The 288358-nt window shown below is 44.9% G+C and overlaps 2 protein-coding genes and 1 long non-coding RNA gene across 8 annotated transcripts; 1 reads left to right on the top strand and 2 right to left on the bottom strand.

Annotated features, from left to right (window-relative positions):
• Window positions 1-14375: 14375 nt before the first annotated feature.
• On the bottom strand, window positions 14376-15525 carry LOC310698955. Its single transcript, XR_014521855.1, has 2 exons — window positions 15303-15525; window positions 14376-14595 (listed from the first exon to the last, which is right to left on the bottom strand). It is a non-coding gene; the product is annotated as an uncharacterized lncRNA (long non-coding RNA).
• Window positions 15526-57826: 42301 nt separating this feature from the next.
• LMX1B (LIM homeobox transcription factor 1 beta) lies at window positions 57827-222230 on the bottom strand. 2 transcript variants are annotated; one of them, XM_083485928.1, is made up of 8 exons: window positions 221755-222230; window positions 218949-219135; window positions 80580-80812; window positions 78729-78907; window positions 77724-77801; window positions 75456-75522; window positions 71717-71878; window positions 57827-68302 (listed from the first exon to the last, which is right to left on the bottom strand). In XM_083485928.1, exons 1-8 carry the CDS (start codon window positions 221891-221893, stop codon window positions 68145-68147), a joined length of 1203 nt encoding a protein of 400 aa, XP_083342054.1. In that variant the 5' UTR covers window positions 221894-222230; the 3' UTR covers window positions 57827-68144. The 2 variants fall into 2 exon arrangements, with proteins under 2 accessions (XP_083342054.1, XP_083342053.1); XM_083485927.1 differs by having other exon boundaries at window positions 71738-71878; window positions 221755-221907.
• Window positions 222231-222484: 254 nt separating this feature from the next.
• On the top strand, window positions 222485-260587 carry LOC310698621 (uncharacterized protein). Of its 5 annotated transcripts, none has more exons than XR_014521626.1 (4): window positions 222485-223048; window positions 254577-254727; window positions 256289-256633; window positions 259801-260587. XR_014521626.1 is itself a non-coding variant. In XM_083486053.1 (4 exons), exons 1-4 carry the CDS (start codon window positions 222957-222959, stop codon window positions 259826-259828), a joined length of 549 nt encoding a protein of 182 aa, XP_083342179.1. In that variant the 5' UTR covers window positions 222485-222956; the 3' UTR covers window positions 259829-260587. The 5 variants fall into 5 exon arrangements, 1 of the variants encoding a protein (XP_083342179.1); XM_083486053.1 differs by having other exon boundaries at window positions 222485-223044; window positions 254640-254727; XR_014521627.1 differs by having other exon boundaries at window positions 222486-223044; window positions 254571-254727.
• The last annotated feature ends 27771 nt before the right edge of the window (window positions 260588-288358 follow it).

Below are 288358 nucleotides of genomic sequence, written 5' to 3'. Positions count from 1 at the left end.
AACTGCAGTGCCCAGAATTCTTTGAGGGAAAGAATGTGTTTCCATTGTGCTTTAAAAAGTGATGTGTGCACATAGCCTTACTGTGTGCACTCTGCCTTAGCCAGTGTGGCGTAGTGGTTAAAAAGTATTAAACTTGGACCATGGAGACCCAGGTTCAAATCCTCACTGGTTGACCAGAAGTTTCTAATATTCCAAATTCTTGGGGGAAAAGAATTTGGATGAACTTGAATTGAATTGTGAATTGAATGTGTTTGTGAAGTGATGAGCATGAGCTAGAACTAGGTTCTATCCCAGGCATGTATGATTCCCCTTTTTATTAGAACCAACCACAGAGTGATGTAATGTTTAGCATTTTGGCTTGAGAAACTTGGGTTCACATCCCTGATGTTCACTTGGTGAGCTGAGACCAGACATTGTCTGAGCCTAGTCTGCTCAACAAAGTTTGCCTCCAGCCTGCTGGTATTTTGCAGGCAGCATTTAAGTGCATCCCAGGAATTTAGGTTTGTGCAATTAAAGCAGATTAAAGTGCTCTGTCTCCGTAGCATAACAAAACCAGTAAACAAGAACCAAAATGATCTAGGGGAATGGAGCAACTGCTCTACGAGGAAATATTGCAGCGTTTGCAGCCTTTTAGTTTAGAGAAAAGGGGCAATGTGACAGAAGTGTATAAAATTATGAATGGCATGCAGAAAGTGGATTGAGAAAAGTTTTTCTCCCTCTCCCATAATACTAGAACTTGTGGAGGGGGAATGTTGGATTCAGATAAAGGAAAGTACTTCTTCATACAGCAGAGAGTTAAATTATGCCACTGCCACAGGAGGCAGTGATGGCCGGTGTTATGTACTGAAGTTCTCACCCTGGGCCAGCAGGGGGATACTGTAGATAGTTATGCAAATGAAGGATCGAAAGTGACATTCAGTGATTGGATAGTTTTAGAAAGTTGTTACAGTAACGTGGTACTGGAGCTCTATATAAGCAGGCTGACTGAGCCCTTCAGTTCAGTTCTGTCCTGGCCTGTGAATAAGCAAGAGCTGTTTGAAGAATTGCTGTGTTGTCTGATATGTTCACCCACAACTTAACAGCCACCCACCTAGATGATTTGAAAAAGAAGACTAGACAAGTTCATGGAGGTAAACGCTATCATTGACTACTAGCCATGCTTTTCCTCGACGGTTGGAGGCAGGAGTGCTTCTGAATACCAGTCTCTAGAAAACAGAGAAGAGAGTCCTCTTGTCTTCTGGTTTTGCTAGTGGGCTTCCCATAGGCATCCAGTTGGCCTGATCCTGCAGGGTTGTTCTTAACTGCTTATGTGACCCCTTTTTTTTAAATGGACTTTTTGTTGTTAGGAAGGTTATTGGGGAAAGTGTGTGGTTAACAGGAAAGTGAATCAACATGAATACTCATGATATAACCTCCCCCCCACCAACCCCCCCCCTGAATCGATGCTCAGTAAAGACCAGACTTAGCCTCTGTTTAAACTTTTTGCAAGCAGATCAGGGCTGATGCTCAATAAGCAAGTCAGCTGGAGGAACCCAAAGAGATCAAGAGCCTGGTTGGGCCTGTCCTCCAACTCTTTTAAGCTTCAGAAGGACTGGAAAATATCGCCTCAGCAGTTGACAACATCACAAATACTGTAATGCCACCAGGCTGCGTCATTGGGAGAGGGGAAGCAAGGCTAGGTCCATCAGCTCTGCCAACTTCAGTTCTGATGACTCACCACATGGGGCAGTCATGCACACAGACAAGGTGTCCTTCTTGGTTCTAGGCCCAGTGGCTTCTGATAACAGTTCAATACCAGGGCAGATCTACTATGAAACTAATGATTCCTTAAGCTTCAGGGCCCCTGATCCCAGAGGGCCCCCAGAAACAACTTTAGTCCACATTGCTTAAAAATATTGAGTCGCGGGGCTCAAATTGATTATTATTTTTTGTATATATTTCAACAAAGTTTGAGAGTCAGTAGCACAGATGTTGTAAAGGTGTGGTGATCTGTCATGGAACAGCCCTGCTGAAGAGGTTAACAGTGGTTACCCAGACCTTGTTGCTGATTGTGAAAGGGCTCCCATGACAGTTCAAGCTTCAGGGCTCCCAAAATTTAGGTCTGCCCTACACATCTGCGATTTTAACCTGTTTTAACTGTCAGAGCTACCGAGGGGGGCATAGTTGGGGTTTTGCCCTGGCTGAAGCCTCCAGAGGGGTGTCATTAAGGGTCCCAGTGTGTGTGTGTGTGTGTGTTTGTGTCTCTCTGTGTGTAAATGTGCATGGGTGTGTCTGTGTGTGTCTTTGACCCGAGTGCAATAAAGCCTAGTTTCACCTCTGTTAACTGTTGTAAATTTAAAATGTTCATAACTCACTCAGAGATCTGCTGGTAAATACTAATAAATTTTATTTTCTCTCTCCATTTCAGGACCTTTTTTTAGTGTAACTTTTTAAAGAAAAAGTTAGAATTATTGCTTTAGCAATTATATCTTTAGCATTTCATTGGTTTTATCAGGACTCCCATCACCCTCTGTTCTTGGAATTCCTCAGCTATTTTACCTGAGGGAGAGCCATGCCACTTTGACATGTTTTTACCCATAACTCCTTTCTGATCTGTTTCTATGTTAATCTGCTTTTCTTTCTTTTTTCAAAGCACATTTAGGCATTTTGCAGAGCTACAATTCCCAGCACCCTTAATGAACTGCAGCTCTCAGTCAGGATTATTAAAGTGCTATCATAGTGCTTTAAATGCAGGGTGTGAGTGTGACTTGCACCAGGGATAGTCAATGGGATTCCAACTCTCATCAGCCTCAAGTCAGCAGAGGCAATAGTCAGGCATGTTAGGTGCATACCCTCCAACATTTCTCTGGTGAAAATAGGGACATTCTATTCTACATTAGGAAGCTTCTCCTGCGTTTGATGTTGCCAAATGTATAGGTGTCATATACCTATTGGTCACCTTGAGCCAATTACAACCTCTCCAGCAAACCCACCTCACAGGATGGTTGTGAAGAAAAAATGTGCACGGGAAGGGACCGAGTACAACAAATTCCACCAATAAATGGAATGAAATAAAATTTTAGCTGTAAGCTTCCTTGAGTCCCTGTCAGGGAAAAAGGTGGGATATCACAACAACAACAACAACAACAACAACAACAACAACAACAGAGAATGCTTGGGAACATACCAGAGAGTAAATTCTATTGAAATCAGTGGGACTTACTTCTGAGTAAAAATGCTTAGAATTGCAGTGTAAAGCTGTCCAGTCTTTACCCAGTTACCTGGGAAAAAGCTCCATTGAATTCCATGGGACTTACTTCTGAGTACACAGTGTAACAGTTCATTTACAATAAAGGAATCAACACTCCCTGGGCTTCCTAAGAAATGACTGGCTGCTGAAGCATTGCAATTTAAGAATTATGGGAAGGGCTTCATATCTCAGCACCACCATTGCCTTCATTTGGTGCAAGAATTTTATTTTCAGGATAAACAGGGCTCTGTTTTTGCACCCACCGTCCCACCCACAGCATTTTTAACTTTTCTCTGAAATGTGGAGGGGAGAAAAAAGAAAAACTGGGACATTCGGGGCTTGAATCAGAAACCAGAGCAGCTTCTGTAATTCCAGGACTGTCCGTGGAAAATGGATACTTGGTGGATGTAGCAACATATGGTGGGACAACCATGTTTCATGTCCCTCTGGGGGGCCTTAGGAGAGGGAGAAAATGGCAGCTTCTGGGAGGAGCTCAAGCAGTGGTGAACTTTTTTACCACTCACAAAACTCTCCCCACCCCTCCCCCCAAAGATGACAATTCTCTCTTGAGAGCTTCCTTCAAACACCAATCTTTATTTTTAGTAATTGGTTTTTATTATGTTTTAGAAAGCATACAATAAACATAGAACAATGTAGACACATTAGAGTAATTTCTGCAACCACCTTTGGAGTGGTATTACAAAAGTTCACATCACAGAATATCTGAGGAAGCATGCAGTGAGTCATAAATAAATTTAAAGCGTATGTCCAATAAAAGCAAAAGTTCTTAAGTGAAATGTAGGCTATTAAAATATGCCCTCCACAATGTAACCTGACTCATTGGGAGTTGAGGTAAATATCCAACCTGGTTCACATAAGAAATGAAAGGCCACCATTATTGCATCAAATCTGTATTTTTTATTTGAAGCACCTGATTCTGGTAAGAAGATCTTTCTGATAATGCTGCACACTATATTTTGTCCAACCAGCCTTTCATAGAAAATCCAACTGGTTTCTAGTGGCTGGTTATCTCTGCTCGTGCCGCTGCCAGCAGAAGAGCCACCAAGTCATGGTGGTTTAGCTGGGAGTCATCAGCAGAAATGAGTCATTAAAGGCACTGGTGCTAGATTGCATGGGATAATCTCTCATCTGATATTTGAGGGTTGGTTTCTCCCCCCCCCCTCCAAATTCTGCCACACAGAAGTCCTTCACAGAGCAACACTGGTAATAGTTGGTAAAAACTACGTTCTTCCTTGCACCTTTCTCCAGCACTCCCTTGGAATGTTAGGATTTTGAAGAAATGTTGGTGTCAACTCCGGATGAAACAGACATGAGGTTAATGTGAGGAACACATACACACACCCCTACCCACCTAAGGGATTCTTGCTTTCGTCCTCTTCCAAAGTAATAAATACATTACAGCTGTCTCTTTCCTTGCTACCAGAATTTGCTTTGAGTTCTTTTATGGAGGACATTAGTATTCTTAATGCAAGTCTTCTCCAGTATCATAAATTGCCAGGTTTAATGCATTAACAATATAGAGATAAGTATCTCATTCCACTCTCCCCCCCTTTTCTTTTAGCAGCTGTCAACCAACAAACAGCATTGAGGAGTATTTATGAATTCCAAAGCCCTGGAGGAGCAACATGAACCTTTAAATTACTTGTACATCTGACAAGGCCCTTTACTTAAAATATTTTCACTCCTGCCTTCGTGTATCTAATTTATTTACATTTTCTACCTGTCGCCGCCCTGCCTGATTATTGGGCATCCTAGGCAGTGGACAACAAACTGCAGTGGTATCATATATCCAGTGGAGGCTGATCTAATTGGGCAAATGGGATGCTGCCCCACCAAACTCAGTCTGCACTCTGACACTGCTCACCTGCCTCTCTTCTTACTTACAACCAGTCTAGGGGGTGGCACTGCCTGTCAGTTTTCTTCTCCTCAGTTTCACTGTTTCCCAAGTAAAATTCTTCAGGGAGGAAGATGGGGGACAAAACTAGAATTAGTGGGCTCAGCCTTTGATTGGCCATGGCTTGGTTCGCCATAGGCTGTAGCTCCACCTATTGTTGGGCTCATGGTCTTCCATCCCACCATTCCCAATAGGCACCAGTTCCTGCTGAATGTATCACAATTCAATAGACCACAGAATCAACACGTCCAGAGGAGCCAACTTCTCAAGAAAACACACCAAGATGCCACAAAGGAATGTCTCTTCTTCTTGAGCTCAGGGACAGCAGATGAAGGTGAACTGAGGAAGGGCTCTGTGGTAAGAGCATAAGAAGAGCCCTGCTGGATCAGTGTAAACCAGTGGTCTTCAACAGGTGGGTTGGGCCCCACTACTGGGTCACAGCCTGATGTAAGGCAGGTCACAACAGCAGCCCCTACCACCATGCAAATATATGGCAAAGTGTAGAGAAAAGGGTCCCCAGGTACTCATTTGGACTAATGGTGGGTTTGAAAAGGTTGAAGGCAACTGGTGTAGATGATGCTGAGCTAGATGGACCAATGAGCTTCTCTTGACATCCCTTTTTATTATGCATTCATGATGATTTGTGCTCACAATGGCATCAGGGCAGTTTTTTCAGAAAACATTTTGGTGTACAGTGGTACCTCGGGATGCGAACAGGATCCGTTCCGGAGCCCCATTCGCATCCCAAATGGAATGCAAGACGCAATGGTGCGTCTGCGTCTGCGCGTGTGCGGGTCGTGTTTCGCCACTACTGTGCATGCATGTGACGTCATTTTGAGTGTCTGCGCATGCGTGAGCGGTGAAACCCGGAAGTAACGCACTCTGTTACTTCCAGGTTACTGCGGATCATAACTTGAACGAGCTCAACCCGAAGTGCATTCAGCTAGAGGTATGACTGTATAAGCAGTTTGTTTGTTTAGCTAACAAACAAACAAAAGCTTAGGGGTGGTTATGCTGCTTAATTTCCAGTTAGTGTACATCCTGTAACTTCCTGAAGAAATCCTGTTGTGTTTTTTTTAATACAGTCATACCTTGGATTAAAGACGCTTCAGGTTGCATCCCGCAACGACCCGGAAGTAACGGAACAGGTTAGTTCTGGATTTTGCCGCTCACACATGCGCAGATGTCACACGCATGCGCAGACGCGGCAAATCACGACCCGCACGCACGCAGACGCAGGTTGCGTTCTGCTCATGATGCGAACAGGGCTCTGCAACGGATCCCGTTCGCATCCAGAGGTACCACTTTACCACAAATGTTCCAGTTTCTTTTCTCTCATGCTTTTGTTGTGCTATAGCACAAAGAGTTGCTTCACCATATGGCAACAGGGTGCTAACATTGCAGAAGCACTGCGGAGCAACCAATAAAGTGGGAATGATGTGTGAGCAGTCTAGTATGAATCCAGCACAAAGTCTCTATGATTGCATCAATGATGTCTTTGTCCAAGGAAGCTTCTTGTGTTTCTCTGAAATGCCCCTTCCTAATTCACCATCCATGAAGGGGTAGGACACCCCCCATGCCCCTACCCCCCCATACAGTCCTAAAAAAACCCTCTCTTCTCTTTCTCTCCTTCCCCCCAACTCCTCTCCCCACCCCAGCTGCTGTTTTCTTCCTTGGGGTAGATTGCACAACCTCACACTTGAATGGGATGCCTTCCAACAGCAATTGTCTATTTTTCTCCTCCAAGATTCTCAGGTGCAGCAGGAAATGGCAGTGTACTGCACAGCTTGTTTTTCCTATCCTTTGCTTTTGGAATGTGCGTTCCAAATCAGCACATGGTTGGAATATACTGGAGAATATACTGCTACCAAGGAGAGAGGAGAAGGAGGGAGAGGGAGGGAGTGGAGACACTTGCCAAAGAGACTGTTAAGGGGTGATGAAACAGGAAAGCTTTCAACAAAGCCTTCTGCGGCCAGAACTTCAGCCCTAATCAGGTGTTTGGGCGAATGCATGAACGTGCTTAGAAGCCTGCTGCAATTGAAAACCATTGATCACTGGGAGGCTTCTAACCATGTTAGAATCTGTCAATTATAATTTCTGGGCAAAGCTGTCAATTTTAATACCTCTAGGCTTCTCATATTTTCCAATCTTAAATTCAGTTCTCCACATTTCTACATAGGTTTGTGATTATTATTATTTAATTCCTGATGAAAAATTATCAGCATTTTAGTGTGGATTTCTTTTAATATACAGATGTTTGTATGCACTGTTGCCTAATACAGACATTTTTGCATAGCAATTTCACAATAATACCATGTATTTGGTATGTTATTTTTGCACACACATGCATTTTTGTGCACTCTGGTATATAAGCAACCTTCCATGCCTCCAATCAGTAGAGGACAGAGTTGAACTTATAGACCAACGGCTCGTCTGCTCCAGCATCCAGTAGCCACCAGGGTTCCCCAATAGGGAGCCCTCAAGCAGGACATGAATGCAACAGCAACTCTCCCTTCCTGAAGCTTCCAGCAACTGGAATTCAGAAGCATTTCTGCCTCCAACTGTTGGGTTAATTTTTGTATTTGCAAAAGTGTTTTTGATATCCTCCATGAATTTGCTAAATCCTCTTCTGAAGTCATCACAAATTAGTAGCCATGACTGCCTCCTTTGAAAACAAGTCCCATAGTTTAACTATGTGCTGCATGAAGAAGTCCTTTCTTTTAGCTGTCCTGAATCTTCCAAAATTGGATATCCACAAATTCTAGTGTTGGGGGGGCACCATGCATAATTGTAGACTTTTATCATATCATCTCTTACTCTCCCCCCCCCCTAAACTTTGAAGTCCCAAATGCTGCAACCTTCATACAGTAGTTGCTCCAGCCCTTGCTCATTTTGGCTGAACATTTTCTGGACCTTTTCCAACTCTGCAATATTCTATTTGATGTGAGGTAGCCAGAACAGCACACAATAGTCCAAAGGTGGCCACAACAATATATGTCTCAGCCTCCCTCAATTTGTCAAGTCCCCTTGTAAAGCCATCACTTCCCTGCGTCTTTATTCTTGCTCTTTATTTTTAGGGTAATACCTTTGGTGGGAGACATGTGCTCCTTCCGGGGTAGTCTGCTCCCCTTTGGTCCCCACCATGTGCTCAGTTCTCACCTGTGGCTCCTAGAAGCTGTCAGCATGCAACAGCAGCCACATGCTGGGAAATGGCTTTGATTGGTCGCCTAAACCAGATTAGGGTAGCCGGTGGGTCTGAAATCCTTCCCCTGCATATGAAGACAGGCTCTGGTTCATTGAATGGATGAGAACAATAATGGGTCCATTGGGAAGTGAGGGGCAGATGAGGCTCATCAACCTAGGAAGGCAGCTCATCCTGGAGAAAGACAACTCTATTCCTAAATCTCTGCTGCCTTGCAGGATCATAGCTGTCAACTTTCAGATTTGAAAATAAGGGATCAGCAGCCTCGAAAATAAGGGATCAGCAGCATACCGTAACTGTCAATTTTCGGATTTGAAAATAAGGGATCAACAGCCTCACCTATCACGGAGACAGTCTACAGGATATCTAACAATCTAGGATAGCAGTGGGAAACGGTGCTGAAATAAGGGAATTTCGTGCAAAAAAAGGGAAGGTTGACAGCTATGTGCAGGATATCTTCAGGAGAAGAAAAGGCTAAAGAGTCCCTAAGATGATTGAGTGGCACTTGGACACCTCCTCTTGGCAACTCCTGCAGCTAAGCGGGTGCCAAAGTATTTCTCTGCTTTCCTTTGGACCACATCAATGAGACTGAGGGGCGTGTGTGTCTTTTTGCATGGGCAGCCCAGAACCTCAATACACACTACCTAGGTTTGCACCCCAGGTAGGTCACTTTGGTGCTGCTAACACAGCGATTTGACTTTACTCCAATCACTAGTGGCCCCGCGGGTTGCTTTTAAGTGGAGTTTTGTTTTTTTAATCCCAATATCTGTGTGTATGTGTATACAAACACACACACATACACACACCTTCATTGTTAAATCACATCTGGATGTTTCATGGGAGGCAATTCATAAATGAAATGGAAAGACATGCAACAAACTGGCACTTGTAATTCAGGGTCCAAAGACCTGTATGCAAATAATATGTCCTACCATTGAGATATGGCAGCACTGTGGCCTTCAGATGTTGCTGGGCTCAAACTCCCATCAGCCCCAGCGAGCACTGCCAAGGGTCATGGATGCTGGAAATTGTAGTCAAGAAACATCTGGAGGGCCACAGGCTTCTCTGCCTAGAGCTTTGGACTCTCCACCCCCACAAGTGGGCACCCCCTTTCCAGAAATGTGTGGGATAACCAGCCTCATATAACCAACACACATTAGTCTAATTAATGCACGAAAGGGTTAATAACATATTTTGTGATTTTAAATCTCTGGTGGGGTTCTCTCACCAAACAGTTTTGGTTTCAAATCTGGATCTTGGCATCCTGGAAATTTTCTTTTTCAACATCTATCTTTCCCTTGCACCAGCAAGATGGCCTTTAGGCCCTGCTCTAGCATAAGAGTGGGGAATCTCAGGCCTGCAGGCCAAATGTGGCCCTCCAGGTCTGTCTATGTGGCCCTCAGGACTCTTCCACGACTATACCTCCTACCCAGGCCACACAGCCACACCCTTCACTGATCTTGCTTTGCACCTTGGATGTTTTTTGCCTGTCTGGAATATGCATTTGAGCTCTGGTAATGGCTTTTGCTTGTCTGGATCAGGGGCTCAAACTTGAATAAAATATTGAATCACATGATGTGATTTGAATAGCAATGCTTATTAACTTTGGGGGGGGGGGCCGGGCCCCTCATATACTTCATTGGGGGCCAAAGGGACCTCAGCCCCTCGGAGTTGGCTCCTATGGCCTGGATGAAGGATAGGGAGAAGCTAGCTTACTGCACAAAGGTAAAACTGTTCACTTGCTCTGTTCACTCTTGACTCTAGCCCTGTCTGCCACCATGTGACCCCCCCCCCATGAGTGGCTTTGATCTGAGTGGCTTTTTTTTTTTTTAGGAAACGACCAAAATTGTTGAGTCCACCCCCCAAAAAAGGAATGCCCAAAACCCCTGCAATAATGCAGTAATGCCCTACCCCAGGTCTAGCACAAGCTGAAGGGCCTGGAGATCAAATCCTATGAGGACATTTTAAAGAAGTTTTGTATGTTCAGCCTAGAGAGATGAAGATTAAGAGATGATATTATAGCCGTCTTCAAATATCTGAAGGATTGTTATATAGACAATGGAGCTAATTTGTTTCCTGTTGCTCCAAAGGGTAAGGACCTAAAGCAATGGGTTCAAATGATGAGGAAAAGGACTCCAATGAAACATTTGGAAGAACTTCCTGATGGCACGAGCTTTTTGTCAGGTGGAACTGAGTGCTTCAGGAGGTGGTGGGCTCTCCTTTGCCTAGGTACTTTTAAGTAGAGGCCTTTCAGAGATCCTGTAGCAGCAGATTTCTTGCATCAGCAGCAGGGTTGGACTAGATGAGCTTTGAGTTCCCTTCTAACTTTTGCAGCCCTCCTTTTTGCACAGTCAGCTGTAGCATTTTGGCGGTTCCCCATTCTTTCTTAAAGTAAAAGGGCTCCCAGTACGTTTCCGAGCACAATTCCAAATGTTGGTGCTGACCTTTAAAGCCCTAAATGGCCTCAGTCCTGTATACCTGAAGGAGCGTCTCCACCCCCATCATCCAGCCCGGACACAGAGGGCCTTCTCAGTGGGGCCTTCTGGCAGTTCCCTCGCTGCAAGAAGCCAAGTTACAGGGAACCAGGCAGAGGGCCTTCTCAATGGTGTCACCACCCTGTGGAATGCCCTCCCACCAGATGTCAAAGAGAAAAACAACTACCAGACTTTTAGAAGACATCTGAAGGCAGCCCTGTTTAGGGAAGCTTTTAATGTTTGACACACTATTGTATTTTAATATTTTGTTGGAAGCTGCCCAGAGTGGCTGGGGAAACCCAGCCAGATGGGCGGGGTATAAATAATAAATTATCATCATCATCATCATCATCATCATCAACATTGGCAAGGGAGGTCCTGAAGAACCAAAGGGTTGTCACCAGTGCTAGATCTCCTCTGAGCAGATCCATAGAAGTTTAATTGACATGAGGCAAACTCAGTTGGCTGCAACCCAGATGAATGGAAAAAGTAGGCCTGACATGTGGTTTCCAATGCAAATGTTGATGGTTAACTGTCAAACACAAAGGGAAGACATTCAGGGCAGCCATTCTGGGGGTTTGATCCTGCTGATTGGAGTGGCTCTTGATCCCACACAGGTGCCTGGAAAATGACAGGCTCTTCAGGTTCAGAAAGAAAGAAAAAGCATTAGCAATCTTTTGTAGGCAACTTAGATGACTTCTGCCGATAGGATGGGGCCCTTGAGGCTTCCCACGCCCACTGCTGGCAAGCCCAAAACACTGACTCATGACGGCGAGCCCTCTGGAAGCAGGAGGCGGCAGCTCACAAGATGAGAGGGGAGCTTTCTTCTCCGTGACCCAGTTTACTACCTGTTGTAGAGTCTTCATCTGTCCTAGTGGTGTGCAGTGGTGGGTTGGTGTCCATGGGGGCAGTAGCATGGAAGGCAGGGAGCCCAACATTAGGTGGTGCCAGAGGTAATAACATGTGAACTCATCCCAGTTTTCTCCCTACCAAGTTCTACAAGGGTAGCTCTGAGATGGAGAAGGAGGAAGCTGATAGTCAGAGCCAGTTCCTGGACTGGTTGTAAGAAAGAAGGCAGACAGGTGGGCAGTGGCTGAGGGCAGACAGAGGTTGGTGGGGCATTTGCCTGAATGAACCAGCCTCCACTGGTTAGTGGTATGCAGCAGTGGCTGGTCCATGAGGATTGGTGGGACAGGAGGCAGAGAGATTAACATAAAGTTAGCAGACATCCCTGTTTCCCAGGGACAGCCCCCGGATTTACAGATCTGTCCCCATCAAAATCCATTGAAGTTGAAAAGTGTCCCTGGATTCATTGAAAAAAATATGGCAACCTTAGACTAACAGTAGATGGAACCAGAGCCAATGACAGGAGGAGCCACCTCCAGATTGGTTGTAACTAACAAAGCAGGCTATGGGCAGAATGAAGTTGGTGGGGGCTTCTTCCATTAGCCGTAATGGACCAGGCTCCCCTACTGTGTGTGTCACATGATTCAAAAAGGTCTGTGGAATGAAACTGGGAACAACTAAGAGATAACATGGTTGAGTCAGTTCATCCTTGGACTCTGAAATCTTCTGCCACTGTAAACCTGGTAGTCATGTTTGTGCTATGAGGCTCTTTTTAAAATAAATGTTGACTATGTCAAATATGATGGCCACTCCCCCACTTTACCTGGCCCTACACCTGTGCATGTACAAGAGTTTGTGCTGCTCTGAGATGACTACAAGAGGCAGGTAGCTCAAGAAGGTGATGCAGTGAAGTTCTCACTGTTCCATAACCAGATCAGGGCTTCAACAGGATCATCAGCTTTCTTCACTGGAAAATCCCCAGAGCATTCATGAACACATCAGGTTCCACCTGTCTATTCCAGGGGGTCCACCACCCAAACAGAGGGAATTGCTTCTGCCTGTCCAAAATTTACCAGATAATGGTCTGAACATGTCAAGGGAGTGTATTGCGTGTCCCCATCCTCCATCTATCCCTCATATCATTGGGGCAAAGACTACATCAAAGGTGCATCCTGGCTGATATATTGGACAGCTTCTGCATGGCTACTGAAGTCATCCAAGGATACCTTAACATGGAGCCCATCCTGCCTCCCTCCCTTGCTCTTGTTAAGTTTTTTGATGGTGTGAGAACCGTCTTTAATGTCCTGAGAACATTGGGAAGAGGTGAAGCCCCACGCGCAGCTGCCTTAATAAGTTGTGGAGGATAGTGCTGCGTACCTTCTTTGATGCTGAACATTGTTTTGAGAAAGTGAGGCATTTGGAGGGGGTGGCTAATGGATGATATGCATGTTGTCTTGGAAGCCACATAGGCTATCTATAAAATTGGACAGTTTGGGCAGAGTTTCTTTGAAGCTTGTGCACAGACTAATCAGCCACAGGGCTGTGCAAATTGAGAGCCATCCAAGTTGATGCCCATCACTGCCTCTTGTTGGAGTGATTTCCATAGCTAAACTCACCTGTCACAAGATAAAGATGTTTTCTAGTAAAGGAGATGGTGCTTTTGTGAACAATAACAGCACCTGACTTCAAAACTCCAGTGTATGGGAAATGCAGCCAGAAGATAAAATTTTATCAAGGAGGTAGTGATCTAACATGGAGCCCTTCCTGCCTCTGTTCCTTCCCCCTCCCTTGCTCTTGTTAAGTCTTTTGATGGTGTGAGAACCGTCTTTAATGTCCTGAGAAAATTGGGAGGATGTGAAGCCTCAGGTGCAGCTGCCTTAATCAGTTGGGGAGGATAGTGCTGGGTACCTTCTTTGATGCTGGACATTGTTTTGAGAAAGTGAGGCATTTGGAGGGGGTGGCTAATGGATGATATGCATGTTGTCTTGGAATCCACAAAGGCTATCTATAAAATTGGACAGTTTGGGCAGAGTTTCTTTGAAGCTCATGCACAGGCTAATCAGCAGCAAGGCTGTGCAAATTGAGCCTACCTGGGGGAGTCACTTTGCTGCTTCCTGAGGGCTTCCAAGTGGCAGGTTGAAGTGCATGCTTGATATGTATACATTGTTTGCTGTTTTGGAATAAAATCTTTGATCTTCTCACTCACTTGTGTATTTTGCATTACTTCTCAAGCTCATTTTAAAAGAACCACTTTGCCTTTTTCAAGACACCCAGTCTAGCCTGGTGCTGTACCAAGTACCCAGGTAGGAACAGCTGGGTAAGCTCAGGCTCACCTGGCCAGGTATTGGTAATGGGAGCCAGATCAGCCCTTTGGTCTTGATAATAAAGAAGGATGGCTGTATTATGGACTGATCTGGCATTCAGTTACAGCTCCACCAAACCAGAATTGGTTGATGCTCATCACTGCCTCTTGTTGGAGTCATTTCCATAGCTTAACTATGTGCTGCATGGATACATTATTTATTTTATCTGTCCGGAATCGTCCAATACTCAACTTCCATAGATGCACCTGAGTTATATGGGGGGGGGATTCTCTGTGTTCTGCACACTGTACATAATTTTATGCATACTTTTAGATTTAGGTCAGCTTCCGGACACTTTCCAATAAAACCGCTCAGGTATTTTGGTATTCCAAAAATCAAAGAGAACTTCAAAATGTGGAAGCATCTATTGAAAGCAAAGACAGATTTTTCCAGCGAACCCAACTCCTCTGCTCAGTGTTCACGAATCAGACCAGGAAGCCAGGGATTCCAATGGTGAATTTTTCGCATGTCACTTGCTTTGATGCTGGTGGGATGGGGTAGCATGCCTGGAAATCTGTTTCATTACTGACAAGCTTAATTCATTTCTCTCAGTTCCTTTCTTTTCCCTAAAAAAGAAGAAAGGAAAAAAAAGAGGGCGGGGGAATTACATTTCTACAAAACCAATGTCTGCCATGCTGCCTGTAATCCGCATTAGCGCAAATCCAAATTAAAAGGCTTCCGAAAACTATGACTAATCCGATCCAGGCTCTGCAGAGTGATGGGCTACTGCTAGTTGTCACTGCGCTGGGAGGAAGGTGGACAGGTTTATTCGCACCACACTGATGGATAAATACAGGACAGAAGTGAGGTGTTTGTGTTGGGGGGGGGCGAGGGGGCGGATGGGGTCAGATGGGTTGCCCAGAATTGTCAATTGCAGTATAAGGAATTACAGTAGAACCTCTGTACTCCTGGCAGCTTCCAGCCTTGGCTGATTTTTTGTAACACGGGTGGGCGCTCTTTTCCCTCTCCCTCTCCCTTTATCTCATCTCTCCTCACTCACAGTTGCTGAGGCACCATGTAATCGGGTGAAATTGAAACACATGTCTAGACGCTTAAAAAAAAACACACCGCACGCACGCACGCGCGTACACACACACACAGCACACACAACCCCAGCCATAGCCCACTCTCGAAGTGATTTGCATCCGTGAACAATGAAAAATGTTTTTTTTTTCCTCGTCAGCAAAACTCCCTCCCTCGACCGGCTCCGCGGAGCCGGGAGGTGGTAAGTTTACACATAATTAGCAGGGGGAAAAAGCACCGCCCCACTTACCCGTTGTGATGAGTCTTCCCTTGGCAAGGCGACAGGTGATATGCCTGAGAGAAGACACAGCTGGGCAAACGACGCACAAACAAGCCGCAGCTTTGCCTAGGTTGCTGAAGGGGCTTCCCGCTCCAGATGTTGTTTCTTTTTACACATCCAGATTCCCGTCCTCCCGTAAAAATAATGCTGGCACCAGGCCTGATCCGACGCCGGTAGCGCAGTTTCTCATTCACATAACATCACGGGGGGGAGGGGGGGAGAAGGGCGGGGGAGAAGTTCGATTCAGTTCACATTTAAAGGTGACTGTCAAATCCACGCTTTCCAAAGCAACGTGAGAAAAAAAGCCGTTCTTCGAAATTTCCACTTTTCTGAATTGGCGATACAGTTCTCCAGCCAAACAATGTTTACAAAAATGAATCTGTTAGGGGAAGGTGTGCGTAAAAATAAATTCCGCTATAGAAATAACACAAAAATGCTTTACATTAGGGGGAAATGGGCTTGCAAAAAACGGGTGCATTAGTCAAAACTGCATGGATGTAAGCACTGATTTGGAGAAAACTTTCACTAAAATGCTGGTGAAATTTTATGAGGACTTTCATTTAAAAATAAATGTGGAGACCTGAATTTAAATTTCAAAAAAAAAATGAAATTGAAGGAAAGAAAATGGATAGATTTGTAAAATGCGTATATACTTCCATTCCTAGCAAAAGAAGAGGTCTTGATTTATTTCTGTTTGATTTATTGGTTTACTGAATTTATATCACACCTTTCCTCCCCAAGGAGTGCAGGAAGGCAAACAGATATACAATATTAAAACAAAAACAAAAGCATTCCAAAGATTGACCATGGAATCATGCAGGATGCAACAAGGTTATCTGGGGTGAGCAAATATGCCGGTTTCTACTGATTTCCCATTTTCCTATTCTTAAGTTTAGTTCTCCACATTTCCACAAAAGTTCATTTTTCAAAGGTGAAAAAATAATCAGTATTTTAGTGCAAATTTCTCCAAATAAATCCATTTTTATATGCAATTTTGCCTAATATACACACTTTATCAGAGCTTGCCCACAGTGCTGTGTGCAATTCTGTTTCTCACATATGAACATAGCAAGCTGCCTTAAACCACTGGTCCATCTAGCTCAGTATTGTCTACACTGTCTGGCAGCAGCTCTCCAGGAATTCAGGTGGGCCCCCACCTGGATATACCAGAGATTGAACCTGGGGCCTTCTGCATGCATGGCAAGCTTCTTCACTTCCCAAACAGGAACAGAGGAAGTTGCCTTATATGGAATCAGGACGTTGATCCATCTAGTTCAGTATATACACCACACCCCCTCAACAGTATTTATAGGAACTCAAACACTGAGATCCTGCTCTGTTCCAGTAACAAGAAGCCGAAAGCACCAGCCTGAAGATGACGAGTGAGACCTCGTCGAAACGTCGCCTAGACACCCCAACTCTTACACGGGAAGACACCCGAAGACACCAAAACCTGCATCTAGTTCAGTATTATCTACACAGGGTGGGTTAACAATCAATCTCTCTCCCCAGAGAACTCTGGGAACTGTAGCTCTGAAAAGGGGAATAGGCCCAACTCTATGGGGCCCTGGTCCCTCTCTGGTAGCCACCTCCACCGTAACCAGACACTGCCCTCTTTTCCAGGCTTGCCTCCTGAATTTCAGCGCCATTTCCAAGTGCAACTGGGGAGAGGTAGGCAAGCAGGCAGGAAGGCTGGTGGGAGAGGCAAGTGAGTTGAATAAGAAGAAAAGGAGTTTGGATTTGATATCCCGCTTTATCACTACCTGAAGGAGTCTCAAAGCGGCTAACATTCTCCTTTCCCTTCCTCCCCCACAACAAACACTCTGTGAGGTGAGTGGGGCTGAGAGACTTCAAAGAAGTGTGACTAGCCCAGAGTCACCCAGCAGCTGCATGTGGAGGAGCGGGGAAGCGAACCCAGTTCACCAGATTACAAGTCCACTGCTCTTAACCACTACACCACACTGGGTGGGCTGGGGTGAGAGTTGGGCAAGCGGGCAGAAACTTCTTGTGGGTGGGAGGCAAGTGGGCGGGGGAGGAAGGGGAGGCCCTCAACTAGTTGCATGCAGCAGACGAAGGTGCACTCTGCAGAAGTGCAGGGAGGTAAGGAGAAATATGGACAGGTGGGTCTCCCCCCCCCAATATTTTGTTCAAGTTGGCACCTATATCTACTACCAAATTTCAGCACCAGAATTTTTTTGGGGGGGGTTGCGGGGGGGGGAGTGTTATGATACTACTGCTTTAAATGTATAGTGCAGATGGGTCCATAAGTTTACCACTTATGAGAATGAAGACAATATGTAACAGTGGAAATGTGTGTGTGTGTGTGTGTGTGTGTGTGTGTGTGTGTGTCCTCCTGCAGTGATCTCCAGTGCAACCAGAAGTGTGTTCCAAGTAAACAAAAGTTCCTTTTTTCTAATCTATAACACACTGGAGGAACCACAAATGTATTTCCCACTCCTGAATTCCCCTGGGCTACTGATAATCATGTAATGTATTTACAACAAAGGGGTGGGGGGTGGGGAAAGACAAATGTTTCCAAAAAAAAATAAAAGAGGCACTGGGTGTCTGACGAATCTACTTTAAGAGAACTGCTGGGGCAGCTTTTGGATAATTTTAAGGGCGGGGAAGATCCGGGGGAGGGGAGCTTGCATAACTTGCACATTGGGGGGGGGGAATCACACTTTTTTGGTGGGAGGCTGGCCGAATGCTTCACATGCTCACAGCAAGTGCCGTGGGGTAACTGATCTTATCTGGCTGGAGCAGGATGGGTGAAAAATGAGCTCCCCCCTCCCCCCGCAGGTGTCCCAGTGAGTCATGGGTAATCTTGGGAGAGAACCTAGGCACCTTGCTTCTTGTTTCTTTGACTCAGGAGAGCTGAGCTACCTCCTTCACCTGAGAATGTGCCCTGGAGCATCCTTGCCTTGAAATCTATCTCAGCAACAATTGTTCACACAGAGAGCAAAACTCTCAAAGCTGGCCGTCCCACAGATAACCTCTTTCTCTTCCTGCTTCCTCCCACCCCCACCCCACCCCCGCCGGCTGCAGCAGTCACATGTTGGCATCACTACACAGGTACACCCACAGCGTATCTTTAAAGCACTCTTCTACCACCCTAATAGTCATTGAGAATTCTGGAGCTGTAGTCCATAGAATCATAGAATTGGAAGAGAGAATTGGAAGGCTCATCTTGTTCAACCCCTGCAAGGCAGGAATAACACCTAAAGCATCCCTGGCAGATGCCCATCCAAGCTCTCTTGAAAACCTCCAGTGAAGGAGAGTCCACCACCTTCCAAGGGAGTCCGTTCCACTGTTGAGCAGATACAGTGGTACCTCAGGATGCGAACAGGATGCATTCCAGAGCACTGTCCGCATCCTGAAGAGAACGCAACCTGCATCCATGCGTCTGCATGGGTCGCAATTCGCCGCTTCCGCGCATGTGCGTGGCGTCATTTTGACCATCTGCGCATGCGTGAGTGGCGAAACCAGGAAGTAACGTGCTCCGTTACTTCCGGGTCACCGAGGAGCGCAACCCGAAAGCGCTCAACCTGAAGCGTATTCAACCCAAGGTATGACTGTATTGCCATCAGAAAGTTATTCCTGTTGTTTAGTTGGAATCTCCCTTTTTTGTAATTTGAATCAATTGGTAGGGTCTTACCCTCTGAAGCAGCCAAAAACAAGCTTTCGCCATCTTCCATTTAACAGCCCTTCATATATTTTAAAATTGCTGTCATATCACCTCTCAGCCTTCTCTTCTCTAAGCTAAACATACCCAGCTCCCTCAACTGTTCCTCATAAAGTTTGGTTTGCAGACCCTTTTTCATCTTGGTTTTTGTCTTCTGCACATAGTATAGCTTGTCAATATCCTTCATAAACTGTCATGCCAGAACCAGACACAGTACTCAAGGTGAGGTCTGACCAAGGCAGAATAGGGTAGCACTATTATTTCTCTAGGGGACGCAGGTGGCGCTGTGGGTAAAACCTCAGCACCTAGGACTTGCCGATCGCATGGTCGGCGGTTTGTATCCCCGCGGGGGGGGGGGTGTGTGTTCCCGTCGTTCGGTCCCAGCGCCTGCCAACCTAGCAGTTCGAAAGCACCGCTGGGTGCAAGTAGATAAATAGGGACCGCTTACCAGCGGGAAGGTAAACGGCGTTCCGTGTGCTGCGCTGGCTCGCCAGATGCAGCTTGTCATGCTGGCCACGTGACCCGGAAGTGTCTGCGGACAGCGCTGGCTCCGGCCTATAGAGTGAGATGAGCGCACAACCCCAGAGTCTGTCAAGACTGGCCTGTACGGGCAGGGGTACCTTTACCTTTACCTATTATTTCCCTTTGTCTGGACACTATACTTTTGTTGATGCAACCTAGAATAGCATTCTTTTTTTGTTTTTTTATGCTGCTGCATCACACTGCTGACTCATGTCAGGGGTGCCAACATGAATAAAATCGTAATTGATCACATGATGTGGTGCACACATACCATTTGAATGGCAATGCCCATCAACCTGGGGTGTGTGACCACCTCAAATATTTTATTGGGGGGCAAAGACCCCTCAGCCCCTAGGAGTTGGCTCCTATGACTTATGTTAAGCTTGTGGTTCATTAAGACCCTCCCCCAATTCTTTTCACATGTACTGATGCCAAGCCAGGTGTCCCCCATCCTATATTTGTGCATCTGATTATTCCTGCCTAGGTGTATAACTTTACATTTGACCTTAATGAAATTTATTTTGTTAGTTAGGGCCCAGTTCTCCAATCTGTTAAGGTCATCTTGAAAGTTAATTAAGGATGATGAAGGTCAGGACCCTTAACAAACTATAATTTAAAGGATTATTTTTTTTGTGGGTGGAGGGAAGAAATAACTGTTAAACCTCTATACTATGCTGCCCAGTTTGCATCACTGCCTGGACCCTGGCATAATATGGATGTGCTTTCTCTAAGATAAGCCTCCTCCCCTGCTTGAGCAATGTTGCTCCTTTGAATGTTTGAATGTGAACCTGCCAATATGCCACAAGTGTCTCTGAGGCAGGAAAGAATTCATAGAATCATAGAACTGTAGAGTTGGAAGGGACCCCAGGGGTCATCTATCCCAACCCCTGCAATGCAGGAATCTCAACAAAAGCATCCATGACAGATGGCCATCCAACCTCTGCTTAAAAACCTGCAAAGGAGAGGCCACCACTACTTGTGGGAGTCCGATCCACTGTTGAATGACTATTACCATCAGAAAGTTACCGTATGTAGAAATCCTACCCCTCCAGAGCAGAGGAAAAACAGCTTGCTCCATCATCCATGTGACAGCCCTTTAGATATTTGAAGATAATATAATAATAATAATAATTTATTATTTATACCCCGCCCATCTGGCTGAGTTTCCCCAGCCACTCTGGGCGGCTCCCAATCAAGTGTTAAAAACAGTACAGCATTAAATATTAAAAACTTCCCTGAACAGGGCTGCCTTCAGATGTCTTTTAAAGATAGGATAGCTGCTTATTTCCTTCACATTTGAAGGGAGGGCATTCCACAGGGTGGGCGCCAATACCGAGAAGGCCCTCTGCCTGGTTCCCTGTAACCTCACTTCTCGCAATGAGGGAACTGCCAGAAAGCCCTTGGCGTTGGACCTCAGTGTCTGGGCTGAATGATGGGGGTAGAGACGCTCCTTCAGGTATACAGGACCTAGATCTTCCCAGTCTCCTTTTTTCCAGGCTAAACATACCCAACTCTGAACAAAATTTAAAAATTCCTTCCAGTAGCACCTATACCCAACTCCCTCAGCCATTCCTCATAAGGCTTGGTTTCCAGACTCTTGTTCATCTTGGTCATTCTCCTCTGCACATGTTCCAGCTTGTCAACATCCTTCTTAAATTGTGGCACCCAGAACTGGACACAGCATTCCAGGTGTGGTCTGACCAAGGCAGAACAGAGCTGTACTATTACTTCCCTTGATTAGAACACACTACTTTTGTTGAAGTAACGTAGAATAGCATTCACTTTTTTTTTTTTGCTGCTGCTTGTTAAGCTTGAGGGTCTAATAAGACCCCTAGACCCCTTTCACATGCTTTTCAAAAGGGCATTAAAGTGACAAGAATGCCAAGTTTCTGAGCTTTTTTCTTGCAACAGAGCGGTCTTGCTAGATGTACATTTCTGTGATCCCCTAGAGCAAAGTTGCATCATTCAGCAACAGCAGAAATGCAAACATCCCCAACACATTTTGTGTTTGTCTTGAAGGAACACCTAGTGGCCCCACCTAATCTCACCTCCCCATCGTGTCAGAAGATGCAGATAGTGCTGGAGACTGTCTCTGCCTACGAGGCCTTGCAAGCTACACTGATCAGAGCACGGATAATGACAGAGAAAGTGCTCGCTTTATGCTTTTCCACCCTGTAGCTCCCTGCTTCTTTTGCAAACCACCCTTTCCCCAAAAGAAGGGTGATTCTTTTCAAACTATGTAAATCAGTGCATAATTAATGTGATGGTTTTGATGATCCTGCATAAGGTTATCTTTCCACTCGTTTGTCTGGAGTTACCTTTTGTATGCGGCATTCCTGGACCAGCTGCAGTTGCAGAGCAGGCAACTGTGTGTTTGTTTGTGTGTACAGCTGAACTGAACATGCTTTTTGCTCATCAAGTGCTGCTAGATGCATAGTTATTGAGGAGAATGCTCTGGAGACAGAGAACAGTCATGTACCTATTCTGGCAGAAGTCGAGACAGCCATGGTTTCTCTTGTCTATTGTGTCTCCTGTCTCCAGCTCATTCTTCTGCTTCCTTTGTGGTGCATCTCTTGCCCTGATGAGTTATGGAGCCAGTGTGGTGTAGTGGTTAAGAGCGGTAGTCTCGTAATCTGGGGAACCAGGTTCGCGTCTCCGCTCCTCCACATGCAGCTGCTGGGTGACCTTGGGCTAGTCACACTTCTTTGAAGTCTCTCAGCCCCACTCACCTCACAGAGTGTTTGTTGTGGGGGAGGAAGGGAAAGGAGATTGTTAGCTGCTTTGAGACACCTTTGGGTAGTGATAAAGCGGGATATCAAATCCAAACTCTTCTTCTTCTTCTTATGGCAGGCTAGGATGCTGCCTACCGGAACATAACTTGCTCTTTGCTACTGATTTCTGGATTGTTTCTGACATCTTTCAGTCTTGACTGCTCTTCAGTCTAGATTTCTGCCTTTGCTCTTGCCTTCTCCCTTATCCTTGAGTGCTGACTTGACCTTCAGTCCAGACTTCTAGTTTTCTTCTTTCTTCTGCCTTGCAGATTAATGTGCAAATGGGATAGATTTATTAATGGATGCCTGTGAAACTGACATGGGGTAGAAAAGAACTGATCTGTCAGTATCTACCAATGATTGAGGCACATCCCCAGAGGGTGAGACTTTTAGGTTTTCAGAGTTCAGAGGGCACCTGCCTTGGGTCATCAGTTAAACAATCCACAAATTTTACAAACAGTTCATCTTTTTGTAAAGCTGGTAACACTGACAAGTTGCATGTAAAGTCAATGAATGCCTGTCTAATATCAAGGGGCAGGGAGTTTCAAAGTTCAGAGACTACCACCCTAAAGGCATGGCTCCTGACAAATGCAGAATAGCCATTGTGTGGCAAGCTCTGCAGGCTGAAGTGATTGAATCTGCACATATGGGGTTAGACAATAATAAATATGTAATTCCTGTACACCTCTATGCCCACCCTTGTGAACCAAAATCATTTCTTTGGAGGGAGGGTATTATTTTGTTGTTTTTTAAAACAACAACAACAACAACAAAGCCTCCCTGCACTTACTAAACAAGTGTTGCACAAGAAATGTCAAAAACCAATTGCTTGTGCCTCCCAGCAGTAGGCTCTAATTAACTTGCTTTCATGTCTTGGAGCAGAGTGTACCATTTACCTCCAAAAGAACACCAAATCTCTTCCATCGCCAGTTGCTCCTCTGTCTCAATGTGTGACATGCCTCTGCAGTTGATGAAGGGGGGATGTGGGGTGGAGGGAAGGTGTTGTTGATGATGGCAATGGCTGATATAGAACATACATCAAAGCAGCTAAGGGTTGCCTCCAGAATGTCAGCATTTTGCAGGAGGGATCCAGGCTGACAGCATAAATTCAGATTGGCACCAATCAAAGCCCACTGGCATCTTGGCACAACAATACCATCTCTATGCTCCAGGCACTGGCAGGGGTTGCTACGCTGGTGGGTTAGGACCAGGGTTCAAATTCCCATTCAGGAAGCTCACTTGGTGACCTTGGGCCAGCCACTCACACTCTCAGCCTAACCTACCTCGAAGAGTTGTTGTGGCACTAAATTGGGAAACAGAACTGTATAAGCCAGCTTGAGCTCCATGAAAGCTATAATGCACAACAGAATTTGCAATATAATAAAAACAAATAGGTCATCAGGGGAGGTTCTAAGATTGGCACATGGTGAGCATAAGAACAAAAGAGCCTGCTGGATCAGGCCAATGGCCTATCAGATCCAGCATCCTGTTCTCACAGTGGCTAACCAGATGCCTGTGGGAAACACACAAGCAGGATTTGATCACAAGAACACCCTCCCCGCTATGATTTCCATCAGCTGGTATTCAGAAGCATTGCTGCTTCCAACTGTGGAGGCAGAGAATAGCCCTCATGGCTTTGCTGTTGTTGTTTAGTCGTTTAGTCGTGTCCGACTCTTTGTGACCCCATGGACCAGAGCACGCCAGGCACTCCTGTCTTCCACTGCCTCCCGCAGTTTGGTCAAACTCATGCTGATAGCTTCAAGAACACTGTCCAACCATCTCGTCCTCTGTCGTCCCCTTCTCCTTGTGCCCTCCATCTTTCCCAACATCAGGGTCTTTTCCAGGGAGTCTTCTCTTCTCATGAGGTGGCCAAAGTATTGGAGCCTCACGATCTGTCCTTCCAGTGAGCACTCAGGGCTGATTTCCTTCAGAATGGAGAGGTGTGATCTTTTTGCAGTCCACGGGACTCTCAAGAGTCTCCTCCAGCACAAGAATTCAAAAGCATCAATTCTTCGGTGATCAGCCTTCTTTATGGTCCAGCTTTCACTTCCATACATCACTACTGGGAAAACCATAGCTTGAACTATACGGACCTTCATTGGCAAGGTGATGTCTCTGCTTTTTAAGATGCTGTCTAGGTTTGTCATTGCTTTTCTCCCAAGAAGCAGGCGTCTTTTAATTTCGTGGCTGCTGTCACCATTTGCAGTGATCATGGAGCCCAAGAAAGTAAAATCTCTCACTGCCTAGTAGCCATTAATAGCCTGCTTCTTCATGAATTTGTCTAATTCTCTTTCAAAGTCATCTAGGTTGGTAGCCATCACTACCCCCCTTGGGAGCAAGTTCCATAGTTTAACTATGTGCTGCGTTAAGAAGTCATTTCTTTTCTCTTTCCTGGATCTCCCAACCCTCAGCTTCATTGGATGTCCATAAAATCTAGTGTTACATATGGAAGAGGAGAAAAGCTTTTCTCTCTCCACTTTCTCCATGCCATACAGTTAATTTTATAAACTTCTATCCTTTTACTTGCCTTTTCTCTAAACTAAAAAGTCCCTTTCTTCATAGGGAGTCATCCTTTATCATTTTGTTTGACCTTTTCTGAACCTTTTCCAACTCTACAATATTGTTTTTGAGGTGGGGTTACAGGAAGTGTACACAACAGTTGGAAAGGAAAACTCCACTATTGTTACCCCCTATAGAGACTATAGACCCCCTATAGGGACGCGGGTGGTGCTGTGGTCTAAACCACAGAGCCTAGGGCTTGCCGATCGGAAGGTCAGCGATTCGAATCCCCACAACAGGCTGAGCTCCCATTGCTCGGTCCCTGCTCCTGCCAACCTAGCAGTTCGAAAGCACGTCAAAGTGCAAGTAGATAAATAGGTGCTGCTCCGGCGGGAAGGTAAACGGCTGCTCTGTTTCGCCAGAAGCGGCTTAGTCATGCTGGCCACATGACCCAGAAGCTGTGCACTGGCTCCCTCGCCCAGTAAAGCGAGATGAGCGCCGCAACCCCGGAGTCGACCGCGACTGGACCTAACGGTCAGGGGACCTATAGAGACTTATGCCCCCAAAGAAATTAATATGATGGTGGGATGGGGCACATACGGAGATATATTAACTTGTTTGGGAACATTTGGGAACATTATACATTTCTAAAATGTATAAATTGTTATTAGATTGGGGAGCAAAAGATGAATTGGTTAAGACACTGATGATACAATGGGCCAAAGACTTTAAATGATGTTAAGATGGAGTTAGGGGGTTTAGTAACAAGTATGATGCAGCAGTTAAGGATAAGAATAAAAACATCAGCATGGTAGGGGTGGGAAGTAAAAAAATGAAAATATAAGTGAATGATATATTGTATGTGAAGAAAATTTGTAATTTTTTTGTATTAAAAAAACACTAATAGAATATTTTTTTTTAAAAAAAGGAACTGTACACAACATTTCAATGTGGTCACACCATAGATTTGTATAATGGTGTTATAATATTAGCAGTATCATTTTGGTTCAGTATCTGTTTTCGTTTTCAAAAGAAGCAATGCACTCAAACCCCAGATAAGAGAGGTGGTACTTAGCAAAGGAAAAGGATGAGCACGAGAAAGCAACCATATAGTAGTAGCTCAGATTGAAATGCTGACAGGAAAGCATTCTTTACACACACTGCAAAGCCCAGAGCATGAGGTACACCTTTGCAGCTCTCATTTTGAACATCTGGTTAGCCATGTGCTTAGTGGAACAGGGCGTCCTCTTTTGCAAGAAATTCAGAATGTTGTGGAACATTTTGCCTCCAGGACAGAAGTTGGTGCCATGCTTGGAGGATTATGGAAAGGAGCCTGTGTGTAGGACAGCCTTTGAAGCCAGCTTGGAAGCTCTGCTTTTGGAATGTAGTTCCCTGAGTACAAAGTGTTGAGAGCTAATGGGATCAACCTACTTCGGTTAGGAAAGAGCTTTCTTAGTTGGATCCTGGTGAGTTCCTGAGCATACCTGAGGGTGCTGGTGCTTACTTTTTTAAAGGTCTAAACTAGGCCAGCACTACTTGACGGACTTGCCTGGATCAGGCCAATGGCTCATGTAGCCGAGCATCCTTTTATCATGGTGGCCAAGCCAGGGACACAGCAGGGCTGAAGGCTGCTGCCCCAGGCACATGATTCTGAGGAGGCACAAACAAGGGCCCCCCATGCAGGGATCCCCAACCCACCCTGCCTGCCACCAGGAGTCTCTGGGCCTTGGAGCCCAGCTTGATATCGTTGCCATGTCCCTGTGCCATGTTCACCCACCAAGGGCCATATTGGCCGACTGGGCTCCCCACTGCGCAGGTGGCCAGGTGCTGCTGTACGGCTCCACTTGGCTCCAGTGGCAAGAGCTCGGCTGGCATGGTGGGTGCTGTGAACCCTCTGCACCCCAGGAACTAACAAATGCCACAACGCTGCTGGGCCAACTGGATGTCTCTGGGACCTGGGTGCAACAGATAGCCCATGTTTATTCCAGTGGTATATTTGGTGGCAGCAACTCTCCAGGATTTCTGATGTAGAGGACTGAACCAGGGTCCTTCTGCATGCAAAGCATTTGCATGAAGAGAAAGCAAGATTCTGGACCCCAGCATTCTGAATACAGGAGCTGGATTAAACAGAAACATTGGAAGCTGCCTTACACCGACTTAGATCTTTGGCCCGTCCAACTCTGCATTGTCTACACTGACTGGCAGCAGCTCTCCAGGATTTTATCCAGGGGTTTCCCCCCACTGGTCCTACCTGGAGATGCAGGGGATTGAAGCTGGCACGTTTTGCCTGCAAACCATGTGCTCTGTCACTGCTAAAATGAAAAAAAAATGGTTCTAGTCCTCGTGGTTCTGAATACAAGAGCTTGGTTAAACAGGAAAACTGGAAGCTGCCTTTGAGCTGTGCCTTTTTGTGTCAGATCTTTGGACCCTCTAGCACAGTATAGCAGAGACTTTCCATGTCTCCCCCTCTCCACACAAGCCTAGAGATCTCGGGGATCTTCTACAAGCCAAGCATGCACTGTGCCCCACTGGGTTACAGCCCTTCCCTGGCTCATAAAATCGCCTCCCCCTGCCAAATACCCAGCTCCCTATTGTGTCGTGTGGAGCACACGCGAGCTACCTTCCCTTTCCAAGCACACCCCTTGTGTTTTGTATCTTCCTTATTGCTTTGCTGTGCTCCCTTCAGAAGATCCCGTCCTGGCAGCTGGCTCCCTTCTCCCTCCGGGCCGCAAGGTCTCTATTGCCGGAGGGACAAAGCCAGCCCGAGAGAACCGAGTCAGAATGAAAGCGCGATGCCACCCATTCCTTTTAGCACCGCAGCGCTCAAGAGGCGGCTGGCTGCTCCCGGGATGCTGGGATCAGGGTGGGGGGAGCTTTGAGGAAGGCGGGTGATGCCCCCACCCCTGACATCTCCCAATGCCAAAGCCTCAATGAATCCCCATCCGGTTAATTGTACCTGCTGTTACCCAGCCAAAGGCAGGTCGCCCGCTCTTGCCGTGTCGCAAGACAAAAGTTCTTTCTTTGCTCTTTTGTTGAGACTTTTCAAAAAGGCGGTTGGAAAAGATACAGCTGGGATCAGGCCCAGGGGCTGATCGCTCCATGGCCCCCCCTTCCTCCCACGCCTCCTTTGCACCCCCCCTCCCTCCGGCTCCATTCAGCTCAGCTGGTGTGTGCAACTCAAAACAATAGCTGAACAAGGTTTCGTTACAATGGGGCGCGATTTGGTCGAAGCACGCCCCCCCCCCGCCCCCCACTTGGGGCCGGGATGTTGTTTCTTGCTTTGCATGAAAAGGAGGGAGAATCTGCCCCAGGTCTTTTGTGTTACAAAACACAGAGAGGGCACATGTGATGTATGGGCCCGGTTAAAGGTCCAGGCTGCACTCCAGTAGATCATTAGGCTATCTGTCTGTCTATCTATCTATCTATCTATCTGTCTGTCTGTCTGTCTGTCTGTCTATCTATCTATCTATCTAATCTCTATATTTTTAAAAAATGGCTTCAAAAGGGGTGAATATTAAAGCAATGGAAGAGAAATCCAATTTTCACCAGTCATTTTTCCTGTGCATGTGTAGAGGGTAGGGAGGAAAGGGGATAGAAAGCTAGAAAGTTATAGCTGAAATGATACCACACAACCAATTGTAATTAGGTGGGATTTGGGGATTCAAAAAAGCCCATCTAAGTTTGTATAGTCAACATATTACCTTACTTGGCAATTTGGGCAGGGCAGGACTCTGCATATCGCCACATAATTCTGTAAGTCTGAAATAATAAATCATAATCATAATTTATACCCCGCCCATCTGGCTGGATTTCCCCAGCCACTCTGGACTGCTCGCAACAGAATAATAATAATAATAATAATAATAAGCGATAAAATATCAAACATTAAAAACTTCCCTAGACTTCCCTGAAATTGGCATTGGACTGAGGATTCAGCAGCCAGAGAATATCAGCCTTTAAAAAAAATGTAAGTTTCTAGTCCATATGGCTTTGACCAATGGCCAGCATTCTCACAGAATCTGAATTTGGAGATGTGGCAGGTATTTTTATTGGTCAGCATATTGGTCCCCTCTTCCCGGCTGCCAGGATACATTATGCAGAAGAAGAACATAAGAAGAGCTTGCTGGATCAGGCCAGTGCCCATCTTGTTGGGCATCCTGTTCTCACAGTAGCCTTCCAGATGCCTGAGGCAAACCCTAAAACGGGACATGAGCAGAACAGCAACATTCTCACCTCCTATAGCTTCCATCAACTGGTATTGAGAAGTGTTACTTTCTCCAACCATGGACAAAGAGCATAGCCATTGTGACTAGTAGCCCTTTATAGCCCTCTCCTCTATGAATTTGTCCAACCCTCTTTTAAAGATTTCCACGTTGGTGGCTATCGCTGCCTCCTGTACGAATGAGTTCCATAATTCCATAAAATAAGTGAATGTGTGCAGGGCTACCACAACAGACATTTTGGCACCTGAGGCCACTGGCGGCGGAGGAGGAGTGCATGGGGAGCGCACCGCCCCTGGCAGCGCGATCCTGGCAGGGTGTCATCACGGCTGCCCCCCTGCCCACACTGGGACCCCACCCCTACAGGCGGCATGCACCATGCCCCTGTGGGCGGTGCGCCACACCTCTAAGATAAATGCCAGCCTCGCCCCCGCCTGCTCTCCGTTCCCCGGTGCTGGAGCATGAAGCTCCACCACTGCCTGAGGCACAACACAAATTGTTCTTCCCCCTGCCATTAGCATTGCACTTTACAATACTGTCTCAGGTCACTGCTGTGTCCCTGCACAGGTAAAATTGTACAGGCAGCACCCCACTTACATGGGGGTTATGTTCTGAAGCACTGCAAGCATAAGTGAAATTGTGTATAATTGAAGCACCCATTGGAAAAGCCTGTGAACACCCTCTAAACTCTGGAAAGCCTTGGAAACCCCCTTTAAAAACGAGCCCTACCAGACGGGCAGGAATGGTGGCAATGGTGGCAGTCTTCCTCATCTATGGAGGATGAGTTGCAAACAACAAGTGGGGTAGACCGGTACCCTGAAATACTTGGTTGTGGGTCACATGTACTTAGTAGTGCTGATGGTGTCTTCCTGAGGAACATGGTGATGGACAGCTGGTACTTTTGTCTCTTCAGCTGGTCAGGGCGTGCTTGGGCAGCCTCCTGGTCCATGGATGCAGCATCAAAATGGGTGCCTATGTTCTTCAAATTAAAGTGTTGTTGCAAGTGGGTCAGCTAACCAGCTGGCTCAGAACTCCTTTGCAGGCTGTTTGAATTGTGCATACAGCCTGAGAGCCTTCTTGGGCAAGGTGCTGCCATTGATGGGGAGACGCTGGCTGTTCATGTCCTCTAGCTGCCTCATGTGTCTTCAGCAGGGCCTTGTCCTGCATCTGGCAGGGGACCTTGGCAGTTGTAGGTGTACAGGTAACCGTAAAGGTACCCCTGACCATTAGGTCCAGTTGTGACCGACTCTGGGGTTGCGGCGCTCATCTCGCTTTATTTGGCCGAGGGAGCCAGTGTACAGCTTCCGGGTCATGTGGCCAGCATGACTAAGCTGCTTCTGGAGAACCAGAGCAGCGCACGGAAATGCCGTTTACCTTCCTGCTGGAGCGGTACCTATTTATCTACTTGCACTTTGACGTGCTTTCAAACTGCTAGGTTGGCAGGAGTAGGGACCGAGCAATGGGAGCTCACCCTGTTGCGGGGATTCGAACCATTGACCTTCTGATTGGCAAGTCCTAGGCTCTGTGGTTTAACCCACATTTTAGTGATTTTTAAATTCACTTCCAGGTTCGGCATGATGCATGCATATTGAACACACGTAAATGGGGGGGGATGTTTGTAACAGCTCGATTGTCACAATGGAGATGCACAAGGAAGGATGTGCATGCATAGTGGAGAAGAAGGTACTCTTCCTGTGCACCAGGACTCCTGGTGAGAAGGGGCATTCTGCAAGGATTTGCTGCTGGTTTCTCTTTGCTGTTAGGGGTGGTGGAGGCCAGCTAGCAATGCTGCTCAGCAGAACGCCACCTCCCTTACTTGGTTTGCTTATCTGTAGGAGGCAGAAGCAGTGGGGCAGGTGGGGCTTCTGCAAGGGTGCCACCTCTTGTGATTCTGCTATGTGAAGCAGCTGCTTCACCCATCCTCACAGGTCGGCCAGCTCTAAACATGGACAATTGTACTTAATTGGTGTAATGGAAATCAACTTCCAGCTGCCAATGTGCGGGCTACCTGGATGTAGATGATGATGATGATTAAAATTGGAAGTAACAGGAATGGCTCACCCAGTGGGGTAAAGCCACAGCAATTGCCTTCCAGGAGCAGTGCTGCTGGAAGGTAGTACTGGTGAGGTAGCAGTGAGGTCAGGGCTGTACCAGCGCACACTGGCAGAGTCAACCTGATGCTTCAGCCAGTTCCTTCACACAACCTTGGCCTTGCAGCTACCTTGGCCCTTCCTGTTTTGGTAGTGACATCACTTCCAAGAGGCTAATGTTGTTGCCCCACCCCACTGAGTGAGCCCCTCCTTAATAGTAGCCTTCTCTAGCAGAATATCTGTAGACCTGTGGTTATCTTTATGGAATGGAATATCTGAGGTAGCTGCTCCTCACCTGTATATCATTTCCAGGCCCAGGAAGCTTCCCACCCTTTGTCTTCTTCCCCTTGTGTGAGATGAGAAGGCAGCTAGCTATGTAGGAGAAGAAGGCGAGGATTGGTTTAATGCCTATAACTGTCATAAGATGTTCTTAAGCAGGGGGAGCTGCCTCCCCCCACTTCGGTGCCATTCCATGGGGGAAGGGACAATTTGAGGTAGGGGGTTCTTCCCCAGATGAAAGACTGCAGGACCTCCAAATTTGGAGGAGATTACATTTCCCTCCCTCTTAGCACACAGACGGCACCTCATCTTCCCACATAAGCTGCAGATTGATCTTTGAAAGGGGAAAGGGAACTAATAGTTATACAAAATTAGTATATAAGATCCTGATTAATGATCAGTTCTTGTCATTAAGCTCTGCCCAATGACCTGGTCCAAATCAATACAATGCATTCATTTCCCAAGTTTTCTAAAGTGGATTATTTTCTGTTAGTACCCTTTGCTGAGAGTCAGTCTGCATTTCAGGACCTATAAAATAAATTCCAGCAATTTCGAGCATTGAGGAGGGGAGATCTTGCAGCCCTCTGCTGGGTACCTGGACTCCTTTGTTCTCAGATGCACAACCTCAACCTCTTCCAGTGATTTTGCAAACAACAAAGGCTCCCATTGAGACTCGCTTTGGTCCCCCGCCTCTCACCAGCGTCTGAACAAATACCTTTCCTGCCCATGGAAATACTAGAAGAAAGGAAAATATTTTCACCACATGAGTGAAAATTTATTTCAGGAGTTGGGTTTCCTGGTGACCTCCATGATGCACCACATTTGAGAGAAAGCTTCCTTTGGCTGATTAAAGTGAACATTATACATTGAGGTTGCAGGCATTTCTGTGGCATGATCCTTCTTCCTTTGCCTTGACTCCTGTCTCTTTCTTTGTTAGCCATGTGCCAAGCAGCTAGGGATGAAGGAGAAAATTGATTTTGTTTCCATTTGAGTTGGAAGGGGCCTCACCCACACTTTTTTGAACCAATATTCGAAACTGAAACGCGATTACCCTTCGTGGTTCACAAGTCTTTGGATTTTGCAGTGCAGTTCTTCATCCAAACCGTGTGTGCAAAAATGCATACATTAGGGGAAAGGTTGCATTTGTGAAAACAGAAATGCATTATATTGGGTGAAATAGTCTGCAAGAATGAATACATTAAATTGCATACATAAGTGGAGAAATTTGTACTAAAACGCTGACTAATTTGCAAATTCACATTTGCAAAAATGTGTCTTTTGGGAAAAGTTCACACCAAAACAGTTCCAAATTTACATGTGAACTTTTAATTTTATGTTATGACAAACGGATGCAGAAATGTGGAGAACTGAGTTTAAGATTGGGGAAAATGAGAAACTAAGGAAAAGCGATGTGGACATATTCACCCATCTCTGATCTGAATTGTTACATGCAAGCCCTTTTTGCACCAGAAACTAACAAAACATTTGTGCATCTCTCTGATCTATTTTCAACTGGTTTAGAAGCAGTGGCTGGCTGGCTGGAGATTAGAACCCAGAATCTCTGGAATTTCCTGCCCCTGCTAGCTAAGACTTCCTTTTGGAGTTTAGCTGTGAAGGAAGATATGCCTTATCAAAATCAGCCCTGTCCAGTCTATCTCTTTCATTTGAGCACCTGGCATCGCATCCAGCAGAACACAACACCTGGAGCAGCAAAACCAGTTTTTTTTTGTTTTTTTTTTTTTTAAAAAACCTTTATGAGATAATGATAATAAATACACCCAGCGGGAGGTTTCTTTCTAATCCTCATCAGTCAGCAACTCGTTTATGTGTAGGAAAGGGAGGATTTACATTGTATACATTGAAGAAGGAGGGGAAAGAGACTTACACATAAGTCATGCTATGCTTAAACATGAACATTTAGTTAAATGGGAGGAAACAGAATATGCAAAAATTCATACATACACAGACACGCATACATACGTACATACATACAGTGATAGCAGGAGAGAGCTGGCTTTCAAGTAGAAATTTATAAACCTTTTTTAGCGTTTCAGAATTGCTGACATTTCTGGCATTTATTTACTTTTGGAAGGACTGTGCAGAAGCATTCCAATCTTTTAAATTTTATTTCATGATGGAAGAGAAGATGTGATGCTTTACATGCATGTAGCCCTCACAACGGCCTTGTAAAGCAAAGCAATATAATACTCTAGGAGCAGGTCAAAGGTCCATTAGCCAAATATTCTGTCCTCACCGTGGCCAACTGGATATCTCTTCTGGGAACTACATAAGGGCAATGGCACTCTCCAGCTGCTGATCATCCTTAGCAATTAACCATAATGGCTATGTTCTTCCTCTACTGGAAGAGGCAACATGCCTCTAGAGTACCAGTCGCTGTGAATTGCAGTCCTCCTCTGAGTAGGACTAATCCTGGCTGCAACTCTTAAATTCCCCTTGGTCACTGGGTTCTTTTGGAGACTTACTGTTCATGGTCCCCTGTGGCTTGGGTGCATGGCGTCTGTTGACCAGGAGCTGCTCATTCAGTATTGTGAGCCCAATTTTGTAGAGTTCCCTTCCAGCTGAGATCTTCACTCCATTTTGAACTTCTGGCACTTAATGAAGATTCTTTTTAAAACTGCAGAAGGCTTTTTAATTGAACTTTGATTGTATATTTCAAACTCATTTTTTTCCTTACTGTATTGGGTCTCTCATACCTTGCTTAGAGACGATTGTGAATAAGCAGTATACAAAATGTTAAACTAAATAAACATTTAAAAAAATGAAAACCCACAGTCTCTAAGTGGCTTATAGAAAGATAACCAATAAAATATACATATAACAAAACATTAAACCAAAAAACTACAATACCAGAAGAAAAAATGAAATTCTGCTGCAAGAAAACCATAAGAACATATTTTGAGGACATCTCGGGTGTCAGAGGAAATAGTACTTTGGTCACCAGTAATGTGAATTACCGTATTTTTTGCTCTATAAGACTCACTTTTCCCCTCCTAAAAAGTAAGGGGAAATGTGTGTGTGTCTTATGGAGTGAATGCAGGCTGTGCAGCTATCCCAGAATCCAGAATAGCAAGAGGGATCGCTGCTTTCACTGTGCAGCAATCCCACTTGTTGTTCTGGCTTCTGAGATTCAGAATATTTTTTTCTTGTTTTCCTCCTCCAAAAACTAGGTGCGTCTTATGGTCTGGTGCGTCTTATAGAGCGAAAAATATGGTAACTAAATTAGATCAGTGTTCTTCAACCTTGGGTCTTCAGATGTGGATGGGCTACAGCTCCCATCATCCTTGACCACTAGGCTAAACTGACTGTGGATGATGGGATTTGTAGTGCACACATTTGAGGACCCAAGTTTGAAGAACACATAGGAGCCAACTCCTAGGGGACGTGGGGGCTTTGGCCAACACAATAAAATATTTGAAGGAGCTGGGCACCCCCAAAGTTGATGGGCATTCCCATTCAAATGGTGTGTGTGCACTGCATCATGTGATCGATTATGCAGGGTGGTGCTTACCTGGGCCTCCACAATATGTTATTCCAGTTGGCACCCTGCTGGACTAGATGATCTTCAAACTATTTTTCTTAAATCCGTGGGAAAAACCAAATGAGGGAGTGCTGCAGCACATAGCCCAGGGCTCAACTTCGTTAACTTCATGACCAGTGGTGCAGTTGAACCCAAGTATCTCCAAGCAAAAGACTTCCCCACTCTCAGCTACACCAAGCTGAAGGGAACATACTGGGAACAGTTTTGCCCAAGACAAAGAGAGCCCTAAATAAACACAATTCCACCTGTTACTCCCTCTCAGCTAGAACTTTGCTGACAATGCTCAAAAATAGAAAGAAGAACTTTGCCGCCTGGCTGAACGTGCTTTTCCATGACACTAAGCGTTCTGGCTCCCTTCTTCCCTATCGCTACATCTTGTGGTTTTGTGACTCTGTGCTTAATAACCCCTGATTTACTCGCTACAGAAGCTCCAGCTTTCCTGGCCTGAAATTCCCAAGAACACCCCGAGCACCGTCCCATTCAAAGGCTCTTTTGCTGATCCACTCCTCCCCAGTGATCGTAAGATCAGTCTCCACACCCAAAATCAGGTTTTAACCTTGCGGTTCTGCAATTAGGCAAATGCTCTCACCACCGAAACAAAGGGAAGCTTCTTCTTCTGATGCCTTCTTTTCTTTTCCTTTCTTTTCTGTAGGCGTTGCTTTCTTTCTTGAAAGCACCTCAGGATGTCAGGCCAGCCTTGGCCCTGCCCACAGTACGTAAATCACCACGCTGTGGGGCCCTGTAGAAACCGGCAGGTTTGGGATAGCTTTGGCAGGGCGCATAAGTCCTCCCAGCCAAAAGGAAGTGGTAAACAAAAATTACAGTCAAAATGATTTTAGAGATTTCTTTTAAAATGCTTTGAAGCAGGACTCCTCCAGAGTAGGGATGGGCAACGCTGTCAGCTTTGGTTTCTCTCAGGTTCTTGGCACTCTCAAACTCAGCTCTCCCCATTTCCACATAAATTTGTGAATTAAGTCCTCATGAAAACGCACCAGCATTTTAGTGTGAATTTCTCCTGATATTTGCATGCAAATCTGCCTAATATTTTTGCATGTTGTTTTCACTCATGTATGCATTTTAAATACATGCTTTAGCCTTGCAAAAGTAGGTGTGAATTTTGAAGGGTATTTAGAAAGTGCAAATTTACATAGGTTTGCCTTTAAATATAAAACAAATTGGACATCCCTCTTAATAATACTAATACTAATACTAATAATAATGATGATGATTTGGGAAAGATTGAGGGCACAAGGAGAAGGGGACGACAGAGGACGAGATGGCTGGACCTCAAAGCTGCCAGCATGAGTTTGACCAAACTGCGGGAGGCAGTGGAAGACAGGAGTGCCTGGCGTGCTCTGGTCCATGGGGTCATGAAGAGTCGGACACGACTAAACGACAAGAAAGAAATAACAACAACAACAACAATAATAATAATCCCTGCTCCAGGTGACCTGTTTTTCGAGAATCCATCCTTATTTGCTTGCACAAAGCTTATGCGGAAGTTAGATTACATCCAGCCTTTATCATGTTCATTCTGATTTCTTTATTGGGTGGCTATACAACAATGAACATTTACCCCATATTAATCCCTGCCAGGTCCAGTGATTGGATGGTCCTGAATGCTAGCGTTATGAGAGGCTACATGAGCAAATGGTACCTGCAGCCCTGAACACTGGAACCAGAGGGAATGACTGAAAAGTGAAAACTGCACATGTGTTTATTTACATACGACTCCTCTTGTGTGTCTGGAATAATCGGCCCTTGCATATCCCAGTGCTTGGTGCTGTGAACCTGTGCTCCATCCGCCCCTTTGGAAAAACAAGTGTGGGAGAGGTCAGGTGAAGGGAAGGTTAATATAACCAGAGCAGCAAATGGTTTGCCTCTTTCCTTTGGCTGCAGTGTTTGTACAAGAGAGCCAAGGGCTGAGAGAGAAGCCTGGAGAGGTCTGAATTGGAAAGAAAAGAATATTTGTGCTGGGTGCATGAGGGCAAATGGTTAAAAGAACGCTTAATCCTTGTGAAAACCTTGCCCTGTGGAGCCTGCCAGCATCTATGACAGTGTGGATTGTGTGCCGGACCCCAACTCAGGTGATGAGTTAAAGCACCCACTTATAAAGGAGTGGATGGCAGGAGTATCCAGTGGCAAAACAAGTCATGGGGGTCGTGCCTTGTCTGTACCATCAACCTTTTCATACCCAGGACCCACTTCTAACCCAAACATGCATCTAGGAACTCACTTCTTAACCTTTTATCAAATATATTTGCATGGAGGAAGTGCTTCTGTTGCAGCTCGCTTTGGTTCAGGCCATGACCCACTAGTGGGTTCTGATCCACCAGCTGAAGACCAGTGAAGCAGACATTCCATTCGCTTCCAAAAGCCTCAGAACAGTCAGCGTGCAAAGCCCGGGGGCAAATAGCACTGCCGTGCATGTAACCCCACCACCAAATAAGCGCTACATAAAAGGAATATCTGGAGGAAGTGCTGGGGTGTACACAGGCTCCAAAATTCATCTTGTACCTGTGCTTGTTTCTGAGTTGCTCTGCTTTGATCTGCAATGTGGATTCTCAGCTGCTTTGTATCTAATGCAGTTTTGTGTTCCCCAGTCACTCTTATGGGAGCAGCAATAACTTTTACCCTTTTCGACCAAAGTGGACACAATTTGCAGGCACAGGGAACCCTCCCAGAGTATGTTAGGTTTACCTAAGAGCAAATCCAGGCATTTTTTGTTAAAAGGGATTCACTTTCCCCCGTAGTCCATATTTGGGGAAAACTTTTATTCAGTCAACTAAAACTCCGAAATCCACATAAGCTTCATAGTTTTGGGGTTCCATGAGAGGAGTGGAGTTTGTCTCTTGATATTTGTTACCTTAAAAGGCGCCCAAGTAGCATGCATTCTTGCTTGCACTTAAAAATAAAATAAAAAATAAACAGGTTCATACTGGCCAGTTAGCTTTGATGATGCTTGTTTATGTTTAGAGGGAATGTTCTCCAATAAGTGTTGCAGGGTGTAGGCTGTCCTTAATGCTGTCTGTAAACTACTGAAGAGCCCTGGATATCCCCCCCCCAGCAGAGCAGTCCCCCCTAATTATTTAAGTTAAATGAAACCCCAAAGCTTTAAAAGCTTTGTGATTGGATGGTCCTGAATGCTCTCGCTTCCCTGCTTTAACCACGACATATTACAAACAAACAAACAAACAAACAAACAAAATGTTTTATTGCTGTAATTTTATGAAAGTGTGGCCTATTAGAAAATAACAAAATATCAGAGACACAAATAAAACAAAGAGAAATATATTTCATGTTATTTAAAACTGAAGGACCTAATAAGATGCTCCCACAACCATCAGTACAAGAAAAACGTATTTATAGTGCTGGGGAACCTTCAGAAATAGTTCGTTGTTTTGATTCCTCTGAAAACAGTGGCATAGTAGGGAGAAGGCTTTCCGAAGACAAGATGTCAAGCAAAGAGTGGGAACAGATCCAGACCAATAAACAAAGCATCCAATATCTGACAAGTCTAGGGAATCCAAAGGTGTCAATGTCTTGGATGTTAACACTGAGATTTGGGCCCCTTATTGCATAAACCCAAAATAATTCCATAAGGAGTAAGATGTTTACATCAGTCTGCACATGTTTCTGGAGAAACTGTTAAGGAACAAGAGCTGAAGGAAATGAGAAACACATAGCTAGGTCAGAAATGCAGTTTTGCTACTAAGACAATATCTTTCTCCCTGGTCAGCAACTCCTGTATAGCTGGCAAAATCTGGCCTATGCATAGCTAGCAGCCAAATAAAGGCTCTAAAACATAGTGGAAGGGGCTCTTTGCCATCCAACATGGTCTGATGCTGTCACATGTGCTGGAAGATGCCACCTTGTCTGTGGTGGTCGTGTAAGATAGCAAAAGCATTCTGGGAAATTATTTATAATGGGTTGAAAAAAATGTTAAAAATAACTTTTGTTATAAAACCAGAAGCTTTTCTTTTAGGTATAACTGGGGAAGAGGTACCCAAAGATAAAAAAACAACAACTATTTATGTATACCACCATGGCTGCCCGAATTGTATATGCCCAAAGATGGAAAGAAGCAGTTCCAATGAAAGACAATTGGCAATTAAAACTGATGGAATACGCAGAGATGGCGAAACTTACCAGAAGAATAAGACATCAAGATGAGAGACTCTGTTTAATAGAATGGGGGGAAATTACTGAATACATGAAGACAAATTGTAAACAATTAAAAACATTAACAGGATTGACATTAACATGAGCAGTAAAAAATAACTTAAAGGGAGTAAAAAGGTTAAATTTGCAAAGGTTGGAGTTGGCTATGAAGCAAGATTATGATATAAAATATGGAGCTAACTGCAGAGAGGGGGGAAAGTCAAAGAAAATGTAGGTCAAAAATTTTTCGATTTAATTTTTGTTGTTGAAATGTAAAATGGAACGATAATTTTTTTTAAAAAAGAAGGTGCCACCTTGTCATTGATGTTGAAGTAAAAGATTCAACTTCCAATCCACTTGACTTCTATACATGATGTGGGGGGGGGCAGGGGGTTATGTGGGCCATTCTGTCCCTCACCTCAGAAAGAGAAAGCTCATCTTGTGATGTCCCTGAACATAACAAATAATGCATGGCATATAATGCAATAGTATGCGTCATTTCTCTTTGGCACCTGAATGGAGTTCTTCTGCACACGATTATCTCTCCCTCAAACCATAGAACAGTAGAGTTGGAAGAGACCCTGAGGGTCTTCTGGTCCAACCTCCTGCAATGTGGCAATCACAAGTAGATCATACATGACAGATGACCATCCAACCTCTGCTTTAAAAACCTCCAAGGAAGGAGTGTCCACCAGCTCTCATAGGAATCCATTCAACCATCAAACAGCTCTTACAGCTAGTAGTTCTTTGTGATGTTCAGTCGAAATCTTCTTTCTTCTAACTTGAATCCATTGGCTTGGGTCCTAGCCTCTGGAGCAGGAGAACATAGTGTGTTCTATCTTCTAAATGACAGCTCTTTAGATATTTGAAAATGGCTATCATATTTCCTCTCAGTCTCCTCTTTTCCAGGTTCAACTCCCTCAGCCTTTTCTCATATGCCTTTTTTCCCACACCCTCAATCATCTTGGTCTCAACACTGATCACAGTAACAATAAAATTGGAATAAATTAGTGGTGCAACCAGAGTAAAATGGTTATGATAGGTAACCAGTCTCACTGAGTTGTTGTTGTTGTTGTAGTAAAAAAAACTACCAAGAATTGAAATCTGCCAGGCAGCCAACTCCTCATTTAGCTGGCACCTGCACCCTGGGCTTTTTACAAATTTAGCCCTGGATCTGTTTCTGACTCTGAAATATTGGCTTCCATTTTAACTCTAGCAGTGAGAGAATCTTTCAGGTTGTCCCACAACCTGCTTGCAGTGACCTCATGGTACCTTATGACACTCTGCCAATAAAAATAGGGGCATGTTTTGAGAACACTCTAAACCTCACACCAAGGAACACACAGACATTCACACATTATTGCCCATGACTCTATGCTTCACTCCATGAATGGGAGATCTGTGGCCCTCCAGATGCTACTGAACTCTGACCCACATGGCCAAGGATCAAGCATGGGGTGATGGAAGTTGTGATCAGGCAACATCTAAGTGGGCACATATCATTGGCTAGCAGGGCTCTGAAGAGTGTGTGGCACAGGCAGAGGACAAGGGGAGTGATTCAGAAGAGGGAATGAGTGCTTTTTTAAAAGTACTGTAATTTTGGGTTTTAATGCATCTTTGATCAGATAAGTTCTTGTACACCCTCCTGAGGTGTTTTGGTTTTTTAAATGAACGGTTGCAGCTAAATGTTTTAAATAAAGTACCGTAAATAACCACTGGTTCAAAATCATTACAACAGGTGCACAGAGTAGGGGAAATATCTATCTCCTTAAGAAGAGAATTCCAGAGAACACCACGAAAAAAGCCCTGCCTCTGTTGCCCACCATTCTAAGAGATCACAATAAACTCTAATTAGGACCCTAATTGTGGACTCTAATTCTGTGCATGCTTGCCGTGTATTCCTTACTTGTATTTCTAAGGGAGATACAGTGGTACCTCGGGTTACATATGCTTCAGGTTACATACGCTTCAGGTTACAGACTCTGCTAACCCAGAAATAGTATCTCGGGTTAAGAACTTTGCTTCAGGATGAGAACAGAAATTGTGCTCCGCCGGCAAGGCATCAGCAATGGGAGGCCCCATTAGCTAAAGTGGTGCTTCAGGCTAAGAACAGTTTCAGGTTAAGAACAGACCTCCAGAACGAATTAAGTACTTAACCCGAGGTACCACTGTACAAAGAAAATCCACCCAGCTCACCCACACTTTCTGTGCAACAAACCTGTACCAGTTTTATTTTTTTTACCACTTCAATAGACATGGCTTTCCACTTGAACCCTGGGGATTTAGGATTTGATGTGGTTGTTGTTGTTTGTTAGTCACTTTTCTTACCAAGTAACTCAAAGTGATTACATTGAAATCAATTTAAAACAACAATAGAAAACTAAAAACACATCAATACAAGGGTAAAAACAGCTATGCCAAAAGGCAGGAATACACTACAGATCCTTAGCCACCCCCCTTGAACTACAATTCTCAGAACTCCCTAGGGAAAAGGGATGCCTTGTGAAACCCATTTAAGTGTGGGGAATTGCTAAGCCACCTCTGTCCCAGCAACTAGCTTGCAAAAGGTGTATGTTAATCTGGGCCAGCCCACAACATTTTGGTACCTGAGGTAGACCCCAAAATGGTGTCCCCCTTCCTGTCAGGGAAGAAGGGGCCAGTGAAGATCTACATCAGGAGCAAGGTGGGGGAGAAAGATCAATGTCAGGGTCTGCTGCCTGAGGTAATTGCCTCACCTTGTCTGGAGGGCAGGGCAGCCATGACGGTATTTTTTTTGGGGGGGGGGTCCCAAGTATGCATGGAAACCTAAGATCCCCCCCTCGTGCACACGTACATGCATGCACACACACACACACACACACACACACACACACTTTGATACTGATGATCTTTCAAACCCAGAGTGGCTGGGGAAACTCAGCCAGATGGCCAGAGTATAACTACTACTACTAGTAGTAGTCGTAGTAGTAATCAGCTACACACAGTTTTGTCTGTTTCTTTCCAAATGGATAGCTTCCCAGTAATATGTTTGGGATCAGAAATCATAGCCAAGTCTGTTGAAAGGAAGGAGAAGGAAGGGCCAGGATAGAATGCTGTGATCTAGGGGGTTGAGAAACCTGGGGCTGGAGGGGGCCGGAGCTGGGGGGAAAGCCCCAGATGGGATCCAAGCAAACAACATCCTCCAAAGCCACATAAGAACTGGGTGTGAAAAGTGAAAGTTGCCTGGGGCAGCTTTGCCGAACGCTACCAGTGCAGTCGATCACCCATGGTTTCACTTGGCAGCATGACAGAAATGTGTTTCCCGCAGGGACGGATGGTGTGCTGAAAGCATCTGACTTGTTGCCACAAAGGATTTCTCTCTTTCTTTTGCTCTGCCTTTGACAATCAAAGAGCCGCCACAGATACATATCACAGGAGTGGACACCTCTTTATGTGGGACACTGTGATGTGAGCCTGTGGCAGCGAGGAGGGATAACTCCACTCTGCCTTACAGAAACATCACAAAGTTTTGAGTGATGGAAGTATACAGCTGGGAGGGACCTTGGTGGTCATCTTGTCCACCCCTCCTGTTCAACTAAGCACAAGAGGCCTCTCACGTTCTGTGGTTTCCAGCAGGCATTCAGAAGCAGCCTTTGACCATGGATGCAGACCATAGCCACCATGGCTGGTAGTCACTGATAGCAGTATTCTCAATAAATTTGTCTAATCCTCTTTTAAACCCATCCAAGTTGGTGGCCATCACTGTCTCCTGTGTCTCAATGATGGTAAGACCCTGTATTCAGAGATAGGCCATCCCACAGTTCTTCACACTAGGCAATGCCTTGAAATGTTCGGCCCAAATATGCTTCCTTGCTCTTTTCACCCACTGATTCTCTCTGGAGCAATAACGAATCTGTTCTGGGTTTATGCCTTCACATCTGCAGGTGCTGTTGACTCGGTCCAATCTGGGCCAATCTAGGGTTGTCCTCAGCCAGCTCAGCCAAAGCCCAGATCCCAGATCCCAGATCCCACCCACCCAAATCAGCCTGATTCAGTTATGGCTGTGGCCAAATCTGGTGCACAGCTTTAGATGAAACTCCTGAATGTGGTATGCCCTCCCAGGAGAGACTTGGTTGGAACCCTCTCTTATGATCATCATACGCAGCATTAAGACATTCCTTTCAGGCTTTTGGTCTGTGCTGGATTGTTGCTCCTGCTTATTTGAAGGTGGTGCCTCTTGTTTTTAATGACTCTGCTCTATGCTTTTAGATTTTTATGATGTTAATTGGGTTAATTGCCATTTTCAGTAGAAGTTATCTCAGGGGCCCTTGTTTGAGCTAAAAACGAAAAGCTAGGTGCAAGTGGTTTCATCACAAACGAAATGATACACATGAAAAAGGGATTCCAGGAACATAGTCATGAACTGTTCATGAGTCAGCAATGTGAAGTGGGTAGCAAAAAAGGCTAGTGTGATTAAATTTTTTTACAGTTGTTGAGTTCTACTCAGAATAGGCCTATTAAAATTATTAGCACTAAGTTAGGTGCATATATTTCAACAAGCCTGCTCTGAGCATTGCTAACACTCTTAGTGGGGTAGGAGAGCTGAAAAGAACTTCACATCTGGCACCCAATACACCCTTTGGTTTCAGATAGTACATGGGAAGATGAGTCTAAAAAGCATGGGACACAAATTTTCACGGCCCTCTAGCGACTATGGTGGCATATTTACCAGAAGTAATGTATTTAGTGTTAACTCTGGAAGTGTATACATGATTCTCCTAGGAAGCTTAGTTTGATCAGAATCAAGATTCTATCCGGATTCCTGTGTCCAGTTCTGGGTGCTGCAGCAAAGAAGGATGTGGTCAACTTGCAACAGGTTCAGAGGAGGGACAATGAAGATCATCAGTGGTATGGAGAGCAAGTCCTATGAGGAAAGGATGACAGAAGTAGGTAGGTAGGAAGATGATAGATGATAGATAGATAGATAGATAGATAGATAGATAGATAGATAGATAGATGATAGATAGATGATAGATAGATAATAGGTAGATGATACATAGATGAATGATAGACAGATATAGATATCTACCTACTTCTTTCCTCCTTTCCTCCTTCATGCATATCTATGGTGTGACAAAGTTGAAGTTTGTAGAGGTTTTTTGAACCATGCTATAAGGAAACCACTTTATGAGGTTTGGACAAGATACAAAGATCTATTAGAACTGAAAACACCATGGTGGATATCACCAATGGAAGCAATATCAGTTAAACATGAAAGGTAATTGGCCTACATATAGGGAGTTGCTAACAGAAATGGATAATGAGTTAAAAATGAAGCCACATGATGAAACGAGTGATAAGTTAACAGCTTGTTTGCAATATCATCAAATAAATGATATATTTTAAAAAGATAAGAGGAAGAATGGCTTTGAGACTTCTAGATCAAAGCTAGAAACTGATCTGTTGGAAGGTAAAACAAAAATCTTATCGAAAATGTATGATTTACTTTTGGAATGGTATACAAAAGATGAAGAGGTTAAGAAAGTAATGATAAAATGGGCAAAAGATATTGGGCATAATGTTCAATTTGAAAACTGGTCAAAATTATGGAATGTTGGAATGAAATTCACCACATGTATGGCATTAAAGAAAATATAATGAAAATGATGTATAGATGGTATTTGACACCAGCTAAATTAGCGAAAATGTGCAGAATGAGAAATAAGAATTGTTGGAAATGTAATATTTTTATCATATGTGGTGGACCTGTGATAAAGTTAAAGTATTTTGGGAAAGTATTTACAATGAATTAAAAATAATGTTTAGGTACACCTTCCCTAAAAAACCAGAAGTGTTCTTGCTGGGAATGATGGGAGTGGAAATATCAAAAGTAGATCAAAAACTGTTTATGTATGCCATAATGGCAGCTAGAACCTTAATAGGTCAAAAATGGAAACAGCAGGAGTTACCAATGGTTGAAGAATGGCAGACGAAGATGATGGACTATGCAGAACTGGCAAAGCTGACTGGCTAAATCCGAAACCAGAGCGACCAAGCATTCCAGAGAGAGTGGAGTAAATTTATACAATACATTGAGAATCATTGTACACATATAGAGACACTAGCAGGACTGAGATAAAACTCATAACATTTAAAAGAAGAAAGATTCTATTTGTGATTAAGGTTGGTTAACAAGTTAAGATATATATAGAATCAAGATGTTATAAATGTGTGGAGATAATACCGTGGTACTTCAGGTTACAGATGCTTCCAGTTACAGACTCCGCTAACCCAGAAATAGTACCTCGGGTGAAGAACTTTGCTTCAGGATGAGAACAGAAATCGTGCTCCGGTGGCGCAGCAGCAGCGGGAGGCCCCATTAGCTAAAGTGGTGCTTCAGGTTAAGAACAGTTTCAGGTTAAGAACGGACCTCCGGAACGAATTAAGTACTTAATCCGAGGTACCACCGTAATGTGTTATAAGAAAACCAGAAGACGGGTGGAGGGAAGTTGAGAGCTCGGCAAAGCAAAAGATTTTATAAAAAGTGTTATGATGTTATAAAATTGTTAAAAATTGAAAATCAATAAAAATACTTTAAAAAAAAAGATAAAGGAAGTAGGTATGTTCAGCATGGAGAAGAGAATACTATTGGGGGTGGGGTTGGGGACATAATAGCACTTTTTGAATTCCCGAAGAGCTGTTACATAAAAGAGGGCAAATATTTGTTCTCTGCTGCCCCCAGAGGGTAGATCTAATGGACCCAAGTTACAGGATGGTAGATTTCAGTTTAGCATTAGGAGAAACGCCATACAGGTGGAAACAGTTAAAAAAATGGAACCAATGACAGAGGGTAGTGGTGGCTTCTTGCTTACTGGAAACCTTAAGCCAAACCTTCTGCTGGAGGGTGCTGTAATTATACATTTCCTGCATCAAGCCATGGGGTTGGACTACCTTACAATGGCCAATAAAGGTAAAGGTAAAGGGACCCCTCTCTTATACAACTCTCTTATTCTATGGAGCATATCCTACTCAATAAACACCAGTCTTTTTTCTTAAACAATAATGCCTCAGTCCAACTCCAGTTGAACTCCTAAATCAACTAATGGGTTGTAGCTAGTAAGTCCTAATCAGAGAAGACCCGCTGAAATGGATAGACCTATGTTAGTCTCATGGGCATTCATGAAGGTGCAAAAGGAGTGTTAACTTAAGAAAAGCTCTCCTGAACCAGGAACTTCATGTTGATCAGGAACATTGAACACTTGCCATCATTGCTCTTCTTACAATACAACTGCTTCTTACAATTACAACCATTCTTGCTAATAAACCATTTCCCTTTTGTGTGTGTTGTGGGTGAGAGGGAGGGGTGTGACAGTGTAGGCAGCCTTGGCCACACAGAGACCAATTTATTTATGCATTCCTTTGGCACACTCAAGAAGTCACCCAGAACACAGACTTATTCTTCCCGGTTAATTAGAACATACAACAAGCTTACAAATGTGCCTAAGATTGAGAACGCAGGGCATAATCTAATGAAAATATTGTCACTGAATTAATTTCCTATGTGGTGCCAGAGCTGTGGAATTTAAAAAAGTACACTGGAAATCTTCAGGGACTTGCGGTCAACAGTGCACCATTGCATGTTTGGAGGAAGGCGAGATGGGATTTCAAAAGTCTGCACTTCTTTGGGAAAGGATCTTAAAAGTCTGTGTGTGTGTGTGTGTGTGTGTGTGTGTGTGTGAGAGAGAGAGAGAGAGAGAGAGAGAGAGAGAGAGAGAGAGAATGGGGTCCTTTTAGATCTAAGTTAATACAATCTCCAATCTCTCTCAGAATGTAAGGGCTATGACTCAATGGTAGACCACCTGTTTTGCATGAAGAAGGTCCCAGGTTTAACTTCTTTGTGCAGTGCACAGTTAAACTTTGGAACTCACTTCCACAGGAGGCAGTTATGGCCACCAACTTGGATGGCTTTAAAAGATGATTGGACAAATTCATAGGCTGCTAGCCACAATGACTACGCTCTGGCTCCACACTTTGGAGTCATTAATACTTCTGAATACTCATTGCTGGAATTCATGGGAATAGAGAGTGCTCATGCGCTCAGGTCCTAGAGCAGGGGTGGAGAATCCTTTTTCAGCCTAAGGGCCACTTTCCCTGCCAGTCAACCCTTTGGGGGCCACATGCCAGTGATGGGTAGAGTGGGACCAAGGAGCAAGGTGGACGAAGCAACAAGTGCAAATTTTAACTTCATACATTAGGCTGATTTCTACACCCACACACCCCTCTCCACCAGAAAGTAGCAAGCTGACCCCATTTCTGTGAATTTAAAGTGTCCTTGGGAGCACATGAGAACTACCCCTTAATTCTCACACACCTGCCTCTGAGCTTTTTCACTTTGTAAGAAAACCAATTAGCCTAGCAAGGTCTTTTTTAAAAACAACAACAAAAAACGAAAACGCAACCTAGAGATTAAAAGGTTATAATTGGGAGAAAACTCTCATTAGTGTCATTAGGAGGAGGAGGCTGGGGGGTGGGGCATTTGGGCCTCATCTCTGCTGGCTTCCCATCATCTGGTCTATCTGTGCCTGAGGATCCCCTAGCAATCCTGTAATTTCCCCTTTTCTCAGTACACAGTATCTCATGGTGTTCAAGCAGGAATTCTGGTTATGCTTTTAAACCTCAACCCTATAAAGCAGATCTCTGTGTGCGTGTATAGAAAGGGTAAGAACAAGAAAGCAGGCCATAGTCCTGATGAGTTTGCAATCTAAAACCTGACACAGGGAAAGCCTGTGGAACTCCCTTCCTCAAGAAATCATGATGATGACCACTAACGTGGATGGTTTTTAAAGAGGATTAGACAATTTCATGGACAATAAGGCTAATAATGGCTACTAGCCACAATGGCTAGGTTCTACCTCCATTGTTGGAGAATGTACTTATTTGAATACCAGCTGCTGGGAGTCAGAAGTAGAGAGGAAGGGCTATTGGTGCTCAATTCTTGCTTGCAGGCTTCCCATTGGGGCATCTGGTTGGCCATTGTGAGAACCAGGTGCACCAACTCTAGGGGGGGTCAAAGTGTCTTCAGCCCCCTGAATATTTGTTGGAAGGGTGCCAGACCCCCTCAATGTTGAAGGGGCCTGGTGCATGGCTTCAGTGGCTGGCTCCTCCAGAGCATTCGGCCTTCTCCAGTCTTGGGGTCAACTTGGCACCTCTGGTGAGAACAGGACTAGATGGACCACTAGCCTGATCCAGAAGTCATTGTCCATCAGAGAAGACAATACATGACTTTGTGCGCCAATGTTGTCTTTCAGGTCAAGGCTCAGGTCATATGCTCCCTGTAGCCACTATTAATTCTATAATGCAGGTATGGGGGGGGATGTGTGACCCTCCAGTTGATGCTGGACTACAAGTCCTATCATCCATGACCATGAATTGTGCTTGCTGGGGCTGAAAGGAGTTGGAGTCCAACAACATCAAGAGGGCCATAGCTTCCCCATTCCTGGTCTGGAATGAACACAAGATGCAGGGCATGTTTTCAACTGTGACATGAAGAAGGGATTTCAAATCTTTGACATTCCTCTTCTGAACATGGGGAGCAGGGACTTCTGAAGTTCAACAAAATCTGGAGGGACACTGATTTCACCAACCTGCTCTAATAAGTCACTCAGGCTACTAAACACTTTTGTCTGTAGGCAAACATATAAGACGAGCCTCCCGGATCAGGCCAAAAGCTCATCAAGTCCAGCATCCTGTTCTCCCATCTGGAAAGCAGCAAGCAGGATTTGAGCACAAGAGCTCTCTTCCCTCCTGTGGTTTCCAGCAACTGATATTCAGAAGCATGGCTGCCTCTGAACTTGGAAGCAGAGCGAAGCCAATGTGGCTACTAGCCATTAATAACCTTGCCTTCATGAACTTGCCCAATCCTTTTTTAAAGCCATCCATCTGATGTCCATTACTGCATCCTGTGGTGGTGAGTTCCATAGTTTAACAATGCGCTATGTGAATAAGTCCTTTCTTATATCCACCCTTTATGAAAGCATTTTAACATGCTATTTATTGATCTCTGTCATTATGTTTCATGTATATTGCATGTTGTAAGCCCCCTTGATATACTTTATTAAAAGTGCAGATAATAAATCTTTAAAGAAACAAATAAATAAATAAAAGCCAGGTGACGGGCACATGCGTTTGTGTGCAAGGCAGCACTTGTTGTGAGGCCCTAATCTTCTCCTTTATTGATAGGGATCTGACAACACAGGTGTGAAAGAAGGTGTCAGAACCAGCACGTATCACCGAAGTAATCAGATTAACCGTAAGTCATACCTTGACAAATCAGGCAGCCGCTGGCTCGGCTGGTGACCACGGAGCCAAGTTAGCCCAGGCTTACTGAGTCTCATTGGTTCAGCACTGCGGATATCAAAGGGCCAAGCACTGGTGTCTGGCTTCTCAATATGTGCAGGGGAATGATAATCATTACCTGACTTGTACAGACACATAACCTAGAGGGATGGGAGAGGAGGGTGTATTGCAAACAGGAGGGTGTATTGCATGCACACATCATGTTCCTCATGGTAATTACCCATGAATGCTGGGAACCTCTTCTTTTGGGAATCAAGGCTCTTGGATGATGCCCAGGTGTTGATCCTGCTTGCCCTAGAGGAAAAAGCAAACCCAGGTTGGGGGTTTGTACATTGGCAAAAGCATGTGGCAACAGTGTGCTCTGGCTGCTGCACTGTGGCATTCTGGCAAGATTGCACATGCCAGTGGGCAGAGAGCAAATTAAGTGTGCAAAAGTGTGGAAACCAGGCTGAAGTTTCAGGCTGAGTCGTGCATGCATTCAAATCTCTAGAAGAACTTTGGTCAGTTTTGCCAGGGGTTTTTACAGGCCAGAGATGGGGGAACCTCAGAACTTGAGGACGAATGAGGGCTTGCTATTTGGCTTTTGGGCCTCTCTCCAGGCCAAACCCCATCCCCCTGACCACACCCTCACTGAGTGCTTTCGCCTGGCTGCAATACGGCCTTGAACTGTGATGATGCCTCTGGTCGCCTGGAGTTGTGTGTGTGTCACAAACAATAATAATAATAATAATAATAATAATTTACTATTTGTACCCCGCCCATCTGGCTGGGTTTCCCCAGCCACTCTGGGCGGCTTCCACAGAAACCAAAAAACACTAAAATATCATACATTAAAAGCTTCCCTGAATAGGGCCGCCTTAAGATGTTTTCTGAATGTCAGGTAGTTGTCCATCACCTTGACATCCGATGGGAGGGCATTCCACAGGGCGGGCGCCACCACCGAAAAGGCCCTCTGCCTGGTTCCCTGTAGCTTCGCTTCTCGCAATGAGGGAACCGCCAGAAGGCCCTCGGCGCTGGACCTCAGCGTCCGGGCAGAACGATGGGGGTGGAGACGCTCCTTCAGGTATACTGGGCCGAAGCCGTTTAGGGCTTTAAAGGTCAGCACCAACACTTTGAATTGTGCTCGGAAACGTACTGGGAGCCAATGTAGGTCTTTCAAGACCGGTGTTATGTGGTCTGATTTTTGCATGGCTGGAATTGGAATGTAAGCACCTGCCTTATACTGAGGCAGACTCATGGATCAATATAGCTTAATATTGTTTACTCTGACTGGCAATTTAGGAAGATGTCTTTCTCAGCTCTATCTGGAAACACCAGGGGTGTAACCTGGGACCTTTTGCATGCTATGTCCCTTTGTAATAGTCCCATCCATTTCTTCCACTTACTTTTGTATCTAGTCCCACCCACTATTGGTATCTGTCCCTCATGGGGTTGCCCACAAGGGAATGTGGCCCTTGGGCTGTTAAGGTTCCCCATTCCTGTCAAAGACCATCAAAGAAAGACCTTTTCATAATAGGGTTGCGATACGCCTGAGGAAACCCAGACATGTTCTCTTTTGGGGGGCCAACATGCCCATCTGCGTGGATTTTTACATTTTTAATGAAAATGTCTGGGGTTTTCTTTGCTTGGGAGCAGCTGGGGCTTGGGCTGCTCTGCATACCATTGCTGCTGCCAGCCTGAGCTGGGGAAAGAGGCGTGTGGGCACAGCAGCAGCACCCGTGCCCATGCACCTCTTTCCCTTGCTTGGGCTGTCAGTGGCTCAGGTTGTCCTCTTCAAGATATGGCAACCCTATTTTATAATAATACAAAGGGAATACCAGATGAAGCTTTAGGAGCCAGTCTAAGTAGGGCTTTTTCCCAGCTGGAACTCACTGGAACTCAGTTCCAGCACCTCTCACGTGGGTGCCATTGCCATTCAAAGAGAATGAGGGAGGTGTGAGTTCTGGCACCTCTTTTTTAAGAAAAATAGCACTGATTCTAAGTAAAATTATCTCTGTTTTCAGGTGTAGAATTTAGTCTTCAACACACGCTGCAAATTGTTTCATTAAAGAACAAGTTACTTTTTCAAAAGGCTGTAAAAACATGTGAACCATACTAGGAAAATGCTCAGAAGACAGGACATTCTAAATCAAGATGTTGCACCTTTTTGGCTCCTACTCTGGCAGGTCAAATTTGACAAGTGGACACAACTGCCCAGCTGTCAACCACCTGATGCCACTTCCCATTGCCAATGCCTATTGGGATCTCACCTTAAGGCTCACAAAGGTGCATTGGAAACATGTTTCTACCTGCCCTGCAACTGAAGCAGATGGGGGTGTGGTTTGGGAATAATGGTCTCATGGGCCCAATTTGAACCCCCTCACAGGCTAGATTTGGCCCAGAGGCTGGATATTTTCTCACACATGGTCAAAATAAATCTATCTGCATTCTGAAATAGTACTGCACATTCAAGATTGGTCTCAGTACATTGCATGATGTGCTGAAAACCTTCACTTTTTTTTATTACAAAGAAGAGCCCTTTGTCCTTAAGGCTGTGAAGATTGGCCTGAAGGTATATGAGTTATGCTAGGTAAAACTTCTGAAGACAGAGCACCCTAAGTTAGGTTTGGTACCTGGCACAGAATTCAATATGCAGAGGACCTTAGTTGTTCATTACAACTGCCCCACACCCCAGCTAGATCTCTAGGCATGAAAAGGGGCTTGGGAGCATGCAAACAATCCAATGAGAGATCAGATATGAGCAAAGAAGTGGGGGAAGTTTGTAAGGGATTTCTAGCAGTCAGGTGGGGAGACCTCACCCTACACCCTCCCACCCAATGAACAGAGCTAATAATGCAAAATAAATGCCTTTTGAGTTGCATTATTTATACAGACCTAATTTTAATTCTTAAGGAAATTCCATTCTGAAGGAAATCAGCCCTGAGTGCTCACTGGAAGGACAGATCCTGATGCTGAGGCTCCAATACTTTGGCCACCTCATGAGAAGAGAAGACTCCCTGGAAAAGACCCTGATGTTGGGAAAGATGGAGGGCACAAGGAGAAGGGGACGACAGAGGACGAGATGGTTGGACAGTGTTCTCGAAGCTACCAGCATGAGTTTGACCAAACTGCGGGAGGCAGTGGAAGACAGGAGTGCCTGGCGTGCTCTGGTTCATGGGGTCACGAAGAGTCGGACACGACTAAACGACTAAACAACAACAATTTTAATTCTCTTTCATTCAGCTCATCCCTGGCTACAATGCTATTTATTTAGTACATCGATCTCCCGCCTTAGTTCTGTCATGGAGCTTGAGATGGAGAGAGAAATAGTTCAATTCACATTTAAAAGCATACCTAACATGTGCTTTATGAAACCAGTTTTGAATCAAAAGATGGCTGTCTTTTTTGAAATTTTCATTTTCTGAAATTTGCAGTGCAGTTCTCCAGGCAAGTAATGTGTTCCAAAATGTACATGCTATGGTCAAGTGTGCATAAAAAATGCACAGATTGATGCACTTAACATAGACTTATGCATTACATTAGTGAAAATGGTTTAGTGTACATTAGGCTAAATTGCATGCAAAAATGGTATATATTCGGTTATTATTTGCAGCAAAATGATGACTTTTTAAAATAAAAACATTCCAAGTTGAGGTGGGAATGTGGAGAACTGAACTGAAGAATGGTAAAATGGAGAGAAACTGAAATTAACATTTCCATGCAGCCCTGCATGAAATTCATGTAGATTTCCAACTGGTCTCTCATACGTCCAGGCACTGGGCAGACCCAGACCAACTTAACTGCAGCAAATATGTCATTCAGACATGTTTCCAGGACAAGTAAGGCTTGTGTGTTTTCTGCTCAGTACAATCCATGCCAAATCTTGAAGAATGCAGTTTTGCAAACAGGGACAATGGAGAAATGTGATTCAATTCACATTTAAAGATGACCCAACTTTGTTTGCACTTTCCAGAATGAGACACTAAATACAGCATAGCCATATTTCAAAATTTGCTTTGCTCCAAATGTAGCAATGCAGTTCTCCAGCCAAGGATCATGTACAAAAAACATACAGATGTGTACAGAAATGTCTGTATATGGGTAAAATATTATATTGTAATGTAGTAACCTATCCTGGAACCTTAGAGTGAGGAATTTAAAATAATAATAATAGGCACGAGATTAGGGGAAAGCACTGTGGGGGGGTTGTATATTAGGAAAATATTGCAATTAAATGCAGATTAATTTTCAAGAAGACTGTTTCTTTTTGTAAACTGATATGGAAAAGTGAACTGACCTCAAGATTGGGGAAATGTAATGAAATTGTCAGATTTCACCATCCCTAGTTGCAAATTTACACTGGGCTCACATGCCTTTATATTAAGCTTGTGGGTGATGGGGTACCTAGCTCCCTTTCAGACCTCTCACTCATGAAGATAGGGATTAAACAGACAATCAGGCTCACTGATCAAGTCTCTCCCTCACCCCCCCCCCTTTCATTGCAGTGGGTCTAGCTTTGTTTTGTTTTTTGCTTAACCTTCCAGATGAACAGAATTGATTTTTCATCGTTATTTGGGGTGACAGCCCTTTTTGCCTCGGGCTGGTGCACCTCTGAGCAGCAGCCTGGCTGATAAAAGGGGTGGAGGAAAATGAGTGGGCATCCTAGGAATTAAGATAAGGCACTAGCAATTAAGACAGATCTTCTGAAAGGGTGATTCGACTCTGCATTCAAGGATAATCTGATTTCCCAAGATGCTCCCAGTGAGGAAGGGGAATAGAATACTCAGGTGCACTACCTCAGCCAGGGTATTTTTCCTCATCTCCAGACATTTTCTCCCATGTGTTTTGCTTTCAAACTACCCGTCCGTTTGTGCACTACAGCTGTAGGGTGTGAATCAGTCTTCATTCCCAGCAAGTTGACACCGAAGAAATAAACACAACACCAACAACAGGATGCTGCTGATTAATCATTGTTGGAGCTCAGTCTCATTTATGTCTTCTCCTTCCCCTTTTTTCATACCATTAAGGTTGCCAACTGACCCAAGAAATAACCATCCTGGCCTGGTCTTGTGCCTTTCATAGAAACTAGTGGAGCTTCTCATGATGTGGAGAATGGATCTATGATCTCCTCCTAGGGCACGATATGATACATTCAATAAGTATATCATGCTTGTTGATCAATACGCAGGAGCAGAGGTCTGCCATCCAGGTGGCAGCCTTGACATCAATGGAGCTGGGTATATTTATCCTGGAGAAGTCTGAAAGGTGATATGACAGCCATCGTCAAATATCTGAGAAGCTGCTACACAGGTGATGAAGCAAGCTTGTTTTCTGCTGCTTCAGAGTGTAATACATACCAATGGAATCAAATTACAAGAATGGAAATTCTGACTAAAAGCTAGGAAAAGGTTGGATGGTCACATGCTAGAGGTCCGTTGGCTGTGATTCGTGAATTGCAGGGGTTTGGACGAGATGACACTTGAGGTCCCTTCCAACTCTATAGTTCTTCATAAGTTCTTCAAGGTTCTCAATTGACCACCAAAAATGAGGCTCAGGCTCCCTGAGGCTCCCCAGATTTTGCACTATTGGCCTGATCTCAGCTTCTCCAACTATCTGCCCAAACAATTTGAGGATTCTACCTTCCACCAAGTCAGTAGTCTGGGGAGAGGGCTGTGTATCAGGAGCTGCCTGGTTCTTCTGACCTGGATGTTTCCAGTTGCTTTGTTCCTGGTTCTGACTGGGGTGGGGCGTGCTTCCCAGAAAGAGTATGTTAACTGGCACAGGGCTGATGCTCAGCAGCCATTTCTGATATTTTGAAACATAATGCCTTTGTATTAATTGTGTGATGAATTATATAATTATATAAATATTTAATTATATAAATTATATAAATTACCGGTATATAAATTTAATTATATAAATTTAATTATATAAAATAAATTATATATAAAATTATATAAATAAAGCCTTATTTATAGGTTGTTGGGCTTTTGATCTGATTGTTTGCTAATCTGCATTGCTTTTGCTATGCTTGTGTGCTGCTTTGAGCTCAGCATTATTGCTGGAAAAGCAGAATGCAAATATTGCTGTAAATCAAATCTAGAGCAAGGCAGCCAAAACTGCCACTGACATTGACTATCAATGTGAAGAACTGTTAAGCTGAATAACTTGTGCTTGAGCATGCCTTTTCCCTCCTCCCTCATGCCAGGCCTTTCTAGATCCTCAGCCTTAGGACTAGAATCATGGATTTCTGTAAGTTTCTCTGTGAGACTACTCCATCCAAAGGGCAAGGTATAAATTCTGTCTGTAAGCCTTGTTCTGGGCTCAGCTCCTCTTGGGACACCTTTGCCTGGGGTGTGTAGCCTAGATGAGCTGCAATAGAGGGTACAGTTCTGCCCACATCATAGCGAATACAAGCATTTATAAGGCTCACCCCCCCCCCCCGAGTTTGGGGCCATTTGACCGCACAAGCTTCTGCTCACCCACCCTCAAGTTAGGGCCTTTACCATGAAATTTGGGTCACTGGTTGAAAATACAGTGGTACCTCTGGTTACGAACTTAATTAGTTCCAGAGGTCCGTTCTTAACCTGAAACCATTCTGAACCTGAGGTACCACTTTAGCTAATAGGGCCTCCCGCTGCCGTCGCACCACTGGTCTGCGATTTCTGTTCTCACCCTGAGGTAAAGTTCTTAACCCGAGGTACTACTTCCGGGTTAGCGGAGTCTGTAACCCGAAATGTTTGTAACCTGAGGTACCACTGTACCAGAAAGGATATTTTTCCTCCTCACCTGATTTGCAGTTGGTTGGGGTCCCCCCCCCCTTTTCCTACAGTGAAAATTATGACTTTCTGTTGTTAGGCAGAAGAATGTTGTCTTTGTATACTGGTCAAAATGGCACTGGGCAGGATCAACATGGTAAAGAAGGGCTCCCCATAAGGGACCTGAGGTGTGTGTGGGGGGATTGACCATGGCACCCTCAAGCTCAGGTTGGTCTCTGCCAGGCTGGCATCCTCACCCCAGTCACCCAGCAAGAATTTGCCAGCTTGATGTGTTATTTGACAAAGTTCATCTCTGGCCAACCCCAGCAGATCCCATTCCACCAGCACTGGGCGAGTGGAACGATGAACTGTTCCTGGCCCTACTGCCATGCCAACCATTACCCTCCCTGCTGCCTGCTCTTTTTCATTTAAATACCTGGTGCTCTATATGCCTGCCATAAGCAAGTAAAAGCCCTCGAAGCCATCTCAACTCATATGAGCATGTACCTGGTCAAACAACCTGTTGCTTTAAACATGCGCCCAAATCAGCAGGTAAAAATGGTCATGGCATGTAGGCAAATTTGATCATCTACTACAGGGGTCAGGAAACTTTTTCAGCAGGGGGGCGGTCCACTGTCCCTCAGACCTTGTGGGGGGCTGGACTATAATTTTTTTGGGGGGGAGGGGATGAATGAATTCCTATGCCCCACAAATAACCCAGAGATGTATTTTAAATAAAAGGACACATTCTACTCATGTAAAAACACCAGGCAGGCTCCACAAATAACCCAGAGATGTATTTTAAATAAAAGGATACATTCTACACATGTAAAAACACGCTGATTCCTGGACCATCCACAGGCCAGATTGAGAAGGTGATTTGGGCTGGATCCGGCCCCCAGGCCTTAGGTTGCCTACTCATGATCTACTAGCTATTTTGACTCAAACTGGTGGTAAAGGCATAAGAGCTGGCATTGGAGTGGGAAGGGGTTTACGGGGGAGCTGACAACTTCAGATGGGGAAAAACCCAAGATCCTTCAAAATTTGCTCTTCCCAAAATTTTGCAGTAATGTGTACCAAAAAAGTGCATATACTTGTGTAAATAAATCCATATATTTGTGAAAATAATATATCAAATGCATTATATATGGGGAAATGGCTTTGCATGTTAGGGAAAATTGCATACAAAAAAAGTGTAAACTAGGAGAAAATCACACTGAAATGCTGGTGAAATTTCCTGAAGACTTCAATTTTTTATTTTTCGCAAACTGATGTGGCAGTGTGGAGAACAAAGGCAAGGGATATGAGAATCTGAAATCAACAAGTTTACTCATTCATAGAGAAAACCTTAAATATAATATTTAAGAATGATTTTTTGTAGAACTTAGTGCCCCAATGGTTCAAATTCTACATGGAGGTGGTGGGGATGAGCCAACCTACACCCACTTACCTGCTTTGACTGGCTTACTGTTCTGTAAGGACTCATGCAGATCCATAGCCCAAGCTGGGGTCCATTGTCACTAGAAATGTCAGGAATTGAACAGAGAACTTCCTGCACACCAGTGAGTGCTAAGTGTCTTTTTCATTGTGAAACGCAGTGAGTGGGTGGAGGGGAATTCACTCCAAAAGCAACATCCCATTTCATTTACAGGTAGCTTTTATTTACAAATATACTGAAGTGTTTCGTTCTCTTTCTCTCTTGTAGGAAAAACAAACACAAGGTCTAGTAATCACATCATTTAACTGCCAGTTGACAGCGGCAGAGATGGGGGTGGAGTGTGAAAGTTGGAAGGGGGGGGGGACCAAAAAACCAAAATGAAGCCCAACAAAAACACTAATAAATAATTTAAGAAAGGGTAAATCATTAAATAAAAAACAAAATGTCCAATCTGCAACCTTGATGTTGGTGGGAGAGAACCAACAGAGCTTGGAAGGGGTGCGGGTGGGGTTAGGAACTATGTCTGAAAGGGGAAGTGGCCTACGGATGGGAGACCATATTAAGAATCATTAGCATCAGCATCATTATCTTACAAGTTAAACAAACTGGAACAGCTACAAAATACTACATTTTGGTAACATAAATACAGAATATATAAATATACAAGTAATGCAGCCATATGAGCTAAAGAAAATGTGTGGTGATGGTAGGGAGGTGTCCCCCCCTTTTCTAAATTATTATTTATGATTCAAAGTTTGCTGTTAAAACTATTGATGAAAGGTGGAAACCCAGTTGGATCTCTGAGCTTGGTGGAGTCATAGCCTGTCAAGGTTTCTCAGCAAATGCTTTCATTCTGTTAAAATTACAGAATCCTTGCAGAGATGGAAGAAACCCCCAGGGTTGTCTGATCAAGTCCCCATGCAATGGAGAACCACAGCCAAAGTCCAGCAGAAAGGTGAGACTACTAGACTCCAGCCTAAACTGTTTTGGTGCTTCTCCCATCCTGTTAATTCATATGGGTTCTACATAGGCTCCATTGAAATGATGGGGAGCTGCAAAGCAGTATGCACATATGTGTCCATTCATTTCAATGGGACTTCTGTAGAAGAAAGCTTTAAGTGAATAATGTCCATGGATCAGAGTTGTCTGATGCCCTTAATAGCACCTAGGCAACTGCCTGACTTCGAACCATTTCTGGTTCAACAAAGCAATTTCTATACAGGAATACCTCTGACAGTCTTCTTGTTTAAATTCATCCATGGATTTTTGGAGTTCTGGGATTCCCTGGTCCTATTTCTAAAATGGAATGGATGCATTAGGAAACCTCCACTGATTCCTGTTTTCTTTTTGTTTCTGAATTTTGTACTTTGCATAAACCTGTTTCTGCAGCTTTCTAGGTCTTTCATCACCTTTCCCCATTCCCATACTTCCAAATTACATATTCACACTGATAAAACACTGCAAAAAAGCGCAATCTTTTTGTGATTCAATACATGGATGCATCAAGGTGACTTTTGCACAGTTTTACTTCTGTGCATTGATAAAAGATTGCAAAAAGGGTAGAGACTGAGATGTGACTGTATGTATGCTTATATTCAGATCGTTTTCATGTAGTGTTTTACCAGTGCTCCATATTAGAGGGCTACATATACACAGTGATAAAACACTGCAAAACAAAAACAAAACACCCAACACTTATCAAATAAAACATGCAATCAAATCCAGGTTGCTTTTTTGTATTTTTATCAATGCATACATGTGCATTGTTACACGGGCAGCGGAGACAGTGGTGCAGGACTTTCTGGCAGAATCCTATGGATCCACTCAGCAGGATGAACAGGAGGGTCCCCAGGGCTGGCTTACCACATTTTGAAATGTGTGAAGTCGTGCACATTGCAGTCTAGAAGGATGCTCCTTGTAAGACCATTAAGGTTGCATCTACCCCATGCATTTAAAGCATGTTTATAGCACATGGCTTACCCTTAAGAATCCTGGGAATGATGAGTTTGTTAACAGTGCTGGGAATTGTACTTCTTTGAGGGGTAAACTACAATTCCCATTTGGGGGTCATGTAGTTTATGGAGTGGGTGTCACCTATGTCCAGAGGTTAAAATTACCCTAACTCTCCCACTGAAGAAAAGGAAGCAAATTAACTGGACACAGCAGTAGAATGCACATTCTAATTCAGGATATATAATTCTGAGTTAAGGCAGAATTTGGCTGAAGGAAGAACAACAGAAACCCACAGAATGATAAAGGAACCAGGGGTTGCAGGTGAGGGAGAGCACTCTCTCTCTCCTATTTCTGAAGGCGGATACATTTTGGGAAGCAGTTATGTATATATTGAAATAAAGGTCTCCAAAGGCTAATAAGGGGCTCCACACACCTAGTCTTTAAACAAATTCTTGGAGACTGAAGACTATGTCAGGGTGGTGGTCTCAGAGGGACACATAAGACATCATTCTATTCTATTCTATTCTATTCTATTCTATTCTATTCTATTCTATTCTATTCTATTCTATACATTGCTTCTTTGTGCTTCAGGGAGAGGGAACTTCAAAGGGTGGAACTTACCCCTTTTTTAAAAAAAAGAGAAAGAGAGAAGATATTTGTTTGTTGGGATTGAAAACATGAGGATTGGGTGTAGAGAACCCCAAGAGATTACAACATCTAGGAACTCTTGGAAGGTTCTTGAGGTGGTTTCAGTGCCTGAATGCCTTCTGACCTGCCACTATCCCTCCTCTTTGACTGCTCAGATTTTCTGCTTGGAGAGGGATCCCTTTTGGTCTTAGCCCATGAACCAACCAGAGCTCCCTGCTATTATGGCAATGCTCAAAAATAAAAAGACACCTTGCTTTGCCGCAACAATGACAAGCAAAGTCTGCACCACAGAAAAACATTTTAGGCTGGTCAGGTGTCCTAATCCACAGAGAACATATATCCATTTGCAGTGGCTCCCTGTTTGTGGAATGTTCTCCCCAGGGAGGCTTCCCTGCTGCCCTCATTATACATATTTAGGCGCCAGACAATAATGCTCCTCTTCAACCAGGTCTTTGGATGATTAATATTCTATGTCTTTTTTAATGTGTTTGTGGGATGTGTTTGTTTGCTTTATTTTTGTCCTTGCTTTTATTATATATTTTGTCTTTTTATTTTGTCTTTTTATGCTGTGAGCCACCCTGAGAACTTCAGATGAAGAGCAGTGTGAAGATTTAATTAATAATCATCATTATAATATTTAAAGGTCTCCTTTATTTGAAGGGATTCTCTGTCTAAATCAGATGGGAGAGCATCAGGGGGCCATCAACAATGAACACCTAGACAGCTGACCAAGCAAGCACACAGATCACCTGCTCACAGTTTCTCCTGCTAGGGTGAGAGGTACCACATTTCCATTTAAATTATAGCCCTTGTTTCTAAATTTGGTTTATGCATACAAATTATGCATATACAAATACTATGCAAATCTGTGTCCTCTTTTATCCTTTTGAGGTGTGAGTGATTCCTCTTTTTTGGAAATACATAAAGGGACACTTTATTTGCCCTGCACAGGAGAGGCGCTCTCATTTTACAGGATTTCCATCTGTATACTAACCATGGGTTGTACACCAAACTAATTTCTACTCAAGTAGAGTAGAGCTATAGAAATTAATAAACCTAAATTAGTCATGCCCATTAACTTCAATGGATCTACTCTATGTAGGACTAGCATTGGATATAACACTAGAAGCCTGGTATGGGGAACCTGTGGCCTTCCAGGTGCTTTTGAACTACAACTCCCATTAGCCCCGGCAAGCATGGCCAGTGGTAATGGGATCTGTAGTGCAGCCACATCTGGAGGGCCTGCTTATAACTTAAGGACTTTGCTAGGGGTTTTCAATTCCAGTATTTAGGATGCCTCCAGCATCCTAAGTATAAGCTGCTTAAAACATTTCAACAAAGTGTACAACTGGATCTGTTTCAGAGAGTTCAAGTTTTTAGAAACAATATATATCTCAGAAATGTAAGCAAATCAAGATTCTTAGCCTCAAATTAAACATGGCGTCAGTGTCGCAAATGTAACTAGTGTGCATGTTTTTTTAAATGTAAGTAGCAGCCATTGCAATGCCTGGGAAACAATGGCACTTCGGGGAAATATCTTCCTATCCTTCCCACAATTCTGATAAAAACCATGTCTCTGAAGCTGCTGCTTGCATTTCAAGGCAAGTCTCCATTGGCACCTTGTAAAGCAACTAGCAGTTACAGAGGGCAGGTTTTTGTGGGAGATGGTGCAGGGAGAGAAAGATTTAAACTCCCCTTCACCACAGACCCACAGCGGCTGCTGAATACTTAACAAAGGATATCTTTAACCTTATATAAACTTTAGACCTTAGTTATGGTACTCACATTCTCTATGCTTCAGGATAAAGAGGGGAATTTAGCTGTATCATCAGAAGTAGTGGCAATGAGACTTTTCTGTGCCAGATCAGAAAACTGCATATGTGTTGGGGGGCGTGTGTGTGCATGCACATTCATGCACACACACGCAAAAAAGCCTCCTCGCCATTTGGTATACTGTTAAAACTGTCAGTGTATCAAGCCCATGCCATAGGAAGTTACTATGTGCCAGATGGTGTCCTCTGATAACCCTTTAGATCAGCCTTTCTCAACCTATGGGTCCCCAGATGTTGTTGAACTACAAATCCCATCACTCCTAGCTAGCAAGGCCAGAGCTCAGGGATGATGGGAGTTGTAGTCCACCAACACAGGTTGAGAACCGCTGCTTTAGATGAATATTTGGCAAACAATGAATTCATTTTTGGCATAGTAGACTCAAATGTTTGGGGGGAAACACCTAGAATATGGCTCCTAACATACCCTCAGACACAGGTGAGGAGAATGTGACCTTACAGATATTGTCAGTGAACAACTCCCTGACCACTGGCCATGCTGGCTAGGGGGTGATGAGAGTTGAAGACGAACAGCAACCGTGAAGCCACTGGTTCCCTATCCCTGGTCTAGAATGAACACAAGAGGAAGAGCATTTTTTAGACATGACACTAAGAATGGCTTTTGCATCCCTGCTGCATTACTTGTGCTCTAGAACAGAGTGTTCTTTTAAAAAGGAAAACTCAAATATACAATCCAATGGATGTGGCTCATTCCTTCCATTTACAAATGCAGGAAATTCAAAGTTCTCCACAAATAGAAATAGTGAGGGAGGTCCACATGGAAGAACATCTGTTCAGTTGTGGACCAATCAAGCGACCGGATGCTGTTTACATAGGGCAAAACCGGGGACCTGCTGCCCTCCAGATGTTGTTGGATGCCAACTCCCGTTAGCCCCAGCCACAATGGGCAGTGGTCAGAATGGATAGTGCCTAGGGGGCAACATATTAGTCCCCACTGACATGTGGGAATACTGCATGTCAAATTTGTTTATCTGGCCTAATAGGTATGGCTCCCTACAAAATCCTGGGGTAGGTCTTCTGGATCTGTGGCCTCTCTGACAAAATACAATTTCCAGAGTTCTCTCAGGACGCGGAATGACTATTAAGCTACTTGATGTATTATTAAACTAGTCAGTGGCAGAACATCTGCTCTGCATTCATATGGTCCCTGGTTCAATCCCCAGCATCTCCAGGGTATGCTGGGCATGTAACCCTGCCTGAAACCCTGCAGAGCTGCTACCAATCAGTGTAGACAATACTGAGCTAGATGGACCAGTCGTCTGACTCAGTATGAAGCACTTTCTGTTGAACCTGTAGGTACCAACTCTCAACAGTAGTGGAGAAGTTGACATAACTTTATGCTAATAAGCAACTTTCCTCCATTCCTCATTCTGAGTCCCAAGTGTCTGAGGACCAGGACATTTGCAAGAAAACCAGAATGCTTCTTTACAAAGCCATTGTACTACCAACCTTACTATATGCTTGTGAAACCTGGACCACTTACAAACGCCATCTCCAACTCCTGGAAAGATCCCATCAATGGTGTCTCCGAAAATATTTACATATCACTTGGGAAGACAGATGAACTAATGCCAGTGTACAGTGTCGAAGCAATGATTCTTCAACATCAACTTCGTTGGACTGGTCATGTTGTGCAGATGCCTGGTTATCGTCTTCGAAAGCAACTATTCTATTCCAAACTCAAAAATGGAAATCGTAATGCTGGTAGTCAACAAAAGAGGTTGAAATACTCTCTCAAGGCAAATCTTAAAAAATGTAGTATAAACACCAACAATTGGGAAACACTGGCCTGCAAGTGCTCCAATTGGACAACAGCCTTTACCAAAGGTGCTGTGGACTTTGAAGATGCTTGAACTCAGGACGAAAGGGAGAAACGTGCTAAGAGAAAGACATGCTTGGCAAACCCTCACTGTGATCAACTCCCACCTGGAAACCTATGTCCCCACTGTGGAAGGACGTGTGGATCCAGAATTGGCCTCCACAGTCACTTATGGACTCACTGTTAAGACTGTGTTCATGGAAGGCAATCTTACTCGGCTATGAGTGATCATCGAAGAAGAAAGAAGAAGCATCCAATTTGTCAAGAATTTTGAGGGAAATCATGTTTTGATTCATTTTAAACGAATCTTCCTCAGGAACAACAAATCTCCCTTTCTCTCTCTTTCTTTTTTAAGTGGACATTGAAACCCCATATTTTCAGTGGGGGAAATTGCCAGTATGAATGGAGCTCAAATGGCTGACATGAGCCTTCTGCCCTTGGCACAGTATGTAAAGGTGAACAACCATTTTTTGTGCTTTCCCTTGGTCATGCAGAATGTTTTTCTTTTTATCTACTTCAGTGTGTTGTCAGACAGTCCTACCTGCTTCCTTCTTTTCTTTTCTTTTCTTTTCTTTTTTATTTGATGATCAGCATTTTGCTTTGATGCTACAATAATAAACCCCAATCAAGAAGAGGTCAAAGGTCTACTTTAGAACCTTTGACCACAAGGTCCCCATATTAAAACCACACAATGATCACATTCCTGGGGAAAATAACTCGTGCCTCAAAATAAAAGGGGAAATGATTTTTGCCCATAAATACTGTAGGTGTGGAAGGGCAATACAGAACTGGTTTGGCTCCAGTTGGAAGGACAGTGTCTCCCTTCATAGAAAAGTCAGTTACATTCCATGTTCTCTGTGATATTTTTGTGTTACCAAGAGACAGAACTCAGGGCTGCTTCATTCTCAGTGACTTCCATAGAAAGCTTAGGAGGGCAGAGGGCAGGACAATGTTTGGATGAAGTGCAGGCTGGAATGGGATGGGACACTGCCACACCCACCTCTGTCTGCCCTTAGCCCGCCCCTCTACCTGCCTGCCCTCCATTGGCACTGCTTGTCAATTTCCTCCTCTTCCTTTGTCTCAGGGTTGCCCTTGTGGAACTCACCAGGGAGTTTTGTGGCAACAAAACTAGAATTAATTGGCTCCGCCTGCCATTGGTTCTTCCTTGTTATTGGCTCTGCTGTTCATGTGTTCTGCCTTCACCTAAAGAATTCTGGGAGCTCTAGTTTGTCCAGGATGCTGACAGTTAGGAGACCTGCCCCCACTGCCCTCACAGAATGACAGTGCCCAGAGTGGTTTACGAGTCAATCTCTCTTCGGGCAAAACTGGGAATTGGAGCTTTGGGAGGGGAATAGTGGCCAGCACTTTTAATGAGCTACAGCTCTCAGAATTCATTCTGGGAAGCTGTGACTGTTTAAAATTGTGTCATAGTGTTTTAAATGTATGGTGCGAATGCAGCCTTTGTAGGACTTCTGTCCATTTGCATGTAGGGATAGCTAACATGAGGGCTCCTATATTGTTGGTTCTTGGATGAATAAGAGGTGTGTGTGGAAGTCCCTGTAACTTCCCTCTCCCTTGACACCTGCCCATGCTCATGACATTTTCATGCCACAATACAATAAGGTGTGGCAAGGTTTTTTTGCTGCAAGATACCAACAGAGCCGCTCTCTGAGCATGTATGTCCATGGATAACCTGGTCCCACCATCCACTGTCCATTTTAAATTCCCATTCGTGATGCAACATTGCACTGGTGGCATTGTGGTAAAATGTAAATGGTTGTCTTGCCACCACCAGATAATGCAACAGCTTGGGGCCCAGTAGAGGCTGGTTTATTTGGGCAAAAGGGGTGCTGCCCCATTAACCTGAGTCTGCCCTTGGCGAGTCCCCACTGGCCTGATTCCTGACTTACAGCCTGTCAGGAGGCGATTCTCTTTGCCATTGGTTCTAGATCTACCTCCTGTTGGGTGTCCCGCTTTCCACAACACTGCTGGAAAACACTAACTGGTCTTCATCAGTGAGCCCATTCTCATGTTCTTTCTCATTATAGCAACAACTAAAGGATAGCTTTCATTGCTGTTTTCAGATTCATTTAAAAGTGCTATGATTAAAGGGGAATCAGTCGAGACCACAGTAACATTTGGGACCCTTCCTCCATTCTGTGTAGGGTTTGAATTGGTTCATTTGCTTTTGGCTCTACCAAGTCCTCTTTCAGTAGGCAGCATTCAACTAGGGCTGTAGTCCAGTAAGAGAAATATTAGTCAATGAATGGCAGCAGCTAAAGAATCAATTAATAAATAAAATATGCAGAAATCCACATATGAGGAAAAACATTGATTGGTTCAAGAAGGAAAACCCTTTGGTGGTTTTTTTCATAACTCACACATCCAGCAAAGCAGGCACCACATCTGAGAAGAAGCATTCTTTCCTCTCTGATATACATGGAAGGAATGCTTCCAATAAGATATCACATTACCTGCTGGGTGGTTGTTTTTTTTTTGTTAACTTATTAAAAATAATTTAGCAAATTAAAGACCTGCTACCTGCAACCTGATTAATCAAGGGTGCATTTTTCATTGATCCAACCAGTTTTAATAGATCCAGGGATGGGGGACCTGTGGTCCTCCAGATGTTGTTGGACTCCAACTCTCATCAGCCCCTAGCTCACAGGGCCAGTGCTCAGGGATGATGGGAACTGTAGTCCAACAAACAGAGGGCCATAGGTTTCCCCATCCCTGATCTAACCAATGAATCAAATATAGTAGTGGGACTGATTTCTGAACGAACATGCATAAGATTGTATTGCAGATGCGGAAGCCTGAGTTTCAGCTATCTACTGGTCCATGTGAATCTGGAGTAACTGAACGACTGGAGTTCATTAAGGCTGAGTAAGGGCTTGGGGAAAAGCCATAGGAACAAAGATGAGGACATAGGAAGCTGCTATTGGCCCATCTAACTCAGTACCATCCAGTCTGATTGGTCACTGATCTCCAGGATTTCACACAGGAGCTTTTCCCAGCTGTCTAGAGATGCCAGGGAACCTGAGACCTTCTGCATGCAAAGCAGATGCTCTGCCACTGAACTACAGACCCCCCCCCAGCATTGCTTTTTCTACAGTGACTCGACTGACATTTCAGGAGGGTCCCAAGGGACATGACAGATTTCTCTCTCTCTCAAAGACCTTCCTAATTAACCCAGATTGGGACAACGGAGCGCTGCATATATCTGTCAAGTAGATATAAACATAAGGAACACCCAACAGATGCCTGCCAATCACATGAGTGGGGGGGGGGGAGGAGGAGGAAAGTGGAGAATTTGAGAATGAGTTATATTACATTTTTTAAAAACAAAGAACACCCACCCTAATGTTTTGTCCTCATATCAGTAAATGAAGTTAAATGAAACTGTGTGTCTTGTAAGAACCTTTTGCTCATTTTTGTTAAAAACAAAATGTTACTACTAATCTAAATGAAACCCTCCCCACTAACTCATGCATCTACTTCGTCATTTATTTAAAATACTATCATTATGACATGAGCCTTCGCTCTTTGTCTCTCTCCACAGTCTTACTTCTCACCAGCTACTCATCTCCCCCCTGCCCCTTCTCTCGCCCAGTTTCATACAGTACAAAGGCTATAAACTAATGTACCAGTCTATGGGCTTTTATGGGGCGGGGAAGGAAAGGGGGGCATGGAACGCAGGAAAGAGGAACTATTTGCTTGGGAGCCACTGTTACAGGAAAAGTTCTCACAGTCCGGTTGGCTGTTGGTCCACAACTAACATGTTTCTCCGACCTTTTTTGCTGCATGGGTCAATACCCCCCCTCAAAATGGCGGTGATGTTGGTGGCTTCAGGCATCTGAGAGAGGCTCCAAAAGGTTAATAGGTTCCATGGTGTTCATCTTGCTTTCCTTTGCGATGGCGGAATCAAAATGGAGGACTGTTGATGCCATGTGGTTGGGCGTTGCCACGTTCCTCCTGAGCTCAATGCTAGTGCCATGATATTTATTTATTTTTTCTGTGGATGATCTGGCAGCAGCCTTGAAATTTCATTTTTTTTTAAAAAAATGAAAGTCTCTCTTAATTTAACACTCCTGTTGTCACAGAGCCTTAAGTCAGCATGAAGGTAGAGCTGAGGAAAATATGGCTGTAAGAGTCTGAGCTGAGAAATCAGGGGGCACGTGAGGGTTTGGGGAGTCATCTGTGAAGATGGGCATTCTTTTCAGGGTTCCCCCTTGCTTTCCCTTGAATTTCATGAGGCAAAATAAGAACTCTGCATAGAGTACAGCCTGTCAATGGGGTTTCCAACCCTGGCCTGCATGGAGTTTACTTCTGAGGAGGCCAGAAAACAGTCGCTCAAGCTAGTTAGAGAGGTATCACTGTCGATGTCGTGGAAAATCGAGTCATTCCCTGTGAGGCACAAAAAACAGCAACACAAGCACATTAGTACACGCTGAATTGCTCACTCAGAGAAAGAGACCTGGGGTTCCCTTAACACCTTATGCAATGGAAGGCCATCTGCACACACAGCAGAATAACGTGGTATGGATTTTCTTGAGCCATGCCACATCGCACTGTATTTGGAGGGAAATCTCATGCTTGATTGCTGCCCCTACATTTTGCAGAAAATGAGTATGCCAAGGGCAGCCTGACATACTAATTCCCCTTCTCTCTCCCTTTCTCCTTCTCATTGCTATTTTCCCATGGGCATGGTTGGGGGCATCTGCAGGAATTTTTGGTGGACAGGGAGAGTAAAAGTTCTAAAAATGATAGAAACTTTGGCTGAATTCACAGGGCAGTTTAATCTGACATTCCCCTAACAGTTTCCCACCTTGGATTTGAGCTTTCATGAAATGTAAGAAGTACTTCTGGCGCTGTCATGTAATATGGCAAGTTTAGCACTCATTCCCCGTATTATTTGCAAATAACATGGAAATGAATGCTAAACTTATGCTACGTTCCACTGTATTTTGAGAAGTGTCTTTTATGTTGTACGAAAGCTCAAATACCATATTTACTCAAATCTAGTGCTCACCTTTTTTGGCCAAATTAATTTTTTTGCGAAAATTAAGGTGTGCATTAGATTCGATGGCACATTTACATTCGCCAGAAAATACCTTTTTTGTTTGTTTCAAGGTTCTGAAAACTGAACTGTGCATTAGATTCGATGGCACATTAGACTCGAGTAAATACGGTATAATGTGGAAATTGACAATTATTGAAACATCCGGGAAACAGAATAAACTGCTATGTGAATTCAGTCTAACTCATTAAAAACAAAATGAAAGGCAGGTGTCTGGAGATTATGGTTCATCCACCGTCAAGGGGAGGCAGCTGCCCCTCTTGTGGAAACCAGTGTAAGCAGTGTTATTTTTCATGTGCTATATCACTGTAGGTGGAGGAAATCTTATGTTTGAGCAAACACAGTGAAAATTCTCCCTGTATGCAGCAATGGAGCCCATTAGGGAGAAAGCTAGCCTAAAACCCTGCTCCCTCTCAGGCTAATTTTCTACAGCATTCCAGACAAGCAGTCTGGAGTGGTACAGTCCTGGCAAAGGATTTAGGGGAGGTGCGGGGGTACACGGTGGGAAAGGTGGGGAAAGGGATATTGCCCTAGTGTGAGTACTTGCACTGGTTTCCGCTAGTGTACTGGATTAATTAAACCCAGCCCGGTGAGTCTAAGTTAGTCCCATCCATTATTTTCAATGGGTTGGCTCTGAGTGGGACTAACATTGGCTGCAACTCCAAAGCTTTATTTCTCTGGGCTCCTAATCACTGCAGAGTTTAGTGACTGCATAGTGAGGGTGGAGAAGAGGTGAGGATTTGCCAAGGACTTGTTTGCATTGCAGTCTGCAGCATTTAGGAAGAGCTTTAAAAAGAAAAGAAAAATCAAAAAGAGAAAGTTCCTTTTCTAACTGACATGAGTAAACAATCTGTGGGAAGCTGTTTGGCCACAGAGAAGAGATTCTTCATTCCATCCCAGGAAACTGTGGCTCCCAGGAATGGCGGTATCAAACGGTGTCAATGGCAAATATGGAACTGGGAGAAGAGCAAAGCTTTTGCTCACTCTCTCCATTAACGGAAGCTGCCCACTCTTCAGTCCACCCTGTGACCTCCCCTACCAGTTTAACACACAGTTCCTCCACTGTGGCAGGAGATAGCTTTCTGGACTAGATGAGCCTTTGGTCTGATCCATCAAGGCAAGAGTCATTATTTTACCAGTGGCCTGGTGGACTCAGTGTGGAATATAGAACAGCAGGTGCCTGCTCAGTCCCACAGACTGACTAGGTGGCTTCGGATCTGTCGCGATCTTCCAACCACAAATCCTTCATCTCCTGATTTGGAATCTTAAATGTTACACCCCACACACTGTTGTTGTGTGACGATTGAGGAGATAAGGTCTGCACATCAATTTGCATTGCTAAGGAATTGTATACGCTAGGTGATAACTCAGCCTTCTGCCAAAACCACATCTGACTTTGCATTCCTCATGATAAGGTAGTGGAGAGACAGGTTATTGAGGGTGCTGGGTTCTTTTCTGCCTCCTTAGAATATGAAGCAAGCATCTAGACTACATACTTTGGTTGGCTTCATACCAGTTTAGCTGCGATGGCTCCATTGTCTCCTTCCCATGAACAGAGGCAGATTTAGGGAAGTGCGACCGGTTCGGTTGCACTGGGTGAGGAGCCTTGTGGGTGCCACCAGGGATACCTCAACTAATATTTAGAAGAAAGCATGAGAAGTGGGGAGGGCTGAATTCTGACATCACACAGGGCACCACGGAATTTGAGACCCCAAAGTCTGCCACTGCCATGAATCCTGGGAAGCAGAGTTTGGTGAAGGTGAAAAGAATTCTCTGGAGAATATCCCATGGTCCCCTCCCTCACAGAGCTGAAGATCCCAAGGCCTCCATCAGAGAGTTACAGTTTAAGCAATTATTATAGGCATGCCCCAAATCCCCATGAGACCTACTAGGAATGCTGGATTGACAATGTATCACATAAGTAGGGCATTGTGATGTCAAAGGTAAAACAGCTAATAATGTTCAAGTCTGGACCATCTCCAGAAGCAAATGGTCAGCTTTTGAACCATTTTGCAAGCTGCTGGGCTAGTTTAAAAACCAGTTAATACAGGCACAAGGGCTGTGGTGACAGCAGTGACAGCAGGAAGATTCCTCCTGCCTCCCTTGGTTTTTTGTTTTCCTTCCAGAAGAAAATATATTTCCCAAGATCCCTGACATTTAGATCACTATCATAGTGGAAACCCAAAAACCTGAGCTAGAGGGTTAACGAGGGCCCTGGTATCTTTGTGTGGCTTCTGCCAGCCAGCTAAGAAGATTTAGGGAGGTTTTGGGTGAGGAGGGTGAGGGCGGATGGGAAGTTAAGGGAAGAATTCAGAGCCTGCTACATTTCCAGTGGCGTTACTAGAAGTATGATGGAGCGTGAAAGGGCTCATAATTCTTCATTCAGAAATGCCATTGCTTTGAAATACTATATAATGGAGCAGAAGTCTTTCTGGTAAAGTCCAGCACAAGCAGAACAGAAAGGAGAGGCTTCCAGAGGCTCAATGGAGACTCATCTTCCCTCTTTGCTTGTTTTGGACCCTGGTGGAAGGAACTGTATTTCCTCCAGAAGAAGACCAAAATGATGCCTTGGATACAAACGATATCTAATCTTAACATCTGGATCAAGTTGCTCCCAGGGCTTTCCACCCTGTAAAATGACAGGGAGACCTCTCAAGAGTGTGGGCTTGGGAATCCTAGACCGAAGCTTCCATGTTCTACCTTGGACATGCCAACAGCAGCTGGTTCCCAGTGAGTCTTACCATAGGGGTTCATGTGGTCACCTGGCATTTGTGGTGGTGTGAGACCTTGCTGGAAGGGGTCAGTGGCATAGCTGCTCTGATCCATCGCTACAATCTGCTGCTGTGGCGGTGCTAGCGGCGTATAAGAGGTCATCATCCCCTCCATTCGGTTGGACATCACTTCTGTAAAGAAAGACAATTGACTTCATCTAAAGCTCCTCCTGTGAGATTGATGAAATTACAGTGCTCTCGGCCTTTGAAGTTGCCCCTGTTTTCTTTCCATTTGGGGGTGAGTTTAAAAAGGGGGAGGGGGCAAGCACCACAAACATTTTCATCACCATGAAGCACCACCCTCCACAGTCCAGTGATTGGAAGGGACTGACTGCAGGGAAAGGGGATAACAGTGTTCACATTTTCAGGAAGTACCGTATTTCTCGCTCTATAGGACACACTTTTCCCCCTCCAAAAATTAAGGGGAAATGTGTGTGCGTCCTATGGAGCGAATGCAGGCTCCTTGGCTTCAGCGATAGCAACGCAAAGCCTCCGAAGCGCAGAGGGAGCGCTCCCTCTGTGCTCCGGAGGCTTTGCGTTGTTTTGCTGAAGCCTGGAGAGCGAGAGTGGTCGGTGCGCACCGACTGCTCTTGCTCTCCAGGCTTCAGGGATAGCTGCCAGAAGCCTTCAGAGCACAGTGCGAGTTCCCGCTGCACTCCGCAGGCTTCGGGTTCCCGCAGCGCCCCTTCAGCCAAGTGGGAGGAGAAATGGAAGGGGCTCTGTTTCTCCTGCCGCTTCACTGAAGGGGCACTGAGCAGAGAGGGGGAGTTTTTTTTTCTTGTTCTCCCCCTCTAAAACAAGGTGCGTCCTATGGTCCAGTGCGTCCTATAGGGCGAAAAATACGGTACACTGCCATCTAGTTCAGCACCCTGTTCTCACAGGGCCCATCCAGATTCCTGGGGGGAACCAACATGTAGGACCCAAAGGCAAGACCACTTTCTCCTCCTGTGGCTTCATGAAACTGGCATTAATGCCTCTGATCATGGAGGCACAGAACTAGCCTTGTCCTCCATGAATGTATCCAATCATTTTAAAGCCATCCAAGGTAGTGGCTATTACTGCCTCCTGTGGGAGTGAGTTCCATAGTTTAACTATGTACTGCTGGATCTTCCAACACTCAGCTTCATTAGATGCCCATGATGAGTTCTAACACTGTGTGTGTGGGGGGGGGGGGTTCTCTCTCTCTCTTATTTTTTCCATGCCATGCATAATCTACAAACTTCTGTCATTTCATCTTTGTTGCAACCTTTCCTTCTCCACCCACTTGATCATTGATCCACCCACTTGATCATTTTGGTTGCCCTTTTCTGAACTTTTCCTACTTTGCAGTACACTATCCTATTTGAGCTGGGGCGACCAAACAAATCACACCCTTTTCCAATTGCGATCACACCATAGAGTTGCAATACAATTCTCAGCATCTTTTTCAAACTCCAGCTACTAAGATTCTTTGGGGGAAGCTATCCCTATTAAATTGGTATCAAACCAATGTGCAGCATAGGTGAACCCTAAGTCTTTTGCGGCTGCATTCCACACACACACACACACACACACACAATTTATTTTCGAACAGTCTAGGATCTGGATTTGATTTGACACCTGCTGCAGAATAGTCCTGACTCACAGCCCCTTCTCCTCATCCTCCCCAACCACAAGCCCAGAGTTCCTTCACTTCCATCAGATATTGTTTGAAAGGAGCTATTTGTTTCTGCCAGGGTGGAACGAGAAGTAGCTAATTGTTTCCTTGAAATTCACTCCCACGATCCCAGGCTGTCTATTCCGACATGATGCAATGCCAGACAGGTGATGAAGACTGTTGCATCGCTCATCCATATGCAGTGCTTTGGGGTTGCACATCCTATCCTGAGTGTTGCAAGTGGTTTGGGGTGGAGACTCCTGTTTTGTCCAGTCCTTGCCACAGCAGTGTGCCAGCCCGAACTGGCGCCACTGGGTGCCAGAGCGGCAAGAACAGATAAGAACACCATGCTAATGGGATGGTGAAGCAGCAACAATGTGGGGGTGTAATTGCCAAGAGGTCTAGCCGGTTGGGGCCCTTCTTCTCCTCATTTCAAAGTCCAGCTTGGAAACTAGCCATCATTGCTTTGAGTTGTTGTTGGGTTTTCTTCTGGTCGTTGTTTGTTTGTTTGATAATCAAGCAATGTATAAATTTATGGCTGTGCTCTGCCTCCATAGTCAGAGGCTGTATGCTTCTAAATATCAATTGCTGGAAGCCACAGGAGAGGAGAGTGCTCTTGTGATATGGTCCTGCTTGCTGATTTCCCGCAGGAGTCTGGTGGGCCACTGGGAGAACAGGAAGCAGGACTAGATGAACTATTGGCTTGATACAGCAGGGTTCTCCTTATGTTCTTAACTAGCTTCTAACAAGAGCCATATTTTGAACATTGGAAGAGCCTGGCTGCTGTTTCAGGCCAGAGGCCCAATCTAGTTGGGTGTCCTGTTCTCCCAGTGGCCAACCACATGCCAATGGCCAGCTCAAGAGTTCTCTCCCCAAATAATTCCCAGCAACTGATATTCCTATTGCCTCTGACAGTGGAGGCAGGAGATAGTCGTGGTGGCTAGAAGGTTTATCTTCCATGAGGATAAATAAATACCTATAAACGTGAGGTTCAAGTCTGATTCAAATCTTGTCTCTGCTAGGAACTTACTATTTTATTTTATTTCACTTAGAAGCACGCTTAATATTTCAAAAAGTGGTGTCAATCAGTAGGGAGCATCAGACATGTATCAGCCATCCCCTGCCTCCAGTATTCAATATGGGGCTAAGGTGCAGAGGACTACGTTACATGGGTGGTAGAAGGATTAAAACAATGTATATGGGATGCTTTTAACATGCACATATGTGAAGCATGATTAGTAATCCAAGGGAAGGGTGAGAAAGGTGCTTCTTTCACCTGCCAGTTATTCCTCGGAAATATCCTCCAGGCTGTTTTTAACCTGGGTCCCCCTGCCAAGCTGGGCTCCAAGCCCAATGATCAGCCTGACTTTGGGAAACTATGGGTGGAGGAAACATTCACAGGGGAGAATCAACTCAGCAGGGCAGGGCAGGGGTGGGGAGTGGGGCACAGGCAAAATCCTCTTATGCTCACCAGTGCTTTCTTTTTTAAGAAAAAAGGTGCCAGTACTCACCATGAAGTTGTTACAGTAAGTGCCACACTTTTAACATGTGGGGGGGAGGTGCCGGTACTGCGTACCCTTGGGTACCCCCAGAAAAAACAGTGCTGATGCTCACTGAGTCTTTTCTGTAAATGTATCCCCCTCTTTCCCTATGTTTAGAGGGTTTAAAAACAAGACACAACATGGCAGAGCATTCAGCTTAGGTAATCCTCCCTCTGCATTCCAGAATGGTATAGTCCTCCTAGGAATAGTACAATTATTCTACCTATGCCTGTCTCTTTCTTTCTTTCTTTCTTTCTTTCTTTCTTTCTTTCTTTCTTTCTTTCTTTCTTTCTTTCTTTCTTTCTATGTTTGGCAGCAACTTGCAGGGTATATACCCAATACTCCCGTGGTTAAAAGCCTTTCACTCTTTTTGTTTGTGTGTAAGCATATCCTGGGTTCACACCTTGATTATTCTGCATTGGGCTGGCCACCCAAATCAGAAATGATGCAATGGAACTGGAAAAAAGGCCATAACCCCCAAATGCCATCATCAACCCCAAAGGTCCCATCCACGTCACCACTGTGGTTTCACCTTGACCTAGTCGCTGTGAATTCTGCTGCTCCTGCTGCTGTTGATGCCTTCGGGCCAATTTCTTCATCTGAGGAAGAAAGGAAAATCAGGACTAAACAGGGGCACATCAATCAAATTCTCACACTGGCTGACTAGATGCCTGTGGGAAGCCTGCAAGAAGGATGGAGTGCAACAACACTCTCCCCTCCTGCTGTTTCCAGCAACGGGCATACAGAGGCATACTACTCTGACAGTGAAGGTAGAACATAAGAAGAGCCCTGCTAGGTCAGGCCAATGGCCTTTTAGTCCATCACCCTGTTCTCATAGTGGCTGACCAGGTGCCTGTGGGAAGCCTGAAAGAAGGACATGAGCGCAACTGCACTCTGCTCACTTGCAATTCCCAGCTACTGGTATTCAGAGGCATGATGCCTCTGACAGTGGAGGTAGAACATAGCCACCATCTCCAGTAGTGCAAGAGTGTCCTTCTAGCAGTAATGCAGTGACATTGGGGAAGCATTGCACAACGACAAATAAAGTGGAATTGTGTGTGGACTAATGTAAAATTGTGGTGTCAATTGCATTTTGCAGAATTCCCCCTTAAAAAAAAAACCAGCACACCAGTCTGGGGCGGTCCTAGGAGAGGCAATAGATGTGATTCACTGTTCCCCTCTTCCTATGTATCCACTGTTACTCCTACCCATAGTAGACCAATTAAAATAAATAAATATGGCCAATGTAGCATCTTGACTTGAATTCACATATTTCCCTACCTCCCCACTCTGACTACCAACCCCGGAACTATTTCTGCTTATGGAGCTTTTGCTTCTCGCTTTGGGAAAAGTTAAGCAGGGATTGCTCAGGGTACGACACAGGAAGTACAACAAAGAAGGATGCACAAGTCACTTGTACTTCCTGTCCTCCACTTCTCCCCCCCCCCATCCTGTAATATCTATTATGCTTGATCGCCATATTCCATACCCCTCAACCGTCCCGATTTTCTCGGGACATCCTGAAATTACAGAAGCTATCTCAGCTTCTGATTGGATTCTGGAATGTCCCATTTTTTGGTGCCATGGCTCCTGCGAGAGCACAGCACCAAAAGAGACAGTGAAGGACCTTGTGATGATGACAAGAAGGAAGGGTGGAAAGAGCATGTGTGTGAACTTGCATTTCTCAAGGTGTGAGGGGAGAGGGAGAGGGGAGGGGGAGAGAAATCCGGGCGATGGTCACGTGGTTGCACAGTAGAGTCGTGCATCTCTGGGCGGAAGGAGGAGGTGGCAGCAACAGCAGCAGCAGCAGCAGCAGCAGCAACAACAACAACAGCAGAATTAGTAGTCGAGCCAGCTTGCTGAGGTCACATATGGCAGTGTTACCCACTACCGTGAGTGCTTCCTTCCTCACACGCCGCTGTGTCGGCCCCTCCCTCCCCCCCTGCATGGGAGGGGAAGGTGGTGAGTTAGAAAGCGGCTGAGGCATCAAGAAGGGAGAGGAGCACGGCGGAAAGAATCCCAGCGTCGCTCCAGAAAGGCGGCCATTTTGAGTCCCTCCTGCCCTGCGCCTCCTGTTGTGGTTTTGTTTTCTTTCGGGGGGTGTCTTCTGCCGCGGCCCCCCATTCTCTCTCTCTCTCTCGTAAGTTTGCTGTAGGAAAGGAAGAAGCGTCCCCCCCCTCCTTCCCCACATGTACCTTCACTCTTGGACCCCCTAGCTGTAACCCACACAGGGGAATGTTTTTTTGTCCTCCCCTCCCCTCAGCATGCTGCAGCCTGGCTTAATAACAACACCATGCAGAGTGCTTAAGTTCTCTGTTGCGGGGGGGGGCCTCTTTTCTCATCCCTTCAGGTTGTGGCTAAGAATAATTTGCCCCACATAACATAACAACCCCCCTGATTTTATTTGGCAGAATGCTGGAGGGTTTGCGTAGTCTGTGTGCTCCCCTCCTTCTGATGAAAAGCCAAATCTCTTCACCACAGTTAGGGTTGTCAACAAACCATGACCCCGAATGAAATTAGATGCAAATGTGTGACAGATCTTCAGAGGGATCCATGGGAAAACTAAAGTGGTTGGATAAGATTGGCAAAATGTTCCATCTTGAATAAAAAATAAATTAAAGAGCATTTCTGAGCTCCATTTCAGCTCCTGGGTTGTAGCCAATATTAATCCTAGTCAGAGCAGGCCCACTTAAGTTAATAGATATGATCAGGGTAGGTCCATTAATTTTAAGTGGGTCTACACTGAGTTGGACTTGGTTGGTTAGAACCCGTTCTGTCTTATTGGTAGGCAGGACCTTACCTTTGCTCTTTGATTCTGAAACCACACCTGGACAACTCTGACACTGAGGCCTGTTTCAGCTGCTAGTGTCTCCCTAACCTGCAACAAAGGTAAAAAGGTGAAATAAGTTGTGGAGCTGAAATGGAAAGTTGCTGCAATCAAACAAAATGCCTAAATTCTCTGAGCCCTACATTTCCAAGAAACTGCAGGGACATCCAGAAGAATAAATAACAGGTTCAATGCTAAGATTGTAGAGATGGTGAAGTTAATGAGACAGAAGAGGAGATGAGAGTTCAATGAGTCAAATAATGCAGAATCAATTTTATTTTTCTCAGTGTGTGTCTTTGGACCTACAAAGAATTGGCAGTGCTAACTTCGCCATGTCAATGTCTATATTGTATTGTGCTTTTTGGTAGAGAGGTCCCTGGCACGGATTGGCTGAGTGAGTGTGATGTAATGGAATGTTCACAAACATTCTTCCTGGAAATTGATTTCTTAAAAAAATGAACTGTCAAAAAGTTTGGCTTCTCCAGAAAATGGGGAAGTTGTCCATTTGGAAGCTATCCAAAGTCACAAAGGACCTAGAGGCAGGAATAGTTTTATATTTGCAGACTTCGAAGTGGAAACACCACAAATTTAAAGCACACAGTTTCCCTCAAATAATCCTGGGAACTGTGGTTTGATATGGGTGCTGGCAATTGTAGCTCTGTGAGTGGTAAACTACAGCTTTTTTGTAGCGTAGAGTCATATGCTTTGTATGTGCTTTCAATGCATGGTGTGTAAGCAGCCATAATCACTGCCAATGGGCAGCATCCTGCCCTGTATCAGAGGGCAGCAAGCTCAGTTAGGGAACACTTGCACATGCTGCCTTACACAGCATTATCCGCCTCATTCTACCTAATGGTTGGGCTGACCCTAAACGTATGATTCTTTTAGCTGAAGATGCCAGTTGAGGTGTATGCTTTTGCCACAACCATGATACAGAATCAGATTGTGAATGGTGGTGTTTGAACAATGACAGCCTACCTTCCTACAAGGCTTGGAAGATACTTCAAATGAAGCTTTGAAAGCTCTCCTCTGCTGTGTTGTGAGTATCGTCCGCGGCCGCTTTGGTCTCCTTGGGTCCTTCCCGTCGTCTCCACCCTTCCCTGGGTTTGCTTGTCCTTTGGTCGGTTTCACATCCCCATCCTCATCATCACTTTTAACTATTGGTCAATTGCAAATGGAACAAATTAAAATACATGACTGCTCACACAGGACCACCACAGGTCCATCCAGTTAGCATCAGGTTTCTCCTAGAGACCAGCCAGGTGCTCCAAGGCAATGGTGAAGAACCTCAGGACCAGGGATCAAATGCAGCCCTCTACCTGGCCCTCAGAACTCTCCTTACACTATGCCACTCACTTGCCCTCCATCACATCCTCAATACTTTTGCCTGGCTTGAATGTTGTCTATGAACTCTGATAATTCCTCCTGCTTGTAAAGAAAGGGGATTGTGAAGAAACTAGCATGACATAGCATCTACATTTGTTGCTCCACCCACTTTTGTCTCTGTCTCCTCCCACCATTGGAATGTGGCCCTGGTAAGGGGAATGTGGCCCTCAGGCCGGGAAAAAACACCTCCACCCATACCCCAAGGGAAGACTAGGCTTGCAGGCAATGGGAACTTTAGCTGGTTGTTTCTTACCCTGTTCTGAAGGAGAGTTGTACATATGTCTCATATGTCTCCCTTTCAGATTTAACTATTAATAACCTAGTGATAACTTTTGGCTCCAGGTGCCATATTCCAGCTTTCTGATGGCAGGAAAGTACATCAGCTATTGTGTGACACACTTCATTTACCCACTGAGGAACAGTTATAATCTGTGGCACCATTAACATAGAACTTTGGGGCAGTTGTCTGGAACCCTATTCAGCAGCATAAACAGGAGGGCTCCCCAAGTTAATCATTTCTAACTCATCAAATTTTGAAGTAATACACATTGCCACAGGGGAACCTTTTTTAGCCTGGGGCCGCATTCTCTCATGAGCAACATTCGGGGAGGGGGGTCATACCAATGGTGGGTGTGGCCAGAGGGGGGAAGTGGGCAGAGAGAGAGATGTGCCTCTGACTTTTGTACAGCAGACTACGGTCAAGAGAGTCCACGTGGTGTAGTGGTTAAGAGCAGTAGACTCATAATCTGGTGAACCGGGTTCGCTTCCCTGCTCCTCCACATGCAGCTGCTGGGTCACCTTGGGCCAGTCACACTTCTCTGAAGTCTCTCAGCCTCACTCACCTCACAGAGTGTTTGTTGTGGGGGAGGAAGGGAAAGGAGAATGTTAGCTGCTTTGAGACTCCTTTGGATAGTGATAAAGCGGGATATCAAATCCAAACTCTTCTTTCAAAGGTACATCAATCTAGCTGGTCATTTAAGATACATAATCACAGTTCAAAGGACATATTCCAGCCAAGTCAAAGCACTCAAGTATGGGGTGGAGAAAATCTAGTGAGGTGGCTGGGGAAAGGTCTTGGCCTGGGGAGACTCCCAGAGACACTTGTCTCTCTGGCTTAAGGTTCCCAAACTCTACATTATTTATTTCTTTCATTTATATACCACTTTTTCCTCCAAGGAGCTCAAGGTGGTGGGCATTGCTTCTCCTCCTGCCTCACCACAATATGGTGAGGTAAATCAGGCCGAGATATAGGTATTGGCCCCGAATCATCAAGTGAGCTTCCTGGTAGCATGGGGATTCAAACCCAGGCCTAGCACTCTATCAGTTACACTACACTGGCTCTCATTATCATCCAAAGGGAAAGAAAGGTAGGAGCTTTGCTTGTTCGTTCCAGAGATTGAAATTACCTAGCCACGTGACTGATCACCATTTGAGAAGACTCACCTGAATCTGAGTCATCAGGGCTGACAGAGCTGAGCAAATCTTTCTCCTTTTCATAGTCACTCTTGCAGAGCAGCTGCCCCTCCTTCAGCACAAATTCATCTCCCTTCCTCAGCTGCCGCTCACAGACACAGCAGCAGAAGCAGCTCAAGTGGTAGACACACTCCAGCGCCCTCATCACAAACTCCGTTGGGGCAATCTTCTCCATGCACCCACTGCATTTTGCAGCAAACAACCTATCGGAGGAAGAAGGGGAGAATACTCAGGTCACGAGGCCGAGGCTCCTAGCAGGATCCCAAGCTGGAATTCCAGAACATAAGAAGAGCCCTGCTGGATTGGGCCAAGCATCTTGTTTCTCCCAATCAGACGACTGTGTGAAACCCAGAAACAGGACCCGAGCACAAGAACCCCTCTCCCTTCCTGTAGGTTCCAGCAATTGGTATTCAGAAATGTTTCTGCCTCTGACCATGGAAGAAGAGCACAGCCATTGCTGCTAGTAGCCACTGACAGCCTTACCCTCCAAGAGAGGAGAAGACCTGGAATGAAAATCTCCCGGCATGAATTTCCTGGTAGAAGATTATATGACACCCTGCATGTGCATTCTGCAGTGCTCACATGCATTTTATACATTGCAATTATTTTTGCTGAGAACAGAACCCCCAAAGCTGCAATCTAAGTCATGTGTAAGATTCGAAATACATTTTTTTTAAAAAAAATGTATTGCATTTATGCCTTGCTCTTCCTCCAAAGAGGTCATCAAAACATATGGAGGGTACTCAGCAAAATCAAGGGAAAACCAGGAGTAGAATGGCTTGGAACCTCAATTCCAAGAGACAAGCCTAAGACACTTTGTTGGATACACAGCACTGGATTACTCAAGAGGCTTCAGGCAGCAGCAAAGCAAGGGCACAAAAAATGATTAATATATATATATATATATATATATATATTGATTTTTAATTTTTTTAAAAAAAACATCATCTACTAACGTAGATTGGAATAATGCAAGGAAATCAGATTCTGTTATGCGCTGCAATGAATCTATGCTTTATTAATTATATGTTCTTCTGAGTTATATGAACTTTTTTTTTCTTATCTACATATGCATATAAACATAAAAAACATTGTGCATTGCATAATTTGTTTTTCTGTTTTTATTTCTGATCACTGAGATAAGAGACAGGATGAAATGTAACCAATAAAATGTTATTTTGTGGCTTTGTGTTGTTTTTATTTTGAATTACACAATCTTTTCAGGGCATAGGGCCTCTAAAGGTCTTAATCTGGCCCTGTGCATACAGTTTGTGTTTAGTTTTCTGCCCCTGTATAGGAACTCCTTGGTGAAGCCCCTCATAAAACTATCTTGATGCAACTAAAGAATCAGCAGTGTCTGGTGCCCACTGAGGCTATTGGAGTGGAATGAAATGACAGGTAAAATGATAGGCGGAGTCTGAGCCAATGAGAGGCAGAGCCAACAAATTATACTTTTGCTTCCATCCTCCCTCCCCAATGAATTCTACAAGGGCAACCGTGAGACCAAGCATGAGGAAGAAGCTGACAGGTAGCGCCGCCACCCCCCGGACTGGTTTTCAAGAAGAAGGCATACAGCTGTGGGCTGTCTGAGGGCAGATTGAGATTGGGGTGGGGCTAGTAACCCTCTTGCCCTAGTGGACCAGCCTCCATTGCTTGCCCCAGCACATACTGAGGGGGAGAGGAAGCATCTTCCAGCTTTTGGTAGCATCCAAGCATGCTGGGACCCCATTCTTTTCTCTTTTCCTTGCATATGCAACCAAGGAAGTACTTAAAAGGATTAAAAGCGTGCACAGATCTCCCCTGCCCTGGCTCCCTAAACCGATTGGGCTCTGTTTAATGAAGCTTGCCCCTTGAACTCAAAAGGGGCGTGGGGAAGACAGGATGCCTTCAAAGGGTTCCAAGAGGATCAGCGCTAATGTAAAGGCATCTGCAGATGGGCAGCCCATTCAGACCGTTGCAAAACCGATTGCGCTTCAGTAACATTCAATGGGGTGAAGGTAATGAGGGGTGGAAGCAGGCTGATGTTTGGCAAAAGCATTTGGGGAGGGGAGAGAAGCTTTCAGGTGGGGTGGGGGATTCATCACGCTGCGGGGAGGGGGAGGAAGGGGGAACATTGTTGCTCCAATAAGCTTTCTGTTGTTTTTATGGCATTTTGTCCTTTCCACGGATGATCGTCCAAATGTAAAGTAAGAATGCTTTCAGGCAAAAGGCATTTATTTAACCCCTACTCCCCAATGTAGGACCCAGGGACATGACCCAGCCAAATCTGAGTGCTTTCACTGTCCCAGTGAGTCCTTGACATCACAGAGCAAAGGAGGAAGTCCACAGAGGGATGGAACAAACAGTCTATATCCAGGCTGTTTTGCACATGTTCATAAATGTGTTCCAGTACATTTAAAATCATCATCATCATCATCATCTGCATGAAAATTCATATTTGCATACCTCTTCATGTTTAACTTTACATTTAAACACAAAATGTTCATCTCTAAATGTATTTTATCCTTAAAAATAAGCTTTTTACACACACTTGAATACTTTTTAAAGCAAAACAACTGCTTGACAAATTTCAGTGATGTGTGAATTCTGAAAGATAAGAGTGTTCTAATGTAAGTATTCATTTGTAAGGGGTGGATCTGGTCTGTTCCATACTGGAATTTGCAAAGAATTAATTTCTCAGGCATCCATTCAGAAAACAAATTTCATTTCAGCCTGAACAGGTGCAAAGAGGAATAGGGTTGTATCCAACTAACTTCAACTCAAGAGTAGGCCCATTAAAATTAATAAATCCATCATGCCCCTCTGCTTCAACACTAACCCTGTTGAAGGCTAGTCCTAGTCTAGACTAACACTTGATGCTCCCTATACTTGCCACAAAGACAAAGGATTGTAGCCAATGCTAGTCCTCCTCAGAGTAGACCCACTGTACTCAATGGACATGAGTAACTTATGTACATTCATTCCAATGGGTCCTCTCTGAATAGGACATGCATTGGATAAAACTAGAGAAGGAAAAACCTGTCAATTTTGATTTCTCTCATTCTTCCAACCCTTGATTCTCCATATTTCCACATGAGTTTGCAATTAAGATATAATAAAAGTCCTCACGAAAATTCACATTTTTTATTAGTATTTTTCCTAATATTAAACACTTTTTAATGCAGTTTTAACTGGTATACTCTTTCTTTGCAGAGCAGTCTTGATGCTACTTTAATAAATGAATGCATATTTATACACACTTCACTCTAGACTATGATTTTTTGCACCTATTTGTCTGGAGAACTGCATTGCAAAATTCAGAGATGTGCGAATTTTGAAGGACTTTTGTATTTCAGTTCATGTATTGTTTTGGAAAGTGCAAATTACATCTGTTCACCTAGAAAGATGAACTGAATTGACTCTCTCCCTCCTCCTGAGGTACAACCCATTACACTCAACTTTTGGTTTCTTGTGGATATAGAAAACAAGGGTCTGTGATAGTCTAGGAAACCTCCCGCTTTTAAAAATACAAGCAGATCACCAGGAGCATCTTTCAGCCCACCCACATCTGCTCCCTTGTTGAAAAAGAGTGGGGCAGCCCTACATAAGGAAAGGGATATTTAATTCAGTTCAGCCAGAGGAAAATACTTTTGGGGGGCCTTTTCTAGGACATCAAAAACACACACAACAGGAAACTGAGCTTGACAAATGACCTGACTTTGATATCTCTTGATCAAACCCACAGCTCATTAGATGGCTTAGCATTATAAACACAAGGCAGTAAACCTGTTGAAGGCTTAGGATGGAAGTTGAGCAGATGACCCATGTACAGTTTTTGAATCAAAGCAATAAATCTGAGAGCAGCAGAGCAAATGGTCTGATCAGACACAACAGTGTTCTCCCTACCCCACTCTGCTTGCAGATTCCTCCCCCCGTAAGAAGTGTCTGACTGGATCAGATCAATGTTTTAGTGTCAAGAGTTGAAAAATGAATTGCTTCATTGCGTCTTGATTATGAGAAGTAATGTTCCTTATCGTAGGCTTTGCAGATAAGCTAGCATCTTGACTACTGCATCTGGTTCTGGGTGCCAAATTTTTAGAAAGATGATAAGCTTCTGGGCAACCTTCTGGGGATCACACAACTGGTGGGGCAAAAGGCAAATGTAGGCAGGGCAACACATGCAAATTTAATGTTTGTACAGCTGCAAGGTGTCTGTCTCAGGTTCTGGGCACTCAAAATGTGGAGCTTCCATTTAGTTTTCATGCCTAATGGTCACTGGCTGATAAAATTGGACCCACCCCTTTTACAAGGTATAGAAATGCAAAAGTGAGTTTGGGGTGGTGCAGAGCACTCAAGAGCTGCAGTGGAATCTGTGCATTAGACTGACTCACCAACCTCACACTGCCCTTAGCTAACCCCTACCTGCCTGCATTCTTACTTTCATCCTGTCCAGGGGATGGCCCTGACTGTCACACTCCTCTTTAGTGCCAGTGTTGCCCTTGCAGAACTCAGCAAAGAGGAGGAGAAGCAATAAAATTAGTTAGCTCTGCTTATCATTGGCTCAGGCTCCATCAATGGTTGGTCTCTCTGCCTTCTGCCCTAGCCAGCTTACTAAGCAACAGTCATGGCTGGTAAAGAGTAAAGGGAGATCAGTGGAGGATGCTACAGAAATATGATGTGCTTTTGAATGTTCCTAGGATGCCTGGCAGCATGAAAAGGAAGCCTCTGCAGTCTGTGTGGCTACAGGTGGATTGAGGCCACTACACCTTCCTGCACCAGGGTACAGCCATCTGGCATTTTGTACAGGACAGCTGATTTATTGCCTCCCTAGCTTGTTATCTCACATTTAAATTCGACCCCGTTCTGCTTCCCTCAAATCACCGTTCTGCACTGTTTACTCTTACAATAATGTCCAAACAACCTAACTTTTACCTTTTCAATCACCTCGCCTGGGTCTTTAATTTCCTCCTGTTTGTGGGGCAAATAGATTGTAATGGTTTTCTTATAACTCATTTACTATGCAGAGAGAGATAACCAGCCGTACTGTGTCAGGTTTGCTGTTCACATTAAGTGCGGTTCAAGAGGTTCACCAAACATCGCAGAGCCGTAACAAGGAAACAATTCAATGCATCGTTTGGCCATTTCTGCAGGCAATATTACAGAAACTATGATGAAACTAGATTTCATTCCTGCTTGGCCCACCGATTGCAACCTGTCAAATTACCGAGGATTTTAAATCATGTTTCCTTGATTTAATTTTTTTGAGTTTCTTTTTATATCACTGGTCAAATGCTAACTAAACAAATCTAGCTTTACAAACACATACTATACCCAGGGCAGAAGTTGATAATGCGCAAAGCTCAATGCTTTTAAAACATCACAGAGCCAGCGTTTCTCAACCTTGGGTTCCCAGACGTTGTTGGACTACAACTCCCATCAGTCCTAGCCAGCATGACCAGTGGGCAGGGATGATGGGAGTTGTAGTTCAATAACACCTGGGTAAAAAGGTAAAGGTAAAGGGACCCCTGACCATTAGGTCCAGTCGTGGCCGACTCTGGGGTTGCGGCGCTCATCTCGCTTTATTGGCCGAGGGAGCCGGCACACAGCTTCCGGGTCATGTGGCCAGCATGACTAAGCCGCTTCTGGAGAACAGCGCACGGAAACGCCATTTACCTTCCCGCTGGAGTGGTACCTATTTATCTACTTGCACTTTTGATGTGCTTTCGAACTGCTAGGTTGGCAGGAGCAGGGACCAAGCAACGGGAGCTCACCCAATCGTGGGGATTCGAACCACCAACCTTCTGATCGGCAAGTCCAAGGCTCTGTGGTTTAACCCACAGTGCCACCTGCACATCAAAGGTTAAAAATAGTTGGGTTAGAGTATTGGACTAGGACAGGCAAGACCAGAATTCAAATCCCCACTCTGCCATGAAGCTCTTGGGCCAGTTGCTGCCTCTCAGGCTAGCCCTACCGCACAGGGTTGTTGTGAGTATAAAATGGGGAGGCGAACTGTGTACACAATCTTGAGCTCCTTAGAGAAAACCGTGTGATATTCATGCAATAAATAATAACAACTTTTTGAAGTTATAATTGGAGGCCCACGGTCATTCTTACCCCTCAAAAAAAGGGGGATTAGGGTTGTATAAGAGTAAGATGGAGATGAAATTTAATTGAGTTCACCTTTAAAGGCAAACTTATCTAATTCTCATGCAAACTGCCCTCCTTTGAAATTCACACCTCTGTGAATTTTTCAATGCAGTTGTCTGTATACTAGGGTGAATAACACACACAAATGCATTATATATGGGGAAATCATTTAGCAATGATGTGTATATTAGGCAAAACAGCATCCCGAAATGTGTACATTCAGATAAATCTGCAGTAAAATGCTGGTTAATTTTCATGAGGATTTTTTTAAAAAATAATCACACAATGATGTGTAAATGTGGAGAACTAAACTTAAAAGTGGAAATATGAGAAATGGAGAAAAATCAAGACTGACAGATTCTCCTACCCTTAATAAGGGTACATACAGAGCATCACCAAGTTCTGCTGCATGTGATCAGAAGCGTCTTCTTTCTCAGTGTGCCTATAAGCAAAGCCTGAAGACTATTGCTCTCTCCTGCTGTTGCTCCCATGTCACTGGTATTTTGTGGTATACTGCCTATGAAACTGCCTATGATCGCCATAAATAAAGATCTACATTGGGATGTGCTGCCCCTGTGGATCCTGCTGCCTGAGGCAGTTGCCTCACTTTGCTTCACATGTTGGCCGGCCCTGCAGCTGGTGATGGGAAGGATCCCATATTTGCCTGAAACCCCAGAAAGTTGCCACCAGAACTGAGAGAACTGGATTAGATGGACAAATCATTAGATGGTACATTTAGAGTCCCATCCACCTGGTGGTTGGGGAAACCAGCCCATGTACCCCCAAGGTGAAAATGGAAATCCAAAGGGCTGTGTGTGTGCAGTCAGCTGCTGTCTTATGGCAGAGGATGAAGAACCTCAAAGTCCAGTACAGGCCCCTGCGTCTGGCCCTCATAACTTTCTCCAGGCCACACACCCCTCACTGGCCAAGCATCCTCCCAGGTGTTTCTGCATCCCTGAACTCTCAGAATGCCTCTTGTTTTGTGGATGGGGGATAGGGAGCAGGGTGCTGGTGTGAGTCTGTGTTCGAATCCCTCCAACTATAGAAAGGTAATATTTACATTCATTCAGGGCCAGATTAAGATACACTGAGAGCCTAAATGAGGTCAGGTTTAAGAGGCTCCAAAGCATTAACTCCCCCAAATGTGCATCATTCTATTATTTTTTACCCAATTAAGTAAATCTTGAAGTATTTAGAGCTCCACTCATTATCTGAGGTTGTAAATTGTACCATAGCTTGTGTGTAAATCCTGCACTGCGTTCATTGCCCCATCCAGATTTGCCTCTGGCTCTGCCCACCACTGGGCATGTGAGACATAAATGTGATAATAAACAAAGAAACATATCCTCAAGGATGAAACCTTCCTCATCTTGCTACCCTTCCACGAGCTGGTATTTTCTCCTAACATCAAATGTTCCTTTAATACAAAAGAAAAGGTTGTATTTAGGACCAGTCCAGACCACTGGTTTCTCTTCCCTCAAGATTGTCTAATCTGACACTTGGAGGCTTTTCAGGGCCTCTCAGAGAGAGAAGGGTTTTCCTCATCACTTCCAACTTAGTTTTGTTTTAAATGAAGATGCTAAGGCCCAGCCTGGAGCTCTTGAAGCCATGTGTTCTACCACTGACTGAGCTGTGCTTTGAATAATATCTTTTTCTTGCCATACCTGTTCACATTTACAGGTAGAATTTACATTCATTGCTCTGCCCACTTTTGCCTCTGGCTCCACCTGCTACTGGACATGTGGCCCTCAGAAGGTTTCTCAGAAGGCAATGTGGCCCCCAGTCTGAAAACGTTCCCCACCTCTGCTCTATAGAGCAAAATGGCCTGTAGCCTTACAGTAGGAAAACCCTGGCAGGACTCAGTAGCTGGTTCACAGCCTGGCTTTAAAGGGGCGGTGTGATGCGGGAAGAATGTTTTCCAAAGGATCCAGAGTTTCTTGCAAGTGAAGGAAACATTGACTGAAGGGATGCGTCCTCTGCTTAATAATCACCCTGTAATTGACAGTGGCCCGTTCCATCACTGTCGCCCGCACAGATTCAACGGCATTGCTCCCTCCCAGCGATTTGATGGCAGAATTTATGGGGAATCAAATTATTGCCGCAAGAAGAGAATTAAAACGATCCTTCATTTGCAAAAAGTCCCTGAGATTGCCTCAGCGTTGCTCCACCTTTGGGAGTCTAAATGCGTCTCCCCCTCCCGCAACACCCATTGCTCTTTACAAGCTCGGCAATTGCACGCTACAGATTATAGCTGCAATTTTCTTCTAATCTGCTCTGGAGCCGAGAAACTATTTTATATAGAGAGATTAAAAATAAAAAATAAAGTTCAGGGCGCCGGTTGAACTCATTAAAAAAAAGAGAGAGAGAGAGAGCAGCACAGGCAATTAAAAAAAGCTGAATGGATTAACGAGCGGCAATTATTTGGGGGAGAACTGTAGTTTCAGGCTATATGCTGCAAAGGGTTGTGGGGAAAGGCTAAGCTGGAGTTATGTGTGTGGCGTTTGGCTCTGCATCCATAGGAAACATGCCACAACAGCCACAAGAACATCAAATGGTATTAGGTGCATAGAGATTCATCCACACACACCTGTAGGAACTTAGCAGACTCAGCAAGATTGATTCCACCTCAACAGGTGAATCAAACCTAAATATTGTTACACACCACCCCAATCCCTGAGCGATGTGGAATTCCAGAAGTTCCGGGGGCTTACTCAGGGTTCATGTTTCCTTCGGGAATGAGGCACAGTAGAGACTGCAGTGTTCACTCTCTCACACAGATTTTAATGGTAGTTTAAGGCATTTTTGTATTTTGAATCTTTATGGAAATTCAGCAAGTGCGCTTTTTATTTTTTTTAAAGCGAGTTACAGTACTAACTAGCACTCATGGTGGCAGTGACAGAAATAAATGTGGACAATGTAGATTGAATAGGGAGGCTCATGGGCTTTAAGTACATCACACACACACACAACTTTCTGCTGCAGAGTCAGAATGGTGGTGGCATAATTAGGAAGATTTGAAGTGGAAGAGGAAGAGGAAGGGAAGATTTTGTAAGGTTTAAAGGCTCACACTTAGGATTACATAGCAAAAGTAGCCCATACATGTCAATAGCATTTGCTCCTCTTTTTATTAATGTTGCTATGGCAGGTTCCTTGCGAAAGGGTTATTGTCTGTGTATCAGAATGATGGGCCTCTTTATGAAATAAAAATACCTTTTGCATTCTACTGCACAAAACTATCAGTTATTGTTTTAGCACTGGTTCTTTTAGGTAACTAGCTTGTGACAAACAAGTCTTAAGAACATGGGTAGGCAAACTAAGGCCCAGGGCCCGGATCCGGCCCAATCGCCTTCTAAATCTAGCCAGTGGATGGTAATTTGTGGGGCCTGCCTGGTGTTTTTACATGAGTAGAATGTGTGCTTTTATTTAAAATGCATCTCTGGGTTATTTGTGCAGCATAGAAATTTGTTCATTTATTTATTTTTTCAAAATATAGTCTGGCCCCCCCACAAGGTCTGAGGGACAGTGGACCGGCCCCCCTCTGAAAAAGTTTGCTGACCCCTGCTTAAGAACATGAGGAGATTATATTATTACTAATTGAATGTTATCTATCACCTACCCACCCTTCACCATGAGGTCCCATGGTATGTTACAACATTGTATTGTCTAGATAGGTTATGTTCTCTCTGGGTGACACTACTGTTGCCCTGTCTAGTCATTTGCTATACAGACTAAGGAGAATGATTGTGGCAGCAGGGTGGTTTGCAAAAGAAGGGTGTCAAATAAGAGAATACTCAGTATTCATAACTACTCAGTAACGGTCAGTGTCTCTGCTCTTCTACTCTGTGATTAGCTACTGCTATTTCCTATTCTGTTTCAACTTTTAAACGCCTGCTGAAAACTTTTATATTCCATCAGGCTTATGCAGGCAATTTATAATACATCTTTCCATAATGCTTAGCCGATTTCTGATTTTAATGTTTTGAAAACATTTAATATTTTGCATTGTATGATTCTAAGTATAATTGTTGTGAAGCACTTTTTATATGAAAAGTGGCGTATAAATGTTTTTATAAATAAAGTAAATAAAATTTATTTACTTTGGAAGATTTGTATACTACTGCTTAATAGTAACAATGATTTTTTTTCAACCCCCCCCCCACAACTGTAAGCAGCTTACATAAAATAAGATGAACCATTCGTAAGGAAATACCATTAAAATCAACAGATGTTATAAGACAAGTAGGCATAATACAATTCTAAACATATAGATAAAAACAACAGTTATATAAAAAACAGTTTCGATAAAACTAACAGAATTAGTACAAGCCCCTTCTAAAAAACCCATCAGGGTTGGTTTGCCATGTTTTAAAGGAACTGAAGCAATAAGCATTATCAAGAAATCGATTAAACAACAACACTGACTTCACAGAACTACAGTTCCCAGCACCATTGACAAATTATAGTTCTCCGCAACTGTTAAAGGTGTGGAATTGTGCTATTAGATATAGTGCTTTAAATATCTTGTGTGGGTGTTAATGGTTAATGCCAGGGGTGGGGGTGGGGGGAGGGGAGAAGATAAGAGAACCAACCATTACCATTCTTTAGAATTCAAAATTCTCCAGATGTTGCAAGGATGTTCTCCAGCAGAGAAATGTGCACTAAAACACTGGTGAATTTTCTTGAGGTTAACATTTGTCCATTCCATTCCAGGAGGAGTTATTTATTAGTCTTTCCCCACAAATGTGAACTAAAAGAAACTCATGGACTTAAACAAAAAAGAAAAAACAACAGAGTAGGGGAGCAGCTCAAAAGTGACACACACGCACCCCTGCCATGCAGTAAGACATGGCACAGTCCATTCTATCACTCTACCACAGGGATGGGGAGCTGGTAGCCTTTCAAATGTTGTTGTATTCCAACTCCCAAAGCCAATGGTCAGGGATAACAGGAGTCCAGCCACATCTGGAGGGCCACACAGATTCCCTCCCCATCCCTTTTCTGGTTTTATTGCCTTCCACCACATGTTCTCATGCGGGTCACATGACTTGCACAGGAGCGCAGCCAGGAACATGTGCATCCCTGTTTTCGGCCTCAACATGTTGGAGGATATGCTCTGTCTTGTGCATCCATAGGGCTATGAATGCTTCCTAAGCAACAGCACTCACAGCCTGATCATGAGAGATAGAAGGAACTACATTCTCTTTCTGAAATCTGGGGCAAAACTCCCCCTAACCCAAAATGCACTTTTTCACTTCCGTTACACTCTATACCTTAAATATTTTCCCGTTTACTATAACTGCACTCTTTCCAGCTACACTCATCTTCCTTCTGCTTAGCCAGTTCCACACTGCCACCTCCTCCTGTATCTGACAGCCTCCTGCAACCATCCTTAGCTTGTTTCTCCACCACACACAACAACAACAACAACAACAACAACAACAAATTTTATTTGTATCCCACCCTCCCCGACCAAAGCCAGGCTCAGAGCAGCTAACATATAAATAAGACGATATGCATAATACAAGCGATCAATCAATTAAGATACATCCCACAATTAATTCCAACAATTAATATTAAAACTGGACAAGTGGCAATTTTCAGGTTAAAATTGGAAGTGGTTAATACTTGCCAAGACCAACTGTTTCCACTGATATTATAAGGACCTATGAGCAGGCTGGGAACCTCCTTCGTGCTTGTTCTTAGACAAAGAGAAAATGAGTCAGGCTGAACCCTGACCAAAGGCCTGGTGGAACAGCTCCGTCTTACAGGCCCTGAGGAAAGATGTCAAATCTCACAGGGCCCTAGTCTCTTATGAGAGAGTGTTGAACCAGTCCAGGGCCACGGCCGAAAAGGCCCTGGCTCTGGTCAAGGCCAGTCTGATCTCCCTGGGGCTCAGAATCTTCAGGGTGTTACAGACTGTAAGGTCCTCCATGGGACATACCAGGAGAGGCAGTCCCATAGGTATGATGGTTCTAGGCCATATAGGGCTTTAAAGGTTAAAACCAGCACCTTAAACCTGACCCACCGGGAGCCAGTGCAGCTGGTATAGCACTGGATGAATGTGGCAAGGACTCCGTAAGCAGCCTCACAGTGGCATTCTGTACCTGCTGGAGTTTCTGGGTCAGTTTCAAGGGCAGCCCCATGTGGAGTGAGTTACAATAATCAAGCCTGGAAGTGACCATCGCATGGATCACAGTGGCGAGGTCGGGATGAGAGAGGTAGAGGACCAACTGCTTAGCTCGGCGGAGATGAAAAAATGCCACCTTTGTTATAGCTGTAACCTGCGCATCCATAGAAAGGGAGGAATCGAAGATTACACCCAAACTCCTGACGGAAGGCGCCAGCACTAATTGCACCCCTGCAAGGGATGGGAGTTGGCCCCCCAACCCCATATCATCTCGACCCAGCCCAAGGACCTCTGTCTTCGAAGGATTTAACTTCAACCAGCTCACATGTAGCCATCCAGCCACAGTTTCACCTTGCTCTTTGGTTAGATGCCTGGGCTCAACCCTGCTAGGATTCTAAGCCTCCCGTCTCTTTCCTCTGAGCAGAACTGAGTATTCCAGAGTATGGTGTCAGACCCCACCAATGCATATAATCTACAAAGTTTCTACATGAAGGCACTTACATGCAGGAGAGAAGGCAACGCTTTGCTCAGTGCATTCTCCAACAATCACATGCAGGGAGGTTTCTTAAAAAATATTATACCGTATTTTTTGCACCATAACACTCACTTTTTTCCTCCTAGAAAGTAAGAGGAAATGTCTGTGCGTGTTATGGAGGGAATGCCTACGGGTGGCATGCCTACGGATTGTCCTCCTCTAAAAACTACGTGCGTGTTATGGTCGGGTGCGTGTTATAGAGCGAAAAATACGGTAATCATGCAATTGTTTCTGTTGATAACATAATCCTCAAAAAGCTGCAGTCAAATTAAAGTGTGAGGTTAGGGGTGCAGTATTCTATTTATGACTCCTTCTTCTTTCAGAGAAGCCACAGAAGTTTATGGAGGTTTCTCAGCTAAATCAAGGCAAAACCAGTAGTTGAATTGCTTGGGACTCAATTCCATGGCTGGCCTAAAACATTTTGCTCTATACAACGGGAGCTCACCCCGTTGCGGGGATTCGAACTGCCGACCTTCTGATTGGCAAGCCCTAGGCTCTGTGGTTTTAGACCACAGCGCCACCCACGTCCCTTGGTAATCTAAAGCTGTAATCTTGTGCCCACCTACCTGGGAGTAAATCCCATTGAACTCAATGGGACTTACTTCTGATTTCAATGAATAGGGTTGCACTGTAGGTGAGTTGCACTTAGTCCCTGTGGGAATCAGTTAGACTTAATTCATCCCTAACTTATGAGACCTAACTGCAACTGTCTTAGTCTGGATCTAACTCCCTGCACATACAATAAAAAGATCACCATGAGCGTCAGATGCTATTTCCAACCTACGCAGGGGGAATCACCAGTGTGATGCAGGCCTTGGAAGCGTGACCCTGCCCACAATAGCCTACTTTGCCTTACACCAAAATAACCTCACTGCAATTCTAACAGAATTAATAACTCCTTAATGTTTTTGTTTTGTCTTGGAGGATGGTGGGGGTGGCGGGAATGACTTATGGACAGGATTTATAATAGCCCTTTCTTCTCAAATGGGAACATTAAAAAGAGGAGTGTGAGAGAGGGAGAGGGGAGAGTTGGAGCTTGAATAAAACAAAATAACTTCATATGTTGATTTTCAGAGACACAGTACAGGAGTTTCTCATGCCCAGAGCCCATCAAGGAAGCCATTTAGTTGCTGATTTGCAAGGGAGGGACTCCTTAGTCCTGCGGTGTTAATGTCTTTCCAGTGGGGGGTCTATTGCCAAATTCCAAACTCATCAACACAATCTATTATTAATAACCCCTCGAAAGGCTGTTGTGGCAGCATTATTGCGGAAGGCACTGAAAGCTTGGTGGTGTCATCCGTTATCTAGATTGCGGGTGGGGGGTATGGAGGGAGGGGGGAAACATAGGGAAATAAAACACAAGCGTCGACATTTTATAAACAAAATGTTTCATGTGCTACATCTCCTCGCCTTCCCTCCATATAAAAACAGTGGGGTGCAGGAAGAAGATACTGGCAGAGATTTGCTATTGTGGGGCGGGGAGAGGAGCTGACATTTGGCTGCAAACTTTGCTTCCTTGATTTGTTGCTTGGGAGAGCGAAGAAGCATTTTTCTATTCCTCCCGCCCCCAACCCTGCAAAATAATGAGTTCCCACTTCATGATAACATTAGAAGATAAGAAGAGTCTGCTAGATCACATCAAAGGCCCATCTAGTCCAGCTTCCCATTCTCATCATGGCCAACCAGATGCCTTCTTGGAAAGCTCACAAGCAGGACCCAATCCTTGCAAAAGCACTCTCCCTTCCTGCAGTCTCCAGCAACTGGTATTTGAAGGCATGTTATCTCCAGCTGTGGAACTATAGCATGGCCTCCATCATGCATAACATCTGTTGATAGCCTTGTCCTCCATAAACTTGTCTGATCCTCTTTTAAAGCCATCCAAGTCAGTCGCCATCACTGCCTCCAGTGAGAGCAAGTTCCATAGTCTAACAACTATGTGGAGTCCTTTCTTTTATCTTTCCTGAATTTTCCAACATTCAGCTTCATAAGATGTCCACAAGTTCTAGTGTTAAGAGAGAGCGAGAAAAACTTTTCTCTACTCACTTTCTTGCGAAGATTTGTATCATCTCACATCTTACTCGCCTTTTCTTTCAACTAAGTAGTTCCAAATGCTGCAATATGTCTGGAATTGTTGAAGTGGGCAGGAGTTCTGGGGTCCAGAAAAATGGCTTTTACCTGGGAGACGTGGGCTGAAATCCCTTACTTCTGATGCCCATTGGTTGTACTCGACCAATTTTTGTTGAGAGTAAACCCATGCAAATTAACGGGCCTAAAGTACTCTCCAGCTTATGAATCTATGCCTCATGGCAGATATGAATGCAGAACGTATTGGTGTAGGCTCTGTGTGGACCCCTATCCAAATCAGATGTGTGACCAGCATGCACATCCTCCCATCCTGGGGCACCTCAAGCCTGAGAGCCAATATGGCCCTCCATCCCAATCTGTCCTCAGGACTCTCCATGGGACATATACCCTTCTGAGCCACATTGCTCACCCGCCCTGATTTGTACCCTCAATGCGTGTTCTTGTCTGCCTGGAATATGCCCTTGTATAAAGGGCATAAATCTTGTATTAGGTTCTTCTTTGCCACTGACTAGTCTAGAGACAAGAACTACAGAAGGGGAAGGGCCCTGGCTCAGTGGTAGAGCATCCACTTTGCATGCAGAAATCCCAGGTTCAATCCCCAGCATATCCAGGTAGGGCTGGGAATTAATGACCCCTGCCTGCCAGTAGAGACCAGCCCTTCTCAACATTGGGTCCCCAGATGTTGTTGGACTACACCTCCCATCATCCTTACCTAGCTTATTGTTTATTTTAGTGTTTTCCCCCCCATAGGTTTTTAATTTGTTGGTTTTAACTGTTTTTCACTGAAAATTTCATTGTTTTTGTAAACAGTTTCGAGGGGACTTCTTTTTTGTTACAGTCAAGTGGCCTATAAATTTGAAGAAAGAAATAAATAAAACAATGCCCTTTGTTACCAGCGAGTTCGCTCTGAGTAGGAGTAGCACTGGATCCAACTCCCTGTAGATGTGGGCGTTTTTAAAATCCTTTTTATATGCCCAGATGGAAATTCATGGGTTAAATTGCTCTCTTTCCGAACCCTCAGCTCAGAAAGATATTAAAGTGGAATTAAAGCTTTTCACACTCCCCTTCCTTGGGTCTCACAGGAGTTTTTATTTTATTTTATCCGCTGTGTTTAATTGTACATAGCAGCAGGGTTCTGAGTGACAGGTACACCAAAGAAACATGGGGGTAGAGTTAAGTCGGCAACCTCCCGGTCCTTGCTAATCCGCCTTGTTCCTTCAAGGCAGATTTGATTTTGCAACCAGCTTGTGAAAAGATTGCTCACCCCTCCTTCCCTTCGCTCCCTTCCAAAGAGATTGTTGTGGCTTTCTCTTTTCTTTTCTGGAAAAACTGGGGTTGCTCTAGCAGAGTCACTCCACACTCACAAACCCTTAGAGAGAATGGGATGCAGGGGTGTGTAGCAAGGGCCCCCCCCTCAAATTTGGGATTAGCTAAAGGGGGGAACAAAAGTCAACAGGAAGACAGGAGTCAGAACAAATAGGAATTACCACCCCCTAAATAATGCAATGTGACAAGGTGGGGTGGGGGAGGAAATAAGATGTGGGGAAGAAGGAGGAAACTGAGCAGCAAAATTGTGGGCAATTTATTTTCTGGGGGTGGGGAGAACACCAGAAGCTTCTTTATACTGAACCAGACCCTGGCTGGCAGCAGCTCTCCAAGGTTTCAGATTGGTCAGTCTCCAAGCCCTACCTGGATTGAACTTGCACATGCAAAGTGTGTGCTATACCACTCAGCTATCATCCTTCCCCTAACGATAAAGTAAGATTCTAGTCCTTTGAGGAAACTGCCTTACACTAAGAGGACCATTGGTCCACCTAGCTCAGTATTGATCCCTCCCAGCCACACCTGGAGATAGCAGCAGGGATTGAACCTGGAACCTTCTGAATGCAAAATCAGATGCACTGCCGCTAAGCTATGGTCCTTCGCTATCCTGTGTTGGACAATTCTAATACAGGTGCAGACTTGGAAAGATTTCAACTTAAAAAGCTTTTGGAAGAGGAAGATCTTCAGCAGGTGCCAAAAAGGCAGCAGAGATGGTGCCTAACATGTAAGGGAAGGGCATTCCAAAGAGTTGGTTCCACCACACTAAAGGCCTGATTTCTAAATTGTGCAGAATAGACTTCTGGGTAAGATGGTATCTACAGGAGACCCTCACCTGTAGACTGCAGTCATGAACTGGGTAAATATAGGGATGAGATAATCTTTCAGGCATCCTGTTCCCAAGGTGTTGGGTTTTATGCACCAAAACCAGCACCTTTAACCTGGAAGGAATGTCAGAGGTCATTTAGTCTTCCTGCCTCATGCAGGTTCTGCAATGCTGGATGTAACTCCAGCATCCAAGACAAATGTCCATCCAACTTATTTTTAAAGAGGTCTGGTGAAGGAGATCTGATCTCCTCCCATGGAAGGCTGTTCCACAGTCAAGCAGCTGTTATTGTTAGGGAGCTTCTCCTAATATTTAATAAATATCTGCTTCATGCTCCTACTAATCCTGCCTTCTGTAACAACCAGGATGGCAATGCCTCCTACCTGACAGAGGGCAGTCCTCTATTTCATTGCTTGTCAGAGGAGACCCCTCCTCTCATGATATGCCATCATATTGTTGTTGTTGTTGTTTAGTCGTTTAGTCGTGACCGACTCTTCGTGACCCCATGGACCAGAGCACGCCAGGCACTCCTGTCTTCCACTGTCTCCCGCAGTTTGGTCAGACTCATGTTTGTAGAGGCCTCCAACCTCCAGCGCAGCTCCTGGCCTCCTCTCCATCCTCTTGGCGGCAGAGTGGAAGGAGAGGAAAGCCCCAGGAGCGCCGAACAGGACACGCTTTCCCAGCCCACACCACACTCCCTGTTGGACTGGTGGCAGCAATGCGAGCAAGGAGAGGCAATACAGGACAGTGGCATCAGAGCTGCTTTCTCCACCTCAGATGAATCCTCTCCTTTCTGCTTCGCTTTGCCCAGCCTTGCTGGTGCTGAGCAGCCCTGGTGCCAAGGTTCAAGGTATGCCCCCCTCCCCTTCCTCCCTCTCCCTCCTCCTCCTCCTCCTCCTTCATCCCCCACCTTTGCTAGAAATTCCCTGGGCAGCATGAGTACCAGCACCCTTTCCCCTAGAAAATAGTTAATACAATAAATGCATTTGATAGCTTTTCTATTGCAAGTATGACCAATTGCTATTGTGAGCTGAAGTAGACCTTCTGAGTTTCAGCCCACTGTGTTTCCCTCAGAGCAGACTCATATCCATATATTTCAATGGGTCCTCCACTCTGCGTATGGCTAACAGCATATACAACCCACAGTTCTGAAACAAGGAAACTGCTAGGCTTCATTTACTAACACCCCAGTCAGTGCCAGATAGGTTCTTACAGAGTAAATTAATACAATGAACTGCTGGTGTGATGGGGGTCAAGAAAGAGCTGGTGCTTAAGCAGCTATCCCTGGGGTGTAAAGACGGTGCCACAAGAATGCCTTCAAATGTGAAATGGTGAAGGATCTGCCCCCTGGTTCCTCTGCCGGATGTATGAGAACCGCATACCTTCTCTTAACAACCTCCTTGTTACAAAGGAAAATGCTTTCTTTTACCATCACAACCCACCACCACCAAAAAAAGCAAACAGCAGAAAGATTAGTCCACAGGCTTGAGCTGAGAATCTTGAGCAGGCCTGCATTTTCTCTCCTATACTTCCCCAGCAACAACTTTCTCTCATTCTGTGCATCCTTAAGCGTCCTCTAAATATGAACTGGACTCGAAACTAATGAGAACCCAGAGCAAGGGAACAGGGAAATCTGTCAGTTTTGGTTTCTTTCAGTTTCTCACGCCCTCCTCAAACTTAAACACAGTTCTCCACCAAGTTCAGTTTATAAGCCTATTTGTTTTTTAAAAAGGCTTTGTGAAAATTCACCAGCATTTCAGTCTGGGTTTCTCCTAAAATACACATTAATACGAGATTAATGGACTTACATTAGCTATGTGCATTGGGCCTACTTTGTGAAAGACTAGCATTGGACACAACCCATGTGATAGATATTTAGATGCGCTATCTATCTATCTATCTATCTATCTATCTATCTATCTATCTATTTTTAATAGTTATGCCCTACCTTTCATCAGGGTGCATTTATGCCCTTTCTATTCAATCATGCTCAAGGCTGCTACATTTGGCCTCAGCTGTGCCCTATTTTGCTTATTTTGCAGTAGCCTGTCCTGGCCTACTTTGTTTTTTTGAGTTGGATCTGTGGAATGGTAGCATATAAAATGGCCCCTTCTTCTAAATGGTAACAGATGTTTGGAGAAGGGCCACAGCTTAGTGAAAGAGCATCTGCTTTGCATGCAGAAAGTCCCAGTTCAATCCTTGGCATCTTCAGGTAGGGCTGGGAAAGAGCCTTGTCTGGAACCCAGGATAACTTCTGGTCAGTGTAGGCAATGCTGAGCTAGATGGAGCAGTGAGCCTATGGTCCTATGACCATGGAGCAGATGGATCAGGAAGTGGCAGGTTTTCCAACACTGGAAGTTGTTTAAACCAAGGCTGGACGTTCCTCTTTCAGGGACATGGATTTTGTTCTGCATGGAAGATCTTGCACTGAACAGAGAAGTTATGCTAGATGACTTTCAAGGGTCCTTTCAGACTCAATGTGCCAATGTTCATTCTGACTACAAATTCATGTACAAAATACATCCACTCACCAACCTAGATTTTTCCTCACCCAGAGATGTGGGCTGCATACACATCATATATTTAAAGCTCATTATTTTCTGGGAACTATCATTTTGTTAAGGCTGCTGGGAATTGGAGCACTGTGGTGGGGTAAATTTCTGATTCCAGGATTCTCTAGGGAAAGCCATAAGCTTTAAACATGTGCAGTTGTCTCCAACTAAGTTCTCAGAGTAGACTCACTGAAATTAGCGAACATCAGTTAGTCACATCCATATGTTTCAATGGGTCTACTCTGAGCACGACTGACATTGGATACACCTTCACAGTGTGTTTGCAGCAAGGAAGGATCGGATTCTGAAGAATGGCAAATCCAGGAACTCACTCTAAACAAACATTTTAATATAAGCCATCCATAAAAAGGGGGACAGTAATTTCTTGGAAACCAGGAACCAGGGATTGTCCCTCATAAACAGGGAGAGCTGAAGCGTGTGATATGTCAACTTCAATACCTGTAGTTATCGAGAATAAAAGACCAGGAGATGGGCCAGGCGTCTCTCTACATTGCAGCATCTGTGTTTGCTCTGGAGATTTAGCAAATTGGACAGTCCACACCTGTATTTACAGATTTGCCGATAAGCCAAGAACCGTAAGCCAGCCGGTGCACCTTTCACCAAAAACATCAATATTGGCTTAGAAGTTTTTTTCCACTGGTTGATTGCACACGCTGAGAACAACCCCATGGAGAAACCTGCATGTGAAATCCAAATGCATACTAAAGTCGCTGTAATTCCTGCCTCATTTCGTCCAAATAATCACAACTAATCCTGCCTAAAAAAAAGGAAAAAGCTCTCGAAGTATGCAAGAAGGAGGTCGTTATTATCTCCAAAAGGTCTGACCCAGTTTCAGGCATGAAATGTCAACTCGAATTCATGAAATTAGTTATTTAACATGTTCATACAGTCCTTATTGTATTAATCATTCAGAAAGAAAATTGCAACCACTTCCTGAAGAGGCAAGTTTCAAAAGTCACTTTCCTCTTCTACAGTAGAGATATGCAAAACCTCCAAACCACTGAGAGTTACCAAACTGCCTGCTACTCGCACCACCATCTGACCCGAAAGCTCTACCCGCCAATCCTAGATACATGACACCTGTGACTTTTTGTTGTAATAATAATAATAATAATAATAATAATAATAATAATAATAATAATACAGTGATACCTTGGGTTAAGAACTTAATTCGTTCTGGAGGTCCGTTCTTTACTTTACTAATGGGACCTCCCACTGCCACCGCACAATTTCTGTTCTCATCCTGAAGCAAAGTTCTTAACCCGAGGTACTATTTCTGGGTTAGAGGAGCCTGTAACCTGAAGCGTCTGTAACCTGAAGCATCTGTACCACTTAACCCGAGGTACCACTGTAATAATTTATTATTTATACCCTGCCCATCTGGCTGGGTTTCCCCAGCCACTCTGGGCAGCTTCCAACAAATATTAAAAATACATTAAAACATCAGTCATGAAAAACTTCCCTAAACAGGGCTGTTATTCTCACTTTTAAGGGAAAGACACTCTGTGTGCACCCAGAGGCAATCTCTTCATAACAATGACTTTTAACCCAGAATGCAGTCTACCACAGCCTTAGTTGGAAGATCATTAGCCTTGTCATTTTGCAAAACTGGAGTCAATCAAAGAGTGCTTGACCAGGGCTAGCAAACGAACACACGGCACAAGTAGCATTTGGACACTTCCAAGAAACCCCCACACTGGGCTTGAAAATGGTGGCCATCTTCTGTTGTTTGTTCCCAGCAACTGGATACCCACAGGTATGCTGCCCCTGAAACTGGAGGTTCTATTTAGCTATCATTGTCAGCACCCATTAAGAGTTCCATCATGGATTTGTCTAAAGCCTGAGGCGAACCACAAATTGGCACCTCCTTTCCCACCAGAGAGAGAAGCGGTAAAATGAAGATCTATATCTGGAATAAGCGGGGGCAGGTGGTCAGATCTATATTGGGATTTACTGCCCCTGTGGATCTGGCCACCTGAGGCGGTTGCCTTGCCTTGCCTTGTTCTTTCTCTTGCCTATTCTGAATCTCCTTGCCCATCAGCTTGGATGACAAAAGAATTCTAGTATTATGAGAGAGGGTGACACATTATCTCTACACACACACACACACACACACACACACACTCCCAACACCAATTGCTGGCTGAGTTAGTTTGAGATGCTCAGGCCCTCTCCCTTATCACTGAGGGCATCAGTGAGAGCTATTGATTACAATGCAGAGGGCGAAGGGCAATAACCCAAAGTTTTTGGGTTATTTTTTTAAAAAGATGAGCATGTGAAATGCCACATGAATAATCACGGCGCCAGGGAGACACCATGCTATTCAATTCATTCATTCTTTCATTGATAAAATTTATACACCGCTTGATTATAAAAGAACAAAAACAAAAACAATACCCTCAAAGTGGTTTATAATGCTATTTCTGTTCCTAATTATTGTGAGGATCTTTCGTAAGCCTCTTTGAGAGCTTATTGGGGCTTTAAAGCAGGATATACAAATATTATTAATTAGCTACACCACCCATGTTGATCTTATGAGTCTGCTGCTTTCCCCCTTCAGTCCTCTCTGCTCTAAACCCAGGGCACTTCCCGCCCACTGTTGTTTTCAGGTGAGATTGAATCACATGCCAGCAAACTGAGGTAGTGCGTTCTCAAGAGCATATTAAGCTTTCACACCATTTGTAAAAGTGTTTCCGTCATCCAAATGCTGATTTTTTCCACTCACTCGCACACATGTGAGTCTGCACAGGGATTCTGTTTCCACTCTGAATGGTTTCCTGGTGAAGTTACAAGATCTGTCTTTGCTAGTACAGTGGTACCTCAGGTTAAGTACTTAATTCGTTCCGGAGGTCCGTACTTAACCTGAAACTGTTCTTAACCTGAGGTACCACTTTAGCTAATGGGGCCTCCTGCTGCTGCTGCGCCGCCGGAGCACGATTTCTGTTCTTATCCTGAAGTAAAGTTCTTAACCTGAAGCACTATTTCTGGGTTAGCAGAGTCTGTAACCTGAAGCGTATGTAACCCGAGGTACCACTGTACATGGATTTACAAATGGATCTACTCTTTCAGATCTACTTTTAGAAACCCACCAGTTTAGCACAAATGACATTTGAGACTTGTGAAAACACCCTCTGCCATGACTCAGAGGCTAATCTTTTTTTATTGGGACCCCCATAGTGAATGGTGAGGGATTTTCCCATTCACATCATGCTGTAAGATACAATCCTATAACCCAGTGGTGTCCAAACTTTTTTCAAAGAGGGCCAGATTTGATGAAGTGAAGAGCCGTGAGGGCCGACCAAAGGGCCGACCAAAGTTGTTGACCTTTTTTAAGGATTGGAGTTGTTGAGTCTTCATAGATTCAATAGGGCGTCTTCGTATTATGGACTAAATCCACATACTTATATGTGAGAGCCATTCCCATTCAATACGGCTCCTAACATCTGAGCAAACACTTCTAGGAGTGTAACAGGGAATGTTCTAATGGTACTTTTAGACCAGAGGTCAGCAACTTTTTTCAGCCAGGGGCCGGTCCACCATGTGGACCCCCCATGTGGGGGGGCGGACTATATTTTTTGGGGGGAAATGAATGAATTCGTACAAATAACCCAGAGATGCATTTTAAATAAAAGCACACTTTCTACTCATGTAAAAACATGCTGATTCCCAGACCATCCGATGGCCAGACTGAGAAGTTGATTGGGCTGCATCCAGCCCATGGGCCTTAGGTTGCCTAACCCTGTTTTAGACTGTCACTATTTTCCGGCAGGATTTGGTCACATACTGGCAAACCATAGTGGTGCAATGAAAGCTGACAGGGCAATCTTACTCAATTAGCTTGGATGGCTTTAAAAGATGATGGGGCAAAGTCATGGAATATGAGGCTATTAGTGACTGCTAGCTACAACAGAGGCTCTGCTCTTCCTCCACAGCTGGGGCAGAAATGCTTCTGAATACCAGCTGGTGGAACTTGTCAGAGGGGGGAGTGCTCTTGTGCTCAGGTCCTGCGTGTTGGCTTCCTACAGGCATCTGGTCATCTGTTGTGAGAACAGAATGCTGGACTAGATGGGCCATAGGCCTGACCCAGCCGGCTCATCTTACATTCTTAACAAACCCACTTGCCCAATAGATCGGACTTTTTCCAGTAAGGAAAACGATGGAGAAACGCACTGGAAATTGGGGCTCACCCTTGCTTTGATGCAACCATCATCTAACCTCCACGTAAACAAATCAGAGTGGACACATATTAAATAGCCAGTGTCAGTCTAATCTCCCTGCAAACAAATCAGGCCAAATGCTCAGCAAACAGAGTCTGGAAGTTCTCTCAAACATTTGTAGGGAAGATTCTGCAACTTGGGGATTGTTCTGATTGCCTACCTCTGCAGTTCCCCAGCTCTTCATAATCTACTTTCTCTCTCTCTCTTTGAGACAAGGCAACCAGAATTCCACCCGTCAAGAGCCTATGCAGGTGGTAAAGCCCAGAGGAACCACCCCACCCCTCGGAAAAGGCAACAACCACAGAATGCCTTTTGAGCCGATTAGGGCCCTATCAAAGTGCAGAATCTTAAGGTTTCACTGCACGCTGTTGCTGATTTGCTCCTAAAGATGTTCCCCACTTCAGAATCTGCAAAGGCAGGAACAAAAGGGTTTTTGCAGGGAGTGCACAGAGGCACATTCCGGCCAGCTAAGCCAGCCGCCGGCTCACCCTCCTTGGCTCGCAAACCACCAAAAAAAAATCCTTATCATTAAGGGCTTAAGCTGCTTTTTATTTCGGAGACAAAAAGAATACTGTTTATGGGACATCCAACGCAAACCATCTGTAAACAGTTGCTTTGATGCGGGAGCCATGGCAAGCTCACCGGCCGCCTGGAGGCACATACCCACTGTGTCAGTCATGAAAGGAAGAATGTGAAGGTGTAGGCCAGGTCAGGCGGCAGCTCAGGGGGACGGGGTGGGGGTGGGACATCTGAAAGACCTCGGGCTTCCCAGTTAGCCTTTTCAAACAATTGCCCAGCCCCCAAATGCACTACTTTGAAAACCCCTCCATCATATGACCTTTCATACCCCGAGGCACCTCTGAGGCTAGGCCCAGGCTCAGTCCTTTGACCGATTTGACTTTAAACTCATGTTCTTGAAGGTTCATACGCCTAACTGTCAGTTGGAACAGCTACTCCCTCCCCTCCCTGTCCCACAAGTGGCATAGCTGCTGAACACTCCTGAATGCATGTGAGGGATCACATATTTGAATGGCTTTTCTACCTTTAAACGCAGCAACCTCTCCCTCATGCAGAAAAGTAGCATTTCAGGGAGAAGACAAGAATTCTTGGCAGGCTAGCTTTCTTCAGGTGGGGTATGTGTGTTCTGTTATGGGAAGGATGCAAACAAGTGATTCTTGGAGTCATAATTAGCACAGATACCTCGCCCCAAATGCACCTTTAAAAACAACAATGTTGTCCATCATATGACCTTTTGTACCCTGAGGCAGCTCTGCAGCTAGACCCAAACTCATTTCTTTGAAATCTATATCTATATCTATATCTATATCTATATCTATATCTATATCTATATCTATATCTATATCTATATCTATATCTATATCTATATCTATATCTATATCTATATCTATATCATCTATATCTATAAAATTTGTCCAGTAGCAACTTAGAGACCAACTAAGTTTGTTTTTGGTATAAACTTTCATGTGCATGCACACTTCTTCAGATAACTTCATACTTCAGGTACCTTCATTTCTTGGACCAATTTTATTGGTTACAATAGAATGCTTCTCTCAAGGGTGTGTGGCTTGGGGTGAACTCAGTTAGTAAAGCGTGAAACTCTTAATCTCGGAGTTGTGGGTTCAAGCACCAAATTGGGCAAAAGATTCCTGTATTTCAGGGGGTTGTACCAAATGACCCTTATGGTCCTTTCCAACTCTATAATAATTCTACAAGGAGTTCGAAGGGCCAGACAGAGAAGCCACGAGGACCACAACTGGTCCCCCAGGCCTGAGGTGCCCCATCTCTGGTATAGGATCACAGCTCAGAAGGAACAGCAGCGGCAGAATTTACAAAACGTCTGAACAGGCAGGAAGATGTATGCACTGCGGAACAGAAAAGGCAGAAGCGTAAAAAAGAAAGCCACAGATAAGATGGCGCCCAAACAATCATACAGACGGAGCCAAATTCCAGCTTTTCCCTGGAAGCATTTAGAACTAGATCAAATGCAAGGGAGCCAATGGCTGCCGAGGTGGGCAGAGCTATGCTGGAAGATAGAAGTGCAATCCCACCAATTGGGAACCACTGTTCTAGGGGAACCTTAGTGGGCAGCTGGACGGAGCTCCTGACAGCTAGACAATCTCCAATCCACATCACAATTATATATAAAGAAATCAGAGGATATCAGTCGCAACACCTCTCTGGTCCAGCAGCATAACATGAGTAACAGACCTATGTGGCATTACTCTCGCTCTCAGTCAGCATCCACCATTCTCTAACATCCTCAACTTATGAACTGTGTTAGTTAGACAAACCTGACCCTTCTATTAATACATGCATTTATGTCTGGGTAACACTCCAGATGCAGTGCTAGATTTAGGATAGTGCAGGCGGTTCCTCCACTTAGGGCATAATAATAATAATAATAATAATAATAATAATAATAATAATAATAATACCACCAAGGTTGAATCCCTAGCATCTCCAGGTAGGGCGGAGAGAGACCCCAGTCTGAAACCCTGGAGACCTGCTGCCAGTCAGCGTAGATTACACCTAGCTAGATAGACCAAGGCTTCCTATGCACCTGGGAAGGGATATAGCTCAGTGGTAGAATATCAGCTTCATATGCAGAAAGTCCCAGGTTCAATCCCCAGCATCTCCAGGCAGGGCTGGGACAGACCTCAGTCTGAAACCCTGGACAGCTGCTACCAGTCAATTTGGCCTGAGCTAGGTGGACCAGTGTTCTGACCCAAGGTAAGGTAACTTACTATATTCCTGATATACTGAGATTCAGTTATCCCCATATATATATATATATATATATATATATATATATATATATATATGTGCTATCAACCCCTGCTTGGCTCTTTGGCCAAATACATTTGCAGGCTTGCCTCTTCTGCATCCATCCCCAAACCCACCCTGTCTTACAAACCATGCATCTTAAAATAATTTATTCTCAGTTAAAAGACTTCCTTGACTACAGTCTCATAAAACTCTGTGCCCAAACAGCTCACGCTTCATCTTTATTGTCACGTTGATGTCTTTATAAACTTATTCATGTGATCTATAGGGAAGGCAGAGCAGACAGCTCTGAATTTATGGGCCCATATAAAAGGCGTCTTATATTTAACAACTGCATTTAGCTGTGTTAACTGCAAGTCACAGTAATAAAGACCGGGCACGTTTTGATGCTAAATTAAAAAACGGGAAAGGGAGGGGTGAGGGAAGGAGAAACTTCCGCTACTCAATAATACATAGGCACTAGGTTTTTTTTATTACTCTTTAATATCATGATTTCCATTTAGTTTATAAATAATTGTAGCTAGCTAATGAAACGAAATCAAAACGGCCTCCAACCCATTCCCCCAGGGCAAACTAAACTCCCCCTTTTAAAGCTTCTTAATCGCAGCCCAGTTCCTACAAAATTAGCATAGTAATGGGCTTTAAATTGAGCCTCTTTGTTTTTTAATTAAGCTCCCAGCAGGTAAAAATAAAACAGATTATTGAAGAATATGCCAACCCTAATAGCCCGGAGCTCTTTTGACAATTAAAAAGATCCACGTTAACCCTTTTGGAGGAGGAAGCCTCCTTGATCATTAGCCATTTCTGAAACTCAGCTCTGCCCATCCATCTATCAATCGCAGAGCAATCTGTGTGCAGTCGGCAACAGACGGACAATCCCCGACGTTCTGCCCGCCTGCTCATCTCTTTATCCTTCATTTGCACTTAAGGCCAAGTTTCTGACGGTGGCTGGTAAAGCCTGAGGCAGTTTTGGCAACATGCAGAACCTTGATTATTGAGTGATGAACTGAAGGATTTGTAAGTTTGTCAGTGGATTGTTAGCAGGGTGTCTGGGGCTGAGAATGTGTGTGTGTGTGTGTGTGTGTGTGTGTGTGTGTGTATGAGAGAGAGAGAGAGAGAGAGAGAGAGAGGAAGAGGAAGAGACTGCAGTCAGCTTAAAGACTGTGGGTGGATCCTGCAACTGTTTTTTACAAGCTTCAACCAATTAAAAATTGGTAGATTTGTCAGCTAAAGCGTTTACTGCAATTATATATATATATATATATATATATATATATATATATATATATATATATATATGTGTGTGTTTTTATTCCTTATAAAACCAGCCTCGGTCCCTTAGTGCCCCATGGCAATGCATAATTCAAGCGAAATTGAACAGAGCATCACTGAAAGAAATAAAACAACATCTTCATAAAAAAACAGTCAATCTAACTAATCAGCTTTTTAAAAAACCAATCAGTATCAGTCCTCAGAAATAAATAAATACATCAGGTTTCTAGCTTTTATGCTGTGGAAGCATCAGGCAGTGCTTCTGCACACACACACAGCATTTCCCTGCTCACAAAAGACCATTTTCTGATGTGTAGATCGTTCCAGCTGCTCTTTAAAATCCACTTCTCTTGGGCAAACTACCCTGCAAAGCACATTGACTCTCTTTATCCATATGCCAAATTCTTTAATTTTTTGTTCATCCAGCAGAAATTAAAGAAAGTGGTTTCTTCCAGGCTGTATCAAAAAAAAGGCAAGCTGCTCTTGTGGCTCCACTTCTGGCAACAAGAATCAGAGGCAGCTGGGGTGGAGGGGCGGGGAACCATCCAAGACTGTTCCACAGTAAAGAGAGGAGGATCAGGGGAAATGGGTGAGCAAAATAAGGTAAGAAAAGTCCTCAGTGCAGCTAATCTTCCCTAGCAGTTCGGAGGGTAAGAGGCAAGGGATGCTAGCTTCCACAAAATAAAAGCTGGAGGTAAACAAAATAACATAAGAACATGGGGATCAGGTCCACCTAGTCCAGCCTCCTGTTCCCACAGTGGAGGTGGAACTTAAGCCGAGTCTTTGCTGGATCAGGCCAATGGCCCACCTAATCCAGCATCCTGCACACACGGTGGCCAATGCAAATGCCCCAATGGGAAACCCAAAAGCAGAGCCTGAGCACAACAGCACTCTGCTCACTTGTGATTCTCAGCAACTGGCGTTCAGAGACATATTGCCTCTAAATTCATACATACATCTTATAATCAACAATCTTGCTTGGATACTTACATGGGAGAACAATTAATAGTGGTGTGTGTGTGTGTGTGTGTGTGTGTGCGCGCGCGTGCTCGGACAAAAACAGCCCTGTTTATACTGAAAATAAAATACATGCACCAATTGAAGGAAATGGTGAAGCTGGCATACAAAGCCCTCCCTATAATTTTAAAAGAAAAGTCACCAATCCACTTTAAATTGTTTAATTGCAATGCTTCAGTGAGCCATTTCTTAAGAAAGGCATGGAATGTTCATTCCTTTATTGCAAATGGAGTCTTACACTGTCTACTCAGAAGGAAGTCCCACTGTATTCAATAGGGCTTACTCCCAGGTAACTGGGTAAAGACTGTGCAGTCTTACACTGCAATCCGAAGCATTTTTACTCAGAACTAAGTCCCACTAAGTTCCACAGGATTTACTCTCTGGTATGTTCCTGATTATTCCCAAAGTTTCTATTATTATTATTATTATTATTATTATTATTATTATTATTATTATTATTATTATTATTACCTGCCTTTTTCACTGACAGGGACACAAGGAAGCTTACAGCTAGAATTCTATTTAATTCCATTTATCTGCTGAAGGTGTTCTACATGATCCATTCCCTCACACATTTTCTCTTTACAACAATCCTGTGAGGTAGGGTAAGTTGAGAGGCTGTAATTGGCTCAAGGCGACAGATGTATACATGTATATGACATCTATGTGTGCTGTGAGATCAAACGTGGGAGAAGCTTCCTGATGTAGAACAGAACGTCTCTATTTCCATCAGAGAAATTTTGGAGGGTATGCAATTGTTGGCAAGCAAGCAAGGGCTTTAGCTAGGGTTGCCATATTTCAAAAACATCAAAAGTCATGAATTTTTGATAGACTTGCCTAAGATCCAGGACAAAGTGCCACTTTTGAAATTTCCCCCAGAGGTCAATTCTGCCTTTGAAATCCCAGGAAAATCCGGACAAATGACAGCCCAAGAGTTACACTTTCCTAAAACCCCTCTTGTTCTTCCTCAAGCTTTACCTTTGCCTCAGGGGTCAGCCCAACGTTGCTAGGGCAAAAGAATTGCCAGCCTCCTGGTATGTTTGTGGCTTTCTTGGCTGCTAGGCAGACACTTCAAATTAAGTGTCACTGGCTGAGCCGGTCTTCTAAGCTTTCTCACTCTTGGCATTTCACTGGAGGCCGGCTGGAGGATTCTACAAAATTCTGCAAGAGGTTCCAAGGAACAGTTGCCAAACAGGGGGGCGTGGGGGGGGGAGCGAGCGGGTAGACAAGAGAGGCTGGAAGAATGAAAATAGCATTCGTTGTCCTGGCCACCAGTTCCCAAATCAACACCACCACCCATTCTTCCTCCACCCACATTAGTAAAGAGGTCTGAACCAGTTAATCTAAATATTTCCCATGTAAAGAACAAGACAGTAACAACACAGCAACATCGGGCAATTTTGAAATGATCCCTCTGCAGGTATTCAGATCCAAGAGAGACAATGCTGGACCAAAACCAGGAATCTGTGGCGGTGCTTTTCAGTGTGCTTCCCATAGAACAGTGTGGTGTTCCTTGGAGGATTGCCAGGGACTCCTCAAATAGAAGAACGGGGACAAATATTGGTGGAACAAAATAATAGCTTGGAGGTGGAGCATCTGTGTGCCTTGCCTTATGCAGAAGGTATCCCTTATTCTGTCCCCAGAACCTCTGTTTTTAAGAATCAGATAATAGCAGGTAATGTGAAAGTCTCCTGGCTGTGATAATGAAAAGCTGCTGCCAGTCAGAACAGGCAATACTGGCCTACATGGGCCAATTATTGACTCCATGGAACAGGGATAGGCAACCTTTCCAAGAAGGTACATACTCATCTACCTTGCATGCAGAAAGTCCCATGTTTGATCCCTGGCATCTCCAGGTAGGGAGAGACTCCTTCTAAAATTGGGAAAGCTGCTGCTGGTCAGTGTAGACAACACTGAACTGGATGGACCAGTGGTCCAAATCATTATAATGCAGCTTCCTATGTTGGAGAAGGGCCATAGCTTAGTAGTTAGAGCATCAGCTTTGCATGCAGAAGGTCCCTGGTTTGATCCCTTCCATCTCAAAGGAGAGTTGGGAATATCCCATTTGAAATCCTGGCAAGCCACTGCCAGTCAGTGTAGGCACTACTGATATAAGAATAAGAGGCCCAATGTGTACATTTTTGATTTTAATAATGTTTCCGTGTTTCACTTTTAATTGTACTGAACCTTTGGCTAGAACAGGGGTCTGCAACCCGCGGCTCCGGAGCCGCATGTGGCTCTTTTACACCTTTGCAGCGGCTCCAGGGCGGATACTAGTGAGGGGAGGAGGCGCAATGTGCGCCCCGACACTCCCCACTGTGGCGGGCGCTGTTCTGGCTGTGATGTCACATGGCAGCAGTGCATGCGTTAGTCACGCACCGTCCAGACATCACCTTCCCGCCCGCCCGCCCGCTACATTGTAAGGGGCATGTACGCTGGTCACTGTTTTGAAAGGGAGTGAAGAACACACACACACACAAAAAGGTAACTTGTTAATTTAACGTTTATTTCTATGAGGAGGAGTAATTCTGAGGGGTCAAACGAAGAAATAATAAAAAAGTGACAAAAAAGTTATTTTTTTATTGACGGGTTCTGCGGCTCCCAGGTTTTTTTTTCTTCGGAAACGGGTCCAAGTGGCTCTTTTTGTCTTAAAGGTTGCAGACCCCTGGGCTAGAATGTATTAGGCTTAATGTGTGCCTGCATTTTATGACTCCAACACTGGATTCCTTTCTGATCTGACCTTGAAAGTGGCACAAATGACCCTCCAGCACTGGAGTGTTTTTTTTGTTTTGTTTTTTAAAAAACACACCTTGGAGTTTCCTGGAGAAAAGGAGAAGCAAGGGAAGATAGATAAAGGAAGCAATGTCAACAGCCCGATGAAGGCTGCTTGCCAGAAGACCAGTGATGGAAGTACAACCTTTGAGACCAAATGGCCTGGATACATTTGAGGCAGTCCAAAGCGACTGAAGGGTGAAGATACTGATATGGAGCCATGTGTAACCTTTCCTGATGTATGAAAAGGGATGCTTATTTTTTTAAAACGTTTAGATGTTTTATTACTCTTTATGTGCTTTGCCTATAAAACCCTTGTTCTAATTCACCTCCAGGCAGGCTCCCTCTTACCTGGCGATTTGGCTCGAACAACCACATTAAGGTGAGCTTTGCTCTATTGCAATAGCTATAATAAATGCTGGATCCCTCCTGGATACTGGACGAATTAATTTCCTTGGTTCCGTGTTTTGATTAAAAGGTGGTCCCTCGACTGAGTAAGAACAAGGTGGTGTAGAAGGAAATCCTTACCACACTACTGAGCTAGATGGGCCCATAGTCTGATGTGGTATAAGGTATGCTCCTTTTTGTAATCAAAGGCCACATTCTCTGGGGACCATCCCTTGGGGACAACATGCTGGTAGTGGACAGAGCTTCCACTAAGCTATGGAAGGCCAACACTGGGCGGAGCCAGAGCCCCAAACCCCTTGTGCTAATTAATTCAGAGAAAAGATTAGAATTCCCAATGCCATGCAGGTCTGCTCAGAAGTAATCCAAAACTGATTTGCTGGGACTATTATCAAAGGAGTAAATTAGCAGGAATGAGGCCAGGAAAGCTGTTATTTCAGAAAGGAGGTGAAATATTCTTTTTTGAAACACTGGAGAGTAGCTGCCAATCAATGTAGAGTAGACCATAGGTAGGCAAACTAAGGCCCGGGGGCCGGATACGACCCAATCACTTTCTCAATCCGGCCCACGGACAGTCTGGGAATCAGCATGTTTTTACATGAGTAGAATGTGTCCTATTATTTAAAATGCATCTCTGGGTTATTTGTGGGGCCTGCCTGATGTTTTTACATGAGTAGAATGTGTGCCTTTATTTAAAATGCATCTCTGGGTTATTTGTGGGGCATAGGAATTCATTCTCTCTCCCCCCCAAAAAAAATATAGTCCAGCCCACTGCAAGGTCTGAGGGACAGTGAACCGGCCCCCTGCTGAAAAGGTCTGCTGACCCCTGATGTAGACAATACCAACCCAGTCACGTCTCCTGTATGTTGTGTATTTGGGGTCTATACTCTTGTGATTCTGAAACCAATGAGGAGACAGGCTGTTATTAAGTAAATACAGCAAGGAAAGAAAAGTTCAGGGCTGACTCCAGTATGGTTGTCCACACACTATTTTAGAACTGGAACCTACGAGATTAATAACATTTTAGAGTGGAATGGTATCCTAGAGGCCATCTAGCCAAACGCTTCTGCTCAGTGCAAGATGCAACTACAACAGCATCCCTGACTTTATCTCTCCTTCCATTATGTCTTGTGGAGCCAGGTTGGTTGATGAACAGCAGGCCACTCATGATACGAAGCAGCCATATATGGAGTCAGATCAGTGGTCCATCTAGCTAAGTGTGGTCTACCTTGACTGGTAGTAAGTCTCCAGGGCTTCAAACAGGGGTCTCCCCCAGCCCTACCTGGGAAATCCTGGGATTGAACCTGGGACCTTCTGCATGCAAAGCAGGTGCTCTACGACTGAGCTGCAGCCTTTCCCAATGATATTCATGGGCAAGCAGGAATCTAAACTCAATGTCCAGAATTTTGACATCCACCCAAGTTTGCATGATCCTTGCCCCACCCCCCTTTCCCTACATTACTCCTTAAATATTACCCAGATATTGCCCATTAAGCTACTGTTGTTTTTCCTGGAAGTAATTACTTAAAACATTTCTACCCTGCTCTTCAGCTGAAAAAAGCATCCCAGAATATCTTGGAAACGTCATTAAATAAAAGAGACCCTGCCGTTAAGTTTACAATTTGAAAGACATAACACAAAAGGAAAGGAGATTCGGATGGAATAGGGGGAAGGCAAACTCAGGCACTTAGTTACAGAGTTCTTGCAACGAGCAGCTACAGTGGACCCATTTCAAGGAGAGCTGGGAGTCAAACATTGCTGGTCTTTCAGCAGAGGCGATGCAGAGAGGCTTGGCCACCTCATTTCTCTCCCTCTCCTATAGCCTGACGTGTCGTTGTGGGACTGGAATGGTGAGAGGAAATGCCATGTATGCCACCACCTTTTGTTCTTGGGAGGAACGGTAGGGATAGAAATCTGATAAATAAATCTGGTGTCTTCCAGATGCTTTGGACTGCAGCTCCCATCAGCCTCAGCCAACATTGCCTTCATTGGAGGTTGTTAAGCAGAGGTTGGATGGCCATCTGTCATGGATGCCAGGGGGTTGGACTAAATGATGCTTAGGGTCCCTTCCAACTCTACAATGATTCTATGAATAGCTGCTGGAGATTACAGTTGGGAGGGGGTTGATGGAGCTGGTGTTTCAATAAAGCGGCTGGAGGGGCCATAGAATGCCATCCATCTCCCTCTCCAACAGCCTGGTATAGATTGCGAGATCCTAGCACACACCACATTTCCTCAGCATAAATCTGAGCCGCCATCATCATCATCATTTTAAAAAGAATTCATTTGAGATCCAATTGCTATTTTGCAACTGTTCCTTTTAACTCCAGGGCAGAGCTGGACACCTCATTAGCACATCAGAAGAGTCTTGCTGGGCCAGACCAGTGGCCCATCTAGTCCAGCCTTCTGTTTGTACAATGGCCAGCCAGTTTCCTCCATGAAGCCCACAAGTAGGAGCTGAGCGTGACAGTAACTATCCTCACTTGTGAATCCCAACAACTGGTACCCAGAGGCACACTGTCAGGGCCAGAGCACAGCCACAAGAGCTAGCAACCACTGATAGCCACATCTCCATGAATTTGTCTGATGCTCTTGCAACACAGGCACTTTCTGAGGCTAAGGCCACATCACGTCTGCCGCACTTCTAACCACACTTTGCTTGGTTCCCTTGAATTGCATCAAGATGCCCACCGCCCCCATCTGTGCTGCTTGGTCGGGGGGGGGAGCGCCTCCACCGTCTCCATGGTGACCTACGACTCACTGTGAGCCTTGTATCCAGCCAGCCTTGATGGCTGCCAAGAGGCGCTATCCTTCAAAACGGACAGTGCAGCTGTCCAAATAGCATCTGTGTACCTGTGGTGGGAGAGGCCTCTGTGTTTACTCGGACCAACAGAACACACAATAGTAGTTCTTCCCAATTTCATCACCGTGGCTGGCTTTCCATGGCTCGCTTGGAAGTCCCCAAGGGATCTGTGGAAAAGCATTGTTCCCTGGCAAACATTAGCTGTCATCCAACCAGCGGAGACAGTTTCCACCTGGATCTCTCTTTTCCCCCAAACCCAAGCCCCGCTTGTCCGATGTCCTTATAATTTCTGTTGCCCAGCACACAGAAGGGCATGGGAATCTGCTGCTTTCACCACCCACTCCACCTCACCCCACCCTGCTCTCAAAGCGTATAGGTACACAGGAAGCTCCCTTATACTGTGTCAGATAATTGGTCCATCAAACGCAGTACTGTTGACATTGCCTGGTAGCAGCTCTCCATGGTTTCAGGCAAGGGACATTCCCAAACCAACCTGGAGATGCTGAGGATTGAACCTGGGACCTTCTGCAGGGGAGAAACTAGACTTTATTTCACCAGGTCAAAGACCCAGTTTGGCACTCCCACCCCCCAAGCATTTGTGTACACACCAGGGGCGCCGACTTGCCGCCCCCCACACATTGGGGGTGTGCACCACGTGGCGTGCCATGTGACACTTCCCTCTCCCACCTGGAATGTGAGCGCTTGTGTGCTGTGCTGCACAGGAATCCTGCCCCCACCATGCTGGCGCTTGTGTGCCAGGTGGGGAATAGGGAGAATGGCCGTATACCCAGTGCTGCTTGCTGCTGGTACACACACACACACACACACACACACACACACAGGATGGGAGCCTCAATGACACCCCTTTGGAGGCTTCACTCAGAGCAAAGAAACCTGGCTATCCCCCCCCCCCATAGCTCTGCTTTCTGCATGCAAAGCATGTGCTTTATCACTAAGCTATGGAAGGAACAATTCAGGAAAGACACCACTCAATAAATGTTTCAGCCCTTTGGTTCAAATACTTGGATGTGCAATGTAAGCTAGTCACAGTAGTGGTAGGGAAGGGCTGGGGAACTTGTGGCCCTCTGGATGTTGCTGGACTACAACTTCCATCATCCTTGGCCATTGGTTTGGCCAGCTGGGGCTGATGGGAGTTGGAGTCCTGGAACATCCAGAGGGCCACAGGTTCCTCACTCCTGAGACAGGCCTTTTAAGGAGTTCTCTATTCACGTGATAATGTAATAAGGGTAGAAAGACACACTCTAAGATGGGTCAGATTCTTGCTTTGGGGATGTCAAACAAATGCCCACCTCCTTTGAGGAAGCTCCCTTTGGCACTTGCCCTTTGGCAGTTGTACTTCCACAGCCTCCTGCATGTATACAGTTAAAGCCTAAGGGATCTCTGCCTCCTGTCCCTCAGCTCACAGTCAAAACTACAGTTTCTCTTTGCCTAGCACAAAGGGCTAGCATGGTCAAGCACCTGCACAGGTCCCACACTCCATCAGGGGACCCACTGACAACAACCCCCTGCACCTGCTCCTCCTCGTCACTGCTGCAGGCTGCTTGTCAAACCCACATCTCACTCTGGCCCAGAGCAAACAACCAGCCATTGTGGTGGTTCTCCAATCAACCCAGAGGAAAGAACACCACTGTTCCAGGTTTGCTGCAGGTTGACCAGAGAGATGCACAGGCTCAGGGGTCTAAGAAAAAGTTTGACCTTCCCCTTGCACTGATTTCCTGGATCACATCAATATGAAAAGAGAAGAGATGAAAACATGGGCTTCCTGATTCCTGGCAACCTCCTTCTCTGCTTTAACATCTCTCTGGGCCCTAGATATTCAATTTGGCCTTATTGCTGATAGATGCGCTGGCATCCTTCATGACATTATTCTCCACAATGCAATAAAATAATGTTGTGTCAAAGGAGGTCGAAGAGTCGTCCTTCTGGAAGAGATGTCCTATTAATCTAGGCCCATTGGCGGTAGCCACAGAGGGCCATCCATTTACCGGGATCAGCCCACAGAACTGCTTGCATGACACAAACAGGAGTTTTAGAGAAGCCAAGGGCAAGACACAAGAGCTTTTGGTATTTATCTCCAGAGTCTCTGAGGCTACTGCTGTGCACTGCTCCGCGACATACCAAGAGAAGGGTCACCCACCTGATGGCTGCCATTTTGTCTTTACACCATTCAGACGATCAGATGGAGCAAGTGAGATGTGACAAACTGGGAGGTGCCACAGCTCAGTGGTAGAACACTGTGCCGAAGGTCACAGAATCCTAGAGGGACCCTGAAGGTCCTGTTGTCTTTCCCTTTGCCAATGCAGGAATTCTGATTCTGTGGCATCCCTGATAGGTTTGGCCATCCAGTCCCGGTTTAAAAACCTCTAATGAAGGAGAGCCTGCACCTCCTGTGACAGTCTGTGCCACTGTCAAATGACTTGTACCATCAGGGAATTCAGTTGAAATCCCCCCCTCCCAGAATCCTGGGAATTCTAGTTCATGAAGGGTGCTGGTAACTCTAACTCTCTGAGGAGCAAATGACAATTTGTAGGATTCTTTTGACAGAAGCCAAGTGTTTTAAATGTGCTTTAAACATATGGTGCATGAATTGCCAAGTGTACATACTAGAAATTAGGAAATGCTCCTTGCATATTCCAGGTGAGGATGACCATCAGCATCAGAGTTAGCACACAATTCACCTTTCTGAGAAGCTTGCCATCCATCATAGTCTACTCATGGAAGATCTCCTGAAAGGCTTCTAATGATAGCCCAGTTTGAAAATCACTTTTCAGAGGGAAGCAACATGTAGGCTTCTTTAAGAGGAGAGCATCCTCTCCTGATTAGTGGAAGAACACCTGCTTTTGCATGCAAGAGATGCCACTTTCATATTTTGCCTTCTCTTGCTAAAGATGATGGGGAAGGAAACTCTTTCTTCTGAAGACCCTGGAAAGCCACTGCCAGTCAGAGAAGGCAATATTGAGTTGGATGAGGGAATCTTGAGCCCTGGGGCCAAATGTAGCCCTTCAGGCCTCTCGATCTGGCCCTTGGGCTCTCTCCAAACTACACCCCTCTTCCGGCAACACCCCATACCAACCCTGCTTTGCACTCTTGAGCGTTTTTGCCTGGCTGGGAGGTAGCCTTGAACTTTGATCACGCCTCTTGCTTGCCTGGATGGAAAGCAGAGAGGGGTGTGTGGAAATGTGTTTGTAGGAACTATTGTATGAAGAGGGAAGTATCCATTAATTGCCCTGCCCACTTTTGCCTCTGGTCCCACCCACTGCTGCCATGTGAAATGCACCTGGAAGGTTTCCCCAAACGGAATGCGGCTTTTAGGTGGAAAAAGGTTCCCCACCCACTGAGCTAGATGGAAGGACCGTCTGACTCAATGCACTGGCAACTTCATATGTTCTATCAAAACCATGTCAGTTGAGCAGAGGGCCTGCTGACAGCTCTTAACATTCCATCCCCACCCACTCCTCTCTCAAAACAACAGGAACAAGCATAATTAGAATCATGTTTAAGGGCTGAGTGGCATACATATTCTTGACTTCCTCTGCTTTTCCCTCCTGCTATTTATGAATGGGAATGACGAGGGTGTGGAATTGTCAACAGAACCCTGTCACAACTGTTCAAAACCTGTCAGATTCATCCTTGTGCCAATTAAAGGGTGAAAAAGAAGGGGTAGAAAGCAGTGTGTGTTTTTTACTGGGAGTACTGAAGGGTATGAAATAAAGGCACCTTTTTCTCCTAGAAGAAAAGCACTGGTGGAAAGGAACCAAGTTGCCTTATACAGAGTCAGATCATTAGTCCATTTAGCCCAGTACTGTAAACCCTAACTGGCAGAGGCTCTGGAGTTTCAGGCAAAAATCTCTCCTAGCCCTACCTGAAGGTGCCAGGGATTGAAGTAGAGACCATCTGTGTACAAGGCAGATGCTCCACCACTAAACTCCAGTTCTTCTCCTTAGTTGAGGTGGAGCTTCAGAAAGGCTATCTGGCCCTAGACACATTAACACCTTCTGGGCATCTTTAGACTCCATTGGCTCAAATTGCCCACTTTTCTGCCCCTTTGTCAATATCAGGGCAAGTTGCCACTACAGGCTTTCAAGCTGAATGAATCCCTCAATCTTCTTTGGCTAACTGCCAGGATTAAAAGTATGATATATTTAATTCAAAACATACTAGCTAAAGTCTTTAAGTGAGTTGACTGTGATAAAGAAACAGATTTCTCTCTTTTGGGTGGGGGGAGATGTTTTGCCTGCAGTTCATCTCATAGAAAATGATTTTTCTGGACATCTTTTATTTCTTGACAAGGATTTTTTTTTACCAACAAATGGCAGGCCAGGGTGGGAGTCAGTCTCTCTCTCTCTCTCTCTCTCTCTCTCTCTCTCTCTCTCTCTCTCCATCCTTTTATCCCCAGTTGCTTGTTTTGCTCTGATTAAGATCTAGCCCAGGGTAGTCAACCTTTTTATACCTACCACCCACTAATGCATCTTTCTTGATGGTAAAATTTCCTTACTGCCCACCAGTGCTCAATGGAAGAAGGATTCAGCTTGTGCCATAGAACCCCCTGCCGCCCACCTAGAATCCTGAAACGCCCACTAGTGGGTAGTAGGTACTGGGTTGACAACCCCTGATCTAGCCTGAATAATTCTGGTCAGCTAAAAACCTTCAGCTCAGAAGAAAATAAGAAAAAAGCCTGTCTAGATCAGAGCACAAGGTCAGTCTCAACTATGGGGGAACCTTTGGCCCTTCATTAGCCCCAACAAATGTGGCCAGTGGCCAGAGATGATGGGAACTGGAGTTCATCAGCATCTGGAGGACCACATCTGGTTTATTTAGTCCAGCATCTTGCTTCCCACAGTGACTGACCAGATGCCTTGCAGTGTGTGAACTGGAAAGAGTTACAAGGGCCAAAGAAGCTTGGGGCCACATTTTGACCCTGGGCTGGAAATTTTCCATCATGTGGCGGTGAGTTCTATAACCTGACACTGCCTCAGTTCTTTCCTTTTCTCTGTCCTGAATGCCCTGTCAAATTCATTAAAAGACCCTGAATTCCTGTATTACATAAAAGAGAGAAAGAGATACTATCTCTCTACACTTTTCAATACTATGTATAATTTTATAAATGTATTTCTATAGAAGCAGTTCTAAATTACTTGCTTTTAAAATAACCTCCAAGCAGTGTACAATGTAAAATATATAAATGATGTGAATCCACCATCATAAGACTTACGACAAAGCTCAGTTCTCCACTAGACTGAGAAACCTTTTCTAAGTACTCATTAAAATTTATGAGCATCTAATGCCGATTTCTCTTAAGATACACGTTTGTATGCAATTTTGCCCAATATACACTTTTTTTTTTACAAAGCTATTTCTCCTAAAATTATACATTTTGTATTTTGTATGTTATCTTCTAGAATCATAGAACTGTTGAATAATATACACATTTTTATTGACACTATACCCCAGTGTATGTATTTTTAGACACCCTACTTGGTTAGAGAACTGCATAGCAAAATTCAGAGAAGTGTGAGTTTTAAAGAATGGTTGCATTTCTATTGATGTACCATTTTGGAAAGTGTTAATCAGTTAGGTTCACTTTGAAATGCAAAACAAATAAAATCTGCCCCCACCCCCAATCCCTAGCCTGAAGTCACCTTCATGCCCTGAGTTTTTGATGTAGAAATGCTGCTTCCCTTTTCTCAGACAAATCTAGCATTTTAAGTCACCCTGGGCAATATATGTTCATGTTATTTCATTTCAGCTTTCTGAAATGGGAGATAGAACCTTTTGTCTGATCCAGCAGCAGATGTTGTCAGACTACAGCTCCCATTGTCCTTGACCACTGACTCTGTTAGCTGGGGCTGATAGGAGTTCAAGTCCCACCACATCTGGAGTGCCACAGGTTTCCCTATTCCTGATATAAATAAAGCAGAATCTTCCCCACTCTCTGGCCCCAAACGCTAAATAGAGCCTATGAGCATACAGGCTATATGTGCTTATACTCTCTATAGGGTGTCCACTTACAAATAAAGAGAACTAAAGAGGACATGGATTTGCATAAAGCTTGATTATGCTAATTTATAAGCATAGATGCAAAATTGGACAGATTTCTGTCACTTAAATGACAATGTAACACATCTTGCCCCAGTCCAGACTGCAACCAGGTGACCCACATGCCTGCTCAGCTGACTGCCCCAGCTCACTAACCGAAAGTCATGACACAAAAGGAAAAGGGATTGGGAGGAAGAAGGGAATAAAGCAAACTTGGGCATTGTTTCTTAGTTACCACCATACATGACCACCCTACATCTCACCACAGTGAGGTGGCCTAGATCCAGCTGACCTGTGTGCCTGATCCGCTACCTCTCCAGTTAATAACTCTGCTCCCCTTTCAGCTGTTCAAATAGAGAACTCCTCTCAATAGAGGGCAGTCCTATGCAAAGCAGGGGTGCATGAACATCCTAGCACCATAGCCATTTTATCTGTATCTGTTTTCCACTCCGTATACCCTCCATTTCCTTCTTGTAAAATGCAGACATTTCAAGCAGGTACAACACGTGTGTGTGTGTGTGTGTGTGTGTGTGCGCGCGCGCACACACACACACACACACACGGGGGGAGTGGCATCCCCTGAGCACTTTGCACCTGTTCTAATGCATGAAATCATTTGGGGGGGGTAGATCCTGCAACGACCGCGCCCCTCTGCGTGCATTTATTGCATCAGCTTTTGAACCCCTCAGGAAAAGGCTTTAATGCACAACAATGTACCTGGGTCCCAAGTCAGGAAAGGCAGAGCATTGTGTACATAGAATATGATGCAGCAGGATTTCCCAGAAGTTGCAACCCTGATTCTGTCTCAGACATCCACAGTCCCTTTAATTGCCACACACACACACACACACACACACACACACACACACACACACCTTAAACTTGCCCTGCTACAAAAATGACATCTTTATGGTCTATGCCATGTGTATGAAAGACAGGCTGAAACTAGGTTTTGGGGGGTGGCGGGATACCTCCCACATATAACTGATTGTAAATTCTTGGGCACCAGGTAATAACCTACTGGTTAGACGTATTGGGTCTGTTCCATCCAAGTCAATTTAAAATGAGCCAGACCAGAGACAGTACCATAAAGTGTTTCATACTTGTGGAGAGATATTTAACTATTGTTTCCTTAGGAAAAAAAATCTAATAGCTTGCTTCGTTTAATCACTGTCAGATGTGGCCCAACGTTGGAAGTGGCAGCTTCCTTATGATGCTAAACTGCTTTTAATCAGGAATCTTGGATGTATCTCAAGCTACATCTCAGGACTGGCGGGGGTGGGGGGGCATTGTCCTAGGCAAGAAGATTTTAAAAATCAAAACAATACTTTTTTAAGGCACAAAATAAAAAGGAGGGAAAATCTAGAGGGTGGAGGGAACTATCAGGAATCAAAATCAGCTTTCATCTTTTCTTTGTCTCTCTCCTACTTTCATAAATAAATATGACATCTGTTCCTTTAAAGGGCTGGGACAGGAATTTCTGGTCTGGATGGGAATACAGATCTAGAGCTTAAAGCTCCTTCGCATCAATCGGCTGTGGATATTAATTGGAGACGGCGCAGAGCCTTCTTGCTGGTGAAGGCTTGTTTGCGAATGCCTCTGTACCAAGAAATTGCCTCCATGAAAAGTTCAGCCTCCCAGCTATGTTATTTGACTTAACTCTGACTCTAAAGAGGCAATCAATAGCCTCCTCTCTCCCCACCCCAAGCTCCTTTCACCCCTCCTTCTGATGTGTAATTAAATAGACGCAGAGGATAATCCCACCTCCGAAAAGCTGGAGAAAAGCTGGTGTCAAGGCAGGATCTGAAGTGGCCTCCTTAATCGAAAATGACCGTCCATTCTCTGTGTACATCATGATTTGATTGGGGATCTCCCCCCACTCCCGCCCCATAAGCTGGCAGGATATTAGACCGGCTTTTGTAGGGATGATGACCCAGCTGCTGTTTAATGAAGAATTCCACTTCTCGGAGCTGAGGGCAAAGGGAAGAAAGTGACCCTTGCATCTTAAAGGACGTTGCTATTTTTCAAAAGATACAGGATTAAAGGCCCTGGTGGGTTTTGTTTTTTACGAATGCTGGTGTCTGGGGAACCCTTGCCTGCCCTTTACCACCTCCGCAATTTATTTGGATGTTTTCGTTGTCTTTGGAGATATTGGCACAGAGCGGGATGTTTGGACAGGATTTAATTAGGTGAAATCAGGCCCAGATTATTGTTGGGATTATATACACAGCAAATCTCTGTGTCTGAGAGACAGGGCGGGGAGAGGGTATTCAAGCCACATCCCTAATAAGAAAATCAGGGAGGGATTGGGACAGCTTTTATGAGATAATGGGCACTCAAGGAGCCTGATCTTATGAGAGGGCTGGGTGCCTCTGCCCCCCCCCCAACGCAATGGGAACGATGTGGAATTGCAGCTTGGGAGGTGGGAGGGAAGTGCCGTCCCTTATTATAAGACATGAAGTAAACTGAGTGGCAGGGAGGGTGAAGAGCTTATTAAAATGTGAATAACTAAGTAAAAACGATGGAAAATGAATCGACAAAAACCACAGATGTGTCCCATTTTCTACATTTTTCCACAATCAGTTGTCTCTATACTGCTTAACCAGAAACGATAAAGCACCAGCTCGTTAACACTAAGTCTCTTGATGTGGCTCTTGAAACTCTTTACTAGGCCACACCCCTCTCCCTAGGCCACACCCCTTACTTGCACCTCAAGTGCTTTTGCACCCCTTCAGTAACAGAAGCCAATGGAGATGCAGGCTATCTGAGTAAAAAACTGGGTTCCTTGGGCAGCAAAATCCATACACCATAAGGGAGTCCCAGGGCGGTCCTCCAGTTACAATATTATCTTCTGAGAAAATGTAGGTTTTCTTTTTCTTTTTCTGACCTCTCCACTTCCTTGCCTAGAAAAAGAAGGCTGCCTTGCAGCATTTTCTCCAGGTAATATTTTTAATGACAGCTGTCATCTTTACACTCAGTATCGGTGACACCGACTGGCAGCAGCTGTCCAGGATTTCAGGCTGGAGTTTTCCCCAGCCCTACCTGGAGATGCCCTTGAGGACTGAACCTGGGACCTTCTGCATTCAAGAAGGATGCTCTACCTTCTAGGTGCAATGAAGTTAGAGCAGATGTATGAATGGAAAGCAAAAAGGTCCAGCATTCCATGGCCAGCCAAAAGCCTGTGGGAAACCCTTATGTGTGTTGGTCCCCTATTGCACCTGGGTTTCAACCAACAGAGTGAAGGTGAGCTCAGCTTGTCAATAGCAGAGGTGAGAAATTATTCGGCAAGGTTTTCCTTACTCTACATCACAGGCTTTACAGGGAATACTTTGTACGGAGAGAGCTGCGAGCTGAAGGATGGCAGAAACCTTCTGTTGCCATGTGGTCTCTGTCAAAATATTGGCCGCCTATAAGCTCTACCTGGCAGACTAGCAAAGATAGCAAACAGGAAGGGGCCTCTTTTTTAAAAAGGTAATCAAAATACGCTGTAAAATTCCCCACATCGGTCTTGCAAAGAACCATTATCAGGGCACCAAATCCTTGCTATTGTTTTCTAAAGGCAAAAGTTCTTCAGGTAACACCATCAAGGCCCAGCTTAATCAATGTTGCTGATGCTATAAACTGGCCCCTAAAATAGAAAAGAAAAGAAAAAGAGGAACATAGAAAGCTGGCCAAGATTCTAGTGAATGTGGTCCTGAATAAAGAGCTGGTTTTAAACAGGAACCTAGGAAGCTAACTTATACCAAGTCAGACGCATCAGTCAATTTAGTTCAGTATTGTCTACACTGTTTGGCAGCAGTTCTCTGGATTTCAGAAGGGAAGTCTCCTCCAACCTGGAGATGGTGGGAATTGCACTTGAGAACCTCTGAATACAAGACAGATATTCTACTGCTGAGCTCTGGTCCTCCCACATAAATAACGGGGCATATAGGAAATCTGCTTATATTTAGTCAGACCATCGGTCCATCTAGCTCAGTATTGTTGACACTGACTGGAAGCAACTCTCCAGGGTTTGGGGCAGGTAATACTCCCAGTCCTACCTGGAGATGCCATTGGGGAATGAACCTGGGGCTTTTTCACTGCAAAGCAGATGTTCTACCTCTGAGCTAAGTCCCTTCTCCTAAACATAAATTAAAATTCTAGTCCTCCTAGTTCTAGATAAAGGGCTAAATTAAATAAGGCCTTCCCTGTGCAAGGCAGATGCTCTACCACTGAGCTATGGCCCCTCCCAAAAAGAATAAATGCATCACTCAAAAAAGAGGAGACAAGCGAGTGCGTGAAGTGTTCTTATGCTAATATGTATAGATGCACATTTAAAGGGGGGGGGGAAATGATAATTTGAATAGAAGTACTACCCATCTCACCCTGGTGGGGAGCAAAACCATGACCGGGCAAATGGTGTGCTTGTTCAGTCTACTGTCCAGGGGATAATGGTTGCTGGGGAACTCTGAGAGGCCCCCCTACGCGTCACTCGTCCCTTCTTAGCGGGCTTTATCATTAAACCAGGTTTGGAATGGGCAGCTCTTTAAACAGAGGACTGTCCTCCCTAAAGGAGGGCATGGGGACACCCTGGAGACAGCACGGACACCAACTTGCATGGCACAATGGATGGAAGGACAGGGGGCTATCCATATAATAACATCTATAAAAGCGTTTGTGCCATTTTTCAAGCTAGCGGTATGATTTCACACACACACACACACACAGAGACACAGGCAAACCACTTCCAGTTTGTTCACTGAGGTAGATAAATCCATGATGAACATGGAGTCAGAGAGGGAGAGGGAGAGGGAGAGGGAGAGGGAGAGAGCAGTGTGTGGGTGTAAGAAAAAACTGTTTAACCTGTGAACATGAAAGCCCCAATGTTCTCCAGATTACAACGGAGATTAGCAAAAGGGGGGAAAATATTTGAATTTCTGGTCAGCGGGAGGCTTGAAAAGGGGACAAAGTGCAGATTGGCAGGTGTTAGGAAGGCACCCCCCCGCCCCCCGCTTCCCCTCAAAGAGAGAGAGGGGGAGCGAGAGAGAGAGAGACAGAGAGACCAACAGAGCCAGCTTTTGTGGTCCCAAGTTGTGCCTGCAAAACAAATATGTCTTTCACTTTGAAGAGCCAAGAAGGAATTTGCCACCATCGCCATGGCAACCTGCTAGGTCCGAAGACCGAAACCCACAGCTGCTACTTGGAACCTTAACTCCACACATCTCTCCGTACAGATCCAAGCCTTGAGTGGCTTTTTGGTAATTAAAGGGAAGGCAACTTCCGAAAAACATGGAGGATGGAATGAATTGACGGAGAGCGGGGAAGTGGACGATGACAACAATAAAGTTTAAAAGGTGGTGGTTCTACCAGGAGGTGGTATTTAAAGCACCAAGCAAGCAAACACTTCTGTGTTTTGAAAGCCACCATCGACACTCACTTTCATAGGCCTTGCCAGCTGCGGCTTATGGGATTCTGAGTACATCAACATCTGAAAGGTACACCAGTTCCCTTTTCCTGATTTAAAGCATATCAAAAATAAAAAAGAGCATGAAACATACTGACAGTCAACATTCTCCAGTACCAATGCTATCAATATTATTTCCAGTGGCATTCCTCACATGACAGGCAGGTGCTCAGTGTTCCAGCATAAGTCTTTAGAGACAGTGGCCTTATACAAATTAGTACAGTGGTACCTCGGGTTACAGGCACTTCAGGTTACAGACTCCGCTAACCCAGAAATAGTACCTCGGATTAAGAACTTTGCTTCAGGGTGACATCAGAAATTGTGCGGCGGCAGCGGAAGGCCCTATTAGCTAAAGTGGTACCTCAGGTTAAGAACAGTTTCAGGTTAAGAATGGACCTCCGGAATGAATTAAGTTCTTAACCCGAGGTACCACTGTAGAGCAGAATAATACCAGTAGCTACCAGTCCTGATGACTATGTTCTACCTCCACTTCAGGAGGAAGTATGCTTCTGAAAGCCAGCTGCTGGCATCTGCAGGAAGGGAAAGTTGCTCTTGCGCTCAGGTCCTTCATCCAAGCAGCCCATCATGGGGCACCTGGTTTACTCTGCCCTGTGGGAACAGAGCGCTGCACTGGATGAACCACTTGCCTGATCCATCACGGCACTTCTTGCATTATTACAATAGGGAGGGTGATATTTTTAAGTCCTGATGAAAATTCATCAGCATTTTAGTGTGAATTTCTCCTAATATGCACATACATTGGTGCCCCACAAGACAAATGCCTCGCAAGACGGAAAACTCGCTAGACGAAAGAGTTTTCCGTTTTGGAGGTGCTTCGCAAAACGAATTTCCTATGGGCTTGCTTCGCAAGATGACAATGTCTTGCGAGTTCCTGCTGGTTTCCCCCCCTTTTTCTAAGCCGCTAAGCCACTTATCAGCTGATCCGATCAGCAGATAAGCCGCTAAAAGCCGCTAATAGCGCTAATCCGCTAATCCGTCAATGGGCTTGCTTTGCAAGACGAAAAAACCGCTAGACGAAGAGAATCACAGAACGGATTCTTTTCGTCTTGCGAGGCACCACTGTATTTGTATGCAAGTCTGCTGAATATAAAACATTATTACAAAGCAATTTGACCTAACACAACACATTTTTCTTCACTGTTTTCATGAATATTGGGCATTTCTATGCACACTTTACCTTAGTATGTGCATCTTTGTAAACATTACTTGGCTGGAGACCTTCGCTGCAAATCTCAGAGAAGCGTGAATTTCAAAGGGTAGCTGTGCTTCGGTTCATGTACTGTTTTACAAAGTGAGAATTAGGTAGATAGGTCTACCTTTAAACATGAGCAGAATCAAATTTCTCCCCCATCCCTAGCCAGGGGTAAACCACTACCATGCTTTCCAGAGGTTGTTGGGACTACAGTGTCCATAATCCCTGACCGTTAGCCAGGCTGGCTGGGGTTGATGGGAGTTGGAGTCCAGCTGCACCTTGGTGGCATGGCATTCCCTGTGGTGTGTAGTAATCAGGGTGGAACTAATGAAGCTTAGGTTTCAGGGCCCCTAATCCCAAAGGGGCCCCATAAGCAACTTTAGTCCACATTGCTTTAAAAAATTCGGTCTATTAGACCCCATTTGAGTGACACACCTCAAATTGATGATTTTTTGTTGTATATTTTTCTACAATTCCAAAGTTTGAGAGTCAGTAGCACAGATGTTGTAAAGCTGTGGTGATCTGTCATGGAACAATCCCATTGAAGAGGTTAACAGTTGTTACCCAGAGCTCGTTGCTGGTTGTGGAGGAGTCCCCATTACAGTTCAAGCTTCAGGGTTCCAAAAATGTAGGTCCACCACTGGCGGTAATGAATTCATCTGGGGGACAACCATAGTTCTGTGTGTATGCATTTCCAGGGGCTCCAGCCCTGCTTGTTCCGCTTGCCCACCCTACCTACCCCTTTGACAACTCCCTCTCCTCCACATCTGACAACCCCCTACCTTTACACATCACCAACCACCTCACCTAAGCTCCTCCCTTTCCCAGCTTTCCCTAACTTCCACCCCCCTTTATAGGAGAGGGGAGGTGCTTCACTGATACGGAGGGGGGGCATGTCTTCTTCACCTCCTTCTTCGCTACAATATATCCATTTATTTCCAATTGTCAATGTCAAAAGGGACTAAAATCTATAAAATTCATAGAAAATCAATGTGCCAATTCGCTCAATTTCTTTAGGACTCCATGACGCCTCCCCTGTCCTCCATAATCCCTCAAGCAAGGTGCCAAGACCCTAATCTCCTGATCATGCTCTTCTGAAGTTCACTATACAGCGGAAAGGAGCAGCCAAGCATACTAGGACTCAATTTCTTGACTTTAAGAAAGCCGACTTCATAAAACTTAGGGAAGTGCTGGGTGAGATCCCATGGACAGTAATACTAAAAGGAAAGGGAGTTCATGATGGCTGGGAGTTTGTTAAGAGGGAGATAGTAAAAGTACAACTTCAGACAATACCAATGAGATGGAAACATGGAAGGTGCTTAAAGAAGCCAGGGTGGCTATCTAAAGAACTTTTAACTGAGTTAAGATTAAAAAAGGATGTGTACAAAAAATGGAAAAGGGGGGAAACCACCAAAGAGGAATTCAAACAAATAGCCAGCACGTGTAGACACAAAGTCAGAAAAGCTAAAGCACAGAATGAACTCAGGCTTGCTAGAGAGGTTAAAAGCAACAAAAAAGGCTTTTATGGGTATGTTCATAGCAAAAGGAAGAACAAAGAAACAGTGGGGTCACTCAGAGGAGAAGATGGTGAAATGCAAACAGGGGACACAGAAAGGGCTGAACTTCTCAATGCCTTCTTTGCCTCAGTCTTCTCCGATAAAGAAAACAATGCCCGACCTGAAGAATTTGGAGCAAATGATTCAGCAAAGGAAACACAGCCCAGAATAACTATGGAGATAGTACAAGAATACTTGGCTAGTTTAGATGTATTCAAGTCTCCAGGGCCAGATGAACTGCATCCAAGAGTATTAAAAGAACTGGCAGATGTGATCTCAGAACCACTGGCAGTCATCTTTGAGAATTCCTGGAGAACAGGCGAAGTCCCGGCAGACTGGAGGAGGGCAAATGTTGTCCCTATTTTCAAAAAGGGGAAAAGAGAGGACCCAAATAATTACCGCCCAGTCAGTCTGACATCAATACCAAGGAAGATTCTGGAGCAGATCATTAAGCAAACAGTCTGTGAGCACCTAGAAAGGAATGCTGTGATCACCAATAGTCAGCATGGATTTCAGAAAAATAAGTCATGTCAGACTAACCTGATCTCGTTTTTTGACAGAATTACAAGCCTGGTAGATGAAGGGAACACAGTGGATGTAGCCTACCTTGATTTCAGCAAGGCATTTGACAAGGTGCCCCATGATATTCTTGTAAAGAAGCTGGTAAAATGCGGTCTTAACTATGCTACCACTCAGTGGATTTGTAACTGGCTGACTGATCGAACCCAAAGGGTGCTCATCAATGGTTCCTCTTCATCCTGGAGAAGAGTGACTAGTGGGGTGCCACAGGGTTCTGTCTTGGGCCTGGTCTTATTCAACATCTTTATCAACGACTTGGATGATGGACTCAAGGGCATCCTGATCAAATTTGCAGATGACACCAAACTGGGAGGGGTGGCTAACACCCCAGAGGACAGGATCACACTTCAAAACGACCTTGACAGATTAGAGAACTGGGCCAAAACAAACAAGATGAACTTTAACAGGGAGAAATGTAAAGTATTGCACTTGGGCAAAAAAAATGAGAAGCACAAATACAAGATGGGTGACACCTGGCTTGAGAGCAGTACATGTGAAAAGGATCTAGGAGTTTTGGTTGACCACAAACTTGACATGAGCCAACAGTGTGACGCGGCAGCTAAAAAAGCCAATGCAATGCTGGGCTGCATCAATAGGGGTATAGCATCTAGATCAAGGGAAGTAATAGTGCCACTGTATTCTGCTCTGGTCAGACATCACCTGGAGTACTGTGTCCAGTTCTGGGCACCACAATTCAAGAAGGACACTGACAAACTGACCCTAATTTTCTCCTGTCTCCGGCTGAGCTCATTTTCTTCCGCAGGGACCCACGGACTTAGTCCGACGAGCTGGGTGGCAGAGTAGCCCCGCACCCAGATTTTACCGTAACATTCACAGAGGAGCTTGCTCTGTGAAGTGGGTGGAGGACCCCTCTTCCCATTAAACCTTGCTGCAGGCACATTAAACAGAGCAGGGAAGCCCTTCACCCAGCAGTTTAGCAAGCTTGCCTGGGCGGACCTGCCATTCATCACACTGTTGGGAGCCATGCAAACTGCAGAGCATGACAGCATTTTACATTTTTATGTATACAGAAAGACACACAGAAGGAGACAGGTTCAACCTGGGGGAGACAACTTGTCTGAGATTCTGGGGAGCCCTTTCCAGTCTAGAGTAAGTAAGGCTGGATGGGCCAGTGATCTGACTCAGTCAGTGTATGGTAGCTCCATGTGTTAATATTGACGGCTCTTGCACTTGCCCAGCCTTGCTAAGTGCTGGCACCAACCAAGGGGCCTCCCTGGAATTTCTAAACCTTCCTATACAAACACCTTTGTTTTGATTTCTTATTAGTTTCCTCCCAGCCTATGTGCACTATGTCATTAGTAGCAATTAGGATGAGACAGATGAACAACCACAAAAGTTGGCTCAGCTCAGTACGTGACAGAGTGTTGGTCATCAACCTGGGGGTGACTGAGCTTCATAGCTTTCCTCAGCCATGGAGCTATGGATGAAGGCACAGCAGCCTCACGTAAACAGTCACCCCTCATCCTCAGTTTCCTGCCTGCTAAACCGGAAAGGACAACCTTGCAGGGATCTAGAGGTTATAAGCAAGATTGCAATCGCTTAACACTCTATCACTGCATTATTTGTCATTATTACCTTTGTCACCACTAAACCAATAATCACAATGATAACATCAGTGACCCAAATGTGAAACACATGCTTCCTGGTCTGGTGCCTTCACTTTTACCTTTCAGGTGCCAGGCTAAATCCATCCTGAGTGTTATTTTTAATAATTAGCCTGCTTTAAGCTGCTCATGGTTTACACGTTTCAGCCATGCTTGTTGCTATCTTTTTTTTACATTGTTCAAATTCGCAAGCTCTTTGAAGGCCACCGTGGTGGAAAAGCAGGTTTTTGAAAGACCATTTTAAAGAAAGCACAATTCCCAACAGTACCAAGCTCAACTCTCTAGCAGCTTGTTAGAAACTTAACCTTTAGAAACTGCCCCATAACTCCATATATACACAGGCAATTGCCAAGTCAGGCCACAATTACCTCAGTATTGTCTATAGCAAGAGTGGGGGAAGCTGCAGAGTATGACTCCAATCATAAGAACATGAGAAGAGACCGCTGGATGGCCCACCTAGATCAGAATCCTATTCTCATAGTGGCCAATCAGATGCCCAAAGGAAACCATAAAGCAGGAGGAGCTCAGCTGCAACACTCCCCTCCTGTGGTTTCCAGCAACCGGTATTTAGAAGCAATGCTGCCCCCAACAGTGGTAATATTCTGGCCACTGGCCCTGCTGGCAGGGACTGACAGGAGTTGTAGGCCAGCAGCATCTAAGGGTAACACCAATTCCCCGTCCCTGGTGTAAATAAGTCAGAATCCAGCTACACTGGGTATTTACATCTCCTGAGGCTTCCAGTCTGTGAGATTTCAGCCACATCACCTGATCAAGTACTGCCTGGCTTTGCGCCATGACGCTTCTTAGTGCTGGCGCCACGTGTCGGCATGATCAGGCACCTGCCAAAGGCCTGTGGGCAAGAACCCTCCAGACTTGCTTCTTCTCTTCACTACTGGAAGCTGCTTGTTCACACGCCTCTCACTCTGACCCAGAGGGAAAGAACAAGAAAACAACAGCAATAGAGAAGAGAAGGTGGAGGAGCTGCAACTAACTGCTTGCTCACTGGCTCTCTACCTGAGCTTTCAGCTATTTCCCCCAGCCAAGGCCGGATTTAGGTTTGATGAGGCCCTAAGCTACAGAAGGTAATGGGGCCCTTTATTTGTCCAGCTGTCCTTTGTCAGCAACAAATTGTCGCTGTTTTTTGTGTTGAATATATGCTATGTGGTAATTTATGGACCTCATAGGTTATCTAAAGCCATTTGCACATAACAAAATATGTATTTTATCAAAGTAATTGTTGAACTTATCTTATATTTTGAAAATGGGGCCCTAAGCTATAGCTTGTTTAGCTGCTCAACAGACTGGAAACCTGGGCCAATGCTAACAAAATGAATTTCACAAGGGACAAGTGTAAAGTTCTACACTTAGACAGGAAGAGCTAGCTACACAAACTTAGCTTAACATGAGTCAATAGTGTGATGCAGCAGCAAAAAAAGTTAATGCTATTCTAGGCTACATCAAGAGAAGTATAGTGTCCAGATCAAGGGAAGTAATAGTACCACTGTATTCTGCCTTAGTCAGACCCCACCTGGAGTACAGTGTCCTGTTCTGGGCACCACAATTTAAGAAAGATATTGACAAGCTGCAATGTGTACAGAGAGTGATCACGATGATAAATGGTCTGGAAACCAAGCCTTATGAGGAACAGTTGAGGGAGTCGGGTATGTTCAGCCTTGTAAAGAGAAGAATGAGAGAAGTGATATGATAACCATCTCCAAACATCTAAAGGACTGTCACATGGATGATGTTTTCTCCTGTAGCAGAGATTAGGACCCAAACCAATGGCTTCAAGTTACAAGAAAGGAGATTCCAACTAAACATCAGGAAGAACATTCTGACAATAAGAGCTGTTCTGCAGTGGAATGGATGGTGGACTCTCCTTCCTTGGAGGTTTTTAAGCAGAGGTTGGATGGTCATCTGTCATTTATGATCTAGTTGAGATTCCTGCATTTTAGGGTGTTGGATTAGATGGCCCTTGGGATTCCTCCCAACTCCAGTATTCTATGATTCTATTATCTACCCTCTGAATCTTTGCTTAACACCCTTGTGATGTCCATGTGTACTCCATTTCAATATAAAATAGGCACCCCTAAAAGGCTAGGCATCAGATCTGTTATGTACTAAGCTTGGATCCTAGAACAATAGGCAGGTAAGATCCTAGAAGGCAACATCCTGATTAGCCTGCAGGAGCAGCCCAGGCTGCAGGAGGGAAGCAGAATCAGCCAATCAGATGGGCCCCATTGTGTAAATAGTGTATCTAAAGCCAGAGGTTTGGCCAAACCCTCCAAAATGCATAATTTAAAGCTTCTCTCCTATGTGTCTTCTCCTGTTTGGTTTTAGGGGAGGCATCATAACAATTAAAGCCATGTTCTCTTCCATGTGAAGCACGGGCGATGACTGAAAAGCTAGCAGGTTCATGACTATAAATAGCATTTTACATAGCGGCATTTTGTTTTCAGTCTTTTTGAAAGGAACCACCACCAGCCAAGGAGGAGAGATCTGACAGAGCAATGGTCACAGGGAAAGTGAAATCTGAAAAACCTGCTCGAACAAGCTTGGTCTCATTTCTGCTTCCCCTTGCATAAGAATACATACTTCCTACTAGTCATTCCTTGAAACTGAGAATGTGACTAAAACAAAGTATGTGTTTTGCCCCCGAGAAATCTGGCAAAAAAAGAGAGAGTCGGTGTTGTCCTTTTTTAAAGAAGAAAAGAAAAAGTGAGAGATAGTTATGAAAAGGCTCATAGTGCTCAACCCGAAGAAACTGGTTCTACAATACGTTGTTGGGACAAACACAGAGCAGAATCTTCTACAGTAACTATATTTCATTCTCTATTGTATTATATGATGAAAAGTTTCAATTAAAAATTATGCAAAAAAAGACAAAAGACACTATATTTCATTCTCCCTGTATATCCAGCCAATGGGTCATCGCTTTATTTCCCCACCTCCCTTTGATTTAATCATTAGCTACCTATGTGTTACAATTCTATGATTATATGATCTTACTCCAGGGAGGTTCACTGGGTTGCATCCAATGCTAATCCTACTCAAAGCAGACATACCGAAAATAATAGACGTGACTAATTTAGATGCATTCATTTCAATGGGCCTTATCTGAGTGTAACTTGGAGATAGCCCACTGAAATGAATGGGCCTTAGTGATGCCCACTGAATGTGGCCCTATCTAATAGATGCACTTGCAAAAGAGTAAGCATTATATAGCCAACTACTACCTGCAATAAATAAAAAATAATAGACGTGACAAATTTAGATCCATTCATTTCAATGGGCCTTATCTGAGTGTAACTTGGAGATAGCCCACTGAAATGAGTGGGCCTTAGTGATGCCCACTGAATGTGGCCCTATCTAATAGATGCACTTGCAAAAGAGTAAGCATTATATACCCAACTACTACCTGCAATAAATAAAAAATGCAAACGAGAAGCATGTTTTACAATGGTAATCTTTCAAGCATGTTTTGCATGAACTAAAGCATCCTTAAATATGGAAGGCATGTCCAGATCATTTAAGGGACAGTGCGGAATGGATTATCTTCGTGTTCTCCTTCCACGTGGCTGGAATCATTTCTGAGAGAGAGAGCCCCCGTGGAGCAGGCGCGTGCGAGACAGGCAGATCCATATGACTCTCCCCCCTCCCTCCCTCCCACCCCCAGCTGCCCATCTCCAAATGAAACAAACCATAATGAAAAAAAGAAATTATAAAAAGTAAAACCAGCGAACTGCTTGCACACCACCACCTTGTTTATATTTCCCCTTCGAGAAATATTTAAATTCCACATTTAATTCGAAGATAAATATGACACAACAAAGACTGTCATTGCAAATGGAAAGTAAATGAAAAACCCAAATTGCACACGCTGTCCACCCCCCACCCCCCAAATCTCCTTCCCTTGTTTTGCCCAGAAACACTATAGATGGGCTGTTTGGAAACAAAAAACCAGAGCAGGGATTGAGAGAATAAAAGGGAAATGGAGTACAGTTTATCATTATAAAAATTTACTATGCCTACTACTGTTACCTGAACTTGTTAAGTCACTACACACACACACACACACACACACACACACGTGTGTCTCCAAGAGACTTGCAACATTATTAAGATCATAAGCATGGGGTTTTTAAAATGCAGTATTATAAAAGCACATGCAATTCATAAAAAGACCTCCAATAACAGCAGTAAATCATTTTGGTGCTTAGTTTATAAATGGGGGTGTACAAAGTGCATGAGTGGGAGATCTGTTCTCTCCCCCCCCCCAACACACACACACACACACACACACACACACACACACACACAATACCCCCCCCCCCCCCGTTCTCAGTTATGTAAAGCAGGCAGCTGAACAGGGTGTCATGAGCCCCAAACCAGACAAGTGTGGTCAGTTCTCTGAGGCATTAATTTATGATCCCAAATGTCACGCCTACACAATAGCTTTATTGTTGATTCATTAGGTAATTTCCCTTGAAGACCAGCTGTTTTCAAGCGCGGCTGGATGAATAATGAAGATGATCTTCAATGTTTAGAGATGGGGGGGGGGAGCCTTTTGCCACCGGCAGCCAAGGGGTAGCAGTTCCTCCCTTCAACCGGTGTCCCAACGCCTCAGGCACCGAACAAGGGGCAGAAGGTCTCCCACCTCCCGCTTGAATAGAGAATCTCCCAGGTGTCACATTTGCAAAGCAGGCAGGTTACTGGTTTTAATACCTACAATAGAATCAGCAGCCCCCCCAATGTGTGCAAGCAAGCCTTAGGCGCCTTGTCAGCTTTTATTTCCCTGATGAGCCTGGAGGGCAAAGTCTCCTCCTCCTCTTCCCACTAGGACTCAATCCCCAGGTGCTTTGCCACCAGGATCACTCACACAAGAAATAAAATAAGACAAAAGCAAGGAAGACATGTCATCCCCCCCCCTCCCTCCCATCAGCAGTGCTCTAGGCCAATTTTTCTTTTGGGTCCTGTCTTCCAGAAGTGTCTCCAAAATGAAACAAAACAAAAAGGTCCTCACGATGAAATAATTATTGCACCTTAATTCAGCACCGTGGTACTTTGCTCCCCACACCGCCATGCTACCCAGGATGCTGTTCCTCATTCGAATGATTCCCCCCCTGAGAGCCACATTTCCATCACATAAGTAATGCAACAATTATAGTGCATCCAGGAAACCCCCATCAAGCAGACAAGTGCCATGTGGTACTTGGTCCTCATTCATCAGTGCCAGGAGATGGGTGCTGTTTATCAAACTTTGGCATCAAAAGTGGTTGGGTGCTTGGAAAAGAGGGAGAAAAGCAAGGAGGGAACAGAAGGGCGTCTTCTCAACAAGGGACTTTTTGAACGCCACAAATTTGGAAGTACAAAACAAATTTGCCACCGAGGCCTCCTCTCTCCCTGATCCTCAAGGAGGAGGGGAAACAAGAGAGCATCTTTCAAAATGCCAGTTCGTAGGAGAGGGTCAAAGGGGCAAATGGATCATTAGTGAATTGGTACCCACCTGCTGATAGATGGGAAGGCATGGGATTATTATTTATTTTTCATTTGACACTTGGAAAGGACAGACTGGTGAGTATGGATGTGGGGAAAGAAAGAAAGAAAGGAAGGAAGGAAGGAAGGAAGGAAGGAAGGAAGGAAGGAAGGAAGGAAGGAGGGAGGGAGGGAGGGAGGGAGGGAGGGAGGGAGGAAGGAAGGAAGGAAGGAAGGAAGGAAGGAAGGAAGGAAGGAAGGAAGGAAAAATCTATAACATGACCCAATAAAAACAAGGCTTTGGCCCTTACAATGCTGATGCAGCAGGTATTTAGCAGGTAGAAATACCATGTCATAGGAGATGGGAAAGTCCTTTGCCTGGAAAGCTTCTGCCAGGCAAAGTAGACAATACTGAGCTAGGCAGACAAGTGGAACATGAGAAGCTGCCCTATGCTAGCAGCAGTTCTCCAGTGTTTTGAGCAGGGGAGTCAGGCACTGACACTGCACATCAAATGACCCAGGCAAGAACCTGTGTATGGTTTCCCCATTATCTCGCATGTGCAACAGTGGCAACTCACAAGTTCAGCGGTGAGTCAAGGCACCCAGCAATGGAGCTGCAACTATTGAACCATCTGCATGGGCAAATCTTTCCCTAATGGCTTACTCACTAGCTGGTGAGGTGGCTTAGTGGTAAGGCAGGAAGAGGCATCAGCTACAAGGGAAGCTGCAACATACCAAGCGATCAAGCTCACTGTAGTCTACACTAACCTGCAGCAGCTCTCCAGGGTTTTGGGCGACAGTTTCTCCCAGCCCCACCTGGAGATACTGAGGATTTAACCTGGGACCTTCTGCATGCAAAGAAGGTGCTCTACCACTGAGCTATGGACTGGTTGTCGGACTCCAGTTCCCATCACTCCTGACTACTGACCATGCTGGCTGGGGCTGATGGGAGTTGAAGTCCAACCACATGCTCCCCATCCCTGGTCTACAATTCACCCAACAGCACCCCTGAAAACTGAGTGGTAAGTAACAGGCTGAGCACTGTGTGGTACCTTAGTGATCAGGCATGAGCATTTCTCTACATGTGCGCCAGGCATGAGCCCCTCTCAGAGAGTTTACTTCTATTATGCATGTATATACTTGCTTCAAGGGATGCGGGTGGCGCTGTGGGTTAAAACCACAGAACCTAGGGCTTGCCGATGAGAAGGTCAGTGGTTCGAATCCCCACAATGGGGTGAGCTCCCGTTGTTCGGTCCCTGCTCCTGCCAACCTAGCAGTTCGAAAGTACACCAAGTGCAAGTAGATAAATAGGTACCACTCTGGTGGGAAGGTAAATGACATTTCCGTGTGCTGCTCTGGTTCGTCAGAAACGGCTTAGTGATGCTGACCACATGACCTGGTAGCTGTACGCCGGCTCCCTCGGCCAATAAAGCGAGATGAGCACTGCAACCCCAGAGTCGTCCGCGACTGGACCTAACGGTCAGGGGTCCCTTTACCTTTTATACTTGCTTCACTTACTTGTTTCACTTCCCCATATCCCCAACTATCCTGAAATGATATAACTGTAAAAACAAATCTGAACACCATTTCAGTCCGTTTCCACTTAAAGGACTTGTTAGAAGAAGAAGGTCTTCCAAAGGTACTGAAAAGAATGTGAAGCCAGCATGTGCTGTGATATGTAGATAGTTCTGAAATAAAAGCATCACCACACTAAAGGAACAGTTCATTTCTCTTATGAGATGGAGTTCCCAATGGGATGGTCTCTGCAAGAGGCCCTCTCCTGCAGAGATCAGTGTTTGGTTGGGTATATTAGGGGTGAGGTGATCTTTTAGGTATCCTGGTCACAAGCTGCATAGGGCTTTGTACACCAGGATCTTGAACCCATCTTGATAGCTAATTGGTAAACAGGGCAAGGCATTCAGCAACAGAATGACATGATGGCAATATTTTGTCCCAACAAGCAAACAAGCCACCACATTTTCCACTAGCTCAGGCTTCCTTGCAGCCTCACATAGAAGGCATCACAGTAGTCCAATCCGGTCTACTTCTAAAGACTCTTTAAAGGGAGCAGAACTCTAAAGAGTGACAACTAATCAGGAGCGTCTTACCCATAGAGGCTAGTGGCGCGGGATGCCAAGTTCTGAAGGGCGCCAGGGAAGAGGTAGAAGCTGGGCGTGGCGCCTCTCAGCACCAGCTCGCCGTCCTCGCCTGCCTTGCCAGCTGAGCCGGGAGGCGCCATGTCCAGTCTCCGCCTCTTCCCCACTGAGGAGAGACCCTCCAGCCACTGCCCGGCTCCTCCAGCCCCGCTGGCAGCACCGTCCTCCCTAAAAGAGGTGGACAACTCTGGGAAACAGGGGTGGGACCCAAGGGAGTTTTGCACCACTGCGCCGGATATGCTTAAGACAGCCATGCAGCTAATAACAGTAATTAACAAGGTGTTCTCACACCAAGGGCAAAGCAGAGGAAATGTTTTTATCAGCGGCTGGTATCAGAAAATAGTGACTGCTTCTGTTAAAGCATATGGCATGAGAGTATTGAAATCCAGAGAGAATATAACAATGAGCAAAAATTTTCAAGCTTCTAGGCTTATCAAAAAAGCAAAAATCCAAAACAATGTTCACATTGTTTTCATTTTCCCAAAGGATGCCTCCAATGAATGGACAGTATCCCAGGAGTATATAGAAAATGAAGGTCTCCGAGGAGAGTGGATGGACAAATCTGCCAATTTCACTTTCTCTCGGTTTCTCTTTTTCCATTCTTAGGTTCAGCTCTCTACACATTTTTGCATCAGCTTGCAATTCTTTTCTTTTCTTTTTAAAAGTCCACATGAAAATTCACCAGAATTTTAGTGCCAATTTCTCCTAGTATACACATTTTTGTGTGTGCAATTGTGGCTAATGAACCCTCTTTTTTTTGCAAGTGACTTCCCCTAATATAATGCATTCTTGTATAGATTTTCATGAATATGTGCCTTTTTATTTGCACACTTTATGTAGGGTGTGGATTTTTGTACACATGACTTGGTAGGAGGACCGCATCATCTGGAGGATAACTGTGTTTCACTTTGCACATTGTTTTGGGAAGCATGGATCACACTGGTTTTTATTAAAAACTTCACTGAACGAAATGTGTCCTCTGTCCCTATCCAGGCGTGTATAGAAACTGCAAATATCACACAAGCGTGTACACATGCACACAAAGCAATTAACACAAAACCTTCCTCTCAATCCCTCCCCCCCCCCCGTTTTCCAGCATCTCAGCTTGATAATTTGATTATATGTCCCACATTCATCTTAAGCAAAGGGGCTGACAGATAACTGCAAAGTAATGCGATAAAAACCATTTATAACGCCAGCTCCATCCAGGTCCTTCTCCCTAACTAGTTATGACAAGGTAATAATACAGCTTATGCATTTGTCTGCCTTTAAATTGGTTACTTAAAACAATGATGGATGGGGAGAAAGAGCGCTCTGTATTCTGAAGGGCAGCCCTCGAATTCTGATCTCATTTTCACAGCTAATGAATTATATCTAATTAGTAGATCCCAAATCTAATTGAGAGGTTAAAATGGTGACCCGCAGAGACAACAGCTCCTTTTCAGGAATGATTCCCCCCCCCCTTTTTTTTTGTTTATCTTAAGCAAACAAACAAACAAAATGCTTCATAATGTCCACCTCCAACAGAGTCCCTCAACAAGCCCCGTGCAAAGATGGAATCAATTTGAAAATTTGCCTGTCTGTTTCGGTTAAGGATTTAATGAAACTCATCTTAACAGATGTATCCTTTCCACTGGGAATGTAAACTCTCAGCTCACCATTATGCTCTATTTATTATTTTTCTCGTAAAAATATGGGCAGTTATTATGCTGTCATTGGAATCAAATCAGGCCATAAGTGAACACTGCCAGCATTTCGGGGGGCCCTCCCCACAAGCCCCCAAAGCAATGAAAAAATAAAATAAAATCACTCACTTCAGCCACTCAGGAAGAATTCTGTTGTGAATACTAAGAGCCTTGCTCTGCACAGTGGATGCAGAATACTGGGGAATGATATGGGCATAAGAAGTAAATAAGCCTTCTTGATCTAAGTGGTTAAAAACATCAGAGTTGAGCATTCAGATTTCAGCTGTGCTGGCCAGATGGCTCTTGAAGCTTAGAAGCTGATACATGAGCTGGGTTGCCATTCCCAAGCATCAACATCACAAGCATATTGGGCGGGGTGGGGTGAGGGCGAAGCAGAGTAGAGATAGAACTATAGGTCCAGTGGAAAACCCAGGTAGATACTGAATGTCTGCAAAGCAACAGAGCAAGGGAGGTCATCATGTGCATAGATCAGCATTGGGGAACCTCAGGCCCATGATGCAGCCCTCCAGGCCTCTCTGTGTGGCCCTCAGAAGGCCACACATCCACACCCACCCACTAACCTTGCTTTCCATAGTTCTCCAGTGTTTTTGTCTGGCAGGAACATGTCCTTGAACTCTTGCTTACTGAGATGGAGGACAGAGATGGGAGTGCGTGAGCATGAAGAACCTAACCAACTGTACAAAGGTAAAATTCACATTTATTGCTCCATCTGCTTTAGCTTCTTGCCCCACCCACCACTAGCATATAGGTCCCAGGAAGCTACCCGGCTGGGAATGTAGCCCTTTGACTGAAGGAAGTTTCTCTGCTGGCATAGATACAAGTTTAGAAATAACGACTTATTTAAAGCCAAGTCTAGAGTTCTGTTGCAGCAATGTTACTGGGCAGAATCGTCTGCTTTCCACCATCACTCCTTTCATACTTGCTTTTAAGTACCGTATGTTTAGGAATCACACCTTGTGTGCTTGGGTAAGGTAGGTTGTGTTTTTTTCTGGATTATTAAAATGAAATTGTTGGTTATTGTTGTTTTTAATGACAAGAAGAGCTTGTGAATTAATAATGAGGGCTTCAGATGCTCAATTTATATTCATAACATTAAAAAAAATCGTTTGGCATCGCTTCTACATATTCGTTAACACACAATCTTCAGCAGCAATAAAGCACACTTTAAGAGGGTCTGGGGTGATTTGCACATGCATTTTTAACACTATCCCATCTGCAGGATTTTATATATACTAAGTATATGACTGTACACTCAAAGAGGTATATTTTTGATCAGGGACATAGGGATATCACATCCCTCAAAAGACAGACCCCCTAACTTGGAAATCATGCCAGCTCCCTCTGCTTCCTGTTGCTCAACACAGTATGCTCACACTCATACTTGACACTTCGCTTCCTGGCCCATAATGCAGGGTGATCTCTGGTTCTCAGTTGCTGGCCATGCAAATATGATTGAGAGGAGAGTAAGGGATAGTGTCAATGGCTGTTGCAGTTTTGTAAATTGCTTAGAGATTCTGTTCACAATCAAGTGGCATATAAATTTGGTTAAATAAATAAGAAATAGGTTGCTAGGCATTCAGATACATGAGAGCAACGATTGGTACAGCAGCTGGTGATATCACACAGGTCCCTATAAACAAACAAACAAACCCAGTAGAGATGTTCAAATCTATCAATTCCAACCACTCTCTGTTTCTTGTTTTTGGGGTCTTAATATCAGCTATCCACTTTTATGTATCTGTTCCAGATTTTTTTTAAAAAGTCCTCATGAGAAGCCATTGTAAATTTCATGGGAATTTCTCACATTACCGCGCACATTTTCACAAAACAATTTCCCCTAGGTTTTTTTCCACTAGCATATGCATTTTTTTAAAAAAAACATTTTTCTACCATTCCTCATTTAATCCTCAAAACACCCCTTTGAGGTAGGTTAGGCTGAGATGCAGTGACTGTCCCAAGATGAGCTCAGTGAGCTGCGTAGCCAAGTGGGGATTCAAACCCTGGTCTGCCAGGGTCCTAGTCTGACACTCTAACCACTACACCACCACTGGCTTTTCTGGTACATGCCTTTTATAGCACACTTTCTTCATGTACATGTACTGGAGAACCGCATTGCAAAATTCAGATAAGGTTGGCCTTCCAAGGATGGCTGCATTTCTGTTTCAAGTACTGTTTCAAAAAAGTGGGAACTATGTAGGTAGAGCTTTCAATGTAGCCTGGGACCTGGGAGACGAGGGTTCAAATCCCTATTCAGCCATGAAGCTCACAGGGTGACCGTGATGGCCAGTCACTCATTCTTAGCCTAAACTACCTCGCAGGTTTGTTGTGAGACTAAATGGAGAGCAGGAGAACCATGGATGCCACTTTCAGCTCGTTGGAGGAAAAGTGGATTATAAATGCAATAGAATAAATTAAATAAAATGAATAATGACATGAAGTTTCTCCCCACCCCCACCCCCTTCTCCCTGGTACCAGGTACCTGGTCTGGTACCAGGTCAGGAGGAGCTCTGAGAGGGGAAGAGGGCTTTCCTTGCAACTCTGAGCACCCTTCATAAACTACAACTTCTAGCATTCCTTGGGAGAATCCATGCTTGCTCAAAGTGGTAGAGGACTGTTTCAAATGTGTAGTGCAGATGTGGCCAAAGAGGATTATGATTTATGATAAATATTTTTCCTCCTTTTTTATTTTATCAAAGAACTATAGGCTTTCAGACAAGCTGTAACTAAATGGCATGGCTCCGTATATCTAGTTGTTTGGGGTTTTCTTTTCTTTTTTTACTGCTGAACTCCCACTGTCTCTTTCTTCCCTTGGTTTTCTACAAGGGAGAGCCTCGGGGTCTGTCGAAGAGACCTCTTTCATCAGTGTTTATGCCCCAATCTAACATTACCACAGCTCATCCATCACAGACTTCTATTTGTTACAAGTCAGTAGAGCTTATCAGGGCCTCTTTCGACCAAAAGCGTCTCCAGTTTTTGATTCTCACCAGGCCAGCCGACCCTAAAACTCTGCTGGTGTAGGGTGGAGATGGTCTGCCATCCCTGAATCACACTTCCTAGGCTCCCCATTCCCCCAAAATCACACACCCCCTTCATGCAGATAACCTGTTGTCAATATAATCATACAGAAAACCCTTAAGAACATCCATCTTCAGGTGGATCCAAGTCCTTCAACCCAGAAAGCATATTCAAATTAGATGATATCTTGTCATGGACCTTTGGGTTTCTGCACAGATGCTGCTGCAGGGGAAAAAATAGCTTGCCTATTTGCCTCTTCTCTCCATTAGCACCCAAAAATAACCAACTGGCAACAGTTTACCAGACTGATTCAGGAAAAGTCACAGGAATTTAGTGGGTGGGAAAGGCAAATTCTGCACGCTCTCTGTAGCCATTGGCTGGGTTGCTGTGATGTAATGAAAGCCTGGAGGCCAGATATGTTTTGCATACGAACTGGAATGATGTTGACTGCTCTAGCAAAGAAGGACTTAAGATTCTTGTTTGTTTGTGTTTGTTTCTTACCTTGTTAAATTCATGCATTTCCCCCCACCCATCTATACATGTGTCTGGCACTGATTTTACTTTAAATCTAAACTAAAACTTTATCACAGACCTGATGAAGTAGCTGGGCTGTTGTATCTTTGTATATGTCTAAGTGAATCTGCTCTTATGTCCCCCTGACTAGCTAATTATGCTGTATCTGTTGTTTGTAGCACTTTTACATACTTTGTTATGTATAGGAATACTTAGCGGTGAAACCAAGCATGTGTTTAAGTTGTTTGTGTGATTCCCAGTTTTACATTACAGCAGCACATACTCTGTGGAAGTTCGTGCACATGGCAGAATGTGGTTTCCCCAAATCCACCCTATAGATATATATCTTCCTAAGTTTCTAGTCCTTATGGATAGGAGGATATGCTTGAATGTGAGTGCAATCTCAGTAAAGTAGTCTGAAAACCTATTGGTCAGGAGGCAAGGCTTCTAGTTCCTGCATCTCTCCTTGCCTCCCCCCTGCATGTAACAGACACAAAAGCAAATCGTGAAAATTAAAAACTTAAATTTGCATATTGTATATTGGTTGCCGTAACCTGGTCTGACTTGACATGAGGTTGCAGTGCCTACAATAGCTTTCACTGTCATAAGCCAGCTTTCAAGTCTGTACAGAGGAACAGACTGTATTGAGGATTTGTTTCAGGTCAATTACATAAACCCCGTTCAGCTCCTTTCGCTTTGCATCTAGACTTCAGTTCATTTGCAAAGAGCAAACTTCCAGAATCTGAAGGGGATTTTGTGTGTGTGTGTGTTTTAAAAAAAACCCCAAACTATTTGCATTTATCTCTGGGCGCATTTTAATTCTTTTTCTTTTGATGGATCAAGAGCGAGAGAAGGGGAAATGCCAGAGGAGTCTGTCTAAAGTTATCCATGCATTTTTAAAGCCATGATCGTCACAATATCCAGGCTCCATTAATAAAACAATATCCAGCAAGCACTAATGGCCCACAATTATCTTGGCGTTTTTTCTTGAAGTGGGGGGGGGCACCCCTCCTTGGTATTTTAGAGTGTGCAAATACAGGAAAACATTGCGGAGATCAACGTCGGGGGTTTCAGCAGTTGGAAACCATCTTCCTCATGGAAGCCAGAGAGGAGGCCTGCTGTAGCAATTAACTTAAAACATACATTTGGCATGGGGAGTGCTTGCCATCTGATGTAAACAAATATGGTGTGCTTTCTCTCTCCCCCACTCCACTTCCTCATTTGCAAACCCAGCTCCCTTTCCTTCCTCCAAACCCTCGGCTTTAATTGGTGTGAAAACGCCCTAGGATTGCAGAAAAAGAGAAAGAGGGAAGATGGGGTGGGGTGGGGGATCTCGTGATGGAGAGGAAAACAGTATTTTTTTGCAACCTGCTTCTATTTTACTGTATTTGCCTTGGCTGAGAAGGCAGAGTATTTTTCTGATTAGCCAAAGTAATTTCTAAAGTAAAGCTGCAAAGGCGGTGGGGTGTTGGGGGAGAGGAAAGAAACGAAGCGTAAAATCTGAGACACATGAAATGCCTTTGTCAGGCTCCTCCTGCAAGTTGTGAGAAGGCATACGAACATCAGAAGTTGCCATGTGTTATCAGAGCACAGGTCCATCTATCTCAGTTTTGCCCATCCTGACCAGCAGTGGCTATCCAGGGTTTCAGAGATGCTAGGGATTCAATGTGGGACCTTCTGCCTGTGAAGTATGTGCAATACTACTCAGCTATGGTCCTTCCCATAAAGATAAAGTAAGGTTCTAGTCCTCATGGAGCTGATTTTAAATAAGAACCCAGGAAGCTGCCTTACATTGAGTTAGACCAATTGGTCTGTCTAGTTCTGTATTATCCACACCAGGCATAGGCACACTCGGCCCTCCAGATGTTTTGGGACTACAACTCCCATCATCCCTAGCTAACAGGACCAGTGGTGAGGGATGATGTGAGTTGTAGTCCTAAAACAGCTGGAGGGCGGAGCTTGCCTATGCCTGGTCCATACTGACAGATAGCAGCTCCCCAGGATTTCAGACTGGGTTCTCTTCAAACTCTACTTGGAGACCAGAGACTGAACCTGAGACATTATGCATGGAAAGCAGATGCTCTACCACTGAGCCACAGGCAATGTAATGATGAATGTCTGAAAGGGAAATCTGACAGCCAGTTTCTCATTTAACCTTTTGCTCAGATCCAAACACACAAAAGCACACACCAAATTGCAGCATTGGGAGAACAACGCCATTAATTTTGCCACAAGAGGAAATGTCACACTTTTTTTTAGCAGATTCCACCTCCCTCCTCTCTCTCCCAGTTCTCTGGCACTTGCAAGGAAACTGGTCTTGAGAAGGCTGTCAAAGTCTTAACAGTAGCAATTACCTTATAATTGGGGGCCATCCGCTGGTGATTGATAGAGGGCTGAAAAATGTATCTTGTCATGCGCTAATAACCTTGATAAGATGCTCCACTTGAGACTCATTGTTTCCTCTTATCTCAAGGGAGATAAGGAAGGATCAGTGAGACATCTCATGTCTGCAAGAAGGGAAAGCTGCAACCTGAGTACAGCATCGCTTCCTCTGCAAAAGTGCTCTAGAACTTCCTGAAAAGTTTACTTTTTTTAAAAAGGGGGGGGGAGGAGACTGAAGTTTTCCCTATTCAATTTTATTTCCAGTCCTTAATGGACAATTTTTGTGGAACCCATCAAAATACTTAAAGAAAAGTAGGCCTCGTTGTATTGCAAAATCACAATAGTTTTTGAACTTTTGTATCAAAATTTGCCCCAGACTGCCTTAGAGACCAGCGACTGTTATTGGATGGCTTTAAAAGAAGATTGAACAAATTTCTGAAGGATCTGTTTTGCATGCGGAAGATCCCAAGTTAAATCCCTGCCAGTCCCTGTTAAACTTTGGAACTCACTTCCATAGGAGGAAGTGATAACCAGCATCATAGAAGACTTTAAAAGAGGATTGGACAAACTCATGGAGGAAGGGGCTATTGAAGGCTACTAGGCACAGTGGCTGTGCTCTGTCTCCACAGCTGGAGGCAACAGTGCTTCTGAGTACCAATTGCTGGAAACTGCAATTGGTCTTGTGCTTGGGTCCTGCTTGCTGGTTTCCTGCAGACATCTGGTTGGCCGCTGTGAGAACTGCATGCTGGACTAGATAGATCCAGCAAGGCTCTTCTCTTGTTCCTACTTTCTTAACTACATACTTGGCAAAAAAAAGAAGATAATGTGAGCCTTCCTGACCCAACAGCATTTCATATTTTAGGTGAGGCAATTGTACAGTAACTGCCTGCCTGCATGGAGAAAAAATAGCACATTGAGGACAGAGGAAACCTAGTACCTCTTTCTCTTATGTGCTATATTTCTCCATCTACAAAGAGTTTTTGTCTTTTGCAGGAGGGATGGAAATGCGCATCCCTTCCCCAGTGCTATATAAAATTGTACAGTTTGGGATGGACGACATACTATGATATTGGTAAGTCTGTGCATTGCCCCCTATCATGTTCTTTGTAGAGAGAGAGGAAAGTGAGGAGTATGATAGGTCATGGGTATGTCACTCATTCTGGTTATCCAGAGATAAACACAGAAGGATACCTTACACTGGCTGGCGGCAGCTCTACAGGATTTCAGGCGGGGAGACCTTCCCAGGCCCACCTGAAGATATCTGGGTTTGAACCTGGGACCTCCATGCAAAGAATGTGCTCAAACATTGAGCCATGGTCCTTTCAACAAGCAAGTGTGAATTCTAGGATATCTGTTCTGTTTTGGTTACGTTGACTGCCTATTCATTACTGAAACCAATTGTTTTGGCCTTGCACGCTCTGAATGATCTGGGACCTTATTATCTGAAGGACCACGTGAATCTATATGAGCCTGCCCAAGCAGTAAGACCAGCGTCTGAGACTCTGCTATCTGCTCTGCCAGCAATATCCATTCTGCTGGTAGGGACTAGGGGCAGGGCTTTTTCAGTGGTGGGCCCACAATTTGGAACACCCTCCCCAGGGAGATATACATGATCTCATTGCTGTTGGTCTTTAGGAACATGCTGAAGACAGATCTGCATTTGCCTAAACTGTGTGGAACTTGAAAAAAACACTAAGTTGTTGATGATATGTGGGGGAGGGGAGAGAAAATTGTATTTTCATGCATTTTAGAGAAGAATCCTTCAGCCCTTAGGTTTATGGATGCTGTTGGACTTCAACTCCCATAATCCACAGCCAATAGTCAGGGGTGATGGGAGTTGTAATCCAACAACATCTCAGGGAGGCAACAACCTTGTCAGTTGCCTCATAAGGACAGTGTCCTTTGAAAAGTGGCTTAAAACCCTTTAAAAAATGTGGCAGTCTCAATTCAGACCCAGTCAATATACAACACAGGGAATGGAATGTGAGGGTGAAACTTGTGCCTGAACCTCCTTAGGACATTCTTCTCTTCAAAATTTGTGAAAGATGGTATTAGTGCAAATGGTTCTTTTTTTATTATTATTAAGGGAGTGGGGCCCAAAGATGGCTTCCCCTCTTCTTGAGCCCGCATGCGTATCCGTGTCACTGGGTACGTGGCCGGCCCAATTACTTATAATAAACAATTCCGTTTATCTTTATCAGAATCATTATCTAAATTGGCTACATGACACATGCAGTTTCCCTAACAGCGCCCCTGGGAAAAAGCCTGCTATAAAAATCTGTGATTCTGTACTTGGTAATTATCCCTCCATGGGCTATAAACCATTACACTTGTGTTTAAAATAGGTATGGCTGGTGCTTTCTGCCACGCAAGACCCCAGGAAGGGGGTGGAGGACACAGGGAAGATGTCCGCTTCCAGTTTGCAGGCTGCTTATGAAAGGCGGTTTCTCCGTATTCATCTTCTCCATGCCTTGCATAACTTCAGACACCTCTATCATGTATTCATTTGTTGCCCTATAACTTGACATTAGAACATATGAACAGAAGAAGAGCTCGCTAGATCTGGCCAATCCTGTTCTCCCAGTGGCCAACCAGATTCCTGTGGGAAAGCAGGACCGGAGCACAAGAGGCTTCTCTCCTCTGCTGTTTCCAGCAACTGGTATTCAGAAGCCTTGTTGCCTCCATCCACAGAGGCGGAGCATAGCTATTGTGGCTAGTAGCCATTGGCAGCCCTATCCAGGAATGTGTCTAATCCTCTTTTAAAGCCATCTAAGTTGGTGGCCATCACTGTCTCTGGTGGGTGTGAGTTCCATAGTTTAACGTTATTTGGTCTAGGTTAAAAGCAACAAACGATATGTGCCTTAGACAGTTTGCATCCATGCATTCTACTTGATTGGGGAATGCAACATCTACAGATGTGAGGTAGAGAGCAAAAACCTAAGAACAGCAGATCTCACAGCTCCCATTTAGGAATGAAAGAAGATTTTGAATCCGTTTGCTTTTAATGGCAAACCTACCTAATTCTCACTTTCCAAAGCAACATGAGAACCAGATTATAGCTGTCCTTCATAATTTGCACTGATCTGAATTTGGGGGCATATGTAAAAAAGAAGAAGACACGTTTGTTGGGGTAAAGTGTGCAAATAAATATACCTGTTAGTGAAAATAACTTATGATAAATGCATTGTTTTAGGGAAATTGCTTGGCAAAGATGTATATATTACAAAAAAAGCCTCACTTTAGCAAAACTGGAATACAACACACACCCCAAAAACCCTCAATATATTTTTGAGGCTGCCAAAAGTAAGGACACTGTGAAACAGGTCAGAGTGTATGAGATTTAAACCTGATTCATGCACATCTTTGCATGCACATCACTTTCAGCATGATGAAGCATCCTCCAGAATAGCTGAAGAAACATCCCCTCCCGGCCTAATTAATTTTCCTTTCTCCAGCATCCTCTGTGTTTCCTGTTATCAAACCTAGAGAAGAACTTGCTGGCCTGGTCCGTCCCGTCCTCTCTCTTGCCTTCCCTCCCTCCCTCCTTCGCTGACTTTTGTTTTTCCTAGCATGTTTTGAGAAAACCCTCCTTGCGAAGGACTGCAGAGTCCGGCTCGCGCAGTGCCACGCCAGCGCTTCTCCCCATGATTAAAACAAAACATGTTGAGTTTCTCTCAAGATTGAGAAAGCCCAGCCTCCCATATCTCGCCACTGTGAAGTGCCCCCTCCACCTTCCCTTTCTAGCTGACTCTGCCACACTCTCAGAAGATCACTAACAAGGAGCTGGAGGGGTCATGTTTGCCCTCAACTTGCCACTTTTCATGCTTGGCGTGTTTTTCTACTGTCCGGTCCCTTCGCCGCAGCAGGGTCAGCAGGGCCCACTGAGAGTAAGGGATGAGGTGAGCGGGAGATGCAGACAAGGGGATTGGGTTACGCCAACAACAAGGAGAAGGAGAAGAAAAACTCAGGGGAAAAGGAGGCTTTGGTTACCAAATGTATATTATCCGTGACTAGTGGGCCCTTGCGGAGATGTATCAAATTTACAGCGTTTTGTTGGTGGGGCTTTTGATCCCACCAGCAGGCAAAGAGGCTGCTTAAGGTTATTCTTGTAAGGAGCAGGGATTGATTCGTTTGGAGTTTTGCTGGGAGAAGTCCAGTCTTTTCAGATGGCAAGTTTGATCTATGGGCATGTGAAGGCAGAGGACGGCTTAGTCTTGGCTAACCTGTCTGGGTGGCATGAACTGTCCAAAGCCTCAGCCTTGCCCCAAAGTTTCCTTCATGGTTACATATCTCAGCCAGGAGGGCTTCGGGATTCAGCCCACACAATCTCATAGGCAAAAATTTGCAACCCAGAAGATGTGGTGATGGTCACCAACTTGAATGGTTTTAAAAGAGGAGTAGACAAATTCATTAAAGCTATGGATAACAGGCATGCCCTGTCACCCACAGCAACAGTACAGCCCTGAAGACCAGTGTCTGGGAATCACAAGTGGGGAGAATGCTGTAGAGCTTAGGTCCTGCTCATGCGTTTTCCACCGAGACATTTGTTTGGCAACTGAGAGAACAATATGCTGGGCTAGATAGGCCTTTGGCTTTATCCAGCAGGACTCTTCTTATGCTATGAGGCCCAAGCTACTGATATAGGGTGGCATCGCGAAGAGCAGGAGGCAGAGGCCTTCTGAACATTGAGATTTCCTTGAACTGTTAGCTACTTTTAAGAATCATTTTTGGTTATTTGTTGACTTGGCTTGTACAAATGTAGTCAAAATCTCTTTATAGAAGCCCATGTAGTGAAGGGCCCTTGCAAAGCACCTCTCAAAAGAGTACAAACAAAAAGATTATTTTAAAAAGATTGTTCAGCTAGAACTTCTCAGTTGAACAAACAGTCTTCATTTTTAGCCCTGGGATATATCCCATTTTTTACTAAACAAGCCATCTTCTTCATATTCCTGTTTAGTCCCATCCTGTTACTCCCTGTCCCCACGCCTGCGCCTCTCTCTCGGACATTTCTCTCTCTCTGGAAACAGGGTCAGTCAAGGCCTAGACAAGTAGGATAATGAAGCTTTAAGCAATTCTTCAAGGGGCTCTGTTTTATTACATTAGCGATTTTCTACCACATTACACAGTTTCATGCTACATTGTATTACGCTGCTTGTTAAGAGGGGGACAGAGGGGTTTTTTAAGCAGGGGTTAGAAAAAGAAGAAGCATGCTTTCAGGTTTGTGAAAAGAGTGTGTTAATAAAATAAACAGCTATGATCCCAAGGTCAGATTACCAGCCTGAGAAACACTGAACTACCTTCTTAGTTAAGGGCAGATTCCATCAGGGTATGCTCTGTTGACATGTTTGAAGGAGGGGTGCGTAGCCATATAGATTCTAATCATCCCTTTTTCACGGTGGCTGTCCCTAATAGAGGAAGTGCCCCAGTTTGGGCCTTTTGGGGATGCCTTGCTATTTCCCCCCCTTAGAATTGTTAGTCTTCAAGGCTCAGTTGAGATTTGCAAGCAAACCAACCAAATCTGCAATATGCAGATCAGAACACAGCCACCCTTCAGTTATTCCCCTTCTCTTATGTTGTGCCACTGTTCTTGAGTGAAAAACATAGCAAAAAGCATTTGAAAAGGCACATTTTAGGTTAAAATTTGTACACATTTAAGGTTATTTTCAAAAACGTGTTTTAAAAACTAATACTGGGTTTTATGCAGCTAGGTTTTACTTAGAGTAGACCCACTGGCATTAATGAGGCTTCAGTTAACCATGTCCATGAATCTGAATGGACTGTATCCAATGCTAGTCCTACCATCTAGTCATGTTAATGGGTCTACAACTGAGCTGACTACAATGGTCCACTCTGAGTATGATCAATGTTGAATACAACCCTATGCATTTTGGAGTGGTGGGTTTCTAAAATGTGTTGTTGTTTTTTCAATCCACAGGTGTGGAATTGGGTTGAAATGAGCTGCTAGCACAGAGCAGAAATAGAATGACCCCAACCATCCATCCCTGCTATCAGCTGCTGGTTTCAGAGTCTGCTTAAAAGGACACTAATACTGTATATACTTCCTGGCCAAAGATGTATGGCCACCACTAAAATGCCCCATCTTTGCCCCTACCAGTTATCACACCGGTGTGGTGTCCGCTGAGGCCACTGATAGCTGGCACACCAGTGCTATGCATGAACCAGTCAAGACATACATTAAGCACCTTCAAACATAATATGGCATATGTTTAAAGTTTTTATGAGTAAGAGCATGGACAATGGTCCCCCGTTGCTGAGTCTAGGGCCTAGCTGACTGATGTACTGGGGCAATCTGTGCTCAGGCCACACAACACCCCCTTCAGGCTCTGTAGGGTATAGGGATGGGAAGCACCACAGCCCTCCAATTAGCAGCTGGTAAGAACTGCTTTTGGATTGACGAAGCCTGGGATAAATACTTTGAACCTAGCAAATCCCCTATGAGGAAAGCTTCCAGTGTTTGGGACTTTTTAGTTTAGAGAAAAGGTGAGTAAAAGGTTTATAAAATTATGCACGGCATGGAGAAAATGGATGGAGAAATTTTTTTCTCCCTCACCCATAACACTAGAATTAATGGACATCCAGTGAAGCTTAATGTTAGGAGGATTCAGGTCAGACAAAAGAAAGTACTTATTCATGTAGCACATAACTGAACTATGGAACTCCCTGCCACTGGAGGCAGTGATGGCCACCAACTTGAATGGTTTTTTAAAAAAAGGATTAGGCAATTTTATGGAGCATAAGGCTATCAAAGGCTACCAGCCATGATGGCTGTGCTCTTCCTCCATGGCCAGAGGCAGCAATGCTTCCGAATACCAGTCCCTGGGAGCTACAGGAGGGGAGAGGGACATTGTGCTCAAATTCTGCTTGCAGCTTTCCCACAAACATCTGTTTGACCCCTGTCAGAACAGGATGCTGAACTAGATTCACCACTGGCCTCGCCTGATGTTCTTAACCAATTCTGGGGGACCCAACATTGGGGAGCACAAACTCCATGACCTGATTTTGGGTACAGCAGCCCCACAGCTTCAGCCCTATCCTCCCTTATTCTCCAAACAGATTTTTCAAATGTGGCCTTTTTATACTCCCCCCCCCCCCATGTCCCACTAGCTTTGTCCTCGGCACTGGTCCGCAAGGCTCGCTTCATTCCAAGTTACACAAAAAGCAAACTGTGAGCTGCTGGCAGCAGCCACCACTATTGCGGTGTGTCTCACATCTGGTTTGAGTTTGAGAATGGTGATGCTTCCAACTGGAAGGAGGGGTGCTCTGTGTGCTGTGCTCTTTTGCAGAGTGTCTGCACTTGATATTCTTCTCACCAGACCTACCCACAACCCCAACAAAGGCCATTTGACCCACCCCATTACAGAAGTTCAAAGAAACATGGAACGTTATATGAAACTACAGTATCTCTTAAGAAGAAATTGTGGGAGAGCCTGGCTGGACCAAAGCAAAGGGTCTGTCTGTTCAAGAAACTTGTTTTCCATCTTGGCTAACTGTGCATGTGTAGCTCAGGCTCATGGGGCAAATCCAGCCCTCCGGGCATCTCTGTCTGGCCCTCAGAACCCTCCCCTGTTTCACACACCAGGTGTTTTTGCCTGCCTAGAAAGGTGTGCCTGTGTGTATTCGGAAGCTAGCCTACTCTACAAAGGTGAGATTGACATTTGTTACTCTGTCCACTATTTCTTCCACCACTCATGGTCATGTGGCCCTTGGAAGGTTTCCCAGAAGGGAATGTGGCTCTCAGGCTTAAAAAAGGTTCACTATCCCTGAACCAACCAGGTGCCTCCAGAAAGTCCATAAGCAGCACATAAGGGCAACATCTCTCTTCCACTGTTGCTCTCCAACAGCTGAACTGGGAGGCCACATTCAGCTGTCATCCCTAATAGCCAATGGTAGACTTACCCTCCCTGAATTTATTTAACCCCTTTTAAAAAGCAATCTGAGCTACTGTCTATATTTTGTGGTTATTAGATTAATTCATCTGCCCCCACCCCCACCCGCTCAAAGACTCCCTGAAATTCAGCTTAGCAAGACTTAATTCATTGCTACATTGCTGAGTTCCAATGTGGTATAGTGGTTAGAGTGTCAGACCAAGATTCAAATCTCCCAGACTTGGGAGACCAAGATTCAAATCTCCAGTTGGTCATGAGCTCACTGTGTGACTTTGGGTCAGTCACTGCCTCTCAGCCTAACATAATTTGCAGGTTTCTCATGGGGACTAAAAGCGAAGAGGGAGAGCCCATGCAGAAGAACTCCTTGGAGAAAAAGGTGGGATAGAAATGCAATAAATAACAGCCCTGTGTGCAAATCTTGCCTTCCCCATGAACTCACTAACTGACCTCAGGGAAGTCGTTCAACCTCAGACCCCACCGGTGTGATATGGCAATAGTAATAATACAAATGCATGCGTATATTCACTGGGCTGTGTAAGGATGACAAGATATTGCCTGTGGTGCACTGTGAAACCATAAATGGGCTCCTTGATCATACAGACCAACCAAAGCTCATAGACTGCTTTTGGGATTTCAGAAACATTGACTTGGAACCTCTTTCCCCCACAACTGAGTACAGAAATAGATTGGCATCCTTCATGGCCAAACATTCACCAAGGGTCTTGGACTTGACATGGACAGCCCGATCCAACAAGCGATTTCAAACATGAAACCTACCCCTAAGCATCGGGGGAGAAATTTAATTCAATTTGCACTTTAGCACAAACCTACCTAATTCATACTTTCTAAAACATAAATAAGTACGTGAGCTGAAATGTAGGCATTACACTGCTTTTACTGTGCAACCCAAAACGTGTACCAAAATGTGTATATTAGGGGCAAATGTGACTAAAAATGCACATATTGGGGAAATAACACTCAGAAGGCTCCACATTCATTGAAATCATTTGTGGAAAAGCATGCATGTTAGCAGACTAAAGCTCCCAGGATTCTTTGGGGAAAGTCATTACTGTTTGAAGTGGTATAAGAGTGCTTTAAATGTACATGGTGAATGCGGCCTAAGTTAGGGATGTCATGGTATAATCATAGCTGTAGAATTGGAAGGCACCCCAAGGGTCATCTAGTCCAACCCCCTGCAATGCAGGAATCACAGCTAAATAATCCTTGACAGATGGCCACCAAACCTCTCCTTAAATACCTCTAAGGAAGGAGAGTATACTGCCTTCCATGGGAGACGGTTCCACTGTTGAACAGCTCTTACTGTCAGAAAGTTCTTCCTGATATTCAGTCATAATTGTCTTTCTTGTAACTTTAAGCCATTGCTTTGGGTACTACCCTCCAGAGCAGGAAGAGACAAGCTTGTTCCATCTTCTATGTGACAGCCTGTCAGATATTTGAAGATGACTATCGTATCTCCTCTCAACTTTTTTTATTTTTACTGCTGCATCAGACCCAATTTGAATGGGTTTACTCTGAGTACAAGGGACACGGGTGGTGCTGTGGTCTAAACCACAGAGCCTAGGGCTTGCTGATCAGAAGGTTGCGGTTCAAATCCCCATGACAGGGTGAGCTCGTGTTGCTCGGTCCCTGCTTCTGCCAACCTAGCAGTTCGAAAGCACGTCAAAGTGCAAGTAGATAAATAGGTACCACTCCGACGGGAAGGTAAATGGCGTTTCCGTGCGCTGCTCTGGTTCGCCAGAAGCGGCTTAGTCATGCTGGCCATATGACCCGGAAGCTGTACACCGGCTCCCTCGGCCAATGAAGTGAGATGAGCGCCGCAACCCCAGAGTCGGCCACGACTGGACCTGATGGTCAGGGGTCCCTTTACCTTTTACTCTGAGTACAATTAACTTTGGATACAACTCTTAAGTTTCTGTGACCCACAAATGCCTCTCTGTTCAAACCTCGTCTCTGCAAACGAACTCCTTATAAAGAGGCAGCAGACCAAAATATTCGTTATCGCATGTTTTGGGATCTCAAGAAAACAGCACGCAAATGTAGTTTGTCTATATGGAGTGGGGAGCATTTGCTAATTTGGTTTCATGCAGAAGGCTCTTCTACCCAACTTTGAGCCTGAAGGCCTGGCATTTTCTCTTTGGGTATGCAGCTATGTTATTAATTCCTGGCTGTTTTAGAACAAATGACATATTTTGGTATGTGACTGAATGGAGCTGGACGCAGAGATCTGAACACATTCCCTCTCCCTCTCCCCCTCTCCCTCTTCATCTCCCTTTCTCTGGCAAACCTCTCCTCTGTATTTATAATTAGAATCCAGAAATCATAGTCAGTCAGCTCATGCTGAGAAGAGGGGGAAAAAATAAATAAAGCCAAAATATTTTGTTTTTAAAAGATAGATAGATGGAGAGAGAACGGGAGAGAGCCTGGAAGAAGGACAGTTCACATTTGCTAAAGAATGGGAATTATGCATTCATGAATATTATAGTTTGTCACTGGGATCCTTCTTCTTGGCCATCAAATTAAATCACATAGATCAAACTAGATACAATATTCATTCTCTCTCTCTCTCTCTCTCTCTCTCTCTCTCTCTCTCTCCCACCCCCACTGCCATCTCTCCATGTACAAGGCAAACTAAGCAAAGGGGTTATAAAAAAGGGGAGGATAACACAGAGGAGGCTTGGCAATGGGTCAGCAACTAGCGATTGCTGGGCCAAATCCGCCTGCGTATGTACCAGCTGGTCCCTTGCACATGCCAGCCTTGGAGCAAGAGGGGTGTGTGAAGGAGCAGTGGCTGAGACCAAAGAGGTCTGCCAGCAGGATAATTTGTCTATGGGGAAGGGGATTAATCCTGATGATGCTGTCAGGGGTGCCAGTTTGAGGAGGTGGGGGACAATGCAAAAAACAACCACAACCAGCTTAAAACAACTTAAGCCTCAGCAAGGTAAACAAGAGGCATCATTGGTGTTCAAAGACCTATTCCATCAAGACAAAAACACCAGACAAGTTGGCCAAGGGGTGTGGGTGTGGCCCAAGGGGAGTCCCCAGGATCAGAGGTCGGGGGGGGGCACATCAGCTGAACTTTCCCCATCCTTGGTCCACAGGAATTTTCACCTAAAGCAAGATGCCCACCCCAAACCAGAGGGCTGCTTCTGGGGAAGAATCGATGGAATACATGAAGCTGAATTTTCTCTGAGGGAAAATGATCCCTGCAGGTCTCTGAATTACCGTATTTTTTGCACCATAACACTCACTTTTTTCCTCCTAAAAAGTAAGGGGAAATGTCTGTGCATGCTATGGAGGGAATGCCTACGGGTGGCATGCCTACGGATTTTCTTCCTCTAAAAACTAGGCGCGTGTTATGGTCGAGTGCGTGTTATAGAGCGAAAAATACGGGTATACACGCTCAGAACAAAGGTTTCTGAACAAGGAAACAAGAACACACCACCATGCTTGGATCACGTTTGCTGGGAACCACCCTCAAGAACAATACCCAGGAAAATAGGTCCAACTTCATTAGACCTACAGCATCCCCCCCCCCCAATTAAAAAACTATAACGGAGGTGGCTTTCTGAGAGGACCTGAGCAGCCCTTTTGAAAGTGCTTAGTCATGTCCAACAGGCATAGCCCTGTCTGAGGTGCCAGGAATTTGTGTTTTCCTTCCCTAAGTGGAACATCAGATTACACAGGTCTTATTTCACCACCAACCGCAGCCGTCCACTTAACATCTTGACAGATATTCCTGGAGAAAGGTTGTGGGCCCAAGTGGCGTTGCTGAGTGAGAAGCAGCACTCATCCATCATCCGCTAACAAATCACCAGGAGGTTCAGGCATTTGGTGTCATTCAGCCAAACTTCCCCCTTCCAAAACTTGGTCGCTTCTCTAACTCCAGCGGCAATGGGCCTTGCACAATGGACCATTTCCCCAGGCCTCTGAGTCTGGCAAATCGAGACCTTGGCCATCCTTGCTTGGATGTGGCTAGTTGGGAATGTGAGATTTATTTAAAAAAAAAAAAAAAAGATCAAGAGGTAGTAAGCCATGGCCTTTGCAAGGTTACCAGAGAAGGGGTTCCTGAGGGCAAAGGCCACGTAAAGTGCGTATGGTTCTGAATGAGCTGGTCTCAACCAACACACTTGACATCCTGAAATCTATTAGTTGATGCAAGGAGGCTTCTAAGAGCAATTAGGAATCCCATTGACAACAGAAAGTTCCTGATCAAAGGGAGACATCTAAGTGCAATCAGCAGAATGTATAGAATACCCCATCAGAACTTTCTGCACCATGCAGGAAGATTGTGGTGCTGAAGGTGGGAACAGAAACATTTGGGGAAGTCAGTGCATGCACCTTGTACCCCCTACACCATTGGTGGGGAACCCCAGGTTCAGAGACTAAATGTGGCCCTCCAAGCTTCCCCGTCTGGCCCTTAGAACTCTTCCCAGGCCACAAGCCCTCTTTGACCCTGCCTCACACCCTGGGTTGTTTTTTTGCCTGGAATGTGTCCTTGAACTCTGATGATGCTTCTTTCTTACCTGGATGGAGGATACAGTGGGATGTGTACACCTGGATCACCCACCACTGACTTGTGGCCCTCAAGAAGTTGCCCAGCAGGGAATGTGGTCTTCAAGCTGAAAAGGGTTCCAGATAGATAGATAGATAGATAGATAGATAGATAGATAGATAGATGATAGATGATAGATGATAGATGATAGATGATAGATGATAGATGATAGATGATAGATGATAGATGATAGATGATAGATGATGATAGATGATAGATGATAGATGATGATAGATAGATAGATAGATAGATAGATAGATAGATAGATAGATAATAGATAGATAGATATAGATATGACAGATATGACAGTACATATGTGATCCAATGTGAGAGTCAATGTGGTGTAGTGGTTAGAGTGTCAGACTAGGACCTGGGAGAGACCAGGGTTCAAATCTCCAGTTGGCCATAAGTTCACTGGGTAACCTTGGACCACTCCCTGCCTCTCAGCCTAACCTATCTCCCACGGTTGCTGTGGGGATTAAATGAGAAGGAGGGAAACCCATGTACTTGAACCCTTTGGAGAAAAGATGGGATACAATGCAATCAATCAATCAATCAATACAGAGAGCCTTTGGCTCTATGATTCCCTACAAAGCCTCCTTCACAGCAGCCTTCTCTGCAAAGCTCCTACAAGTAGCTCCTTTGAAATGGTTTCATTTATGTTTCTGCTCAGTTTTTCTGCTTTGATGGATGAAATGAGGTGGGGTGTGTGTGTGTTTGGCAGGGAGAGGGAGAGAGTCGCTTGACTCTCTGGAAAGCGCATGAACTTGCAAAACCACAAAGACCGCCCAGTTCTGGCACTTGGCGAGATTTATAACGCTCGCTTTGCCCGGCCTCCGCACTTCTGTTGAAAGACAGAAAAGAAACATTCTCCCGGCATCAGAGGAAAGGGGGAAACCGCGAGCCTGGATGGTAGCATGTCACTGAAAAAAGTTTTGACTTTGACAGGCCTTGCAGAAGGGAATTGGGTTTTCCCCTTCCGCGCATTTTCTCCTTTTTCTTCCCCCACCATGAAAAAACACCACATTGTCAGGAAGGAGACGTGGGCGGAAATCTGAGACTACCTTTTTCGACATGAAATTGCCATTTATCCTAAAGGGAGAAGCAGCGGATGTAAGGCAATCTCTGCCTTTTTCGGACCCACCACTGACACGAAGCGTGTGCAGGCTCGCTACGCTGACAGAACGCTGTCAACCGTGAAGCCCCCTCGGCTTGTTTTTAGGAACTGTTTGAGAAACGAGCAATCTTCAAAAACTCCATCAGTATTCGATGGATTGCACTTTGATATAACTGTTGATGGGAACGTACAAGGGCTCGCCCATCTTTACGGTTCCTGAAACCGGACCTGGATCTGGCCACGCTATCCCTGACATCTCTGAGTAGTGATGGGAGGGATTCCAGCCTGAAACCCCTGTGAGATACTGCTAGACATAGACAAAGCTTAGCTAGATGGACCAGTGATTTGACTCAATATAACACAACTTCCCAAGTCCACAGTCATAGGCAGTAATGATTCCAAATACCAGTAGCTGGTAGCCAATGGAAGGGAGAGTGCTGCTCTTGGGCTCGGATCCTGCTTGCCAGTTTCTTACAGAAATATGGTTGACCACCTGTGGGAACAGGATGCACAATTGGCCTAATCCAGTAGGCTCTCTTGAGGTTCTTCTCAAACGGATGAATCTGGCATGTTTTCAGTGGTTGTCGCAGGGGATCTGTTGACAATTCCACACCCTTGTCACTCCCATTCATAAATAGATCATGCTCCTGTTATTGCCCATTGCTTTCTCACATTAGTAAATGGGATATGTCAGAGTGGAGAACCCTTATGGCCCATAGGGCTGTTTTGTCAAGCCACAAGCCCATCATATATGATGTCAAGCCCTGCATCTTGACATCATATATGATGTGCACGGCACTTTACAAGCCCCTGTGACTAGTTTTTGCACCACATGGGTAGAAAGCAGGTCACCTGATATCATTGTGACATCAGGTAACTGACAGAGAGGAGGCGCCATCCATCACTATTCATTCATTCCTTTTGCATGATTGAACCTAAGTTACCCTTCATGATCTGCTGGAGCTCCATTCGCAGGGTCTGGGTGGGGTGGCCCATGGAGTAGGGGAGGGGAAATCAGGCCTTGATCTAGTTGGTCCCATATGGTTTATTTGAATGGCTTGATCATATAGGGGAAAGTACAATTCATGCACATCCACACACCTTGAAACTGATTGTGGAATACCAGTCTTGAATAAATCTAGAATCCCTCTGGTTTATTAATCAGGGAAAAAGTAAACCTCTTCAGTCTGTTTTACGTAGTTAATTAAATAATTCATTTTCCAAGGGCTGAAGAACGATTAACTCATGACTTCCTACAACATTCAAAAGGGCTGTGGGTTTTTAAAGGGCTCCCTGCATTTCATTTATGACATTTTTATCCCACACTTTTCTCCAAATACTTCAAGGAAGCCTCCATGGTGTGTCCCAATTTATCCCTGCTAATCTCCTGTGTATGGGCTCAACTGCAAGACTGCAAGGGGCCCAAAGTCATCCAGTGAATTTCCTCATCCTACACTCTAACACAAGGATGGGCAACATCAGGCCCAGAGAGCAAATATGCTCCCCTCTTGGGGACTATCTGCCATTTAGAACTCTCCCCATGTCACACACACACACACACACACACACACACACACACACACACACTAGCCTTGCTTCTTGCCCAAAGAGTTTTTGCCTGGCTGGAGGGTAAACCTGAGCTCTGGTTGTGACTTTTGCTTGTCCAGACGGAAGACACAGAGAGAGGTGTAGTAGTACATGCAATGTACCTCTTTAACATTTTAGGCAGGGGTATCTCCCAGGCCATCCTGGATATACCAGGAATTGAACCTGGGACCTGCTGCAGGACAAAACACATACTCTTCCCCAAGTTTTGACCCTTTTCTATTAGACTTTTTCAGCCTTACCTGGAGATGTCAAACGGGGATCAAAGGAACCACAGCTCAGTATAAGAAACTTCCCTGTGTTCCCACTTCCCAATATTATTATTACTATAACTCAGGGACAGAGAATTTGCTTTGCATGCAGAAGGCCCCAGGTTATACCCAGGTAGGGCTGGGAATAAATCCTGCCTGGAGCCATGGAAAGCCCCTGCCAGTCAGGGTTGACAATACTGAGCTAGATAAGCCATTAGTTACATTACAAGGCAGGTAGCTATTGAACCTGAGACCTTCTGCATGCAAAGCACGTGTTCTACCACTACTACTTCTGTAAGTAGAATGTGTGGGTTTTTCTGCCAAAAAAAACCCAACCCCAAACCTAAAACAGCAAAAGAATGTTTTGCATAGTAAAGAAAGCCCATTTTCTGTTTAGTTCAAAATCGTCACCCGTTTGTTCTTGTTCTTCTTTTGGTTGTTGTTCTTTTTAAAAGAAAATAATTTTAAGATTTTCCTATATATTGCATCTTTTAGAAATCCATGCAGCTCCATGATCAGCGCTAATGTCATTAGGGGGAGGAGAAATTATCAAGAGAAATCAAATTTTCCAATGGCGTCCTGACGCCATTAAAATGCCAAACAATAAACTACCAGCCTGCAAATTAGATCAGTGGGAAAATATCAAACCCGTGGCGGGGGTCTCCAAAATCCATAATTGCATTTAACGCCTGGGCCTCCCAGGGGGGCCTCCACTAAAGATCATCACCGCGTCCTAGATGAGAAGCTATTGACGGAACAATAAAAATCGACAAGCTAACCAAATAAACACACGGGTAGGGCTTCATTAAATATTCATCCTGTGAAATACAAAAAAAAAAAGGAGGGGTTGATGCAGCAATTGTGGCTTCCATCAATGCCTCCCCATTTGAAACACTCCAAACACACCCCACACACCCACACTGCTGTGGCATTTGGGGCTTCGTCAGTGACAGCAATAACAACACTTTGCCCCAGAGGCCCATTGGTGGAGCAGAGGGGCTGAGGCAAGAAAGATGGGGAGGTGGGCTGTGTGGCAAGCAAGCAGTGCCCCCCAACCCAAATAATCCATGTTGTGGGCGGCAAACAAATGATTAACATTTTGGTAGCCCTGGCCCTGGGAAGATCTGACACTCCAAAGTCTTTAATTAAGCAATTAAAGCCCAATTTCCAACAAAGTCAACTTCTTTTATCTTGCTCTCTGACACACAAACATACTGTGAACACAGCTGCAACATCAGCAGCCCACCAGGAGCACAGTTAACCCATCAAGACTGTTTGTTTGACAAAGCAGGGTTGGGAAAGGGAAAGGGGAGCAAAAGTTGTATACAGCAGGAGAACAACTGCACAGCAATTTTTTTTTTTAGTTTACTTCAAAAATGAATTTTACTCTCAGAAATAAAAGGGCAAATTTGATCCTAATTGCCAGAATGTTGCATCCATTATGATCTGAGTGAAGTGGAGAGAGTTTACATGCACTTGTTATGTGATACCAGGTCACAAAGCTCATGGATAAAACAGCCATTGCTAATCAGAAAGCCCAGACACAGCCCCTGAAGAAGTATGGTTAGAAGCCTCTCATTTACTGTAGCAGCTCTCACTTCTGAGAGCTGCTACAGTCACTCATGGAAAGCTCCCCTTCAGCCCTCTCTTGGATCACTTAAGTCAACCTCCCACAGTGCCTATGGTAGAGATGGGAAAGCTGTAACCTTCCAGATGATTCAGCCCCTTGGGCATTTTTTCCTGCCCCTGTTCCTGGTGTCCCAAATCCCTGCTGATTTTAGCAGCAGTGGCAAGAGGCAAAAGAATAAAAAAGGAGTGGAGGTTTGACTTGCTCTCTGGTTATCAGAGGCATCAGACTCCCTATCCACAGCTGATCTGCACATAGCACCTGAGCAAGGGGAATGTGTGCTGTGTGTGTCATGTTAATTATCCCAGTACCATACCCCCCTGATTCTGATAGGACCGAATTTTGTGAGTTGGATCTAACCATGGATTAACCTTCCTAACATCCACACCAAAGAGAGAACAGGATGGTTACCCACAGCAGAAAAGCACTCAAAATGGCTCAGGGAAGTAAGCCAGGCTCCATAAGGCTTGGCTTGTTGAGAGATGGAAGGCTCTGGTCAAACTCCAGATCCTAGGACATAATGAGATCCTTATGCAGGGGTGCAGACCTTCATGCATACCTAGGGGGGCTCCCATGGTGGCTTTGCTATGCAAAACCCCAACAATCAGGGCTTGCAAAGCTCAGAGCATGACACTATGCAACCTCTGATCACCAGCGGGTTGTTGGGGTTTATATACTGCCACAATCTGAGCTTTGCAAGCCTGGGCAACCAGGTGATTGCCAGCATGGCAAAGTGATATGCATGGGGCTTTGCAGATGGCACCCATCATCTGATCAAGAGTGACTGCAAGCCTCTTTCGGCTCAGCTGTGCCTTTACCTCTACCCCACCTGACATCACATATCCAGCCAGTATCTCACACAAACACCCTGTGGGCCAAGTTTTCTAGGTGGGACAACTCAGCCATCAATCACGCAAAGCGACAATGATGCCAGGCTGACATGGGCGAGCAGCTGATTGTTGCAAATGTGCAGAGGGCCACATTGACTAGACGAACTCCAGTACAGAAATGGATACCTGCATGCAACCAGATGCAATTGCCACAGAGAGGGACAGCAGATCCAACCCCCACCCCTGCCACTGCCAGCCCCCTGGGGCTTTGCCCACATCACTGCAACAGTGCTGTTGCCCTCACTGCTCTGCCCTTGCTGGTCATACCAGCAGGTGAGGGTACAGTTCTAAGGGTGAGGAAGTGGCAGCATGGTCACAATAGTAGGAGTGGAGAGGGAGTCTGGATCTGTGGGGGAGGCGGGCACAGGGGCAGCATCAGGATGTTTTGTCTGGAGCAGCAAAATGTCACAGGCCTGGAGACAGACCAGACTCTAGTAGCATCAAGTCCTACCTCTTAAAAACAGACAGATCCATTCAAGGGTTGAATTGGATGTCAGGCAAATGGGTGCTTGCTCCAAGATTGGAAAATGGCTGTAGCTCAGTGGTAGAGCATCTGCTTTCCATGCAGAAGGTCCCAGGTTCAATCCCACTACACTGGCCGGGAATTTTCCCTGATGAAACCTTCAAGTGCCACTGCCAGTCATTGTGGGCAATACTGAACTAGATAGATCAATGGTCTAATTAGGCATAAAGCAGTAGTATCCTGTGCAGCTGTGTGGCCTCTTCCTGCCCTAACACTAAGCTTTGCATGCAGAAGGTCCCTGGTTCAGATGTGTTCAGCGTTGAGCTAAGCAATCTGGGGCTTGGTTCAATTGTGGGGAAGAAATGCAGCTGAGTGGTAGGGCATATGACTTTCTCCGCAGAAGGCCCAGGTCCAGTCCCAAATGGCATCTCTAGCTAGGCCTGGAAGAGTCCCTGACATGACAGCCTGGAGAACTGCTGCCAGTCATAGTCAGTTAGATGGACCAATGGGTCCAACTCCAGGTGCCCCACATTTCTGTGAACTTTGATGGAGGGGGTGACAGACACATAAAATCCAACATGGAAATACACAAGCAACCCATCCCAAATTTTGGAGCTCGTTGTTTTCTGGACTGTCCCAATTTCTTCTCCAAGAAGCTATCAGCAGTGGTGCAGAGCAGGTAACAATTGCCCATCATCTCTTTTCCCTTCATCCCAGCCTCTCTGTTCTGTGTGTGCATGTGTGTTTCATGGAGACCCTGGAACTAGAAAGCAAAGAGGAAATGGCAGAATGGATAACAGGGAAACACCTTCCAGAGCCTTGTGCCTTTGACTACATATATACCATGCATTTAAAGCACATTTTTCTTTATCCCCAAGGACCCCGGAGACTGTAGTTTACCTCCCCATGGACCTATGTTTCCCAGTACCCTGAACAAACTACAATTCCTGGATTCTTTTTGAAGGGTGAATGTGTTTTAAGTGCTTGGTATGAATGCAGCCTAGGGTCTGAAGCAACCTATCTCCCCTCTTTCCCTTCTCTTTGTGGTTTGTGTGTGTGAAACACACTCTCACCCCCATACAGAGGGGGAGAAAGAGCGAAGTTTATGTAAATGACCAATGACAGCGTTATTGTGTGAGGAATATCAATGGAGTAATTACAGTTACATCGCTCCGTTGCTGCTGCCGCCACCGCCGATCCGCCACTGAGCTGGTGTTAATTTTTCACACTGAGTCCCCAGGGAAAGATCCGAGCCCGCTCCTAAGAGCAGAGCTAATAATCGGAGCCTCAGAGCCACCGCCGCTGAAATCTGCCCCAAGGTCTTTCTGAGCAGACTGCTAAACGCTGCCTGTCTCCCCGGAGAGTGGAGGGAGAGAAATAAAATGATTAAAAAGTGCCAGATTGCCTTGGCAATCACTTGCCTTGACTGTCAGCCAAAAGACAAGATAAATCTCAGTGACTCTGTTCTACCCGCCCCCGCCCCCCCTAGACCACTGTCTCCCTCTTCCGCATTCATGAGCTGGTGGGATAAAACACAAAGCCTCATCCTGGGCACATGGATGCTTCACCACAGCAACTGGGACCAGTGTGGAAGTTGTTTTTGTAGGCCCCAGAAGCCTGCTGGCTATTGGGGCAGCCCACAGTGGAACTGCCAAACATTGTTGTCACGTATTCACAGCAGGAGTAAGCATGCAATCTGTTTCCTAAGCCATATTGTGGGCTTTTAAAACATTGCCTTTCAGTATATATATTTTTAAAATACAAAAATAAGGATTTTAAAAAGGGGGTGGGGAATCAGTCATCAGAGTGACTGCATACCTTTCAAGGGAGGAAACTGCCTATACAGCGGTACCTCGGGTTACATACGCTTCAGGTTACAGACTCTGCTAACCCAGAAATAGTGCTTCAGGTTAAGAACTTTGCTTCAGGGTGAGAACAGAAATCGTGCTCCGGCGGCGCAGCAGCAGCGGGAGGCCCCATTAGCTAAAGTGGTGCTTCAGGTTAAGAACAGTTTCAGGTTCAGACCTCTGGAACGAATTAAGTACTTAACCTGAGGTGCCACTGTACTGAGTCAGGCTCTTGCTCCATCTAACTCTGCATTGTCTGCACTGACTGGCAGTGACTCTTCGGGGTTTCATCCAAAGTGATTGAACCTGGGACCTTCTGCTTGCAAAGCACTTATCTGTCTACAGCCCCAATTTGACCAGGAAATCCTGGAATTACAGAAGCCATCGCAGCTTCCGGTTGGATGTCCTGTTTTCGGTGCCAAGCTCTCACACGCGTCAGCTTGCTCCTGCGAGAGATCAGTACCAAAAGACATGCATATTCTGCGCAAAGGAAGGCACCCAAGTCAGAGTGCATGGAATTGGAGGAGAAGGAGTTACTGGTGGTGCAGGCCAGGCCACCCCCGCAAGGCCCTGAGGCCACACCTCCTCTGCCTGATGCAGCCACCATCAGAGAAGAAGCAGCCAAGGAAGTCGAGGACAACAATGACAGCAACATTGAAAAGGAGGAGGAGCTGGTGGGGTGCTCACAGAGGGGGCTGCTGGTGGTAATGGAAATGGGGGGCTGGGGCAGAGAAGCCCAAGCTGGCACACATGGAAGTGCAGCACCGAAAAGCATGCACCCCGGTTTTAATTGGTGAAATGTTGGAGGGTATGAAAGCAGAGAATACCACTGAACCGTGTTCCTTCATTATACTGCCAGACCTCTATGGGACATCTAGCTCAGTATTGCCTACACTGACTGGTAGGGATTCTTCAGGCTTCCAGCCTGGGAGACAATCATAGCCTTTCCTGGAGATGCCGTTGGGGATTGAACCTGGGACCTTCTGCATGTAAAGCAGTGCTCTAACACTGAGCTACTGCCCTTCCTCTGACATTGGGGCTTCCAGTTCTTGGAATGCAAAACCCTGGTTCACCCAGGCCAATGCCTGAGGAGGATATCTCTGGGCCAGGGGACGGAGTTCACCAAAAGTGTTGTCTGGGGACAGTGGGTTGTCATGAAATCCAAGGCAAAAGCTATCTCTTCCCCTTTGGCAGAGGTAAGGAGGAACCATTTTCAGCCTGAGGGCCTATTATTATTATTATTATTATTATTATTATTATTATTATTGACACTTTTCTGGGTGTCAGAGGCAAAAATAGGCAAAGCAGTAAGTGTGCCTTTAACCTTTGTTAATAAGACCATACTCCAGCTGTGCAAATTTAGGGGTTTCTTTCTACAGCCCCTGTCTTTTTCTCCTCCCTCTGAGAATGCAAAAGGGACAATCAGAGTTCAAGGAAGTGAGAGGAGTGGCTTGGGAAGGAGGGGCATGGCTTGGGGTGAGTCCTGAGGGCCAGATAGAGAAACTTGGAGGGCCACATTCAGAGTCTGAGGTTCTCCACTCATGACCTAAGGCTGATAACTATGGATTTTTTTGGGGGGGGGTGGACAGAGAGAGAAAAGAATGAAGGGTGGAGGTAAGGAACTTGGCCTCACTCTTCTGGTAAAGAGCCCAAAAGCATCAACAAAACAAAATGAACCAGCCTGGCCAGTTTCTTCCCTAGCCAGTTGGCAACCAGTCTTGGCATTCACCTTCCACTCTCGTTATCCATTCTTCCCCTAACACTGCCAAGCTCCTTTTCTCTCAGAGATGGGAAACCTGTGGCCCTCCAGATGTTTGGAGTCTACAACTCCCATCAGCCCCAGCCAATGTGGCCAACATTTAGGGGAATGTGGGAATCGCCTTTCATGAACATCTGGGGGACCCAGAGTTGAAGAACTTTATGCTCAGGCAGATATCACCAACCAGGTACCCTCCAAACATTCTGGACAACAGCTGTCATCAGACTCCAGCATATATGAGAGTTATGGTGTGTCATTTCCAGTTACAGAGAGACCCTGAGACTGAACCATAATTTTGACTAGGGCCACTAATACTCAGATACTCAGAATGGACCCATTAAAATGGATAGATCTAGGATCTGCTCTGTGTATGCCTAGGATTCGACACAGCCCATAATCTCCCAAATATTATCAAACCAAATTTGAACGAAAGCTTGTTTTTCTCTCATTCTCTTGCTCTCACTCTTGCTCTTTCTGATACACACATACACAGAGAGTTCCTGGAAATCTGCATTTATTTATGTGGTTTAAAAGAAGAAAGTCTGCTCAGGTTTTATGTGCATGTGCTGGCCCTCACTGCTGGATAAAGAACTTGTTTCTGCCCAACTCTTTAATGCATAAATCGGAGCGATATATAAGCAAGGCACAGCACGTGAATCGCACAGCTAAGCAAGAACTGACACTTTGATCCAACAAGTGCCATTCCCCCTGCCTCATGCCTTTGAAGAGTGGGGTGAACATAGGCCTTAGCATGGAGAACAACAGGCATCCCTGCACTGGGAAAGCAAACAGGCGTTTCTGCAAGTGGGCCGGGCCTGTGAGGTTTGTGCAAGTCAGAGCTGGCATCTCTTGTGTCCTTGGAGATAGATCTGACTTACTCTCAGGCACTTCACCCAGATGAGGTTCCTTACTGACCAGAGGGGCTGGCAGCAGCCCCATAACAGCTGCCTGATGAGACTTGTCCTGTATCACAGGGGGCTGGACACATCTCTGACAACCCACTGGAACTGCCCCCATGTTCCAGCTCCGGATTCCCTTGATTACTGACCCTCTGAGTCACCTCCAACATTTTTGAAGCCCCAATTTCTCCCCCCTCATCTCTCCCCTGGGCCATCTTGCTTCAACTCCCTGATCCCTTCCCCCACCTTTTGGGATGTGCCCATCGCCTCCATGACATCTCCATGGGGATCGTGACAGTATGTGTCTTCCTGAGAGTAAATGCAGACTCTGCTGTCATGGAGCGCACCAGCTTGCCACCTCTCATGTGGATCAAGGTGCCATTGTCCATCCAGAAGATAAAATGCACAAAACTGCCTTGACTTGGGTCAGAACTTGCTTCATCTAGCTGAGTAATGCCTACTCTGATTGGCAGCAGCAACAAATCCATTTACCAAGCTCAACAAATCCATTTACCGAAACAACAACAACACACTAACCCTGACTTTTTGCTATTAGGACAGTGACAGGAGAAAGTGGGGTCAATGAATGACTGATATATACACTGCACAAAGAAATCAGGGGTAACATTCCTTGATGTGTAACCGCCCAGTAGACAAATCAGGCCGAACACCATTTACTTGAACCTTGTGCATTAGCGTGCTTGAAAACCACATCGTTCTAACCCCTTCTTCTCAAGAAAATGGAAGCAAAGAGCAAATTTTTAAAACCACGGTTTTCAAAAGCACTCAGTTCTTCTCCATTACTCTGCTTTAAGGTGAAGCTGAGTGCCCAATGGGAGGGCTGCCACTTTCCTGCCTCCCATCATGGATGGGGAAATGCTGCTGGGTGGGAGGGACCTTTCAGTCCAACCCAGTAAGGCTCCCCTTTTGTGTTCTTAGTTGGCTGGTGAGAAATGCATAAACAGACATCAATTCCTTATGTGCCTGTAGGCATATCCTCATGCAGTAAGCGCTAAGAAAAGCCTGATGGATTGTGCCATTGCTGCCTTCTGCAGGAGCAGATTTTGTAGTTTTAACTTCATGCACTGCTCCCTTTGGTCTGTCCTGAATCTTCCAACCTCCGGCTTCACCAGTTCTAGTGCTGAGAGAGGAAAAGACTCCTCCCCTTTCTCCATGCCGTGCATAATTTTATATATTTCTATCATGTGGCATTTTCCCCACCTTGGGATAAAGAGCCCTGTCAAAATCTGGAGACCACATTTGACCTCTCCAGTCCCTCAGCATAGAGCAAAGGGTCCCAGCACATTTTCTGCTATCAAATCATCCAAACAGCCTCAAACTTTGATGTAAGGTTTTTGTGTTTTGTTTTTAGATTGATTGATTGATTGATTGATTGATTTTTAAAAAACACCTCCCTTCTGAATTATCAGGGGGAAGGAAGTACAGTGGTACTTCGGGTTAAGTACTTAATTCATTCTGGAGGTCTGTTCTTAACCTGAAACTATTCTTAACCTGAAGCACCACTTTAGCTAATGGGGCCTCCCGCTGCCACCACCGCGCGATTTCTGTTCTCATCCTGAAGCAAAGTTCTTAACCCGAGGTACTATTTCTGGGTTAGCGGAGTGTGTAACCTGAAGCGTATGTAACCCGAGATACCACTGTATTCCAAAACTCTTGGTCCTGCTTGTGGGTTTCCCACAGATATTTGGCTGTGAGAATATGATGCTGGTCTAGATGAGAGATTGGCCTGTGGATTTTGGGGATTTCCCAAATTTTAGCACAATGCTCTGAATAAAGGGCTAAAGAATCCCGGCACATTGAAATCAATGGCCATGACTAACTTAAGTCTATTAATTTCAATGGGCCTACTCTGGGTAAAATTTAGTTGGAGTACAACCCAGTCTCTATACTTTAGACACACACAGAGTTGCAGAACATCACACTTTTGAGTTCCAAAACCAGTATTCAAAGTTCAGAATTGACATTTGCTACTGAAATTCCATGGTTTTGGTTAAATTGAAGAAAACTGGTATATTAAAAGCACACTCAATCATTTTTCAAATTTCCTATCCAATCCTGTCAAATACTGACGGATACTGCATGTCGCCTATCAAACAATGATGGCTTCACGTCAGATTCTGTCAGATACTGCTGCTACTGCACACTGAGCCATCAAATGTGATCAAAAATTGGCAAAGTCTCACTGAGATCTTATTTCTGCTAATTTCCATGTTGACACAGATAGGCTCGGCTGCAGGTCCATTTATCTCTCACACACTCCCAGAGCTAGACAAAACACCTACCTAGCAACAGGTGAACATGTCAATTTCAGTGTCCCTAAATCAACTTCAGGACTTGTTTTCCCAGTCTTAAATGTAGTTATCCACATTTTTACATTAGTTTTTGGATTTATATTTTTAACATCCTCAGGAAAATCCATCAGCATTTTAACATGAATTTCTCTGAATAGATACATTTTGCAAAGCTGTTTCCCCTAATAGAATGCATTTTTTTAAAAAATAACAATAATGCGTTTTTGTGTGTTATTTCCACAAAATCTACGAAAACATTATATATATATATATATATATACACACACACACACACACACACACACACGGTTTTTGTGGACATGGGTGGCGCTGTGGGTAAAACCTCAGTGCCTAGGATTTGCTGATCGCATGGTCGGCGGTTCAAATCCCCGCGGCGGGGTGAGCTCCCGTCGCTCGGTCCCAGCTCCTGCCCACCTAGCAGTTTAAAAGCACCCTTAAGTGCAAGTAGATAAATAGGTACTGCTTTATAGCGGGAAGGCAAACGGCGTTTCCGTGTGCTGCACTGGTGCTGGCTCGCCAGAGCAGCTTCGTCACGCTGGCCACGTGACCTGGAAGTGTCTTTGGACGGCGCCAGCTCCCGGCCTCTTGAGCGAGATGAGCGCCGCAACCCCAGAGTCGGACACGACTGGCCCGTACGGGCAGGGGTACCTTTACCTTTTTTTTACATGCTACTTGGCTGGAGAAATGCATTGCAAAACTTAACTTTAAAGGATGGCTATGTGCTCACTTGTTGTTTCAGAAAGTGTAGATTTTGCAAGTTTGCCTTTAAATGTAAACTGAATAAAAATTCTTCCCTTTCCCTATCTCTCCCAAATGTGTGTGTGTGTGTGTGTGATTGTAACGAAAGGAAACTGTCTATTGTCCCTGCCACTCTGGTTCCAGATGCTCACCCTGTTTTGTCACTGTCCAGAGTTGTCTGCTTACCTAAAACATACCAGGTCTGGACCCCCCCCCCCTTCCCACCCCAACTATTAAGTTGTTCCATACACTTTACAATGGCCATAACCTTTTTGACTGTCAGGCTTCGCTACAAGTTAACCATTGCAATAATCAGGTACTTAGCGTTCAGGATAACAAGCTAAGATTTGTGACTTATTAGCAGTAAAAAGTGGGGGTGGGGGGAGAGTGCTCACTACTTGTTCCATTTAAGGGTTTTGTTTTGTTTTGTTTAAAGTCATTTAAAATGTTTGATGCAAACCAGGAATTTCATATGGAGTCACTTTATTCTGATATTTTGCCGCTGCACAAAGCATGTTGGACTGTTTGTTTTGATTTGTGATGTTAAATAAAGCCTTTCCAAATAAAGGTAAGAAAGGAATAGAACGCAAAACTGAGCAGGGACAGAATACAGCTCTTTCTCTTCATTCCTAGTCCTCATGGCCGTTAAGATATACATGAAAATTAAATCTCAGGAACCTGAGTCAGAACACTGATCCATCTAGTTTAGTATTGCCTTGTCCCACCGGCAGTAGTTCTCTAGGTTTTCAGGTGCGGTGTCTTTCGTTTGTAAAATCATTATCTAAAATTATGCCAAAGAAGGGACCTTGAGCACTTTGGCCCCTAGACACATTTAGCTGATGTGAGATATTTTGAAGAAGAGCCATTTGCCAAGTATTGGAATACCAACAGTCCCGATTATTGAGATCAAAAGTCTTCCAAAACTTAGCAATTGCAGCCCAGGCCACTATCAAAAGATCAGTGGCGTAGCGTGGGGGGTGCAGGGGGGGCCAGCCGCACCGGGCGCAACATCTGGGGGGGGCGCTCGCACTCGCAGCTCTCTGCCCCTACCTGGCTCCAGCGTGCGGTGCGGAGAGAGAGCGAGGGACTATCTGGGGGAGGGACAGTGCAGCGGCCGCCCAGCGCAGCGCTGAGCGCAGGAGAGAACCACACCAGACCAGACCAGGCAGCAGCAAGAAGAAGCTGGCAGCGGCGGCAGGTTAGGGGTTAGGGGGCGCAAATTACTTGCCTTACCCCGGGTTAGGGGGTGCAAATTAATTGCCTTGCCCCGGGTTAGGGGGCGCAAATTACTTGCCTTGCCCCGGGTGCTGACAACCCACGCTACGCCGCTGCAAAAGATGAGAGGTCAGTTCTTGTTCTTCGGGCTTTGATCCAGAACTACCAAAAAAAATTCTTCTTCTTCATAATAATAATAATAATAATCTATTTATATGATTTTAATAGATTTTATATATCACATTGTTTTAATTCTAACAATGTTTAATTGTTTTTAAATGATTCTCCCCCCTACGTTTTTAGCTGTTCTTGATTTTATCTGTAAGTTGTTTTGAGTCCCGCCAGGGAAAAGGGTAGGGTATAAATATATAACAACAACAACAACAGGGATTGAACCTGGGATCTTCTGTATAATAGGCAGATGTTCTACCATTGAGCTATGGCCATTCCTAACGTTTCAGCTCAGACCTAAGATTTAAGCTCAGACCTAAGATTTAAGGACAGTGTGAATGGGTGTGGGTGTGTAAAGAACAGCATTTGGGGGGGGGGACAGAATTTGGAAGTGTGTTGAAGTGTGGTAGCACTATTCTTGCCTGCAGGATGACGCAAATAACAGAGCCCTGCAACTGGTTGCACACCAAAGGGGCAGCTGAAGCTCCCACAGTGCACCAATGGCTGTCTCCCTAGCAGCCAAGAACAGAACAAGGCAATGTGTGACGTGTCTAGTGCATCTGATTCTGCCTTAAAGGAAGAGAAAACCGGTTTGCCTGCTGCTGAAACAAACGTACCAAAAAAAAGGTACTTTAAAAGATGCAACAGTGTACGACACATCTCTCCCAGTGTTAGAGAGGATGCTTCAGTGAAGTAGACATCTTCACATTTCTTCTAACCACCATGCCAAGAGGCAGTCACAGATGTCCACTACATGATCAGGTTAAAAATGTATTGGTGATGGAGCAGCGATGACAGCATATGGTTCATGGTGCACTGCGGTTTTGAATGCTCTAGAGAGCACTGTGGTGGGACCTGCCTAAAGGGTGAGGATTTGTGGTGTAAGGATGCTCAAGAAAATGGATGGGTTTTATTGTGGAAAGGGACAGAAAAAGAGTTCCACACACCACTCACCCTCTGCCAGAAGAATTTAAAGCTCACAGAATAATTTAAAGGGACATAAAGGCATCCCTCCACTGCACTTTACAACAAAAACTATGGATAGGAGACAACTGATTATTATTTGAGATATATGTACATCTATATAAAATATTTCTGTATGCAGACGATACACCAAAATCATGGGTTGTATCCATTATTAATCTTCCTGAGCTAGCCTACTGAAATTATTAAACAGGACTAAGTGGGTGCCCACCTTGAGTAAAACTTAGCTGGAGACCATCCATTGTGCATAGAAAATGAGGATTTTGCCACCTGTATTTTCTGCCTAATTTATTGTGCTTTTTCTAGCAGTGAGGGCTGGTTGCAATGGACACTCTAGACCACCCACATCTACATTTAAAACAGGATCATGCCTTGCAGGCGTCCCACACAAAGAATATTGGGAACTGTTAAGAGTGCTCAGAGTTGTTGGAGACCCCCTCTTCTTCTCACAGAACTGCAATTTTCAGTGTTCCCTGGGCAGAGGGCTTGACTGTTAAACTACTCCTAAAGTCAGGTTTGAGTGGAGATGTCCTCAACCTTCTTCTAGTGCTTTCACTTGCAACTGTCCAGAGGGCACACACACCCCCTCTTCAGCCCATACTTTGCCTCCACCCCCTTGAGTTGGCTGACATCTGTCCTTGAACTCTTATAATGCATCCTGTTTGACTGGATGGAGGATGGAGAGGGGTGAATTGAGTGTGTGTAGAATCTAGTCCACTGTAAAAATGGAAGAATTTACTTTTGTTTCTCTGCCTCCTTTTTGTCCTTCATTCCGCCCACAATTGGCATGTGCCCCCCCCCGAATGTTGCCTAGATGGAAATGCATCCCTTGATCTGAAAAAGGTTCCTCACCCCTAGCATATCCTCCAATGTTTCTCCAATGAAAATAGGGGTGTCTCATTCCATAACATTTTTAATTTTTTTAGTATTTATACCCCACACATCTCACTGGGTTGCCCCAGCCACTCTGGGCAGCTTCCAACATATATAAAAACCTAATATAACATTTAACATTTAAAAACTTCCCTATACACAATTGCCTTCGGACGGCTCTGGGGTCAGATAACTCCATACCCTCCAACGTTTCTCCAATGAAAATAGGGACGTCCTAAGGGAAAGTGGGACATTCCGGGATCAAGTAAGAAACCGGGACGGTTTCTCTAAATCGGGGGTGTCCCTGGAAAATGGGGACACTTGGAGGGTCTGCCATACCATAATAGATAGAGAGAAGAAAGGAGGTGTCATCTCTGTGGAGAACAACCTCCAGTCAAGGGCCAACAGTTCCCGGCCATTCTTTTAAAGCCTGATCTCCATTGCTGCAGAAAGGGAGGGCCAAGCGAAAACAATTTTCGTGTGTGTGTGTGTGTGTGTATAAAAATGAGCTTAGTAAGCAACAGCTATCTTCATAACAGTTAATAAAGGGAGGCCTTTAAGCACTAAGTAGGAAATTATACCTACTGTCTCTCTGCTAGGTTAAAGCTTTGGCTCCTTTAATTATGTATGCCCTATTTTTATTTAACGGGTGTTGTGTGGGGAGGGGGAGGGGGGCGGTGGAGAATAATCAAAGCCGACTCTTCTCGAGGTTGCTCCTAGGGCAGATGCAAAATGAACTGGGCAAGCAAAATGATGCACCATAATCAAGTGAAAATGCTCAGATAATGGCACCTGAACATCACACTCAGATAACGAAAATATGTGCCCCCGGCCATCCAGAGGTACTGCACATGCTACTGTCGGGAGAAGATGTGAAATACCAAAACCACTTCATTTTAAATGCCGGGTGTCTCTCCCCACCCTAAAATATATTTAATGGCTACGCAAGGATCACAGCATTAGTCATACTCAGAGCAGACCCACTGAAATTGATAAGCATGACTGGCTTAGGTTCACTGATTTTAATGGGTCTACTCTGAGCAGGTTAGTTGGCTGCAAGCCCATGACTGCAGATGAGATCTGATTCTTATGCTGTGATAGTGACCTGATGACCATTCACTCCTGGCTTTCTTCTGTTTAAGATCGGGGCCCAATGAATGGAGGATTTGCTTCAGGGTGGATGGGGAGGGGGAGAGTTTTGATTTGATTTGCATTTAAAGGCAAACCTCCTTGATTCTAACTTTCCAGAATAATAAGTGGACTGAGAGGCAGCCATCCTTTGAAATCCACACTCCTCTGAAATCCACACTCCTCTGAAATTGGAAATGTTAAGGCAAAGTATATATCAAAACACACACATCATTGATAATGGATAAAGGAAAACTACTTTGCAGAAATGTTTGTATTAGTCAAAATGGCATTCAAACCAGGAAAAAGAACCTGTAAAATGCCATTGAATTTTCAAGCAGACTTTTTAAAAAAAAGGATTCTCAAACTGTGATGGAAAGGTGAAGAACTGGGAGGATAACTGGAAAATTATGAAACTGAGAGAAACCAAAATTGACAATTACAAGGGGCACATGTGTATCTGAAGAAGTGTGCATGCACACGAAAGCTCATACCAAGAACTAACTTAGTTGGTCTTTAAGGTGCTACTGGAAGGATTTTTTTTATTTTGACTATATCTACATATAAATCGACATATGCAAATATTACACAATATTACACAATAATTCAAATTGGTGTCCTTAAAAAAAATAAATCCTCTGTTATCTGGTGATACACAGCAGTCCACTCCCTTCCTTGAAATGTTCAAGATCCAGCTGCAATCAACAAAATTGCTAGTCCTTTTATAGCAGTGGTGTAGCAGTGCTGGGCTGTAGGATTTCAAAGACCTGTTAGGCATTGGAATATGTGTCGTGTGTTGGTGGGCGGGGTGTGGCCATCACCTACCCCTCCCCTTTTTGGGTATTCTGTTAAAGGAATCCAGCGGTCATGGATCCTGTCCGATGCCCTGCTGGTGGCCATGGCACGACCCCCGGTGACATCAGGGGAAGCTTCCAGTTGTATTTGCATCAACAAGCTCCTCCCACTGGTTGTTAACCTTATAAAAAGGTTAACAACCTTGCTTTGCAGGGTGGGGTCAAATGTAGGTTGTTTGATCCAGTGCCTAAGCCAATACCACTCACATGGTGTAACCAATAAAGCTGTGGCCTTCTTTAGCCCATTAACCTAAAATAGATGTGTCCTTGTGTCTTATTTTACCACTATACAGGTGCAGGGTTCTCAACTCACAACTTTTTGTAGGAAGGTCTCTGTCTCCAGCATCCTAGAGCAGGAAAGGGGAGCTTTTTAGTCACTGAGAGACCTCCCTTCACTTCATGCTGATTGGAGAGAATCAGAGTGAAAGAAGGTGAGTCAGCCACAGAGGATTGGCTCCTAGGGTCACTCTGGAGAAGATGAACGGGAAGAACACCAAGTTGTTGTTGTTCTATCTGCTCCCAAGCCAAGCATTTAAGAACACAGTACTGAAAACACAAGGTGCTTCAGTTTCAAGAGGACAGTGTACAAGTTCTGTGACATTCACTAGAACTTCATGGAAAACACAAGTCACTCTGAAAGAAGGTACTGGAACATTCAAAATCATTTGCCCACATATGTGCACAGAAAATATATCGAGCTGAAAGACAGCACATGGAGAACTGCTTGATTATTTCATTGCATCCATAATTATTATAATTGTATAACCTTAACAGGTTGTATGACATTGAAAGAGGTGTGGCTGTGACTATCACAAAGGGACCTTGCACTTCTGAATTTCCCATTACATTATTGGGCATTAGAAGGTCTTCTATTTTTAAACCAAATATGAAACACCACAATGAAATTAGCTTTAAGTATGTTTGGCTACATGTAATTTCATTCTGGCAGTTCAGCATTGATTCTTCAGTCCCCACTACCAACACCACTTAATTTGTGGTTAGAGGCTAATCTGTGATCCTCACACTGTTTCTGCTAGTGTACAAATGTCCGTGGCTATCAATGAGTTAAAGGATCTTGTCAAAACAGTCCCAGATTTTGGTGCCTCTACAATGTCACTATTTTGAGGGAGGGATTCAAACACCTACCAGAATATTAGGTTTGCATAGTAGATTAAAGTGCTCTGTTGCCCTAGCAAGACACACCCACTTTTAAGAAGAACTGGGATTTTGGTGGTTTGGAACATGTCAGGGAAATGCATTGAAAAGCACAGAATGAATGGGAAGATATGCTGACAATTTAGGAACTGCCCCATATAATTGCCCCCAAACCAACAAAAAACTCAGTAAATACTAATTACATCTAACCTTGGCTTAAGCTTTCTGCAAGAAGATCAAGATGAATGTTCGATCAACAGGCCACCTGGAGGGCCACTTACTCAGAAGCAAGCCCTACAGGGTTCAGTAGGGCTAACTCCTAGGCCAATGTGCATAGGTTCACTACCATTGTGGATTAATAATCTGTGTGTGTGGAATTCAATCTGTTTGCAAAGCAGCCACAATTTCAAAAATCAGCACCTTTGTGGTACATCAAAAGGAAGCGTGCAATTACTTGCAATTCAATAAAGAAAAAGTGTTCCTAGTCTCTGGAAGGAAAGGGCTGTGTAATAATTTTCTTTGCATTCCCAGAGGCAGCAATACAATGGAATCACAGTAGCTGCAAGGCACACAGTCGAATGTACCCTTCCCAAGAGTGGAATTCCATTCACTCCAACGGCGTCCTCTCAGTTTGAGATCTCTTTCCTCTTTGTAACATAGATTAAAAGGCAGAGGGATTCCAAATAAATTGGAAGTGGGTAGGAAAAATCAGCCTTTAAATTTGAAATCTGCAGATCAAAGAGGGAAACTACACCTTTTCCTTTTTGAAGAGGTTCTTGTAGTGCTCTTTACCTCTCTCTCGGGAGAACAAATCTAGCCTCAATTCCATGAGGACTTGAAACATCCTCAAGCACGAGAGCCTAAACTGGAGGAAATCCATTACTAGATGACTTGAATTTTTAAATGTTACTTTAAAGCAGCCAACACTACTGTTCTTTATGTTTTGCCTGTATAGGTTTCCCTCCATAAGCAGCTTTCAGGGAGCAGTTAGATCAGGAAAGTGCTGTGGGGGTGAGGGAAAAGTTAGCCCTTGTCTTGCAGCACAACAGATCTAATAAAAAGCAACTGCTTTAGAGCAAAACAGAATGCATTTGGAAGATCCATGCCTGGACTGTCAATGTCACATCCGCTTTGAGATTATGTACAGACTTCCAAAGTGCATACCTCAATCTTAGCCCTCCTGCACGCAATGACTGTCAGCATAAAAATATGGAACTCTGCTGTATTGAATATTTCGTAAAAATGTCACTTTCCTAAAAATAAAAAAGGTCATTGGATCCGGGTTCCAGCCCACACTCCAGGCCATGTGTCCAGGGGCAGTAGTGTGAGGGGGTGCCAGAGGGGCCATGGCCCCAGGCATGGATTTTTGAGGGGTGCAAAGCAGGTGCCCAGCGCTCCTCTCCTGGAGTAGAAGGAAGTAACACTTGTGGAGAGGAGCGCTGGACCGGGGTGTGCTGGGGACACCAGCACGGGGGCACCTGGTTCATGCTGCCAAGTGCTGTCAGCTGGCCAGGCTGCCCCCCTGCGTGGGTGGGCAGGCAGCGCAGCACAGCATGGCCCTGGCTGGTTCCCGTGTGGTACAGGGTTGCTCCGGCAGTATTGGCAGCAAGGGCTGGAGTGTCGCGGTGGGATCCTTCACCCTCCACAATCTGCATCCCATCCCCAATGCACACGTACACCCCCTCCCCGATGCACCTGCCTGCCCCCTCTGGTGTGTGGATGCATGCCTCTGCCGTGTGTGCACCCACCTGGGCACCAGGAGCTCACACTATGCGGCTTCCTGTGTCTATACCACACTTTAAATAATAAAAAGCAGAATTCTGCAACTGGAAAAGTTGAATTACACAACCTCAGTATATTCTGCAACCTAGTGTGGCCTCTCTTATTCCATATAATATATCCTGCAGCTTCACAGGGCACAGGATTATCAGTAGTACCGTATTTTTTGCTCCATAACACTCACTTTTTTCCTCCTAGAAAGTAAGGGGAAATGTCTGTGTGTGTTATGGAGGGAATGCCTACGGGTGGCGGGGGGATCTGCTGCAGTCGTGAGCAGAGGATCCATGGTTCCCCTTCCTTCCCTCCTCCGTGGCTCGCTTTGCTCGCTTTGAAACAGCAAAGCGGGAGAAGAGCCACTGAGTGGGGAGAAGAGAGGGACAGAGAGCCTGGTTACAAAGCACGGATCCACATAGATCCTCAGGATTTTTGCACTGGGTAACCCCAAATTCACCATCAGATCACATAGCATGTCCATGGCTACAGCTTGCACCAAAAAAATCACGCACCCACTGTTGCCTGGGGCCGCAGTGGTGCAAAAACGTGGTTACAAAGCATGGATCCACATCGATCCTCAGGATTTTTGCATTGGGCTACCCCAAACTCACTGTCAGATCACACGTCTGTGGCCACAGCATGAACCACAAAAATCATACATCCACTGTTTCGTTTAGAATATTTTTTTTTTCTTCTTTTCCTCCTCTAAAAACTATGTGCGTGTTATGGTCGGGTGCGTGTTATAGAGCAAAAAATACGGTAATCTTTTCTAGCCACTGCTGAGACTTTACTAGTCATTACCCTTCCCCCTGCAGCATAATTTGAAATCATGAGGGCTAGAACCTCATTTGCTTCCCACGCACCCACAACCAAAATTCCTTACAGATCTAGATTCCGTGGCCAGTACTACACTGAGAGGATTTCCTGAGCTGTCATGAGGTCACAACATACGTGTATCCTTGCCACATATGTATGTGTGTATATATTGCTGGAATTGCTTTTTAGAAGAAGTCAAAGCTGCAACAAGCATTTGGCAGCCCAGTGAAAACAACAACAAAAAGTTGGGGAACAGCTCTTCCTTTGAGGATTTCCCAATGGCCACTGATCTTTAGCCAGAAACTTTACTGACAGAAGCTCCTTCCATCTGCTCAGATGCCCTCAGGACTTTCTTGAGCCTGGGCAAGCCACGGCACCAAAACCATCCACTTCAGAAGGAGAATGTGAGGATCAGCAGAAGCACAGCTGCAGCCCAGAGGGGACAGGTGTCATCTCCTTTCCAGGGCACAAGTGCCAGCTGGCATGGTGGCAGCAGGTTGCAGATGTACTGGCAAGGACAAAGCGTTACCAGCTCATTGGGAACTCATTCCACAACAGAGCAGAGGGTGGGGGGCAGTAAATCAGGAAGTCCAACCGGGTGAAATCCGCAAGAATTCCACCTGGATTAGAAGGTTGGCTTGTGAGTTATCTTGTAAAATGGGGGAGATTACTGGCAGGTAAGCTTTTAAGAGCAGCTGGAGGGAAGCATGAGGCGATTATGATTATCAGAATCCTGTGGGATGGTTCCCCTGCTGACTTGGAAACTTTCAGGGGTGCAAGCAGGATAGGAGAGCAGGTGCCAAGTCTACTTTTCATAAGCAAGAGAAGATTCTTATAGCCAGGAGAAAGCAGAACATACTCAATGGTCCGTCTGTATATATGAACAATCCACATGACCTGATTCAGACCAGGTCACTGGAGGTCCTTCTCCATGTGCCCCCACCACAGGAAGTCTGGTAGCAACAAACAAAAAACATGGGACTTTTTAGTGGTGGCCCCTGCTTGTGGAATGCTCTCCCCAAGAAGGCTCACCTGGCACTATCAATATTTATCTTTAGGCACCAGGAAAAGAATTCTGTTCTTTCAGGCCTTTGCGCTTTAATTGCCTCAGCCTTCTTCAGAGAGTGGAATGTTTCAGTCCTGCCTTTTTAAATTATGAATAATTTTAAGATTTTTTTGTTTTGTCTTCATGCTGGCTTTAATGTACATGCTATTTAAGTCGCTTTGAGTTACTTTTGTAAAAGAAGAAAAGAAAAGAAAACCAGTAAGTGTAATAATAATAATAATAATAATAATAATAATAATAATAATAATTTTAAAACAAATACTTGATGAAATTTCACAGATCTAAGCTTGCTTCCTTTTTTTACATGTGGAAGGAGTTGCACTGTTTTGTTAGTTTGGGTGGTCTGGATGTTACCATCAGCTTCATTTCTGGATCCAACTGGAGCTTCTGGATAGGGATTGCTTTTCATCAAGGGCAAAACAGCCAGAACTGACAGTGACATCAGCTCAGACTTTGATAACTGTTTCATGAAAAATAATAGTGTCTGAGTTTGCTTTTCCCTCCTCCCTCCTAACAACCTTTCCTCATATGCCATATCAGTTTTAGAATGTGACCCTGAGGAGTGGAACCATGGATTTCTGTAAGAGCCGCTTTTTGCCTAATGGTGGGGTATAAATGCTTTGAACAACTTTGATCTGCTGCAGCCAGCATGACCAATGGTGGGAGTTGCGGTCTGGCAACATTTGGAGGTCCACAGATCCTGCTGTACCTCTACTTTTTAAGCCCTTGGGGACTGGCTACCATAGATCGGATCCCACCACTGACCATTCATGACACAGGCAATGAAGACATAAACTGGAGAGCTGACGTGGCTCTAAATCACAGCTTTGTGGCTGGAAATGACTTATGATCTAAAACAGCTTCTTGGAGATCAAAAGGGGAGGAGCAAGAATGATTTAAGAGGTTTGTACTTGACTGTTCTGAAGTGGCAAATGGCCCATACACCATCTCCACCCCAAGATTTATTCCTTCCACAGACTGGCTCCATCACGCCAAAAACCATCAAGGAGAAACTTGGACTTCCTCCTGCCTGCTGAAGAGGCAAGTCACCCATCAGACTTGCTAATGTTTGGCTATAAATAAAAAGGAGCTGTACGTTCTGAAGGCATCTGGCTCTCGACAATTACCGTACGAATAGCCTCCAACCTCCCCGTGAGCATGTTAGCATAAATCTCCCAGCAGAGATAAGTGTGGAAAGAGATAAGCAAGAGGATAAGGTATTTCAACAGCTCAACTTGACTTATGACTCTCCGGCAAATCACCTTCATTGCGAACACACACACACACACACACACACACACACTCCTTCTCAACCATCTTAAGGAAGAACTGACAAAGGGTGCTTAAGAGAGAGGCCTTGCATTTTAAAACTGTCAGAGATGGGAAGTGCTAGAGACCTTATCACCTGTCAACATAGTTCAGGTGCGGGGAACATCAGGCCTCCAGTCTTCTCTACTTGGCCCGCCAGGGCTTTTTTCAGCCCATGTCCCTCACTGCTTCCTCCACAGTAGGAGACAGCAACGCTTCTGAATACCAGTTGCTGGAAACCACAGAAGGGAAGAGCGCTCTTGTGCAGTCAGATCTTGCTTGTGGGCTTCCCACTGGTTGGCAACTGTGAAAACAGTATGCCGGACTCTTCTTACATTGCTGAATACCTTTACCTGGCTGGAATGAGTCCTTGAGCTATTATGTAAATAGATGATAGAGTCTAATCTAGACTCCATAATCTGCTGGCATTGCAGCTCAAGGACCCATTCTTATGGATGGGATAGAATTTTGTTTTGAATCAATGTAGAGCTTTATGAAACAATACATAAAGGTTTCACACTTTATGAGACAATGCATAACCCAAACACAGACATTCTTTAAAATTCACACTTCTCTGAATTTTGCAATGTTGATCACCAGCCATATAAGGGGTAGGCAACCTAAGGCCTGGGGGCCTGATGTGGTCAATCTCCTTCTCAATCCAGCCCACGGACAGTCCATGAATCAGAATGTTTTTACATGAGTAGAATGTGCCCTTTTATTTAAAATGCATCTCTGGGTTATTTGTGGGTTCATTCCCCCCCCCAAAAAAATAGAGTCTGGCCCACCACATGGTCTGGGGGACGGTGGACCAGCCCACGGCTGAAAAAGGTTGCTGACCTCTGATGTAAGGTATATAAAAATGCAAATCCCTGGGCAAAGTGTGGCTTTAAAACCCATATATTTGTGAAAGTAACATTCAAGAATGCCTTCTAGTCAGAGAAATTTTTCGCAAAAAAAGGTAGGCCAGTCAAAATTGGATACAAACTTGTGCGTATTAGAATAACTTCACACTAAAATGCTGATGAATTTTCATGAGGAGTACATTTATATAAAAAAATGCAAACTTTTTTTGAAATGTTGAGAACTGAACTTAACACTGGAAAAATGAGAAACAAAGGTACCGTAAGCCAAAATGGACCGATTCACCCATCACTAGCTCTGGGAAGATGCCAGCCCAAAATGCTTTAACCTTCTTAGACCCTGCCCCCTATTCTGGGTATGCTCTTTCTGCCGCCCCTTTTCCAAAGCCACTTAAATCATTTCATCTATACACCACAGGCAGGCAGCTGCAATGAGAAAGACTTCCTTCCAAGGCAGAGGAAAGTGGTACAGGCTGACTGCTTTCGGAGAGGCTGCATGGAGCTCTATGCTAGACCCTTTTGCTACAAGACCACAGGAACCGTTGATTGCAGAGGCTCTCCCGAACTAATTGAAGCCAGCCCTGACTTTTGAACCCAAGCGCACTTGAGAAACTTTTAAGTGTTTTCTCCAGCCGCGACAGAAGTCTTTGGGGACTGCTCACAGCTCGCGTCCAGTCACTTTGAATTCAGTTTAGAACTCAAACTCTCAATGAAGTCTCCATTTGAAAGGCACCCCCACCCACCCGACCCCACCGTCTGTAATGGGATGTCAGCAAGCCAGAGCTACCAGCATGCCACGGCAAAGCATTACCTTTTGATAAGCACCTCAAAGTGGGAAACACATCAGCAGAGCACATGCATTAGGTTCATTTCCCAGCCTCTCCCAGTTTGGGTTGGGAGAGCTGCTGCCAGTCAGTGTTAACAGTACAGAGTTAGGCTGAGGAATGATCTGACTGAGCACAAGGCAGCTTGCTATGTGCCTAAGAAAGGCAGGTTTCAGGAGGTCATTGGCAAAGTTCCCACTGGTAGACTGTTAGTGGGTGATGCCTGCAATCCTGGAGAGCCTACTGCCAGTCAGTGTCTCCGGGCAAAACATACCCCAAGTCTTCCGACCACTCTTCATGAGATTTGGGTTCCAGACCCACTCACCATCCCACCCAGCCCTCCTCCAGGACATGCTCCAGTTCACCATGGCTGGAACTGGAAACCATAATCAATATAAGGGTCCTAGACTGACAGATTAGAGTGGAACATTTATGGCGACCAAATAAATAAATGTGCACAGTCTGTTTTCAGGTCAAAAATTCCTGTACTGAAAGGGAAGCTGGGTTCCACCTTGATCTTTCTTTGATCCCCGTGATTTTCAATTCCAACTTCAAAATAAATAAATAGTGAAATTGAGAGAGTTGATCTCTCTCTCACACACGCACAGATACACATAGAGAGAGAGAGAGAGAGAGAGAGAGAGAGAGAGAGAGAGAGACTGAGCAGGATAAGTTTCCAGTTCATATTCCTTTAAAACAACCCCACGCCTTAATTATAGCTCTTAAAAAGCTCCTCTATACTTATCCCTAATAACACCCCATTTATTAGGGGCTACAGAAAGAGCACTCACAGTTCACGCTTCTCTGGCAGCTTCCCTGCTGAAAGCCAGAGGCTTGACCTGGGAAGAGTCCCATGAAAATTCTGCATGGGCTTGCCACAACTGCAGGGGGTGAACTAATAGATAAGGGGAAAGCTTTCCTCTTGTCTTTCAACTTGGCTTTGCCCTGGAGTTCAAGTAAGTTTCCTCCCAACTCTGTCTAGCCCACGTTTTTTGAAACTGCACTGTATAAGCTTATTAAAAAGCCTGCTGCAAAAACTAAAGGCCTGCACATCCCTGCCTTCCTTCCAGGGGTGGAATTTGGTCTTCCAAATTTCAGCGGTGCCCCCTATGCGAGGGCAAAGTTTGGTGACCGCTCACCACCTCTCGCCTTCCATTCTGCTCAATTCACTGCATCGCAGTTGGGATGCCCTGCAGTGGCCCCGAAGCTTGGCGCCCAGTGTGGCAGAACCAGTTGGACTGCCACACTGGGCGCCGAGCTTGGTGGCCACCACAGGGCACCACAACTGCCATGTTCCGTGTGTGTGTATGTGTGTGTAAGTGTTTAACCCTCATTTTAATGAAACTTTATCAAAGCCAATCAAACAAATGAATCCAATAAAAATAACAGGTATGAGACAGATCAGGTTGGAAAATTACTTAAGACCATTAGGAAAACAAAATTTCACATTGTTCAGCGGAGAGGGAGTCCCATGTGCCTGTATTTCTTGTATATAAGATAAAATTCTACCAAAGAGCATATATTTTTCAGGGTCCTGCCAGCCTTTGGCAACACGTAATTTATGAGGGGTTGGGTTTTTTTGCAGCTAATCCTAAACTCAACATACTTTTTATACTAATGCAAAAGTCGCAAATACTATAAGTGACTAGTCCTCATGACTAGAAGACAGCCTTGAAAACGTACAGATTGCAAAGCCATGGCTGCAAGGGAGTTGATTCCCTTGTCCCTTCCTATAACTAGCTGAACCAGTTATGCAAAGCATTAATGAAATCTATGCAGGACTACTTCATTGGCATATTTGTGGTTATTTCTACGGCTATTCTTTATTTATTTGTTATTAATATGCTTCTCTTTCCTTTCAAGGAACACAGCATGGTATGCACCATAATAAAATACAGAGCAGCAATAATGATTGAAAACAAACTTGGGATAAAAGAACAGCAGAATTATGTTTTATCGTTCTGATGTTCTTGTTACTCGATGCAACGTATTTTATTGGAAGCAGCCTGGGAAGGTGGGGGTGGTGGTGTTGACCCTTAAATAAGCCATCTCTAAATACTAAAAAACAAATAAAATATCTCCCAGGCATATAAATTTGGTTTGTCTCCATACTGATTGTATACATAAAAGCTCTGCAAAATATCTTCTACAAAACAACAAAAGAGTTAATTTGCACCTGATGTTTTATATCACCTGGAATATGCCAGAGCTCAGCTTTAGGCCCCTTCTAAGTGTCAGTTTTGTTGTGCATCCATGCTGATTTTGTTTTAGTGATGGTACTGGTGCAGGTCTATGATGTCCTACTTTCAATACTGCTTGTGCCTGCAAAATTTTCCAGGAGGACATACCGTAACTGCTACATTTCCATCAGTGCATGTCCTGTAACTTCCTACTGAAATCTTGTAACTTTTCAACTCACAAATATCCTTGCTTATTTATTGTCTTGCTTTTGCAGAAAGCAATCATACGATTCATACAGAACTAATAAAGCAGAATGATGTATACATCCACCTCGGATGCACTATCAGGACAGTTAAAAGAAAATTGTTTTTCATGCAGCACATAGGGCTTACCCACACTTACCATTCCTCCGCTCATTCCAGGAAGAGCCCATGCTTAAAAACTCCATTTTTTCCAGCCCCGGAGCTTTCCCTGAAAAAACCTGCTCTTCAAAGCTCAATCGGAGCAAACGACAATCTGCAGAAACCCTGAATTGACGTTTGCTCCGACTGAGAGCTAAAGAGCAGATTTTCATGGGGAAAGCTCCAGGATAAAAAGAAAAAAGAATGATAGGACACAGAGCTTTTAAGCACTTACCTTTACTCTTTCGAGGCACAAGTAAGTATGGATAAGCCCATAGTTCAACTCACTTCCAAAGGAGATAGTGATGGCCACCATTTTTTTAAAAGAGGATTAGACAAATTCATGGAGTAATAGGGTTACCGACAGGGCTTTTTTGCAGCTAAAACTCGCCCGAACTCCGTTCTGGCACCTCTCAGGTGGGTGCCATTGCCCCTCTAAGAGAAGGTGAGTTCCAGCTCTTCTTTTTCTAGAAAAGCAGCACTGGTTATTGATGTCTACTAGCCATGATGGCAATGCCCTGCCACCACAGAGGCTTCAATGCTCCTGAATATTAGCTGCTGGGAAACACAGGAGGGCAAAGGGCTCTTGTGCACGAATCCTGTTTGCAGGTTTCCCACAGAAATTGTGGTTAGCCACAATGAGAACAGGGTGCTGGACTAGATGGGCCATGGGCCTGATCCAGTAGGCTCTTCTTAAGTTCTTATTTTCCCATTGATAACATGCTGCAGAATCATGAGCGTAGCCGGGGGGAGTGGGGGAGAAGCTGTTGGTCCCCCCCCAAAAAATCAAGGACATAAATAAAAATACTTAACTAAAAGTAGAAATTGTTAGAAATATCTTGACAGATTTTTCTGAGCACTTGGGGTCAAAGAAAGTAATTTACAACTGCTGTTGAGACATTTCATTCCAAATCTGCTAGGCAGAGCCAGACAAGAAGATAATGACAGGTGAGCGTCATGGCCCCCTGAACATAAACCCTGGCTCCGCCCATATGCACAATACACCCACCAAAAGGAGGGAACCATTCTATTTCTGAGCTTGTGCAGAGTGCAAGTTCTTCCAGACTGCTTGTCTGAAAACTGAAGCACAGGGAGAGTCTCTGGCAAAATCAGGCTTTGCTGGTTTTCTGCTTTGGAGCTCCTATTGAAGATGCTAGTAAAACCTTCCATCATCGCCCCACGCCTCCCTCGAATGGGTGTTGCTGAGCATTTGCTGCTTCTCCTTTTTTATGGCTTCATAAAAACAGCTGTTCCAAACATCACCTCCGGCAGCATTCTCGCTGGGATGCGTTTTTCTCTCTCTCTTTGAGACCTCGGCTTGGCCTTTATTGCAACGTGAGCAAAAGGCCCTGCATTATGACAGCAGGGGTGGGTAGCTATTGAAGGGAAGGTGGGAGATTTATGGGGGGGGGGCGAATACTTGAAGGGAGGGGAAGGGAGGCAGTGCCTATGTGGACAGTCTGTACCCAGAAGCACATTGCATTCACTTCACCTCCCGCCTTGCAGGATTAAACCAGAGAGGCTATTACTACATTGTGGTTCAGTAAGAGAGCAAAGGGGTTGGGGACTTTGGGCCCAGGAGCCAAATCCAGGCCTCTCAGAGTCCCGGATGCTCTTCAGACATTCTGCATAGCTGTGATAATGCCAAATCTTGCCTGGAGGAAGAATGGCGAGGGCAATGTATGTATGTGCCTAAACCTTTGACTTTTGCAAGGCTGGAAGGTAACCTGCCATGCAAAGGTAAGAGTCTTGTCCCTTGTTCTGCCCAACTTTGCCTCCAGCTCCATCCACTACTGGTGTGTGATCGCTCTCAGCCTAGCCTACCTCACAGGGTCACTGTAAGGAAAAACAAGAGTGAACCCTGTCTACCACAAGCCTGAACAGAGGTGGATTTAGGGCACTGCAACTGGTTCCACCTCACTGGGCACCAAGCGGGCACCGCAGGGCGGCATAACTATGATTTAGTAAATTGAGCAGAATAGAAGGTGAGAAGTCCATTGGGCTAGAGATGTGGGGCACAATACAGAGAAGGAGTTGTGGGGAAATTTGTGGAAATAAAATTTGAAATTCACAGCGTGTTATGCTCTAAAGGAGAATTTTATGAAAATGATTTATGGATGGTATCTGACACCAAGTAAGTTAGCAAAAATGTGTAAGTCTGAGTCAAACATTTGTTGGAAATGTAAAGAAGCAGAAGGGACATTTTATCATATGTGGTGGAAATGCAGAGTGGCTAGGGGTTTGGAGGAGATGGTTTATTAGAAACGAAATAAACTATTTAAGTTGACTCTTGGGGGTGCCAAAAGGCAGACGAACCTATTCCTATATGCAACAACAGCAGTGAGAGTATTATATGCGCAAAAATGGCGGGATGAGGAGATACTTACAAAAGAAGAATTAGTGTCTTCTGGAGGCTTAGCTTTTTTATGGGAGCTGCAAACATTTTTGATGATGACCGTGATAATGGCATACAACTTTGTAGGAACTAACCCTGCTTCCTGCCCCTGATTACTTCAGGTACTGAAAAGAGAGCCTATCTGCACTGTCCCTTCTCTTTCACCTGCATAGCCCCACATGTTCAGTCTCTTGGTCACATGAATGTGTGACAGAATGCTGAGAACTGTTGTTTTTTTTTAATGTATCAGAAAGATAAAGAGATCAGAGGTGACCTTTGGAGACAAGGCCAAGGATGGGGAATAGTTCCCCTGTCTGTAGTATCCTCCACACTGGATATGTCAATGACACTGGAATAGTACATAAGTCATGGGTAGGCAAACTAAGGCCCAGGGGCCGGATCTGGCCCAATCGCCTTCTAAATCCAGCCCACGGACGGTCCAGGAATCAACATGTTTTTACATGAGTGGAATGTGTCCTTTTATTTAAAATGCATCTCTGGGTTATTTGTTCTCCGCCCCCCCCCCCAAAAAAAAATATAGTCCAGCCCCTTACAAGGTCTGAGGGACAGTGGACCAGCCCCCTGCTCCACTGTGCATCAGCCCCCTGCTGAAAAGGTTTGCTGACCCCTGAATAAGTGGTCAATTTATACCATCCACACATCACTCATTGCTCTGCAATGGTTCTCCAATGTCATTGCATTATTGCCAACAGAGGGGCACTCTTGCACTATAGGACAACAGAAGTGGGACCAAAAAAGCACCCTGGAACATATGAAGCATGCAAAGTTAGGGGATTTGAGCTGGGAGTTGCACCTACCCCTAAAGCAGGGTGGCATCTAACAACTGTAATACCAAATCATCAGGAAAGCACAAGCAGAGAGGACATCTGAAGGGGCTTCAGAAGCACCCTAAAATGTCAGAGCTTCATTGATAAGGGGTTTTTTTAAATTAAAAAACAACAACTAACACCTATGTAATACCATTACTGCAGGGAAGTGTGAAAGACACATAGTGGTATTCTAAGACCGATCAGAGTGCACATCTTTCCTTTAGCAAAGACAGCACGCAGGGCTTGTTTATCTAAGAGTTGGAACACATACAAGAAAATAGCTAAACTTCGTGCTGTGGTAAAGCAAGACTTGACTGGAAACAGGTTTTTACGGTAATTTTGCGGTTGTGACAGCTTTTTTTAGAGAAGGAGAGAGAGCATACTTCTGTCAGAGAGAGACCATTTTCAATTTAATTGAAGACACTATCAAGAGTAAATATACTTTCTTTTTTTAAAAAAATAAAATAAAAACAGCATGGGGGAAAGATTCAAAGCTAAGTTATCAGATGCAATTTGTGTTCATAAGCTAGAATGATATGCCTCTCTCCCCCCCCCCCCGCCCTTCATTGCTACCCCCTCCACAAAAAAAGTCCTCTGCTGTATCTGTTTGGAGGCTGCCTCATTTCAACCTATCCTCAAATAGGGAACACAAGAGAGCTGAAGATAGCTTGAAAAATATATTGGGAAAGAGAAAACACATGGTCTAAAGTGTAGTACAAAAGTCATATTTCATGCATGACTTTGGGGAAGGTTAATAAGGATTAGAACCATACTTCTGTGGAGAAACTACAATCAGTCAAGGCCCCATAATTAATTTTTTTCGCTTTAGATCTTGGATAGGGTTTTTTTCAGTTTGTGGGGTGGAGAAAAGATGGGAAAGGGGGAGCATGGAAGATTTATTAAAATTATGAATGGAAGAAGAAGGGGGGGTTGCTTTTTCACTCTCCTCACAGACAACTAGAATTCGTGGGTCACCCTAAGGAAAACTGATTGGTAGTTATTGCTGTTATTACCTGCCCTTCACCAGCAGGGTGGGTTGCAACAATTTGAAGTTTAGCATTTAAAAATAGTAAAAACATGTTTTTTCAGAGAAATTGGCCAGTTGTCTACCCTGTATGGGGCTGCTCCCCCCCAGATGGAGCAGGTTCACCTGAAGGAGTGTCTCCACCCCCATCGTTCAGCCCGGACACTGAGATCCAGCACCGAGGGCCTTCTGGTGGTTCCCTCATTGCGAGAAGCGAAGTTACAGGGAACCAGGCAGAGGGCCTTCTCGGTGGTGGCGCCTGCCCGTTGAATGCCCTCCCACCAGATGTCAAAGAAATAACTAACTATTTGACGTTTAGAAGACATCTGAAGGCAGCCCTGTTTAGGGAAGTTTTTCCATGACTGATGTTTTAATGTATTTTTAATCTTTTGTTGGAAGCTACCTAGAGTGGCTGGGGAAACCCAGCCAGATGGGTGGGGTATAAAGAAATTATTATTATTATTATTATTATTATTATTATTAGTGCTTCTGGATCCAGCCCTGCTCCTGCAGAGGCTAGTAGTGCTTTTCATCAACAGCAGCTGGTTTGACAGCTATGGCCCACACAGGTTGCCAATTTGCTACTGGGCCAAGTTCAAGGTGCTACTATTAGTATATAAAGTCCTTAACAAGTTGGGACCAGTTGACTGGAGAGATTGTCTTACCACACATGTGCCCACTTGGCCACTTTGATCAGCAGAATTGGCACTACTACATGTGCCACCTAATACCCATTCTACATCTGTAAGCACTCAGACACCTGCACCTTGGAACTCCCTGCCTATTGAAATCTAGCAGGTGCCTTCTATTTGCTCTTTTCAGTGCTTGCAAAAAACATTCTTGTTTAGAGCCAGTGTGGTGTAGTGGTTAAGAGCGGTAGTCTCGTAATCTGGGGAACCGGGTTCGTGTCTCCGCTCCTCCACATGCAGCTGCTGGGTGACCCTGGGCTAGTCACACTTCTTTGAAGTCTCTCAGCCTCACTCACCTCACAGAGTGTTTGTTGTGGGGGAGGAAGGGAAAGGAGAATGTTAGCCGCTTTGAGACTCCTGAAGGGGAGTGAAAGGCGGGATATCAAAATCCAAACTCCAAACAAGCCTACCTAGAGGCTTAGAATTTCAGGTAATTTCATTCTGTTTTCATATTATAACTTGTGTATGTTTTAAAATAGGGTTGTAATTTTTTTTCTCAATTTTACTGTTTTATCTTTTGTAAACTCCTTTGAAGTGTTGTTTTTTTTTTACAATCGAGCGGTATATAAATTTAATGAAATAAATAAAATATTACATTCACGAGAGAAGAGGGAGTGCTGAAAACACACGTCTCAGTTGTCAAAGACCATGATAAAGAGATATGTCCAGCATTAACTGAAAGCTGCACAGTGAAGAAGCCAGACACACCTCTTTGGTGAGGGAATTCCACAACTTAGGGGCTACTGCAGAGGAGGCCCTCTCCAGGCCACCACCTCTCAGACTTCTGAAGGAAGTGGATCAGCCAAGAGGGGGCCTCTGCTGATCTTGATAACTGGGAGACTGTAGGGAAAGAAGTGGTCTTTCGGGTATTTGGAGCCTACCGTATTTTTCGCTCTGTAAGACACACCAAACCATAAGACGCACTTAGTTTTTGGAGGAGGAAAACAAGAAAAAAAAAATTCTGAATCTCAGAAGCCAGAACAGCAAGAGGGATTGCTGTGCAGCGAAAGCAGCGATCCCTCTTCCTGTTCTGGCTTCTGGAATAGCTGCGCAGCCTGCATTCGCTCCATAAGACGCAAACACATTTCCCCTTACTTTTAAGGAGGGAAAAAGTGAGTCTTATAGAGCAAAAAATACGGTAATTTGTTCAGGGCTTTGAACACTAATTTGAGCACCCTGAATTGCACCCAGAAACGAACTGGCACTGAACTGAGTTGGATTCGAGGCAAATTGACAGAGATTTCTTCACATGTATACAGCATGAATAAATGTATGGAATTTACAATTGCAGGAGGGTGGCTACTAACATGGAGGTGATTAGACCAATCTTTGGGGATAAAACAAGCAATCACTGCTAACCTCCCTCATTAGAAAGGCTGAGTTCTTCTGAATACCAATAGGATGGCATTCAACTGCTATTCAGCACAATACTGCCTCTCTGGTGGTGCTTTTGCAGTCATTTCTTTTTGGAGGGCTTCCCATAGGCATCTCTCTTTCGACTGTGGAAAAAAAGATTTTCTTGATAAAATGGTTTTCCCTGGTTTAAACAGTCAATGTTTCTTTCTCTTGCACTATAATTCCTGTTTGATAAACAGGATAAAATAAGCTGAAGCTGCTGTTGCCACTAGACTTCGAGGGGCTGCTGTCCGCTCACAAAATTCTCCATAACTGACCATAATCATCTGCCCTGGAAATGAGGTGATACATGGGGTACATATGTGATGCATATCCTAAGCCAACCCATCAGGGAACACAGAAACAGCACCGTATATGAAAAAGCAGTTAAAACTGGCTTTCGTAGGATTTTGCTGCCTGGTCACACAAACCAATTTAAAACAAACATTCCAAGAGGGTTATTACTGCAGAGCAACTAAAGACATGCTGTATTGTTATTTTTGGTGACAGGCAACAAGCGAACATAAAAATGGATGAAGAATTTTGCACTGACTTCTCCTCTGTGTTGCACAGCATGACAGCTCATTCAGTTGGGATGCAGTCCGGGGTGGGGGGGGATCAACCTGGACCAATGTTTTGTTATCATGACTGCTCAGTTTAGTTATCCACTGGGACAAAGGAGCGTCAATGTGGTGTAGTGGTTAAGAGTATCGCACTGGGACCAGGGAGACCAGGGTTCAAATCTCTACTCGGTCATGAAGCTCACTCAGGGTGACTTTGGGCCAATCACTGCCTTTCAGTCTAACCTACATCACAGGGCTGTTGTAGGGATTAAATGGGGGGGGGGGATAACCGTGTGCACCACCTTGAGCTCCTTTGAGAAAGGGTGGAATGTAAGTGCAGCAACTAAAAATAAACAAAAAAAGGGGGGAGATAGGTGTGCCCCTCCTCTCCACCAACCAGAGAGTATCCAAGCAGTTTAAGGGCTCTTCGCAGTCCCTCCTCCTCAGATAATTATGGGAGGAGGAAATGAATAAATGAATGGATGGATAAACGAAAGTTCACACAGATAGCATCCATGCAGAGCCCCCATGTCACACATGAGAGAAATCAGCATGGCAGAGTACGCCCCTTCACCATTCACAGGGTCTCCATCAAAGTGTGCTCCAGGCCTTACAAATCTGCAACCAGTCTCCATGTCACTCCCTTCCCAGATTGGTCAATAAATATGATTAAGGTAACACATCCCTAAAACACACATGTAAGTCAAGCATCAGGAAGCATATGGTAGGCAGATGTGAGACTTCTTTTTTTTTTTTAAGATGACCAAACAGAATCAGCTGATCACCAGAGAAATAGTATTTGCGTATGTATGTGTGTGTGTGCATGTGGCTGGCAGGTTGTGTGTGGAGATGAAATGGCATTGGCTAGCAGCGTTTTTAAAAGCTAAGCATGCTCAAATGTAAACAGATGGAATTTTGAGCCTGTTGGGACTGCAGGACTTGGCTTTGAGAATTTATTTTTATTTTATTTTTCTTTGGGAATGGGGAAACCTTTTTTCAAGCATTGAAACAACCCACAATCACCACCATCACTGGAGTACTGTAAGCTCTTTATTTTGCAATGTACATCAATGCCTTCAACCATTTTTAAAGTCTCTATAAGTACACACTCAAGAGAGATGAGGTTGGATTGCTCTGTAATAAGAGTCCATGCTTTCAGGAGCTGCTGGTCCATTCAAGCAAATGGAGCACCTGTCCCAATGACCTCAAACAGCTCCTGCCGTCTTACTTGCAGCCAGCCCTGGAAGTATCTCTGATTATCACCTTCCTCCTCCTCCTTGGTCTCAGGATTGCCCTTCGAGAACTCAGCAGGCAGTAAGAGTATGAGGACTGGCTCTGGGCCTCCTTCTGTTGGGCTGCCCGCCTTCCATCCCACCAGTTCCAATTGGCAGCAGCCACCACTTCACACCTCGTGTATAAAAATGACAAGACAGCCACACCATTTATTCAAATTTCAACCCAGCCATAAATCACACTCTGCCCCAATTCAGCCACCTGCCTGAAAGTGTGGCAGTCAGTTAATCTCCATTCATAGTATTTTACATACGTATAACGTTTGAGGGGACGCAGGTGGCGCTGTGGGTTAAGCCACAGAGCCTAGGACTTGCCGATCAGAAGGTCGGCAGTTCGAATCCCCACGATGAGGTGAGCTCCCGTTGCTCGGTCCCTGCTCCTGCCAACCTAGCAGTTCGAAAGCACGTCAAAGTGCAAGTTGATAAATAGGTACCACTCTGGCGGGAAGGTAAACGGCGTTTCCGTGCGCTGCTCTGGTTCACCAGAAGCGGCTTAGTCATGCTGGCCACATGACCTGGAAGCTGTACGCCGGCTCCCTCGGCCAATAAAGAGAGATGAGCACCACAGCACCAGAGTCGGCCACGACTGGACCTAATGGTCAGGGATCCCTTTACCTTTACCTAACGTTTCCAAGTGCTCAGCTGGCTTCATGCAGATTATCTCATTGCAATCCTGCCAACAACAACCCTGCGAGGCAGGTGGGAGGCAATGGAGTATCCTGAAAAGGAGCACTGCACACGGCATCATGCTGTTGTAAGAAATCCCCCTTTACTCTATTCTGCACCCACCAAGCCTACACCACATCGAAATCTCTCATTCCAAATGGTTCCCGAGATAACTGCACCTAGCTGGGGCTCCAAAATCAACAGGGCCGTCCGAAGGGTCCTTCTCGTGTCCCTCTTCACAGGCTCTTCCTGATTAGAACCATCTGCATTGTCTTTTGCTTGGTCATCTCCATCTACTGTCCCTGTGAACTCTGAGTGCTTCGCTGGCTGGCTGTTTGATGTCTCTGTGGGTCACAGACCCCTGAACACAAATCATTTCAACTTTGGGTGGGGGGTGCAGGGAAGAGTCTGGGAGGCTCTGAAATTTGATCTCTAAAGTATTCCTCTAGCTCATTTCTCCCTCTTCAAGGGCAGGGAATTCTCCTTCAGTGAGGCAGGGGGAGGGAACCCAGCAGGTTAGCTTCCACTAGAATTCCATAGCTGCTCTTCTTTTTTACTTTACTCTTGCCCCAAAAGAGGCTTGCATCTATATTCTGCACAAAGTAGACCCACTGAAATTAACAAATTTAAGGTAGCCATGTCCATTAATCTCAATGAGTCTCAGGAGCAAAGACATTTTAAAAAACAAAACAAAAAACTTACCATGCATGCAAGTATCTCTGTAACTCTGGAGAGGTTGAGTTGGTGACCCATGTATTCCTATATTACTATTTGCCACCACCCCCACCCCCCAATATTTGTGTAGAACCTTTATCAAGCTTTCCTTATCAAATCTGTCAAGATGATAAGATGCATTTTATGTCCTTTACTCCTCCCAAATCAAAATATATCCATCACTCTTAAGTGGGGCAAAGTCCTGCCCTGCAGCAAGCAAAACTTACCAGAACCCGGACATGTTATTTTTCTCTTTTAAAAAGTTTATTCTCATTTTATTTCACACAATGCTATTTTTATTGATTGGTTGATTGGTTGATTGATTGATTGATTACCCTGTTCTGCACATTTAGATAATGTGCTTCAGGGGCCTGTGGTGGTGTTTCCTTAACACTGGTCATTGATCATTAACAGTGAAGATATGTGAATGTCAGTGGGTCTACTCTTAGTAGAATAATGGATACTGTGCAGAATAGGTATCGGGGCCCATTCAGTCATCATAAGAATGTCAGAAGAGCCCTGCTGGATCAAACTTCTGCCATACCCTCCAACATTTCTCTGATGAAAATAGGGACGTCCCATTCCATAATGATAGTTTTACTATTCATACCCCACTCATATTACTGCGTTGCCCCAGCCACTCTGGACAGCTTCCAACGTATATGAAAACATAATTAAACATTAAGCTTTTCCCCCCCTAACTTCCCTTCAGACGGCTCAGGAGTCGGATAGCTCCATACCCTCCAACATTTCTCCAATGAAAATAGGGACGTCCTAAGGAAAAGCGGGACATTCCGGGATCAAATCAGAAACCGGGGTGGCTTCTCTAAATCAGGGACAGTCTGTGGAAAATAGGGACACTTGGAGGGTCTGCCAGGGGCCCATTTAGTGCAGCATTCTGCTCTCACAGTGGCTGGCCACTTGCACCAAAGGGAAACCCGCAAGCAGGATGTGAGCAGAACAGCACTCTTCCAGCTTGTGATTCCCAGCAGCTGGGAATTCAGAGGCAAAAACAGGGACTGCCAGGAAGGAAAGGAAAGGAGGGGAGTTAGTTTCCAGCCCCCACTGTACACGTATTAGTTTTAGCTGAGGAGAAAACAATGAAAGGGGTGAAGGAAGAATTTGCAAGCCCAGTTAAATTAATAAGACCAGCAGGCCCTGTGTTACCATTTGGTCTAACAGACTTCCAAACAGTTGACAGAGTAAAGGAGGCACTGAAGGGGTGGGGTGTGGGGGAGAAGGCGGGGACCAGTAAAAATGGGTTACCTTAGGGATAACCACAAAAGGAGGGGGGGAAACATTCTGAAGAAAAAGTCAAGGCTGTGAAACTTTTACACAAGACACCATGGTGCACTGCTGACTCCCAGGACCCAGGAAGAGATAGGGTACTGTTTAACTGATTTTTTATTTATTAAAATAGTGGGTAACCTCTTCCTAGCACTTAAGATCTTGAGAAGCAGCATCAGTGCCTGTTCATGTGAAATGGATATCAAGAAAAAGGGAAGGGCATTTTAATAAGAAACTACACGATTCGCAAATCTCAAACCAATCTGAAAAAACGAAAGCCAGCCAATCCTTTGAAAACTGTACTTCCCTGAATTTCATGATGCAGTTCTCTGACCAAACAATGTGAGCAAAAATGTGCATTTTTTTACATTCAGGGGAAAGTGTGCAGGCAAATACATTTATTAGTGAATCCACTGTGTGGATTTGCTTTGTACTGGGGGGGGGGTTGTTTACAAAAATGTACATGTTACTCAAAACAACAGAGAAAATGTGGGGTTTTTTTTTGGAGAAATCTATACTAAATGTCTGATGGGTTTTCATGATTTTTTAACAACTGCAAATTGTCGCCGACAATGTGGCCAATTGAATCTAAGATTTGAAAAACGAGAAATAAAAATTGAGAGATTTGTCCATTCCTATGCAGGAGCATCTTCCGATGAGGAAAAAGGTTGGTGCAATTTTGGAGCTTTTCAGGTTAGACACTCACATACACAAAGAGCAGAGAGAAGTTTATAGGCAGTGTGGTGAGAATTTTATTTCAAGGATTCAGGGAGCATCCATAACCCAATGAAAGTGCACCCATTTTGCATGTTGAAAGCCCCAGGTTCAATCTACAGGTAAGCTTTGTCCAGAACCATGAAGACTGTAATCTTACTTTAGTTTCAGATGATTCCTTCAGGTAAAGTATTTCTTTGCTCAGTGGTAGAGCATCTGCTTTACATGCAGAAGGTCCAAGGTTCAAACCGCAGCCTCTCCTCGTAGGGCTGAGAGACACCCCTGCCTGAAACTGTGGAGAACTGCTGCCAGTCAGTGCAGACAATTCTGAACCAGAAGTCCCAATGGTCTATCACAGTATAACAAGAGACCATAGCTAAGTAGTGGAGCATCTGCTTTGTAGGAAGAAGGTCTCAGGTTCAATGCAGGTGGGCATCCTTGGGTAGGGCTGGGAATGCCCCCTGCCTAAAACCCTGGAAAGCCACTGCCAGTTAGAGTAGAAAACCCTCAGCTAGATGGACCAATGGTCTGACTCAGCATAAAGCAGCTCCCTACGTTTTGGTTTCTTGGCCACAACCTGTTAGATACTACAGGGAGCTAGATGCTGGATCTGATGGACCTTCTGAAGAACTGAAAAACTCCAAACACAGCTCTTGTTCAACATCTGTATGAACACACCAGCATTTCCATCAAAATCTCAACTTCCTATAGGCAGATGCTCCAGATTTCATTGACCCATCATCCGTGTTTCGAGGCTGACAATGATGAACAACAGTTCCCTAGTTATCAGAAAACTTTTCACTAGCCATTCCAAAAGTTTGGCAGTGACGATCTTGATCATTTGCAAACTGTGCAAACACACCCACCCTGGAGGGGGGGAGGTGTGGAATAGAGGGGGTAGGAAGGAGGGAAATCTGTAGGCGCAATTAAATGTAACTTTTCCTCATGAAAGGGATTTTGCTGGTTTATCTTCTAATAAGATTATGTCACGGACACAAGTGCCTCAGACCCCTTTGACTGACAAGCTCCTGTACTTTTATCAGGCAGTGTGACACTAAAACCTTGGGATCTTTTGTCCGGTAGAGTGAGCTAACGGAAATTTGCCAATCCTAATCCCCTTATTCATGTTAAGGCACAGAATAGGAAGTCTGTTTTGAAGGCTTGGGATGACAGGATCACCTCCACCCCTTCATCGTTGGGCGGACAGGGGACATTTTGGGCTTTGTGCTGTTACCCTGGGATGGCCTCTCATGGATGGAGGGTGACTTTAGTCCCGCCCCCCCACACACACAGTCGTCCCCCCCTACACTCCTAATGTCCTTGTTGAACAGGTTGCATCCGAGTAAATTCTCCTCAATGCAGACTCACTCAAATTAATGAGCCTGATAGCCATATCCATCCATTTCACAGGTCCACTCTGAGTTACAACCTCCCTTTTTTAAGAACTTGAAGGTGATGATGAAGAAGATGAAGATGATGATAATTTTATTATTTATACCCCGCCCATCTGGCTGAGTTTCTCCAACCACTCTGGGCAGCTTACAGCATATATAAAAAATTGTAAATATAAGAAGAGCCCTACTGGATCAGGCCAATGGCCCATCTAGTCCAGCATCCTGTTGTCACAGTGGCCATCCAGATGACTGCAGGAAACCCACGAGCAGGATCTGAACCCAAGAGCATTCTCTCCTGTGGTTCTCCTGGAATTCAGAAGCATTACTACCTCCAGGTGTGGAGGTGGAGCAAAGCTATCATGGTTAGTAGTCATCAGTAGACTTATCATCCATGGATTTGTCTAATCCTCTTTTAAAACCATCCAAGTTGGAGAGGCCGGGGGGTTCTTTCTAAAATGTGTTCTGCTGCACATTAGAATTCACCTCCTTCAAACCTGAGCCTCCCGCCCTCCCCCTGCCCCAAAAAAGCACCCCTCTATAAAGTAATACCTGAAAGTCCCATTGATTTCAATAGGGCTTCCTTCTGTATAGACAGTATTCTAGTAGGCTTTTTGGGAAAGGTGCCTAAAAGACAACAGAGCTGGCACCTGGGGGAATGGATAGGAAAATGTGTGTATCGGAAAAACCTTTGACTTTTGTGTGGCTGGACTGTAGCTTGCTGTATGAAGCTAAGACTTGATTACCCTGCTAAGTTTTGCATGTAGCCTCGCCCTCCCTGCGGAGATGGCAACCCCGAATAAGTGGCGAATGCCCTCCTGGCTTGCACTCTTTACAAAGACCTGAGGAACGACATTATCACCCCTTTTTTATTGTCTATTCCGGGCTACCCAACCACTGCCACAGTCTCTTTTCTCCTGGCAGATCAAGAGGAGCAGATGACAGCAAAGGTCGCAAGGTTTCTAGCTGGGGCAATGAGAATAAGGTCCACTATTTGACTGCTGATTCAGGACTCTAAACTGTGTTTTATATAACTGATTTTTTATTTTGTTCTGTGTATACCGCAATGTTCTTTTGTTGCTATGGCCGATGGCTGATGCAAATAAAGTTTCATTCATTCATTCATGTAGCCCCGCCCACTTTCTATTCTGGCCCCACCCATCACTGGCATGCGGTCCCTGGAAGGACGCCCCTAAGGAAATAAAGCCTCTGGGATGGGGTAGGGAGATTTCCTACCCCCTGATCTAAGGAAACGAAAAGCTAGAATGAACTATGGAAGTTCCAGAATTGAATTTAGAAGTTCTGCTTAAAGCAGGAATCGGGGAAACAGGACAGAGCAAATCCGGGAAGCAATAAAGAAATGTAAAACAGGGAAAATCCCCAAAGTAACTCTAAGAGACTTATACGTAAAAGTATGACTGATGATCTGCATCTAAACTAATTCTACCAGAGAAGGCTGAATTGCAAGGTTGCTATGGATGAGATGCCCCATAACTAATCTTTGCTTGAAGAAGTATTAAGGCTTGCATGCATACACACACACACACACACACACACACACACACTTCATTTAATGTGTTTTGATGTTTAATGCTTTTTGTTTTGTTTTTTGGTTAAGAATGGAGCTGCTTTCAAATTGGGTGACTGGAAGGAGAGAACCTAAAGGCAAAGTAAATTAAAAGTATTATTTTGACTAAGGAAACTTAAGCAAGACCCATTAGGAAGTGCTGTCAGTTCCAGATTGAAATATATTAAGGAAGTCAACGCCAAGCACAAAGTCCTTGCAAACCGCTACATCCAATGCAGTTCAAGCCAAACAGCTGAGCCTTCATTGCCCTGTCAATTACACCTTACTAGGGAAATTGCACAAACTTGGTCTCAGACTTTTATCTGTTGGTGGGGGGGTGACGAAGGTTGGGGGTAGGAGAGAGAGAAAGGTGGATTCTTCTGGAGACTTCAGGTCAAGGCTAGGCTTTTAAAAGGTCTAATGTTAACAAATAAACATTTAAAGCAAAGAGGGAGAGAATTCTATAGGCCTCCAAGGAGCAGATGTGTGTTATTTTTGGCCTCAAATGACACCCATCATACACGGGCAAGAAACATGGTCACCAGCAGACTGATTCCGCAGCAAGCAAGACCCACTTAACACTGTGCAAAAAGCTTCCTGAAAACACACACGATTCTCTCCTCACCATCTACCAACTCTCTTTCCTCCATTACTACAACAGCAACAGATGAAAGTGTGATTTCAGTCCTTTCTCCCTATTTGAAATAATGGAAGTTCCGTAAGCTGAATAGAGTGGCAGGTACGTCCAGGCTGGAGAGAATAAGTCTCCAGAAACTGAGCAGCTGTGAGGAAAACCACACAGTTAGAGAATGGGGGGGGGGTTATTCAGCACATGGTTAAACTATGGCACTCGCCCCCACAGTAGGTAATGATGCTCACCAACCTAGTTTCCTTTAAAAGGAGATTAGATAAACTCATAGAGGACAAGGCTATCACTGTTTGCATGTGAGAATGCATGAGAGGAAGTTATGTGTGTGAGATCAGGCTTTACATATAAGAAAAGAATTGCACAAAGCAACCCAGACACAGTGGGTTGTATCCAATGCTATTTCAGCTCAAGAGTAGACCCATACGAAACAATGGACATAAACATAGTAGAACTTGCTTGGATGCAACATTACTCACCCAACAGCCCAGGCAAAAAATAAATAAATTTAAAAATGTATAAACATTATTTCTCCAAGAAATATGGGAAATTTTCACACAGCAACAGCTAAATTGGATGATCCCGGTGCTAAACGCCAGCAAGGCGTCTTGTTCTCGTTCTCTAGGATTTGGAGCCCGGTCCCTTTTACACCTTAAACGGGAATAGGTTTTTAGAAGGTGTCTTCCTTGCTAGAGGAACTCTGCTGCTACCTTGATGTCTGCCTGTCTTGTGAGACCCAGGCATTGCTGCGTACAAAAGGCACCGCCTCGGTTTAATGCAAACTCTCTTTTAAGATTCTCCAAGTTGGGAGTTACAAAACGACATAACATTACCAAACAGAAGAGAGAGACGGGGGGGGGGGGAGAGAGAGAAAGAGAGCTGCAATGTTTATGTAACCCAGAACATTTCAATCGCTCCAAGAGAAACAGAAAAGGGCTTGATGGAGCAGAGAGGAAGGAACGGCCTAATGTTAAACTAATGTTAAGGAATTGGGTGCTTTAGGCTCCGAGAAGTAAGTCCTGTTGAATTCAGTAGGGTTTACTCCTGCGTAAGTGGGATTAGGGTGGCAGTCTTGGTCACCGACAGGGATCCAGACCACGCTGGATTACAGAGCTGATGAAGCATATTCTTAAGAACACCAGAAAAGCAGTGGCATTGGGGGCGGGGGGAATGAGAACTTTTCTTTTTGGAAAGAATTTGAAATTTGATATTAAAACGAAAAAGCATCCAAGTAGTTACCATGAGAAAAATCAGGACTTTGTTAGACTTTCTTACACTCCACACTTCTCCCATTTTCCTGGTCTCTATTTTATTCTTTATCCCCCTCCTAAATGGGGGGGTGGGGGGGTGCCCGATTAACGTAATTCAAAATAATGCAAGGAAATCGGGTCCTGTCAGGTATTGCAACAAATCTGTGTTATGCTTTACTTTAAAACTTTATTTTACAGTTTAGTATTGTCTTTATTTTGAATTACTTGGGGGGGCACCATAATATTTTCAGTGCTTGGGACCTCTGATCCAGGCACTCCAACCATACCACTTTAATAATAATAATAATAATAATAATAATAATAATAATAATAATAATAATAATTTATTATTTGTACCCCGCCCATCTGGCTGGGTCTCCCCAGCCACCCTGGGCGGCTTCCAACAAAGATTAAAAATACATTAATACTTTAGCAGGGACTGCCCCTGTTCTCCAGGATTCCAGAAAAACACAAACGAAACAAACCTAATTTGCTATTTGGGGAGTTCCTATTTCAGATTACACACACACACACACACACACACACACACTTCTGGCCCCACTCAGCTGAATAAGCAAGAGGGCACACAAACCAGGTTAGCTTTACAAAATATTGGAGTCAGCAAAGGAATATACGGTGCCATCTAAAGAGCTCCTTCCTTTAAGACCATTTAACTGCAGTGTCTAAAATGGCCTCAATGATAGGCACATATACCCATTACATCAGAGTAGGAGAACCTCAAGCCCAAGGCTTAATGCAGTCCTAACTAGCTCCCAGAAGTCTCCCCAGGCCACACACCTTTCTCTAGGCTACACCACTGTCAAACAGCTTTCTATTTTATTTTTTTATTATTATCTTCATTAGGAAGAGTCTCTGAATGTTTAAGCAAAATCTGCTTCTTTGTAAGTAGGGAAGCGGGAGGGAGAAATTCCACAAGTGGAATTGCACAAGTGGTGCTTTTTTAAAACAACACATGAACTGAAACACAGTCATCCTTCAAAACCTGCCGTCTCCAAATTTTGCAAGGTGTTTTTCTCTGTGTAAAAGAAGGCATCTACCGGGGTAAAAAGTGTGCAAAAAAACTGCATAATGTTCATGAAAATATCATGCAAGAAAGTGCATCATTTTAGGGGATATTGCTTTGCCACAAAAAAAAAACTGTTAGGTGAATTGAACGTGAACATGTATATAACAGGAGAATTTTGCAGATTAATTTTCACAAAGGCCTTTTTTTTTAAAAAAAAAAAAGAGGAATTGCAGACTGTTGAGAAAATGTGGAGAACTAAATTTAAGACATAGTAGGGAATGAGAAAAGGAGAAAAACTGAAAATGATACATTTGCCCTAATTGCGGGTTGCCCCCCCCCCCACTAGTTCTTGGCCCACCCTCAAAACAGGCTGCTCCATCTTTGGGCAACAGACCCTTCAGACATTTGAAGATGGCAAACATATCCCCTCTTAAGCTTCTCTTCTCCATGTTTGTCCCCACTTCTCTTGCTCAGCAGGTTCCCATGAACAAAAAAAAGCCTCTCTCAGACCATGAGCCCAACCCATAAACCATGTTTTGGCAAAGCAAAGAAACACTAGGACCTGAAATATCCTTGATTGGAAGTATAAGGTTTAAAATGGCGGCACTTAGAATTGGCAAGGATAGTCAATAGTGAAAATTCTAAAGAAGCTGGCTTAACTGGTTCATAGGCCCCTAGTCAAAAATATTAGTGAGACGGGCAGAGTGACTAAATGTCTAAAAGCCTGTTCATTTCTCCTCGTGTCTCCAAGGTCAGAGACAGCAGTGCTTCTGAATACCAGCTGCTGGAAGCCACACTAATAGAATCATAGAATTGTAAAGTTGGAAGGACCCACAAAAATCGTCTAGTCCTACCCCCTGGAATACAGGAATATTTTGCCCAAAATGGGGCTTGAACCCAGAACCCTGAGATTAAGAGCCTCATGGCTCTACTGCCTGAGCTATTCAGATAGGGAGAGTGCTCTTGAGCTCAGCTCCTGCTCGCGGGCTCCCTATCAGGGCATCTGGTTGGCCACTGTGAGAACAGGATGCTGGACCAGGTGGGCCACTGGCCTCATCCAGCAGCCAGACTCCTCTTCTGTTCCTATGCTTCAGTTACAAAAAAGAATTAAAGGCTTCAGGTTATATCCAACTTAATTTATATTTAGACCCACTGAAAGTAATGAACCTAAGTTGGCCACGTCCATTCATTCCAATGGGTCTATTCTGAGGAGGATTTGCACTGGCTGTAACCGTTAATACGGTTTATAGACTGAATATTCTCACAGTCTGTTTATTTGCTCAGTAGAGGCAATTCAATAACGGTTCTTTTGATAATTATATATTTACTTCAACGTAAGCAGTTTTTAAAAAAGAAAAATGCATAATTGAGCAAAGGTACTTCCAAGTAAATATAAATGAGATCAGATGAGCTTTTTGCTACTGCTGCTGCTGCTTTTTTATATAAGGAAAAAACCTCAGTTGTTAAAGCCTCTAAACAATGAATACTTGTTTGGATCTTAGAAGAATTTTTGGATCTTGGAGGATATATTTTTTTAATGCAAGTCTTACCCGATATGTGAAAAATGACAAGGTGATCCATTATTTGTACATTAAATGTACACTTGTACATTTGCAATCCAAACCATGCCTACTCAGAAGTAAGTCATACTGAATTCAATGGGGCTTACTCTCAAATAAGTTGGGTTAGGATTGTGGCCTTTATGAGACCTATGTCACAAAGCAGCAAGCAAGGTTTAGAGTTTTGCATATCTGGCAGCTGGGACACAGTTTTTCAAGCATCAATACTCAAGGAAGTTCATTTTGCCAATAGATACAGGATAGCCGCTAGCTAGACCCTGGAGGTAGGTGTTAGTAAAGTCACTCCTGCTAGGCCTTCAAGTGAATCTAATTCCACATGGGGATGAGGGGGGAGGATTCAATTCAGTTTGCAAACCTAATTTGCACTTTCTGAAATGATACAAAACCCAAAATCCAACCAGCCTTCAAGCTTTGCACTGCTCTGAATTTTGCAACACAGTTCTCCAGCCAAATATTGTGTACAGGGAGCAAGGTGTGTGGTGTTTTTTTTTAAAAAAAGAAACAGATTTGGGAAAATAACATACAAAAATTCATTCTATGTTGAGAAACCACTTTGCAAAAAAAAGTGTGCATTAGGTAAAATTGCGTACAGACGTGTGCACAAGGAGAAATTCCTAACAAAATGCTAATGAAATTTCATGAGGACTTTTTAAAAAATTCACACACTGATGTGAAAATGTGGAGAACTGAATTTAAGATTGAAAAAATGAAAAACAGAGAAGCCTAATGTCTAATGTCCTCTAATGTCATGTCAGCGTTGCCTGCAGTTTCTTAGAAGAGTCAACCAGTGTCTTGGGTTCAAAATCCAAGGGATGAAATCCTGCAGCCCTGATCCAGTGTACAGTGCATGCAATGACCATCACTTTGAGCAGACAGACTTTGGCAAGCACAATCCATCGCATACCCAAGAACAGAGCACCCTACCTTCACTTGCAGCCTCCTGCACCGTGCGCACAAGCCCTTGATCTGGGATTGATACTATCTGAGAATCTCACAGATGTGGGAGTGAAATTCGGGTGATAAATTGTGTTTTTCATACACCTTTGATCTCGCCACCTGCATTCCATTCGCCAGCATTCCAAACAGCTCCCAATAACTGCCTTCATTATTTCGAAAAGGAGCCCATTCAAGGAGGTTTCGTTTTGTACCACCACCCGCCTATCTTAAGAAAAGGAAGAAAATGTAATGATCTCTTGCCTCTCTTAAAATTATCTAGGTGTGGGGGAGGTTATTCTGGCAGAAAAGTTTGAAAATTCAAGGATTAGTAGGCCAACACATTTCCCTGGATAGACATGCTGACTAAATTCCAGGTTATTTACAGGGAGATCCTAAGTGTGCTTACCATCCCCACATTTAATTCAGTGGTGCTTCCTTCCTTCCTAGCAGGCGTGCACTGGGCTGGCAGCCTAGACATTCAAATAAATATATACTATAAGGTTGCTTTATCACCCAGCCAACAAGAAAAAGGGTTATATTCTTTTTTCATTATTAAAAACAGAAAAAAGCTACTGAACAATTGTTTATAAAACATATAAATTTCCCCTACGTTTGAGCCGTGAGCTTTTTCCATGTGGGATTCAAGGTAATTACAGATCCTGCCTGATCTTAAGCAGATGAACGTAGAATTTCAGCTTGTCAATTTCAACGGAAAATGCTCTAAGTTAAGGTGTGATGCAAATGCATACTTTGGCCTAATTAAGGAACACTGTTAAAAGGTAGATTACATGAAAGCTGGAACTCTACCTCCAGCTCTTATACAGTGATTATAAAACTAGGTCATGAATCCTACTGGTTTCTACAGAACCTATTTCTGTGTAAGGAGTGCAGAAGAGCAGCATCAAACACACCATACACAGAAGCAAGTGCCTTTGGTTTTGATGGAAATTTGTCTTTGCTGCTTAAGAGTGGCCATCTTAATCAACTACAGCTTTAGTTGATTGATCGGCCATTTAAGCCCGCAGCCATAGCTGTGAGGTGATGACAAGCTTATCTCTTCATCTGCCTTCCCCAACCTGGTGCCCTCCAGATGTTTTGGACTACAGCTCAAACCAACCCCAAACTATACCATTTACTTGACACCATCTTAACTGCAAAAGGCACTTTAGTAAAAATTGTGCTCATGTAACAACTAGCTGAAGCGTGCCACGATCCACCCACTGACTCCTACTGATTACTCCAGACAATAGATTGCACGAGAATACACACACACACACACCTACATTACTTCTGAATAAGCAAGTGCAAGACAGCTAGGCCCATGCATGAACATTCAAGATGGTGAAAATGAGAGGTACAATTCCCTCAGCTTAATAGGGTCTGGAGGATAGGCATACATTCTCATTGTCCCATAGGCTTCAATTTCTTCTTCATTACAGCAGATAGAAAGCTCACCACTTGTTCTAAATGGAGCCCAGCCTCTATGGAACTTCCATTTTTACAAACCAGATCAATGTGATTGTATGTGGATTGGAAAACACAACAGCATTTTAAAGTCTAACACCTTCTTCTTTTTCCTAATGACGTAAAAGTCAGGAAATAAACCCTAGTACTGGGGCGCTGGTAGGTTTTCCTTTAAAAAGTACGTTTAATAGCACAGTTTTCGGGGGGTTTCCCCCCTTTTCATTTAAAGAACTTTTCAGAGGAAAGGGGAACAAATTGATTTACTGTGTCTTTTCACCCCCACCCCCCTCTCCTTCATTCCCTCTTCCTCCTCCTGCTTGTATTTTCTGCTGTCGGTCTGCAGAAGCAGGCTCAGCGGGCTACCTTGTCATGTCAAACGAGGTGCTGTGATCTAACAAAAGGCCATCATGTTGATATCTTTTTATTCCTGCCCGGCCTTGCATAGCATTGCACCAAACTCTCTCCCCCCGCCTCCACCGCCTCTGTTGCCTCCCTGCCATTGCAACCTTATCCAATTGGGAAAGCTTTGACAATATCTGAAGAGACCTCAGATTGTTGTTGTTGTTGTTGCTCCTTGAATGGAGTTTGTGTACTTTGTATATAGGTTACATTATTTTACATACATACAAATTCTTTTCCAGTTTGCAGGGGTGCATCCACTGTTACATTCACTAAAACAAATGTTAATATTTAATCATTGCTAACCATACCAAACAGAACATTTAACAGCCCTGGTGAATTACACACACACATACACACACACACACGTGTATCACTTACTCCTTCAAATGTTCGTAAATTTGGTCTGCGATCCTAAACACATGCATATCTTTTAATATTTTTTCTCCATTGCTACAAACACACACACACACAATATCACAATCATTTGTTTTCTGGATGCCACTTTCCATAGTAAGCTACGCTCATGCTTACTCACAACATCAGTAAGTTTTACACAACCCGCTAACAGTTAAAAGATAATGACAAAATGTAAACAGTCATATCAAGAATAAACTAATGAAAACTTCTTATATTAACTTTACAATTAAACAATCCACTGATAATGTAAAGTAACCTCTGATAATAAAAATGCAAGTTAGTAATTAAGAAAGTATGCAACGGAAAAAATATTGCATCGCTGAAAATCTCCGCATACTCTCACACACCAGCGCATACTAGCCACCCCATACAGGTAATTATCAAAACTCATTTGTGTCTTTCAAATGTTCAGAAATTTAGGTAGCAATCATAAACAGATGTCCTGTTGGACGCATTCGGACTTAACTACCGAATAATCACACAGGACTGCATTGCTCATCTGTGATCATTTTCATTCTTGTGAGACTATAAATAATTATAGTAAATGTCTAAAAATTGTAAATACTAATACACACATACACTCCTATCAGGGTAGGGCTGTTATTCAAATTCCAGTGGATTCATCACCAATGTTTAGATGAAAGAAATTTTAAAAGTTGGTTTCCTTTCTGACCATTGTATGCATCTGGACAATATGAATTTTGCCATTTGATAATTTATATGTTATGCCCTCTGTTCCTCTTATAGCCTATAGCTAATGTGGAAATACACGGGATGTAAATAAATTCACACCACCGTCACTTCAGTATGGGATGCCTTTTTGCAAGGAAGCTTGTGCCAATTCGCAAACCAATCCAACCACATTGTTGTAAAGAGAAGCCAGCCATCCTATTCAACCCCACTTGCAGTAACACACCGGACCAAAAACCTACAAAACAATTGTACATTTAACTCAAGTCTCACCAGTTAAAATTCACACACACACACCAACAAATTAATCACTTTAAAAGCCCCATTATTTAGTAGATTGACATGTACAGCTCCCATTTGAGATATTTTCCCCAAGGAAATCTAAGCTTTTGTTCCAGTTTTGACTTCTCTGGTTTTTTCCTAGCAACTTCATAATCTAATATTCTATGCTTTCTTTTTTTTTTAGAATGTTAATTAATCATATTCCACCTTTTCCCCATGCAAAAATAAAAAAAATCCTTTCGGAGAACAAAATAAGAATGATACTGTATACATCTTGAACCTTTCATTATTCCTAAAGTGTGACTGTTATTCAAATGGGAGTAAAAATATGAAAAAGGATTGTGGAAATCTACAAATAATTATTCTGCCATGGACCTGAAACCAACAGGGTTTGGTCGGGGGTGGGGGTGGGAAATATATTACTGACATACCAAGTGTCTTCTCTGTTTACAATTGAGGCATTCTGTCAGATATCTTAAGACTCTCAGAACAGGGTTCCATTCAAATCAGTAGGGCTAAAGGAAATGTCACTTAAGAGCTGAACTTCAATGCTGTGTAAACTTTCTTTAGCTTACAGGTCCAGGACAGAAGCACCCATCTGAAATAACACATTTGGGGTGTCACTCTGAAATAAAAGGACATTAATCTCCAACCATACAACTCTGGCAATATTTATACATCGCATGTCTCGTTAACAGATTACTACACAGTTTCCATGGTGAGGGATTTTGGGGCTGTCGCTATGAAATGCACATAGCTTTCCTCCCCCCACCCAACCAAGCTTCACTTCAGGATCTTTTGGGGGAACCTTCTGAATGTTAGACAAAAGGTGATGTACAACAAGAGATGTCGCCTTTTGTCAGCTCCTAGACTACTTGTGGAGTCCTATTATGTCGCGACGATTGAAGGGAGCATGTTCTACCCCACTCTGGGCACAAAGAGGGTCCTAAATTTTAGTGACAAGCGTGAAGTGGAAGAGAGGGAAAGAGAAAGAAAATGGGGGGGGGGAGAGAGAAAATCAGCTCCAAGGCAAAAAAAAAAAAAAAGACCCCAACAACCTACACCCTGACATACAGATTTTGCATGGAACGAATGATATGAGATGTCCAAGAAAGACAGTTGCTCATATTTTGAGCTTTAAGGCTTCATCCTAATACAGGGCACTTGACAGAACAACAAGATCTCTGCCCCAAGGAGATTACAAACTGAAGCAAAAAACAACAACTAAGAGGGCGATGATTTAAAAAGAGCTATCCATTGACTATTTGCTTTGCTTCTGGAAGAGTCACAGCACCCGGTTCTTGCTGAGTATTAGTAGTTGAATTTAGAGCCTTAACTTGCAGAGAGAATTGCTAAATAAAAGGAGTCTCTCTCCCCCCCCCACCCAACTCACACACTTCAAGTCACAAGAAATGTAATCTCAGAAGCATCATCCTCTCCACCCAATTCACCTATAATTACTTTAAAATAAGGAAGTCATCTTCACTTCAAGTAAGGAGCCTTAAAAGTGTCACCTTTGCACAGGTAGATGATACATGGACAGAGAAACAGGCAGGCAGGCAAAGACAGGTCTGCTGTGCACTAGTAGCAATAAAGTTCTTAGGCCATGAAAAGGATCACAACATACATTCTGAAAAATATACAACTGTTTTGGCCATGTAACTGTGGATGGAACATAAAGGGGGTATTTGTACCTTTTTGGTTTCACACACACATACACTTAATTGCCTGTACAGGTACTCAGAAGCTGAAACTGCACTCCTGAAATGATAGCTCAAGTATTTTAATGGGTTTCACTACTACCCTTTATCTGTCTGCTCAGAGGGTCTGTGTTTGAAGACCAAACCCAGCTAATTTCATCTCTTGGTTTCTCTCTTATTTACTCACCTGTAAAACCAGTAGACTACAATATGGGATACTTTGCCTTGACCCTGGGATTGGGGAGTGAGGCCTGAAACACCAAGACTGAAGCTATCCTAGTCTTTAAAGCCATATTTTTCAGACAGTTCGGAAGATTTTTGCCCTTACTGCCATGAGGACTAGGACCTTATCCCTGAAGTCCAAAATGCAATAGTTTGACACGCTTCTATCACCACCTTCCATAAATTTTCAAAAAGCAAGTTCTAGTTTCACAGCCAGGCAGGTTGCCTCTTGATTCCGTGGTTTCAACCCCCAGCAGTTTCAGGAAAGGTGTTACGATTCTCTCCTGTGTTATACAATTGTGTGTGTGTGCTTTATGTAAAGATGGATGAAATTACTTCTAGTTTTATGAAGTGCAGACCCAGGCTAATGTAAGTCCATTTGGCTGAGTTAAATGTGATGTTCGTTTTCTGAGAACCTTCTTTGCTTACTTTTCTTTAAGGTGCATACAGATAAACGGTTACACGTCACAGTTACAATTCCCAGTACCCTCAAACTACAATTCTCAATATTCAGGGGCATCCATTAAATGTATCGCTATGCATATAAGGCTACCTTAAGACCAAGAGTCTATTTCAATAGGGGGAGCAAACAGATTGTGGCTTCACCCCTAAAGGTGGCCCTTCGCGGAGGTGCTGCCACTCTTCCCCACCGACTTCCCAATCCTCGGCTCCAAAATCTTAGCCTCCCCGTCCCCTCATTCCCCTAAGGCAGAAAGGAGTCGCGGCCTTCACCGCCAGCTCTCCACGCGAGGCCTAGAAGCGGGAGAACCGTGCGCTCCTCTCTACGGACGCCGTTTATTTTGAACGAGGCGCTCAAGACTCGCAGCCCGGACCTGGCAGGCAGGGACGAGGGTGGGAGTCTGAGGCTCCCCATAGAACTTGGTGGGGCCCAGAAGAGAAGCGCCAGCCGCTGCGCCCTGGGTATTTTCTTTTCCGGCCCAGCCATTTTTGGCCGGTGCGTAAAGGAAAAATAGACGGCTTCTCTTTCCGAGCCCGTCTCAAGGCCTTACGGGCTTGGGTTACATGAGGTCCCTGCTTCTCGATATTATCCGTTTTCCTTCGTCACTGTGCTGCTAGGCCTTTTCGCAGTCCAAATTCCTGGGCGAGCGTGTCTGCGCGCTCACGGGCAGTGCCAGAGAGCCCCCTCGGAAGGCGACCGGCCCTTTGCCCTAGCTGGAGAGAGACGCGATCAGACAGCCAACAGGCGCCCCGGCAGACGCTAAGCGTCCAGAGTACTCGCCTGTGCTGGAAAAAAACAAAACAAAACGGGAAGGCCGTTTCCTCGAAGTGCTTCTCCTGGGTTACTTCGAAGAGACACCCGCCCGAGAGGGTGACCTGCGGAGTTGGCCGTCGCGGGAGAATGGTGACTTCTCTCCGGGGCTAATAACCACAGTCACCCCCTGTGTTGAGAGTAGCACTCATGGCTTGGCCTCTCTTTTCTCTGAAGAGAGTGTTTATTTTACTTTACTTTTCCTAAAAAATGGAAAATAATGAGAAAACAACTGGTTGTGCCTTCGACTACCTGGTTTAATTTTGGCACGTGCGCTTTCGTGGACAGACCAAATGCATTCAAAAGGCTGCAGTTCTAACACGACTTACCTGTCTGGTAATAAGCCCCATTGAGGCTCACTTCCGAGTAGACGTGGAAAGGGCTGCACCGTTTGGACCTGTCAATGAAACTCACGCCCCCACCAATAATCCCGGGAACTGTAGTTTTAAAGGGTGCTGGAAACTATAGCTCTGTGAAGGGTGAACTATGGCTCCCTTGATTCTTGGGGTTGGGGGAGTGTGCTTTAAGTGCATGGTGTCTACGCAGCCCAGGACGCCCCCCTCCCGGGAACAGGGCTATCTGCCACATACACACACACACCCCGGGGGAAACAAAAAGTGAGGGGATAGAAAACCTTGAATGAGAATGAAAGCGAAAGGCCAGTGAAAAGAAGAAAACGGTGCGCGCGCATCCAATTGTTAGCCCTAAGAACAGAGCAATTGAAATTGATGGGCATGATTAGCTGAGCCCCATTCATTCCAATAAGTCTTCTCTGAGTAGGACTTACTGTAGTTGGAGGCAACTCTGGAGGAGAAAAAGAAGGGAGAAGGAGAGAGCGGACTAGAGCCTCTGTGTTGGGGGATTGCTGGGCGCTGGAGACCCGCCGTTGCTGCCGCTCTCTAAAGCAGGGAGGCAGCCGCTGTTAGCCGGGCCTACGACAGCAGCTGGGAGGAAGGAGCTATGAAGCCGGGGCCGGCCCTTGTAGCGGCTTGTCTTGCCCGGAGGTGCTCCGAGGCAGCAGGGCTGGTTCCCCCAGCGGAACCACCCGCTTCTCTTTCACTTTCTACCCGTCTTGAGCAAAGCTCGCGCCGGTTTCAACCGCGCTGTTTGCAAAGCCCAAAGTTTGCTCCGAGTCCGTTTTGATTCTTATTTTATTTTAACCGAAGTCTGCAGGACTCGCCTCTGCTTCAGCCGAAGGGTTGCAAAGCCTATCTCTCTGAAAATTCAATGAATGAAGTCTGAACTGGATTTAATCCGAATTGTTCCGACTCGCAGTCCACGATCGCCTTCGGGCTCCGGCCCGGCAGAACTCAACTGGGCGAATCAAATGATGCTGGCGCTTCAAAGCGTTCTCATTTTGAATCCGGATTAGCCCGGTTGGTTTCCGTGAGGCGGACCCGACTTTGGCCAGTTTATTTTCAAGTTAAGACCCCTTTACAATCCTGGGTAATGAGAGCGAGCCTACTCCTGCTTACTCAGAAGTAAGTGCGAATGTTTCAAATAGGACTTACTCTCAGGTAAACGTGGATAGGATTGCAGACTTGGATTTGCAGCCCTATGTAACATGATGGGGCTTAAAAAAAAACTAAGAAAATAAATGCAGTATTGTAAAATCAGTAAAATTCAGTAAAATATTGGAGTTGTTTTATTAAGAAATCTTAGTGAGTAAATCGTCTATGCCTTTGTTCTCTCATCTACCTCGGAGGGGTATATTGTGTGTTCACCTCTTATAAAAGGGGCGGTGAGGAAAAATGACGCTCCCTGCCTTTCAGTATCTCTCCTCTTATTCTCCGATCTTGAAACTAAGAAAACTTCTCCACACCCAAAGACACGCTTGCCGCCTTTCCCCCATTATCTCCAGCCCCCAACCGCTCCCTGTCCGAAAAGCCCTCTGGAATAACCGGCAAGTCAGTTTACTCGGGAGTAAATTGCAGCGTGTGCTGCTGGAGCTTCTTCCGAGGTAAGTATGCAAAAGGACAGCCTAAATATCACTTAATCTGATTTGTGACACGATGTCTATATAAATACAATACGGACACAGAAACATATACGGTGGCACCAACTTGAATAAAATATTGGGGGGCCCGGCGCTCCTAAATATTTTTCGGGGGGCGAAGGGGTCTAGGCCCCTAAGAGTTGGCGCCTATGCGCGCGCGCGCACACACACACACATATAAACACACGTACATACAAACACATAGGCACAAACTTCCTCAGTATTTCGATATCATACTATATTGCACGATCTCTTAGCAGATAATCATTATATATAATTATCTCCCCTCCCCGCTTCCAAATGGGAAAAAAGAATACTTTCAGTCTTTAAATTACTCCCAACCACAAAATCAGGATTTGTTAGAAATGTTTTGCTAGATTTTCTCTCCCAGTATTTTACAATATCTCCTTCCACCGAGTTCCCACCAAAGTAGTTTAGCTAATCTTACAGTAATGGAATATATGCACGCAAACTTTAAATTCTGAAGCCCAACCCCCAATCATCAAATCAGTAATATTATTTAAGGAAGGGACTTTGCAAACATCGTTTGGTTTTTAATTACTGGTATAAAATTTCCCACCACTGGAATTTTTTTAAAGCGAGTGTTGTTTATATGCATTTTTTTATTTTTTAATAAAGTAGGTAATCGGAAAACAAATATTATTCCATTCTGCAAGACAAACAAGTAGCCATTCAACGTTTCTGCATCTTCAAAAGAGGCCACAGGAAAATTAAAATCAAGAAGTAAAAAGCAAAATAGGTGTTTGTGTGGAAAAATTAGGGGTTATTTCCTTTGCAAATGTCGTTATAAAGAAATAACGAGGGGGATGACCCGCTCTAGAGTCAGTGGGGTCGAATTCAGAGGGATTTACTCCCAAGAAAAGTGTGGCGCAAAATCAAATTTGGTTGCAACAATTTAAATTTATTAATTGCTCAATGAAAGGGAAGGTGGAATCTATTCCAACCCAAGACTCAGTTAAAATGACTAAATCTTTAAAGGGGGGACGGACGTATTTTCATGGATCGACGTTGTAAATTTGGGAGTGTGTCTCAGCTGAGCATAGTGGGACCCGTTAGAAAGGAAGGTTGTTACAAAACGTGGGAAGGGAAATTCATCTTTATTACAAAAAGGGTTCACTTCGAAGTCAAACCAATTTCGGACCTCAAATGGGAAACGATGCTAGGGGTGTCTCCGCAACCTAATCCTTATCTTAGTGATTCAGATCACTAACTAAGCCAAGACACACGCGCTTTTCTGATCGGCCACAGACTTAGCTGAAAGTTATCGAAAGAAACTCCTGCACTGGAAAGAGCAGGAGCCGGCGCCTCGCGTTCCTAGTATCACCGCCCCCCCCAAAAAAACCCCACAGACATCCCTCTGACGCAAGGATAGAACTTCTCCCAATGGTGCGACAAAGGTTCTAAAGAAAAGTGGAAGGCGCGCGGAGATTGTGGGTCGAATGACCTTTAACTTCGATTTGCTTGACACTATCTTCCAAAGCCAGGTTTAATTAGGTGCACCCCAGAACTGAGAATGGTACCCCCGCCCCAAATAAGTACTAGCATAAACAAGATTGTATTGGGATTGATTTTTTAAAAAAATGCTTGCTTAGATCGGAAAACACGTTGCTTTGAATGGTCGTGCACATACTGTTCCGACGTGCAAAAGGAGAGAGCTAATTCGGAGGGTGGCTGCGCCCACTTACTGTTGGTAGTCTTGCTTGCAATAAAGCTTGCGGTCCCGAAAGTAGCAGCTGGTGGTCAGCGCTTGTTGACACACGGCGCACTGGAGACACTCTTCGTGCCAAGAGGATTCGTTGACGCGCATCAGGAAGCGGTCCGAGATGGGCCGCTGGCACCCTTCGCAGACCGCCTGGTGCTGACAGTCTGACCCTGGAGAGGAAGGGAAGGAAGGGGTGGGGAGACGAAGTAGCAGAGAGAGAGAGAGAGAATGTAAAAGATGGAGTGAATTTTGGAAGAAGAAGAAAAGAATACATTGAAAGCGTGTTCACACACACCAAGAATAATGGGAACTGTAGTTTCCCATTCACAGAGCTACAGTTCCCAGCACCTTTAACAATTTACGGTTCGGAGGGGTGGGGGGCGGGGCGGGGGAGGAAGGGGCCCAAATGGATGGTGCAGCTTTCACAAAGGACCATGTCAACATCGTTACACAATCGCAGTCACGTTCACAAGAGCAAGAGTCTCGGGCAAGAGCAAAGACTGCTATTAAAAGTGTTGCTTTTTAATTTTTTATTCACCTACTGTTTGGGTTGCCAAGACGTTGTTTCTCACTGTTTTAAAACACATTTAAATCACATTCCAAACCGCCCCGCCCCACATAAAAAGAATTATGGGAACTGTAGTTTACGCCTCACCGAGGTACAGTTCCTAGCATAGAAAAAGCATTCTTCACATGTACGGCGTTTACGCGGCCAAATTTTATTTGCTATTTGGGTGGCTCGTTGTTGCTGCAAGAGGGTGTTTGAGGGGAAAGGGGTGGCACAGTGAGAGACGAGCATCTGATTACTCGGAAGTAAGCGCCACTGAGTTTAACAATCCCTAAGCCCAGGGTCGCAACTGGGCCTTTGCGTGTTAAGAGCAAAAGCAAACAAAAACGAACCCTTCACTTTCTACAGTGCAGCGCGGTTCCGAATTCTATTTTTAATCATTCTGTTTTTCACGCTGGGCTCAGGCTTGTGCAATGCGGAGCGAGGTGTACAGGATTGCGTCCGAAGCTGGGAATGGCGGTGCTGAGGATATTTACACACACGTTTTAATATACAACTGACTTGTTCACGAATGCAAGCGAAAGCACGTGTCTGTGTCCTTGCAATAGATTCCCACAGTCCTAGAATGGCATAACTCATCAGCTTGCTTTGGTATTAAAAGCAGCGTTTATATGTACTAATATTACCTAATATTAATACTCTGTGTGCGTGTCATTAAAATAATGATGATGATGATTCAAGTGTGTATGCGTGGGGGTGGGGGGAATCAAATCCTAGCCCCAGGATTAGCAAAAGCGGCGGATTGGGGGGGATCAATCAAAAGTATTACCCGGCCAACTGTTAGGAAGTTAAAATTGAGAATAATCCAACATGCTGCTTGGATCCTTTCTTTCCTCTTTTGCTAAATGTATAGACATTTGTTTTGCTATATGGTATTACTGCGATTAGAAAAGCAGAAGCAGATACTTGGAGCACCTTAAAGGATAATTGATTGATTACGGCATCAAACTTTCGTCGGCTCAGACTGAAATCCTTACCTGACCTACTTGGAAGGAAGTCCTACTGAATTCAGTGGCGCTTACTCCCAGGTCAGTGGGGTTGCAAGCTAAAGGAGTGCCTTCAGTCCACAGATCAACACAAACTACAAAAAGTGGTGACGGGAGGGGGGTGTAATTAAGTAAACAGGAGTGTTATGCAGTCAGGAGATGCGAGGGGACCCCTGTCCCATTTGGAAGTTTCTCCTCTTTTCTTTTTGAAGCCTCAGTTCCATACTCCGCAAGTCCCAGCAGAGACAATCCAATACAACTTGCTTCAAAATGCAAGAGAACATTATATTTCAAAGAGAAACAAGGGACATAAAAAAATAAATTGAAACAGAGGGTTCAGTGCTGTTGGTTCATTTTCCAAGATGACTCAAGTAAAATCGAATATGTTCTGGAACATTGTTAAAAGGGGTAGCGAATTGATTTTTGTCCTACGGGTTGATATTTGGGGGATGGGGAAGGAAGAGTGTAAATTAATCTTCAGTGTGTCTGTGTTTTAGTGAAGCAACAAAGCTAAATCAGAGCAGGGACTTCGCTTGGGTTGTGGCAAATCCCCATTCCGACGTGCGTGAACACAAAGCTGCAGATGCGTGTATCTTTCAGTCTCAAAAGGATTATTCAGTCGGAAGATTGGCAAAGGCATCTTAAAAGTATCGCCTTCCCCCCCCCCCCCTTCTTGAAGTTGGCCGGCGGCATCTTCGGTTCAAAGTTTTGCAACTTGAGATTTATTTATATATCCCTTTGTAACAAATACGAGTCTTAAAAAAGCATCTTACAGCCATATTATGTACACCTAGCACCCCCTCCGCGAATAAAATAAATATATCAAGGCGGGGAAATCTAAATCCTAGCCTCAGATTGTCAAAGAAAAGTGGCTATATTTAAAATCATTATTAATAATAGTAGCATTTTTTTTAAATCAAGCCAGATCGTGTCACAATCCTACACAGGGCATTAAATAAAGAAAAGACCCCTTCAGCCCCTTAGAGGCAAATCGATGCCTTTTCTAGGATCGGCCTGAAAACGACTTACAGGACTCCGCGTTTACACGGGAAGCCTTCGCCGCTTGCCGTCCTGACAGCACCGGTTTGTTTCCAAGTACAGTATTTGAAGCAAGAGTACAGCAAACTCAGGATCGGGGCCCGGGACTTTCCCCGAGTAAACTAGTATTCTAGGCTTTTCCTCTTTTTTAGCGGAGGGCAGTTGAACATTGCGCGGTGGAAGCGAAGTCGACTCACCTAGCAAGACTCCTAAAGTTGCGGGACCCGATCGCAGCGGGTGATCCTCCATTTTAATTCCGTCCAGCATCTTGGAGCAGTCAGTGGAGCCCCGGTTGAAACAGCTTTCCAGCGACTCGGGGCCCGTCGCTACGTCCATGGGGCGAAGGCTGGCTGCGGAGGCGAAGCGGGAGAAGGGGGAGGAGGCGGTTAGTGTCCGCTCCTGCCGGGATCAGGACCGCTGCGTCGCGGGGCAGAGGAGGCGAGCGCTGCCGAGACGAGCCGGGCGCCCATCGGCAGTCAGAGCATCGCGCCCCGACACCAGAGAGGCAGGGTGGGTCACCTGTAGGCTAGGGGGCGCCTCCTGAGCCCTTCTCGGGCCGGAGGGGGCGGCGAGGCCCTCCCCGGAGCAAGGGGATCCCCGGCACGGCATGCAATCGCGGGCAGAAGCTCTCCCCCGGAGCGCTTCCACGCCACAGTGCCATGCAAGAGTCCCGAGCCAGGAGACGCTCCGTTTAGAAGCGGAGGAAAAAAACGGCGGCGGAGGAACACACCCACCCCGCCAGCCGCCTCACCACCGCCACCTCCTCCTCCCCCTCCCTTTTCCAAAAAGCGGGGGGGGGGGGGACTTGCTGACATTTGAACTCCCAATTGGTGCTCCTAATATCCCTGCGCCGCGGTGAGGCGGTTTTCCTCGACGTCAAATAGTGCCGTCGCTTACTCGCGGGGGGGAAAACGGGGGGAGAGAGACGATTAAAATAAATAAAGGGGGGAGAGAGAAGAAAGTAAGATGGGAAGGGGAAAAAAGCAAGCCCCCCTCTTTCTTTTTCCCCGCTCCCATTCCACCCCGGATCATGATGGGAAAGGATTCCAGCCAGGTGTAGATTAGAAGCGGAGTTTGCCCAGGTAACCAGTTTGTAGTGAGAGGATAGAGAGGATGGAGGGGTCGGTAGCGAAGGGAGGGGGCTGCTGGCATCCTGGAACACTTAGTGTCAGTGAGTGGACGGGATGATGAAATAAAGGAAAGGAAATAAAGACAATCAGGTGAGGGGACCTACTTACAGAAAAGTTGAAAAAAGAAACTGAGGAAGGGCTGGACATTGGGGGGCGGATTTGCCAATCGGCCGGTGGAAGGAATTCATGAGATCTAGGAACTTGCTGAACGGGGCTGATTGAATGGGGAGGAAAGCAAAGTTGCTGGCACGCCACCCATCTTAGGCAGAATGACCCTGCGCCCCAAATGCCTCCCACCCAGCCCCAACGGTGGAAGCCTGCAGAAGCCGGCGGGCCCCCTTCACGCCCGGCTGGGAGGTAGGTACCTCGGCGTCTTCTTGGGACCTTCCGGGGCTCGTTTGAGGTTTTTAGTTCCAGGGTCCCCTTCTTCCGGGACGCTGCCACCTGCGTGCTATCCGGGGATATGAGGTGGGAAGGGTGGGGAAGGAATGCTGTGGCTGGATTGGGTCCGGGAGTGTGGGAAGGGTAGGGGTAGTAGCTGGAGAGGCAGATCACAGGGAGAGGTGTCAAGCGTGCAAGCTGGCCGCCGGCTGTGCTACCAGGGCTGATCTTACTATAGCATGGCACCGGCGTTGGCAAGCGGGCGCAGGGGGCTGGATGCGGTACATCCGCCCCGTCTCCTATCTCTCCCCCCCCCCCCACTCTCCTCCTCCCTCCCATAGAAGCCCTTGTTCCTGACACCCACCAGGCTTTTCTGTTTTGTTGTCTGGAGCGTAAAAGAAAGGGACGGCCGCGTTTGCACCTGGCGAGAGGCCCCGGGAGAAAGATAAGGAGCTGGTGGACAATACACACACACACACACACACACACAGAGAGAGAGAGAGAGAGAGAGAGAGAGACAGACAGACAGACAGACAGACAGACAGACAGACAGACAGACAGACAGACAGAGGAAGTAATACATGCTTCTATTTCTCAGATCCCAAATAGCGGAGTCTGATCGTTCCCGATAACTCAAAAGGAAGCTTGCGTCCTGTACAGCGCCATATATTTAAAGTACATTTGAATCACATTTTCACCCTTAGCCCAAAGAACCCTGAGAGCTGAGTTATTTAAGTGTTCTGGGAAGTGTAGGTGTGTAAAAGGTACGGTTCCCAGCATTCAGCGTGGGGGTTTGTGTGAATTTAAACGCGCTTTAAATGTATGATGTGGACGCAGATATGATTCACCCGGTTGTCTTTGGAGAGGGAGGGGAGATAACCCTTTAAAATATTACGCACAGTTCGGTTTTCTTCCGTGATCTCTCTCTCAAAACAAACACACACACGCAGAGAGAGAGAGTGTGTCCGGCGAGCCTCTGTCCAGCGCGCCCAGAAAATTAAGTGCCTTTACGCACCCCCTCTATGAACTTGAATGCTGATGATGAAGAAGAGATGGGCGTGGAGGGGGGCTTCAGCCGCTGCCAGGGGGTCATGTCTAGAAATGCCCCTCATCCCCCCTTCAATTTTGGGACCGCTTGCTGGCCTGTTTCCAAGTGGTTGTCAAACCTAGGCGCACATCAGCGCTCTGGTGGAAAAGGCGGGTTCTGCTCTGCCGCGTATAGTGGGGATAGGGGATACAGGCAAGTGTGATTTTATGGAGAGGGTCGAACTGGTGGGATTTCTTTTAGGGGATAAGCACGCTCTGAAACCCGCTTTGGGGCGCCCCCAGTTGGGCCTTTCCTTTGTGTCTACTTTTGCGCCCTGGCGCACAAGAGCGGAAACAGATGATGGTTCCATTGTATTGGGGACCCGGGCGGACAATTACGCACTGCCAGTAATCAAGGATAGACCCCAGCCAGGAATATTTGAGAGAAACCTTCCGTTCTTAACATTTCCGCGGTCCTGGCGGCTTCCATTCCAATAATGGAAGAAATTGAGATTAATGAATGGATTGTGGGTGTGAGGCGGGATACAGAAATTACAAATGTCTTTAATTCCTCCGCCTTGTATTGACCCGCACGTTAAAAAGTGTGTGTGTGTGGTGTGTGTGTGTGTGTGTGTGTGTGTGTGTGTTTGTACGTGTGGTGTTGCATCAATCCCGACAACGTAGGGGTAACCATTTCATGTACTAGCCTCAGCAACAATAACTTGCACCTCAGCAAAAGGACGGGAATAGTTGTAAATATTAATTCAATATCACTTGCCACTTTCTGGTGTCTGTGAGAGCATTATTTTCTCCTTATCCTATTCTGAAATATTTTCTCACAAATCAGGCTACCATGAGATGCAGCCAGTTGGTTGGTTTAAATACACACAAGAACACTCCACTTCTGGTGAACTTTTTCTTTTTTAAAAAAATGATTGTTTCAATTAACTCTCTGAAGATATGGGAAATTATTTTCCCGCTGAGGTTTCTTAAAATGCACAATATTTCTTGGATTAGGATCAGGGGGCAAACTTCTCAGGAAAAAAATGATGGAATAAAAAAAAGGAATGAAAATGCATCGAAAGTTATTTGATAGTTATTTAAATTAAAGGGCTTTCTGCGCCTTCCTTTGAGTATATATTTTTTCCCTTCCGGTTTTGCCTAAATTGTATCACTGAAGGAAACTGTCCATGGATGTTTATCTCATTTTGGAAAGTTTTCTTTTTAGGTCACTTTCTTCCTTATTTTTTAAAAAGTTTATTTGATTGAATATATATATATACATCCTATCTTCTGCCACAGGCCTGTTTCTTTGTAGTCAGTGTGTACGTATGTGCGGAATGCTGTGATTATTTAATTTTGAGATCAAGCTAAAATAATAATAGGAATCAAGAGCTCTTTAGATTTCAGGAGGCGATTCCGCTCGAAATCCGACAGCAAACCCGGCTCGCTTTAATTAAAACTGATGTTTTCCCTGGAATAAAACCTCTCTCCCCGCCTCCCGCCGCTCCTCCCAATGCAAACAATTCCGGATTTAGACCCAATTATCTCGTGAAATTACGAAGAAAAAGTCCAGAATTAGAAGATCCGTGATGGTGAGTTTGCCAGACACGGAGGAGATTGTGCAGAGAACGAACAGCGGCTGGAGAAACCGCTGGAACGGCTATGAGGAGGAATATGCCACCTCCTGCCTCGCAGCCCACTTCCACAGACTGTGGGGAGTCCTAACCCACTCTCCGGAGAAACCTTTGCTCTTAGAAATACCTATTAGTCACCGTAGCAATTTTCACCCCTTTTTTTTAAAGTCTTCCAGTGACTACCAAAAGATCAGAGGCGCAGGGAGGAGGCGTGTATTGAGCGTGGGATGGCAGTGAGGGGAGGGGGACACCCGCCGCACCTAGAAACGGGCACTCAAAAAAAGCTCTAAAATTCATCTTCTTGATCCGGACTTGGGCTTCAAAGGAGAGGATGCGCAGACGGGGTAAGAAGACGGTGCAGAACCCTCAAGAGCTGATGCGAAATTTAAGTGCAAAACTGTTTGCGTGTATTAGGATCCCAAGCTGCTGCTGCTACTACTACTACTACTACTACTACTACTACTATTATTATTACTACTACTACTACTACTATTATTATTAGGGTTAAAGGACTGTCGGAGAACAGAAGCCCCAATGCTCAAGCCTTTACTTGAAAGTTAGTATGATGGTGGCGATGATAATTCTTATTTATTATCCCCCTCATTGAATTTAGTGCCAGCACTCACTTTTTCAACCTTAACTTGGAATGGAGTAAGCACCATCGAAAACCGCGCGCGAGAGTGTTCAAGGAAGATGTCAGAGGTGTTACTCGGAAGGAAGCCCCCGTTTCATTCGGAGACACCTACGCTAAGAGGCAGTGTGTTGCGGAAAGGGTCAAGCAGAGCTTCGGCTCCTGTTTACTCGGAGAAGCCACTCTCTGAGATCAATAGGAGGTTGTTTCCAGATAAACAGCTAGGGGTGCCCCTTGGGTTGCTGAGGTTGACATCCCCTGGGGTTTCCTTCTAGAAAGAGACAGCGGAACTTAAAGAAAGACAATTGCGATGCGATCCTGGGCGCGTTTGAAGTCAAGGCTCCTGTAGGAAATAAAACTATGGAAGACAGGTCAGTGCGGTGAGGGGTTTTCGACTTGGCCCTATTCTCTGGTTTTATTCTGCAAGAGCAGGAGAAGAAGGGAAATTCCTAAGTCCTCGAATCTTAATGGAAGCCATTTCATTTCTTCCTCGAAATTTAAGCGCCTCATTTGAGCGTGATGATGGGGTATTTCTGCGCAGCTCACAACCAAGACGCGTCTCACTGCCGCATGTGAATGCTGGATAAACTACCTCGCTTTCTCTACCGGCGTGTAGATTAGAAACCCTTATTCCTGTTTCCCCTACATCCTTAAAAATAAATAAAATAAAACCAGGAACTCCGTAAAAGTCGTCATAGATTTAGAGGTAAGAGGCTAAAGGAAAAGACGGGGGGGGGGGGAGATACAGGGCCTGCCCGGTCCATCCATGAGGCAAGGAGAGGTGACCGCCTCAGGTGGCAGGATCCACAGAGGCAAGCAGATCCAGCACCCAAGGAATATCACCTTCTTCTTTGGCGATCACTCGTAGCTGAGTAAGATTGTCTTCCATAAACACGGTCCGCAGTGGCAGCGACGGCTGCACCGCTCCCTCCACGCAGCCTCTCCGAGAATAGGAGGTGCTGCCTTTCACCTCCCACCCCTAGTGAGGAAATGGCGGGGGCTACCCTCTGGAGTCTCCTACGCTGCCTGCACCCATCTGATGTGATTCAAAGCCCCCTTTCCCTCGCAACGATCTCTGTGGATAAGGTTTATTTGATCTGCACTCACCCCTTGTTCCCAGTTTAAATTTTCATACCCCTTGTTCCTGCTGCAGATCTTTCCTTGCCCTGGAGAGGAGTGGCACCATTTTGTAGTTAGCCTCAGGTGCCGAAACGTCTTAGGCTATCCCCGGAGAGGTGAATGGCTTACTGTATATCTGGTCGCTTGTATAACATTCAGCACACAACTTTAGACCTGAAATCGTTTTCAATTCCTTACTGCAGCCCATGCCTACACCCCGCGTTTAGATCAAAGCACTTCTGAATCAGGACCCAGAGATTTACTTCCCAGTGAACATTCCTCAAGGCCAGGCCTAGCCTCTTGAAAACCTCATTGCAATGCAACCACCGATCTCAACAGCAATGATAGAAGCCAATTGCAGTCTACCCCCCCAAAAAACATCCAGTTTTGCAGGAAGTGCTGCCATATTGCCTGGCTGAAGCCTCCTCCCTCCACCTTGCAGTCTGCCAATTCATGGTCTGGGGTTTAGGATCCCCATTCCTCAACAACTTCAACCCTAAAAAAGGGTCAACAACTTTGGTCGGTCCTTTGGTCGGCCCTCACCGCCCTTCACTTCATCAAATCTGGCCCTCTTTGAAAAAAGTTTGGACACCACTGCCCTATGGTTATGGATAACTGGAAATGTGCTCCACCAAGGTCTGGAGGGTCACAGGTTCCCAATCCCTGATTTCCACTTTCCCCAAAGGAAAGAGAGAATGTTCCAGAGGAAACTTTCAAAACTTTTAACAATTCCACTCGTTTCTCCTTCCCACTCATTCACACACACCTCAGCTTTTCTCTCTGCCCGATACCTGGATCCAGTACTCTGACCCCTGGGAATAAAGTTCTCCCTTGTTCATAAGACTTCTGTGAAGAGTGCATGGAATTGCAGCCTCAGCGAGCTCACCCGAAAGTAAATCTCTCTTGAGTTTACTGCAGTTCCTTAGGCTGCAACCTACTTCCCTGGACTGAGTGCCATGGGACTCAGTGGGACTTTCTTCTGAGTAGACAGACATGCACAGGTTCACAGCCTTAATGTGCACTGCAACTACCACCATGACCTTGTGCGGGAAGGCAAGTGATTCATTTCTCCATTCAGTACATCACCCTGTACTATCACAGATGTTCAGTATTCATACACATTTTTGTAGATTCAGTACATTTAAAGCATCCCCCCAAAGAATCCGGGAGGGGGGTAGTTTCTTAAGGGTATGGGGAACTGTAACTCTATGAGGGGGCGAACTACAGTTCCCATGATTATTTGGTGCGGTGCTTTAAATGTAGCCTAAAATGCAATTTTGCACCTCTCCTTTTTTCTTTTTCTTTTGCCATGGCTAAATGATCACAGCAAGGCAGCTAGTAGATTTTAGGAGGTTCATTCAGGCCACGGAGAGGAGCGATTCTCTAATTAGGGCTTATTGTTAACATATTTCACACACCAAAGTTTTTTTGGGGAGGGGGATCTCTGGTGTCAGAGGTGGACAAGAAGACATTTAATTTTATTTATCTACCCCATCTTTTCCAACCAAAAATTGCCAAGGGATTAAAAAACAACAACCGAAAATGAATAGAGTAATTTCCAAAACTGACAACCCTTCACCTACATTGCCTGTTATGGAACTCAGGGTTTTATAGGGAGAGAGATGTAAAGATGCTGAATTTCGCAAAAGATTAACACCAAAGGCTTCTGATTCAACAACAGAATGAACAGTTATGTGTTTTATTTATCTGTTTCTTTCTTTTAAGTACCCTTTCAAAAAGCAACTTTCTAAACTAAATGGGTTTTGTGCCTGGAAGATGGCAGAGAAATCCAATTGTGCAACATGGCTGGATTTGAAAATCACACTTTGGATTATGCCCAAATGTGAACAGGCTTCCTAACATGCAGCCCAGAAAGGAAGGGAAATGAAAGAGAAAAGAAACGAAACGAAAAGGAAAAGATAAAGGAAAGGAAAGGAAGAAACCCACTTCCCTTGGAACTTTAACTCTCGGAGTCCAATTGAATTAATATTTTCTTGTTTGGGCATGGGAGTTTTAAATTCCATACAAAATGGTTCCATTCAAAACTGGAGATAATCTGGTTTACTCCTTCCCCATTCCGTAATTTATTACAATTTTACTTTCTGTTACACTCTGGAACTGTCTTTATCAGTTGCTTGATTTGGGGAGAGGCGTGTACCTTTTTTCTAAATATAAAAATCTCCCATTTGTCACTATCTCCTTTAATCCGCAGCCAGCTCATTCCTGCGTACCTATTCAAACGCAGTTTTCACTAACTGGGTCGTACTTTGCAGCCTTTCATGGCTGCAAGGGCTGCAGCTCAGTGAGACAGTTTGCTGCCTTGAATGCAGAACACCCCTGGTTCGATTCCCAGTGCCTCCAGGTAGGGTGAGACCTCTGAGTCTGAAACCCCATAGAACCAGCGGCAGTCAATACTACGTGGACCCGACTCACTTTAAGGCACCTTTCTGTATTCCCCTGTGCAAAGGTGGTGAGAGGAAGATTTGCCATAGTATTTGGCAACAGTCCCCCCATGCTTTAGCCCAGGACAGAGGAACTTGCAGCCCCCTAGATGGTGTTGGACTCTTACCAGCCCCAGCTAGCACGGCCAATGACCAGGGATGATGGGATTTGTAGTCCAGCAGGGCCATAGCTTCCCAGCCCTACTCTTTGTAGTTGCTAACCTATGCTGTCTGTGGAGATAAGCAGTGACTGTACGCCAACCTCAGCCGGTGAAGGCTGCTTCAGAATCTTCCCTCACACCCGAATAGATAACGGAGCCTCCCAGGGTCTGGCTATGCAGTTTTCCTTACTTAACGACCCCGCAGCCTAAAGCTGGCCTGCGTCCTAACAGTGGTTGACAAAAGGCTCGAGCTTCTGTGCCTTCTCCAACTATCGACAGCATTCGCGTTACTAAGCCTTGTGTGCACTCTGCCCTCTTCTGGTCAATGCGCCTCAATGCAGCCTTTCTGAGCTTCAATTTCTTCCCCCAAAGCAAGCTCGTCGCTGCTAGACTCTTGAAGCTCGGTTCAAGCTAAAGAGAGGAGGATATCTGGCTGAGCGGGGGGATCGTTCTCTGTCTGTACCTAGTGGCTAGAGCGCGGAACCAGAATGGAATCTCTCTCATGATGAACTTTTGTCAGTCACTCTCAACATAACCTACCTCACGGGGCTCTAAGGAGGACAAAATGGGTAGGAGAGAACGTGGACTTCACCCTGAGATCCTTGGATGAAAGGCAGGGCTTTGTTTAAAAATGTGATAAATAAAATAACCCAGTATCTCAGATGCTGAAACTGGAGTTCTTAGTGGATAGGAACGGAGTGTGTGTGTAGGAGATAGGCAGATTAGCAACAACAACAAACACTGCAGATATATTTTTTAAAAATCATCTCAGCAATCCTTGCAGCAGCACAGTATTATTAATAGTGAAGATGGGAGTTTTAGGACTAGCGGCTTGCATAAGGGTCACCAAGTCCTGAGCCAGAGTTTTAATCGCATGATCACCCACTTTTAACAGCTCAGCCTCTTAACCGCTGGACTCCCCCGCCCCCCAACACCCAAGTCTTGCAAGTAAAAGTAGGGCCGCTTCCACCTCCCAATCCTCACCTTGCCAGATCCCTTTTCAAAGGAGCACCCTAGCCCCGCCGCTCTCTAAGTCCCTGGAACCTCTCGCCACCCAGAGGGGCACAGGAAGCTGGCAGCTGACCCTTGGTCCATCTAGCTCTCCAGGGTTTAAGGTTTCAGTCTTTCCCAGCCCCACCAGGAGATTCCACTGAACCTGGGACCTAAGTGCAAAGCACGTGCTCTGCCGCTAAGTTCCTGTCCTTCCCTCGAACGCATATCCCGATGCGTTCAACAATTGGGATTGTTGAAGTATATGCAACAACAAATTAATCAATTTGAGCCGTGCAATGTGGACTAAACTCGCTTATGCGGCTTCTCCAGGATTAGGAGCCCTGAAGATTTAAGCTTCATTAGTTTCATATTAGATCCGGCCCTGAGCAGACGCACATTCAGATATCTCTGGGGAATTCAAAAGCTGCCTTACTTCGGGCACAGATGAAGCCGCCTTACACCTAGTCAAAGCCTTGGTCCAACTAACCCAGTATTTGTCTACACTGACTGGCAGAAGCTCTCCAGGGTTTCTGACATGGGCAAAGCCAAGGGGGGCGGAAATAGAAGAATAGAAAATGCTTAACTAACTGACCAATCACGTCGGTTCTGCACCCCCTAACAAAGTCCCGTTTCCCCACACACAACAAAAATATTGGCTACGCCCATGGTTTCTGACCAGGTTTCCCCCAGCCATTCCAAGAGATGCCTGGCTCCAGCCTGTGACCTTCAGCACGCAAGGCGGGTGCTCTTCTGCTGTGCTATTGGCCGGACTGGAACTGTTAATCTTGCACACTTTGGTATAAAAGTAACATTGATTGGACTACCTTATGTGAAAACTTGAAACCACTGTGCTACTTACAATGTGCTGTAATCATTACAACTCCTCTGATAAATACATAGCAATGAAAAATCATGGTGGTAAACTACTTAAGACAGTATCCCAGCCAAAATGAAGCAGTCTAGGCGGGTGTTCAAAGCTTTACCGCTGTCCGCGTTTACCTGTGAGCAGGTCCCCTTGAACGCAGTAGGGGGTTAACTTCTGAGTAGACTTGTCTGGGTTTGTACCGCTATCTTTCCCACCTGAAATGAGTCTCCCTCCCTTCGGCTGGGATCGGGTCCCCATCTGACTTCAACTCGCCCTTCGCTTTTACCTTTTAAATCTTCCAGGAGCTTTTCTGGAGTGGGGATCCAGCACGCTGCTTAGTCGGTGGCAGACTGAGATAATCAAGAAATGCATTCGTCTTTAACAGCGGTAGGCAGCCTAAGGCCCGTGGCCGGATGCGGCCCAATCGCCTGCTCAACCCGGCCCACAGACGGTCTGGGAATCAGCATGTTTTTACATGAGTAGAATGTGTGCTTTTATTTAAAATGCATCTCTGGGTTATTTGTGGGGCATAGGAATCCGTTCATTCCCCCCCCCCAAAAAAATATAGTCCTGCCCACCACATGGTCTGAGGGACGGTGGACCCCACGGCTGAAAAAGGTTGCTGACCCCTGGTCTTTAGGATCCAGCAGGGCTCTTGGTTGGAGACCGCATTCCGTCTTCCAAGTCCTTTGTTTCCCCCACAATCGCTTGTCTAAAACAAGATAATATGCATTGTGTTATACAGCCCCAACATCTCTTATATCAGCTCTGGCGGGGCGTATATAATATAACATATCCCTGTGGAATTGCATTTATGTGCATCGCTGACATCTCTTCGGAATCAGTTGGAGACCCGTTTGTTCCTCAAGGCTTTGGGGAGTTAACTGTTGTGGAACTCAATAATTAGCACTTTTTGGTCTGCTATTGGATGTAAATTGGTGCCGCTTAACAATTCTTTCTTTAGATAATGTCGTTTTAAATGTTTCTATCAGTTGCATTTTATCTCTCTTAGTTTTGTTAACCGCCCTGGGCTCCTTCGGGAGGAAAGGCGGTGCAGAAATGAAGTGACGCTATTGCTTACTACTACTAAAAATAATGGGATTGTATCCACAAAAATTAATAAAAGAATAATTTTAAAAATTCTACTTAGAGTAGACCCATTTAAATTAATGGCCTTAAGTTAGTCATGCCTATTATTTCCAGTGGGTTCGCTCTGAGTAGGGCTAGCACTGGGAACAATCTGATGATGATATGACATGATATGATATGATATGATAAGATGCAGATCTAACAGGCCTATATCTCTTATTATTTTCAAGGATGAGCAAAACACAAGAACCAAACATTTTTCGAGATCCATGGCAGCTAAAAGCGTTATAATACTGACTTCTGTATTTCCTCTGTGTGTATCATATCTGGAAGATTTAGAGAAGTGTGTGATCATTTTTCCTTGTACTGTTATACCCCACAGTGAGTCGGTGTTATTGTTTATCCTTTAAGGTGTGGGTGGATGAGTGGGTTATTGGTCTTTTAAAGGGGCGTGCAATGCGACTGAAATATTTAAAGCGTGAAGGGCACCTTTAAACAAAGATGACACACAGCCCCCTTTTCCAGTCCGTGTTAAAGGAGCGATGCCAGCCTGGTCGGATTTGGACTGTAACCCCCTAGCGGCAGAGATCTGCCCTTATAAAAACAAAACAAAAATCAACACCACCAGCAGCCATGCAAAAGTACATAACTTCCAGTGGCAGGTTGTTATACCTAACAGCGCAATCCTCACCAAGCTTACTCAGAGGCACTCTGATCGGATGGCCACGGTAAACTGATTAAACCTATTCGGTTCATCCATTTGAAACGCTCAATCGGTTAAAAATGTTGCTGTGTTCGTAAAACAACACGACAGTAAATCAGATCAAATGCTTAATTCCCAGCCCAGTTCAGTTTGTGACAGCGGAAACAAATAAAGTAAACAAGTTAGAAACGATATTGCAACAAATTCCAATCAAATATTGCAAGTCTAGCGTGTTACTATCACCCCAACCATTATACGCATAAGTAAATTTCAAAGGAAAATACAGTCCTCCCAAATAAATGTACACAGGATCATATAGTCCAATGAGAAACGACTTTTCGTCTGCTTAGAAATCAGAAGGCGACGCATTCTGACAAACGGTTTCTGTTTCCGCGAAGGCGCGCGGAGACGGGTTTGAAATTCCACGCGGCTTTGCCAAACACGCATAGTAGGAGTCAACTCCTAGGGGCCGCGGGGGCTTCGGTCCCCACAATAAAATATTTGAGGGGTCCGGGCCCCCACAAAGTGGATGGGCATTCCCATGGTGTGTGTGCACTGTGTCATGTGATCGATTATGCGGGGCGGGGCTTACCTCCCCCCACCAATATTTTATTCCAGTTAGTACCCCTGCAAACTCGTATCAAAGGGGAGCGTGTATTTGCCCTCCAATCAGGAAATGAGAGAGGCTCCTCAAGGATGTGCGGAAGGTTTTCATCCGATTCCTCACAATACTGGCAAAGCCTTCTCGGAAAGCTGTAATGTCCAAAGACCACGTAGCCATCAATTAGGAAGAAGTTGCCACCTAGCTCGGTGCTGTCGACACTGACTGGCAGCGGCTAGGGAATATTCTCAGCCCAACCTGGCGATGTCCCTGGGGACTGGACCTGGGACTTTTTGCGTGCAGGGAAAATGTTCTGCCGCTGAGCTACGGTTCTGTGCACTTCCTGGGAATACTTTCCTAGTATATTAAGAGAGGCACCCGCATAGCAAGGCTAGCTTGATGCAAGCACGGACTTTTAGATAATAGAATAAAAAAAAAAAATTGACGGGGGAAGGGAGGCACAACTTTGAGGAGGAGGGACGTTCGAGGGGATGGCAGGTTGAAAAATGCTTTGGGTCAGTTGGTTAATTTAGGCAGGATATAAAGGCATTTTAAAATCCCGTTTCCTAATGGGGAAAATTTCAGCACCTGCTTATCTAGCTCTTGAAATCAAGCGGGGAGTGGGGGGATGTTGGAAAGCCCGGATGTTTGCGGGGATCGCGGCCAGATAAGCCTGTAACCTTCTGGGCTCCATCCACCCGCCTCGCAGAGCTCCAAAACAATCATTTAAAATGAATTGAAGCAAGAATGATATCTAAATATCCCCGCTGAAATGGACTGTGCTTCAAAAGTGCCTGATCGTGCGTGCCCCCTGAATATATTTTTTAACCATTTGTACTCCAGATATTGCTAAAAGTGGATTACAGAATATGGGCTGTTAACATGAATAGAGGACACTGTTGAATGTATGTGTCTTTCTTAAAAAGTTTGGCGCGTAAGTTTTCTTCCCCATTGAAATAGGCTGGAGGTAGAGCGCTCTTAATTGGTTCGATCGGGCCCTTGGGAGACGAATAATATTATATAAAATGTCAAAGATTTAAAGCTCAACCACCCATATCCTAACATAACCTTCAGAGAATATGTATATTTACAGACACAGAATGGGAATGATGGAGGTTAGTGATCAAGCAAAATTCAGCTTATTTGATGTCCCCGTTTATTTCAAGGGGTGAATAATCAACAGGACTTTTCGGGTGCGATCTGAAACCTAGAGAGGAAGGTTTACTGGAGATAGTGAAAGTTACTCCTGAGTAACTAGGCATAAGATTGCGCTCTATAAAACACCTTTATTGGGTTGGACTGAGTACACTCGTTTTCAAGTTTGTTTCGAAAAGGTTATACATACAGCTTATTTTGAGCGGTACATAGCCCTTCACCCCTTCCCGATAAAATTTCTAACACCGGGTAACGGTCCGAAAAGAAGAAGAGGTATTAATCTAATGATTTCTTAAAACAAAATTTACATGATCACCCAAAATGTTCCCGCCGTAACCCAACACATTTTCTTCAAAATATAAAACCAAACTACGAAATCAATTGAACAGCTCTCATTCCTCGACGTTGAAATTTCACTTTAAAAACTGCAAAAGCAGCAACAGGAACCAGGAAGGACACACCGGCGTTTCTCCTTTGAACGCGTGGAATCCCTTATTGTTTCAGAGGTCTCAAAAACATTTTAAGAGGCTTATATTTAAGGATTGAATAAGTGCAGCTAAATATTTCCAAGACATCTGAAATAACGCAGTAAATTCGCATGAAAAATCAACCCCTTTCTTTGAAGAAAGTTTGAAAAACCCGACACACCCAGTAATCTATAAACCCCTTTCCTAATTTTGCAGCCTGTTTACTTTGACGCGACTTCCAACTGAATCACTATGGAATTTGCTTACTTGTAAGTATGTTAAAGATTGCCCCATCAGCATCAGCACCCTTATTATTACATCTGATCTGAAACATAGTTACACTCCGACCTCGAATCTCTCTAATTTTGAAGGGAAAGTCCCATTATATTCAAGGCAGCTTTAATTCAGAGTAAACGGGCGTGATCTGTTTTTACAATTATTTGAAACGCAAACTTTGTAAGATTAGTTATCCTAAAAACCAAACGAGAGAAACCCCATATAACTAAAAGAAAAATAAATAAGATACGGTTTTAGTGGGTGGGAGGGTGGGACTGAAGCTGCCATCGTATACACACTTACCTGGGAGTAAATCCCATTGAATTCAGTGGGATTTGCTTCCGTGCAGGCATGCACAGGGTCACGAGCGTAGATGAAATTGCTCTCAGCGGGACTTACTTCTGAGTAAGTGTGTCTGGCGATGGTGCTGCAGTAACACGTGCTTTGCATTTCTGCTGTTGGCTTCAGACGTTACTCCAAACTCGCTGTTCAAAGAGGCCTGAAAGGGAAACGCACAAAGCAGGTCAAGATTAAGGAGGAGGCTTCTGATTGTAGTTTTAAAAGGCACTGGGGAGTTCTAGGACGTGGATCTGCCTCCAGTTTTCGAAAACAAACTGCTTATGCGGATTTATCTCTGAAGGTACCCAAGACCCCATTAACGCTTGACTGCTGCCCCAATTAAATGTTATATAGAACATGGCGTGTGATTACTCTGCATCTACAACGAATCCCTGACCAGATGTTCAGCCTACAAAACTGAGGTTATGTGTAGATACACGTATTTACTAATTTAGGAACACAGGAAGCTGACTTTTACTGAGTAGAACATTGGTCCATCCAGCACAGTACTGTCTACACTGGCTGGCAACAGCTCTCCAGGGTTTCAGGAAGGGGACATGCCTAAGCTTACCTGGGGGTGCCAGGGATTGGACCAGGGACCTTCTGCATGAAAATCAGATGCCTCACCACTGAGCTAAGATCCATCCCCCCCTCCATTTCCTCCATGGTTCAGCTTCTATCTGTTTCCAAAATGCCCTTCTGCCCTGAAAATCATTCAAAAAGTTGCATATTCCTCCAAGAACTAAATGTAACTTTTTTCGGCCCAGATACTTGTCTTAATCATTTATTTATTTATTTATTTATTTATTTAGCTTATAAAACTCAATAAAATGTATGCCACTGTGTAGTAGTAGTAGTAGTAGTAGTAGTAGTAGTAGTATGTTTATATATTATTTATATTATTAGCAGATCTTGCCTTGGTATTTTTTTCTTCTTATGGAATTCTAAAGGTATGGTACTGAAGATATTATTATTATTGTTGTTGTTGTTGTTGTTGTTGTTGTTAGTTATTACAACCAAATCCTACACAAGGGAATGGGATATTATCCACTACCCAGACGAAGGGTTCTGTGTGAATTAAAGACCTCCTACAGGAATCGCTTTGATCCCTGGAAAGTCTGGAGTGTTCATTCTCTGCCTCTTGGAGTCATAGCCAAACAATGCTTTGCTTAAAAGCCAAAACACATTCTGTGGCACTTTAAAGACCGACAAAGTTATTGTGACACAGGTATGGATTTAGTTACATTTTTGCTTTGGACACACCATACTTTTTAAGAATGCCTCCCCCCCCCCCACAGTATCCTGGGAACTGTAGTTTGTTAAGACAGCTGGGAATTGAAGCATGGCGAAAGGTAAACTTTGGTTCCTAGGATTATTTGGGGGCAGAATGTGCATTAAATGCATGGTGTGCATTCAGCCCACATCCTTAACGGTGAAGGAAATGAAGCTGAAATACATAATCCTATGTGCTGCAATCCTAACTCCACTCACTCAGGAGTAAGCCCTTTGAACTGAATAGGATTTACTTCTAAGTAGACCTGGTTCAGACTGCGCTGTTAAATGTGTTTCAGTACAAGCCTATATGTGTGCATGAAATAAGCACCATAGAGTTCAATGAGTTTTGCCCCCAGCAAAGTGTGCATAGGATTGCAGCCACAGCCTTTCATGCACCACAGGTCATTCACTCCTTGATTCAATAGAGAGTTCCGTGAGATCTAGACTGTGCACATACCATATATTTAAAGAAAAACCCCTAAAAAAATTAATAATCCTTGGGTTCTGAGAATTATAGCTCTGTGAGGGATAAACTACAATTCCCAGAATTCTAGGGTGTGTGGAGAATATGTTCTAAGTGTGTGGTGTGCATGCAGCTTTACCCCCTAAAGATGCCCAAAATTTCAGCCTAGCCTGTCATTCCACATAGGCTCTTTTGGAACCCTAATCAAGGGCTGGGTGCTACTTGTTAAAACAACAACGTCAGCATATATTTATATTCTTATGGCATTTATATACCAGGTGGACCTCACAAAGTGGTTTGAATAAGATTATGACAACAGTAAAGGTAAAGGTAAAGGGACCTCTGACCATTAGGTCCAGTCATGACCGACTCTGGGGTTGCGGCGCTCATCTTGCTTTATTGGCCGAGGGAGCCGGCATACAGCTTCCGAGTCATGTGGCCAGCATGACTAAGCCGCTTCTGGTGAACCAGAGCAGTGCACAGAAACGCCGTTTACCTTCCCGCCGGAACGGTACCTATTTATCTACTTGCACTTTGACATGCTTTTGAACTGCTAGGTTGGCAGGAGCTGGGACTGAGCAATGGGAGCTCACCCCATCACGGGGATTTGAACCACAGACCTTCTGATCAGCAAGCCCTATGCTCTGTGGTTTAACCCACAGCGCCACCCGCGTCCCTATGACAACTATAAGCATCACTTTTTTTAAAAAAAAAGTTACTGTAGAAAGGATAAGACCACTTATTTGTTGGGAAAAAGTTGTTCCAGCTTCTTCTCCATTCCCATGGGGATGGGGAGGATGGTTCTTCAGATGTCCTTGTGGTGGTGGTCATGTGTGTGTGTGTGTGTTGCGGGGGTGGGGGTGGGGTGGGGTGAAGAGGCTGCTACAGAGGCTGGATGGTGACAGTTCCTCAAGCTTCTTTCTTCTCCACTCTGTACAGGGGCAATATGGTATTGCATTATTTTTTTCTCCCCAGTCAGCAGTCTTCTCAGTTAAAAATTAACTCTTTTAAGAATATACCTGCAGTTTGATTACCCGGCCTAGAATTAACGAGCCATTATAGGTGCTAATGGGCCCAGGTGAAGATCTGTGAAGGACTGAGTGCCTTTCCCCATGTGCTGGGGACTAGTGGGCCCCTGTCACGAGCTTCCCAGAATCGTTCCAATAAGCTGAACAATGTTTGTGCTAATGATGACAACAGCAGCAGCCTGTGTTTCAGGAAAATCTGCCATGCATTGCTTCTGTAGCATGAATCATTAGGGATTCTGTGGGAGCGTGGCTTGCGCCAGTAATGTGCTTAAGATGAAAAGGAGGCTTTTAATGAAGACTTCTATGCCAAAAAACACGGAACCTGTGGTTCTCCAGATGTGGTTGGACTACAATTCTCATTGTCTCATGGCTAAACTATGGAACTTGCTCCCAGAGGAGGCAGTGGTGGCCACCAACTTAGCTGGCTTTAGAAAAAGATTATACAAATTCGTGGAGGGCAAGGCTATTAATGGCTACCCATGGTGGCTATGCCCTACCTCTGCTGCCAGAGGCATTATGCCTCTGATTACCAGTTGCAGGGAGCCACATGTGGTCAGAGTGCTTTTGCACTTGTGTTTAGCTTGCAGGATTCCCACAGACCTCTGGTTGGCCACTGTAAGAATAGGATGCTGATCTAGATGCGTCAATGGCCTCATCCAGCAGGCTTTTATCATGTTCTTTTGTTTGTGCCCAGAGAGGGCATGCTGACTACATGGAGTCCAGCAACATTGGGAGGGCCACAGAGACCTCCCTGCTGTAGGTTGATATTGCTTGATTCAATGGAACAGTCTGCCTGATTATTACTTAGACAGCTGTACCTGGTACTACCAACCTTTCTCACTGATTTGTTCACAGTGAAACAAATCCTAAAGTTCTGGTCTTAAAAGTTAATTAGGCAGCAGCAGTACCTATTTATCTACTCGCACTGGCGTGCTTTCGAACTACTAGGTTGGCAGGAGCTGCGACAGAGCAATGGGAGCTCACTCCCTTGCAGGGATTTGAACCACTGACCTTCTGATCAGCAAGCCCAAGAGACTCAGTGGTTTAAACCACAGCGCCACCTGCTGTGTTCTACCCACCACTGTCAGAGGCAATAATGCCCCTGAATACCTCTTGCTGGGAATCACGCAGGGAGAATGCTGTTGGAGGAGGAACTATATTTGCCCAGCCATTGTGAAAGCAGTGGTGTGCCCTGGATGTGTGCCCTAAATAGGTGAGCTGAAAGACCTTGTGTGCTGGATATGATGTGAAAGTTCCATCTCATCATCATTTTGCCAATGGGCCTGAAACAAAATGTTGCTGTGTAGAGGTACTCCATGGTTCTGTTTCTGGCCATTTCCTTCCATTCTATCCCTCCCCAGCAGTCAGGCAGCATTCCAAGGCTTCTCAGCATGCTCATTTTGAGGATTCTACCTGTCCCTAGGGTAGGTCTCTCTCTCTGTGTGTGTGTGTGTGTGTGTGTCTGTGTGTGTGTGTGTGTGTGTGTGTGTGTGTATGTGCGCGCGCGCTCACCATAACTTTTTGTGCTTCTGCAAGCTTCAGGGAATATGGGAGGCGCTCTCACAGCTTTTTATTAGAAGATTGACCTACAGAGGGTCCATAGCCAGGTGGTGGTGCATCTGCTTCAGATAGAAACATTCCATGTTCACCATCTTCTTAAGTTAACATGATTTAGGTAGCACCCATTGCCTCATGGTTGTGTATCTGCTTTGCAAGGGGAAAGTCCCATGTTCAGTCCCTAGCATCTCTCTCTCTCTCCAATCAGGTATCAGATGCTGGGGAAATCCCCCTGCCTGATAGGATTGCCACCATGGCCCTGCGATTGTGAGTGCCTGGGACCATGAGTGCCACGCAGCATGCATGGCCCTGGCACCAAAATGTGTGGGTGCCTGCCCACCCCCTTCATGGGGCAGCCAGCGCCCCAGGGTGTTGGCACCTATGCTGCCTTAGATCATGGAAAGCTACCAACAACTCTGGCAGTCAGTATTGGGCAAGATGGACCATTGGCCCCAATGCATGGCAATTTCATATGAAGATTAATTTCAGTATTTCCTGGGAGATATTTATGTGTAGGGACAGGAAGGCTTATTTGACAAGCAGCACAAATTTCCCCTGCCGTAGGAATCCTTGGGTCTTTAAAGAGAGGCGCCACAGGCAGAAATCTAACAAGTGCTGTTTCCCCTGGAAGGAGTTGGATTTATGCAGTTCTTATTTTCTTACGAGATGGTCCAATCTGAAGGTCCTGTCAGTCATATTAGCACACGGGAGGGGAGGGGCAGGGACAACGACCTCAGGCTTGAGCTGCCTCTTGCTTAGATGAATGGAGTATTTTGTGTATGTAGAAACTACTGTATAGAGGTAAAATTTACATCCTTTGCCCTACCCACTTCTGCCATCACTGGCATGATGTGGCCCTTGGGTGGTTGCAAAGAAGCAAGTGTGGCCCTCAGATTGAAAATGTTCATGTAGCAGAGGCACTGTAGCTCTGATCATCAGATGCTGAGAGAATGGGCAAGATTTTATCGTGTGGTTCCAGAGATTCCGTTTTTTGGGTAGCCACTGTCAAGTATCTGATGCTGGTGCTTAACAGATATTATGTTTGATTCAGGCAAAGCATTATTTTGGATTTAGTTTTTATGGGTAATTTAATTACTCTGATCTTTATCAATATGGTACAAGCTGGAGGGTGTGTGTGTTGAATGCCATAAAAATGCACTGATGTTTCCAGTACTTTTCTGTGTTTAACAAATTGCACATAGGAAGGGTGTGTGTGTGTGTGTGTGTGTGTGTGTGTGTGTGTGTGTGTGTGTGTGTGCATCAAATGCATGGTGATTTGCATGTTGTATATTACTATGCTTGGAAGTGGAAATGATAGTGTATCTTTTTATTTCTATTCTTAATTAAGGCTGAAATTGTAAGCTTCCTTTAAACACAATGAGACTTTTATACTGGAATGCAGGAAGTTGCCTTATACTGAATCAGACAATGACTTGTCCCCTGGTGTTGTCTACACTGACTGGCAGCAGCTGCCCAGATTTCCAGTCAGTTAATCTTCCTCATCCCAACCTGGAAATAATGGTGACTGAACCTGGGACCTTCTGCAGGCAAAGCATGTGTTCTACCTCTGAACTGTGATGCTTCTCCACAATGTGCACAGGACTGGGCATGCCTCTCCATTAATGGAGCATGGAACTTGCAGCAAAATGCTGCAGTATAGAGTTTTTCTTCTCAGGATTCCTGCCACTGTACTCCATTCTCTCTCTCCCCACTCTACATATTTCCATTTAACCACCTATAGTCCTTCAGCATTTTGTGCTCACTGAGCATGCTCAGTCCCCATTGACAGAAGTGGCTGGTGCTGCGTGGGACTGGCAGAGTGTAAGGCAAGGAGACCAGCAGTAGGGGGAGCCAGAGCTAATGACAGGCAGAGCCGTCTCCTGACTGGTTGGTAAGAAAGGCACTGGGGATTGGCTGAAGACTAAGGATTGGGCCCAATGTACAAGCCTCCTCCATTGCTAATTGGCCTTTTAAAAGTTATTCCTTCTGTAGGGCTCTTTCCATCCCTGAAGATAACATGTACTTCAGAACACAGGATTCCCACAAGCCTGCTGACATTTCCATCTTTTGGGGAATGGTAGGGATGCGGGTGGCACTGTGGGCTAAACCACAGAGCCTAGGACTTGCCGATCAGAAGGTCAGCGGTTTGAATTCCTGCGATAGGGTGAGCTCCCATTGCTCAGTCCCTGCTCCTGCTAACCTAGCAGTTCAAAAGCACGTCAAAGTGCAAGTAGATAAATAGGTACCACTCTGGCAGGAAGGTAAACAGCGTTTCTGTGCGCTGCTCTGGTTGGCCAGAAGCGGCTTAGTCATGCTGGCCACATGACCCGGAAGCTGCACGCCGGCTCCCTCAGCCAATAAAGCGAGATGAGCGCTGCAACCCCAAAGTTGGCCACAACTGGGCCTAATGGTCAGGGGTCCCTTTACCTTTACCTTTACAACTTGGGTCACCATTGCAAGGGCACTCATAACCTGAACATTGGGAATAGGGGAATTGATGGTGGTAAGGCTATACTCCTATTAGGAAGTGCCATAAGTTCCTTTGGTCTCAGTGGGGCTTTGACCTGCGTAAAAATACAGTAAAATAAAAATAGGAATGGACTGATTTAATACAACAACCAGAAGTTGAAGATATAATCATATTTTTGAAGCCTGCACACACACTATATGTTTAAAGCACATGACTCCACCCTGAAATATCCTGGGAACTGTAGTTTAAGGGTGCTGGGAATTGTAGTCCTGTGACGGGTAACTACAGTTCCCAGAGTTCTTTGGGAGAGGCAAGCACTTTAAATGTGTAAACATCACCCCTTTCCCTAGAATATGTATTTAAAGCCATTATATTTAAATAGAATGAAGAAAGGAAAAAATATATTTTAAAACAAACAATTTTTGCAAGGGGATTGCAAGTCCTACTCAGAGCAGCAGACCCACAGAAATGAATAGTCCTTAGTCACAGTGGCGTAACGTGGGTTGTCAGCACCCGGGGCAAGGCAAGTAATTTGCGCCCCCTAACCCATGGATTTGTGCCCCCTAACCCTAACCCTTAGATGTTGTGCCCAGTGCGGCCGGCCCCCCCTGCACCCCCACGCTACACCACTGCTTAGTCATGTTCATGAATGCCAATGGGTCTACTCAGAGCAGGGGTAACAGTGAAGACAACAACCCCCCTATCCCACAACAAATGATGATGATGTCATTGTCATCGTTATCATTAGTTGCTGTTTATTAAATTTGTGTTTATGTTTGTTGGGAGTAAATAGTTATATGAATCTGACAAAAGTAGAGGAATACTGGGCAAATATATTTTTTAAAAGGGGTGGAGAAGAAAAATATTGGGAAATTCCACCGACTCCACCTATTAAATCTGATGCAGGAGTGGGAATTTTCTACTGCTTGAGGGGTGAAAAGCTCTTTTCCCTGCTTTGCTTAAATATCTGTCCCTTGCTAAGGCCAATTGGTTTATCCACGGAGCTCTGGAGTTCTTCCCCCAAAGTCCTGTCCTAAAAGCACCCAATAATCCTGATGGAGTCACCTAAACCAAAGTTCATGGTCTCTTGTGATGGGTAGTAGTTAGTTGTTGTTCTGTTAAACTTTCCAAGCATAGCTCTAACTTAAGGTGTGTTTAAAACTTTTCAAGGTGTGCAAAATGAGAGACTTTGCTAACATTATTCTTTCCATGTCCATTTTTGGGAGAATCATTGAGTTGCCTCCATCTAATTTATACACAGAATAGACCTGTTGACATTTAACACACCTAATGCTGAATTTAGTGCCGATAAATTTCAATGGGTCTACTCTGAGTAGGACTAATGTTGGAACACAACCCTGTATCATTCCTCCAATGCTAAATTTGTTTTCACTGAACACGCCAAATATCATTTAGGCAATCAGTTTAAAAACATTGGAAGATGCCTTCTACTGAGGCAGTCAGTTGGTCTATCTAGCTCAGCATTGCCTACACGAACTGGCAGCAGCTCTCCAGGGTTTCAGACATGGAGACTCTCTCAGCCCTACTAGGGGATGCCAGGGATTGAACTAGGCGCCTTCTGTGCAGAAATCAGATGCTCTAACAGAGGGCCGCCTGCCCACCCCTGAGGCAAGATGAGGTGACCACTGGGGCAGCAGATCTGGCCTCCGAGGAATGTGTCACCTGCTGCTGCTGTCATGCGCTCCTTGGACCTGCTGCTTCTACAGCACCCTCTCTGACAATGGGAGGCACTCCTGACATCTTACTACCCTTAGGTAGGAGGTGGCTGCCCTCTGGGCTGTCTTGGGCTGATTTAGAGCAGGCCCATTTGAATAGCACTTCAACCATCAGGTAAGGTAAAAAGGTAATGGACCCCTGGACGGTTAAGTCTCATAGGAGTCTCTGGGGTTGCGGCGCTCATCTCACTTTCAAGTCGAGGAAGCTGGCGTTTGTCCACAGACCGCTTTCCGGGTCATGTGGCCAGCGTGACTAATCCGCTTCTGGCGCAACGGAACACCATCAGGTAAGGTTGATTTGATTCCCCCTTGTTCCTGACGTTCACTCAACCCTCCTTCCCTGACCAGAGCGGCACCATTTTGTAGTTCGCCTCAGATGCCAAAATGTCAGCCCTACCACTGAGCCTCAGCCTTTCCCCCACTTTCTTCAGTGGTTCAGCTTCCCCCTCTCCAGAATGCTTCTGCCCTAAGAACCAAATGAACACCCAGAAGAAGAGCTCAGTGTCATTCAGAACCTTGGATATTCCTCCAGGAGCGAACTCAACGACGCTTAGGTTGCTGTTTCACATCTGCCCATGGAACAGCAGCAAAACGGAGCCTCTTTGAGGCAGACCATTGCCTTAACAAGCTATTTACTTAGCTTCATCGGATGGTCCCAAGTTCCAGTATTATAAGAGAGTGGGGGGAACGGACCTCTCCGTATCCAGTTTCTCCACGCCATTAGCGCGCACGCACGCACACAAATATCATTGGGAAGTACACTGGAATGCGCTCCCTCCCCATATTCCCTTCTAGTAGTTTCTTAAACACATGCACACAGCTCCTTCCATAGGAACCAACTCCTAGGGGCAGACGTCCCTTCAGGACCCCCAATAAAATATTAGAGGGGTCGCCCTCCCCAAGTTGATTAGCATTGCCATTCAAATGATGTGCATGCACCACGTCTTGTGATTGAGTATGCGGGTCAGGGCTTAGCTGCTGCCCCCATCATTTTATTTAAGTTGGCACCCCTGCCTCCTTTTGTTAGCTTATACCAGGTCTTGCTATCACCTTGACCAGTCTTGATATCTCCTGCCTTTCTCCCGCATAACTTGCCAGGTGAAAGAAAACACGCCCTATCCAAATGCCCTTGTACAGCCTCGACCTCCTCACTCTGTTCTCAAATGCCAGGTGCAGGGTGTGTGTGTGTGTGTGTGTGTGTGTGTGTGTGTGTGTGTGTGTGTGTGTGACTGGGGACGGCGCGTTCCTCAGCTCGCTTTTGATGGTGTCTTTCCTTCCACCCGCCACCCCTTTCGAATGTTTAATGCTGTGTGTGTTATCCCAGACGCAATTCCTCCCCCACTCCCCGTTCTGAAACGTGAAAATGTATCCCTTCTTTCGCGCGGGATCCATTAGAGGGCTTTAATATCCGTCTTTTTACAGCTGGAAGTTAAAAGCGCCTAAACCAGATTCGTGAACTCTGACATGCTCGCCGCCAGGTCCTACGGGGAAGAGGGAGGGAGAGGGGTGGGTGGGTCGTTGTGGAAAGGGTGCGAGAGAAAGGGGGGCCGCGACGGCTGGCTCCTCCAGAAGGGTGGAGGCATTATAACGTAAAATATATAAATATAAAAATGTATATGTATGTTAAAAGATGCAGCTGGGTTGGAGAGTTGCGAAGAAGGAATGCGCGCCCAGCGGCCCAGGGCGCACTGCCGCTCTCCAAAGGCCCATGAACCTCTCCAAAAGCGTAGGACGCATCTAGAAATGCGCCCCTTCTTCTTCTTCTTCTTCTTCTTCTTCTTCTTCTTCTTCTTCTTCTTCTTCTTCTTCTTCTTCTTCTTCTTCTTCTTCTTCTTCGTCCCCCCTTTCCAAGAGCAGAGCACATTTTCCTCCCCTCGGGAATTTCTCTATCGCCAAAGAGCAGGAGATCTTCCTACCTGGCACTTTTAGAGGAAATCTTAACTACTACCTCCCTCTCCTTCAGCTAACAAGCCGGCTTTGGAGAACCCTGCTTAAATCCAACCCATTTCCTTCGCTGGGGTTTCTTTATCCCAACCCCCAACCCCCGCCCACCTTTGCTTCGTCCGACTTTGGTTGCCAGAGCAGTTTGCCAAAAGAGTCACCTTTCGGCACTACTTAAGGGCGACTCCCTGGCTTAAGTTGGGCTGCCTTTACATATTTCCTGGGCCTCGCTGGCTGGATTCCGTCCCCCCTTCTTTTTACTTACTGCTTCGGTTTGTCAAAACCAACGAGGATTTCCTCTTTTCATACCTCGAGATCCCTGTCATTAGCACTCGGAATTAACTCCTTTTCTTATATCCGGTTGCAGCGGAATAAAGTAACATTGATCCCGAGCCTTTTCACCGAGAGGCCTGCAAGAAACGCTGCTTTAGCACCATAGTGTCCCACTTTGCCCTAGTGAGGACGCAATCCAGGAAAGGGAACGTGGCGGGGAATGCGTTTTGCCCCTTTCCTACTTCTGAGGGAGAATTATCCTTCCTTGCTTCGGTTTGGTTTGCTCCAATTTTATTTGCACAGAATCAAGGTTGCTTTCTGCAGAGCGCCCCTTTCCATTCATAGAAAAGGGCTGATCTACAGACACACTCCTGCGGGCGCTCCCGAAGCGGAACTCACACCCCAGGCCGTGTGCGCTCTGCTGCGGGGCAAAACCCACTCCGACCCACCTCCATTTTTCCAACCAAGCTCTCCAGGGGAGCACGTCGGAATTCGGTTTCAGTTCGAGTTCTCCCACACTAGTTGTGAACAAATCAGATCCCCTTCAATCTTAACCCGAAAGTAGATGGGCCTGGGAGCCCAGCCAGGGGTTTACTTTATTCTAATCGGCCCCGATCTCCAATGCCCTAGTTGCGGAAAGGAGCTGTTTTGTGAGGACGAAGCGAATCCAGCCCGTTACAGTGGTACCTCGGGTTACATACGCTTCAGGTTACATACGCTTCAGGTTAGAGACTCTGCTAACCCAGAAATAGTGCTTCAGGTTAAGAGCTTTGCTTCAGGATAAGAACAGAAATCGGGCTCCGGCGGCGCGGCGGCAGCAGGGGCCCCCATTAGCTAAAGTGGTGCTTCAGGTTAAGAACAGTTTCAGGTTAAGAACGGACCTCCGGAACGAATTAAGTTCTTAACCTGAGGTACCACTGTACTTTATTCCACGTAAGGATCACATCTGGAACAGTTACAGGGCTGCAAAAGCGATCCAAGCACGCGTTAAACGGGGTCGTCGCCGTCGTTGCTGCTCTAATATAGCAAATGTTAGAGAAGACCCTTTGAAATAGATGAAATGACTAACTTGGGTGTATTAATTTCAGTGGGTCTACTCGAAGTAAAATTAGTTGGATACAACCACTACCACCACCAAATTTATACAGTGTATAGCTCAGTGCCAAAATAAGATTCTAAGCATAAAAACACTCCAGCCAGGATGGTGGTGGTGGTGGTGGTGATATCTCGCTCTATTTTAAGGTAATCTTTCGCAACGTTTAGTTTTGCCTCCAGGGGACTCGTGAACCAAATGCTTTTTGGGGTGGACGGTGGTCCTAATTTCCCGCTTCTAGCATCGAATGAAGGAAGCTGTTTTTGCCAGACCCGTTGCCAGGAATGTTGCGATAGCGGGTGCGGGGAGAGGCTAGTCTATGGGATAGCAACAGGGAACCATTGCAGAACATCATAAATATGTGCAGGCAGCCTGGTATCCATGCTAATCTGATTGGTTCCTGGAGAGCATTAGCCGTTTGCTTTGATGGTTTTCCGATAAGTAAGAGGACTGGATTTATATTTTCCTTTTATGTAAGATGAACATTCGCCAATGAGAACGCCCATCCGGGGGCAACACTCTTGCCTATGGGATCTCTTTGCCGTTCGGAATCAATGGAAGCCGGGGATTTCGCCCCGGACTCTACAGTAACAGGGAAGTTGTGGCTCTGCGGATGTTGCTGTACTCCGACCCCACATCCTTCCCGGCTATTAGCCACGGTGGCCGGGGCTCTGGTGGGCGTTAAAGTCCTACAGCATTGCGGTGGAGGCGGGGTGTCACCGCATCTCAGCCCTAGGTTCGAAGTTGCAACCTTGGCTAGGAGGTCAATCCCACTAAACCAACCCCAGGCAACGAGGAATGGGCCCTGCCTCACAGTAGAGCTTTGCGCCCAGAAGGTCCCAGGTTCAAACCCCAGCATCTCCAGGAAGGACCGGAAGAAGCACCTGGTCTGAAACCCTGCCGCTTCCGGTCAGTGTAGACAATACTGAGCTGGATGGAGCAACGGTCTGAGTCGGTATAAGGCAGCTTTCTATGCAACACAATTCTGCTTACTTTCAAGTATGCATTCACAGGGGATCAGGGGGTTGCATATTTTTTAACGGGCCCTAAGACTTCTGGGTGCTTTTCCTGGAAACATGTGCCAGCGACACCTTTTTCTCCGTTGGAAAAGTCTAATAGCCCGTGAGTTCCGATCAATGGACTTCTCCAATCGTGGTACTTCCACGATGTCTGTTGGGAGAAGGGGGATAGTGAGGGAACCTTCCCTTAATTAGCCTTTCCTGGCTCTCCTCCTCCTCCCCCTTCTTTTGCCTTTTTCAAAAATGTGGTTTCCTGGCGTTCAAAGGGCCCATTCTGGGGCTTTTTAATTCCCCGCCGGCCTTCGGCAGCTTTTGCGCAGCGGCGAGCGGGTAATTTATAGCGGAGCCTTCAGAGCCAGCGCGGTCGAGCGGGAAGCTCGCTCCTACACGCCTTGGCCGAGGCATAAATCACAGGAAAGGCATACACTCCTTCCTCCACCCGCCCCACTCTGCGGTCACTCAATGAGAACGGGGCGAGGTGGACACCAACCTGCTTCCAGGAGCAGGTGCCTACTCTTTTACGCCCTCCGCCAAGTTCCAACAGGCTCTGCGACTTGGAACAGGTTAAAAATATAACATGCTAGTTAGGAGTTCCCGGAAAGGAAAAGGGGATCTCTCCGCAGCGACTGGGGATCCCGTGGCCTCGATTCATAGCCTCCTGGCGATGCAGTAGGGTTACTTCTGGTGCTGCTGGCTATCTATCTATCTATCTATCTATCTATCTATCTATCTATCTATCTATCTATCCCAGTTTCCCCCCTCCAATGAACGCGAAGGTGGCATTTGCGGTTCTCCTCATTTAATCCCCACAACAACCCTGTGAGTTAGGGACTGAGATGCAGTGGGGCAAGGGTGCGCAGACAATTTCATGGGCAGTGTGGTGCAGTGGGTAGAGTGTTGGACTAGGACCTAAGATACTAGGGTTCACATCCCCAGTCGACCATGGAGCTCGCTAGGTGATCTTGGAAACAGTCAGTGCCTCTCAGCCTAACCTACCTCACAGGGTTATTGTGATTGATCATCGTAATCATTTTGACCTCCCAGGGTCCAAATCCGGCAGTCTAATCTCTACACCACCACTGGCTTTCCTTTCCTTTCCTTTCCTTTCCTTTCCTTTCCTTTCCTTTCCTTTCCTTTCCTTTCCTTTCCTTTCCTTTCCGCAGCCGTTTTGGGTTTGTAACTACCTGGAGTCAATGACCGACCTACTTTTTGGGGGCCCTGAAGCTTGAAGCCTGAAGCCTCTTTGCAACCAGCAACAGGTCTGGGTAACTACTATTATCTTCTTCAATGCGGTTGTTTGCAACAACCTTTACAACATCTGTGCTATTGACTCTCAAACTTTGGGTTTGTTAAAATATATACAAAAAACCCAAGCAATTTCACTCCAATCCATGCAACTCAAATTAGGTCTACTAGACCCATTTTTAAAAAGCGATTTGGAATGAGGTTGCTTCTGGGACCCTTGCGAGATAAGCGGCCTTGAAGCTGAAGCTTCATTAGTTTCAGAATAGACCCGCCCCTGCCTGGAGCGGTGATCTCAGTGCAACCTGCAATCGTTGGCGTAGCCGGGATTTTTGTTAGAGGGATTTGTATTTATTTTTATTGATTTAGGGGGGAAGTTGCCTCTCCTACCCCCACCCCCATGCGCGCAGTGTCGTTAGATCTGTACCGGAGTTTACAAAAGATCAGGCCAAAGTCTCCTGCGGTGGTCACAGTGGCCAACCCAACGCCTCCAAGGGAATCCCAGAAGCAGGTCCTGAGCGCAGCGGCGCTCTCCTCGCCTGCGATTCCTAGCCATTGGCCTTCGCTCCGAGAGTGCAGGTGGTACACTGCCATATCCTCGAATTCCTACACTTGTTCAGAAGTCAGTCCGGCAGAGTTCGATGGGTGCTATCCTATCCTAGGCATCCGCTTTCCTGGGAGGATGTTTCACTTAACACAGTGGGGGCTGCTCCAGATTAAAATTGGCTTGGGTCTGTGCGGCTGGCTTCGTTTATTTAGTTTAGCTGACAGTCCCCGTTCGAAATTTACCAAAGTCCACCACCTCCTTCAAGCGTTGGTTTTCTCCACCAACATCTATGCATTTTACGGCAGAATATAAGGAAGCAGATGGGAGGTTGTATCCTAGTTTTGGAGAGTCATCTACTTTCAGATGATATTTCAGATAAAGTATTTTCAGCCCGGTGGGAGAGCGTCTGTTTTGGACGCAGACAGTAGCATAGGAAGGCAGGGGCAGGGCGACTGGGAGACACAGTCCCTCCGGGTGCTTGGGTAGGGCGATGTCCCACAAAAAGCTCAGCAGCTTTGGGTGATCACCGGCGGGAGTTGCTACGCCAGTGCACACAGAAGGTCTCCGGTTGGACCCCGGGCATCTCCAGGTAGGGTTGGGAGATAGACGTCCTGTCTGAATTGCTAGAGAGGCGCTGCCAATGGGATAAAAAGCAGCTTCTTGTTCGTCCACTTTCTGTCTCAAGGTGCTCACACAGTTTAGCCAACAAACCTAAGTAGTTATAAAATCCACTGGTTGAACACACACACACACACACACACACACACACACACACACACACACACAAACACGTCAGTGGCACTGGTACCAGGATTGCGCAGAGTTTAAGCACGTGTTTGCTAGATTTCCTAGCAAAGAAGGCAGTCACTGAATTTACTCCCAAGCAAACGCGCATGGAATGAAACTGCGGATTTATTCCCACGGATGAGAAGCGGCTACAAAAACGCTTGGATTGGAATCGCGATCTGAACTTGTGTGTGTGTGTGTGTGTGTGCGCGTGTGCTTGCGTCTAAAAAAAGTCTAGGCGCGCACTATCAGCAGCCTTCCGCGGGAATAAGGTCCATAGGCGACCTGTTGACGATCAGGACCTAAACGGTGATCTCTGCCTGCGCCCTATTGCACTACGCATCGGAAACCCGCTTCATTGCGATTAATATAATCTATCAAGTAAACACGATTTAGAAACCACGAACTCATTATCTCCCTTTGGGGTCAGGATCCAATTGTCCAAAAATGGTTTTTGGAAAGTGGTGGGACTTCGGTGATGGAAAAGTTATATAGGAGGAATTGATATCGCGACTGCAGATATGACAGTGATTTCCTCAGGCATATGTGTTTTACATTTATTTCAGCATGAAAGTCAAACAGGAGTGTGAAAACTTCCCTCGGAAATGCATGGGGTTTAGACGTTTGTTTGCCAGTGGTGCCAAGTTGAATAAAATTTTGGGAGAGCCCAGGTGAGCCCCGTCGACATAATCGATCATAAGACGAGGCTCGCACACACCATTTGAATAATAATGCCCGTCAACCTGGGGGGGGGAGGAAGCACTCTCAAATATTTTAATGGGGAGGCGGCAAAGGGACTTTGGCCCTTAGGAATTAACTCCTAAGATTGGCTCAATGCATAATAATAGGTTGTATCCGACTAACTCAGAGTAGACCCACTGAAATAAAGGAACTTGATTCTATAATCTAGTCGAATTATTATTATTATTATTAATAATAATAGTAATACAGCCCTGTTCCTGTGACTGTATTATGTTTTAACACTTTTAAATTGTTGTATCCTCCCCAGGGGATCTGTTGGTAAAGGGCAGGTCATAAATTTTATCATAATCATAATCATAATTCAACAGTAGTTCTCATTTAATTATATTGATGTTCGTTTTAACTTTTTAAAAAATCCGTAAAAACACACGGATTCATCATTCATGGATTTTAATCCTACCTGGGCATAAACCAGAAGCAGGTTTAATGGACTGAAATTGAATTTATTTTTCAGTGCTGGGAAGTGGGATCCAGATCATTCCCACTCCCTATCCCGCCCCTTCCCAACACATTTCATGTCCATTGTTTCCACTGTGACTTCCAACACCTGCTGGAATCTCTCCTGATGAAATCAATGGCGCTTTTGTTTGTTTGTTTGTTTGTTTGTTTTAAACAACAGCTTATGAACGGATTGTCCGACCTCCCCTTGTTAGGGATGCCATTCTGAGAACCTGCACGCGACCGTCGCCCCCTCCCAGCCCAAAATAAATGAGTGATTTCAAATCTGTGGGGGTATTTTATTTATTTCAGCCGCGTTGACCAGCCGCCCAGACTCTGCGTTATCCAAGCTGCTTACAAAGCATATCTCAGGAAAATGCAGCAATAAATCCAGAATGAAAATAAATAAATCAGTAAACACATTCTCACAAGTACATTGCGGGGGGGCGTTTCCCTGGATTCTACAGGAAGGGGTGGGACACACACACAATCCCATTTTATTTTTTTTATTCGATTTCAGTAAATCCAGCGATGAGGATATCAAGGGGTAGCCCACAGACCTTTCCCTCCCCCCGCCACAAATAAGAGCCGTTTCCAGATTTCTGATGAGACTGGCGTGTGGGGGGGGGGGGGGAGAGAGACCTTTAGGGGTCCCGTTTCATAAGGTACAACTGCAATCGCCATTTCCTTCCCCGTTCCTTTGATCCCACCAATGTGCTAAAATTCCATTCGCTCTGTTTAAAACGCGGGGTGGGTGGGGGGTGGGAGGCGAATCCCAGTCAGGCAGTTCGGGTGAAATCCGACGGGAGTCCAGCACGGCAAACGTGGCTCTTTTGTGCCGGATGACTCGCTTGAGAATTTTTAATTTATTTAATTTATTTAGGTGGGGGGTATTTAAAAAATATTAAAAACAGGTTTTTCGTTTGATAGTGTAACGTCCACATCATATGTGTACACACGTACACGTACACACACACACACACACACACACACACACACACACACACACGCAAACAAACTCTTGCCTCGCGTACTCGAATAAACTCTACCGAAGGAATTTGAAAACAGTTTGTCTCCTAAGTGCCACGACGATTGGTAATAATGAGCAATCATAGCTCCTATAAATAATACTGCGTTGTATGTAAATTCTAAGCAGAGTAAGCCCACTGAAATAAATGAACCCTAAGTAGGCCCTCTCTACTGATTTCAGTGGGTCTACTCTGAGTGGAACCAAAGCTGGGTGGTAGCCCCAAAATAGCCAAACAAAACTGGGAGGAAAGGATGAATGAGATAATAAATTTCGAAACAAAATAAAATTGACCCCCCCCGCCATTTTTTAAAAAAGGCTTCTTTTCTCTTTGTCAAACAGATGGAGAAAAAAAACCCAAATATCTCAAAGAAGGCTTTCACTAAGCTTAATTCAAACGTCTACTTCTAGAAATGAGACGAAGGATTAAGGATAGATACAACAGACGGAAGGAAACGCGACCAGGATTGTGGAAACAACTCGGCGAAGATATACTCCGGTACGATATTTTAATGATCGTCCCTAATATGAGATTATGATACATATTGCATTGATAGCCTGAGCGTTACCGATGTATATAGACATAACATCTCTTCTTCCCCTAACGACTTTGAGCAATATATTCTGCGGTAGCTAAATTGCCTCAAATACGCAGGAACTTTCGCTCTTCCTTCGTTCTTGCTTCCTGACCTAGACAAAACTAAAGACGTGTAAAGGCAGGCTTTTAACACCCACACCACCACCACCACCGCTTATAGTAATATAATAAATGACGGTGGCAATATTAACGCTATCCCGAGTCCCTGGAAGACCCACACTGCTTCTTCCCTACTTGTATTTGTGTAGGGGGGCGTTAAAACTTTTGTGTTTAATGTGGTTTTTTGTGGGGTTTTTTTGGTATGTTCCTAGTTGTTTTGGCTGTTGTGAAATTTACTGTTTTCTGCTGTTTGCTTAATATTTATTTGTGCTTTACTTGAACACTGCTCTCATTCCCTTAGAGTGCAAGAACGGGATTTAAAGGATGTTAAACAAATTAAAGATATTAATAGTTACATTGCAGCATTATTAATATGAATTAAAGAAGGCAATATTTATTACTGCAGTTAATGCTATATCATATATGATATTGTATAAAATATACTATCCATACAAATTAAATAAATTAATATTTCTTAGTATCATTATCAATGTGTTCATGAATTATTAGTAATACTATTATTAACATTGTTAATATTATTAACTTTTATTAGTTAATAGTTAACCGTGTTACTATTGTTGTCGTTGTTTATTTTCAATAACAGCATTTCCCCTCTAGTTTGAGAATTCTAGCGAGCGTCTCAAACCTCTTTCGTTGGTCGCCACAAGATTTAAACATTTGGCGAGATTAGGTCGATCATTCTGTACATCAGCGTTTCTGTCAATTTGCAGGTATTTGAAGGAAATTAGAAGAGAGAGGGAGAAGTCAAAGTGAAAATAAAATAAAACAAATAAACCCAAGATTCTCGAGTCTAGTTGCCCAGTTCATTAATAATAATAAATAATAGCATGAAAGTTATTGAGGGTTTTCTAAGTTGGTGTAAGGTTGAGGATGGGCGCTCCCCTCCAATTCCTTTTTTCTGTTTTTCTAAAGGACAATTATTCTAACTATGCACTTATTTTGAAGAACAATACTGTAACATTAGACAACCACGATGGATGGCATCGAGGCCAGGCTATCCAAGGTCATTTGACATTCTGTGGCTGTATCTATCCTTATACAGGTATCAGATCCCTATTCGTAAAAGCCATTCATCATCATATTATTAATAACCATTATCACGACTGGCAATCAGCCTCGTCTAGAACGATCGGCCGTTGCGCGCTACTTGCGGATTCCTATCTACTCTTCCGCCCTTTGAAGTTTCTACCTCGTGGGGAATTCTTTTAAAAAAATAAAAATAAGAAATTGTCCGCTCGGAGGCTTTGGATCACTCAAAGAAGCGCTGACGTCGCTCTTCCAAATTGGTGTGAAATCGGATTTCAGCCTCTCCCTTCTCTGCTTTTTCTTCTCCCCTCGACAGAGCTGGCGCCCCACCCTGCCCGATCCCAGGCTTTGGCGAGGCGTCTCTGTGGCCGGGCCCGAGGGACCAGGCGCCCCGACGGCGAGGAGGAGGAGAAGAAGCAAGGCCGAGAATCGGTCCCCAAGGGTCGCCCAAGAGGATTCTCTCTCCGCTCCCTTCCATTACTTTGCATCGCGCGCCAAGCCTTCCGGATCCCCGAAAAGGCCTGGCCAGGCGACGCTGCCTCTCCCTGACGGGCTGTCACCTTCACCTCCAAGAAAGTGGGAATCTCCGACGACGCGTGTGTCTATGGATTGCTCAGGCGCCCCCTGGAACGGGTGGGACCGGGAGCGCAACCGCATTGAAGTAAAAACTGAGTTGTTTGTTTTTTCCCTTCTCCCGCGCTATCTAGGCGAGGGAAGTCTTCGTGTCAGGGCTACGGGAACATCCTGGTTTGAGGAAGGAAAAGCGCGACTGATCTTTCACCGTGGAACCCCCTCTCCCCGCAAAGCCATACACAGTCCCGCACGTTTGGGTCCAGAAATACTTCTCATTTATTGGCTGTTGTTTTGAGACGGGATTACTGGGACACCATTTTACCCCTCTTTCCTCCAACCCCATGTCACATCCACATGTAAAGCAGTCTTATAACACTTTAACACTTTAATTGTAGTTCTTAACAGGTCCTCAGGATTCTTTGGGGGAAGCCATCATTGTTTAAAGTGCGCCAAACATATGATGAGCGTGTGACATCAGTCTGTTCCGTATATTTCCCATTTGATATGTCCTGCCCCCCCCCTCTGTTGATGTCAGGCAGCATCTGTGGAACTCTCTGCCTCATTGACATTTGTTGCCCTACAGTCCTAACCCCTATTTTACCGTCTACTGAAGACCAGAGCTGAAACTGTAGATTTCCTCCCACCCCGCCGCCCCCAGACTTTATCTCTCAGAGCCCACAAGACATGAAAATGTTGACATCTGTTTATTCCCACCTTTTGGTAGGGGCGCACAAGGGGGGGAGGGGGCAGTCCTGATGGGGGTGACAAGATGGTATTCTGCCTCACCCCAGCTGTAGAGCGGCCAAGAGCATGCACACAGTGTGTGTATGGGCTGCTGCGCATCCATTGTCTGTACGGGCGCTGCACATGTGCATTCTGTACAGTCGCCACACATGCGCAGTTTGAGACCGCACTGACCTATCTATTCTGAATGTTCTTATGTGATGCCAATAAAGGTTACTTGACTTAACTTGACATGCACAGTCTGTTTGGGCACCACACGGGTGCTGCCAGGTGGTTAGCCCTGCCCCTCGGCACCCTGCCTTTTGGTATACTTCTTAATAGGTAGGGGGGGGGACGACTTGGTTAGGGTGGAGTAGGACTTTTGTTGGGGGGACAGATATGACGTAATTGGTCAGTTAAGTATTTCTATTGTTTTACAAGGGGGGCAGCTGCCCCTTGCCCCTCCCGGCTATGCCCCTGCCTCAGTGCTTTTTTCCCTTAAAAATGTTTAGGCTTACTCTCATTTCCCTACTCATATTGAAATACTGATCCTCAATGAGGCCAAACTTAGATTCACAAAACGTTTAGGGGTATGCGTACCCCTGTGTCCCCCCCGAAAAAAGCACTGCCCTCCATGATATTGTTATCACTATTATTATCTGGCCCTTCACCCTAAGTTCCCAGGGCAGGTTACAACAATTAGAGCACCATGTTCAAAACAGTTTTAAACAACTTGCAACCACAGAAATGAGGCGGGTCCTTAAAATATGCAACTGTTTTGTCAAAAGCCAGGATAAAAGGGTGCATCTTTAGCTGTGCTGGCAAAGGCTGGTGGAAGTTATATTACTCCAGCTACAGCAAGCTCCCTGTTGCGGCGGGTTGCCAACCTTTCTTTTCCTCACAAAGCAACAATTCCTATAGTTCCCTGTGAAGAAGGACTGACAGTTAAACCACTCTGAGAAGAATCATAGGTCTGTGAGGTAAAAGGTAAAGGTAAAAGGACCCCTGACCATTAGGTCCATTCGTGGCCGACTCTGGGGTTGTGGAGCTCATCTCGCTTTACTGGCCGAGGGAGCCGGCGTACAGCTGGCTTGTGGCATGTGGCCTGCATGACTAAGCCACTTCTGGCGAACCAGAGCAGCGCACCGAAACGCCATTTACCTTCCCACCGGAGCGGTACCTATTTATCTACTTGCACTGTGACATGCTTTTGAACTGCTAGGTGGGCAGGAGCAGGGACTGAGCAACGGGAGCTCACCCCGTCGCAGGGATTCGAACCGCCGAACTTCTGATTAGCAAGCCCTAGGCTCTGTGGTTTAACCCTCAGCGAATAGGGCCCTCCTAACAACTCTCAGCACCCTGAACATTTTGCAGCTCCCAGGATGCATTGGGGGAAGACTTGTCTGTTGAAACTGACATGATACTACTTTAAATGTGAAGTGCAGATGGGGACTCAGTCTTGCAGTAGGAATGTTTCTCTGCTTGGTTCACATCCACACCATACATTCATTTGTGTAGCCGGGGCGGCAGGGAGGAGCAGCTGCTCCCCCCTAAATCAAGAAAAATTAATAAAAATACATAGCTAAGAGGTTCCCCCCCCAAAAGGCCTTGCCCCCCCTAAGAAAAATCCTGGCTACACCCATGCATAGATTTAAAGGACTCATTCACCACTTTAACTGTCACAAAGTACCCTGGGAATTGTAGTTCGTTCATGGTGAAGGAAATTATAGCTTTGTGAGGTCAGCACCCTGGGGTGCTGGGAAGCCACGACTCACAGAGTGGTGCAAGAGTCCTTGAAATGTATTGCACAGGTACATAGCAAGTTTTCTCTCCCCTCTAACAGCTGCTTGGCATTTTGTGTCAGTTGAGCACATGCAGTTCCCATGGGGTTATTTAAATCCCTCCCTCTTTAGGAGCCTGCAGAATCTTTGTTCTGTAACACTTGGACTTCCTCCAAACCTCCTATTATTCCAGGGGCATGGCACCATTTGCCAGGGGAGGTGCATGTGCATGCGCCCCAAGTGGGGGCAGAGTGTGCTCATCCAGCCCTTGCCCCAGGTGTCACCACCGGTGGGTGCTTGAGCACTGGGTGGGGCAAGCAGGGCGCATGATGGGGATCTCTGCGGTGTGCGCGCGTGCCTGGTTGACACCCCCTCCGATTGTGTGCCCGGGGCAATGGCCCCCCGGGCACACAATGCTACACCACCGTGTTATTCCCCTCTTCTGCATGAGTGGAGCTTTTTGGTTATGTAAGGACTAGCACATAGAGAATCAAGATCATATCAGTGTATATATAATATGTGAGCCTTACCTGCAACAAAATGTTACAGCATGATTCCAGCTGCTTCATTCCACTATCACCACCCTAGTTTTCACACAGTACTCAATTAGCATTTAGTTATGTCCTCATAAACGTTGTTTTGACATTTGAGCTTCCCTTATAATTTTCTTCGCTTGTGGACGACTTTAAATCTGCCACTACCCCTTTCCCCCACCATTGATTTTCTCTCTCTTTCTCTCTCTCCCATCAAGGTTCATCACTGGCACATCTGAAGCGTGACCAATCTTGTCACCCTCAGTCGGACCCTAATTTATGAACTGGGCTGGTGGGGATGAGCTTGTGTCTTTAAGAAGTCAGCATTTCAGAAAGTTCCCCCCTTAAGAGACATCTCACCTCCTTGGGACTGAAAGGTTATCAGGAACGATAAATGGTTTCACCTTCGGCCTTTTTTTGACATTTGATGGATGAGATCAGCTTGATGGAAGCCTCTTTGCTCTAATTAGCTACACTCCACTCTAAATTGTTTTAACACCTTCCCTTTGCTCTGGATGAAGTTATGTTGGCATGCCCTAACCTGTAAATTCAGACTTGCCCCATCACCTGTAGCATCAGTTGACATATGATTTTCTTTTGCTCTCTGATTGATGGATAGTCCTCATGATACCAAGGCTTTGGGATAATGCTATGTTCATTATAAACCATCCCCATGACATTGGACACATTGGAACCATGCATTTAAAGCACCAAGATACCACTGTAAACAGACATGGCTTCTCCCAAAGAATTATGGGAGCTGTAGTTTGCTAAGGATGCTGAGAGTTGCTAGGAGACCCCGCTATTCTCAGGGAATTCTGGGAAGTACTTTCCATCCAGGCCTCACATAAGCATGGAGCTGAATTATGTGAATTCCTGAGATAGTAAAAAGAAAAACAAAGGATTGTAGATTTTAAAATTACAGGTGCAGTTCACATTTTTATTTTTATTTTTGGAATGCTCCCCATGTCTTCATTGTTTTTATTAAAAATTGTTTTCATTGTTGGTCTTTGTTACTGTTAAATCCCTTTGAGCTGTTTCACAATATGTGGTTTATAAACTGAGTCAACAAATTAATAATCAATCAGTTAATTGAAAAATCAGTTTTTCAGCAAGTATAGAGTCACAGAACATAGAGTTTTAGAGTTAGAAGGGGTCCCAAGGGTTATCTAGTCCAACCCCATGGAAAGCAGGAATTCTCAGCTAAAGCACCTGTGACCAGATGGCCATCCAGCCTCTGCTTAAAAACCTCCAAGGAAGGAGAGTCCACCACATTCGGAGGGAGTCTGTTCCACTGCCAAACAGCTCTTACAGTCAGAATGTTCTTCCTGATATTTAGTCAGAATCTCCTCTCTTGTAACTTGAAGCTATTGATTTGGGTGCTACAGAGCAGGAGAAAACAAGCACGCTCCATCTTCCATGGCACAGGCCTCCTTAAGATAGCTGAAGATAGCTATCATGTCTCCTCTCAGTCTCCTTTTCTCCAGGCTAAATATACCACCTAAACATTAGGAAGAACTTCCTGACAGTAAGAGCTGTTCGACAGTGGAATTTGCTGCCAAGGAGTGTGGTGGAGTCTCCTTCTTTGGAGGTCTTTAAGCAGAGGCTTGACAACCATATGTCAGGAGTGCTCTGATGGTGTTTCCTGCTTGGCAGGGGGTTGGACTCGATGGCCCTTGTGGTCTCTTCCAACTCTATGATTCTATGATTCTACCCAGCTCCTTCAACTGTTCCTCATAAGGCTTGGTTTCCAGATCCTGGATCATCTTGGTCGCCTTCCTGTGCACAAATTGTAACTTGTCAATGTGCTTCTTAAACTGTGGTGTTTAGAATTGGACACAGTACTCCAGGATAGTTTTCTACAGTTTCCCAAGCAAAAACACTAGCATAGCAAGCTAGTGCAAAACCATTCTCTCAGATACTATAGAATTTTTAAATTTAATTGCAGGGAGTTGTTTGTGTGTTAATATGTGCTTTCAAAACTGTGACACCCCCATTGCAATTTGAAGTGGTACAATCCATGCTGTCCCTGCTGAACTCTGCCACCCTGGATTCTACCACTTCTCTCTTTCTGGCATGATTTCTTGGTGTGTGTGTGTGTGGGGGGGTGATCTTATTTTTGTACCCAGCACACAATTCATTATTATTATTTTTTTTACTGAGCATCGTCTGTTTGGAAGAAAAAAATCTGGCCCATCTCCCAGGTGGAATGTGTCTTTCTGAAATACAACCACCTCAGGAGAGAGAGAGAGAAATCTTAAATATGAATTACAATTCTTATATGAAAGACAGATGTGAACTGTTAAAAATGTTTATAATGTGGCTTAACATTAAAAAAAACACCTATTAACGAAGGGAGCTTCGCTGATGGGGATTGTTTGGCATGAGGGATTAATTACAAGGCTTTCACCTCTCGAACTGTCGTCTTAAGCCAGTCAAGACCCAAAGCAGCTAAGCAGATAGAATTTGTTTGTGTATTTTAGAATGGTATAGGAGTCCATTCAACTGGGGGGCTGTGGAGAGAGGGAGAGACTGTTTTATCCCACTGCTTTTCAATCAAAGGCCAAACTCTTTTCCAATTTTAATCCCATGGTAAAGAAATATCATCTTAAATAAGATCATCTGTCAATAAACACAGTCAGGGTAACCACCCTGCCCCCCCCCACATGCATTCCTTAAGAACTCTAAATTTTAAGGGACAGATTGGATGTAATATACTTTTTAAAAACATGACAAGTAACAGAACACACACACATGCAGACACACACACATTCACATATATTTTTAACACACATATAAACTTCTTTAATGGCACTTTAATCAACATACGGAAAATCTAGGTCTAAGCCCCAAGCGGCCTACAATACCAGTACTGGCAGGAGATAGCAAAGGTTATGAAAGTTATTGAATTATCATCAAAAGTGAGATAATGCTTAGTTATGAGAGAGGGAGAGCTATTCTTTTATTTATTTAAAATATTTATAGGTCCCCTTTCTGAGTGAAACTCACTCCAGGCCTTTTGAATGATATCAAATAAAAATGCAATCCAACAATAATAGTCAAATCAAATACAAAAGCTCCCGTAGAGCTCAAAACATTAATAAAAGCCAGCTGAGAGTGGGTGATAAGTCAACTAAGGCATACTCAACGTAGACCTATGGAAATCAATGGCATCAGTTCATGAGACATCCAACCCAAAGGAACTCAATGACAGCGTAGACAGAAAGTGAGTCACTCTTTGGATAGGCCGGTAAAAAAATTATGTGGGCCTTCAAAATCTTCCTGGAGACCTTGAAGTATAGTAAGAACATAGAATCATAGAATCATAGAGTTGGAATAGACCACAAGGGCCATCGAGTCCAACCCCCTGCGAAGCAGGAAACACCATCAGAGCACTCCTGACATATGGTTGTCAAGCCTCTGCTTAAAGACCTCCAAAGTAGGAGACTCCACCACACTCCTTGGCAGCAAATTCCACTGTCGAACAGCTCTTACTGTCAGGAAGTTCTTCCTAATGTTTAGGTGGAATCTTCTTTCTTGTAGTTTGGATCCATTGCTCCGTGTCTGTGGAGCAGCAGAAAACAACCTTTCTCCCTCCTCTATGTGACATCCTTTTATATATTTGAACATGGCTATCATATCACCCCTTAACCTCCTCTTCTCCAGGCTAAACATGCCCAGCTCCCTTAGCCGTTCCTCATAAGGCATCGTTTCCAGGCCTTTGACCATTTTGGTTGCCCTCTTCTGGACACGTTCCAGTTTGTCAGTGTCCTTCTTGAACTGTGGTGCCCAGAACTGGACACAGTACTCCAGGTGAGGTCTGACCAGAGCAGAATACAGTGGCACTATTACTTCCCTTGATCTAGATGCTATACTCCTATTGATGCAGCCCAGAATTCCATTGGCTTTTTTAGCTGCCGCGTCACACTGTTGACTCATGTCAAGTTTGTGGTCAACCAAGACTCCTAGATCCTTTTCACATGTACTGCTCTCAAGCCAGGTGTCCCCCATCTTGTATTTGTGCCTCTCATTTTTTTTGCCCAAGTGCAATACTTTACATTTCTCCCTGTTAAAATTCATCTTGTTTGTTTTTGCCCAGTTCTCTAATCTGTCAAGGTTGTTTTGAAGTGTGATCCTGTCCTCTGGGGTGTTAGCCACCCCTCCCAGTTTGGTGTCATCTGCAAATTTGATCAGGATGCCCTTGAGTCCATCATCCAAGTCGTTGATAAAGATGTTGAATAAGACCGGGCCCAAGACAGAACCCTGTGGCACCCCACTAGTCACTCTTCTCCAGGATGAAGAGGAACCATTGATGAGTACCCTTTGGGTACAGCTTGCTGAATCATGCCAATGGCCCATCTATTTCTACATACAGTGGTACCTCGGGTTACAGACGCTTCAGGTTACAGACTCCACTAACCCAGAAATAGTATCTCGGGTTAAGAACTTTGCTTCAGGATGAGAACAGAAATCGTGCGGTGGTGGAGCAGGAGGCCCCATTAGCTAAAGTGGTACCTCAACTTAAGAACAGTTTCAGGTTAAGAATGGACCTCTGGAACGAATTAAGTTCTTAACCCGAGGTACACTGTAATGTTATCACAGTGGTCAGCTGGAGGTTATTATGGGATGCCTGCAAGAAGGAAACCCCTCCTGTGGATACCAGCAAATGTGCAGGCAGAGCACCTGTTATGTACTGAGCTGAATCCTAGAACAATAGGATCCAGAATGCAGCAGTCTGATTGGTCCGCAGGAGCCACCCAATCCAGCTCCAGGTGGGAGTGAATCAGCAACCTGATTGGCCTGCAGGAGCAGCCAATCAGGCTTCTGGAGGAAGTGAATCCACAACCTGACTGGCCTATAGGAGCAGCCTGGAATTAGCCAATCACGTGGGGCCCATTGTGTAAATAATGTATATATAGCAGATGTTTTGGGGAAGGTTTCATTCATTGCTACTACGAGCTGAATAAACAGCATGAAATTCACACTCGACTCGGGAGTATATTTCAGCAACAGAGCTGTTTTTCAGCCAGAACTTGCCAGAACTCAGTTCCGGCACATCTCTGGTAGGCACCATTGCCATTATAAAAGAACAGGGAGGTGTTCATGTTGAGTTCCAGCACTCTCCTTCTAGAAAAATAGCACTGAAGAGCATAACTATTCTGGCTAGGAGCCATTTATAGTCCTCTCCTGCAGTAGCTTTATGGAGGTCTGAAGGTGGTGCTGAATGGTTACCACCAGGAGCTGGAATGGGTGAAGAAAGATCTCTCTCTTTTAGAACATTTTATTGGTTTTAGAGTAAAATGACATAGATAAAACTCAACAAAACTGTAGAGTGTTACATGCATACACCAGTTACATATAATAAAGTAAAGTGAGCAGGGACACTGTCAAATAACTTAATTGTTGAATGCATCACCAAGTCTTCAGCTATCTAGAACATAGCCTCTCCAGAAGTAAATGGCTGGAGGTCTAACATCAATGACATTTCTATTTACATAACTGATATATGGGGATCATAGCTTGTCAAAACGATCTTGCTTAGTTTGGCCTCTATTGCATTAGATGCTTGGAAAGGGCCAGATCCCAAACTCTCTCTTGCCATCCTGTCAGAGATGGACCTTTGGGGCTTTCCAATCAGTGATCTCTAAATAAACCACAGCAAACAGTGTGGTGGTTATATTCTAACCTATAAAGTGAAGGTCTTGCAACAGATGAGCAAGAGCAGGGTTTGGGTCCAATACTTGACCAGTAATGTTAGAAGCGGGACGCGGGTGGCACTGTGGGTTAAACCACAGAGCCTAGTGCTTGCCGATCAGAAGGTTGGCGGTTTGAATCCCTGCGACGGGGTGAGCTCCCGTTGCTCGGTCCCTGCTCCTGCCAACCTAGCAGTTCGAAAGCACGTCAAAGTGCAAGTAGATAAATAGGTACTTTTCCAACGGGAAGGTAAACGGCGTTTTCGTGCACTGCTCTGGTTCGCCAGAAGTGGCTTACTCATGCTGGCCACATGACCCGGAAGCTGTACGCCGGCTCCCTCGGCCAGTAAAGCGAGTTGAGAGCTGCAACCCCAGAGTCAGCCACAACTGGACCTAATGGTCAGGGGTCCCTTTATCTTTTAATGTTAGAAGCAACGTCAATAGCATTTTGCCAAAACCTTGAAAGCTTGTCACACTCCCACCATAAATATATGAGGGTCTCTCTCTTTTTGCAGACCCAGCAGCATTGGGATTAACTAACAAAGGTTTTGCAAGAGAGGGAGTCAGGATAGTACAAATGTTGAACCACAGATTGCACAGTTTGAAGCCAGTGGATGCATGAAAACTGACTCTTTTTTAGAAATAAAACATTGTCAAGGGCCATAAGTTTATTTAAAACATTACTTAAAGAACTTTCTTCAAAACAAAACAAAAAACTCCCATCAAAGGTATATCAAAATAATTGCATAATACATATGCCAGTCCAAGGCATAGGCTCAGCAACTTACAAAATATGAAATAATTCCAACAGACCTATAAGCAAAGTTCTTTCCTTACAGCATCCATTTTGCCTAGGGCTGTTTTCCTGGAGAGCTTCATTTACATCCTCACTCGCACAGAGTCTGGAAAAAAGGAACTAACTATAATCCTTCCAAGATGGTGAATTTGTAATTCAATATCTCCCATGTGATCTAAGGTTAAACACTCTTGAGTTAGTGAGCAGAAAACAACTATAGTTCATTATCAACTCAGTTAAAACTCAGAATCCCTTAGAATACTGCCATGGAACTTTCCAATGTTAAACCTTTTAATCAATACACATAGCCATTCCCAGTACAGTGTGAATTAAACCAATAATACTAAACAACCACAATTAGACTGTTGTGAGGATTAAATGGGGAAGGGATGTTCCTTGTTGCTCCTTGGAAAAAATGTGAGAAATGAATGTAATACATAAATAATCCTACATTCTAGCCAACAGTGGAGAACCTTAAACCTGGGGAGGGGGGTCAAATGTGGCCCTCAGAACTCTCCTGAAGCCACACCCCTTTCTCAGGCCACATTCTTCACTGGCCCTGCTTCACACCCTCCTTAAGTGTTTTTGCCTGGCTGCCTCTTCCTTGCCTGGATGGAGGACAAAGAGGGGCATTAGGATGTGAGTAGAAACCACCCTCCTGGTTGACCCACTTGTTGACCCACCCACTTTTGTCTCTGGCTCCGCCCACTACTTATATGTGGCCCCTGGAAAGTTTTATAGAAGAACCCTGTGTAAGAGGCAGGGAAGGGAAAAAAATCCCAGGGTGGGAAGCTGGGGAAAGAAAAAGAAGCTCCCAGGTGAGAGATGGGGGTGGGGCCCACCCCATTTTGTGAGAGATAATGGTCAAGATCTAACCCTGATACAGGTCTTTGTATTTTATTTTACCCCCCTCTTCTCTCTTCCCTTCTTTTTTCTCTTTCTCTCTCTTTTTTTGATCTGTTTTCTTTTTTCTTTAGGTTGGTTTGGTTTTTATTGTAATGTATGCTGAAAATTTGGGACACGGGTGGCGCTGTGGGTTAAACCACAGAGCCTAGGACTTGCTGATCAGAAGGTCAGTGGTTCGAATCCCCCTGACGGGGTGAGCTCCCGTTGCTCGGTCCCTGCTCCTGCCAACCTAGCAGTTCAAAAGAACGCCAAAGTGCAAGTAGATAAATAGGTACTGCTCCAGCGGGAAAGTTAACGGCGTTTCCGTGCGTTGCTCTGGTTCGCCAGAAGCGGCTTAGTCATGCTGGCCACATGACCCGGAAGCTGTACATCGGCTCCCTCAGCCAGTAAAGCAAGATGAGCGCCACAATCCAGAGTTGGTCACGACTGGACCTAATATGAGGGGGGGGGGAGCGGAGCGACTTTCCTAGAAGAGAATGTGGCCCTTGGAGTGAAAAACTCCCCACTGTTATGCTCAGCTGCTATGTAATGGCAACTCCCTAGCACAGGCTTCCTCAACCTCGGCCCTCCAGAAGTTTTTGGCCTACAACTCCCATGATCCCTAGCTAGAAGGACCAGTGGTCAGGGATGATGGGAACTGTAGTCTCAAAACAACTGTAGGGCCGAGGTTGAGGAAGCCTGCCCTAGCAACTCCTCTTTTCTGCGGGCCACAGCCCTCACTGGCCTGGCCTTGCCCCCTCCTTTAGCATTTTTGCCTGGTTGGAGGACAGAGAAGGGTATATGTGAGTATGTGTAGAAACTATCCTAACATACAAAGATTAAATGCATATTCATTGCTCCTCCCGCTATTGCCCCTGGCATGTGGCCCCTGTAAGGCTGCCCAGAAGGGAATGTGGCCCTGGGGTTGAATTCTACCCTGCATTATCAAAGCACTCCAAAGCGGCACTGGTTTATGCAGAATTTTGCATTTCTGGGTCTCCCTTGCCCCTCCCCACCCCAGCAAGTCTCTGCTTCCAAAAGGTAGACCAGGAAGAATACTATATATTTCCCCCCTCAAATAACTGCCAACCTAAGGATCAACTTTGCTAGTTGAGGTTGAATTTCCAGGGGATTTATTATTATTTTTAGTGCAGAAGGACCATGACAAACAAAGCTGCAAATGTGAAATAAATCCACCAGTTTTGTAAAATGTGGCTTGCTTCACACTTCGGTCAGTGGTTCAATTTCCTTTTGACTTAGAACCAAATCTATCAAAATTCAGCAGAGAAAGACGGGAACTGTGATGGTGTAAGTAAGTCATCAGCTGAAATGGGCGGTTTTTCAAATGCCATTTATGAAAATATTTTTTTAAAAAAACTTTTATTATAACTAAATGCATTTGTTTAATTGTGATCTGAAACTACAAGGCAACTGGAACACAATCTACTGGGAGATTCTGGGCCCATTCAGACGACCTGTTTCTGGAGCCTTCATCTAGGGTTCCTTCCACAAAGCTTATGGGGATATTAGGGTATATTCTGTCCTTTTTGAGCATTTATTCTGATTCATTTGCAGGGTTTTTAGATTATTTATTTATTTATGCTAATATTTCTATACCACGAATTCACCTCTCTCTCTCTCTCTCTCTCTCTCTCTCTCTCTCTCTCTCTGTGTGTGTGTGTGTGTGTGTGGTTTACAACCGTTGCACATGAACACCATGCAATAAAAACCATTAAACAAGTTAAAATTAGAAACCAGGTAATTATTGATGAAATACGTATTCTCCATTGCCTGCATTAGCCTGACAGACTAGAAAGGTTTCCAGTAGGTGTTAAAAAGTTGGCACAGAAGGCGCCTGCTGAATTTCTGTTGGCAGAGCCCTCCACGGGACTAAGCTGGTGACACTAAAGACTCTGTTTTGTGTTGATGTCAAATAAGCCCCACCATCTCAATGGATAACAGCAGTCCTTCAGCAACTGAGCTGAGACATAAGGGTTTGGGTGGTCCCTGGATTCAGGGCATTGTAAATTAACAGAAGGCCCTTGAATCTGGCTCAGGAGTCGATGGCAGCCAGTGCAGCTGTTTTCATGATGGTGTCCCATGTTCTCGGCCATATGCCCCCTTCAGCAGTCTGGCTGCCGCCTTCTGCACCAGCTGGAGCTTCCACACCAGGCCCAAGGGCAGCTCCACATAGAGCCCATTGCAGTAATCCAGCCTCAGGGTTACCAACTCATGGACTGCAATGGTCAGGTTATTCGTGTCCAGGAATGGACGTAGCAGGCAAACCACCCAAACTTGATCAAAGACACTACTAGCCACCAAGGAGGACAATAGGGAGGGCAAATGATAACACACATTCATCCTGCATTCATCTTGATTTGCTTCCAGTAGATTGACATGTCTTACCATTCATCATTTGTCAGCTCACACTTTCCAATGCATTTCTCCATCACTTTCCAAACAGCAGAAACTCACCTACCTAATCCACACATTCCCCAAAAATGCAAGAAAATGAAACACTGCTGTCCTCCAGAGTTCACACTTCTCTGAACATAGTACTAAAGCCAAGTAATTTGTAACAGAATGCACTGACTAGGGTAAAATGTACACAGAAAGGCATACAGTGGTACCTCGGGTTACAGACGCTTCAGATTACAGACTCCGCTAACCCAGAAATAGTACCTTGGATTAAGAACTTTGCTTCAGGATGAGAACAGACATTGCGCAGTGGTAGCGTGGCAGCAGCGGGAAGCCCCATTAGCTAAAGTGGTACGTGGGTGGCGCTGTGGGTTAAACTACAGAGCCTAGGACTACTGATCAGAAGGTCAGCAGTTTGAATCCCCACAACGGGGTGAGCTCCTGTTGCTCGGTCCCAGCTCCTGCCAACCTAGCAGTTCGAAAGCATGACAGAGTGCAAGTAGATAAATAGGTACCGATCCGGCGGGAAGGTAAATGGCATTTCCGTGCGCTACTCTGGTTCGCCAGAAGTGGCTTAGTTATGCTGGCCACATGACCCAGAAGCTGTACGCCAGCTCCCTCAGCCAATAAAGTGAGATGAGCGCCGCAACCCCAAAGTTGGCCACGACTGGACTTAATGGTGAGGGGTCCCTTTACCTTTACCTTTTACTTTAGGTTAAGAACAGTTTCAGATTAAGAACGGACCTCTGGAATGAATTAAGTTCTTAACCCGAGGTACCACTGTATATCAGTGAAAATAACAGACCCAATAGCATTCTTTTAGCAGAAAATTGCTCTGCAGAAATGTGTATTTTTAAAAGGAAGATTGTGTGCAAACTAGAATAAATTAGCATCATATGAGCCAACTCGGGGCTGAGGTCCCTTTGCCCCCCCTAAAATATTTGAGGGGGCCAGTCCGTCCAAAAAAGGTGGTGGGCATTAACATTCAAATGATGTGTGTGTGCTGTGTCTTGTGATCAATTATGTGGGCAGGGCCATTGTTGCAGTCAGGATTAAATTTTTTTAGGGGCAGGATTTTGTTAGAGGGGGCAAGCCATTTGTTATGGGGGGCAGAACCAATGTGATTGATCAGTTAGTTGAATATTTCTATTGTTTTACTTGATCTGGGGCTGCAGTTGCCCCCCTGCCCCCTTGGCTACGCCCAAGGGCAGGACTTACAAGCCCCACATATTCAAGTTGGCACCCCTGATTAGCGTTAAAATGGTAACGAGTTTTCACGAGGACTTTTTCTTTTAAAAATTGCAAACTGATGTGAAAATGTGGAAGCCTGAAGAGTGGAAAAATGAGAAACCGAGAGAACCCAAAACTGACAGATCCCCACATCCGTAACTTAAGCTCATTCTTTCTAGTCCTGCCTTCTGGGCCAGCAGAGAACATGCATTTTCCCTCTTTGATGTGACAGCCCATCAGTTTTTTGAAGAGTCCTGTCATGTTTCCCCTCAGCCTCATCTTCTTTCCTGCCTCTCCCACAATCCTGAGAAGCACCACTGTTTTACTTTGTAGTCAAGCATTGTCCCCCCAAGTTCTTGGGCTGATTGTGTTCTCAGATCAGAGCAGCGTATATTAAAAATGAAGAAGAAAGGAATGTTTTGGAATCTTTTGTCACTTCCAGGCAAGCGATTCACCGGGCATTCATTCTGATTTCTTTGCAGGGAGGTTAGATAACATTGAGTCAAATCAAGTCTTATCATTCACCTTTCTGGTTTATTTGCCTGTCACTTATTGCAAAGGGGGGGGGGGAATCTTTTGGGGACACAGGTCTGTTGTACAGGACCTCCCAATCAACTGTAACTGTGCAACCTGGATTTCTCTGGCATGTTACTAAATCCCACCTGAAAGCAGAGACAATCTGGAGCTGCTCTTTAAAAACATAGAGCAGGAGAGAGGAATCTCAGGTGCAGGGGCTGAATGCTGGCTGGCCCTTGAGAGTCTTCTCAGCCACACTCCTTGGAGGGAGTGTTTTTGCCTGGCTGGGTTGTGTCCTTGAACTCCAGGAATGCCTGGAAGATAAAGAGGAATGTGTGGGGTAATTTGATTTTTAAGGGGGGGGGATTCGAGAATGAGTTATTAAGAGTGAATGGCCTTTTAGGCTTCCTCCATGTGAATAGGAGCTCACTTTTTTAATAATAATAAATAATAATAATAATAATAATAATAATAATAATAATAATAATAATAATTTATTTATATCCCGCCCTCCCCAGTTGAAGCTGGGCTCAGAGCGGCTAACAACAATAAAAATAACACAGCATTCTAAAATCAATTCATTCTAAAACCAATTCAAAATCAAATTAATGGCAACCATTGGGCTAGAGTTCTGTGAGGATTACCAAAGGAGGGAGTCAGACTGTGCCCTGGCCAAAGGCCTGGTGGAACAGCTCTGTCTTGCAGACCCTGCGGAAAGATGTCAAGTCCCACAGGGCCCTAGTCTCTTGTGACAGAGCGTTCCACCAGATTGGGGCCACAGCCGAAAAAGCCCTGGCTCTGGTTGAGGCCAGCCTAACCTCTCTGTGGCCCGGGACCTCCAAGATGTTTTTGTTTGAAGACCGTAAGGTCCTCCGTGGGACATACCAGGAGAGGTGGTCCTGTGGGTAAGAATAAGAATTTTATGTCACGGGGGGCGGGGTTTAGAGATGCTTAGCTGGGGCATGGCCAAAAAAAGGTTGGGAACCACTGATCTAAACTGAGGTCAACTGCTATACTGTAGCAGCCTTGGCTGGTGCCCACTAAGATTGGGGGAGCGGAATGCAGGGAGCCCCAACAGTACATGGGGCTCAATCCAGTGACAGGCAGAACCAACTAACTTTCATTCTGTCGCCATCCTCTGCTAGAAGTGCTGGGATGCAACTGGTTGCCCTGGGGGGCTGGGGGGTCTACCTGGGAGAAGAACCTCCTAGACTGCCCTTTGACCTGTGCTGACCTTCCTCCTGGTGTTGGGACTGATTCTTGTTTTCCCTAAAAGAGGTACAATTCCCAGAACTCTTAACAAACCACAGTTCCCAGGATTCCTTGCTGGAAGTAACATGCTTTAAATGTGCATTGGATTTGCTTTAAACATACCGAGTCACATTACTCCAACCCCACCCACAATTTGTCAAGCAACTCTGCAAGCTGGTAATGAGCATGAAATTAAAGTGATACCTCGGGTTAAGTACTGGTACTTAATTCGTTCCAGAGGTCTGTTCTTAACCTGAAACTGTTCTTAACCTGAAGCACCACTTTACCTAATGGGGCCTCCCACCGCACGATTTCTGTTCTCATCCTGAAGCAAAGTTCTTAACCCGAGGTACTATTCCTGGGTTAGCGGAGTCTGTAACCTGAAGCATATGTAACCTGAAGCGTATGTAAGCCGAGGTACCACTGTACTGCAGCCAACCAGAACCCTGCCCCCCCCTATATTCCACCCCTCCTCAACCAGAGTAAGCCCATCCTGTCTTCCAGGAGTGAACTCCTGCTATTAAAAGCCATGTTCATTGCTATTGCTTAAAGAAATACTGTAAACAGCCACAAAGACTCCTTCCTTGGGGACCAAATGAATCCCTGCCACTTAAGAGCACATTTATTTATTTATTTTAAAGGCAGACCTTGTGTCGTTTATCGCTCCCCAGAGGGACACACACACACATGCACACACACCTTCCTCAACATCGCGACTGCTAGAAGTCAACCTGGGAATAGGACTTGTGAATTGCTGGTGATTTACTCACTTTCAAATATTCTCCTTAATGGCTTTCTCCTTCGCCCCATTTTCTTGTTCTGTTTTTTAAATTATTCATATTTGTACAACCTCAGCACCCCATTAAGGCAGGGACTTATGTTTACCCAGGATGGGAATTATTGGAGACAGAGTGGAAGCAGCAATTCTTAATCATTTGCTTAATTGTTGGGAGGCGAGGGGCATGTTTGTGCTAAAGATGAACTGACGTTTTCTATCATTTCCAGACAATGTTGCCTATGCACCAGGGGCAGCTATAGGATGCCTTCCCATTCACAAATATTTATCCAGGCTCTTCCCCTGAATTTCATGCTTTCCTCTTAACTCCTTTGCTTTCTGGGTGGTCAAATAATTTTCACGGGGCCCTATTCTGCATAGAACAAGTATTGAAAGGCAGGACTTTCAAGGCATAAGTCCAGGGCCCCATTCAGTTGAATGGTCAGGAGGACCACTAGAAGCAGCAAAGACATTTGGGGAGGGGGGGACCCTTTGCATTGTGAAGCAAGCTGAAGTAACCACCATCTAAAGGAGGGAAGAGACTGAGCAACCCACGACTCCACAAATGTTAATAGATGATGGTCTCCATCCTCCCTGATCATTGGTCATGCTGTCTGGGGCTGATGGGAATTGGCATTCAGGAACATATGGACAACCATGGGTTCCACAGCCACATCCTGGATCTAGGGGAAGAGGAGCAGTCAAAGAGCTCTTTGCTTGTCCACTGCAAACTTAGACCATATTAATGCTATGCATTTAAAGCAACAGGGCACTACTTTAAACAGTCATGGCTTCACCCAAATAATTTTGGGGCCCAGATTTATTTAAGGGTGCTCAGAGTTGTCAGTGGGTCCCTATTCTGATCACAGAGCTACAATTCCCAGAGTTCCCTATGAAGAAGGATTAACTGTTAAACCACTTTGGGAATTGTAGCTCTGTGAGCACAATAAGGGGTCTCCTAACAACTTCCCATCCCAAAATGGTATCAACGAGCATTAAATGCATGGTGTTAATGTCACGAAAGTTCACATTGGAAGGTAACGCTACCAGATCCACATTTTCCGAAACAATAAACAAACTGAAATGCAAGTCGTCCCCTCCAAATCATACATTGGCCACAGGTACAATCCTTGTAAGGGATTGAATGAGTTCGCATATCCCTGCATTGCAGGGGGTTGGACTAAATGATTCTCAGGATCCGTTCCAGCTTTATGATTCTGTGATTCTAAGGTCTCAGAATTTTGGGATGCAATTCTCCAGCCAAGTAACAGGTACAAAAATGCATATATTTGGGTAAAGTGTGGATTAACAAATGCATATGTGAGTAAAAATAACATACATAAATGCATCATTTTCAGGGAAATGGCTTTGGGGGGGGATGGGCATTTTAAGCAAAATGTATACTCGAAGCAATTTGTGCTAAAATACTGACAAATTTTCACGAGGATTTTAAATTAATGGTGATGAGCATCATTGTAAATTGCTACAGAAATGCAGGGAACTTGTTGGAAAAATTAGAAGCCGAGAGCGCCAGAATTGACTGGTCCATCCACTGCTACTGGAACTGAACCCTTTTGCACCCCCTTCCCCCACTAAGCCCAGTGGAGTCTCCCTTTTCTCCAATCATTTGACCCAGCTTACAGAAAATGCAGCTATTAAGACGCCAGTTTTTGCTCCCTCTCCTTCACACAGCTGTTTGTTTTCCTTGGGGGCTTGGATTAACATTGGTCTTGACTTCTCCCCTCTTATTATTCAAAGGGTGAAACAATATTTTCTTTTGCTTGGGAAAAGGACAAAGTTCAAGGAAAGCACTTGACCCTCCTCTGCTAATCTCCCCTTCCCTGGTGCTGCTTCCCCCTTCTGTACACTTTAGCTCAGACGTTCCCAAACCCAGTGGCTGAAGCATGCCCCCCACTAACATAAATTTTTTTTTGGGGGGGTGCATCCAGAAATAATTTCAAATTTAGCGGGCAAAAGAGTAAGAACGAGCTTCCCTCTCTGAGAGAAGCCCACTGTTCTGGGGATGCCTCCCAATCTGACTCGTGCAGAGATGTAATGGGCAACCTCTTCTGAGGACTCTTCCAGATGACCTGTTTAGTGAGCATTCACTCTGACTTGTTTGCAGGGAGACTATAAGAAAAGTCTTGCAGGATCAGGCCAGTGGCCACCTAGTCCAGCATTCTGTTCTCACAGTCGTCAACCAGGTGCCCTAATGGGAAACCTTCAAGCAGGAACTGAGCCCATCCTGTGGTTTCCAGCAACTGGTGTTCAGAAATATTGCTGCATCCAACACTGGAGATATAACACAGCCATCAGGATTAGGAGTCATTGATAGCCTTATCCCCCATGGGGGGAGGGGACCCCTGACCATTAGGTCCAGTCGTGGCTGACTCTGGGGTTGCAGCGCTCATCTCGCTCTATAGGCCGAGGGAGCCGGCGTACAGCTTCCGGGTCATGTGGCCAGCATGACTAAGCCGCTTCTGCATGGAATCACTGTTTACCTTCCCGCCGGAGTGGTACCTATTTATCTACTTGCATTTTGACGTGCTTTTGAATTGCTAGGTGGGCAGGAGCAGGGACCGAACAACGGGAGCTCACCCCGTCAGGGGGATTCGAACTGCTGACCTTCTGATTGGTAAGCCCAAGGCTCTGTGGTTTAACCCACAGCGCCACCCGCGTCTCTTTATCCCCCATTAGATGACATTAAATAACAAATGTCCGCTCTGATTTGTTGTGAGGAGATCAGGTGATGTTACATCAAGGTAAGTGTTGTCCCACACGTTCTCCTGCATTTCACTTACCACAAAAGGTCCAGTCTTTGGGGGAAGTGGGTTTGATGTGTAAGAACCCAAAACAATAATTAAACAATCTGAATTTGCCAGAATGGGATTGTGAATCCCAACCTCCAAAATAGTATGGGGGTATTTGAGATGTGAACTTATGCTCTGCTTATTAAGAGTAGCAGAATGGGTGGTTGAAGGATTATAGCTCAGGGGTAGGAACTGGCATGCAGAAGATCCCAGGTTTAATCCCTGGCATCTCCAGGTAAGGCTGGGAGACATCACCTTGAGATCTGCTGCCGATCCCTGCAGATATTACTGAGTTAGACGGACCAATAACCTGACTCAGTATAAGGGATCTTTTTTGTGGGGCAGCACCATTGCTCTGTGGTGTGGCATCTGCCTTCCATGCAGAAGGCCCCAGGTTCAGTCCCCAGCATCTACAGGTAGGGTTGGGAAAGAAGAGCCACTATCAGTCAGCATGGACAGTGCTGAGCTAGGTGGAGCAATTGACTCAGTACCGTGGTACCTCTAGTTATGAACTTAATTCGTTCTGGAGGTCTGTTCTTAACCTGAAACTGTGGTGTAGTGGTTAAGAGCGGTAGACTCGTAATCTGGTGAACCGGGTTCGCTTCCCTGCTCCTCCACATGCAGCTGCTGGGTGACCTTGGGCTAGTCACACTTCTCTGAAGTCTCTTAGCCCCACTCGCCTCAAAGAGTGTTTGTTGTGGGGGAGGAAGGGAAAGGAGAATGTTAGCCGCTTTGAGACTCCTTAGGGTAGTGATAAAGCGGGATATCAAATCCAAACTCCTCCTCCTCCTCCTCCTCCTCCTCCTCCTCCTCCTCCTCCTCCTCCTCCTCTTCTTCTTCTTCTTCTTCTTCTTCTTCTTCTTCTTCTTCTTCTTCCTCTTCCTCTTAACTAGAGGCGTGCTTTCGCTAATGGGGCCTCTTGCTGCCGCTGGCTCACAATTTCCGTTCTCATCCTGGGGCAAAGTTCTCAACTCGAGGTAACTCTTCCAGGTTAGCAGAGTTTGTAACCTGAAGCGTTTGTAACCTGAGGTGTTTGTAACTCGAGGTACCACTGTATATGGCAGCTTCATATGTTCCTAAGAATCACAGCTGACATAGAGGTGGTCAGTGAGCGGCTGTGGGCAAGCAATTGGTGAGAGCCAGGAGCTGGGAATCAGGAACCATGTCTCCCCACCCCCACCCCAATGACATGACCCCAGAGTCCAGCAGCAACGAAGATGGGAACTCAGATGCTTCATACTTCCCTGCTAAGGAGGGAGACCAAGTGCGGGGCTTTGAGCTTGCTGGCAAAGATCAGGAAACAACCAGAGCTGAAGATGAGGAAGGTGAGCCACCAGAACCACCCCCTGGATCTCTAGGGCCAAAGCCTGGACCTGCATAGGCACTTTCCTCTGAGGAACCAGGTGCCTTCTTCAGGACCTCAGCAATTCAAATATGTGCACCAGGCAGGAGGGTGGCCAATGAAGAAGTGGCCAACTTCAGACCAGAGGGTTGCTGCTTTAAGACTCTAGAGTAATTATTATTTATTAAAGTTATTAGTCACTTTTTTGCTGCAGCAACTCAAAGCAACTACAATATTTTAAGCAAAAAGCAAAAAGCCAACACATATACACACACTAAAAACAACATAGTTTTTTAAATAAAAAACCCTACATTAAAATATCCCACCCGCTCTAAAAGGCCATTAATTATCTATGGCCTTTTAATTAAGGCCAAAGGCATAATTAAAAAGAAAGTTTTTTGCTTGGCCCCTGAAGATATGTAATGGTGGTGATATGTGAGCCTTCCCATGGAGAGTGTTCCACAAGCTAGAAGCCACCACTTTTCTTGTGTTACCACCCTCCAGACCTCCCATGGAGGGGGCACACAAATAATGGCCCCAGATGATGATTGCAAGGTGTGGTTCGGCTCATATGGGGAGAGGTGGTACTTGACGTATTGGGGTTCTGAACCACATAAGGCCTTATAGGTCAAAACCAGCACTTTGCATTGGGAGTGTTAGTCACAAAGGTAGTTTGAGAGCAGGGGCATAACCTTTGTGGGAGTGAGTTGCTTATTTGGAGCTCTCCGTGGTCCTGCAAGGCCTGACCTCCCTCTCTGCGGGATCCAGCACTAGACTAGGACACAGCAATCCAGGAGTCAGATCCAAAGACCAAGTCAGCACCAAACTAGGAGGCCAGATCATGGATGAAACCACAGGTCAGAAGCCAAGATCAAGGGTGGACTGAAGCATATCAAAACAAGTTGCAAAATTAATCAAATGTTGTCAAACTTATCAAGTTGCCAAACTTATTAAACATCCAGTAGTGGGTGCGTCCAGTGGTAAAAGCAAGCAGTTTTTAAGCAAACCCATCCAGATGTGTTTAAATTGAAATGTTTTAACTCTCATTTTAGCTTACGTTATCTTTCTAGTGTTTTTAATGCCTCTTTTGAACTGTCCTTCGTCAATAATATTAATGTTTTATTCTTCTTTGTAAACTGCTTATAGTTTTTGCTAACGATCAAGCACTATATCCATTTGATAAATAAATGAAATCTTTAACTATATATATGAAGGATGATGTTGGGGGAGATCTTGGCTGACTTTCTAAGCGGACTAGTCAATAGAAAGTAGGAAGGGAGGGGAAATGTCAGGTTTGCTTTTCTTGTAAATAAATTCATCATGATGATGTTAATGCTAATCAGATCTTCTCTTAGCACCACTGGACAAAAAAAAATCCTATAGATCTTCCTGGTAGCTGGATCTGTTACTCATTTAGGGCTGGCTTTGAAATGTTATCTTCACAGGTTGTTTGCCTGCTTCCTCTTAAAAAAAGTCTTTTTTAAAGAAAAGAAAAGGGGAGAGAGAGACCTCATCTGCTCTCCAGTCTTCCTTGATCAGTCTCCTCCATGTGCTTCACATTTAGGGAAAAAGAAACTTTTCACACATCACAAACAGTGTTCATGGGGATCTCTGGCATGGATCGTCATGGCAATTGGACCTGTTTAAATCCTTTCCCTGTTTTAATGTGGGATCATCACAGCTCCCCCCATCACCCATTTTCTGTGTCCCATGGAAACATTTAGAATGGAAGGTGCAACCTGTGGTCCTCCAGGTGTTGTTGGACTACAGCAACCAACAACTTTGACCATTAGCCTTCTGACTAGGGTTGATGGGAGTTGGAATCCAGGAATGCTGAGAGTGCCACAGGTACCCCTTCCCTGATTGAGAACTTAAACTTACCCAATTTACCCCTCTGCCTGTACAGCTCACCCCTCTGCCTGTACAGTGGTACCTCTGGTTGCGAACGGGATCCATTCCGGAGGCCCGTTCACAACCTGAAACGCAACCCACATCTGTGCGTGCACGGGTTGCGGTTTGCCGCTTCTGCACATGCACGTGACGTCATTTTGCGCATCTGCGCATGCGCGGGACGCAACCTGAAAACGCTCAACCTGAAGCAAACGTAACATGAGGTATGACTGTACTGTATAGCCCAATCCTGGGTTCATTTTTTCCAGGCCGTCTCAGAGTGTGTCAGGACTTTGGGTCTTGATTTTTCTCGTTCCTGGTTTATTAGTAATTACAGTAATACCTGCACAGTAGCGCACACCCCTGTGCTTTTAGCATGTTTTGACACACTGGCACCAGGAATTCTAATGAGAACATAAGAAGAGCCTGCAGGATGAGGCCAGTGGCCCATCTAGTGCAGCATCCTGTTCTCACAGTGTCCAACCAGATGCCCCAATGGGAAGCACCTCAAGGATGACCCAAGCACAAAAGCACTCCCCACCCCATGGTTTCCAGCAACTGGTATTTAGACCATGGAGGCAGAGCACAACCACCATGGTCTTCTCCTCCATGAATTTGTCTGATCTTCTTTCAAAGCCAACTAGATTGGCTTCTGCCTCCTGTCTTCTTCTATCTTCTTCTTCTTCTATTCCTCTTGCTTCTATCTGTCCTGAATCTTGCACAACATTTAACTTCACTGGATACCCACAATGTCCAATAAAAACACTTTTGGAAGTCAGAAGAGGGGGTGGGTTGTGTGCATGCACTTGGGATCCAGATGTTGATTTCATTCTTGTTCAACCTACAAAAATAGACACAAGGATCCTGTGGCTGACAGGCAGACAAGAATTTGCTCTAGTGAAGTTACACACACACACACACACACACACACACACACACTTAAAGAAACAAGACTTTCTCCTTTCATCTGAATGAAAATGAGCAATCTTTGGCGAAAGATTTTCAGCCCCTCCAGGGATGGGAGATGCTTGTACACATCCCCATCTGTTTCCCTTCACCTGTCCAGATGATGGTATAGAAGGACAGCCTCCAGGCTCAGAGACTGCATTTGAAGGCTTCTGCTGCTTCTTTTTTCTTTAGCAGGAAAATGTTCAAGCAGGACTTTTGTAAGTGAATTAGGACTCTAGAGAAATTTGCAAAGAGGACATAGCAAAATGGCATAGTGGATCAAGGGTAGGGTGGCATGTAATGCTCAGTCTGTTCTATCTCTCCTCTGGAGCAAGAGCTGTGATGTCATCTACCAGAGTACCAGGATAAATGGCAAAACATTATTGTGATAATGATACTTTCATTTGACTATTGCTTGCGATGATTAGCAGCGGTCGAAGAAGACTGCCTTTTGTGCTACCTTTTAAAGACGTGCTGAAAATGTTCTATACTACCAGGCCTAAGCAGGCAATTAAGAATTCATCTTTTCACAGTGGTTAAATGATGTCTGTTTTTGACACCTTTCTGGTTTTTATTGTATGGTTTTATGTTTTTGTTGCTGTAAATAACTTGGATTTTTTTTTTAATGAAGCAGCAGCAGTATACAAATATCTATGAATGAATGAATGAATGAATGAATGAATGAATGAATGAATTTCATCAGGTGGAAGCTGGTTATGCCTTTCCTTTCCTCCAACGGGGTTTGCATTTCATGCTAGCAGTTTAAAATGGCGATACTTCTTGGAAAAGTGTTTTGAATTTCTAATGAAAAACTAGAGGGTACAATTCAGCAGACCAACTTTAGTTTTTTAAAAGAAAGCTCCTTGTGGTTTTTACACCAAACATATGCAGCCAGGAGCAAATATGACCAAGTTCAATGGTAATTACTCCCAGGAATCTATACATCAAGTTGCAGTTACACTGTGTGGCTTCAATCTCCCAGGACATTCTATACAAGATCTCAAAGTAGCTGTTTTACTACAAAGGAATTTCAGAAATAGACTGGAAAGAGAAGCTGCTGAATTGCAACTCATTACCAAACTTAAAACCATGGAGAGACCTGGTCTGAACAAAGACATTGGATTCTTATCTCATTATACATGACTAAGCCATTTTTCACTTTCTCACCCCTTGCCTTTTTCTGTAAGACCTATTACAGTCGTTAAGAGTCGTCAACAGGCTCATCTCAGCTATCTGCCAATCACCCATTCCCACCACCCTTCTGAGTAATACCCCTCCCCACCTTCTCACTATATAGAAGGATCTGGCAACTTCTGTTTCAGTGTATCTGAAGAAGTGTGCATGCACACGAAAGCTCATACCAAGAACTAACTTAGTTGGTCTTTAAGGTGCTACTGGAAGGAACTTTTTTATTTTGACTATGGCAGACCAACACGGCTACCTATCTGTAACTGTGTGGCTTATCAGAGATGTGAATCCAGAGTTCCCCAGCCAAATTCCAATGTGCCTGGTTAAATGAGTCATCAGAAGGGAGAACAGGACTTATGGTCCCCATCAGTTTAAGTTTCAAGATGACTCTGCCTAATTCTCACTTTCCTAAGCAATATGCAAACCAAAACACAGCTACCTTTCAAAATTCACTATTTTCCAAATTCTGTGGTGCAGCTCTCCCATAAAACAATGTGTTCAGAATTGCATGTACAGTCATACCTCAGGTTGAATATGTTTCAGGTTGAGTGTTTTCAGGTTACGCTCCGCGGCGACCCGGAAGTAACGGAGCATGTTTCTTCTGTGTTTTGCCGCTCGTGCATGCGCAGATGCTCAAAATGACATCACATGCATGTGCGGAAGCGGTGAATCGTGACCCGCGCATGCGCAGACGCAGGTTGTGTTCACATCCAGAGGTACCACTGTATAAGAGGAAAGTGTGCATCAGAATGCATCAATCAGTGAAAGTCACTTGTCAAAATGCACTGCATTATGCAAAGTTGCTTGCCAAAAACTTCTATATTAGGCAAAACCTGTATACAAAAATGAGAATGTTGCACTTAAATGCTGATGGATTTTTGTGATTTTTTAAAAATAAAATTTGTAAAGTGATGAAGAAAGGTGGAGAAGCATCCTTAAAACTAGGGAATCTAGCCTGGGTAAGATTGTCTTAAAAAAATGTTTTTAGCAGGTGTTGAAAAAAGCACAGTGAAGGTGTCTGCTGGATGTCAATAGGCAGGGAGTTCCAGAGTATAGCTAAAAGTATCGATTTCTTGCAGATGCAGAACAGGTATTATGTATTAGTGCCAGTTCCACATATTGAAGTGGTTGAGTGGCATACATGGGGCAAGGCAATCTCTAAGGTAATCTGGTCCCAAGGTGTTAAGGGCTTTACATATTAATAGTAACACCTTGGTCTTGGCCCAGTAGCAAACCAGCAAGAAGCACAGATTTCTGAGCACAGGTGCTATATGCTGACAAGGCCTTGCTCCTGTCAGGATTCATGTTGCAGGATTCTGTGCTAACTGCAGCTTCTGGATAAAATGCAAGGGAAGCCTCACACAGAGTGAATGCGTTCTGTGTACTTTTGTGTCATGTGCTTTAATGTTACATAGGCAGGAATATCGGAAGAGGCCCAACAGCCAAAGGATGCTCATAAATGACCCCGGGTTAATCGCAGTCAAGGGTGGGTCTGACAGACACTGCATTAATTCAGCTGAGCAGGGAGACCCCTGCTCAGTGTTTATCACAGATCAGAAACGGAACCCGCTTGACAAGATGCAATGTACCTCTTCCTTGCCAAATCCGCCCATCTGACTAACATCTGTGCACCTCTGCCAGCAAAGTTCACCTTTGCCTTTCTTGCCTTGGGCCCTGTCCCTCCTCCTCAATGGTATTTGGAGTTTAAACCCATCAGTAGAAGCCTGAGCTCCACAGTGACGTCCCTGCTTGGAGGAGCATGCTGTTACGCTTGATGCAATTCCACATGGAGACTTCTTTCGAGTAAGGAAAAATAACAGAGCTAAGTTTATCATAGGAAATATGTGTTGGAGAAGGAAGGTCCTTGTTAAGTTGTGGGTGAACAGATCAGACGACACAGCGATTCTTCAAACAGCTCTTGTTTATTCACAGGCCAGAACAGAACTGAACTGAAGGGTTCAGCCAGCCTGCTTATATAGAGCTCCACTAGGACGCAACAGTAACCATTTTCTGTAACTATCCAATCACTGAACGTCACTTTCAATCCCTTATTTGCATATCTACTATCTACAGTATCCCCCTGCTGGCCCAGGGTGAGAACTTCAGTACATAATAGTCCTAGATCTGGGTGGAGATGCAAACAGCCATGCTTGCTCTTTTATATCTACAGGAGGAAGGCAAAGGAAAGATGGCTCCTTTCCCAAGGTGGGACGAAGAAGGAAGGAAAGAGGAAGGGAGGTCAGCAGCCCAAAGAGTATCAGCCTAGTATTTGAGGAAAGATCAGCACAGGCTAGGTCAGAAAGACAGTTGAGGAAGTGGCTGAGGTTCTTCTGTCTGAAGCAAGGTAAGGCAACCAACCTGGGCAGCAGCATCCATGGGTGGGGTGCAGATCTGGCCTCTAGGAACTAATTGCCTGCTGCTCCTTCAAGGCCAGATCTACCACCCCTTGGCAGCCCCCTATTGCTGCATCCGCAGTGGCCTCTCAGCGAATAGGAGGAGCTGCTGGTATCCTCACATTCCTAGGGAGGAAATGGTGGGGGCTGCCCTCTGGGGTCTCCTGAGCTCTGCACCCACCCAGAGTGACTCAGAGTACCCTCCCCGCAAAAAAAGGCTTTTCATTTACACTTAAACCATTGGGTAAAGTCAGTGCTTTTTTCCAAGAAAAATAGGTGCTGGAACTCACCATGAAGTTGTTACAGTAAGCCCTGAACAGATTCCCGTTTGACAATAGCCGCATTCACCACCCGCGGAGGTACTAAAAACTACAGCAAGCTGTCTTCCTAGCTGGTTTGGGGGTTGTTCCTGGTCCTGTTGCTGGTTAATGAATGTGCCCCACCTCCCTCGTTCTCTTATATTCAGGCAGACGGCTATGGCAGCTCTGAAGGGCCCTTGAGGAAACACATTTATGTGCAACGGTAGAGGCCTGGATGGAAAACTTAAAGCCTGTTGCCGCGACATGGGAGATGGATTGAAGAAAAGGAAATATGAATTGGCCCTGTCCCATAGCTTGACCAATCATGGCTTGGAGCTAGGCGGAGTCATAGATCTAAAAAATAGCGTAGACTCGCACAGGCTGGGCCAGCTTCCATTTTGACTTGAAACGTTTGGGACTTTTCAGAAGTATGTAAAGGCCAGAAGGAGGCAAGGGTGTATTGGCCTGCAATGGTGCCCACCTTAGAGGTGCCGGAACTGCGCTCCAATTTGCTTTGGCTGAAAAAAGCTTTGGGTAAGGTTAATTTGATTCCCCACCCCTTGTCCCTGAAGTAGATCTTCACTCCCCTCTTGTTCCCAATGTAGAGCTTCACTCCACTGTCTCTCTTATGTGGCAGGATGTGTGCTATTTTGTGCTTCGTCTCATGTGCCAAAATGTCTTGGGCCAGCCCTGTTTTTACCCATATATACCCTCAAGTCTTCTATACAAGTCAAATAGCAACCTAGCACTTCTTCTGGAGATGTTTCCCTTGTTCTAAAGCAGGGGTGCCAACTTGAATAAAATATGGGGGGGGAGAGTAAGCCCTATCCTGCATAATCATTCACTTGATGTTGTGCCCAGACACCATTTTAATGGCAGTGCCCATCAACTTTGGGGGGCAGCCTCCTCAAATATTTTATTGGGAGGCGAAGACCCCTCAACCCCTGGGAGATGGCTCATGTTCCATAGACTGCCTTTCCTCTCCACCCCTATCCTCATAAGGACATAACAAGTGCCTGTTGGATCAGGCAGTGGTCATAGAATCATAGAACTGCAGAGCCAGAAGGGACACTGGTCGTCATCTAATCCCCCCCCCCTCTGGCAATGCAAGAAACTCAAATAGTCCAGCATCCTGTTTTCACAGTGGCTAACCAGATGCCCCATTGGGGAGCCCTCAAGGAGGACCCAAGTTCAATTCTGAAGTTCCCAGCAACTAGTAGAAGTTCTAAAGTTACTGCTGGCAACTATAGAGGCAGAGCATAGCTGTTGTATCTTCCGTAGAGCAGCACTGTAAAAGGTCACAGACTGTCCAGCCTTCTGGTCTCCCATCGGCCAACCAGATGCCTATGGGAAACCTGCAAGCAGGGCCTGAGCATAAGAGCATTCTGCTCTCTTGTGGAATCCAACACTGGTGTCCAGAGCTGTCTTGAACACAGGTCCTGCTTGAGAACTTCCCTTTAGAGCATCTGGCTGATCACCATGAGAACAAGATGCTGGGTGTTAAGTTGTGGGTGAACATATCAGACGACATGGCGATTCTTCAAACAGCTCTTGTTTATTCACAGGCCCAGAACAGAACTGGGCTGAAGGGTTCAGCCAGCCTGCTTATATAGAGCTCCACTACAAAGCAACAGTAGCAACGTTCTGTAACTATCCAATCACTGAACGTCACTTTCAATTCCTTATTTGCATAAGTGGACCTGAGTGAAAACTATCTACAGTCTCTCCCTGCTGGCCCAGGGTGAGAACTTCAGTACATACCACACGGGGCTAGATGAGTCCCGTGTTTTATCTAGCAAGGCTCTTCTTATGTTCTCAAGTTGTTATGTTTTAGAAAACATATTGAAAATGCAGGCATTGTGTAAAGTTTAGGCCAAGTGGGTCAGCTGCAAATCCTCAAGAAAATACTCCTGCAAATCCCCAGGGCATTGCACCTGCCACTAAATCTAAGCTGATAATATCACTTAAACCAGAAAACTTCCAGGAGCTGAGAGCCCAGAGCACCTGTCAGAAAAGGTTCTTTAGTCCTTTTATCCTTTGCAATGGGCACAAGCATCTTGAGGAATGGGTTGCTCAATGGACACACATTAGCTTGTTTGCAGCTGCCATGGGGGAACCTGGAAAAAGGAGGGTCATGGGTAACCAAGACTGCCATCCTATGCACATATATGCTCCCCTGGTAGAAACTCCTGCCGATTTCAGTGCGGCATTCTTCTGACTCAGCATGGATACGATTGCACTGACAATCTCTGCTTTCCGGCACTCCAGTTATAAAGAGAACCCTGCTGGATCAGGCCAGAGGCCCATCTAGTTCAGCATCCTGTTCTCACGGTAGCCAACCAGATACTCCAATAGAAAGCCTGAAAGCAGGACCTAAACACAAACACACTTTCCCTGCTTGTGATTCCTAGCAACTGGTATTCAGCGGCACATTTCCTCCAACAGTGGAGGTGGAACATGAGCATTGTGGCTAGGAGCAGTTGATAGCTTTATCTTCCATGAATCTGTCTTATCCTCTTTTAAAGCCATCCAAGTTGGCAGCCACCATTGCCTGTTACGGGAGTGAGTTCCATAGTTTAACTATGCACTGTGTTGAAGAAGTACTTTATCCCGAATCTTTCATTATTCAGCTGCATTGGATGTCCTTGGGTTCTGGTGTAATAAGAGAGGGAGAAAAAGGTTTCTCTGTCCACTTTCTCCATTCATTGCATAATTCTATAAATGTCTGTCATGTCATTTCTTACTTGCTTTTTTTCTAAAAGTCCCAAATGCTGCAAACTTCCCCCAAAGGGGAGCCACTCCTCCGCTTCTCTGATAATTCTGATTACCTCTTTCTGAACACTTTCCAATTCTCAGCACCAAAGCTTTATATCAAAGTTATATTAATTTATAAGATTTCTTACCCGCCTTTTGCCAGAAGGTCTCTGTGTGCATTACAGCAAGAGAACATCACAGTGGAAAAGAAGTGGAAGAGTTATACCATTATAAAAAAAAAACCAATAATGGGCGCACATGGCTGGCCATGAAAAATGCCCATGCTCTGGACGTCCACGACACCCTTTTGTTGTCCAAAGATGGATGTTTCTCCATGTACAAGAGAAAAGTAGGAGCAGATGTCCCATGTGCCAGCACGCTGGACCACAAATGGGGAGCAGGGAGCTGGAGGGGGCCAAAGCCATCCTGACCACCCCCCACAAAAAAAAACCCGCAACCCTAATCACTGTGACACATTTGCCCTTGAAAACAACAACCAAGAAACCTGTTACGGTGATGGCAGCTGGACTCAATTAGGTGGGCATGTTTGGAGTCTGGACAGTGTCATTAGGAGAACAGCAGAACTTTGCCATTAACCGTAATGAATGAATTAATGGATGACTTGTGCTCCTCAAAGGGGTGGGGTGGGGTGAGGGAAGCAGCTTAAATAAAGTTATTAACACAGCCCACCTGTGCTGGGCTCTCTAACTAGGGCTGTTTAACTAGCCCATTAAGCCTTGAAGTAAGTCATCTTGAAAGTGAATATGAGCTTTCTGAAGTAGGCCTTTAAATGGGTTCATATAATTCAATTAGAAGGCAACATTCTTGGGACGATCTGATGCTTTCATCTCCAATAATGGAGCACAGACAACTGTTGTTAATGCAGTGTGAGATCAAAATGAAGCGCTTGAAAGCCTTTATGGTCCGCCCCCCCCCCCCGGCAAATAAATATACACGGATGCAATGACGGGTACCTTGATACACAAACGTCATGCAAGGTTGGCTCTTTGATGAAGGGCTGTGTACACTGTTCGTCCTAGGTCACTTTCACCCCACGCATTTAAAATGCTATTTTACCACTTTAAACCATCATGGCTTTCCCCAAAGCATTCTGGGAGCTGTAGATATGAGTGATGAGAGGTGTTAGTAGACCCTTGTTCTCCTCAAAGAGCTATGATTCACAGAGCTCCATGGGAAGAGGGCTTGACTATTACACCATGCTGGGAATTGTAGCACTCAGCACCTTTAACAAACTACAGATCCCAGAATTATTTGGGTATGATCTGTGACGGTTCAAAACGACGCCATAGTGCTTTAAATGCATGGGGTAAATACTCAGAGCAGACCCCAATTGGAATGGATGGGCATGACAAACTTTTGAAAATTAATTTCAGTGCATCTACTCTTAACTTTGGATAAAACCAGAAATTGTTACACAGGCGGTTGAAATTTAGCCTGCCCCCCCCCAACCAGGTTTGGAGTGACAGTGGGCAAATCTGCTTTTTAATAAGGATTTTTTTGGTGGGCGGGGAGTAATACAGGCACATTTATTTCGTCTCAGTTATTAGCAGTAGTAATTTCTTATGGC

This window comes from Podarcis liolepis (assembly GCF_965112155.1).
Source record: "Podarcis liolepis genome assembly, chromosome: Z".
NCBI lineage: Eukaryota > Metazoa > Chordata > Lepidosauria > Squamata > Lacertidae > Podarcis > Podarcis liolepis.
The sequence above is the reverse complement of the archived record's forward strand: the minus strand, read 5'-3'. Positions and strand labels throughout refer to the sequence as shown.

Bases quoted from the DNA above. Each gene is read 5' to 3' on its own strand.
- LMX1B (XM_083485928.1), bottom strand. From the start codon at position 221,893: ATGGACGTAGCGACGGGCCCCGAGTCGCTGGAAAGCTGTTTCAACCGG. The intron at 219,136-221,754 runs GTGAGTCGACTT...CTTCCTCTCCAG, and splicing joins AACTTTAGGAGTCTTGCTAG to GGTCAGACTGTCAGCACCAG. The intron at 80,813-218,948 runs GTAAGTGGGCGC...TTCCTCCGATAG, and splicing joins TGCAAGCAAGACTACCAACA to GTTGTTTGCTGCAAAATGCA.
- LOC310698621 (XM_083486053.1), top strand. From the start codon at position 222,957: ATGACCCTGCGCCCCAAATGCCTCCCACCCAGCCCCAACGGTGGAAGC. The intron at 223,045-254,639 runs GTAGGTACCTCG...GTCTACTTCTAG, and splicing joins CCTTCACGCCCGGCTGGGAG to AAATGAGACGAAGGATTAAG. The intron at 254,728-256,288 runs GTACGATATTTT...TCCCCTCGACAG, and splicing joins CTCGGCGAAGATATACTCCG to AGCTGGCGCCCCACCCTGCC.